The 272,934-nt window shown below is 49.8% G+C and overlaps 14 protein-coding genes, 1 long non-coding RNA gene, 2 other non-coding genes and 1 pseudogene across 51 annotated transcripts; 13 read left to right on the top strand and 5 right to left on the bottom strand.

Annotated features, from left to right (window-relative positions):
• Nucleotides 1-2,701: 2,701 nt before the first annotated feature.
• On the top strand, nucleotides 2,702-18,672 carry DVL3 (dishevelled segment polarity protein 3). Of its 2 annotated transcripts, XM_027957789.3 has the most exons (16): nucleotides 2,702-3,131; nucleotides 8,454-8,523; nucleotides 9,022-9,143; nucleotides 9,263-9,372; nucleotides 9,565-9,700; nucleotides 9,876-9,969; nucleotides 10,184-10,253; nucleotides 10,852-10,991; nucleotides 11,158-11,234; nucleotides 11,343-11,410; nucleotides 11,565-11,714; nucleotides 12,311-12,442; nucleotides 12,628-12,795; nucleotides 15,440-15,655; nucleotides 15,743-16,153; nucleotides 16,995-18,672. In XM_027957789.3, exons 1-16 carry the CDS (start codon nucleotides 2,971-2,973, stop codon nucleotides 17,024-17,026), a joined length of 2,157 nt encoding a protein of 718 aa, XP_027813590.1. In that variant the 5' UTR covers nucleotides 2,702-2,970; the 3' UTR covers nucleotides 17,027-18,672. The 2 variants fall into 2 exon arrangements, with proteins under 2 accessions (XP_027813590.1, XP_014948009.2); XM_015092523.4 differs by having other exon boundaries at nucleotides 15,743-18,672.
• A 1,682-nt stretch (nucleotides 18,673-20,354) lies between these two features.
• On the top strand, nucleotides 20,355-29,317 carry AP2M1 (adaptor related protein complex 2 subunit mu 1). Of its 5 annotated transcripts, none has more exons than XM_004003098.5 (11): nucleotides 20,355-20,424; nucleotides 22,410-22,526; nucleotides 24,331-24,596; nucleotides 25,314-25,396; nucleotides 26,007-26,142; nucleotides 26,233-26,374; nucleotides 26,882-27,001; nucleotides 27,106-27,241; nucleotides 27,345-27,442; nucleotides 27,954-28,065; nucleotides 28,708-29,317. In XM_004003098.5, the coding sequence occupies exons 2-11, from the start codon at nucleotides 22,453-22,455 to the stop codon at nucleotides 28,840-28,842; spliced, it is 1,302 nt and encodes a 433-aa protein (XP_004003147.2). In that variant the 5' UTR covers nucleotides 20,355-20,424; nucleotides 22,410-22,452; the 3' UTR covers nucleotides 28,843-29,317. The 5 variants fall into 5 exon arrangements, with proteins under 5 accessions (XP_004003147.2, XP_060275805.1, XP_060275804.1 ...); XM_060419822.1 differs by having other exon boundaries at nucleotides 20,355-20,450; XM_060419821.1 differs by having other exon boundaries at nucleotides 20,355-22,526.
• On the top strand, nucleotides 20,355-39,207 carry ABCF3 (ATP binding cassette subfamily F member 3). Its single transcript, XM_004003095.6, has 22 exons — nucleotides 20,355-20,424; nucleotides 22,410-31,411; nucleotides 31,646-31,793; nucleotides 31,934-32,013; nucleotides 32,500-32,546; nucleotides 32,713-32,810; nucleotides 32,909-33,031; nucleotides 33,208-33,474; nucleotides 33,769-33,849; nucleotides 33,938-33,997; nucleotides 34,095-34,151; nucleotides 34,264-34,286; nucleotides 34,396-34,451; nucleotides 34,565-34,765; nucleotides 34,865-34,941; nucleotides 36,994-37,038; nucleotides 37,120-37,252; nucleotides 37,670-37,758; nucleotides 37,860-37,951; nucleotides 38,127-38,259; nucleotides 38,395-38,482; nucleotides 38,572-39,207. The coding sequence occupies exons 2-22, from the start codon at nucleotides 31,240-31,242 to the stop codon at nucleotides 38,728-38,730; spliced, it is 2,229 nt and encodes a 742-aa protein (XP_004003144.3). The 5' UTR covers nucleotides 20,355-20,424; nucleotides 22,410-31,239; the 3' UTR covers nucleotides 38,731-39,207.
• Nucleotides 39,208-56,177: 16,970 nt separating this feature from the next.
• Nucleotides 56,178-68,883, top strand: VWA5B2 (von Willebrand factor A domain containing 5B2). Of its 3 annotated transcripts, none has more exons than XM_042233696.1 (21): nucleotides 56,178-56,308; nucleotides 56,874-56,979; nucleotides 57,208-57,352; nucleotides 57,439-57,609; nucleotides 59,542-59,773; nucleotides 59,942-60,099; nucleotides 60,629-60,760; nucleotides 60,991-61,115; nucleotides 61,501-61,656; nucleotides 62,298-62,408; nucleotides 62,723-62,931; nucleotides 63,020-63,131; nucleotides 63,586-63,771; nucleotides 64,671-64,842; nucleotides 64,927-65,240; nucleotides 65,730-65,925; nucleotides 66,028-66,384; nucleotides 67,324-67,461; nucleotides 67,557-67,640; nucleotides 67,736-67,956; nucleotides 68,043-68,883. In XM_042233696.1, exons 3-21 carry the CDS (start codon nucleotides 57,214-57,216, stop codon nucleotides 68,589-68,591), a joined length of 3,762 nt encoding a protein of 1,253 aa, XP_042089630.1. In that variant the 5' UTR covers nucleotides 56,178-56,308; nucleotides 56,874-56,979; nucleotides 57,208-57,213; the 3' UTR covers nucleotides 68,592-68,883. The 3 variants fall into 3 exon arrangements, with proteins under 3 accessions (XP_042089630.1, XP_042089632.1, XP_014948005.2); XM_042233698.1 differs by having other exon boundaries at nucleotides 56,178-56,790; XM_015092519.3 differs by having other exon boundaries at nucleotides 56,178-56,979; nucleotides 59,542-59,761.
• Nucleotides 68,877-74,380, bottom strand: ALG3 (ALG3 alpha-1,3- mannosyltransferase). 2 transcript variants are annotated; one of them, XM_060405009.1, is made up of 9 exons: nucleotides 74,163-74,380; nucleotides 72,156-72,255; nucleotides 71,915-72,062; nucleotides 71,645-71,805; nucleotides 71,042-71,162; nucleotides 70,288-70,493; nucleotides 70,070-70,146; nucleotides 69,342-69,484; nucleotides 68,877-69,198 (listed from the first exon to the last, which is right to left on the bottom strand). In XM_060405009.1, the coding sequence occupies exons 1-9, from the start codon at nucleotides 74,356-74,358 to the stop codon at nucleotides 68,896-68,898; spliced, it is 1,455 nt and encodes a 484-aa protein (XP_060260992.1). In that variant the 5' UTR covers nucleotides 74,359-74,380; the 3' UTR covers nucleotides 68,877-68,895. The 2 variants fall into 2 exon arrangements, with proteins under 2 accessions (XP_060260992.1, XP_060260994.1); XM_060405011.1 differs by having other exon boundaries at nucleotides 69,342-69,487; nucleotides 70,071-70,146.
• A 905-nt stretch (nucleotides 74,381-75,285) lies between these two features.
• Nucleotides 75,286-112,563, top strand: ECE2 (endothelin converting enzyme 2). 7 transcript variants are annotated; one of them, XM_004003092.4, is made up of 20 exons: nucleotides 75,286-75,512; nucleotides 80,012-80,295; nucleotides 93,153-93,239; nucleotides 93,594-93,729; nucleotides 93,936-94,151; nucleotides 94,602-94,726; nucleotides 94,842-94,988; nucleotides 95,138-95,203; nucleotides 99,069-99,257; nucleotides 99,951-100,093; nucleotides 100,378-100,492; nucleotides 101,795-101,905; nucleotides 102,813-102,911; nucleotides 103,014-103,091; nucleotides 103,626-103,729; nucleotides 103,909-104,019; nucleotides 104,145-104,212; nucleotides 104,420-104,610; nucleotides 104,704-104,799; nucleotides 105,482-106,464. In XM_004003092.4, the coding sequence occupies exons 1-20, from the start codon at nucleotides 75,317-75,319 to the stop codon at nucleotides 105,656-105,658; spliced, it is 2,739 nt and encodes a 912-aa protein (XP_004003141.1). In that variant the 5' UTR covers nucleotides 75,286-75,316; the 3' UTR covers nucleotides 105,659-106,464. The 7 variants fall into 7 exon arrangements, with proteins under 7 accessions (XP_004003141.1, XP_004003142.1, XP_060260971.1 ...); XM_042233711.2 differs by lacking the exons at nucleotides 75,286-75,512; nucleotides 80,012-80,295 and adding an exon at nucleotides 92,322-92,419; XM_060404995.1 differs by lacking the exons at nucleotides 75,286-75,512; nucleotides 80,012-80,295; nucleotides 105,482-106,464 and adding exons at nucleotides 92,729-92,892; nucleotides 110,805-112,563.
• On the bottom strand, nucleotides 81,877-84,045 carry CAMK2N2 (calcium/calmodulin dependent protein kinase II inhibitor 2). The gene is made up of 2 exons (XM_060405017.1): nucleotides 83,792-84,045; nucleotides 81,877-82,902 (listed from the first exon to the last, which is right to left on the bottom strand). Exons 1-2 carry the CDS (start codon nucleotides 83,958-83,960, stop codon nucleotides 82,832-82,834), a joined length of 240 nt encoding a protein of 79 aa, XP_060261000.1. The 5' UTR covers nucleotides 83,961-84,045; the 3' UTR covers nucleotides 81,877-82,831.
• A 259-nt stretch (nucleotides 112,564-112,822) lies between the features above and the next one.
• On the top strand, nucleotides 112,823-121,564 carry PSMD2 (proteasome 26S subunit ubiquitin receptor, non-ATPase 2). The gene is made up of 21 exons (XM_004003090.5): nucleotides 112,823-112,972; nucleotides 113,438-113,494; nucleotides 113,877-114,041; nucleotides 114,813-114,934; nucleotides 115,103-115,327; nucleotides 115,860-116,018; nucleotides 116,164-116,308; nucleotides 116,487-116,547; nucleotides 116,821-116,967; nucleotides 117,128-117,234; nucleotides 117,432-117,559; nucleotides 117,772-117,859; nucleotides 118,621-118,783; nucleotides 118,905-119,006; nucleotides 119,171-119,316; nucleotides 119,551-119,634; nucleotides 119,843-120,011; nucleotides 120,101-120,195; nucleotides 120,409-120,535; nucleotides 120,962-121,080; nucleotides 121,228-121,564. The coding sequence occupies exons 1-21, from the start codon at nucleotides 112,838-112,840 to the stop codon at nucleotides 121,408-121,410; spliced, it is 2,727 nt and encodes a 908-aa protein (XP_004003139.1). The 5' UTR covers nucleotides 112,823-112,837; the 3' UTR covers nucleotides 121,411-121,564.
• A 6,525-nt stretch (nucleotides 121,565-128,089) lies between these two features.
• EIF4G1 (eukaryotic translation initiation factor 4 gamma 1) lies at nucleotides 128,090-146,917 on the top strand. Of its 10 annotated transcripts, none has more exons than XM_012097959.4 (33): nucleotides 128,090-128,158; nucleotides 128,979-129,035; nucleotides 129,257-129,350; nucleotides 129,643-129,729; nucleotides 130,833-131,009; nucleotides 131,242-131,341; nucleotides 132,414-132,526; nucleotides 133,326-133,418; nucleotides 133,616-133,682; nucleotides 133,965-134,786; nucleotides 135,038-135,126; nucleotides 135,219-135,405; nucleotides 135,496-135,629; nucleotides 135,752-135,910; nucleotides 136,059-136,244; nucleotides 136,431-136,628; nucleotides 136,855-137,001; nucleotides 137,209-137,445; nucleotides 137,636-137,740; nucleotides 137,858-138,017; nucleotides 138,221-138,321; nucleotides 138,901-139,003; nucleotides 139,189-139,291; nucleotides 139,516-139,748; nucleotides 139,891-140,009; nucleotides 140,139-140,311; nucleotides 140,933-141,058; nucleotides 141,213-141,294; nucleotides 142,781-142,879; nucleotides 142,992-143,126; nucleotides 143,256-143,337; nucleotides 143,453-143,593; nucleotides 146,285-146,917. In XM_012097959.4, the coding sequence occupies exons 3-33, from the start codon at nucleotides 129,291-129,293 to the stop codon at nucleotides 146,467-146,469; spliced, it is 4,803 nt and encodes a 1,600-aa protein (XP_011953349.1). In that variant the 5' UTR covers nucleotides 128,090-128,158; nucleotides 128,979-129,035; nucleotides 129,257-129,290; the 3' UTR covers nucleotides 146,470-146,917. The 10 variants fall into 10 exon arrangements, with proteins under 10 accessions (XP_011953349.1, XP_011953342.1, XP_060260834.1 ...); XM_012097952.4 differs by having other exon boundaries at nucleotides 136,056-136,244; XM_060404851.1 differs by lacking the exon at nucleotides 129,643-129,729.
• LOC114111353 (small nucleolar RNA SNORD66) lies at nucleotides 138,066-138,141 on the top strand. The gene has a single exon (XR_003587423.1). It is a non-coding gene; the product is annotated as a small nucleolar RNA SNORD66 (small nucleolar RNA).
• Nucleotides 146,918-147,528: 611 nt separating the features above from the next.
• On the top strand, nucleotides 147,529-156,333 carry FAM131A (family with sequence similarity 131 member A). 3 transcript variants are annotated; one of them, XM_027957607.2, is made up of 6 exons: nucleotides 147,529-147,719; nucleotides 149,986-150,128; nucleotides 152,317-152,410; nucleotides 152,631-152,813; nucleotides 152,978-153,094; nucleotides 154,593-156,333. In XM_027957607.2, the coding sequence occupies exons 1-6, from the start codon at nucleotides 147,683-147,685 to the stop codon at nucleotides 155,066-155,068; spliced, it is 1,050 nt and encodes a 349-aa protein (XP_027813408.1). In that variant the 5' UTR covers nucleotides 147,529-147,682; the 3' UTR covers nucleotides 155,069-156,333. The 3 variants fall into 3 exon arrangements, with proteins under 3 accessions (XP_027813408.1, XP_042089605.1, XP_004003136.2); XM_004003087.4 differs by lacking the exon at nucleotides 147,529-147,719 and adding an exon at nucleotides 149,221-149,341; XM_042233671.1 differs by lacking the exon at nucleotides 149,986-150,128.
• On the bottom strand, nucleotides 156,245-172,246 carry CLCN2 (chloride voltage-gated channel 2). Of its 4 annotated transcripts, XM_027957574.3 has the most exons (24): nucleotides 170,296-172,246; nucleotides 167,895-168,051; nucleotides 167,614-167,745; nucleotides 167,143-167,271; nucleotides 166,918-167,051; nucleotides 166,733-166,810; nucleotides 166,564-166,642; nucleotides 166,340-166,465; nucleotides 166,153-166,237; nucleotides 165,963-166,064; nucleotides 165,077-165,161; nucleotides 164,781-164,936; nucleotides 164,327-164,396; nucleotides 163,981-164,091; nucleotides 163,532-163,745; nucleotides 163,087-163,220; nucleotides 162,672-162,844; nucleotides 162,428-162,542; nucleotides 162,180-162,253; nucleotides 161,891-161,950; nucleotides 161,707-161,745; nucleotides 161,430-161,534; nucleotides 156,978-157,064; nucleotides 156,245-156,842 (listed from the first exon to the last, which is right to left on the bottom strand). In XM_027957574.3, exons 1-24 carry the CDS (start codon nucleotides 170,371-170,373, stop codon nucleotides 156,648-156,650), a joined length of 2,718 nt encoding a protein of 905 aa, XP_027813375.1. In that variant the 5' UTR covers nucleotides 170,374-172,246; the 3' UTR covers nucleotides 156,245-156,647. The 4 variants fall into 4 exon arrangements, 3 of the variants coding, with proteins under 3 accessions (XP_027813375.1, XP_042089586.1, XP_060260866.1); XM_042233652.2 differs by lacking the exon at nucleotides 167,614-167,745; XR_006056473.2 differs by lacking the exons at nucleotides 156,245-156,842; nucleotides 156,978-157,064 and having other exon boundaries at nucleotides 161,461-161,534; nucleotides 162,180-162,296.
• A 68-nt stretch (nucleotides 172,247-172,314) lies between these two features.
• POLR2H (RNA polymerase II, I and III subunit H) lies at nucleotides 172,315-175,673 on the top strand. The gene is made up of 5 exons (XM_004003086.5): nucleotides 172,315-172,521; nucleotides 173,481-173,564; nucleotides 173,645-173,738; nucleotides 174,281-174,364; nucleotides 175,320-175,673. Exons 1-5 carry the CDS (start codon nucleotides 172,449-172,451, stop codon nucleotides 175,435-175,437), a joined length of 453 nt encoding a protein of 150 aa, XP_004003135.1. The 5' UTR covers nucleotides 172,315-172,448; the 3' UTR covers nucleotides 175,438-175,673.
• Nucleotides 175,674-179,157: 3,484 nt separating this feature from the next.
• Nucleotides 179,158-185,440, bottom strand: THPO (thrombopoietin). 4 transcript variants are annotated; one of them, XM_012097907.5, is made up of 6 exons: nucleotides 185,327-185,440; nucleotides 183,831-184,008; nucleotides 183,472-183,599; nucleotides 183,164-183,250; nucleotides 180,246-180,413; nucleotides 179,158-180,029 (listed from the first exon to the last, which is right to left on the bottom strand). In XM_012097907.5, the coding sequence occupies exons 2-6, from the start codon at nucleotides 183,841-183,843 to the stop codon at nucleotides 179,364-179,366; spliced, it is 1,062 nt and encodes a 353-aa protein (XP_011953297.1). In that variant the 5' UTR covers nucleotides 183,844-184,008; nucleotides 185,327-185,440; the 3' UTR covers nucleotides 179,158-179,363. The 4 variants fall into 4 exon arrangements, with proteins under 4 accessions (XP_011953297.1, XP_027813438.1, XP_011953305.1 ...); XM_027957637.3 differs by having other exon boundaries at nucleotides 179,158-180,017; XM_012097915.5 differs by having other exon boundaries at nucleotides 179,158-180,012.
• A 95-nt stretch (nucleotides 185,441-185,535) lies between these two features.
• On the top strand, nucleotides 185,536-187,193 carry LOC132658443 (uncharacterized). Its single transcript, XR_009598095.1, has 2 exons — nucleotides 185,536-185,744; nucleotides 186,371-187,193. It is a non-coding gene; the product is annotated as an uncharacterized LOC132658443 (long non-coding RNA).
• Nucleotides 187,194-187,582: 389 nt separating this feature from the next.
• Nucleotides 187,583-197,279, top strand: CHRD (chordin). 4 transcript variants are annotated; one of them, XR_006056450.2, is made up of 23 exons: nucleotides 187,583-187,739; nucleotides 187,948-188,051; nucleotides 188,539-188,668; nucleotides 188,792-188,920; nucleotides 189,013-189,112; nucleotides 189,235-189,322; nucleotides 189,680-189,821; nucleotides 189,938-190,078; nucleotides 190,161-190,243; nucleotides 190,320-190,467; nucleotides 190,625-190,731; nucleotides 190,869-190,988; nucleotides 191,640-191,796; nucleotides 192,130-192,350; nucleotides 192,773-192,886; nucleotides 193,201-193,473; nucleotides 193,549-193,642; nucleotides 193,764-193,820; nucleotides 194,093-194,196; nucleotides 195,540-195,642; nucleotides 196,059-196,213; nucleotides 196,356-196,480; nucleotides 196,808-197,279. XR_006056450.2 is itself a non-coding variant. In XM_027957563.3 (23 exons), exons 1-23 carry the CDS (start codon nucleotides 187,592-187,594, stop codon nucleotides 196,858-196,860), a joined length of 2,874 nt encoding a protein of 957 aa, XP_027813364.1. In that variant the 5' UTR covers nucleotides 187,583-187,591; the 3' UTR covers nucleotides 196,861-197,279. The 4 variants fall into 4 exon arrangements, 2 of the variants coding, with proteins under 2 accessions (XP_027813364.1, XP_027813361.1); XR_006056451.2 differs by having other exon boundaries at nucleotides 196,805-197,279; XM_027957563.3 differs by having other exon boundaries at nucleotides 196,378-196,480.
• Nucleotides 197,280-226,268: 28,989 nt separating this feature from the next.
• LOC114111293 (small nucleolar RNA SNORA31) lies at nucleotides 226,269-226,399 on the top strand. Its single transcript, XR_003587375.1, has one exon. It is a non-coding gene; the product is annotated as a small nucleolar RNA SNORA31 (small nucleolar RNA).
• Nucleotides 226,400-269,576: 43,177 nt separating this feature from the next.
• LOC114113847 (small ribosomal subunit protein eS10-like) lies at nucleotides 269,577-270,063 on the bottom strand (annotated as a pseudogene).
• Between the last annotated feature and the right edge of the window lie 2,871 nt (nucleotides 270,064-272,934).

The raw sequence follows: 272,934 nt of genomic DNA, 5'->3' as shown, positions 1-272,934 counted from the left end.
GTTGAACTAGATGGGAAGTGCTCACCCAATGCCTAGCACAGTGAATAGCACCAAGGCATATCACCAAGAAATTTGAGAACCCCCAGGGATAAAGAGTACTTCCTAAAGACTTGCAAAGAGAGTTAAAAACAAGTCCTGTACAAATGCTTAAGAAAAATTAAGAGATCAGACTGATCACTTAATAGCAACACTGGAAGCTAGAAGACAATGGAGTGACTCAGAATTCTGAAGGAAAATTGTTAAGACTTGCTCTCATCTTTTCAAGTTTCTCCCCAGTTAATCTTTTTTTCAAAACTTTTTATTGAAATATAGATGGTTTACAATGTGTTAATTTCAGGTGTACAGCAAAGTCATTCAGTTTTATACATATTAATATATATATACTTTTTCAGATTCTTTTCCATAATAGTTCACCCCAAATTTTTATTTCTCATGCTTTCAAGGGAAACTACCAAAGGATGTGTTTTATTACTATTGAGGAGCAAATTATTGAGGAAACTGGAATCCAATACAGAGGAGAGGTAAAGAGAATTCAGAGAATAATGCAAAGAAGTCCAAGGATGAGAGCTGTTCACAGACTGAGACAGCCAGCAGTGCAGACCAGAGCAATGGAATGGAAGGGTCCAGAAAAGAAAGCCAATGGGTTATCTAGTACATTTAACTGAGTTAGTAAAATATGAATTGAGAAGCTATTAGATTATGTGGAAAGACTTAATGATAAGTACACTATATAAAAAAGCAAACGCAAGAGCAAGGCAATGATTAATGCCAGAAAGAAAAGTTGGAAACATAGTCAAAATGTCAATACTAAGTACCAAAATCCTAAGAAGTTAGGTGAGGTAGAGAAAAGGTAAATTCATCAAAATTGGAAATCAATAAACAATGTCTAGAATGCATAAATCAGGGCTTCCCTGGTGGTCCAAGGGTTAAGAATCCACCTGCCAATGCAGGGGACATGGATTCAGTCTCGGGCCCAGGAAGATCCCATATGCCTTGGAGCAACTAAGCCCAAGCGTCACAACTACTGAGCCCATGCGCCTCAACTAGAGAAAGCCTGTGCACAGCCATGAAGACAGCACAGCCATAAATAAATAAAATTTTTGAAAGACTTACAGAATGTATAAATCAAGAAGTAATATGAGCTTAAAAAATGTACACGGGTCAGGGTGAGGAGGGAAATGAAACAGGACTGCTGTTAAAGATTTTCTTGATATTTGTCTATGCATGCATATTAGTTTGATAAAAATTTAAAGGGAAGGTGTGAAATGAAAATATATTCAGTGCATGAGCAGGGGCTAACAAGTAGGTTGAACAGATTTAAGTCAAAACTTTATAGACAGGATACAATGAAAAAAAGGCTGTAGAGGTAGGTAGAGGTTAGATTATGCAGAGCTTTGAATATCATGCTATGGATATTTGAAAGTACTGCAAAATGTGGAGAGGTTTCTAAGCTGAAGAGGTATCTGAAAGGTCCTTAATCTTGAAATGCTTATTTGGCAACAATATACAAAATGGAGTGGGAGGAGCCCACACTTGTTACTGTGGCCTAAAAGGACCTATGTGGTCTGGTCCTAGCCTACCTGACACTCATCTACCACCATCATTGTAGTCACAACGACCTTCTTTTTGTTCTTCAAAATTGGCAAGTTTATTCTTGCCTTAGCCCTTATACTTGTCTGTACCTCTGCCTAGAATGCTCTTCCTTCAAGACCAGACCATATAGATGCTTCCTCACTAGTTCTAGGTCTTCAGGCAAATGGAAGAGCCCTTCTCTGACTTCCCATATTACTCTTTCCCCTGTTACTATCACATCACTCTGTTTTACTCTTTTTCATAGCATTTGCCACTCTGAACTTATTTATTTACAAGCCTGTATGTTGCTACAGTCCATGGGGTTACAAAAAGTTAGACACCACTGAGCAACTGAACACTGTGCCTCCTTCCAAATGAGTGAAGAGCCTAAGAACAGCCTTATCGGCCTTGTTTTGCTCTTTCATGCAGTATGCCTTGCACATAGTAGGCACTCAGTATTTATTAAACAAGCTACCTAAAGCTTAGGCATGAGGAGATCTGTTAGAAACGATTATACTCAGCCCTGGCTTGAGACTTCATGTCCCAGTCAGGCAGACATCTTCATACTTAAGCTCATTCTGCATTCAGTCCATTGATTAAATCACTACTTCACACTTAGGTACTGAGGTTACAAGAAGGAATCAGAACTCGATCCTGTTCTGTCCTTAAGCAGTTGTCAGGTAGACTGAATGACAGCAGCTATGCTTCTCAGCAGACCCTAAAAGGCCAGGTCGATGAGGCTGTATCCTCCAGAGATACTTGGTCAGAACCCCTTCTCTGGGAAGCAAAGCAACCCCTACATTAATGCCTCCCCAGCTGCAGAGGAGCAGCCGATCCCCTTGGGTCCAGAGCCAGGGCCTTGAAAAGTCCGGGAACCCGGCCATCCTGGAGAGATCTATCCATCCAGCCCCTGGGGGCGTAGGCGACCACCGCCACGCTCCCCCCGGTCCTGGGACCAGAGCGCAGGAGCCGAGCACCGCCTGGTGGGTGGGCGGGGTGTCCGCGAGTCCGGCGGAGAGCCAGGCCATCTGCCGCGAGGCCAGAGCGGCTCGGCGGCGGCCGGGGGCGGGGCCGCGCCGGGGCGGGGCGCGCCGGGGTCGGGGGCGGGGAGTGGACCGGGCCGCGGCCCAGCGCCGGGAGGGCCGCGGCCACCGGAAGAGTCGCCGAAGTCGGCCGAGCCGGGAGAGTGGGGAGCGGAAGCGGCGGCCGCGACCGCGGCAGGCGGCGCTGGGACCCGGGAGCGGCTGGAGAACAAGGGAGCTGGCGCCGCGGCCGGCCGCGGAGCTGGGCTGAGCCGCTGGGCCGCGCCGAGCGCCGCTGCCGCCGCCGCCGCCCGAGAGGCCCGGCCCGGCCTCCCGAGCAGGCAGCGCGGGGGCCGCCGGGCCCGAGGCCGGAGCCATGGGCGAGACCAAGATCATCTACCACCTGGACGGGCAGGAGACGCCGTACCTGGTGAAGCTGCCCCTGCCCGCCGAGCGCGTCACCTTGGCCGACTTTAAGGGCGTTCTGCAACGACCCAGCTATAAGTTCTTCTTCAAGTCTATGGACGACGATTTCGGGTGAGGATGGCTCCGCCTCGCCTCCAGGGGACCCCGGCCACTCCGCTTCTAGGGGCCCACTCGACCAGTTCGGACGCCACCCCACCCCCACCCCCCACGCCTTGCAACGCTGGCTTCTAGCCCTACTCTGGATTCTAGGGGCCACGCGGCCATTCGGCCCCCGTTGGCTTTTTCAGAGGCTGGACTTTCAGCCCCTCTAGGGGCTCCCCTTTCCCCTCTTGTTTGGGACCCTGGCCCCCTGGTTTAAAGGGGACGTTCAACTCCCTAAGAGCAGTCAGTTCCAGCTCAGTCAAGCTCCCTCACCTCCTCAAAAACCAGCGGCCCACACAGACAGACACACCCCCAATTCCCATTCCAGAGTGCAGTCCCCAGCCCTCCTGCCAACTGAGCCACCTTTCTAGCAGAGACTCAGGGTGTTTGGCACTCGGCCTTCTCCTTCTCCATCTTTTCAGCTCCAGAACTCCGAGCCATATTTGGAATATGGAGCATCTAGGGGCTATGCTGTGGGACCTTGAATTGGCTGAGGGTTACTCAGGCTGTAAACTAAGGGCTGCAGCTCTGATGTTTACTTAGCTGTCTCCTCTGTCCCCTGTGGGCCGTTCGGGATGTTGTCAGGGAGCAGGGCGCCTCACCCCCGTGGAGGAGTCCCCGCTAGCCCAGGTGCAGATTCCCTCGCAGAACAGAGGCCTCTTTCCTCCAGATGGTGGCCAAGGAGGAGACCTTGGAAAAGGCCTCAGAGCCTGAATGAGAGGGCTAGGAAGGGTCTCTTGGTGTTCATCCTCCCCCCCTGGCAGAGTCTTCTTCCCCCAGCTGCTGGGCTTTGGACAGGCGGAGTTTGGAAGCAGTGACTTCCCCTTTAAGAGGGGATGGAATGTTGGAGAAGGAAGGTTCTGTAGCAGCTGGCCTGGGAGGGGGAGCCTGGCTGATCCCCTCATCCTCCCCTCCAACTCCCAGGGGACTGGGGAGGGGGAGGCCCTCACATTAGCCTGCCCCGCAGTAACTGGGCACTGGGCCTGAAGGCCTGCGGGGAAGGCCTTCCTGGGCCCTACAGGCCTAAAGGCTGCCTCTCCAGCCGTAGCCTGAGGCCTACAGTGCTCTTCAGAGCCGAGGCCCAGATCTGAGTAAGGGGAGACATTCTTCTCCCTGGTGTTCATCACTCTGGCTTCTCTCCAAGGCCCCTAGCCCTCCTGGCTCTGGGATGCTAGCACCTTCTCTGTCTTCTGCCTGGCATGTTTTCGTGTCACCTTTCCCCCTGGAACTCAGGGTTTGATGATCCCATGAGCTCATATGTGTGAAAGTGCTTTATAAGGTGGGAAGTACTATGCAGCTTCTAACTGTCCTTGATTGTTGCTGTTCCTGCCTTGGGGTGGAGTACTCCTGGTGTAGTAATGATTGCCTGGCTTCAGTCCAGAGACAGACACCCCCGATTGGAAGATGGTGAAGAAGGATCCATCTGCAAGGGGTGGGAGTGGTGGGGGGACTTGGGGAGATGCCTTGGTCTGGTAAGGGAAGAGTGGAGTTAGAAGAGACCAAGATACTGCCTTAGGGTATGGGATAGGGGAAAATCAGCTGGAGTCCAGTGGGGCCAGCCTGGGGCCAAGTGCCTTAAGGGACTAGGTTAGGCCTGTGTCTCTACCCTCTATTCATCCCAGAATCCACTAGGCCGAGCGCCCCCACCTCCTAAACCTAGACCTCTGTGGGCCACCTCCCACTGTCCTCAGGCTGCTGTCAAGCCAGGCCTAACTGAAGTCATAGAGGGCCCCCATTACAGCTACGCGCTGTTGACTTAATATCTTTGAGTCCACTGTCAGTCCACTCACTCTTAGTTTGACCCAATCAATAATATGGAACTACAGGTCTGATTTTCTATGTATATTTCTTTCTAAACTATGTTTAAAAATATTTAACTCTTGAGTTAAACATTCATTCAGATACTCCTGAAACCATCTTGCATTCATTAGTGGTACTTGAACTTGAACCATCTTTTGTAAAATATTAGAGTAGGCCATTTTAGCAGTGTTGAGAACAGTGGTAAAAATGAAGTAGAGGAGATTGATCTTGTTTATCCCCAGAAGGATTAATGATAAGGAGACCTGGTAGGGCTATCTTGTCACAGATAACTAATAGCTGATGAATGTATATATCTATATTTCATTTATTAAACTCTTTTTATGGTGCTTATAGTGTGCAGACACTGATCTAAATGACTTTCAAATCTTTACTCATTCAGATCCTCTTAACAGTCCTGTGGAACAGGTAGTAATATCTTCAGTTTATAGATGAGGAAACTAGAGCACAGAAAACTTCAGTAACTTCCTTATCCAAGGTCACACAGCTAGTAAGTGGCAGAGCTTATTAGGAACCTGGCTCCAAAGTCAAGGCATTAATCACACAACTGTAGGTATTATTATCACCATCACTTAACAAATACATCCTCTCTGAGGGAGATGCTGAGCCTTGGCAAGCTGCGGAGGTGACAGGGCTGCCCCCTATCCTAGCCGCATGGTAAGGGGTCAGGCAGGGCCCCGTGACCCCTGCTGACAGATGGGGAAGCGGGTCAGGGAAGGAAGGTCTGGTGTGCAAGGTCTGAGAACTCCCAACCCCCATCTGGTCTCCAGAAATATTTGTCAAGCTCAGGGTAGGCCCGGTCCTCTTAAATTATTTGAGATATGGAAATAAACATTAAACATTTTCAGCACTGAGGAGATGGTGGATGGGAGAACAAGCTACTAGAGGGGCCGTGAGCTGTGGGAGGAACAGCACGGGCCGCTAAGCGTGTTGCTCCCGGTGCCACATCCCACATTGGCCTGGCTCTGGGCCTTCTACCTGGGGTACTTCTCTTCCCTGATCTTCTCCAGGTCCAAATTCTTTCTTCTGGGTTGTACTTTTGAAAGTTATGGCACTTATTCCTGTTTATTCTTACACCTACCCTGGTCGTAGCCAGGAGCCTACACTCAGTAATACTCAGCAGATGTCTGTCCAGGAAATACATCTGCTGCCCTTACAGCTCCGATCGCTTCCATTGCAGCATACGCACATGAACTGTGTGCATTGGTCAGTTCCTCCAAGAACAGGGCAGGCTCCAGGTCTGATGCTTCTTGAGCACCATGCAGTGGCGAGCACAAAACTTAAAGCCCACTGGGCTCTCAGCAAAGGCTTTTTACTTGATTGAACAATGAGTGATAAGCAGATTTGTTTGGTCCCTGCCCTTAGAAACTTACATCTAGTTAGAAAGAGAGTATGGATCCTGCAAAAAATTGACAAAGTTAATAACTAGGTTTTAGTGTATGTCTGGCCTATGTCAGGCATTTACAAATCTCACTTACCAGGATGAGAAAAGGCTTGGAAAAGTTAAGAAAATTCTCTAAGAGAGGAGGGCTAATAAGTGGCAGAACTGGAATTTGAACCCAGATTTGTCTGATTCCACTTGGTATGTATGTGTTTGTGAGTGTATAAGTGCTGTGGAACCCTGAGCCATTCAGCTCCATGGTGAGAGGGGGAGGCCTGTCTGAAGTCCCTCAAGGCTGCTGAAGATCAGCTGATCATTGTGAGTCAGCAGAGCCTTGGTGACCTGTCGGTGACCCCCACAAAGAGAGGAAACATCTGTAGTGTGGAGCTGTGTGGTGGGGCCTCCAGTGGGAGGGGGTGGTGGGGACCCAACAGCAGTTTCCCACCACAGGGGTGCTGAGACCCTCTCCAGAGAAGGTCACAGTCCTTGCCCCATGGCCCACATACCTCCTTTCAATTTGAGCCCCAATTCCCATGGGGGCTACAAGCTTGGGGTCCCCTGCGATCAGACTGGCTAGTGGGTCTGAGCTGTCTGTGTCTCTGTTTTCTAGTCTGTTCTGTCTCCAGGCTTTCTGTGGTGCGCCTGCGCAGGATGATTTGAGCTGCTTTCTTGGGGTCGCTGTGGGGTTGAGGAGTCAGAGCTGAATGGGAGGGAGGAGGGTATGCTCAGCCTTTGAACTTGGCTGTGAGTCCAGGAATGTGAGCATCACTAGGAGCCAAGCACGTCCCTAGCTCTGGGCAGGAGCTGCTTTAAGAACACGGGAGGACTGGGCTTCCCAGCCTCCTTCCTGTCTTCCCTCTCTACTTGGAGATCCAGGCACATGTCCTCCTCTTGCCCTGGATCACAGCTTTCTAGTTCTGAGCTCCTGAGATGTCTGATGCAGTCTGGCAGGGGGTGGAGGGGAGGGGGGTGTCAAGCTTTTCTGTTCCCTTTCCTAGCCCCGAACTATAGTTATAATCTGACTTCTTGCCTCACTGATGCACCAGGCCAAACTGCACACCTGAGACTGTATGCTACCTGCCTCACCTATACCCCGCATCACTGTCTCCCACAACCCCACCCTCCACACAGACCCACATCACCTCCATCACTGTATGGGAAATAATGTGAAATACCCTGGGAAGAATATAGGCTTTGGAGTCAGATGAGCTTAGAGTGGAATTCCAGCCCTGACATCTAGCTCTGTAACCTTGAACAAGTTTCTGATTTTATTTCCTTATTAATAAAATCAAGATCATATTGTCTATACAGTGAGGCTGATGTGAAGATTATACATTCTAACTGTAGGGGGATAAGATGGTATAATAGGTAAGAATAAAGGCTTTGGAATCAGGCTGACCAGGATTCAAATTCTAGCTCTTCATTTATTAGTTGTGTGACTGTAGGTGGATTTCTAAACCTGCTGAGCCTTGGCTTCCCCATCTGTATCTATTTTACAGCTTTGCTGAGAATATTAAATGAAGAAATACTAGTAAACTGCTTAGCTCAGTGCTTGACTCATAGTACATGCTCAGTAAATGAAGGGAGTTGTTACCAGTGTCATAGTGGCAGTGGGGGATGTTTGGTAAATGCCTTCTCCCCTTCTCTTTTCTAATTTCCTTCAATTCCTCATCCACACCTCCCAGAAGAATGTCAGGATTCCCAGCTGAGAAGAGGACAGTGATAAGGGTGTGTTTTTTCCTAGTTTAGGTTCAGAGGGAAAGATAAAATCTAGCACAGGAGAGCCATGTTGGGGGATGAGTACCGCTCTTGAGATTCTAGGGGTGACTGCGCTCAATGGGGACAGTGATTTATCAGGTGTAATTTGCAGTCACTCGATGGCCAGGAGAATGCCCCAGGAAGGCAGCTGGCCCGGGCATGGCTGGTGTCCTGGTGGTGATAAAGATCTGTTCCTGGGTTACTGCCCCCGCTCCCATTTGAACAGGCTTATGCTGGTGGTTTGATTCCCAGTTCAGGGTAGAGGAGCCCCTGAGAGTTGGGGGTTGTATTTCCCACCCCGGAAAGCTCAGTCTGACGCCCTCCTTTCCCTGCAGAGTGGTGAAGGAGGAGATCTCGGACGACAATGCCAAGCTGCCCTGCTTCAATGGCCGGGTGGTGTCCTGGGTAAGGAGCTCGCCTCAACCCTCTCTCCACCTGCATTCCTGCAGTGAGCTGGATGGAGGAAAGGCATTGCTGAGACCGTGGTTTGATTCTTCAGTATCTGAATCTTCCTTGAGTTTTCTAACTGAACTCTCTCACTCCAGATCATGTTATAGCCTTGGTGAAAAGTGAGAGTGGTGGGAAGTGGGGAAAGGGACAGAAGTACACACTGGAGACAAAAAACGTCTCCTCTGTCCTTTGTGGCACTGGTCAGGTTTCCTTCTGTCACGTGCCGACCTCTACCTTGGACCTCTGACCCTTGTTCTCCGCTCCCATTCCATTTCCCCAGCCCATGCCTTTCAGCCTCCTCGTCGTCTCAGCTGACCTTGCACAGTCCCGTCTCTTCTCCCCCCATGGCCCCTGCTTCATTCTCCCCAAGTCTTCATGCCCTGCCAGAAGCCAGCTAGCCCCTTTTCCCTGGGGCCTCTGTGCCCCAGTACCCAAGCATCTTCTCCCCATCAGCTGGTGTCGGCTGAAGGCTCACACCCAGAACCAGCGCCCTTCTGTGCTGACAGCCCGGCAGAACTGCCACCGCCCATGGAGCGCACAGGAGGCATCGGCGACTCCCGGCCCCCATCCTTCCAGTGAGTGTGACCGGAGGGTGGGGAGAGCCCCTAGGGGGAGGGCTGCCTCAGCTCAGCTTGGCTGGGGGAGAGGGCCCCCAGCCTGCGCCCTCCCCCACCAAGTCCTCTCTTCCCTACAGCCCTCACGCTGGTGGGGGCAGCCAGGAGAACTTGGACAACGACACAGAGACAGACTCCTTGGTGTCTGCCCAGCGAGAGCGGCCACGCCGGAGGGATGGCCCAGAGCACAGTGCGTCCTCCCTGAACCCACACCTTCCCCACCCCCAGCATCTCTCCCTGCCCCTTCCACCCAGCTACCCAACTCTCTGCCTTCCTTCCTGAGCTCTGGATAGGCCTGGCCCCAGTACAGCCCCTGGCTCGTCCTTGCCTCCTTCTCTCCTTCATCAAGCACTGTGAGCCCAGCTGCCTCCGTCCCCTGCAGCAACCCGGCTGAATGGAACTGCCAAGGGGGAACGGCGACGAGAGCCAGGGGGTTATGACAGCTCCTCCACCCTGATGAGCAGCGAGTTGGAGACCACCAGCTTCTTTGATTCAGATGAGGATGATTCCACCAGCAGGTGGGGCTTTGGTTTCCTGGGTACTGTGGGACAGGTGACCCATAGGAGCCCTGACCCCTGAGGATGCTGGGCCTCTGGGCAGGATGTGGGCTTTGTGGTGGGGACCCGGGCCCTGCGATGCCTCTTTGGGATAGGGCTGGGCCAGCCTGGTGGGGAACGACTGTGGGCCCCACAGGTTCAGCAGCTCCACAGAGCAGAGCAGCGCCTCACGCCTGATGAGAAGACACAAGCGGCGGCGGCGGAAGCAGAAGGTTTCCCGGATTGAGCGGGTATGGGGCCAAGACGCTGGGGTGGGTGGAGCAGACGGAGCCCCCCTGCCCCCAGCAAGACGAGAGTTTGTCTTCCTTCGATCCCTCCCCTTGGGTCAGGGTATAGCATCCTAGAGGGGAGGTGGTGCTGAGGGCTAGCCTTGAGGAAGAGCTCGGTGGGAGCAGTGAGTTCCTGCCACCCCTGCCTGCTGCTCAGGGCCTCTGTCTATTCCAGTCTTCATCCTTCAGCAGCATCACGGACTCCACCATGTCACTCAACATCATCACCGTCACTCTCAACATGGGTGAGTCTCGTGAAATGACACTTTCCAGCGCCTGCTACGTGCCACACCGGGAGTGCAGAGAGATACACGATATGTTCCCTTCCCTCAAGGAGCTCTTTTTCATAAGCATAAACTGCTACATACACTGATCCATTCAGTATCTCATGATCAGAGCTATGACAGAGATAAGCACTATGGAAGCAGAGAATGGCACCCAGGATGGCTTCCTAAACTGATTCTGATGCTTCCCCACTTTCCGATTTCCATCCCTTACATTCTTGGTCTCTGATTTCTGCCCTAGGTGTTCTTCTTTAGGAGGTAGCAGGATGTAGTGAAAGAGCCCCAACTTTGGAATTTAAATCTGAGTTTGAACCCTAACTCTGCCACTTCATGGCTCAAATTCTCTGCACCTCATTTGTCTTCTCTGTAAAACAGGATTGAGTTCCTACCTCGTAGCCAACAAGGATTAAGTGAAAGTATGTTTGAGTATGCAGAATACAGTGCCTGATTCAAGTTCAATAAATGTTAGTTCTTGTCCCTTTCTACCCTTTTCTAATGAAGGGCTTAGAATCTGGGTAGGAACGTTGTTCCTGTCTCAAGTTCTTATTACTCCCTGTAGAAAAGTATAACTTCTTGGGCATCTCCATTGTGGGCCAAAGCAACGAGCGTGGTGATGGAGGCATCTACATTGGCTCCATCATGAAGGGTGGGGCCGTGGCTGCTGATGGACGCATTGAGCCAGGAGACATGCTGTTACAGGTACCATTGCCCACCCTGGGTGGTGGTATGGATGGAGACGGGGAAATGTCCACACCCTCTGTATCCTGCTTCTTGGTATGGGGAAGACCCCCTAGCCCACCAAACTTAGCTTCCCTACCATCTCCCCAACACAGCTGCGTATTCCACTCCTGGTCCTTTTTCCCAGGTAAACGAGATCAACTTTGAGAACATGAGTAACGATGACGCGGTCCGAGTACTTCGGGAAATTGTACACAAACCAGGGTATGGATGGCATTGGGAAGGAGAGGGCAGGTATTTCTGACTAACAGGGAAGGGGCTTGGTTTGGCCTCCACACATCCTGCCCTCACTAGGGACACCCTTGCTTTCAGGCCCATCACCTTGACTGTAGCCAAGTGCTGGGACCCAAGTCCACGTGGGTGCTTCACACTGCCCAGGAGTAAGTGGATGGGAGACTGGGCCCTAAAGCTGGTGCTTAGCATATGTGAGCCCAGTCTCTCCTTCCTTCTGTGTTACCCTGAACCTCACACCTACCCTACTGGGCCAGGCAGTGGGCAGGGCAGGTAGTCCCTGACTCCTCATCCTCCCCGCAGGTGAGCCCATCCGACCCATTGACCCCGCGGCCTGGGTCTCCCACACTGCAGCCATGACCGGCACCTTCCCTGCCTACGGCATGAGCCCCTCCCTGAGCACCATCACCTCCACCAGCTCCTCCATCACCAGCTCCATCCCTGACACAGAGCGTGAGTGTCCAACCCTGACCCCTGGGTCCAGCACATAGGACCAGCTGGAAGGGACTGCTGAAGGCCCACCTGGAGACTCTTGCTTGAGCATCCGAGGGAGCTGGAGAGGAGAGTCGGTCTGTTCCAGCCACCTCACTCTGCAGTTTCCCTCAGTGGACACTGACCCTCACCAAACCATTTGCTTCTGAACCTGTACTGAGCACCCAGTAAGCCTCAGTTTCCTCTTGTAAAATGGGACTGATGATATGCACTTTACCAGGCTTCTAGGGTTTAATGAGAGGATACAAGTAAAACATCAAGCACAGTGTGTGGCATAAAGTAAGCGCTCAGTAAATGACTGCCTTTCTATTATCACAGCATACATTGTACACTGGGCTAAGCACCTTCATTTATATTATTTAATTCTCTCTTCAAATATCCTTGTAAAATAGATATTAAAGTCCCTATTTTTACAGAAGGGGAAACTGAGTGTCCCAAATGTTGGTAATTTGCCTGACATTGGTCCATGTTATTAGGCAGTAGAGCTGGAATGCAAACTCCTGTGTACTTGACTCCATGGCCCCTTTCTGCCTCACCATTTTACCTCCCACCCCCAGGCCTAGACGACTTCCACCTGTCCATCCACAGTGACATGGCTGCCATAGTAAAAGCCATGGCCTCCCCTGAATCCGGGCTAGAGGTCCGTGACCGAATGTGGCTCAAGATTACCATCCCCAACGCTTTCATCGGTGAGAGGGCCCCATGGTGGGATGAAGGATGGGGTGGAAAGTGGTGGGGCAGGGCAGGCCAGGACCCAAGAACTCCCTTGGGCCACCCCTTGGAGTTGGAATCAGCACCAGCCTCATGGCTCCTGTGAGGTCAGAAGAGCCCAGGTCTGGTGGGCCTCCCAATCAAGTGGCAGCCTTGCCCTCAGGCTCGGATGTGGTGGACTGGCTGTACCACAACGTGGAAGGCTTCACTGACCGGCGAGAGGCCCGCAAGTATGCCAGCAACCTGCTGAAAGCCGGCTTCATCCGCCACACTGTCAACAAGATCACCTTCTCCGAGCAGTGTTACTACATCTTCGGCGACCTCTGTGGCAGTACGTGCCTCCCCAGCCTCCTTGCCCTGTCTCCTGGTTGAAAGTGGGAGTGGCCTGGGTGGATGTGGCAGCAGACTCTAGGGAACCCAGATTAGGGGGCAGTAGAGCTGGGGGAGCCTCAAGACCTGACAGTTCTGTGTGGTCGAGGCAGAGCCCACACCAGTTCTTAGGCAGAGCCCACACCAGTTCCTCTTCACTTCCCTGCCCAGCCCCCTTGGGGCTGGTGTTTTCTGAGTGCCTGCTCTGTGCCTGGCACCATGCTGGTTGTTTCTAAAGCATCATCTCACTCTCACTCAATCCTCACAACCTCCCTAAAGCCCTTGAGGAGATGATTCTGTTTTCATATGAGGAAACTGAGACTTATATAAGTTAAGTAGTCTACTCCAGGTTTCACAGCTGGAAGCAGAGAAGCGAGACCTTGAGTCTAGGTCTTTCTGGCTCCAGAGCCTTTGTTCTTCCCACCACATCAGGGCTGTCCTAGGTATACAGTGCTGCAGAAACATTGCCCCAACAAGGCCAGTCAGAGTTCCTAGCCTTGATTCCTGCTCACCCTCACAGCAGATTCCACTAAGACAGAAACGAGCTGGCCAGAGGCCTCAAGTCCCCAGCCTCCTCAGAAGCTATGCCTTCAGCTCCCCTGAAGCTATGCTTCACACTGAAGCTGGAAAATCTGTGACAGGGCCAGCCTGTAGAGGACTCTGCAAGCTGTATCAAGGGATCTGGACTTGATCGTGAGACAGTACAAAGCCAGTGAGGGTTCTTAAGCAGAAGTCTGCAGGGAAGCCCCATTCTCCAGAGCCAGTAGACAGCCCTTGGAGAAGGGAGTCCTCAAAACAGGACAGCAAGGCTCAGGACTGGGAGCTGAAGCCCAGCCTCAGAAGCCAGTTCTGCCTCTGCTTCAGCTTAGGTTCAAGGCACTAGAAAGGCTGTTCTTGTGGAGTACAAGTCCCTGCATGGAGGGGAGTGTCCCTGGGCCTCAGCAGCTCCAGCATGGCCCCATGGAGGAGGAGTAATAGATACATAAGGCTTTGGAATTAGACAGTTCTGAGTTCAGATTTTAGCTCCACCCTTACTATGTGAACATGAGTAAGTGACATACCCTCTCAGTGCCTCAATTTCTTGATCTGTAAAATGGAGTTAATAGTAAAACCTATCTTATAGGTTTGTTTTGAGAATGATATAAGCTTAATGTATATAATGCTTTTAGCACCATGTTTGGCCCACAGTAATTGCTCTAAAAGAAAAAGCTTACCCATTTATCATATATTTAATTGATTCTAAGAAGAACATTTTTTCACATTTCAATATCTGAAATTGGAGTGCATCTTATAATCAGTGACTCCTTAGACTCAATCAAATATAATTATTATTATCATTATTTAGGAGAAGGCAGCCCTGGCCCCAAACCTTCAGAGGCACATAAAGCTTCTCAGGATAGGTGTGGCTTTTGCTCAGAGATACTGTGAGATACTGTCCATCCCAAGGGCATTCTGGTCTTCTACCCATGGACCAAGTCACCAGAAGCCGAGCTCAGGGAGATGCTGGCAGAACAGGCCTTTCCCTTTGTACTGGCTGAGGTCTACTCAGCTGGGAATATTACAAGCTCAAAGGGAAGAGCTGGGGACTTGGGTAGCCCAGGAGCACACAGTCACTGCCCATGGGATGACAGCCTAGTGGCTGAAGTAGTCACCAAGTCAGCTGCCTGCTTCCTACCACCACCACCACTCATGCTAGCTTCTGGCCTTGACCATGGATGGTTTGGCTGGTAGACTTCATCGGCTGCCTTGGCTGCCTCAGCTCCCTCTCCTGACTCCTCCTCCCATATAAGTTTGGGTCAGCTCCCTTAAGGGCTGGGATCAAAGGGCTCAGCCTGGATCCAACAACTGGCCCCTAGGGCAACTGCAGCTCTCAGAGCTCTGGAACCTGGTACAGATGGGGTGTGATCTTAGTCCTAAGTGAGTGAGGAGGGCAAAATTTCACCTAAATTTCCCCAAACTACTCCTTTCTTCTTACTAATGCCCTCATCTGGAAAGGTAAAGTTAGCAACTCTGAGCTTCTACAGTTCGGGTTGACCTCTTCTGGCTGGTCATTTAACCTCTCTGGACTTCACTGTCCTCATCTGGAAAAAAAAAAATGTGACTAAACATACCTTCCTCATAGGGTTGTGATAACACTTGCATGAGATGAAGTGCTTCGTATTGTGCCTGATGAAGGGCAGGTGTGCAACACCTGGTGGCTATCTGGTATTTCAGCCTCCCATACTCCGCTCCCTACCGTTTACCCTCTAAGCGAACTGAGGAGAAAATTGCCAAATAAGAATTTTGCCCCTTCTTCCAGCCCACTGAGGAAGCAGGAGAAACTGGGCATCTGACCATCTGAAGTGGTGACTTGGGACCTTCCAAGGGACGGTTTTCTATGGGCCTGTCTCTGCAGGGTCTCCCTTCCTACCACCTCTGGAGGGTGGCAGAGGGGGTCTGAAGGAGTGAGCGATCTCTGGCCTATCTCTCTTCCCATTCTGGCAGCCACTGCTGTCGCTGTCTTCCCAAGCACATCCGCCTGACCTAGGCTGGGGATCTCTCTGCTGACTAAGGGTGCGAAGGCAGGGGACAGACCCGGCTCATGCGTCCTCGGCTTCCCTCCACAGACATGGCCAACCTCTCCCTCCATGATCACGACGGTTCCAGCGGCGCCTCCGACCAGGACACGTTGGCCCCTCTGCCGCACCCAGGGGCCGCCCCTTGGCCCATGGCTTTCCCTTACCAGTACCCACCGCCTCCACACCCCTACAATCCTCACCCAGGCTTCCCAGAGCTGGGGTACAGCTATGGTGGGGGCAGCGCCAGCAGTCAGCACAGTGAAGGTAATGAGGAGAGGGCCACGGGCGAGCCCCAGGCTTCCTCCACAAGCTCTGAGTGTCTCCCATCTCGTCCCTGCCTGTCCCCTGCAGGCAGCCGGAGCAGTGGCTCTAATCGTAGTGGCAGCGACCGGCGGAAGGAGAAGGACCCTAAGGCCGGGGACTCGAAGTCGGGCGGCAGTGGCAGCGAATCGGACCACACGACCCGCAGCAGCCTGCGGGGGCCGCGGGAGCGGGCGCCCAGCGAGCGCTCGGGTCCTGCCGCCAGCGAGCATAGCCACCGCAGCCACCACTCGCTGGCCAGCAGCCTGCGCAGCCATCACACGCACCCAAGCTACGGCCCCCCTGGGGTGCCCCCTCTCTACGGGCCCCCCATGTTGATGATGCCCCCACCGCCCGCGGCCATGGGGCCCCCGGGAGCCCCTCCGGGCCGCGACCTGGCCTCCGTGCCCCCCGAACTGACCGCCAGCAGACAGTCCTTCCGCATGGCCATGGGAAACCCCAGTGAGTTCTTTGTGGATGTGATGTGAGCAGGGCCCCTCCCCCACTACCATCCTACCCCGCCCCAGGCTGGCTGCGTTCCTCTCTCCGTCCGTCTTTTTTATTTTGTCTGGTACCTGAAAGGGAAATAAATGGAACTAAATCCAGGCGCGCTAACTGCTCGCTGGGTGCAGCGAGGGTGGGGTGCACCCACTGATCGGCAATGCAGCCCTTAACCTGCCACCGGCCCCAGCTTGTCCCTCTGCCCACTAACTGCTGTGCAGGACTTCCCAGGATCATTCATGTCCCTGGGACCCAAATGGCTAGTGCTGCTCCTTACCCTCCCCCAACCCCGTACACACATATTTCAAGAATTGACCCCAGAAGTGCCCTTGAAGACCTGCATACCCGTCATCCCTGCCTCCCCTCTCCCAGTTCCTTTTCTCCATTCATTTAGCGGCATCATCCCTCTATTAATCTTGCATGCATGATTCTTGACTTTTTCCCTTAATACTGACACCAAAAAAGACTTGCTTCATCTGCCCCTCCTCCTAACTGTCCCCACCTACTGCCTCAGCCCTGCACCCTAGAGCTGCAGTCCCCTCCAATAACCATGCATACTAACCCTGCCTGCACGCAACCTTAGCAGAAGCCCAGAGGGCCCCCTCAGTTGCTTGAGCTGCTAGCAGATCCCAGGGAACATCTCTGCTCTGCACCCAAACCTACACCCACCCCATGCCTGCCCCATGTGCTGACTCCTTCAGACCCCTAACCCTGCTAATCAGCAGGCTCATCTCACCTCTGGGCTGAAACATTTCTTTTCTTTTCTTTTTTCCTCTCCCAATTTTTCCTGGGCCTGGAGCAGCCAAGAATTTCGGGCTGTTTGACTTTCTGTGAGTCCCCAGCGAGAGGAGGCCCAGCCTCTGAGGAGACCAGGAACCTTGCTTCAGCAGCCCCTCAGGGCTTTCCAAGGATATTTAGCCCCCATACCCACACTTCAACAAACATGTCAAGTCACTAGACTTCTGAGAATCACCCCAGCCTCTCACCCACCTACGAGAGCCTCTGTTCCCCTTTCCCCAGAGAGTTCTCTGCTCTCTCATTCCCTCTCTCCCTTTTTCTCCCTCTCTGTCTGTCTGTCTGTCTGTCTCTCTTTCTTTCTCTCTCACACACACACACGTGCCTATGCAAGTTCACTTAAGCCTCAGGGCTGGTCCCTGACCAGAGGGCTGGACCCTCTCTCCCAGTCCTCTCCCAGGTTGTGGGGCTGGTCCCCTGACTTTTCTCTCTTCATAGCCCTCACACCTCCCACACATGTGCCCATCATCTTCCTATCTGAATAAAGCCCATAAGCTGGACTCAGCACAAGATACCCCAGGCAACTAACAGTGTTTTCACAGTCATCATGATAACTCAGAGCAAGGTTGGGCAGGAGGACTTCTGGGATTTCAGATAGAGTACCAGGTTTTGTGGGGTGATTTTTTTTCCTTAACCATATTCTCCCATTTAAACAAATCACAGCTTTCTCTATGAGCCTCTTCTATAAATTCTGGCTCACCTAGGCTTCCATATTTTTAGACCTGGGGTATCAAGAGTAAGATGAAGTCCTAAGCTCCCAAGTTTTGGTGTAAACCAGGGTAGGGGTATTTTGGCATTCATTCATTTAACACATATTCCTGGGATCGGGGGTGGGGGGGTGGTGCCTAAGGGCTGTGTTAGAAGTGTAACTCAGTCTTGTCTTCCTTCTGGGAGCTCTAGGTTTGCTCCCAGCCCAGATCATGGTTGCCTCTAGCCACTACTATGGGGCTGCCTCCTGTACTTCTCTTCCTCCTCTGGTTTCGCCATCTCTGACTCTCTTGAGGATTCTTCCACTATTGCTCATGCCTTAAGGGTCCCTGTATTCCATCATTGGTCCACTTCTCTTTCCTCTCTATTTACTTCCAAAATAGAATCATCCATCCTGATGTCAATTGCCATTGATATGCTGGTGATTCCCCAATATATATCTCCATCCCTAACTGCCCTTTATCTTTAGATCGGTATTTTTATCACCTGCTGGATATCTCCTTGGACATGTCCAGATAGGCTCAACTTTTTCCCTCCATACCGCCAAGTATGTTCCTCCTGAATTCCAATCCTGGTTACATTCATCACTCTTAATAGGCTCACCAGCTAGAAACATTTATGGGCTTAAATTCCTTCCCATATTTTACTAGTCAGTATATCATATCCATTCCACTCCAAGTTTTCTTGAATTTGGTCCTTCCTCTCCCCTCTGCCTCTACTCTAGTTCACAGGAGCTTGGGATTTGGAGTCAGGTTATTCTGGGTTTGAATCCCAACTCTACTACTTTTTGGTTGTGTGATAAGAGAGTTATTTAATCTCTCTGAGCCTCAGTTTTCTCATATGTAAAATGATAATAATACCTACCTCACAGGGTTGTTGTGAGGATTTAAATTAGATATTGTACGAAAAGTGCCTAGCACAGTGCCTGGCACACAGTAGAATAGGTGCTCAATAAATGGTAGCTATTATTATTACTACTACTACTATTATTATTATCATTATTATTTACTCTAAATTGGTAGGGGGGTACGGTAAATATTGAGACTTCCCTGGTGGTTCAGACAGTAAAGCATCTGCCTACAATGCAGGAGACCCAGGTTCAATCCCTGGGTTGGGAAGATCTCCTGGAGAAGGAAATGGCAACCCACTCCAGTATTCTTGCCTGGAAAATCCCATGGACGGAGGAGACTGTTAGGCTACAGTCTATGAGGTCGCAAAGAGTCAGACACGACTGAGTGACTTCACTTTCTTTCACTTTCTTTAGGGTAGGTGTTGAGGACAAAGCTCCTAGAAAGGTAGGAGTAAGCCTTGAGTGCTGGTTCAAGAATTAGACGAGCCTGTATTCAGTCGCTTCATGGCTTAAGACTGTGACCCTGATCTGTAGGAGGTCAGATTTTCATCCTGCCATATTCTGGTTTCTATCAGGAGAATTCTAGGAATAGTAGGATTTGCAACTAGGTTTGCCCTTTCTTGCCCTTGCTTCCTCTCATGATGGGCTCGGCCCTGCCTAGGGAAGGCAACATGGTATATCTCCCTACAGAAAGAGAAGAGCCAACAGATGTTCTTCAGGTCCTGCAAGAGCCAGGCAGACCTTTCATGTGCTAGGATTGGCTCTGTCTCCTCTTAGCTTGAATGTGAAGATCATTTATCAAAGAAGGGATTTCAAATCCCATGTCCAGTTAAACTCAACTTGCCAATGGTTTTCTAAGCCACATGTATGCCTGTCAGTAGAAGACACACAGGTCCTGACCTTGAGGACCTCACAGGCCCATAGGTATATAGTTGAGGTAGAACACAAACATATTTTGAAAAATTTTAGCTTTTCTTCTAAATATTTGATTCCTTACTCCCTGCCCCGTACCTTAAGTCTTGATTCCTGGGAAAAGGCTCATGTCTAGAACAAATATACGATGCAAAAAAGCTTGGGGAAATCAGAGGTCATGTTATAAAGCAGTTAACTCAGCACAAACACTTCTACTGCCAAGTCCTGTGCGTGTGTGTGTGTGTCTGTATAAAATGACAATCAGTCCTCGGACTCTGGAGACTGAAAGGCCTACAGCAATTCAAGGCTTAACAGATGGGCTTCAACAAATGGCAGTAATCCTCTGCTGCTGCTGCTGCTAAGTCGCTTCAGTCGTGTCCGACTCTATGCGACCCCATAGACTGGACTATGCAGCCCACCAGGCTCCGCGGTCCCTGAGATTCTCCAGGCAAGAACACTGGAGTGGGTTGCCATTTCCTTCTCCAATACATGAAAGTGAAGTCGCTCAGTCGTGTCCAACTCTTAGCGACCCCAGGCTGAGGCTCTCACAAACTCTGAAAGAGGAACAAGAAGGATTGCAGAAACTACAATTCCCAGAATGCTCAATGAGGAAAAGGAAGTGAGCATAGCAGCGTATTCTGGATTGTGTATTGCGGGTGGGGCCGAATAAAGCCCTCCTACTTCACCCTCAAGGCACGCCTAGCCCCTCCTTCGAGTCTCGAAGGCTGTCGGTAGTTGTAGTTCTACGAAATCTAGGGGCGCTTAAAATTGTAAGAGATAAGGCCGAGAGGCCTGTTGGGATTTGTAGTCTGCGCCGTCGGCGGGTGCGCACGCGCAGTTGAGGCCGGGGCGGGGCCGCAACACTGCAGTGAAAGCCGAGGCAGCGGGCAGGCGAGCAGGGGGCGGGCGGACATCTTGGGATCCGGAGAGTGGCCGGGCCGGCCGAGCAGAGGGCCGCGGACACCAGGTGAGCTCGGGATCTCGCCATACGGGGTGAGGGAGGACGCCTCCCTGGCTTCCTAGCTTTGCCGTTCACTGCACTGCGCTACGCGGAAAGCAGCCCACACCCGGGAGTGGCCTCAGCCTTCAGATCAGAAAGGGAGCTGACGGCGGGGCGGGGGCGCCCGGGGCGCGGTTGCAGGACGGGCGCGGAGCGATGCCCTCCACCTGACCCGCCCGGAGCTTCGCTTGAGAGGGAGACCCTCTTGGAATCCTTCCAGACAGGGACGCCGCGCGGCGGCCCCCTCCCTGAGATCGTGACAACCTCCTAGCCCTCGGCGCCTCCTCCTCCCGGGGCAAGGACAATTCCCCCATCCCCTAGGACAGTGACACCTCCTTGTGCCGCCTCCTTGGACTGTGACAAGGTCCCCACTCTGCGGCACCCTCTCCTTGCAGTTGAGTGACAGCCCCCGCACGCCGTGGAACCATCTTTACCCGTGATGTCCTCCCCGGGGCGAAAAGCCCACCACCCGCGCATGCTTGTACACCTGCATACCACAGCAAGCTACGTCTCCCCAGCTTTCCCTTATTCACCACTGTTAGTCTCACCCTGCCGTGTTTTCCTCTTCAAAACCTTGACCTTTGCCATACTGGAAACTCTTTTCTCCAGGTGCCCCCACCAGCTCTGTTGCTGCTGTGGGCTCACTTGAGTACACTGCCTGGCTGTTGCTGCCAGTCTATCCCTTAACTAAATATTCCTTTCCTGATCTGGGCACCATCTCTGCTTCTCTGATGCCCTGAGTTCCCTACCACCTGATCCCTGTGAACTTGCTTCTTTGCCCAGGGCCCTACCTCCATTTTGCGCTTTCTCTCCTGGTCTCTGGGACTGAGGAATGGGAAGTGTCCACCACTTTGAGAGAATTATTCTCTTATCCTGGGACACCTTTACTGCTATAATAATACACTTTATTTTCCAGTTTAGAAACTGAAAGTCTCCTAAACTGCCCCTCTTGTGAAATTAACACCAAGGCTAATCCAGGAAATATAGAACTAAACCCTTTTTCTCCTTGCAAACAATCTGAATTAGTTGGACCCAAATAATTTAGATAGTTCCGGGATTCTGCCCCTTGTTTTTAGGCATTCAGGTCAGAAATGAATTATGTTGCAGGTCTGGAATCAGAATTTCTACTGGACGGATCTCTTGATCTTATGAACCTGCTCTCCCCTTCCTCACAACACCCCTGTATTCTTATTTACTTGGGAGCTGAGGGGGAGCTTCTCTATTTCAAAGAGAGGTGGTCAGAAATAACTAATAAGCTGCTTGGGTCACTGAAGTGTAGTCTGTCAGGGCTGGGGCCTTTCTTCTCTGCTCTTGCTTGTTTATTTGACTGCCTGGGAGAGGTTGGAGCAGCACTCCTGGGTTGGTGTCAGGGCCTTAGGGCTCTCTTCTCTCCTCCCTAATCCCTGCACCCCCTTTCCTAGAATGTTTAGACTTTTGTGATGTTTAGACTTTTGTGAATTAGAGAGTCAAAGGTTCAGGCCATGCTGCCTTTTCTGAAGGGTAGTGGAGGCTGAGAGTAGCGCTCCTAAAGTTTTGCCTGGGGGCTCCAGGCCTGAACCAGCTGGAGTAATTCCTACCGCCATTCCTGCAGCCGCAGGCAGGCCTTTGCAGTGACTCACCAGCTAGAGCCTGATTGAGAGTCTGCACAGGAAGGGGCCTTGCTGAGCTCAGCGCTGTGAAAGGGGGAGGGGGCTACTCTGGGCTCAGTCCCAGGAAAGGGAGGGTCAGAACGGCCTTAGAATCCTGGGCCTAAGTCCCTCTCCTTTTCTCCCAGTATGGGATAAACAGGAACTGGGGCCTGGTGAAAGGGAGGGGCTTGGCTGAAAGGACTGTAGGGTCACTTGCTGGAGGGTTGAATCAGGAAAAAGGCCCAGCCAGTGACCTGGACAGCCCCTTAGGGGACAGGGCTCAGATTCTGCCGCCTTCCCTTACACTGCCCCCATCTATCCTAGGTCTCTTCTCAGAGCGATGGGCTGCGAAGACTGAGCTGCCGCCATGATTGGAGGCTTATTCATCTATAATCACAAGGGGGAGGTGCTCATCTCCCGGGTCTACCGAGATGACATCGGGTGAGTGCCCTGGCTGAGCCAGCTGTGCCCCCACTCCCATCCCTCCTCTCCAGCATGCAGGGCCAGGTCTCTTTCTCCCAGAGGCTTGATCTGGACTGTTCCCCACCCCTTGCTGCATCCTGGATGCTCAGCTATTACAGCCTGGTTCCCATTAGGTCTGGTGGTATTGGCCAAGCAGCCAGTTGCTGGCCACTCAGTGGGACCTGTGAAATGGCAGGACCCCCACAGTCCTAGGAACTCCTAGCCTTGCTGCTTCCTGTTCCCTGTAGTGACAGACCTAGTTGCTGGAGATGAGTGCTTTTGCTTGAAGGGTTGATCCCTCCTCTGAGAAGGGAGATCTGTCTCTAGCAGGTGGAATTAGTGGTCATGCTGGCAGTACTAATCTAAGTCTTGCTCTCAAAAGCCCTTCTTGTGGTGAGAGCCTTCACTGGATTCTTCAGGCTGCCGAATCCTCTCCCACTCCCTTTCTCAGGAGTCAGGCTGCTGACTCAGCTGTTTTCAGTTCCTCTTGGCCACTCCAGGAAGAGAGGTGGTGAGCAAGCCTGAGGCATTCTCTGGGTCACCCAGAGATGGGCAGGGAGGCTGTGCTGCTTTTCTGGTCTATCAGAGTAGACCAGGAACAGCTCCTTGTCTGTGTCCTCAGACCTCTACCAGGAGACACAGCCTCAGTTATTCTGCCCCACCCTGCATGCCACTGACCTTCCCTGACAGAGGGGACTTGTCCTAGCCTCAGGAGCTCTGATGAGATTAGGTTCGTCTGGTTCATGCTGCCCTGTTTTTCTTCCTGGAATTGCTTAGACTAGACAGTCAGAGATGGGCCTGCTACAATGGCTCCCAGCTTCATGGCGAATGGGGATAGCCTGGCCTTTGTGCCTGTTTGTTGGCTGGTGGTGGGGCATGAGCTAGAGACATGGCAACGCCTGGCATGCCTGTACCCATCCACACCCCTCCTCCGGCCCTGGAGGGCCTGGCTGAGCTGACCAGGGCACACACTGTCTTGCATGCCTTGCTGTGCTCTCCACCCCTTGCCTGTGGCCCATCTGCTTCCGCCGCATGGTGTGTGCTGCCCACCCCAGTGTGTTGTGTCTCTAACCCTCTCTCTCGTTACTGTCACTCTCCTCTTCCCGGTGGCGTCATTTCTCTCATCCCATCTCATTGGCTGCTGTAGCAATAGGTAAGCGGCCTGTCAAGCTGCTGCCCAGGCACAGGTGGGTGGGGGCCCCTGCCCCCCCATCACTGTTCTCTTCATTCTTTTTTTCATCCCTGAACTTGCCCTGGAATTAGATCCTGGACAAGCATGGGTGACCCAGCTCTGTGACCCCTTGGCTTTTCCGTCAGTATATTAGAGCCTTCTCTGAAGGCATGCTGGCTTTGCTACCTTCTGGAGGACTCAGCCATCCCTGCTGGTAGAAAGACTGGAGAAGAAGCAGGGTCTCTCTCTTTTCTGGGCCTGGAGCTTACTGAGAAGCTATAGAGGTGGCAGCAGGGAAACTGTAGCTAGGCATGGGAGTCAGGAACGTATTTCTCTAAGTCCGATAGACGTCACTTTATTATCTGCCCTACTGTCATTGCCACTTGACTTCCCTGTCTCTCGTGGCCAGATGTCAGCCTGGTTCTGGCCCTTCTCTCGGGCCCCTGCTGGGAGGAGTCTTAGAAAACTGGCCCGACAGTTAAGGCATTGGCTTTCGAGTATGTGTCAGGCTTCAGCAGAGAGGAGGGTGGCTATTTGTTAGCAGCTGTGGTTGATCCCCACGGAGTGAGGTGTGCCTGTACTGAGCAGCCTCTGTGTACTCTTTTCTCTCAGGAGGAATGCAGTGGACGCCTTTCGGGTCAATGTTATCCACGCCCGGCAGCAGGTGCGCAGCCCCGTCACTAACATCGCTCGCACCAGTTTCTTCCATGTTAAACGGTCCAACATCTGGCTGGCAGCTGTCACCAAGCAGAATGTCAATGCTGCCATGGTCTTCGAATTCCTCTATAAGATGTGTGACGTAATGGCTGCCTACTTTGGCAAGATCAGCGAAGAGAACATCAAGAACAATTTTGTGCTCATATATGAGCTGCTGGACGGTGAGGCTGGTGGGGCAGTGGGTCCCGGGTGGGAATAAGCCTGGTGGGGCCTGGCCTGGAGGTGGGAGTAGGTCTGAGGCTCGCTCCTGTGCTCTCTAAACTTTGTTTCCTGTATGGTCTTTTGAGCCAGGAGGAGGACAGTCCAAATCCAGACCTAAAGACTGATCTGAAGTGAATACAGAAATAGGCTAGCGAGTAGAGGTGGGGGAAGACCGACAGGTCTTTTGGTGGCTGGTCCTCCTGCTGTTCAGTTAAGCACATTGCATTCTCTTAACCTTGTGGTTTGGGCCTTACTACACTGACTGTCCTACCAGCTTTTCATATCAAGAGCTGCCTCAGAACCTGGATGAGGATGTGATATTATAGGTTCCTCTGGATGCAGTTACCTCTGTAGGGTATGATTTAAGTGAACTGAGTCCTTCCACCTTTCCACATCAACTCTCTGTATTTTAAGGGCTTAGGGCTTCTGGACTTCTTACCCACTGGCCATGTGACTCTTCTGATTTTTTTTCTATTTGAAAAAAATGTGATGTTTTAACTGTTTTCCTATAAAGCATAAATTCTAGAGTAAATGCTACAAAGCTAGAAAAATCTTGCTGTAGATGATGCTACAATGTCTTTTAGAGCTATGCTGGACAGATGTATCCAGGCCAGGAGGGATGGGAAGTAGGAGCCTTCAGCTTTTTCTAGGAGCTGATGAATCCCTTCCTTTTGCAGAAATCCTAGATTTTGGCTACCCACAGAACTCGGAGACAGGTGCATTGAAAACCTTCATCACCCAGCAGGGCATCAAGAGCCAGGTACTCAAACTGTCCAGGCTATAGACAGGGTGGAGCCCAGCTTCCCTTCATCCCAGCTGGCCCCCAAGCCTTTTCTGAGCTGACTCATGAGCCCATCCCTGATAGGAAGTGCTGGCCTGAGCCTTCTGCCATGACTGCAGGCCTGTTTTGCTCTGTGTGGCCTTCTCCCACCCCTGGAGCTTGCCAACTCAGCATCTCTGTTACTGGGAATACAGCTCAAGCAGTTTCCTTTTATGTTGCAGGGAGGGGGGTGTGGGCTGCTCTGGAGGCTTGATATTCCTCAGGAGGAGAGAGCCTGGGTCCCCTTCTGGGATCCAGGCTTCATAGCCTTCTCCTTCTTTTCTGCCTGCCTCTTCACATCTGCGCTCATCTGCTGCTTCCTGTGGGCACCGTGTTGGCTCTGTGTTCTCCAGCATCAGGTAAGCTGTTCCCTCAGCTTCCACCCTTGCAGCTTTGCTCAGTTTTCTCCAGGCCCTGCCCCATGGGGGAAGATGGGTCACATGGTGTGGACTAGAAGGGTGAGGGGGTAAGGGTGGAGTAGGGATGGAGATAAGAGAATTGAAGGGGACGAGGAGTGAGGCCTTGTTGTTTGTCTCTGCGCCCCACATAGACAAAAGAAGAGCAGTCTCAGATCACCAGCCAGGTGACCGGGCAGATTGGCTGGCGGCGGGAGGGCATCAAGTATCGCCGGAATGAGCTCTTCCTGGATGTGCTGGAGAGTGTGAACCTCCTCATGTCCCCGCAAGGTGAGGGCCCTCGCGTGATGAAGCTGGAGGGGAGCCAGGGCAGGATATTGGTCCTGACTCAGCTGCTTCTGGTTATCTGTCCATCACCAGGGCAGGTCCTGAGCGCCCATGTGTCAGGCCGGGTGGTGATGAAGAGCTATCTGAGTGGCATGCCTGAGTGCAAGTTTGGAATGAATGACAAGATCGTCATTGAGAAGCAAGGCAAAGGCACAGCTGATGAAACAAGCAAGAGGTGCCCAAAGCAGGGTAGCTGGTGGGAGAGGGTGGACCTTGGATGGCTGAGCAGAGCCTGGTGAATCACAGGTTCCTTCTAGATTGCATGTCTGCAGTAACGCAAACTCTCACTTCCCAAGGGTGTGCTTGGCTGGTTGCTCTTGGTATCTGTGTTGAAGAGATGAGGGGGTTGTCTTCACCCTACTCAGAGTAAGCCCGTTTCTTTTGGTCCCAAGGACCAAGATTATTCTGTACATACTGATGGCCTCTGCCCACTATGCTTGAAACTTTTGTGTTCCATACAGCAGAACTCTCAAAAGATAATGAGTTTGCAAAGCTTCCACTCATCCGTAACTCTAAGAAAGGGACCCCCAAAGTGAGAAAGCTGCATTCTGGCAGCTTTCCATAGATTACAGTGCAAGCCTTGTTCCAGGCTGTTGCAGCCTTTGTGGGTAGGTGGGTCTCCCAGCCCGACTCACTGCTGCCATCCTCGTGTACCAACAATACCTTCTATCCCTGCTTGCAGCGGGAAGCAATCAATTGCCATTGATGACTGCACCTTCCACCAGTGTGTGCGACTCAGCAAGTTTGATTCTGAACGCAGCATCAGCTTTATCCCACCAGATGGAGAATTTGAACTCATGAGGTGCCAATGGGGTGTGAGGAGCAGGGGTTACTATTGGCAGAGAGCAGGGAGAGGGGGGAGGACAGGCTCTGCTGTGCCAACCTAAAGCTGTCACACCCCTGAAGGTATCGCACCACCAAGGACATCATCCTTCCTTTTCGCGTGATCCCACTAGTTCGGGAAGTGGGACGCACCAAGCTGGAGGTCAAGGTGGTCATTAAGTCCAACTTCAAACCCTCACTACTGGCTCAGAAGATTGAGGTGAGGATAAGGGGTTTAGGGAGGAGGCAGCACTTGTCTCTAAGTATAAAGGCAGGTGATGTCAGGATTCAATAGAGCTCCCTGACACGTGTGTCACTTCTAGGTGCGGATCCCAACCCCACTGAACACTAGTGGGGTGCAGGTAATCTGCATGAAGGGGAAGGCCAAGTATAAGGCCAGTGAGAACGCCATCGTGTGGAAGTGAGTCTTTCCTTCGTGAGAGCACAACAGGGCTCAAGAAGCCTTCGTGCACCCTCTTGTTAAGTGTCACCTTTTGTGCGTGCACGTGTGTGTGTATTGGGGGAGTGGGGGTGACTGCTTCTCCTGGAGCCCCTGGTTGTGTCCTCATCCCTTGTACCTCTGTGCAGTTGTGCACATGCCTGCACTGAGGTACATGCATGCATGCTTTTATCACGATTCTTTAACGTTTCCCCATTTGCCCTTGTACCTCTGTGAAGTAGAGAGCAAGGGATAGCTTGGCCATGTGTCTAAGCAGAAACTGCATGCAGCCTGCAGTGCTAAAGGAATAACAGACCCAAGGTTTCATAGCAAGAGGTTATCAGAGTCCTCACCACCTTGCCTTGCCCTGGCACCTCCCCTGAGCTTCTGGGTTCTTTCCACCCCCCACAATCTCCTTAAAGGGGCAGTAACCCCCCTTGAAGTTTTCTTAGCTACCAGGGGCCCGTGCTGCCTGTTGACCCTGTGTTTCCAGGATCAAGCGCATGGCAGGCATGAAGGAATCGCAAATCAGCGCTGAGATTGAGCTGCTGCCCACCAACGACAAGAAGAAATGGGCTCGACCCCCCATTTCAATGAACTTTGAGGTACGGCAGAGAAGGGGCCTAGAGCAATGTGTGCTAGGAAAGACCTTAGAAATCCTTCCAGTCAACCTCTGCACCTACCACCTTGCTGATGATGAAACTGAGACCCCTGAGAGAAGTGATTTTAATTCACAGACCCATTTCTTCCCCTGCAGGCTTCCTCCTAGAAATTGATATTCACACTGACAAAAATCTTTGACTTCCTTTGGCTTGTCATAAAACAATTCTTAGGAAAAAACTGAGATTGCTTGCATGCTCAGTAAGACACAAGACAGGAAAATGGGCTGACTTTGCTTTATGCACATTAGACATGTAATTTTTTCCACCGTACTGTTTAAGTCCATAAAACTGAGCAGGATAAGTATATTTTAAGGTAAGTCTTTGGTTGCTGTCACCTGCTGATTAAAGGAACTGATTCAGGTCATTACAGGCAGGGCCTGACTTCAAACCCAAACCACAGATTGCTAGTTATTCTTTCTTCTTTAGTAACCTCTTAGGGGGCCCCTCACCATCCCAGCTTCCCAGAGCTTCTTTCAGGGTCCTAGTCATTCAAACCCTTCTAGTAGAGAGATGAGGTAGGGCAGGGCAAGGAGACTGGCTATGAAAGGAAGGCCACATCCCTAACTGGAGCTATCCCTTGCCCAGGTGCCATTCGCACCTTCTGGCCTCAAGGTGCGCTACTTGAAGGTGTTTGAACCGAAGCTGAACTACAGCGACCACGATGTCATCAAATGGGTGCGCTACATTGGCCGCAGCGGCATTTATGAGACCCGCTGCTAGCTGCCTGGTGGCCGCTAGCCCACCTCCCCACCCACCCTCTTCCACAGGTCTGGGTGCCCTCGGCCACTACACATCAGTGTCTCCTCCCTCCTGCTTTGCTGCCTGCCCTTTGCACTAGCCCCCGAGTCTAGGTCTGGACCAAGCACATTGCGAGTGGGACTGGTGGAGCAGTCCCTGGGCTCCCTGAACGGGGTGGTTTCAGAGGCTCCTACTCCACCATCCATCTGCCTGCCCTAGCCCACTGCCAGGCTCTTGAGTTCTGTGACCAAAGCCAAGTGGGCTCCTTCTCCTCCCCTCTCCTGTGGCCACATCTCTGGAGTGGGAGGGTTGGCTGCCCCTCACCTCGGAGCTCCCCCAAAGGCCAGTAACGGATCCCCAGCCCTCAATTCCTACTCTGCTTTGGGATAGTGTGAGCTTCATTTTGTACACGTGTGACTTCGTCCAGTTATAAACCTAATAAACTCTGTAGAATGGAGCTGCTGGCTAAGTGTTGAAGTGGGAGCTACAGGGGAGAGGGTTTGGTGGGACTGCCCCTCCCCTGTCTTAACTCAGCCTTAAGTGGAATTCTCTTTTGCCATAACTTAATTGTTATGTCCCTCGGGGCCAACCAAGCCCTTACCCTGACAGGTATTTCCCCCAGAATGCCCTGCTGATAGCCTCAAGGGCAAGCAGCCCACCTGGCCTCAGTTCCCTGATGGTAGAAATTCTTACCGAAAATCATCCTCAGTTTTAGGCAGGTATTTTTCTGATTAGCAGAGATTAAGCAGGGTGTACATTTGGTCTTCCCAGCCATCCTTAGAAACTGACTGAGCTCTTAATTTTATCCTCTTCTTAGTTATTCAGGCTTCCCAGACCTTGGTGGGTATGTTGTAAAAAAAAAATTTCACTCTTCCCGGGCCTCTTATGGGCTCCCCCCACCCCCTGTGGCTGAGTGGTAAAGAATTCGCCTGCAATGCAGGAGACCAGGCTTCGATCCTGTGTCAGTCAGATTCCCTGATGGAGGAAATGGCAATCCGCTCCAGTATTCTTGCTTGGAAAATCCGATGGACAGAGGAGCCTGGCAGGCTACAATCCATTGGGTCACTGAACAGGCAGGCAGGCCTCTTAGATAATTCCTCCCTCCATGCCTCCCCCTTGCCAAAGAATTGTGTGAACAGGAACCTGAGGGGAATGCTCCATATTCTGCTAATGTGTTGGAGCAAAGATCTGCCATCACCAGTTTTTCCTTGCTTAGTCTGCCTTTTTAAACCTAAGAAATCTATTGAGAAAATTTCAAGCAAGTAGAAAATATGTAATGAACTCCCATCATAGTGGTTCAACTTGTGGTCAGCTCTTTAATGTCACATCCAAACTGTTCATGCTTAATGCAAGTGTCCTACAAAAAAACTGTCACAACTTACATCTGGATCCAAACAAGGTCCGTTGATTGGTGGATGCTTGTAAAATCTTAAAAGCCACAGGTTCTCCCTCAGCTTTTGCAATGTTGTTGAAGAAACCAGATAGTTTTGTAGTTTCCCTGTGAGAATTCCACTTTCCCTGTGTTTCAAATAAAATGGAAATCTTTATTCCTCAATGACAAAACGATGAATGGGTGTGACTTTAACTGACAATTGTGGAGCCAGTTTGGAAGAATATTCACATTAAATGTGAAGCGGTAGCATTTTGAGGAAATGCCTAACTTTTACCCGAGGGAAACACTGAAAGGCAATAGCCTTTTACGGTCACTTACTGAGACTCAGGTTGCGGAGAAGTCTGCTTTGGGTGTAGGTTGGGAATACTAATGAAATTACACAGACCTTGTCGATCTGGTTTTCTTGCCCAGTGGCTGTCAGTGAGGAAGTGCCCGGGGGTGATGGAAGGCCCAAAGGGCGTTATTCGCGAAGGTCTGCTGAGCCGTCAAGTGTGAGAGGTCGCGGGCGGGCTGGCTACCTGATAAGACAAGCAGCCCGTAGGGCCTGAAAACCGAACAAAATCTGCGACTGCACAGAAAGGCACCAGGGGCTTATGAGAGCTCAGGCACCAGCGTGAGTCAGCAATGCTTTCAGCGGGCTCCAAAATGGACAAGCACGCAGCGGCTGACGCGCCTCTGGGGAGCATGTAGAATCTAGCAAGGCCAATGTGCTTTATCGACCGCCCTTCTCGGGAGGTTCCCTTCATGGCCTGATAAACCGCGAGCTTCCCTGCACCCCGCCCTCGCCCCCTGCAGGATCTCCACCTCCCAGAAGTCTGTGAGAATCGTACATGTGGCTAATTCTTTAGCGAAAAAGAGTCGCGCAAGCGCAGAAAGTGCGTCTCGGCGGAGACTCTGAGCGGCGCTTGCGTACGGTACCGCCAGCGCCGTTCGCCCCTCCCACGGGGTTCTGCGCACTCCGCGCCTTTCTTACGTCACCGTTTCGCATGCGCTTTGGAAGGAAGGGCGAGCTTTCGGGGACCGGTAGGGGGCGGGCCTTGACCGGGGTCTCACAGCGACTGCGCGGACGGGAGCCCGACTGGAACATGGCGACTTGCGCTGAAATCCTGCGGAGCGAGTTCCCCGAAATTGACGGACAGGTCTTCGACTACGTGACTGGTGAGCCGAACCGAATCAACGCTCTGGGGATGCCGAAGTGGAAGTCAGGGCGGGGGGAAGTACTAAGGCAGATCAGTGGCGGGGACCGCCGCTAGGCCTCTCCTCTGTGTGACCTCTTGTCCCGAGGACCAGTTGGGTCTGGAGCCCGGACTGGGGCCGCAATACGGGGACCAAAACTACTTGTATGTCCACCTTACCTGGTATCTTCCTCGTGTCTTGACACGCCCTCCCTAGGCGTCTTGCACAGCGGCAGTGCGGACTTCGAGTCTGTGGATGACCTGGTGGAAGCTGTGGGGGAACTGTTGCAGGAGGTGTCCGGGGACAGCAAGGATGACGCGGGCATCAGGGCCGTGTGCCAGCGCATGTACAACACTCTGCGCCTGTACGTGCCAGGGCAGGGGGATTCGTGGGGGAGACGGGAGAGCGGACGGTCAGGTGACAAGACGTGAGAGAAGAAGGTCTGATGGCCATAGAGCTTTTTCCTGCTCTTCTAACTCATTGCTTTCTATCCCTACCCTCAAGGGCGGAACCACAGACCCAGGGAAACAGCCAGGTGCTACTAGATGCCCCCATCCAGTTGTCAAAGATAACAGAGAACTACGGTGAGAGAGAGGGAAGATTGAACTAGCTGCCCTACGTCCTTCACCCCTTAGCCATCTGCCCTCTGGGGCTCAGGACTCTTGGTACCTCTTTTCCACAGGACAAGGTTGTAGGAGTTAGTTGATGTCTTTACTGAGGGCAAATGAGCCATTAACAAAGGGATTAAGATTGGGAAGGTCTCCAAGCTCTTGGGTGTGGTAGGACCCATGGGTCTTGGAGCAGGACAGATTTAGGTTCACTTCCCAATTTTGCAGCTTACTAACCTACTGCATGATCTTGTAAGAGTTGCTTAACTGCTCTTAGCCGCTGTATCCTTAATCTGTGAGTTGAGTTTTTGTTTTAAGTGTTGAGAGAATTGATATCTGTCTCCAGGATTTGTAAAGCTTTTCTTTAAACATATGGGTCTGTGTCTGATTCATGTTAGTCACTGAAAATGTTAGTTTCCGTTCCCTTAGGGAGAAGGTGACTGCTTTTCTTATCGCTTACAGACTGTGGCACCAAACTTCCAGGCCTGCTAAAGAGGGAACAGTCCTCGGTGAGGAGGGAGAGGAAGAAGAAAGGGAGGGGTCTGTGTCTATGGTGGGGGTGAGAGTTGACTGTTTCTAAGTATTGGAGTGTCTTCCTGGGGCATTTCTGATTGACTTTCCCTGAGTCCTTGAGCCCACCCCATAGGATGAAATGCATTATGTTTGGACCCTTAGACGGTGAATGCAAAGAAGCTAGAGAAAGCTGAGGCTCGATTGAAGGCAAAGCAGGAGAAGCGCTCAGAGAAGGACACACTCAAGACCAGCAACCCTCTGTGAGTTAGTGAAAAGGGCTGAGAAGAGAGCAGAGCAGTCCCTATTGAGATGGAAGGCTCCTTGGGAGTGCTAAAAGCCATCCATTTTTCCCTTTAAGAGTCTTGGAAGAGGCATCAGCCAGCCAGGCAGGCAGCCGAAAGGAAAGTCGGTTGGAATCATCTGGAAAGAACAAATCCTATGATGTGCGAATTGAGAACTTTGATGTGTCTTTTGGCGATAGGTGAGGGAGTGGTGGTGGGGGAGTGGGGCTGACGGGTTTTGTTTTGTTTTGTTTTTTACAGTTAAAGGAGAATTTGGAGCGGTCAAATGGGGTTAAAAGTAGTTAGGTTTCTTTTGTTAAACTTGCTGTGCAGCTATCTCTAAGCCCCGTTTGTCATCTTCCTGCTACCCGTGCAGGGTACTGCTGGCTGGAGCAGATGTGAACCTAGCATGGGGCCGCCGCTATGGCCTGGTGGGTCGGAATGGGCTGGGGAAGACGACGCTGCTGAAGATGCTGGCCACCAGGAGCCTGCGAGTTCCAGCCCACATTTCCCTACTGCATGTGGAGCAAGAGGTTGCTGGAGACGACACCCCTGCCCTGCAGAGTGTGCTGGAGAGTGACACGGTGCGAGAAGACCTGCTGCGTCGGGAGCGGGAGCTCAACGCCCAGATTGCTGCTGGCAGGTGAGGGCTCCCTGGGACAGACTGACCAGCAGCAGCCGTGCTTCGCAGAGTGCCTGCCATGCTGGCACAATCCGCCGTTCAAATACCCATCCTAGTAAGCAGCAGGGCTTAGAGTTTGGCTCAGTGGAGCTGTGCATTCCTTGTTCCTGGCATGGTGCCCATTGCCCTCACTGTGTTCTGTTCCTGTCCCAGCAACAGTGCAGCCAGTAGCCTGCTTTGGAACTGTCCTGAGGTGCAGGATAAAGTAGTAAACTTCTCCTGCTCAGCCTGATAGCTCTTCCCCCCCATTCCTAGGGCTGAGGGCTCACAAGCTGCACAGCTGGCAGAAATCTATGCCAAGTTGGAGGAGATCGAGGCTGACAAAGCACCTGCCAGGTATTTAAAATTCCTTTCCTTCCTTCACATTTTATCTTTCCTTTCTGTTACCTGTTCCAATCAGGTTCTTTCATTTATTCACTCCTAGAGCATCAGTTATTCTTGCTGGGCTTGGCTTTACCCCCAAAATGCAGCAGCAGCCCACCCGGTGAGTGGCCCCTACCATTCTTGGCTCTGAACACTGTTGGCCGTGCCTCTGCCTCTTCTCGTGAATACTCGCCCCTGATGCAGCTCTGTCTCTTTAGGGAGTTCTCAGGTGGCTGGAGGATGAGACTGGCCCTGGCCCGGGCTCTGTTTGCTAGGTGAGTCCCCTGGACCTGTATGTGGATACTGTGGAGGATGAGCTTGGCTCTTGGGAGGTGGCAACAAGTTGCTGACCTGAAACCTCAAACCATGCATTCTTCTTTTCCATAGGCCAGATCTGCTGCTGTTAGATGGTGAGTTTGAAATGCGGCACCCTGACTTTGGGTGCAGAAGGGTGGCGTTGTCCAAGTTTCCAGTTCTCCAGCCCTTCAATCCCAAACATGTCCTCTCCTGCTTTTTCAGAACCCACTAACATGCTGGATGTAAGGGCCATCCTATGGCTGGAGAATTATCTGCAGGTGAGTGCTTCCAGGTGTGGAGCAGGTCTGGGGAGCGTCTGCCTCCAAGGCCTCTGGGGTTTGGGAGCTGATTGCCCTCCCAAACCGGGCCTGCCATCCTGTGACCCCCTCAGACATGGCCCTCCACAATCCTGGTCGTCTCCCATGACCGCAACTTCCTGAATGCCATAGCCACAGACATCATCCACCTGCACAGCCAGCGGCTGGATGGTTACCGGGGAGACTTTGAGACCTTCATCAAGAGCAAGCAGGAGCGACTGCTCAATCAGCAGCGTGAATATGAGGCCCAGCAACAGTATCGCCAGCATATCCAGGTGGGAGAGCAGGCAGGACTGGGGACCCACCCCATCCCATGTGTACTAGAGTCGTAGGGGGTGAGGGAGCTGAACATGCCTGAACTTGTCCACCTGCAGGTTTTTATTGACCGTTTTCGCTACAATGCCAACAGAGCCTCGCAAGTGCAGAGCAAACTCAAGATGCTGGAGAAACTGTGAGTACAGTGTCCCTGACCGGGCCCTGACTCCTCTCGTTTTGTAGGGAATGCCTACAATTCTCATCTTACCCTCTCGTTTTAGATCTCTCCTTTCCTACAAATCAACTTTAACTTCGTTCCTGCAGAAAGGCCTGCAGGGAAGGCCTTCTATTCTATTCTATTACTACTCTTGGAGAGCTCATCTTGCCCCCAGACCTTGGCAACCATCAGTCTACTTTCAGTCTGTAGATATTTGGTAATTGTGGACATTTCATATAGACAGATTTGTCCCTGTGATCTTTTTTTTTATGTCTGGCTTCTTTCGCATAATGTCATGTTTTTGAAGTTCATCATGTAGCCTGGATTAGTACTTTACTCCTTTTCCTGGCCAGATAATATTTCATTGTACAGTTACTCCACATTTTGTTTAATGATTCATCAGGTGGTGGACATTTCGGATTGTTTCCTGTTTTGGGCTGTTAGGAATAATGATGCTGCTATGAACAAGTTTTTGTGTGGACATGTGTTTTCTATTCTCTTGGTTACATAGCTGGGAGTGGAATTGCTAGGTTATGTAATAATTCTATGTTTAAGATTTTGAGGGATTGCCAAACTGTTTTTAACAGCAGCTGCACCATTTTACATTCCTACCAGCAGTATATGAGGATTCCAATTTCTCTACCTCTTTGCCAACATTTATTATCTGTCTTTTGAAGTTTAGCCCTCCTAGTGGATGTGAAGTGATAGCTCTTTGAAATCGTCATTTGTATTTCCCTTGTTACTAATGATGTTGAGCTTTGGAGGCATTTTTTATTGAAGTACAGTTGATGTGCAATATTCTGTGTTTCAAGTGTACAACGTACTGATGCACAATTTTTAAGATCATGTTCCATTTATACTTATTATAAAATATTGACTATATTCTCTGTGTTGTTTAATAAATATACCGTTGTAGCTTATTTTATACCTAGGAGTTTGTATCTCTTAATCCTTTACCCTAGTCTTACCCCTCCCTCCCTCTCCTCCACCCACTGGTAACCACTGGTTTATTCTCTGTATCTGTGAATCTGTTCTTTTAGATTTTATTTTTTTAGATTCCACATATAAGCGATATCATACAGTATTTCTCTTTTTCTGACTGACTTCACTTAGCATAGTCTTCAAGTCCATTTATCTTGTTACAAATGGCAAAATTTCATTTTGTTTTTATGGCTGAGTTGTTGTTCAGTCACTAAGTTGTGTCCGACTCTTTGCAACCCCAGGGACTGCAGCACCCCAGGCTTCTCTGTCCTTCACTGTCTCCCAGAGTTTGCTCAAATTGATGTTTGTGAGTTGTTGATGCTATCTAACCATCCCATCCTCTACTGCCCCCTTCTCCTGTTGGCCTTCAGTCTTTCCCAGCATCAGAATCTTTTCCGCTGGATCAGCTTTTTGCATCAGGTGGCCGAAGTATTGGAGCTTCAGCCTCAGCATCAGTCCTTCCAGTGAATATTCAGGCTTGATTTCCCTTAGGATTGACTGGTTTGATCTCAAAAGACTCTCAAAAGTCTTCTCTAACACCACAGTTCAAAAGTATCAGTTCTTTGATGCTCAGCCTGTTTTATGATCCAACTCTCACATTCATACATGACTACTGGAAAAACCATAGCTTTGACTATACAGACCTTTGTCAACACATTGTATATGTGTGTGTATATGTATATCCATTCATCTGTGGATGGATGGACACTTAGGTTGTTTCTTTGTCTTGGCTATTGTAAATAATATAGCTGTAAACACAAGGATTCATGTATCTTTTCCAATCAGTATTTTTTTTTTTTCGGTTATATACCCAAAAGAGTATTGGAAGTTTAATCTTGAAGCAACATTTCTAGACATACAGGTGGTAGGGGAGCTTAAAATCGTAAGGCTTAGGATCTTGTGACATTGAAACATATAGTATATTAACTGGGAGAACAAAAAGCTACCCCCCAAAAAAACCTCTATTCTTTTCAGCATATGTATTACTTGTATGATAAGAACAAATCCATTTTTTAAAGAACAAATCTAGTCTGTCTCCTCTCTCCTCAGACCAGAGCTGAAACCTGTGGATAAGGAGCTGGAGGTAGTGATGAAGTGAGTGCTGGGTCATAGGGGCAGGTGGGGAAGCTCTTGTTTCTGGGGCTGCCCTCAGGCTCATCACCCCACCTCCTGCAGATTCCCCGATGGATTTGAGAAGTTCTCACCACCAATCCTGCAACTGGATGAGGTGGACTTCTACTACGACCCAAAGCACGTCATCTTCAGCCGTCTCTCTGTCTCTGCCGATCTTGAATCCCGCATCTGTGTGGTATGGCTGCCATCTCTGTTCTGTGAGCTGGGACTGAACTTTGTCTTATTGGTCTCAGCTCTGAGTGTCCTCCTAACTGTGGAACATAGAGGAGAGAGCATGGCTCAGGGTCAGACTTGGGATGCTAACTCTGCCATTTCTTAGCTTGGTTACTAAACAGACTCCTCATTCTTAAAAGAGAGATAACATCCAGCTTGCTCTGCTGTTGGGAGAATTAATTCCCTTGCACTTAGTGGGTACTTGGGTATTGGTCCCCTTCACGGCTTTAGTGTTTACTTCATTTTTCTCTACAGTTCTTTAAAAATATTTTTTTTTAGTTGTTGGAGTCACTGGGACTACCTGGGATCTATTCTCATCTCCTCTGCTTCTGTATCCCATTCAGGGATGCTCTTTATATACTCATGTGTCTTCTTACAGGTTGGGGAGAATGGGGCTGGGAAGTCTACCATGCTGAAGTTGCTTATGGGGGATCTGACACCTGTTCGGGGCATCAGACATGCTCACAGGTGGGGCCCACACCTCCGCTTTCCAACCCTCCTGTGCTGTAGCTACACTCCTTTATGGTCATTGCTTTCCATCCCCTCTCCACCTTTCCATCTGTCTGCAGGAATCTGAAGATTGGCTATTTCAGCCAGCACCACGTGGAGCAGCTGGACCTGAATGTCAGTGCTGTGGAACTGCTAGCACGCAAGTTCCCTGGTGCGTTAGGGATTTGAGCTGAGGAAAGAGTGCTGGGCCTGACACCTCCCCCTAGGCTTACCTTGGGTTGCTGAGTCTGGGTGTAAGAATGTGGGCAATGGGGGTGGGGCTGGGTGGATGGTGAGGGGAGGGAGTTGGGCCTGAAACCCACACGGTGGGGTGGGGCCTATTGCAGGACGACCTGAGGAGGAGTACCGTCACCAGCTGGGCCGGTATGGCATCTCTGGAGAACTGGCCGTGCGCCCTGTTGCCAGTTTGTCTGGGGGCCAGAAGAGCAGGGTGGCCTTTGCTCAGATGACCATGCCCTGGTGAGCCGGCTTGACTAGAGCTTTGCCCTCTACTTTCCCCTCTTGCCCAATGGAAAATGATTGTCTTGCCTTGGTATCAGAGCTCATTTTCCCCCAGCCCCCTAACTTCCCACCTTTCTGGGTTCTGCCTTCCAGTCCCAACTTCTACATTCTGGATGAACCCACAAACCACCTGGATATGGAGACCATTGAGGCTCTGGGCCGTGCTCTCAACAACTTCAGGGTGAGTGTACCTTCACGCTGCCCACTCCTGCCTGGGCCTCAGCATGCCTTTGGGCCCCTCTGAGAGTCCCACGGTCTCTTGTCTTGCAGGGTGGTGTGATTCTGGTGTCCCATGACGAGCGCTTCATCCGGTTGGTGTGCCGGGAGCTGTGGGTGTGCGAAGGAGGCGGCGTCACCCGGGTTGAGGGGGGATTTGATCAGTACCGAGCTCTTCTCCAGGAACAGTTCCGCCGTGAGGGCTTCCTCTAGGGCCATGAGGCTGAGGACTGTGCCCAGGACATGGACTGTCTTTCAGACCCCTGGGCCACCATGTAGGCAGCCATCTCCTGCCACGGACTTCTTGGGGACAGCCTTATTCATAAATCTCTCTTTTTGACTGGAGCATCCTCTGCACAACCCGGGAGCCCCACCTAAGGTTCTTTGAGGACGGGTCCTCCAAGGGGAAGGGAGTGGGGGGCTGCCCTCTAGGACTCTAGACCCCTCCCACTGCCCCAGCTGCGACTGGGCTCTGATGGCCGCTGTGTAAATTAAATATCCCTGCATCTCCCTTGCTCACTCTGCTGCTCCTGGTGTAGGGCTGCAGTGTTTGCCCATGGTTAAGGGGTGCAGTCTCTCTGATTTGGCATTTTCCTGTGACATTTGCGTCTGTCATGTGGAGGAGGCCGTGGAAGCATCAGTGTTGCCCCTGGGGGAAGATGTCATTAAAGCTGTTGGGGGTCGACCTTGCAGTGGACCAAGCTTATAATGAAGGGCAGTGTATTCCATCACTGCAGTGCTGTGCTCTCCAGCCAAGGCTTAGCTGAAGGGGTCTGGGTTCTGCTGTCTCAGCCCCACTGCTTGAATGAGTAAGCTGATTCTGCAACCTGGCCTCAGACATGGTTTGCCAACTGCTTTCTCCAGTGATCTCTGGCCTAGGCTCACTCTGCTTCTCTGAATTTGACCCTTTGGGGCCAAAGAGAAAAGTGAGAAACTGTCCCCATTTTGCTTGAGTGGTTTTTTGTTCCTTACTTTTTCTCTTAACCATGTAGGAGAGGCCTGGGAAGTAGGAAATTGAGAATGGGGTCTAAGGCAAAGAAAAAGAACATCTTGGTTTCAAATTAACCAGTGTTTAAATGGGGAGAGGGAGTTGCTTAACAGAGGTAGTATGATTTGTAAGTAGTATTTCCTGGATACTCAGCCACTGTATGTAATTGTCGTGCAGAAGACACTATAATTGCTTTCCTCTTAATGACTGGAGAAACCAGCATCAACAGAAGGAACTTGTCGGCTTTGTGGAGAATTGTCATCACAAAGTTCAACCAAGGAATCTTAACCCAGCCACTGTGGGTCTTGTGATACAGGTCGCTGGGGAGAATACACCTTTCTGGGGGTAAAGAAGAATAAAGCTGGAAGGCTCTGCACCAGTGGACTGCTGCGCAGCCAGCAGGGAGGGTCACTAAATCTTCCTGCTTCCTCAGCCCCTGTCTCAGGAGTCCTCAAGAGGTGGTGTTCTAGGCTTGTCTGTGACCACATGCATCCTCACAGTTCCAAGGACCACAGGCCCTATCACTCTCTTCCAACCTCAGACCTGCATGTGGGCCAGTTGGGGCCATCCGGGGTAGGGTCTGTGCCTCCCTATTCGTCAGCCCCTTCACCCCTCACCAGCTTGTCCGTGTCTGAGTTTTCCCAATTCTTGAGAGAAATGCCGCCGAAGCTTCAGTGGCAGAGTGCTTCTTTGGAGGTGGCTGTGTGTGTGGAGAGCAGTGGAATTGGATCTGTGATCAGATCCCAGCGCTATTACTGGTAATAGAAGGGCTCACCTATGTTAATTAGCTGGGTAGCCATGACAAGTCGACCTTTGTACACCTCGGGGTCTACATAAGCACTCAGAGTGATTCTTCTGTGTCCAGTCTATGGCTCGGAGGGCCATCATAAGAAAAAGCAGTTCATTTTTTCTGAGTGACTCTAGAGTAGACAGGTTTGGGTTCAAAGGAAGGAAAAACTTTAACAACTCAAACTGCCTTCTTACAGTTCCTGAACTCTGGAACTGTTCAGCCCCATGGCTATATAAAGAAGGACTCTTTCAAATAGGAGGCAGCATTAAATGGCCTCTAGGCTGGCTCCCAGTTTTATGATTCCATTAAATAAGAGCCTGTATGTGTGACAATACAGACCTACACTGCAGGCCTTCAGAAAATTAAGATGAGTGAATTGCAGCAGTTGAGAAGGACCCTACAATAAGTGTGTAAGGTGAATTTGCGGGGATTTGGGGGCATTTGGGAGATGGGTAGAAAATTCAGGTAGTGTCAGTCTGCTCTCCCAAGAAACAAAGAGCAGAGAGAAGGGAGGAATCTGACATAAGGAAGCTCCCCCTTCCACTCTAGAGAGCCTTTCCAACTTGTGCCCCTGGGAGGCTGGTTCTTCCACCAGAGCCTTAACAGTCAGGAGCTGGCCAGGTTGAAAGGCCTCTGCAGTCCTGGCCTCCCTGCTTCTGCTGGCCTCATCACACTCACCAGTGCCTCAGGCAGCCTTGCTGGTCCCCTGTAGGAGGGGGAATACAGAGGGATCATAGATCCTTCCAAACAAGTCTACACAGCAATTGAAGGTACCAGTCAGTTGTTTATTTCAACATTGGAATTGCTGTCAAGATTTGTGGGATGTAGACAACTTTAGGTACATTCTCACTGGTTTCCGGGCAAATGTAAGCCAAGAAGGGACCATTTACCCTCACTGGCCATTCTCCAGCCTAGTTTGTCATTTAGAACCTAACATCCTACTAAAAGGGCTTCCTTGGTAGCTCAGCTGGTAAAGAATCTGCCTGCAATGCAGGAGACCCTATTTCGATTCCTGGGCCAGAACAATCCCCTGGAGAAGGGATAGGCTACTCCAGTATTCTTGGGCTTCCTTGTTAGTTCAGATGGTAAAGAATTTGCAGTGCGGGAGACCTGGGTTCAATCCCTGGGTTGGGAAGATTCCCTGGAGGAGGGCATGGCAACCCACTCCAGTATTCTTGCTTGGAGAATCCCCATGGACAGAGGAGCCTGGCAGGCTACAGTCCATGGGGTCACAAAGTCTGACACAACTGAGCGGCTAAGCACAGCACAGCAGCAGCATCCTACTAAGAGCTACCTTCCAGGCCTGGGTCAGGCTCACCCTCAGATGGCAAACCAAACAACACCAACATCAGAGCACTATGGCTTGTCACCAGCCTGAGTGTGTAGACTGGATGTCAGAGTCTGGGAAATCCCACAGGTTAGCAGGGTGGGCCCAAAACCTGGCTGAACCTGAAATGATGGATTCCCCTCAACCCTGGCCCCCTCCAGGCAGGCTTCAGTGCACTTTATGTGTCCTTCACTTGTAAGCTCCTTGCCATTAGCCTTGCGGTTCCCACTTGCCTGGATATCTTTGAAGGCCAGACCCTGGCTTGCTCTTCTTTGCATCTTCTGCCCCTGTCACAGTTTGGGTTCCCTGGGAAGCAGCTTGAAGAGATTGGAATGTTTATTAGTGCAGCGCTCCAGACTGAGCAGAGGGAGAAGTTGAGCTACATGCAGGCCTAATGAAGGCCTCAGTCAACCCCACATTCTGGAGCTGGCAAGGTGTTCTGAGTTGAGGCAATGGGTCCAGCCTTATTCCACCAAACTGAACAGTCTGAGTGCTGGCTGCCACTGGAAGGAGCGATGAGGACATTGGAAGAGGACATTTCATCAGCTGAGGCAGTTACCTTTAAGAAGTGACAGCTGAGGACTCGCTGCCATCGGTGTTTAGCAGCCAGTGTGCCAAGTCTTTTATTCCTGAAAGCTCATCACAGCAACCACTCCCATGCCCAGCACGTAAAGAAGTGCTCAGTAAAAATGCTTGAGCGAACTTCCTCGGCAGTCCAGCAGTTAAGACTGCTTCTACTGCAGGGGGTGTGGGTTTGATCCCTTGTTGGGGAATGAAGACCCCACATACAAAAGCTTGAGAGGTGAATATTTGGGGGAAATTGAGAAAAAGTAGGGCATGACATTGGAGAAGGAGAGCTTCCAGCCCTAAAGCCACAGGGTCAGAGCAGCAGAGGTAGAGGTGTACAGGCAAGGGCTTGTGGGCTCTGCCAGAGTGAGGAAGGGCTCCTTTTTCTGGGCCAGAGCCTTGATATGGAAGCTTTGGGACATGATATTATGGAGGTGAATTTTTGTTTTCAAACGTCTCCTTCTTTAAAAAGAATTATTAAGAAAATGACAATTAATCGTTATTGAGCTCTTGTTATGTAACTGGCACTGTAGTTGCTTTTCCTACACTAAATCCTCAGAACCCCCTGCACTGGCGCAGTTGTTGTCCCTTTTTTTATAGATGAGGAAATGGAGTTGACATAGTGGGAGGATACAAGATCATCTGGCTCCAGAGCACAGCTCTGAGTGGCCACACTGCTCTACTGCTCAGCTCCTAGTGTGACATGCTGAATAGTGAGAATTAATTCTGTCACTTAAAACTCATCATTAATTGCATGGGATGGGAAGTGAGGGGTTTGAAGATGCTTCTTTCAGGAGAGCAAGCTGATGCATAAGGAATAGCTCGCACAATGGCTGACACAATCTAAGTGCTCCGTGATTCGTTCATTAAGTGATTCAAAACGTGTGGTATAGTGGAAAAGTCATGCCCTGGGATTAGCCCAGCTCTCCCACCGACTGCATGTGTGCTAAGTCACTTCAGTCATGTCCAACTCTGCAACCCTATGGGCTGTAGCCCGCCAAGTGCTTCAGTCCTTGGGATTCTCCAGGCAAGAATACTGGAGTGGGTTGCCATTTCCTCCTGCAAGGGATCTTCCTGAGCCAGGGATCAAACCTGCTGCTCTTGTATCTCCTGCACTGGCAGGTGGGTTCTTTACCACTTGCACTACCTGGGAAGTGATGCACCACTGACTGCGTCTTAGACAAATCAACATCTCCGGCGTAAATTATCCTTATCCATAAAATGGGCATAATGCAGTTTATCTTGCCTGTTTCATGGGTAGGAGAAAGGGTTAAATTAGATAAGTTCCTGTGTAAATGGAATAATTTTTTTTAATAAACTGTAAAATGTCATGCATCCAGAGGGTGTCATTTCATGGGAGGAGTGAGAAGACAGCAGCCTGGAGCCTCCTCTGGAAACAGGCAGACTCTCACGAGCACAGACAAGCACTCCAGGCCATCATCAAGATGATGGCCACAGGAGGGCCACTCCACAGTCCTCATCTGCTAAACCAAGAATCAGAAAGCCTGAATGCAGGAGCACAGTGTGAAACTCTGCCTGGAACCCACCGAGTTGCATGGGGAGAGGCAGAAACCATGCAATTTCAGCCCATACTAATAATATGTGTAAGGCATACCCTGTTGGTAATTCTAGGTTTCTCTTTTCTTTATGTTAAATAAGTGGGTGGTTTGGAAGTGACTTCTGCTGCACTTTATAAAGGGAGACCTTTGAAACCCTAAATTAAAATAAATAAATAAAATATTAAAATAAATGCTACAGCATTTTTAACACCAAGGAATGCTTTCACAAATGTTCTCTTTCAGTCTTGTCTTCTCAATAATCTTGTTATATGTGACTCTTGCTGAGTTACTCCCATTTTATAGAACAGAAGCTTGAAGCAGAGAGATATTACATGCTTAGGTTCAGATACCTCTGTGCTTGCAGAGATGGGGTGGTAACCGAGGTATCCAGGTCTTCAGCCTTCTCACATCTTTCGAATTGGCTGTTCTCAGCTTTGCTCTACAGCTATTCATACAGTGGGCGATGTCTTATCATGCATGCCAGTGAGTATGCCCAGGGTCATGTGCCCTCCTGTTCTTTTAGGAAAATATTTTGAACCCGAAATGAGGAGGACCAGCTGTGACCTTATTTTAATTTGCTTTAAAGTTGTAAATTAGGAAGCAAGCTCTGGAGTCAGAACTACATTCAAGTCTGGATCCTATTATCTAATAGCTCTGTGACCTTGTCAAATTAAGCTTCTCTGTGCCTCAGTTTCCTCATCTATCAAATGAGAATAATAGTTCTTACAGGACTTCCTGGTGGTCTGGTGGTTGAGAATCTGTCTGCCAATGCAGGGCACAAGGGTTTGGTCCCTGGTCTGGGAAGATCGCACATGTCATGGAGGAACTAAACCTGTGCGCCACAACTCCTGAGCCTGTGCTACGCTGAGCACACAGCCTGTGTGCTGTGGCTACAGAAGCCCCAGTGCCTAGAGCCTGCACCCTGCAACCAGGAAAGCCACCTCAGTGAGAAGCCCACACACCACAATAAAGAGCACTTGCCACAACCAGAGAGAGCCCGTGGGCAACGCCAAAGACCCAGCACAGCCAAAAATACTTGAAATTTTTAAAAATGGCCCTTACATTGTAGGGTTATGGTGACTATTAGATAATATAAGCAAAACTCTCATCTGTTGCAGGCAGATTATTTATTCCTTGAGCCAACAGGGAAGCCCTCCGTAATGGTTAGCCATTATGATGATTATTAGTTGTGACCTTCACCACTTTACTGAGTTTTAGTGAAATGTTGCTTACAGTGTCCTACAGCTAAAATCCACTGTTTGGTCATGGTGCTTCAGTCAAAAAGACAGGTACCCACGCCTCCTATTTTGTGTCCTTGAACCTAGAAGGACCTTTTCTTGGATTCTTCTTCCACTGAATAAATATTTTCTTTGGATTATTCTGCACACACTCACATGCCCCTCTCGTTCTGAATGTTCTGTATTCAGTTTGTTCCCTTACTCAATACTCCCCATCAGTGTAGGAGTCTAGGGTTGTTGTTTTTGGTTTTTTTTTGACTGATTGAGACCTTTGAGCATAGTCATCATTCTGAACCTCTCACCACCACCAAGGATTTCTCCCTCTTTCTTCTGCATGAACTCTATCGTGCGGTACACTCAACTTTGGAGTAGAGTTGTCTTTGTGTAAAACTAGTCAGAGTCAACAAACAATGGTTGAGATGTAGAAGCCATTCAAGAGTTGGCACATTGTGGTTTGCTGGTATATGTGTGTTTCAGGGTTGGGGGCACATTTAAGAACCATCAGGTTGATGAGTGTACATTTAGCCAAGGAAGAACGCAAGTGATTTGAAGAACACATTAAATATTCAAATCAAGAATGCCAGAACCCTGCAATGGACAGACCAAAAATTGCTCAGTGGGGCTCCCCAGACCTGCCTGAGAAGAAGCAGACTCTATCTTGTGGCTCATCCCTCTGGCAGGTCTTGTCCTTCACAGACATTGAATGTCTTAGTCTGTCAGAGCTTGACACCACAGGCCTCTGAGCTCCATTCACTAACTCCCCCACTCCATTCCAACTTTATCTGGTTTCTTTGGCTTGTGACTTAGTTTGCGTGACCCTTCTCACCCAGAGAGGATGTACTAACCAGAAAAAATGGATTTTCAGGGCCCCTGTTGACTGCGTTTCTACTGATAAGTTAATCAACTGACACCTGGTTCATACATCAGTCTCATCTAAAGTTTCAGTAGTGTGAGGCAGAAACTCTTGGCTTGATCCAACAATGATAATAGTTTATTGGGCACTATGTTCCAAGCTTTATTCTAATCACTTTACATGAATTATCTTGTTTTATCCTCACAACAAACTAATAAAGGCATGGATTATCTGCATTTTATAAGCGAGTAAATGGAAATCCAGAAATGCTTTAAAAAACAAAACTAAATTAAACTTGCCTAGGTCTACCCAGCTCCTGAGTCTCTGAGCTGGGGTTTGCCCCGAGGTCAGAATGGGCCCAATACTTCAGCTTGCTCACTCTAGCACAGCAAGACACCCGACCATGTTGGTGTTCAGGATCTGAGTGATAAGGAGCAGCTCTGTGCTATGATGACCTCAGCAGGTACTGAGGCCCTAGGGTAGCCGCACCTGCCAAACCCACCTGGAGCTTAACATTGCATTTGGAAAAAATTTTATTTGTGAAATGAAACTAGTTTGTTAAATAATTATTTTCCCTTTAAAATATAATCAAAGACCAGACTTCCCTGGTGGTCCAGCGGCTAGGACCCTTCACTCGCAATGCAAGGGGCCCAGGTTCAGTCCCTGGTCAGGGAGATAGATTCCACATGCTGCAACTAAGACACTGTTCAGCTAAATAAATATTTTTTAAAATTTAATCAAAGACATAATATGGTACTAATAACAGTTTCTGGTAAGCCTTTAGTAATCATACTTGCTGACCCAAGTTATTTAATTCCAGCCCCAAGAAAGAAACACTCTGTTTAATTTAGCTTGGACACCCTTCAGTGACAAATCAAGGTAGACAGTGCCAGGAAAATAAACAGAAATTAGAACAGTTCCTGATAAATGGAGAAGGAGCAACATAGTCTGTCTCAAAGGAACTTTCTTTTTTTACTTACTTTTTTTCTTTTTCTTCTTTCTGTATGAAAACCCTTTCCTCCTGAAATAATCTCTCATAATGTACTCTGCGTATAAGTTAAATAAGCAGGCTGACAATATACAGCCTTGAAGTACTCCTTTCCCAATTTGGAACCAGTCTGTTATTCCATGTCCAGTTCTGTTGCCTCTTGACCTGATACAGATTTCTCAGGAGGCAGGTCAGGTGGTCTGGTATTCCCATCTCTTAAAGCATTTTCCAGTTTATTGTGATCCGCACAGTCAAAGTGCTCCACACTTCGCTGTAGTCAATAAAGCAGAAGTAGATTTTTTCTGGAACTCTGTTGCTTTTTCGATGCTCTGACGGATGTTGGCAGTATGATCTCTGATTCCTCTGCCCTTTCCAAATCCAGCTTGAAGTTCATGTACTGTTGAAGCCTGACTTGGAGAATTTTGAGCATTACTTTGCTAGCGTGTGAGATGAGTACAATTGTGCGGTAGTTTGAACATTCTTTGGCATTGCATTTCTTTGGGATTGGAATGAAAATTGACCTTTTCCAGTCCTGTGGCCGCTGCTGAGTTTTCCAAATTTTCTGGCATATTGAGTGCAGCACTTTCACAGCATCATCTTTTAGGATTTGAAATAGCTCAATTGGAATTCCATCACCTCCACTAGTTTTGTTCATAGTGATGCTTCCTAAGGCCCACTTGACTTCACATTCCAGGATGTCTGGCTCTAGATAGGTGATCACACCATTGTGGTTATCTGGGTCATGAAGATCTTTTTTGTACAGTTCTTCTGTGTATTCTTGCCACCTCTTCTTAATAGCTAATGCTTCTGTTAGGTCCTAACGATTTCTGTCCTTTATTGTGCCCATCTTTAAGAGATCTGTTTCCCATTCTATTGTTTTCCTCTATTTCTTTGCATTGATCACTGAGGAAGGCTTTCTCATCTCTCCTTGCTATTCTTTAGAACTCTGCATTCAAATGGGTATATCTTTCCTTTTCTCCTTTGCCTTTAGCTTCTCTTCTTTTCTCAGCAATTTATAAGGCCTCCTCAAACAACCATTTTGCCTTTTTGCATTTCTTTTCCTTGGGGATGATCTTGATCGCTGCCTCCTGCACAATGTCACAAACCTCCGTCCATAGTTCTTCAGGCACTGTGGCAGCCCTTAACTCTCTCCTTAGTGTCTTTCACTAAACAGAAATCCTTAATTTTGTAACATTTTATTTTATAGTAATTTCAGACTTGGAGAAAAGTTGCAAAATGCAACAAAGAATTCTGCTCTTTCCTTCAGCTGGATTCCTAAATTATAACACTTTGCCACATTCTCTGTGTTGGGTGTATGTATGTATTTTTTCCTAAACTGTTTATGAGTAAGTTGTAGACATAATGTTCCTTTATTTCTAACTACCCAATATGTTGTTTTCTAAAAACAAGGACTTTACTTACATAACCACAGTATAATTATCAAAATTGGGAAATAAACTTTGATATAGTAATATTATCTAGAGATCAGATACTAATTTATCCAAATGTTACCATATATATCAACAATTTCCTTTATATAAAAAGGAAAAAAAATATGTTTGATTCAGGATCACACATTGCGTTCAGCTGACCTATCTCTTTAGCCTCCTTCAGTCTGAAGCAGTTCTGTAACCTTTCTATATCTTTCATGACCTTAACATTTTAGAAGAGTACAGAATATTCATTTTGAGAATGTCCCTTAGTTTGGGCTAGTCTGGTGTTTCCTTGTGATTAGATTCAGGCTGTGCATTTTTGGTAGGAATATCACAGAAGTGAGGCTGTACCTTCTCAGTACATCTTATCAGGAGGCATGTGATGTCAATTTGTCCCATTAACTGGTGATGTTAACTTTGATTACTTGGTTAAGGTGGTGTCTGCCAGGTTTCTGTGCTTTAAATTGCTATTTCCCCCTCTGTAATTAAAAAGTATCTTGTGGAGAAGAAATACTTAATTTTTGTATAATCAAAATCATCAATGTTTTGCAGCAGTGATTTGTTCTTTTGAAATGTTTTAGTCCTTCCCTACCACCCCTAGGTAACAGATTTTCTGCAACATTGTTTTTCTATTAATTGTATAGTTTTATTTTTCTTATTTATGTTGTGAATGGTCTAGAATTCACTATGTATGTATTGTATATGAACATGGTTTCACCTTCTCTATATAATGAACCAGTTTTTCCAACATTATCTACCAAAGAACCTATCCTTTCTTCAATGATGATGATGCCACATTTGTTGCATTTTAACTTAAGCAGCTTAACATGCACACATATTCTCATTTATGTCATGTCACACACATGGGTCAGGTTCTCTATGCTAACACTAGCATATTGGTTTGATTACTGCAGTCTTATAGTATGTCTTGGTATCTGGTAGGGTAAGCTAACCTCTCTCTTCTTTTTATATGTTGATTGCTAATTTTGAAACTTTTTTCTCTGTACATACATATATATATAGGAGTAAATTTGTCACACTTAAGAAAATTCTCACAGATTTTAATTGGGATTGCACTGAATGTATAGATTAACTGGAGAAAAATGAACATTGTTATACATTTCTGGTTATTTGGGTCACCTTCTGTGTCCTTTGAGCATTATAGTTTTCTTTATAGAAGTCTCATATGATCTTGTTAAATAAATTCCAGGATGCTTTATAATTGTTGTCATTGTGAAAGCATCTTTTTGATTGCATGTTCTACTTGGTTACAGGTGGTGTAGAGATAAGCTTTGATTTTTGAAGATTGATCGTATATCTAGCTACCTTACTGAATTCTCTCCCTAGCTGTAATGGTTAATTTTATGTATACATGTTTTACCAAATAAAATACGGTAAATTTTGTTGTATGTAAATTATACTTCAATTAACCTGACATAAAATATTAATTGGGACATTAATGGAGGCTAAAACTTGTAGGCAGATCTTGATGAAGATCAGGAGAGTTCCATAGAATCAAGCAATCACTACAAAAGTACTTATTTAATCAAAAAGAAAAAAAAAGAAAAATAGTAGCATTACAGTGAACAAATCTGCCAACATTATCTGTGATAATTCAGACAAAATCAGAAGGCAATCTGCTAGAGAATGCCCTCTTGTTGGAGAGGTCAGCCTTTTTGTTCTATTCAGGCCTTCAACTGATTGGGTCAGGCCCACCTACACTATGGGCTTCCCTGGTAGCTCAGCTGGAAGAGAATCTGCCTGCAATGCAGGAGACCCTGGTTCAATTCCTAGATCGGGAAGATCCCCTGGAGAAAGGATAGGCTACCCATTCCACTATTCTTGGGCTTCCCTGATGGCTCAGATGGTAGAGTCTGCCTGCAATGTGGGAGGCCTGGGTTCAATCCCTGGGTTGGAAAGATCCCCTGGAGAAGGGAATGACTACCCACCCCAGTACCCATTCCAGTATTCTGGCCTGGAGGATTCCATGGACAGAGGAACCTGGCAAGCTATAGTCCATGGGATCACAAAGAGTCAGACATGACTGAATGACTAACACACACTATTTACTTATAGTTCACTAACTAAATTTTTCTTCATTTTTTATTTTATGTTGGAGTATAGCTAATTAACAATGTTGTGGTTTCAGGTATAGAGCAAACTGATTCAGTTATATACATACATTTGTCTATTCCTTTTCAAATTCTTTCCCCATTTAGGTTGTTACATAATATTGAGCAGAGTTCCCTGTGATATACAATAGGTCCTCGTTGCTTATCCATTTTAAATATAGCAGTGGGTACATGTCCATTCCATACTCCCTAACTATCCCTTCCCTCGTGTAAGTTCATCACTAATTTAAATGTTAATCTCATCCAAACCCATTCTCCAAGTTGACGGACAGACTGCCAGCTAAACACAATGTGTGATCTGGATTCAATAGGAGAAGGGAATATTTTGAAGACCATTTTTACAACAATTAGTGAAATTAGAATATTAACTAGTTTAGACAATAGAACTGTTTTCAATGATAAATTTCCAGAATTTGACAACTATGCTATGTTTATGTAAGAGGGTTTCCTTGTTCTTAAGAAAGACATATTGAACTACTTAGGGTTAAGAAGCACAACGTGAAGAACCTATAGTTCAGAAAAATGCTAATCTTGAGATTTTTGTACACTTAAAAAAAATTATTTCCAAATCAGAAGTTAACAAATTAATGGTATGTCAATGTATGTTTGGTATCTTTCATAAGGAAAAGCATCTGCCACCGTCTTGTTTCCTGGTGTGGCTTCCACCTAACCATACAACAAGAAATATTTTTTGAGGGAATACTAATGAACTAAGCCAAGAGTCACACATGACTGAGCATGCACCACACAGGCAGGAAAAAACACTTTTTTTCTACACATAAGTCTCCTGGAACTCAGTATGAGTGTGTAGACGCTTCTGAGGTTTGAGAAAACACATCTACTGGCCCCAAACACAGGGAGGCAGCCCACAAGCATAAGATAACTAAGTTGAGCTTTGCAACAGTGACCTGGATGCAGAGCATTTTCTGAGATGCTTTCCCTTCAAATTTACCCTCTCCCCACCCCATACCACCACCCTCAATAAAGGTTGTTGGCACTTTTGGCCCTAAACTGGGCAGTGTTGTCTTGACTTGGGGTGGGGGGAGGGGCAAGTTCAGTTCTCCGTCCTGGGCCAGCTCAGAGGAAAAGCTAAAGCCTACAGGCTAGGTTGGTGGTGGCCAAGGTGAGCAGGTATTCTGGACAGGGACAGTCTGCTGGCAGCCAGCGGACTGCTTCACACAGAGATTAGAAGATAGGGTCAATTTCAGTAACAGAGTCAGTAAGTTTTCTCACGTTATCCCTCTAACTGAGTCAGCCAACATTTATTGGGCATCCACTGTATGCCAGGGCCCGTGGCGGAAAGAGTGAGTCACTCCCAGAGGCTCTCATTGGCTCAAGAGGTGAATGTGAGCCATAGGTTCAACCACTTGACCTGTCCCATTCCCTGCCTGGGTCCCGCTGGCTCCCACCTCTGCCCAGTGGCTGGGCACAAGGTCTCCTGTTCTCTACCTGTCCTTTTATTTCTTGAGGTCAGTCAAGACTGATGGGGATTTTCAAAAGGAAGTATATTAAGAGATTTAGGAAATGTAAGTGAATATTAACTAAACTTGCTGTGATAATTGTTTTGCAGTATATAAATATATCAAATCATTGTGCTGGAGGACTTCCCTGGCCTGGTGGCTCAGTGGTAAAGAATCTGACTGCCAATGCAGGAGACAATGGTCCAATCCCTGGTCGGGGAGAATCCCATATGCTGTGGAGTAACTAAGCCCCTGCACGATAACTGCTGAGGTCTGCGTGCCCTAGAGCCCCTGGTCCGCAACAAGAGAAGCCACTCCAACAAGAAGCCCATGTACTGTGACAAAGAGTAGCCCCCCCACTTGCCAAAACCAAAGGAAAGCCCCTGCAGCAATGAAGATGCAGCACAGCCAAAGATACATAAATATAAATTATACATAAATTATTACATAAATTATACATAAATTATACATAAAAATACATAAATTATTTTTAAAAAATCATTGTTGTGCACCTAAAACTAATTCATTGGTATATGTCACTATATCTCTATTTACTTACTTATTTTATTTGTGTGTGTGACTGTGCCGCGAGGCATGCAAGATCTTAGTTCCCTGACCAGGGATCAAACCCATGCCCCCTGCAGCGGAAGCGCAGAGTCTCAACCACTGGACCTCTAGAGAAATCCCTCAACTTTTAAAAAAATTCAGAATAAAAAGAGATTTAGGGAAAATCAAAGGGAAATAAACCACAAAATAAACATTAATAAATTTGTATTGTCTGTGGTAGCAACTGTATTGTCTATCACAGTAGTCTGTGGTCTGAGGGCAGCCCATCTGAGTTCAACATTCTGGCTCTACTGCTTTATTAGCTTATCATGAACAAGCTACTTGTCTGCATTTCATTTTCCTCACATGTAAGATAGTAATAGTACTTGTCTCGAGCTATTTTCGTCATTAAAGGAGGTGACTGATTCATGCATAGTGCAGTGCTCAGCCAGTAGTAAGTGCTTGACAAATATTAACCTAGAGAAAACAGCAACAGTGACAAAGCACTCCTACTTACCCTTTCCTTAGTTCTGACCTCGTTTTTTTGGTGAGCTGACCCCCTGCTTCCTCTTCACTGCATAACTCCCGCTTAGGATTCCACTTACATGGCTTCCCCATTCAACCATCGGGTTAGCTGCTGCTCCTAAAAGCTCCCAGCTAAAAGCGCTTATGATATCCCTGTAATGCAGCCCTCATCCTAGCCTATGGTAACTGTGTGTTTGCCTTCTTCACCAGAGTGTGAGCCTTCCAAGACAGAGGCTATGCCTTTGTAGCTCTCTCTCCCCCACGTCCCCTACACCTGGCACATGGCAGAGCACTCAGGCTCCAAGCCATTCCCTGCCTAGAATCTCCTCTACCTCCTGAAACCGGGTTCTGGGACCCTCTGGGTCTGCGCTCCCCCTTCTGGTCCTCAGCCACCTGCCAGGCTGCAGCCCTTCTATCAGCATGCCTCCCAGCTGGGCCTCAGAGCCCCTCCTCTCCAGGGCCTGGCTGCCTGCACCCTCACCCCATCCTGCAAGACACTGTACGCCTCTGGTTGGGCTGCAGACCCACTTCTCACTCCATTTGCCTCAGCTTAGGCAGCCTCCCCAGCAGGAGGATCCTAGGGCCAGCCCAGCTTCCCAGCAGAGTTTGGCTTCTTTGAGTGTTTTCTAGTCTCTGACAGAGATACCATCTTCCTTGGACACTGTTTTATAGTCAAGCTTTCCTCGGGAACCGAGGCAAGGACGTCTTTTTCTATTTTTGTGTGTTTGAGGACCCTTAATGACTGTTCTGGAAGAAACACAAGCTGGAATCAAGATTGCTGGGAGAAATATCAATAACCTCAGATATGCAGATGACACCACCCTTATGGCAGAAAGTGAAGAGGAACTAAAAAGCCTCTTGATGAAAGTGAAAGAGGAGAGTGAAAAAGTTGGCTTAAAGCTCAACATTCAGAAAACGAAGATCATGGCATCCGGTCCCATCACTTCATGGGAAATAGATGGGGAAACAGTGGAAAAAGTGTCAGACTTTCTTTCTCTGGGCTCCAAAATCACTGCAGATGGTGACTGCAGCCATGAAATTAAAAGACACTTACTCCTTGGAAGAAAAGTTATGACCAACCTAGACAGCATATTCAAAAGCAGAGACATTACTTTGCCAAGTAAGGTCCATCTAGTCAAGGCTACGGTTTTTCCAGTAGTCATGTATGGATGTGAGAGTTGGACTATGAAGAAGGCTAAGCACCGAAGAATTGATGCTTTTGAATTGTGGTGTTGGAGAAGACTCTTGAGAGTCCCTTGGACTGCAAGGAGATCCAACCAGTCCATTCTAAAGGAGATCAGCCCTGGGATTTCTTTTGGAAGGAATGATGCTAAAGCTGAAGCTCCAGTACTTTGGCCACCTGATGCGAAGAGTTGACTCATTGGAAAAGACTCTGATGCTGGGAGGGATTGGGGGCAGGAGGAGAAGGGGACGACAGAGGATGAGATGGCTGGATGGCATCACTGACTCAATGGCCATGAATCTGGGTGAACTCTGGGAGATGGTGATGGACAGGGAGGCCTGGCATGCTGTGATTCATGGGGTCGCAAAGAGTCGGACACGACTGAGTGACCAAACTGAACTGAACTGAATGACTGTTCCCTGCAGCTTTGTGTTTGTACATGTAGCTCTTGGCTTGTTCAGAAGGGGCAAAGCACAAAACACCCATGAGGAGGTGGTCACTTGCCTAGACTTCCATGGAGCCCTCAAGGTCAGGGCTGGCACTGCCTAGGGACCTGGAGTCCCTGGAGGGCCCGTCCACCCCACCCCCACCCCCACCATCTGCCATTTCTCCCCAAGCCTGGTAGAGGAACATTCAACTCTGAATGAGGCTGGAAGAGGGTTCAATAGAGAAGGGAGAAGAAAGGACATGCAGTCAGGGCTTAGACAGTGTGGAAGGAATAGGGCTGCAACTCTGCTGGAGCTCCCAGTGAACTAGATCATTGTGATGTTGGCTATGCCTCCTGTATCATCCTTGTGCATTTCTACTGATGAAGTTCCCTGGGAAAAGGCTAAGCTGTTTCCACTATGCTAAGTGGTTTGAGCCAGTGAAAGGCTTGAAGTGGGGGGTTCAGTGCTCAAGAAGGCAGAGGGTCCCCCCTGGGACCAGTGTGGAATAAGTGACTAGAATCAGGATAGAGTAAATAGAGAGGAGTGAGAGTGCCAAGCTTAACTTGAAAGCCCACTCCCCACTGACTGCCCCCCTCTCCCAGGTCTCCTCAAGCTCTCTTTGCAGAAGGTGAGTGTGGCCACTGCAAGAAAGTTTGCATGGGTGACACCAGACATGGTCACTTTCCCAGGGCTTTTGGGGGAAGATTTTATGGACCTTCCTAATCTTTTGCAGCATAACGCTGTCAGTCCAGCCGATAACAAAAGAACCTGATTACAGGCCGTGGGGATGTTTTCTCCTGCAGGTGCTGCAGTGATGTGGTTGGGGTGGAGGTCATTTCTATGATGGGGCAGTCTACAGCCACCAGAAGGCTCTGCAGGTTGAAAGGCCTCACTTCCAAGGTCGTGGGCAACTGAAGGTTCCTGGAAGTTATAGCCTGAGAGGGCAATCCGCCAACCCTCCTCATCCCCAGAAAAAAGTGGGGAGATGGCACTGCAGTGGTGGGAAGGTTGGCAACTGGAGGGGGAAGAATCGCTGCAGTGATGGGAATCCCTGCATGGAGTGGACTGAAGTGGTCACACTAGCTGAAGACACCTGCAGAATGGGGAAGGTTTCTGCAGTGATGAAGGAGCACTCTGCAAAGGAAAGGGTCGGGCTTTTGGGATCGGGGTCCTATGGTGATGCAGCCCTGGGGTTCGCTGCGGTGATTAGGGTCTCTGCAGTGATGAAAAGTTGAGCCATTGTGGGGGTGAGGGGTGAAGAGGGTAGAGGTGGGATAATCGGGGTAGCTGGAGTTGCTGCAGTGCTGGTTTGGGGGGCCTGCAGATTGAGCCCTTCTGCTGCACCTGCAGAACGCCTCATTTCCGGCAGGACGGAAAGGGCGGGGCCTCAAAGGCCCGGGTCTCGCACTGATGCTGGGCTGTGCGGCGGCCGGGATGCGGCTCCTGCACTGCGGTGCCGGGTCTGGCTGGAGCTGCAGGGGCTGGAGCGGCCGGGGCTGGCGCGGAGGCGGTACCGCTCCCGAAGGGGGCGGGGAGCAGCAGCCCCGCTGCAGCGGCGGGAGGGGCCGAGACCCGCTCGAGGGGCGGCCTTCCGAGCGGGGGCGGGACCGGCAACCTTAGGGCCGACGCCCCTGTGCGGACCCAGAGCGGTCGCAGCGGGAGTCAAGAGCCGGCGCCCCGCAGGTGTCCAGACTGAAGGCAGCCCGGGGCGCAGAGGCAGCACCACCCAGCCCAGTCCTGTCGTGCCGCCCAGAACTCCGCAGAGGACGCGACGGTGAGGCTGAGGCTGCCCGCGGGGAGGGGGATGATCCCTAGACCCAGCCTGCAGCATCCCCTGACAGTTCGGCTGTGGGGGCAGCGGCGACTGCAGCGTCCCCCCCTCAACCTCCATCCCAGATCAGTTCTACCAGGATGGGGAGAGGTGTCCTGGACAGATCCTACGGAATCCCCCGGCCACCTCTCCCGCTCTTGCCTTCGTAAGACCCCTTTCTTTCCCTTCCCACTTTGTTCTTCCCAACCGAACCCCCTCCACTCCGGCCTGCAGCCCGTCTCAGCGCCCCTCAGTTGAGGCGCCAGAGAAAGACTGCAGCCCTTTGGTTCCCCATCCCACTCTGCCCCTGCTAACCTTTGCTGGGCTAGGTGCACCCAGAAGGATGCTGGCCCTTTAAACCCTTGCTCCCCACCCAGAGCTTCCGTCTCTCCATCCGCGCCACTTCCAACAGCTGGCAGCCTCGGGGAGCCCCGGGGGGCCGGCAGGTACTGGGGTGGCGGTGAGGCCCGGGAGGGGGTAATGGAACAACTGTGACACCCCACTCCCTCCACCCGCGCCACCCCTCCAGGAGCCAGTGAAGGGACTGCTGGGCGCCCGGAGCTCCAGTTAAACATTAACCCTCCGCTCCCCGGTCCCCGTGCTGCCTGCAGCTGCGCTCCTCCCGGGCTTCCCAGGTAACCGGCGAGGATGCCCATCTCGCCACCGCCCCCCCCCCCCACCCCCGGTCTCCCTCCCTTCGCCACCTGTCCGCCAGGTCGATTCCCAGGGCTCAGCCTCGCGCCCCCAGCAGGTCCTTGTCCCCGTGCCGGAGTTAAAAATCTCCCCGCCGGTTTTCAGGAGGGTGGGGCCGGGCGCCCCGAACTCACCCTGCGCACCCCTCATAGAGCGCCCCCTCCCCCCAGGGCACCATGCCCGGCCTGTACTGCCCCTCCAGCTGGACGCCGCTGCCCCTCACGGACTCCTGGGTCCGGGCCTGCGCCAACGGACCCTGCCTCAGCCTGCGGGCCCGGCTCACCTACCACAACCCGCAGCCGCAGCCGGTGGAGGGTGAGGCCCGGGCCGGGGGCGTGGGGTGGTGGACAAGCGCCGGCCTGGCAAGGTCCAACATCGCCTGTGCCCTCATCCCGCCCCAGGCGTGTTCGTGTATCCGCTGGCGGAGGCTGAAGTGGTTTCAGGCTTCGAGGCGGAGGCCGCGGGACGGCGCGTCTCCTTCCAGCTGCAGAGTCGGCGCCGCTCGCAGGCCGCCTGCTGCAGCGCTCTAGGCCCCGCGCTGGGGGCCTCAACGCCCCGCCGCTGCGCGCAGGGTGAGTCCCGGGCGCTCCCCGCCCCATCTTCTGAAAGCGGAAGCACTGTGCATCCCACCCCTCTGCAAGCACCCGCTCTGCATCCCACCCCTCCCTGTCCCGTCCCCCCGCCCCGCTCCCCGTCAATGTTTTTTCATTCATTGATTCACCCTTTCATTTGACGTTAGAGGACTGGGCCCCTGACGCTGACCAGGTGCTGGTGGGATGTGAACCAGGCCTGATCCGAGGCTTGCAGCCAGGTGGACAGACAGAGCAAGCAGTCCACAAGGCTCTCCCCTCTGGAGCTTTCGCTCAGGGGCCTGGGACAGTGTTTTGGTCATCTCTGAGTCCCAGCATCTCTCAAAAAAAGTGACCCAAAGGGGCTCAGAGAGTGCTGGGTGAGGAGATAGAAGCCCTCCTCTCTGCTAGGATTCCTGGCTCACACTCCATTCTTTTATTTATTTGTGCGTTCACTTGATTCCTACACATGGGGTTTACTGTCTGGGTAAGAAGAGGGACAGAATGCAGTGGTGCTGAGAGCTGGCACAAGCCGAGCAGGTAGTTGGAGGATTAAGGGAGCTCTGGGCTGAGGCCTCGGGAATATTTCAGAGAAGGTGAAGCCAGCATTTGACTGAAAGGAAGGGTGGGATGTAGTAGGAAGGTTGAGAGGAGAGAAAAGGCACTCTACTCAGGGGCAACGGTGTAAGCAAAGGTTCAGAAGCAAGTTATACAGGGTAACGGTGATAAAATGCCTCATGTTTATAGTGATTCATGGTTTCAGTCACTGGTGTCACCTCCTTTGAATCCAGAGAGGTAGGTAATGCAAGTGTTGTTCTCCTTTCCCCTCTAACAGATGACGAGAGTAACAGCAACAGCCTTTTACATATTGGGTGCTTCCCAATTACTGTCTCATTCATTCCTCACCACAGTCATATAAGTATGACCCCCATTTTATAAATGAGGAAATCAAGGCTCCCCTAAACAAGAGAGTTACCAAACAAAAGACAGAATCAGAAGCCACAGAGCAGAGACTCAAAACCTGGCACTGTGTTCTCTTCACTGTATCAGGCTGTCCCAAGCCTCAGACGCTGCAGATAGAAGCCCCTTTCTTCCTTCTTACCTTCATTTCTTCCTTCCATTTTTTTCTCCCCTTCATTTATTCAGCAAGTGTTTTTCAGAAGAATGGGTAAATGATCATCCTGGGGAAATAAGGCTCAGGAGGGCTCTAAAGGTGGGCTGGGGCCCAGCCATGTAGGGTTTTGACTGCCACCTTAGACACCTGGCCATCTTCCCTTTAGCAGCAGTGGTGCTGCCCATGATATCACCAGTCCCCAAACAAACCCCTTGGTCTAAGTAAAATGGAATACTTGGTATGCAAATATCCTCCAGCCAGCTTCCAAATAGATTACTGTTCCTGAATTCCTCTTGGGCAGAAAATTCTAGAACTACAAAAAAAGAAAAAAGAGAAGAAAACTCTGGAGCCACAGCTAGTGGGCAGTGGGGAGTCCTCAACCCTCAACCATTCATGTGCAGGGTATTTGTGAGCAGGGAGGGTCCCAGGCAATGGGAGATGTCAATAAGCATTCTTTAGGGAAATGAGGCCTACGGGTTGAACAGGCTGGAGCAGGTAAAGAAAGAGAGGCAGAGGGTATGCGTCCCACCGGACCTTGGGGGTGGTGTGGACATCCCCCTTCTCCTCCTCAGCTCTCCATTAGCGATGATGTCACTTCTGCCTTTCCTGATGACAGCCAGATCCTTCTGCCATCAACTTGCCTCTCCTTCTACCACCATTCATCTCATGCCTCCATCTTACATCACCAATGCATTAGCCCAGCATCCTTCCAACCCCACAGAGTTCTCCTTGCCCAAGCTCCCTGACTGTGCCTGTTCCCACCCTGTATTCCCCCATCTCCTCTGCTTCCAGCCCCCTCTGATCCCTTTCCTCACTCATAGGTCATCTTGTCTTGGATCTGGCCCAGGCCCGGTCCACGCTGGTGCTGCCCACAGGCCTCATCGCCGCGGCCGGCACCATGACAGTGACCCTGCGGAGCAGCCGGGAGCTGCCCTCCAGGCCTGACGGGGTGCTGCACGTGGCTTTGCCCTCTGTGCTCACCCCTCTGGCCCCGCCAGGCCCACCGGGGCCCCCCAGGCCTCCGGGGCTCTGTGACGACAGGTTGGGCCTATGGTGATTCCCTTCGTCCCTCCCTCGGCTTCTCTGGGTCTAGTGCGGGTGAGGGGGCCTTGGCAGGGTGTCCCGGGGGATTGGCAGGGTGGGAAAGGGCTGGAGCCAGTCAGCCAGAGGGGCTAGGGACCCTGGTAGTGGCCGAGTGACCCTCCCCATGTTCCTTTCCAGCCCCACCAGCTGCTTTGGAGTGAGCAGCCCTCAGGGTGAAGGGCCAGCCTGGGAGGAGCCAGCTGCTCCTCGGGATGTGTTCCTGGGCCCGGCCCGTTGCCCTGCCCCATACACCTTCTCTTTTGAGATGCTGGTGACTGGGCCGTGCCTGCTGGCAGGTGGGTATCCCTCCCCGTGTAGCTGACTGGGAAACAACTCAAGGCTCAGGGATGGGAGGAGCAGAGTACAAAGAAGATGGGGACCTAAGACCTAGGAACCTCTAGTCTCCCAGTGGGATCATCCGCTGGCTACTTCCACACAACACTCACACCTGTAGGTTTAACGATGTCATTTCTTTACATTCCACTCCACTCACCAGTGAGAAGAGCAATGCTTACAATGAGACCAGTCCAAGTGATGAAGTTGAGTTTCCTTGTGCAAAAGGTGGAGGAGAATGTTAAATCAGCAGTTGGTTGATATAGAACTGTTTGACCAGCCAGGAACACACCTGGGATGTCCCCTCCCAGACCATGAAAGCAGGCAGACCCCCCCTTGTCTACCCTATAGATTGGACTCTGAGAGCTGAGCTGAATCAGTCATGATCCTGCCCCCTGCCCCCCATTATTGTCTGGGAAGGTGATATTAGTGCTCTTGGGACTGGCTTAGGATGGCGTGATCATCACCTCTTCTTGCCTCTAACTCCCTCAGGACTGGAGAGCCCCTCTCATGCTCTTCGGGCTGATGCCCCACCTCATGCCAGCTCTGCAGCCACCATCTGTGTCACACTGGCAGAGGGCCACCGCTGTGACCGGGCCTTGGAGATCCTGCTGCACCCCAGTGGTGAGAGACTGGGGCACATGGTGGGCTAGTGCTGCCTGTTTCAGCACCACCTGGGGAGCATTTTTCAATGATTTCTGGGCCCAGAGCCAAACAATTGAGTCATTGGTGAGGGTGGGCCTGGCAGTGTAGGGAGGCTGAGCCTGCAGAGTTCTCCCAGGTTGGTGGGGCTGAGTGCTTGGGGATCTGAAGACGGGAGCTTCCCTGACAGAGCTGTGTCCCCTCCTCCCCAGAGCCCCACCAGCCCCACCTGATGCTGGAGGCCGGCAGTCTGAGCTCAGCAGAGTACGAGGCCCGAGTGAGAGCCCGTCGGGATTTCCAGAGGCTGCTGCGAAGGGACAGTGATGGGGACCGGCAGGTATAATGGCCTAGGGTCCTGGCCTCACCTCTGGCTGCATTAATGCAGGAGGAACAGGGGAGCAGGCTTAGGTTGGGATGGGCAGGAGGCCTCTACTCTCAGTGGGAGCTCTCAGTAGCTGCTACCACTGAGACAGGCTGATGAGTTCTATCACAGCAGGCCCACGCAAGTCTCCCTGGAACGTGTCTCAGAGGATGGGGCATAGGACTGACACAGGCAGAGGACAGCCACCTGCCTCTGCCGTTGCCTTTATTCAGATGACACAAAAGGGTGCCCTGTCTGGGTGGATTTCATGGACAAAGGTTCCAGAGCTAAGTCCTGCTGCCAGCCCAGGTGGGAATTTCAGGAAGCCTGGCCCAGGATGACTCAGGGCTCCCGTGCTCAGGTGTGCTTCCTGCAGCGACGCTTCCACAAGGACATCCTGCTGAACCCTGTGCTGGTGCTGAGCTTCTGCCCGGACCTGAGTTCCAAGCCCGGACACCTGGGCACAGCTACACGGGAGCTCCTCTTCCTGCTGGATGGCAGTAGTGTGGCACACAAGGCCTGTGGGGCAGGGTGTGGGTGGGCTGGGGGTTGGGCGAGGCAGTGGGTCTAGGTGGGCTGGGGGCTGCCTCTCAAAGACACATACATACACACACACACACCTACCTCTCTCCTTCTCATACTCACATACATATGTTTCTCCCAGATTACAAGACCCACCTCTCATACATAAATTTACACTAAGTGAAAGTGAAAGTGAAGTCACTCAATCGTGTCCTACTCTTTGTGACCCCATGGACTGTAGCCTATCAGGTTGCTCCGTCCATGGGATTTTCCAGGCAAGAGTGCTAGAGTGGATTGCCATTTCCTTCTCCAGGGGATCTTCCAGACCCAGGAATTGAACCCAGGTCTCCCGCATTGCAGGCAGATGCTTTACCATCTGAGCCACCAGGGAATCCCAAATTTATACTAGGTCACACCTAATCCCAAACCCCAGGGTTCACATGCACCGCCACGGTCAAATGTCTCTCACAGGAACTCAGAGTCGTCCTTGCACGCTGGGGTCTCTCTCACAGTCACACACTTGTGACTGGGCCTTGATCTGGGCCTTGCCCAGATTCCCTCATCTGGCCCCTCATCCCTTGTTGATCTTGGTGCCAGTGGGGCCTGCCTCACCCTGCCTTCCCTGGCCCTCCACAGGATGCCATCATTTTGGCTGTGAAGTCACTCCCGCCCCAGACGCTCATCAATCTTGCCATGTTTGGCATCTCGGTGCAGCCCCTCTTCCCAGAGAGCCGGCCTTGCAGTGATGTGAGTGTGACTTAGGGATTTGGGGGTCAGTAGAGACATCTCAGGGGCTTCCCAGGTGGCACAGTGGTCAAGAATCCACTTGCAAATGAGGAGATGCAAGGGACACAAATTGGATCTCTGGGTTGAAGAGATCCCCTGGAGGAGGAAATGGCAACTCACTCTAATATTCTTGCCTGGGAAATCTCATGGACAGAGGAGCCTGGTGGTCTACAGTCCACAGGGTTCGCAAAGAGTCGGAAACACCTGAGTAACTGGGTGTGCACACACAGAGTCCTCCCAGCCCGGTGTGCCCAGCCCAAGCCTTCTTCCCCCAGGAAGCTGTGCAGCTGATCTGTGAGAGCGTTGAGACGCTACAGGCTGTGGACGGCACCCCAGATGTGTGGGCTGCTCTGGACTGGGCCCTGGGGCAGCCCCAGCAAAGGGCCCACCCTAGGCAGCTTTTCCTGCTCACCGCTGCCTCACCCGTGGCCGCTGTGACCCACCAGACCCTGGAGCTCATGAGGTGGCATAGAGGGGCAGCCAGGTAGGATGGAGTGGGCAGAGCCAGGCTCCTGAGATTGGGCCCCCAAAGAGGGCTGCTGAGGCCACAGCTGTTCCCCTTCTCTTGTCAGGTGCTTCTCCTTTGGCTTGGGGCGCGCCTGCCGCCAGCTGCTCCAGGGTCTGTCTGCTCTCAGCAGGGGCCAGGCCTACTTCCTGAGACCTGGGGAAAGGCTGCAGCCCATGGTGAGCTTGAGTTTGGGCCCTGCTCCCTTCTCCTCAGGGTCCTTCTCCCAAGTGGCACTGAGTCTGAAACAGATCCTGGTCAGGTTGTGAGGTCTCCGGGCACCCTGCTGTGGGGTGCTGCAGAAGGCCAAAGGTGCGGGGGACATGGCCTCTGACTACTCCCCAAACCTTGTCCTAAGTTGTGTCCTGGTACTGAGCCATGTCTTTGAAAAGTCTTGCCCCATCCACATGGCACAGGCCAGGAGGACAGTTCACACTAAGCTTTGAGGACTGAACACTCCGTCTCCTTGCTTGTTCCTACCCCTGTTCCTCCTCTTGACCCAGCCTGACCCTGCCCTGCTTGCCTCAGCAAGGTGCTGGGCAGATAGCGGCAGCAGAAGGGTGGCCTCCCCTCTCCACTGGCTGTGTGGCACCTTTTTCTCTCCCGCGGGCTCCCTCTGGTCATTCCTCACAGCTGGTGCAGGCCCTGAGGAAGGCACTGGAGCCCGCGCTGAGTGACATCTCTGTGGACTGGTTTGTTCCGGATGCAGTAGAGGCCCTGCTGACACCCCGGGAGATCCCCGCGCTCTATCCTGGGGACCAGCTTCTTGGTTACTGCTCACTCTTCAGGGTGGACGGCTTCCGGTCCCAACCCCCGGGGGTAGGCCTGGGTTGGGGGGTGGTGGGAGGTGGGCCTGGGATGGCTGAAGCCCCTGTGTCTCTTCAAAACCCATTTCCTAAAAAAAAAAAAAAAAAAACATTTCCTCTTCCCGGTGCTTCTCTCTGCCAAACTCATCTACTGCTACCCTCTAGACTTCCCCAGGGACCAAACTGGGTCCCTCAGGTGACTGCAGCCTGCCTCCCTCATAAGATCTCCCACTGAGCTGTCCTACAGAGTGATGCCTTTGGTCACCAAAGCACACAGAGAGCAGCACCAGCATTAGCTTTGATGTTTTTGTTGAAACCTGCTCATTGTTTCACACAGTACCCTACAAAAAGCAACATTTAGCTTATTTCCTGTAACACTTATTTCCAGGGCCACACAGGGCATCGTCTTGATGAAATCTCAGATCCCAGTTCTGCTGTGTACTGACCATCTGATTTGGGGCAAGTCAGTCAACCTCTCTGAGCCCCTTACACTGACTTTTTTCATAGGGGTGTTTTAATTAGAAATTCATGACTTGCACACTGTTGGTAGGATACTTGACACAGAGGTGGAGTTGGATACATGAGTTATTTTTGCTAGGAAAAGCTTTCTCTCTCTAGAAGAACCAAGCATGCTAGCTCCTTTTTGATTGGGAGAGCTGTAAAATGGACTGTTTGCCTTTTTCCCTGGCTGCCAGGAAGCTCAGGGCCAAACCTGAAGCCCAGTCATAGCAGCTCTAGTAACACTGTGGTCAGCATATATGTTTCCTCCTTTCTTAGTACTGGGTTTTCATTTCTGCTTTATAATCTTTATTGCCTCTTGCAGTGAGCCATCTTAAATCCTGTTTGGAAAAAGATAGGGTGTATAACTATAATCAGTTTTTTTTTTCCTCCTCAATGTCTATCCCTCTCCAGGGCCAAGAGCCTGGCTGGCAGAGCTTGGGCGGCTCAGTGTTCCCATCCCCAGAGGAAGCACCATCTGCCACCAGCCCTGGCACTGAGCCCACTGGCACCTCAGAGCCACTGGGAACAGGCACTGTGTCAGCAGAGCTGTCCAGCCCGTGGGCTGCTGGGGACTCAGAGCGGAGTGAGTGCCTCTGTGTGTGTGTGTGTTAGAGGGGAAGTGGGCAGTGGAGAGGCCAGGGCTGGGATCTGCTCTACTTCTCCATAGGTACTGATGCTCTGACAGACCCAGTCACGGACCCCGGACCTAATCCCTCTTCTGACACAGCCATATGGCACCGCATCTTCCAGTCCTCATACATCCGGGAGCAGTATGTGCTCACCCACTGCTCTGCCAGCCCAGAGCCAGGCCCAGGCTCCACAGGCAGCAGCGCATCCCCCGTCTCCCAGGGCCCGGGCTCCCCTGAGGGCAACACTCCCCTGGATCCCCCTTCTCAGCAGGGCTGCCGAAGCCTAGCCTGGGGAGAATCTGCCAGCTCCCGCTCCTGTCCCCTGCCTCCATCCCCACTGGCTCCAGTCAAGGTGAGAGTCCATCCCCATCCCACCATGTATCCAGCAAACGTTTATTGACCATTGGCTGTATGGCATAGATTGTGAAGTGGTTATTATTAAGTCTACTTGAAAAAACAGAGAGGTTATGATGATATATAATGGTGATACCATGCGACACATGTCGACAAGCACAGAAGCGTGACATTATGGGGGTTCAGAGTCAAGGTGACTAACCCTGTCTGAGGGAGTCGGGAAAGCAAGAGCCTCCTCTGAAGAATAAGAAGTCAATCAGGCAGAAAGGGGAAAGACCTGAGTAAAAACAGACAAGCCCATGAGTAAAATGGGCTTGTGAGATGACACGGGGAAGGGGGCCAGGGGCCAGGGGAGCCTGGCCTCACCCCTAAGGGTGGTGATCAGCCATCTAGGGTTTCAGACAAAAGGGCACGTGGCTAGTCGTGTATGTATGTCTGATCAGGCTAGGAGCTCTGTACTCTTTGACCAGTGGACTCCACTTCTCAGGTGCAGACTGGGGCTTTGAGTGCTGAGGTGCTGGGCCGTCGACGCAGAGTGGCTCTGGCTGGCCGAAGCCTCTCATCCCCTCAAGGCCGGGTGAACCCAGTCCCTGGACGCCCCCGGCACCCCTCTCTAGGTGTAGCACCCGATGGGCCAGGCCCTGAGCCAGGGCAGCAACTGGGACAGGGCCTGGATGACTCAGGTAAAGGTTATGGGGAAGCTGCGTTCTGTCACCCAGGAGGCTGTGGGGAGGTGGAGCCCAGGGCACCACGTGGCCCCTGCTCCTACCATTGTTTCTCCCCAGGAAATCTGCTCTCCCCAGCCCCCATGGACTGGGACATGTTGATGGAACCACCCTTCTTGTTCACCGCTGTTCCCCTCAATGGGGAGTTGGCTCCTTCAGCAGTAGCACAGCCTCCCCAGGCTCCACGCTGCCATGTGGTGATCCGGGCCTTGTGTGGGGAGCAGCCTGTGTGCTGGGAGGTGGGTGTTGGGTTGGAGACGCTGTGGGGGCCTCAGGATGATGGCTCACTGCCTCCGTCACCCCCCGAAAGAGATAATGCTTGGGACCAAGCACTCCATCGACTGACAGCAGCTTCTGTGGTTCGGGACAATGAGCAGCTGGCTCTTCGAAGAGGGGGTGAGACCAGGGCTGACTGGGGTGAGTTCTGGTGGGCGCAGTCAGGGCTCAAGGAAACCATACGGGGCAGAGACTGGCAGAGGCATAGGCCTGTGTGATCCCTCACTGTACCTCACCTTGCTCACAAATGATTTGAGGCAGCTCACCCACATTATCAAGAAAAAAAAGTTAAGCAGGGGGGAAGGGATAATAAAAGGGAACAGAAAATGAGGTTATATTAAAGATATACACTATGAGGTTATGTACCCTTGCAGGCAGGGGACCCGAAACTGGCCAAGTTTCCTAGCAGCCAACAGGGAATTTAATCTTGTAATGATTCACAGTGCCCATAATATAAAAACAAATCTCTCATTTAGGAAGATTATTAAAGTTAAAATGTCAGTTCTTCAGTTGCACTAGCCACGCTTCATATGCTTAGTGGAGACTCTAAAGAATAATACATACTGGATCCCGTGGCTACCACACTGGATCACACAGATGCAGGATATTTCCATCATTACAGAAAATTCTACAGGGCAGTGCTGAAATGAGTGGATGGAAAAGGCACCACTCAATGCTTCCTCCAGGTTGTCCAGAATGTTGCATTTGTGGGTAGCCAGGGAGCCTTGCTAATAACAAGGTGGTTGAGCATTTAGCCTAACCACTTCTTGTCAAAGTTGAGGAATCTGAGCTGGCCCCAAGAAGGAACTCCATTCTGTGCAAAAGTGGACAGAGGGCTGGGAATTCCCTGGCGGACCAGTGGTTAGGACTCCACGCTTTCACTGCCAGGGCAAGGTTTGATCTCTGGTTAGGGAACTAAGATTCCACAAGCCTCAAGGTGCTGGCAAAAAAAAAAAAAAAAGACAAAGGAAGAAACCATGGCATTATGGGAGCAGAGGTTTTTCTGTGAACCTCTTTGCAGAGAGTGGGTGGTGGGCATACACACCCTCCCAGCCCACATGCTGCTGCTTGGTTTTGTAGGTCATGCCCGGAGGTCCTGGCTCCGAGCCCTTCAGACAAGTAAGGTCAGCTCTGCCCCTTCTCGCTTCACCTGTCCTGTAGCTGTGGACGCTACCACCAGGGAGGTCCTACCCTCAGCCCTGCAGGTGCAGAGCTCAGGTAAGCAAGGTCTGTCCCAGGTGGCCTCCCAGGAGCCAGTTCTCACCTCACTGGCCACCCTCCCAAACTTCTCCCTATCTTCTGTGCCCATACAGAGCCAGCTGAACCTGCCCGTACCCCTCCTATCTCTCAAAGCCATGTAGATGCAGCTCCTTTCCCCACAGCTGTCCACTCTAAAGGTAACACTCACATTTGAGGAAATGGAGTAGGGAGCAGCAGGCTTAGGGACCACCACTGAATGGCTCGTCAGGACTGAAGGGAGACTCTCTGGCAGGTGGCTGGGACCCGGAACAAACTGGCAACTCCAGTTCTGCTTTGGGGGACCATGCAGCCCCCATAGGAGGGTCTTATCGCCCGCTTCCCCGGCCTCCCTCTCGGATCAGCCTGGGCCGTTGGAAGCCCAGGGGCCCAGACAGCCACAGACTCTGCAGCCCCAACACAGGCCAAGTCAATGACAGCAACAGTGAAGGCAGCGGCCATGACTACCTGCCCTTGGTGAGGACTCGGGAGGTGGAGGGTGGCGCTGCCAGGGCCAGGGCACCGCCTCAGCTCGCTTCTCCCCCCACCTCCTCTCTCCTCAGGTGCGCTTGCAGGAGGCGCCCGGCTCCTTCCGCCTGGACGCCCTGTTCTGCGCGGCGGTGCGCATCTCACAGGAGCGCCTGTGCCGCGCCTCGCCCTTTGCCGTGCACCGGGCCAGCCTCAGCCCCACCTTGGCCTCCTCTCCCTGGGCACTTCTAGCCCCCGGTGCTGGCCAGGGTGGCAGCGCCACAGCCGCTTGCAGCCCGTCCCCCAGCTCAGGTTCCGAGGGTCCGGGCCAGGTGGACAGTGGGCGGGGATCAGACACTGAGGCCTCAGAGGGGTCGGAAGGGCCTGGTGGCGCTGACCTGCGGGGCCGGACTTGGGCCACAGCTGTGGCGCTTGCGTGGCTGGAGCACCGCTGTGCGGGGGCCTTCGGTGAGTGGGAACTGGCAGCTGCGAAGGCTGACTGTTGGCTGCGGGCGCAGCACCTGCCCGACGGCCTGGACCTGGCCAACCTCAAGGCTGCAGCCCGTGGTCTCTTCCTGTTGCTGCGTCACTGGGACCAGAACCTGCAACTCCACCTGCTGTGCTACAGCCCCGCAAACATGTGAGGGTCACCCACTGCTCCAGCTGGCACCCCCTCCAACCAACTCAAAGTCACTGCCACCCAGAGCCGGCCTCTCGGTGCTGGGAAGGGGTGGGCTGGCAACAGCCTGTCCCCACTGCTTCTCATTCCCTCCACAGAATCCTCTGGCCCCCACAAAAAGTGCCTGCCTGTGCTCTCTCTTGCCCCTCCACCCACTGCCCCTGCCCCTTCCCCTCTGAGCTCTGTGCAGTTGCAGCAGGAGGGGAGAGAGCCACAGCCCCCAGATCCTATGCAATAAAGTGCCTCTTGGGACTGTCTTAATGAGTTCTTTATCTGCCACGTGCCTGTCTCTCACAGCTCGGTCCAGGCACCTCCACGGAGGCTGCGGAGGAGACTTGGTTTATTGGGAAGGGCAGAGTCCATCCCCATCCAGGGTCCCGAGAATGGACTGGAAGAGAACAGCTGGGTCTCAATGGGCTTTTTTGCTGTGCGGGATGGTCTTGGGGAAGGGCTGGGGGCCCAGCCAGAGCTGCAGCAGGATGACTGCATGGCATGCATGCAGGGTGGCAGAGCTGCAAGACGTGGATGGGTATGTGTTCCAGGAGAGCTCGATGAGCCCCAGCACCAGCAACCTAGAATGAAGAGAGAAGTTTTGGGTCTCATCCTGTCTCTAGGCCTGCAGCTCTTCAGCTCACCCACTGCCCCTCCACGGTCATGGCCTTGGGATGAGGAGCTTCCCACCCGTCCTCTCCCCCAGGGCTGTCCCAGCCAGTACCTGAGCAGGTGTGTGAGCCAGCGGGCAGGCGTGGCCCACAGGAGGTAGGGCAGTGTGTGGAAATACCAAACGTAGAACTGGTAGTGAAGGGAGCGGCTGAAGCAGATGCCAATGAAGTTGGAGGTGAAGAGGGTAGAAACAATCTGTAGGCGGTGGTCAAGGCCAAGGGCAGGAGCAGAGGGGTAGGGAGATTTCAAAGCAGGGAGGACCAAAGTTTGGGGGTGTCTAATAGCACCTGGCTCTGTAGTTCCTAGATACATACTTTCGGGCACATTTCTGAACCTCTTTGGACCTGTTCCTCAGTCTGTGTGGAGGCAATAAAATCTAGAGCTGTAAGGCCTAGGGAGCCATCACTCACTAGCTGTGTGACTTTGGCAAATTACTTAACCTTTTAAAGCCCTAATTTTGTCATCTGTAAAATGAGGATAAAACAGAGTTTCTTGTGAGCTTTAAACATATGTAAAGCTCTTAAGATAGCGCTAAGCAGAGGGTGCCCCCTCATAATGGTAACTCAGTGATATTTAGAATTAAGAATAAAACATGCTTAAATATGTAAAGTACTCAGCACAGGGTTTGGTACAGAGTAGGAGCTCTACAAATGGACCCTGTAGCTATTACTGGAGCCTCCTTTCCCTCTCCCAGATCAGCAGCTGTCCAGGGTTAGTTGAGCAGGACCGTATCTGCACCTGGAGAGGGCAAGACTTACCTTCCCATGACTTAAAGGATATGGTTGGGTGTGAGGGGCTGGGGTGGAACCTTCCTTTTGGAGGGATCCTTTAGCAGCGACAGGATACCTTCCCCTGTCCTGGGGAGGAACCATTGAAGACAACTTATCAGACTGCCATAGTGGGCCACACAGAGCTCAACATGTCCCAAGCAGCCCCTAAGGCCTAGGCCCTTCACTCCTTCCCCTACGTCTGCCCAAGGAACTGCCCCGCTTTCTCACCTGTGCCACCTGCAGAGCGCAAAGAGCAAGAGCATGGTGAGGTGGGCAGTCAACAGTGCCAGGTGGAAGGCACGATGCAAGAAGAGGGCCTCGGGGAGAAAGCGCCAGTTCACTGTCCAGCGGAAGAGAAACTGGCGGCCAAGGTCAAAGGAACGGGATAGGTAGCCGACGGGGTTCTTCAGCAGGAAGGGCAGCCCTAGCACCACCTGAGGATGAGTGTGACATCAGCACAGCTGCTCAGGCTCACACTCAGCCTCATGCTGATCACTGAAGGGAGGAGGGATAGGGTATAGATCCCAGAGATTCCCTAATTGCCACTAGGAATAGCAAGAAAGCCAGCCCACCCACCCAGACCAAAATCTTGGGCCAAAAAGGCCAAGGAAGGACGTAATAACAGTGCTTTATATTTAAATTCATCTAGTCATAAATGCGTTCTTGCCTGGAGAATCCCAGGGATGGGGAGCGTGGTGAGCTGCCATCTGTGGGGTCGCACAGAGTCGGATACGACTGAAGCGATTTAGCAGCAGCAGCAGCAGTCACAAATGTGCACAGCTAGAACGGTTCTCTGAGACCATCTAGTTCAACACCCTTGTTTTACAGCTAAAGAAACCAAAGTCTAGAGGTGGTGGCTGTCCAGATCAGAATCAACTCCAAAACTCTGTCCCCTGGCTTTGAGGATGTCTCAAAAACAAAAGGAGTCCAGACAGAGTGGCCGCCACTTCATCAGAAAGGGGACAGGGTAAGGAGGGAATACCTGAAGGACAGCACAGATGCCCAACTTGGGGAGGGCCCCACGGAGGCCAAATTTCTTGAGGAGAAGGAATAGTAATCCAGGGGCGAAGAGCAGCACATTCATCTTCACAGAGACTGCCAGGCTGGAGTGGATAGTGGGGAGGAAGAGTGAAGATCAGCTTCATCAGGGCCATGTACCCCCGACCATCACCACAGCAGCTCCCCATTCCCTGCCAGCAAGCTCCAGACAGAGGGTGAGCACTCACACTCAGAACCTCTGGAGAGGTTAAGGCAGCCTGGGAAGAGGCTGGGATAGGGAGCTGATACATTGTCTCTACACTCAGACTGAGCTACAAATAATATATTGAGTACTTAGAAAGTGCAACTGACCAACTCCAACCACAGAAGCAGCCTGGAGGAAACAGGATAGGAAGAGGGTGGTGTGTGTGCAGGCGCCTGGGGATGGAGACTTTCCACTCATCCTGGACTCGCAGGATGCGAGTGCAGCCCTTAACTGACCTGCACTGTCTGGCCACTCCCTTACTCCCTCTGCTGCAGAAAACTGGGGAGAAAATGATGGAAATACAGAAAATGAAAGAAGGGTCCACCAGGGAGGGGTGTTGACCTGAAACAGCAGCAGCCCCAGCTCCAATGCTGGGCGAGCAGGAGGTTGACACTGAGGAAGAGCAGCAGCATGGCCACTGGATCATTGAAGAGCCGCAGCACAAAGATGGAGTGGACACGATAAGAGGCACAGCACATGAAGAAAAAGACGAAGGGAGGTACCTGAGAGGTGGGCACAGTGGGGGACAAGGTCAGTTCACCAACCCTGAACCGTCCCCACTCCCCAGACCTCCCAGCTTGGGGGGCCCTGCTCCTGGTGGTGAGAACTCACCTTGCAGGTCTGGTGGTAAATCAAGAAGACAAGCAGCAAAGTGGCCAGGTAGAGCACAGCAAAGATGTGCTGGGCCATGCGGATGTCAGTGCCTCGGTCAGTGGCATAGTAAAGCCCCATAAAGATGTACACAAAGCCAGCTGGGTACCTGGAAGAGAAGGAACATGAGCCCAGGTCAAGCTATTCAGCCTGTCATCCAGCCAGCCCCTCCCATCCTCACTGAACCTCCGACCCCACTCACACGAGAGGTCCAGTGTCACCTTGCAGTTGAGTGTAGTCATAGGTGCCATTGATGACGCCCTCTACCTCAGCCATGTAGGCTTTCCAATCAATCTCTGTATCTGCAAAAGGACAGGATGACGTGATTACTTCACGGTCCAGAATTGCTCTGCCTCGCTCCATCAAAGCACAGAGTTTCAGCTCATTCTTGGGATTTCTATCATAATCCCATCTCTAACTGATCTATTCTCTGCACGAACCCAGGTATCTCAAAATCAAACATGTCTGTAATGGAACTCAGAACTTTCCACTCCAAATGTGGTCCCCTTCCTGGATTCCATGAATGGCACCATTAACCTCTCACTTGCCCAAGTCACAAACCTGGGAAACATCCTTGATACTTTTCTTTCATTTCCAACCCTCAGTCACCAAGTCCTGCCTATTCTTCATCCTAAATATCTGTCTCATCCTTCTCCGCTCAATTGGGTGTAACAATCTCTAGCCTCAATGGTGCAATAGCTCCCTAATTAGGCTCCCAGCTTCCACTTTCACTGCACTACATTTTATTGTCCACCCTGCAACCAGAGAGCTCATCCTATAATAGAAACATCACATTTCTCTGCTTAAAACCCTTCAGTGATTCCCCACTGCTCTTAGATAATAAAGACCAAGTTTTTTTTATTATTCCCATTTTTAGAAGAGAAAACTATGAATTAATGAGATTAAGTAACTAGCTCAAGATCAGTAAGCTAGGAAGGGAAGAGTTGGGATTGGCACACATGGAGCTCTAAATTCTTTTTATTTTTTTCTTGAGCTCTAAATTCTTAATCATCATACTATCTCCTTAACACAGCTTAGAGATACCTTCATGATGTGAAATCTCATCTCTTAATACTACCCTCACTTGATTTCTGTGTTCCAACTCTAATTATTTCATTTCTTCAAAGGAAGCAGACTTTCTCTTTTTCAATGGGAGCTCTTTGGAACAGGATTCTCTCCTAGAGTATAATCTGCCCCCCACCCCTTTCTCTCTTTCCTTGGGGAACTAGCTCTTATTGTTGGAAAAGGACTCTAGGAAGCCTTCTCTGACTCCTCAAGTCTGGCTGAAGTGCCCACCTTTGTCCATTATAGAACTTTGTCTAGTACCATTATGATGAATATAATGTAATGTAATTTTCTGTTAACTTATCTTTGTCCAGGTCCGCATACACAAGTAGGAAATCTGTCTATCTTTTTCACCACTATACCCTTGGCACCTAGTATGGTGTTAGCAATATAATAAGCACTTAGTAAATATGTAGTGAACTAACTGTCTTTAGCAAGTAAGCTTTAAATCCAGTGCTTTCTGCCTGGAGAGGAGTGACCAATAATGCCGAGCTGACTGTAACAAAATGCTATCACAGAGAAAATACTTCGAGACCTCAAAATTCAACAGATGAGGAGACTGAGACCCAGCAAGGGATATGACGTGTCCAAAGCCATAGAGACAAGCAGCAGCTGCTGCTGCTGCTGCTGCTGCTGCTGCTGCTGCTGCTGCTGCTGCTAAGTCGCTTCAGTCGTGTCCGACTCTGTGCGATCCCAGAGACGCCTCCTACCAGGCTCCCCCGTCCCTGGGATTCTCCAGGCAAGAACACTGGAGTGGGCTGCCATTTCCTTCTCCAATGCATGAAACTGAAAAGTTAAAGTGAAGTCGCTAGTCGTGTCCGACTCTTAGCGACCGCATGGACTGCAGCCTACCAGGCTCCTCCGTCCATGGGATTTTCCAGGCAAGAGTACTGGAGTGGGGTGTCATTGCCTTCTCCGCAGAAAAGCAGCAGCAGCCATTAATTTGGACCCAGGTTTTCTGGGGAAGATTAAGATCGAGTTTGGTTTTCTGTGGAGCAGACTTTGGATTTGGGTAAAAGATATTGGTCTGCAATTGATGGCTGAGTGGATCAGGGGTTTAAGTTTGAGTTCCGAATGTGGGTCCCAGTTTTTATTGGGGGTTCGGTCTCCCTTCCCCTCTTCCCCTCCCCCTCGGCGCACTCACATGCCACCCTGTGAATGACCCAGAAGGTGATGCCCACCTCCGCCAGGCAGAGGCAGGCGGCCAGCAGCAGCGTGTAGCGCGGTTCCAGCAGCAGTAGGCGCCGCTCTTGCCAGGCGCGCCGCAGCCACTGCCCGCACAGTCCAGCTGCCCGGGTTGCAGGACCCGCCCGGCCGCGTTTCCGCAGGCCTGCCGCCATCTTGCCGGTGCGCCGCTCTTGTGGGCCCGCTACCCCGGAAGCCCGACTCTTTGGTACCTAGGTTCCGCTCCCAGCGCCACGTGTCGCAACGGACTGAGCGCAGACAGGAGTTGTGTGAGTCCTTGTTTACGACTCGAAAATTTCCTGCTTTCACATCTGTCTTCCCTGATGGAGTGCACACTCCATACGAGCAGGAATAGTCTTACTCCTCAGTACGTACTTAGCCCTGGGCGCAAAGGCGCTAATGTGAATCGAACGTTTGCCCAGAAAAGTAACGTTTCTTTCTGCCCGCGTCTTGTCTCTTCCGCAACTCCCCTCCCCACCCCTGCCCAGCATAACACTTCGCCCGTGTTGATATCTGCGTTCATGCCCCTCTTCCTTGGAGAGCAAGACCCGTGGCCGCACTACTCCCGCCACCCCTCAGAGCCTTCCAGGTGCTCAAAACTGGGAAGAAATGAATCTCTTATTAACATTCAGGCTTCTTAATGGAGAGAGCTTGTCAAACTGAAAATGAGGTGGGTAGTGACGACCCCGTTGGAGAAGGAAATGGCGACCCACTCCAGTGTTCTTGCCTGGAGAATCCCAGGGACTGGGGAGCCTGGTGGGCTGCCGTCTGTGGGGTCGCACAAAGTCGGACACGACTGAAGCGACTTAGCAGCAGCAGCAGTGACGACCCAGAATGTGTGACACCATGGGTGTGGCTCTCAGAAGTTAGTGAGCAGTGCATCCAGAGAATTCAGCGTATGGATAATACGACTTTCCCACCCGGAAGATTCTTTCCGGAGCGCTTAGCAGAGGACGGAAGTTCCACGTGTTTATGTTGAGCAACTGCAGATGCCCGGCGGAGACACAAAGGCCACGCCTCCCATATGCCACCATTCTCATTGGCTACATTGGAGCACCACGCCCCGCCTAGAGGTGGGGGCCAGTTGCCCTCACTGCCCGGCAGCCGCAAGCAATGGCTTGTCTGGGGCCTTCCGCACCGGTGCCGGAGTTACCCGAGAAGAACTGCGGGTACCGCGAGGTCCAGTACTGGGACCACCGATACCAGGGCGCTGCCGACTCTGCCCCCTACGAGTGGTTCGGAGACTTCTCTTCCTTCCGTGACCTCCTAGAGCCGGAGTTGCGGCCATTGGACCGTATCCTCGTGCTAGGTGGGTAGTTCCGGGGCTGCCCAGTCCAGGTGGAGCTGGTTGGATTGGCCCCGCCCTCGCTCTGCCTGCCGCTCTCCGAGGACACTCCAGTCAGAAGTCAGGATCCAGTACCTTTAGAATCTCGGCAGTATTTCGCCGGGGCAAACAGGAGCGAAGAGATTCTTAGTCCCGGGACCTTCAGGGGAAAGACAGTCTCTCTGAGTCTGAAGGTGGTAGGTGATCCATGACCCCGTTACGAACTTTGGGGAGGCCGCCTCGAGCACTGGCGAGTTCAGAGGACCTAGTTCAAGTCCCAGCGCTAGTTGACTATGATTTAGGACAAATCATAAACTCTGAGCCCCGAATTCACTTTTAGGGACTGCGAATTCAAGTTGGATAAGGCACGTGCGTTCACCTTGAGCGGAATGCCTAGCGCTTTTCTGTTTGCGCCACTGGGTCATTGTCTCCTAGAGAGTTCTCTCTTGACTCTCCAAACTAACTGAAACTTGGTCCTCTGTCATCCCGCTCCGCCCCCCCTTCCTCCCCCGCGCCTAGTGCAGTGAGCATGAGGATAGCGCCCTCTGGCGGGAGAGTGCAATCAAGATTGGTGTGATTCCCCAGAAGGAACAAGTTGTGGGTAGGGCTTCCCTGGTGACTCAAACAGTAAAGAATCCGCCTGCAATGTGGGAGACTTGGGTTCGATCCCTGGGTTGGGTAGACCCCCTGGAGGAGGGCCTGGCAACCCGCCTCAGTATTCTTGACTGGAGAATCCCCATGGACAGGGGATCCTGGTGGCCTATAGTCCACGGGATCTCAAAGAGTCGGACACGACTGAGAACAGGATGGGTCTCTAAGAGATCCACCTAACCCCGTCCTTGGAATTCTCTTCCACTGCCCGCCTTGAGGGCTCCAGTGAAGTTTGATTAAGTAACGGATTTCCTCCCAAAATCTTGATATTTTTAAAAGCATGTGTATGATTAAGTGAAATATTTCACATATGTGAGACATTTATATGTAAATATATGTAAAGCATAAATAATAACTCGAGTGTGTGTATATACCCTACTCAGTTTGAGAAACCAAGCATTCTTCCAACCAGAAAGTGCTTAAGAACTTGGACCCTGGAGGCAGCCAATTATGTAGGGATCTTGGCACATGTAATCTTAGCTGTGGAATCATGGACAAAATCATAGAATCGTAGCTGTGAATCCTGGACAAAATACTTAAATTTATGTGCCTCCATTTTCTCAGCCTTTAAAAAATAGAGTACATACTTACAGCTTTTAAGATGATTGAGTGAGGATGAAAGATACCTAGAAAAATGCCCAACAAAATTAAAAGCCTTGTATATTCAACGTTTTCTGTGTGGGCCCCTAAAGCTCTTCCCGCCAGAGGTTTAAAACTCTCTTGAATTTTGTGGCTTTAAACCACTACATTTATTTATAGATTTAACATAGATCTATCTTTTTCAAGCTTTAGTGTAATAACTTGGAAAACTGGACCCACCTTGATTTTCTAATTCTAGGGATGGTCTAAGGCTGGTCCCAGGGATTTGTATTTTCAACAAGCCTGCAGGCTGATTCTGGTGATTGGCAGAGAAAAACTGCCTTAAATTCTGCCTGACTAGGAGGTATCCTTTTCTGGATAGAGGAGGGAAATGTCTAAAGATCAAAAAGAAAAACTTTCCAGACAGAATTCCCAAGATCTAAGAACAGGACCCACAGCTTGGGGAGTACCCTGTGTCACATTTCACCTAAAGAACACTGAACACCTGATGCTAGGGAATGTGGTGGGCCCTTTCTAATTTATTTAATCCTCATGACAACCCTTTGAAGTTAGTGAAAAATATTATGAGACCTATTCTAGCTTAGGGTTCAGTAACTTTTTCCTGAAAACTGCCAAATAGTAGATATGTTAGGCTTTCCGGGCTATACAGTTGCTGTCACAATTAGAAAATGGTGATGGCTGCTGATAGTATCTTCTCTATGGAGCTACTGGGAAAATAAACTGAGATAATCCTTATAAAAGTACTTAGCATGGGACCCAGTGTTCAAAAACTGTTAGCTATCATTATTATTATTGAAAACGGGAGTCAGAGAGGCACTTTCTCTGGGAATGCTCAGAGAAAGAGGACCTTGCCTAAAGACTTGTGTGTCTAGTCCCTATGGCTAGGTTCCTCATTGCAGATGAGTGTATGTGGCTGCCCAGTTTTGCTGTCATTATACTTCTCTGGTTCTCTCTTCTTGCTTGACTCCAAGTTCTGTAGAATCTTCTGATTATATTTTTGTCTTAAGTGTGTATTTCCTAGAGACACAAGGGACTGACCAGAGGATTGACTGTCCAGACCCCATTATGGCTATTTTTCCTGTTATAAATTAGTGAATACCTATTCTGGTTTATACTTCAGTCGCTTGGTGTTGGGGATAGCATTCACATAGCTCTGGGCTCCCATATGATGCATTCTTGGATGCTGGATCCAGAGCTCTGCTTCCCTAAGGCCCCACCTAGGGAAACAGTAGCTGTTCCAAGTCTCATCTTAGTTGTTAGTCCCAAGTCACTGCTTTGTGGGCGTAAAGTGGCCCTGTGGTCAAGTTTTATTTTCCCTGCATCTTTAATAAAGTTGTCTTAGAAGACGCCATTCCTGTACCAAAGGGGACAATGGGTCTGTCCACAGTTTGACAGAGCACTGCAGGCATATGAGGTCAGGTGCTGGGTGATGAAGGCATTGTGGGTCAGAGAACTTAGTGGGATTTCAGCCTGAACTGAGTTAGGGTCTCCTGCTCAGTCACCCTCACCTACTGTCCCAGAGCCTGTTGTGGTTCCAGTGTTGGGAGGCACACATTGGGTTTTCCCAGGCAACACAGTACTCTTCCTGAGTCCCAGAGTCTGAGTAACACAAGAAGGGCAGCTGAGGACCAGTCAGCAGTATTTGGCATCTGTCCAGGTGCCAAGCTCTGCCTGCTAGATTAGGGCTATCCCAGCAGCTTATTTTGTGATCCTCTTAGGGAGGCAAATGGGGATTAAAGGCAATCTAATCCCAAGATCTGGGGATCCCCATGTGAGGCCACCAAGAACTGTCATCCAGGCCTGTTCTCGGTGATTCGGACCACAAGAGGGCCTGGAAGAGGCCAACAGATCCTTGAGGAAGGTCACGCCCATTGGGCAGTAGGTCCACATCCACCCTGTAACCTCCACCCTCCCTCCTTCCCTTTGGGACTGGTTCCCAGAAACTTCCCACCAGAGTGTAATGATTCTTCAAGACTCTTGATTGGTTGTCAGTTCACCTGAACCTGTTAGCCCACCCACCTAAGGTGGGGACAGGGACTCTCCCATGTGCTCCTGCAGCCTGTCCCTATTGAAACACTCATCACATTATGAGGCAGTTGCCTGATTACACATCTGCTGCCCTCACCAGAGCATCGGCTCCTTGATGACAGGGGCTCTGTTCATCAAGAGAATGACAATATGTGGTGCTCAAGCGTACATGAAGGAATTATTGGGTTGGCCAAAAAGTTCGTTTGGGTTTTCCTATAAGATGTTATGGAAAAACCCAAACAAACTTTCTGGCCAATCTAATATAGGCAGTCATCTCCACTGTGTGTCCCCACTTAAGTTTCCCTTCTACTTGTTAATTCTGCCTTGGAAACCCAAGTAAGATTGAAAACCGGTAACATGAAGTCTTCCCACAGTTGATGTCATCAGAGGAGAGATTAGGAATTAGGATAATACTAGGATTATCCTATTAATAATACTACATGCCAGTATTATCCCCAGGGCTTCCCTGGTAGCTCAGTTGGTAAAGAATCCACCTGCAATGCAGGAGACCCTGGTTCAATTCCTGGGTCGGGAAGATCCGCTGGAGAAGGGATAGGCTACCCACTCCAGTATTCTTGGGCTTCCCTTGTGGCTTAGCTGGTAAAGAATCTACCTGCAATGCAGGAGACCTGGGTTTGATACCTGGGTTGGGAAGATCCCCTGGAGAAGGGAAAGGCTACCCACTCCAGTATTCTGGCCTGGAGAATTCCCCATATAGGCCATGGGGTCGCTAAGAGTCAGACACGACTGAGCAACTTTTATATTATATTGTCCCCATTCTGAGTCTGAGAAAACTGAAGTTGAGAGTTGAATGACTTACCAGGGATATATGACTAAGGATATCAGAACCCAAATCCTTGAACTTTTAAGTTCAGAGATCCTGGTCTTTGGGTGTTTTAGTTGTTAAATTTAGCGCATCACATCCTGTATGTAGGGTAGGTATTGTCTTCATTTTTCTGGCAAGGAAATCCAAGTTCCTAGTATGTAAACAACTTGCCTTAGTCCACACAGCCAGGAATGATAGAGCCAGGACAGGTGCCCAAATCTGTATGACTCCTGGGCTCATGCTCTTGTGCCATGCTGCTTCTCCCTCAGTACAGGAGGCTTTGGGCTTCAAGAAAACAGGCCAAGAGTGGATGGATAATTGCGGAGGTGAGAACCAAAGCTAACCTAGACCTTTTGTCATCCACCCCTTCTCACCCCAGGCTGTGGAAACAGTGCCCTGAGCTACGAGCTATTCCTTCGGGGCTTCCCTGATGTGACCAGTGTGGACTACTCATCAGTAGTGGTGGCTGCCATGAGGGCTCGGTATGCCCACGTGCCCACGCTGCGATGGGAGACCATGGACGTGCGGGCACTGGGCTTCCCTAGTGGCTCCTTTGACGTGGTGCTTGAAAAGGGCACACTGGATGCCCTGTTGACTGGTGAACAGGATCCCTGGACTGTGTCCTCTGAAGGTATCCACACTGTGGACCAGGTGCTAAATGAGGTGAGGGAGCAACAAGGGAAAGAGGGCTCTTCAAGAGCTGGGGAGGGTTTCCCTGGTAGTCCGGTGGTTAAGATTCCTCGCTTCCACTGAAGGGGGCACAGGTTTGATCCCTGGTTAGGGAGCTAAGACTCCACAGGCCACAAGGCCAAGAATAAATAAACAGTTTTTTTTTTTTTTTTTTTTTTTAAAGAGCTGGGGGATAAATAAATAAATAAATAAAGAGCTGGGGAATGAAGGCTTAAGGTTTTAGGAGACTTGAAGAACTTCGAAGCCAGGGGAGGCATGGTTTGGAGCAAGTAGTGGGTCACCTTCAGGACTCTGGTTACCTAAAGGAAGAGGATGTTAAGCTGGGTCAAGATTATAGGGGGCTGGAGTGGCCAGGCTCCCAGAGGTTAAAGACTGGATACTGAGTTGCCACAGAGATGAGGCTGTGGCCAGATCCCAGATAGGGAAGGTCAGCAGTTGAGAGGAAAGCAGTGCCCCCTGCATCTGACATCATTCCCATGCTCCTACGTATCTAAGATGTAGCCTGACCCCCATGGAACAGCCAGAGGCAGAGAGGGAGCCTCACCCTTTTGCCCTGGAAAGCCCTGAGCTACTGAATGCAGGGTAGAACCTGAGGTCCCACTGGGAGGGCATCTGGTGCAGTACTGACCTTTGAGAACCTGGAGGTGGGCTTCTCACCAGTGGCTTCTCTATCTGCCTTGCAGGTGAGCCGAGTGCTGGTCCCTACAGGCCGGTTCATCTCATTGACCTCTGCTGCCCCCCACTTTCGGACAAGACACTATGCTCAAGCTCATTATGGCTGGTCCTTGAGGCATGCAACCTATGGCAATGGTTTCCACTTTCATTTCTACCTCATGCAGAAGGGCAAAGAGCTCAGTGTGGCCCAGCTGGCCCTTGGGGCACAGATCCTGTCACCCCCTAGACCTCCCACCCCACCCTGCTTCCTCCAGGACTCAGATCATGAGGATTTCCTCAGTGCCATTCAGCTGTGAGGCCAGAAACATGGTCCTTCAGCCTCCCTTTCTGCTCCAGGCTCAAGTATTTGGTATTCCTGACTCAGGGCGGTCAAGTCCAAGGTGCTCACACCCCAGGGGCATCATGCCTAAGATAGAGCTGATGGAAGCAACCCCACATGAAAAAAATACAGGTTCAGACTTCTCTTGGATTCCCCAGTGGCCTCCCCCAACATATTGACTCACCAGTAATTCATCTCCAGCACAGCCCTTCTGCATGCCAGCCAGCCTTGGACACTTACATCCCAGGGGCCTGTTACTGACCCCCATCCAACGTAGATTAATTGACAGAAGGCTGCAGACTTTAAATCTAGATTGCTTCTGACCCCAGCTCCAGCTCCAACTCTGGTGACCTATCCTGCTTAGGTTGTATTATTTACCCAAGGAGACCACACTATTATGGTGTTTTCAGGCCAGACTGACATGCCTATGTTTACTTGGCAACCCTTCTCTGCCAGTAACATGCACCTGAGATTCCCAAATACCTTATCCCCTCCCTAAAAAGAACTGGAGCCATTTGGGGCTGACTTTTTAGCAAACCAAAGCAGCAGCTACACACACACACAGGGAGGTCTGTGTTTATTCACTCCTGGTACAGTGAGGATGGAGGAACATTTACAAAGGACACCCCCAGGGGTTGAGAACATCTCCAGGGCCACAGGTGTCATCCAAAGATGCAGTGCAGCCCCCGTTTGGAATCCCAGGGGCAGGACGCAAAGGTCCAAGGTAAAATCAGACCTGGGCCCTTGGAAGGTGATACCTTGAGGGGAGGAGGTCTGCCAGAAAGCCGCCTGGAATCAGGCATGGGCAGACTGGTCATGTGGTTGGTTACCATGTTGGGGGCTTGTCCCATCCCAGCCTCAACACCCATCCTTTCTGCCAGGCGCAGAAGAGCGTGGCCGAGACCATGGGGGGGCAGGGCATGAACCATGAGGGGGATTAGTAAACAAAGAGTCGGATATAAAAATACAAATGTGCTGAGGAAGTCCCTTAGAAAGAGGCTGAGGCTGGGGTCACGCCAGACAGGGGTAGGGGTGAGGAGCGGCTGGGCTCAGAGGGGTGGGAAGCTCATGCAAATACGCAGCCAAACATCCCTGGCTGCGCGCGAGGTCCGACACCGGCAGGCAGTCGATTTGCAGACTAGACCTGCCGGAGAGGGGCGGGGCAGGGGAGCCGTGCGGGAGGGGACGGGCCGGGGGTTGAGGGCCGCGGGTCTCTGTCCGTTCCGGTGTGCGGGGTGGGGCTGCGGCCCGAGGTTCTAAAGTGCAAGAGCGCGGCGGCGGGCTCCGGGCCGGTCCGCGCCGCCGCTACCGCCGCCGCCGTGGTGCTGAAGCGGACAGCTCCGGAGTGCCTGGCGGCGGCGGCGGCAGCGACTGCAACCCGAAGGCGGCGCGGCCCTGCAGTCCCCGCCCGCGGGCGCCTGGGCCGGGGCGGGGGGCGATGGCAGCCGCATCGCCGGCCCGCGCTCCTGGCCGCCGCGGGGCTGGGCCCGGAGCCCGCCGCCTGAGCCGGCGCGTTTACACTCCGGACGGCGGCTTCTCCCCCATCCCCTTCAGCACGTCGTCTATCCGGTCATCCTCGATCACCACTGCGCAGGGAGAAAGCGCGTCAGCCGCGCGGCCTCGGGGGGCAGCGGCGAGAATTGGGCCCCGCGTCCTCGCGCCCCACTCAGCTACTGCCCGTGGCCCAGAGACGCCCCTGAGACCCCCTGCTACAGTGCCCTGCCCATTTGCTCTTTGCTGCCGATTCAACCCAAGGCCGACCCCCAGCTCCCATAGACCCAATCCTCTCCTTGCGGAGGAACGCCCCTCTTCCTAAGACTCCAAGCCGTTCAACCTTCCAGTCCAAACCCTCCCGCCGCCTGAGCTCTCCTACTTCCAAGCTGATCGGAGAGCTTTTGCTCATGGGATCCCCCACTTCCACCCTCCCTTCAACAGAATCCCCTCCTCAACCCGAAATCTCCATCTATTCCAGCCCTCTCCCCAACCTAACCTTGTGGTTTCAACACCTCTTCCGATCCTGGTACCAACAGAGCCCCTTCCCCTTGCAAACAACCAGGACAACCGAACCCCCGCCCCCTGCCCACTCTCCAATCGGCATCCCTCCCCTCGCGAAGATTCTTCCGTAGCATACACCGACTCAGCGTTTGATCCTGTAGAAGCGGCCAGTCGCCCAATGTCCCCACTTCAGGCAGCCCCGAATGCCCTGGTCGGCCCCTCCCCCTCGCCCGTGTGCCAAGGCTCTACTTCCAGAGGTGGCGAGCATCGAATCCGGGGCACTGCGTTCCCAGGAGAGGGGAAGAGGGGGACACAACACTGCAGCAGGGACCACCCTCTACCCGCCCCCCACCCCCAAACCGCGGCTGGCTGCGCTGGTCTGCGGCAAGAGCTGAGGGCGCTTGGCGGGGAACTGCAGCCGGGGGGCGCCCGGGGGAGGATTTCTGGGTCAAGCGGCGACTTCGGGTCCCGGCCGTGTACCTCTCTTGGCTCGGCCGATCTGGCCCAGCTTGGGGGGTCGCTTGGCTTGGTTGCCCGCGAAGAAAGAGTTGGTGTCCTGCAGGCGACAGCTGAAGGAGAGGTCAGAGCCCTCGGGGTCGGCGCCGAAGCGGCCCATCTTGTCCTCGCTGTAGGGCAGGATCTCGGACATGGCGGGCGCGGGACTGCGGCGGGGCGCGGGCGGCGGGCTAGCTGCCGGACCGGCCCTAGCTCAGCAGGGGAGCCGGCGGAAGGATGAAGTCATGCAGCATCCGGGGCTGCGGAGCCAAGCGGGGCCTCCTCCCCCGCGCCTCCGCCTCCCCGGCCGCTGGGCAGGCGGCGGCGGCGGTGGCGGCGGCGGGGACCGGGCGGGGGCGGTGCGCGGGGGGCGGGGGCGGCGGTGAGAGCGGAATGACGATGAGCGCCCGACTGCCGCAGAGCGGGGCGGGCGGGGCGCGGGGGAGGAGGGGCGGACACCGGCCAGGGTTGGGAGGCAGGGAGGCGGGCCGCGGGTGGGGTGGGTGTGTATGTGTGTGCCGGGACCCGAGCGCCTCCGGCTTTCTGCGGAGATACGGGAGCGAAAGTGGGAGAGTCCTGCCATTGGCTGGAGTGGCGCCTGGGAGAACCGTACCCGGCCACAACGGGTGCAGGACCTGGCGGGGAGAGGCGGGACTGGGGGGAAGGCAGGAGCGACCCCGGCATGCCAGGGGCGGGAGGAGAGTAGAGGCACTGGGAATTGGGGAGCGGGTCGGGGCCGGAAGCAGGGCCAGCATTCGAAGCTGGGCGGACACCGGAAGCGTGGCGGGGGGAGAGTCGGATACGCGGGAAGGTGTGCGGGAACCCGCAGGACGCAGGAATAGCTCAGGCCAACGGGTGGTGTCCCCATCTTTGGCGCGCTCTCGTGTGGGATTGCTCTTCGGGTCTGAAACTGTCATCTAGAGTCTGTGTTTCTGTGACCGCCCTCTGTTTCTGTCTGTGCCTACTTATTTGTCAGTCTGTCTCGACGTCTCTGTGTCTCTGCCTCGGTGCCCCATTTCTTTTTGTGTCCTAGTCTCTGTCTACGTCTCTCTTTGTTTAAAATTTAAGCTATAATATTTTGAGAAGGACCTTTGCTTTACACAGCAGTAAAAAATTATGTATTGTACATTGCATGAGTATATGACCAACTCTTTGCGACACCAGTGACTACTGTAGCCCACCACGCTCCGTCCTTGTAATTTTTCAGGCAAGAATACTGGAGTGGGTTGCCGTTTCCTACTCCAGGTGTCTACGTCTATCCCTTAAGTGTCTCTGTTCTTCTATATCCATGCTTGGGTTCTTGTGTGCCCGGGTGGTACTTGGGGACCTCAGGAGCTGGGAGAACCGCAGGGCTCGGCGGGGGCTTTGAGCCCGAGTTTCGGCTCCAGCAACAGGGCTGGGGGTGCAGGTCTGCCTTGGTGAGCGCGTGTCGGCCCAGTTACCGAGACTCCTCCAAGGAGAGAGTCGAGATTAGTGCCGAAACTCGGGCTCAAAGCGCGCGCTGCGCGCTGCGGTTCTCCCCGCCCGCGAGGCCCGCGCTGCGCTAGCAGTGTAGGAAGAATGAATGACGGCGTCGCGGGGGGCGCGCTGGCTGCAGGTGACGCGGGGAAGCCCGGAGCGCCTGAGGACGCGACGCGCGCCGGTGAGTCCGGAGGTAGAAGGGGAGGGATAGAGGGTGTCTCCGCCCTGGTGCTGGGGATCACGTGACACTTCTCGCCGCACCGGAGACCACGCACCCTCTTCTCTCCTCCCTCCTCCTCTGGCTGTCAACGGCGGCGTCACCTGCTTGCTAGCGGGCTGGGGCTCTGGCGCAATCTCTGGCCTTGGGGGAGGGAGGTGTCGCACATTCGGTGATAGTGACGACAGCGCTGATAAGGATAATAATCATCCGAATAATAATCATTAAGTCCATACTCAAGGCGGAGGGTTCTCTACGGTTCCCAAAGCCCATTTCCTCCTTCCCTCTAAATCACATAGCTGGTGAGGAGCCTAGTGCTGGGTCTTCTTCCTTCAACAATTGTTAGTTCCAGGGACACAAAGGCGAATGCCATCATGGCTGCCCTAGGACAAGGCTCGGGAGTGCCAGAATTGCCTCTGTACAGCCTCACTCAAGACCAAAGACCTGAGTGAAATGAAAGTTGTTCAGTCGTGTCCTACTATTTTCGACCCCTATAGTCCATGGGATTCTCCAGACCAGAATACTGGAGTGGGTAGACTAGCTTCTCCAGGGATCTTCCCAACCTAGGGATTGAACCCAGGCCTCCCGCATTGCAGGCGGATTCTTTACCAGCTGCACCTCCAGGGAAGCCACCTGTACAGTCTCACTCAAGACCAAAGACCAAAGGCCCAGCCCTATCAAACCCTCCTCTGCTGTGTCCTGGTCTCTGGGATGAGGTCTGGAGCTGGAGGTGGAAGCCCTGCTGGGTGAGCAGAGTCTCCAGACCTGGAAGGACAGGAAAAGCTGGAGCTCAGGGTTACTAGGGGAGAGTCCAAAGAATTCCACCCCTGCTAGAGGTTGTTCAGCCCTGGGTTCCAATCCAAGCTCTACAACTTCCTGTGTGAGCAAATAGTTTTCTAATTGACCCCACAATTATTATTTTTTAATTAGTTCACTGGTACTGGTAACATTTTAGGGAGATATGGAAAATCACAGAAATCCTTCCAATCTTTTTCTCATGTATTTGCATAACATGCATACATACTTCTCTGAGCCTCCGTATTCTAGTGTGAAGCCTAGAGATGACAGAGCCTACACTAATAGTTTTGTAGAACTTGTCTTAAAGTGAAGTGACTTGTCTCAGGAGGTAATGCACTGACCCTACCAAAAGTGATCAAGGGCCCATCTGGGTTCTTTCCAAGAATAAGATGAGAGCACTGGGTGGGGAATTGAAACATTTCTGGTTTCTCCTCTCAGAATGAGAGAGAATGGAGGAATAGCAATTTAACTTGGAGTTTACTTGGTTAGTTCCTTCTTAAATAATCTTACTCCTATAAGACACATGCTGGATTGTGATTAAGGCAAAAGACATAAGTGTGAAATTGTAAAGATATAGTAATACATGATTCAGCTATGTTGTGAAAATTTGGAGCGAGTTCTTTATTTTTTTAAATAATTTTATTTATTTATGGCTGCACTGGATCTTCGCTGCTGTGCGTGGGCTTTCTCTAGTGGTTACTCTCTAATTCTGTTGCATTGACTTTTCATCGTGGTGGCTTCTCTTGTTGCCGAGCACTAACTCTAGGCAGAGGGGCTTCTTCAGTAGATGTGGCATTTCTCAGCATGTGGAATCTTCCCAGAGCAGGAATTGAGCCCGTGTCCCTTGCATTGGCAGGCGGATTTGTTAACTAATGGACCACTTGGGAAGTCCAGAGTAAGTTCTTTAAATTATGATCCTCTACTTAAATTCTGATGTTCTGCATCCCTGTCCATGAGATGAAGATTCATTTTCACAGGTAAAGTGAAGTAAAGTTTGTTTGGATTGTTGTGACATGCATTGAATTTCTTTTGAAAGCCCCTCAAAACCTACTAGTGGGATTGAATCCATATGTTCTCAGCAGAATAATATGCCTTTTGACAATTGAGTATTAATGACACTTTTATTCAAGCAGAAACCGTAGGCCTGTGTAGTGAGCTGGACAGGGTCTCCCCTAAAACTTATGTCTACCTGGAACCTCAGAATAGACCTTATTTGAAAATAGGGTCTTTGCAGATGTTAATTAGTTAAATTAAGCTAAGGTCATACTAGATTAGGGTGCACCCTTACTGGTGTCTTTATAAGAAGAGGACAAATGCACAAGACATATACACACTTGGGAAGGCCTTGGGAGGAAGCAGAGATAGGACCGGTGTGGCTGCAAGCCAGGGAACATAGCACTGCTAGGAGCCACAAGAAGATGGAAGAGGCGAGGAGGGATTCTTCCTTAGGGCTTACCGAGGGAGCATGGCCCTGCCTAGATTTTGGACTTCTCACCTCCGAAACTGTGAGAAAATAAGTTCCTGTTTTTCTTTTTAGTTTTTTCTTTGTTCTTTGTTTGTTTTCTGGCTGCACCCCAATGCATTAGTTCCCTGACCAGGGAGCAAACTCTCACCTCCTAAAGTGGAAGCACAGTGTCCTAACCATTGGACTGCCAGATAATTATAAGTTAAGTTTGTAAGTTACAAGTTTCTGTTTTAAGCCACCCAGTTTGTGGTACTTAGTTACAGCCGTCCTATGAAACAAATACAATGTTACAAGTATTTTGGGGTCATCCTTTTACATCTCTCATGATCATGTCTTGCCCTGTCCCTCAAAGAAAGCCTATACCATGAAGGTATTTCTGGGATTCTTCTTTTTAGCAGAGGCTGATAAATTACAAAAAAGAATGAAGCAGATCTTTGTGGATTGACATGGTAAGATCTCTAAGACCTGTCAAAATATCATCAAATAACAAGTGTAGAGTGTGATTTCACATGTGTGAAAAAGTATACACACATATGTATGCACAATTACACACACACACACACAGTGTATTTAGGTAAGTAAATACATAAGTAAAAGAAAGAAATACATACCAAACTGCTGCTGCTGCTACTGCTAAGTCACTTCAGTTGTGTCTGACTCTGTGCGACCCCATAGACAGCAGCCCACCAGACTCCCCCGTCCCTGGGACTCAAGAACATTGAGTGGGTTGCCATTTCCTTCTCCAGTGCATGAAAGTGAAGTCGCTCAGTCGTGTCCAACTCATAGCGACCCCATGGATTGCAGCCTACCAGGCTCCTCCATCCATGGGATTTTCCAGGCAACAGTACTGGAGTGGGGTGCCATTGCCTTCTCCACCAAAGTGCTAATAATGGTTATCTCTGAGAATGGTACAGGGATCCTGGCAGAACGAAGTTCATCTTTTATTCTGTATACTTCTGGAGTATAAATTACATTTGCAATAAAAGAGTTTTAGTGATTTTTAAAAAAACTTTTGAAACCAATGATATAGTCCATTTATCAAACATCACACTCTGATCTGAGACAAATCAGTTGACTTAAAAAGTGATTTGTAGTTAAGAGCATGGAGTTTAGATTCAAAGCAAGAATCTTCCTTCTCCTTGATGTGTGACTTTTTAGGTATGTTATTAAGTTTCTCCCATCTGGACAATGATATTGGTAGACTCTATCTTACTGAGTCATCATGAGGATTGAATAAGTTAGCATTCATAAAGTGCTTTGGTAGTGCTAGATAATAGAATTGTTAGCTCTTATGCAGGAAAGCATAAAGAAGTTAAAAGTAACCTCATCATTAGATACAGTGATTAACATTTTATTGCATGTCCTTTCAATCTTTTTTTTTAACCTATGCTTTTATACTTTTTTGCCTCACAAAAATGAGATTTTTGAATTATTTTTCTCTCCCACTTAACTATATGGAGACCATTTCCTGATAGTATTAACTCTTTTCCATCATTTGTAAATGATGGAATGTTTGGATGTGTGTATGGATATTTGAGTTATTTAACAAGACCTCTACCTTTGGGCATTGAATCCCCTCCCATTTTGTTATTATAGATGGTGCTGCGATGAACATATGGTATAGGAGAAAAATGGCCCAAATATTTTGTAGCTCTTCCAATCAAGAAGTAGACTCTTTTTCTCCATTCCTAAATCTGGGCTTGATCATTTGACTTGCTTTTCTCAGTAGGGACCTTAGCAAATTTGATGCCAGTAGAGGGTTGAAAAGTGTTTATGTACTGGGGCTTGCCGGTTTTTGGTTGCTAGGAATTCTGATACCACCATATGAAGAGGCCTGGGCTAGCCTCCTGGTGAAGGAGAGACCACACAGAGACTGGGCCCAGTCATCTCAGCTGAGGCCCAAACATGTAAATTATGTCATTCAGCTAGGCCATTCAGCTCCTGGTGAGCTGACCCAGACCTGAAGAACCACGCAATCAACCTGCTGAACCTGAAAAGTAAATGTTTGCTATTTTCATCCATTAAGTTTGGGCAGTCTGTTATTCATTCAAAGCTAACTGATACAAACATGCTGTAGATAATCATGCTGTAGATAACAGGCTTATTTCCTAGAACAATTTCCTAGAATTCAACTCTCTACGTAAAAAATTATGTACCCATAACTGTTGATACATATTGCCAAAAAGACTGTATCAGTTTATAAGCCACCAGCAATATATGAAGATGCTCACTTTCCCCATCTTTGTCAACATTGGATACTAATGTGTGTGTTATCTTCATGACTATACGGTTTTTATAGGTTAACACATAAAACATTTTCCATTCCCTTTCAATTCACAACCAATTTAGAGAAAAACTGACCTCATAAAATTAAACTTATAGGAAAATAAGAGCAGAAAATAGAAAAATAATAGAATGAGAGAATAAAACAGAGTCAAATATTATAAACACAGAGGAAGTAAAATAGAGTTATATAAAATAGAAGAATCTCCAAGCCATAAGGTACTTAACATGTAGTCAGGAATAGTTGTGAACCTGATAAACTATCTGGGTTATGAAAGGGGCATGGAAAGGAAATATCCATTTAGGCCAAACCTAGTGAAACTGGAAATACTGTATATAGAGGTACCAGCCTCTTTCTTATGTGGTTGCATTTAATTCTCACAGCAATACACTGAGTAGAAATGATCCCACCTTGATGAAGAAGAATGAAAGTTCAGAGCATTCAAATAAAGATTATATACCTAATAAAGAATGGAGCCCGGATTTGAATCCAGGTCTGTTTGGCTTGAAAACTATGTGCTTCCCCTTATTCTTCCAGAGAAGATGTAGCAGAATGTTGGGAGGAAGTGTGTACTCATTTTGATTCATATTGCCAAAGTGCTCTCCAAGAAAGGAGTCAGATTGCCTGGGTTTGAATTTGAATTCCAGCTCTACTACTCACTGGCTGTGTATCACAGCCTCTCTGTGCCTTGGTTTCCTCGCCTACAAAATGGCTTCATTGTGCCATGAAGATAAATGAGTGTGTTGATGTAAAAATACCTGGAACAGTGGCTGGCCATGGTACAGTGCTATATAAGCTTGCTACTTACAGCATGGTATTACAACAGCCATGGGGCTATTTCTATGAGTCTGTTGCTGGAAAGTCCTTATAAAGAAGTTTTCTTGTACTCACATGGCCATGTCATGGTGGGATTTTCCATATGACAGGACTGACCCTGTGGCCACGTTTCCCTCCATCCAGGCTTGGGGGAAGTGGGAAAGAGGTCAGCAATGTGATGCCACGTTGTCATCTCATTGAATATGAACTCCAGAGACGTGCCCCATGTGGACAGGAGAAGGTTGTGCTGCTGCAGACCACAGTGTGGCTGGGTGAGCAAGTTCCTTACTCAGGGAACCCCTGATTAACCTAGAACCCATGTTCCCATCTGGGAAGCAGAACAGGCTTCCTCCAGCCATACAATTCTCATTTCCACCTATAGGATTTTAATAATAACTACACCAACAATAACAGTAGCAGCAAGAGTACCCTTTATGTGCCAGAAATTGTCCTAAGAACTTTACAAGTATTGTTTCATTTAATTCTCACCACCATCCTTTGAAATGGATACTATTCTTATTTCCATTTTACCAGAGAGGAAATTGAGCCTGAATCCAGAATCCTTCATCCTAACTATGACACTGTACTGCCTCTTATTTGAGAACACGCAGTTTTGGGGTGAAAAATGCCAAAAGAAAGAAATCCAGCAGTTTCTCGGTCGTACATCATCTACCCTTTCTCAGCCACAAGAGCATTCCATATTGGAGATGCTCACAGCAAGATGTTTGAGAACTGAGGTTAGAGTCAAGAATCCAGGGTGTGGATTTGCTGCCATTCCAAGCCTTCTCAGGTCAAATTGAGAGAGGTGGGATGAGAATGAGGCACTTTAAAACAAAAAAAAAATTTTTTTTTAAACGACCAGATACTCTTCAGTGAAGCAGACTGCAAAACCACCAGGCCTGACTAAGGAATGACAATATGGAAGGCAGATGGCAGATGCATAGATGCCACACTATTGCCTTTCAGTTAAATATTGCTTGGTGTTTTTTTTTTTTTTCTTGTAAACCTCCCAAATAAAGTGGTTTGCTTTTCTCAAGTTAGAAGTGTTAACTCGTCTTTTCTTTAAATATCTGTGCATGGCTGTTTTTTTCCCTGCCGATTTGTCACCATCTGTAACCCTCCCTTTGTGAGATGATCTGATGACACAATTATCTTGGAGAGTAAAGTGCAGTCTTGAAGCAGCGTGTAAGGGTGGACTCAGAGTGTGCGCAGTGTCTGTATGCTGCCCAAGCACGTGTGTGTGTGTGTGTGTGTGTGTGTGTGTGTGTGTGTGTTGAATGTGTGTCCAGAACCTCAGGGCAGAACACATGTTGTCTCTGGGTGCCTGGTAAGTGTATACCTTTTGTGTGAATATGCAGTCTGTGCGTGGTGGTGTGTGTGTGTGTTTGTGGGCCGTGTGTTGGGCTGAGTGCCTGCCTGTGTACTTCGGGTCTATGTGCTCCCTGTATAAATATGGTGCTGACACCCTGAATGTGGGTCACCTCGGGCGTGCTGCTCTGTGTGTGCTGGCTGAAGAGGGGCAGTGCGGACAGCTGGGGGAAGACGTTCCCCTGAGAGCGTAATTTCTCAAAGGTGTTTGAAGGGAATGGGGAGGGCCTGCAATTTCGGGGATTGAGCAGGGTTTTCGGTCTGGGTCAAAGAAATGTAAATTAAGGGAGGCTTGTAAGAGGGTGTTGCTGGGATGGGGTGCTGACCACAAAGCGGGGAGGGAGACTCGGAGCTTCTGGAGGGCGGGTGACTCTGGCTGGGTGCAGCTCTGTGGCGCGGGCCGCGGGCACCGGGAGCCAGGACCGGGCGCCGGACGGATGGCGGGGCGCGGCCGGCGCGCTCCTCCCCTCCCCCACCCCTGCCCGGAGCGCCGCGCCGCGGGGGGAGGGGGGCGCCGGCAGGCGGGGGCGGTGGCGATGGCGGGCGGCGGCGGCGGGGCCCGGCCCGGGGCCGAGGCCACGGCCTGGGCGAGAGCCAGCCGCCGGGAGCCCTAAGGTGCCGCCGGCCCCGACTCCACCATGAGCGTCGCGCTGCAGGAGCTGGGCGGCGGCGGCAACGTGAGTGCGGGCCCCGGGCTCCGGGGGAGAAGACCAGGGTTGGGAGGAGCCGGGGGTGGGGGGGCCCGCGGCGGTGGGAAGCGGCTCCGGCTCGCGGACTAACTTGACGGGCAGGGGTCGGAGGGACCCAGGCTGGCTGGAGGGAAGGGGCCCCGCACTTGAAGCAGGAGGGGCCCGGCCGGGCGAGGGGCGCGGGGGCAGGGCCGTGGGCGCGCAGCCCTCTCTGCCTGACCTGGGTCGGCGCCCCGACTGTCTGGCAGATGGTGGAGTACAAACGCGCCACACTGCGGGATGAAGACGCTCCCGAGACCCCCGTAGAGGGCGGGGCCTCCCCGGACGCCGTGGAGGTGGGCAAGGGGGTCCTCCCTGTCTCACTAGGCCCCCCAGCCCTGGCACGACGCCAGGCACACCCAGGAGCTCTCTGGGTTGCCCTGGAGCGTCACCTGCCCCCACCTCAGCTCCATCTCTGGCCTCTGCGCTAGGACTATGGTGAGGCGACTCTAAGCCATGACGTTGCACAAAACAGGCTCAGGGCTCAACTCAGCCTGCCTCGTTGTTGCCCCTGTGCCCCAAGTTAACCCTGTTAGCAGTCTTTGCTCCATGGCTCTGGAAACTGCCTGGGCCTTCACCCTCCGGGAGGACTTCTGTGGTCCGGTCGCCCACCTGAAGCTTGCTACTCCAGGTCCTCCTCTGTTCCCCAGGCGGGATTCCGGAAGAGGACCAGTCGCCTCTTGCGGTTGCACACCCAGCTGGAGCTGGTCTTGGCTGGTGTCTCTCTACTGCTTGCTGCCCTGCTTCTGGGTTGCTTGGTGGCCCTGGGGGTTCAGTACCACAGAGGTAGGTACTACCACTCCTGTCACTAGCCCTCCTAGCTGTGGGGACTCTGGAGGCTGATGGGGGGAGACTTCTGCCAGCTGTCCTCTGGCCTCCCAACCTCCCTGTTGGAAGGGAGGGCCTCATGGCCCCTTGCAAAGCATTTGCCTCTCCCAGACTAACTATCCCCTACCCTCCCCACACCCCACCCCTCATGTCCCCTGCCACAGACCCATCCCGTAGCACTTGCCTCACAGAGGCCTGCATTCGAGTGGCTGGAAAAATCCTGGAGTCCCTGGACCGTGGAGTGAGCCCCTGTGAGGACTTCTACCAGTTCTCCTGCGGAGGCTGGATTCGGAGAAACCCTCTACCTGATGGGCGTTCTCGCTGGAACACCTTCAACAGTCTCTGGGACCAGAATCAAGCCATCCTGAAGCACCTGCTTGGTGAGTGGGCCTACCAGGGGAGCGTTGTATCAGGTATGTGCCTCATGCCAGCACAGGGCTCGGCACTTAGTAGGTACTCAATAAATGTCCAGGAGTGAATAAGGGGATGACTGCCAGCCCTCCTGGGATAGGGGATGCAGACACTGGGAGCTCCTGAATGGTGGAGATGGGTTGAGAGAGCAGATCTCTGAGGACAGTGAAGGAGCTCTCTGAGCACTGGAGCATCGCTGAGGGGTGGTAGACACCAGGGAATCTGTTGGGCTTCGAGATCTTTCAGAGTCTCCCTGGACAGGGGAGAGGAAGCTCTGCTCTGCTGTGGTTGGCAGTCTTCCCATGCCTACATTAGGAGCAGTGCCCCCTTGAGAAGGCAAGGAGAGGGATCAAGCAAGGGTCCGGACCCTTCTCAGCAGTTGGCATGGTTGCCATCTGAACCTGTGTTCTTTCTGACAGAAAACACCACCTTCAACTCCAGCAGTGAAGCTGAACGGAAGACGCAGCGCTTCTACCTCTCCTGCTTACAGGTGGAGCGCATCGAGGAGCTGGGTGCCCAGCCACTGCGAGACCTCATTGACAAGGTAGGCTCCTGGGGTCGGCTGTGGGTGGGGGAGCGAGACAGGCCTTGGGAGAGGATGTGGCCCCAGAGAGCTTCGGGGGCCTTGTGCCAGAGGTGCCACCATGGTCTCCACTCAGATTGGTGGCTGGAACGTTACGGGGCCCTGGGACCAGGACAACTTCATGGAGGTGTTGAAGGCAGTCGCAGGGACGTATAGGGCCACCCCCTTCTTTACTGTCTACGTCAGTGCCGACTCTAAGAGTTCCAACAGCAATATTATCCAGGTACTGGGCTGGGGAAGGGTAGGGAGGGAATTATGGACTATTTGCTGAGGCCACACTCCCTTCCCCTGTGACGGGCTGGCTGGGGTGGTCTTCCTGCACAAGAGTCCAGATTTCAGGGGGAGGGCTCACTGCTCATCTTGCTATTGCAGGTGGACCAGTCTGGGCTTTTTCTACCCTCTCGAGATTACTACCTAAACAGGACCGCCAATGAGAAAGTAAGGAGGATTCTCAGAATATCCACCCGACACCCCTATTGGGGTGTCATTCTCCTCTCCCTGCATTCTTCCCCTGCTCCTTTCTACCCTTTCCTTCCTCCTTTCTTCTTCTCTTCTTTCCTTCTTTCCTTCTCTTACTTTTCCAGGAAAACACTTATAGGCACCCATTGTGAGATGTACATTTCAAAGCCTCTGTCACAGGATGCTTTCAGTGCAGATGGGTTCATGGGCCTAGATAGCTGAGAGCAAGGCTCACAAGAGGGGCCTCTAGGGCTCAGGCGAGATACTACAGCTGGAGCAGTCTTCCTCAGGAGGTTGCATTTGAGCCAGGCCCTGCAGAATGTCTGGGGCTGGGTGAGGGCATGCTGAGTTTAAGCAAAAGTGTTGAAGAAGGAAAAGCTAAGGTGTGTTTGGACAACAGGAAGGGATCCAGTTTGGCAAAGTGTAGAGCTCAAAGCAGATGAGAGAGTGGAAAGGTGGGTAGGGACTAGTTATTGAGGGGACCTGTGGTGCTACACGATGGCACCCCACTCCAGTACTCTTGCCTGGAAAATCCCATGGACGGAGGAGCCTAGTAGGCTGCAGTCCATGGGGTTGCTAAGAATCAGACACGACTGAGCGACTTCACTTTGACTTTTCACTTTCATGCATTGGAGAAGGAATGGCAACCCACTGCAGTGTTCTTGCCTGGAGAATCCCAGGGATGGGGGAGCCTGGTGGGCTGCCGTCTATGGGGTCGCACAGAGTCGGACATGACTGAAGAGACTTAGCAGCAGCAGCAGTGCTACACTGAGTTTACTGTATAGCCCCCAGAGAGCCACTGCATGCTCTGGGGCAGACCAGGACTGCCCCAGTGAGCCCTGCTTTGGGAAGGCAGTTTGGCTGGGTGGGAAAAGTAGATGCAAGAGAGGGAGCCTGGAGATCAGTTACTCAAAAGTGTCTGCAGTACTCCAGGCTCTGAGTCTCTGGGGACCCAAATGGAGGAAGTGGCAGAGGGAAAATCAGAAAGGGGAGGATGCAAGAGACATGCGTGTGTGCTAAGTGGCTTCAGTCATGTCTGACTCTTTGTGACCCCATGGACTGTAGCCCACCAGGCTCCTCTGTTCATGGGATTCTCCAGGCAAGAATACTGGAGTGGGGTGCCATTTCCTTCTCCAGGGGATCTTCCCAACCAAGGGGTCGAACCCTTAGTCTTCTGCATTGGCAGGCAGGTTCTTTACCACTAGTGCCACCTGGGAAGCCCCACAAGAGACATAATTGAGTCCAAATCATGAATTGTTGATGCCTGGATGTTAGAAGAGAGGAGATGAAGGAGGAAGAGATAAAGATAGTTGAGGCTGTGTGCCAGAATGATGGTGGGATGGAGTGGTCCTTAGAGAATCTGGGGTATTTACAAGGACAACCAGTTTCAAGCACATTGTGGGTTGGGTGTTGCTATCACAGGAAAAGACAGACTTTGAAGTCAGACCTTGATTTTAATCCCAGCTTGGCAGCTTGGTGCAAGTTGATGAAGGCCTCTGAGGCTGTTTCTTCATGGCATCTACTTCATTGCATGCTTGGGGGCAGCAGGAGGATGCAGGTATATGATTCTGTATGTGGCAGATACTCGAAGTGGGAGCTGCCTGTTTCAGTGATGTGAGTGTGAGGGAGCTGGGCACCATCTCCCTGGAGAGGTCAGCAGGCAAGTATGAGGGTTGAGTGGGGTCCTGAAGAGAGTACAGGCCTGGAGGGACCCAAAGGCTTGAGGGGCCTCTCCTTAAAAGCCTCGACAAAGGCTTAGGAGAAGTGAGAGGGGGGCCAAGACTAGAGAGTAAAAAGAAGGAGATCCTTGTATTTCAAGAGGCAGAGGGAGGAAGAGAGATTTCTATGGAGCAAGGAAACCAGGAAGGGCTTTGTGCTTCTTCCATTCACCCCCAAACATTACCAAGTATCCCTCAGACAGACTGACCGCTAGCATGTGGAAGAGAAGGCAGGAAACAGGACTCACGCAGTTGTCCTATGAACAGTTGCTGTTAGAGGAGAAGTGTGGCAATCCAAGAGTCCTTTAACAGAGAGCCAGCCTGGTCCTAGGGTGAGGGTAGGCTGTGGAGAAGAGGGAGAGAGTCCTAGGCAAAGGAAACGGCTGATGCAAAAGCTCTGAGAGGGGACAGGGTATGTCTTGTTGCCATATTAGAGAGGGGAGTGGGAGGGGAGAGTGGTCCAAGTTCTGGACAGGTTGGTAGAGTCCTGTTATACGTAAACACTATGGGTCAAGTTTAGCATTGATCCCAAAAGAAATGGAAAGAGAATCTCAAAAGTGGGGAGTGGTGTGAACAGATTTGTGGTTTTCATGTCACCTGAGTCAGGAGAGGAAGGAATTTTGAGAATTCAGGAGAGAACCGCATGGTTGACTCAGCTTTTAGTGCGTTACTGGTTGTCTTGAGTAGGAAGTCTGTGCCTGCATCTTGGGGAAGCTGCAGCGCCAGAGGTTTCTTATCCTATCTGCAGAGTTCAGGAAAGTCTCAAAAGTAAGTCTTGGGACTTATCTGGTGACCCAGTGGTTAGGACTCCATGCTTCCAATGCCAGCGGCCCAGATAAGATCTTGAAAGCTGCATGGTGTAGCCAATAAATAAATAAAAGTAAGTCTTAAGCAGAAAGTAAGGAGGTAGGGAAAGAGGGGTGAGTTGGGGAGGGGTTGGCCAGATCACTGGTTGAACCAAACATCCCCCTTAGTAGCTGGGATGACTGGAATTGGTACTCAGACTTATGACATCAGCAGCAAGGAAGAAGGGAGGTGGGAAAAAGGAGATACTTCGAAGTGCAGAGAATGGAAGAAGAGATGGCCTTTGGCAGTTAAGGGAGCCCAGAGTGGGGCAAGAGTGAAAGTGGTCCCTGGGAGGTCCATAGGAAGTCAGTGCTGAGCAGGACTGAGGGTCTGTGCACAGGATTTCATCCATCAGTCAACAATATTTATTGGCCACCTACGATGTGCCAGATGCTGTGCTAGAGCCTGAGAACACAGTGGAGAGCAGAGCATACAGCCCCTGCTCCTATGCAGCTCAAGTGCCAGCAGGGGCTGAGGCGACATGAGTTTGTTCTGAGCCCAGGCAGTGCTGGGGCTGTGGCCCTGGAGTCATGGAGCCTGGGCCACATTTGGACTCTGCCATCTGCTTGTTTATGGTATGAGTCAAGAAGTCATGTTGTCTGTAAAACAGAACCTAGTACTCAGTTTATGGGGTTGCCTGGGCTCTGGTGGTGGAGGAGGCAGGAGATACATGTAGAGCCCTAGCAGAGAATTTGATACATGTACATACATGGAGTCACTACATAGTTTTTCTCTGTGTTTCCTTCCTCCTTGGAGGCCAGAGGGGAAGGCAGCAAGTCTGAAGCCTGGCAGGATGGGAGGTAGAAGGGAATGAAAGCCAAATGTAGACCAGTTCCTCCATGGGGTCCACCCAGCTGTTAAGTGAAAGCACGTGGTCACTGAGGGGCTGGGAAAAGCAGAAGGGCTTCAGGAAATGAGAAGGGCTGAGGGATATGGGAAGCAGGGCCACCCACTGCACAGAACCTATTCTGTGCTAGGCCCTTTTCCAGGCCTTTGGGATACAGTGGTAAATACGCCTCTGTAACCTGGAATGATGTGCTCCTGGAATTTACCTTTTCCTTGGGTAAACAGATGATGAGCAAGGGCACAAGTAAAAAAAGATCCTAGCAGATGATGATAAGCAGTATGGCCGAAATGATGAGGGTCATCTCAGAGAGCTTCTTTGAGGAAGGTCCACAGAAGAGATGGTGGGCAGGGGCAGCAGCTGGAACAGTCCTCTCAGCCTTGGGCAGGACTTGTTGCTGGGCTCTGAGGTTGATGATGACTCAGGGCCCTGACAGGTTCTTACTGCCTACCTGGACTACATGGAGGAGCTGGGGATGCTGCTGGGCGGACAGCCAACCTCCACGCGGGAGCAGATGCGGCAGGTGCTGGAGCTGGAGATACAACTGGCCAACATCACAGTGCCCCAGGACCAGCGGCGGGATGAGGAGAAGATCTACCACAAGATGAGCATTGCAGAGCTGCAGGTGGGGCAGGCAAGGAACTGACACCACTGGAAGGGGTCAGCCCCCAGCCCAGGCCACCCAGCTCCCCTTTGTGCTGTCTACAAGAGACAGACAGTCCTCTCCTTGTTTCCCTACTGTTTCTGAGCTGCTCGGTTTCACCATTGCTATCCTGGAAGGAAAAATAGTGTCCATTTTAGGGCACCCCCACTGGGCCATCCTTTGGCCCCTTTCATGTTGCCTGGGGCTGCATAGAGGGATTATGTTAAAAATCTGTGACAACTTGTACAAGATGCCCACAAAACAGTCAGAAGAGAAATGGAAGCATCTCCTGGAAGGCCATTACTGTGCCAGGTATCAACCTCTTAGTCTTTGAATTATGGAGAAGTTGGGTAAGGGGGGTTCTGGAGGAGAGGCCAGGTATGTAGGGACCCTGCGTAGCGTCTGGGGAGTTGATCCAACTGTTTGAAAAATATTTGAAAATCTGTAGCCCAACTAAATATCACAGATGGTTGTTTTCTGTATATAATAAGTGACTGGGTTCCCAGATTGAAGTACACTTAGGCCTAAAAATGGGTTTATTTCAGGAAGGGGCCACCAAGCCGCTAGTAGCTGTTGCTGTGGCGATGGAAAGGGCTCCCAGCTCCAGTGTACCAGTGGGGGAGGGGTCTGCTGAAAGCCAAGGGGACAGGGAGGCTTGAGACTTTTTGCTCACAGGCCCTGGCGCCCTCCATGGACTGGCTGGAGTTTCTGTCCTTCTTGCTGTCACCGCTGGAGCTGGGTGATTCCGAGCCTGTGGTGGTGTATGGGACGGATTATTTGCAGCAGGTGTCGGAACTCATCAACCGCACAGAGCCAAGGTTGGGGGGAGCCCACAGAGTCAGGGGTGCGGTTCAGGGCTCTGTGCAGGCTATTCTCCTAGGCTGGGGCTTCAGGGGGCCCACTGTGGTCTCTGTTCCCATACCTTGCTCCACCCCGACTTTTACAGGCAGGTGTGTGGTCCCAGGATCAGAGAGAGGGATTCTGGGAGAATGCCCATGAATGACTCTAAGGGATTCCTGTTATCTGCATGTTGGTAGAGCTGGTTTGGGGGGCCGGAAATGGTTCCTGCCTTTATCTTACGTTCTGGTCACTTGCATACCAGTGTCCTGAACAATTATCTGATCTGGAACCTGGTACAGAAGACAACTTCAAGCCTGGACCACCGCTTTGAGTCTGCACAAGAGAAGCTGCTGGAGACCCTCTATGGCACCAAGAAGGTGGGTTTTCTAACTCTGCTCCCACCTTCAAATCCAGTCAGGCTGATGCTTCACACCCCCTGTGTGTCAGACACCATTTAATTTACACGTGGAGCACATGGCTGAGAATCAAGCTAACTTAGGTTCCAGTCCAAACTCCTCCATTTTTTGGCCTATGGGACCTTGAGCATATCTCCACCACCATTTTGTCTCTTCATTTCTAAGTTGGAGAAACAGAAATTTCTTGTGGGGTTGTTATGAGGACTGAATTCACATAAGTGAAGTACTTACCAGTACACGGTGTGTACCGGTACACTCAACTTTGATAACGAGAGTGAAGAAGAAAATGAATAAGTGCCGTTCTCAGTTTCAAGAAGCCCTGTTAAGTGGGGGAAGGAGATATGTAAACAGACATTATATTCTGGGGTGCTCACGCTGAATGAAAGACCTTCTTTGTGATGTAGGACAGAGGTGGGGTAGCACATTTTACCTGCAGGGTGGAGTAATGGAAGGGAGAAGGGCATTCCAGGCTGAAGGAGTAGGATGTGCAGATCCCAGAGGCCAGGAGGAGTGTCGTGGTGTCGCCTGTGTTCTGGCATGACTTTGAGGAGTGGGCACCCGAGAGGCTGAGGGTGGTGAGGCTGGTCTGGAGTGATCCATAGAGGGACCTGAATGCTGTGCCTAGCTTCTTTCAGGGATGGAGAACCTGGGACAGTTTTAAGCAGGGGTGTAACTGGTTGGATTTATATATTAGGTCATCTTTCTGCAGCTAAATGGAAGATAGATGGTGGGGAGTGACAGGGGAGAGGGATGAGAATGGAGTTGGACTGTCTAGTTAGGAGGCCACTGAAATCTTCAGATAAGAGATGATAGTGTTATAGGGCAGGGGAGTGGCAAAGGGTGGATGGAGGAGATGATTAAGGAGCAGAGTTAGAATCTGGTGATAGGCTGAATGTGGAGATAGGGAGATGGAGGAAGCTGGTGACTCCCAGGTTTCTGGCATGTGAGACTGATTGGATGTAAGACTGAGATGTACAGCTAAGTAAGAAACGTCTGGGCCCCAGTGGGCCTCTGAGAAACTATGAGGAGGAGAGTGCTGAGAATAGAGTGGGCAGCGTGCATGTGCCTCCTGAGGTTTCCCTGCTGGGGTTGGCATGCTTTGCAGTATTGCTCTTCATTTTCCCTGGAGCCTGAGGGAGAGATGGCACCCCAAGCCCAGGGCTCTGATGTGCGGACCTAAGAGGGGCTGGCCCTAGAGACAGAGAAAGACCCTCAGACTGGAGGGCAGAGCCATCTCTAGGGACCTGCTTTTTCCCCTTCCAGTCCTGCACACCGAGGTGGCAGACCTGCATCTCCAACACCGATGACGCTCTTGGCTTTGCTCTGGGCTCCCTCTTTGTGAAGGCCACATTTGACCGGCGGAGCAAGGAAATTGTGAGTCTTCAAGGTCCTTCCAACACTATGCTTCATTTTAGTTAAAATTCACTGCCTCTATCTGTATGTACATCAAGAGAAAAAAGGCTTCCCAGGTGGCTCAGTGATAAAGAATCTAAAAAAAAAGAATCTACCTGCCAATACAGGAGATGCAGGTTTGATCCCTGGGTCAGAAAAATCCCCTGGAGAAGGAAGTAGCAATCCACTCCCATTATTCTTGCCTGAGAAATCCCATGGACAGAGGAGTCTGGCGGGTGTCCATGAGATCACAAAGGAAAAACAAATTGTGACTAGCATGGATTATACGGCAGCATTAAACTGATGATTGTTAAGTGAAAAAAAAGGTTATATATATATATATATATATATATTGCACAACGTAATTCTGTATTATATATGAATATCCCATCAGGGAAAGACATTAGAAATAGGTAATTAAAATGTTAGAAAGAGTTATCTCTGAGTGATAGGATTTTTTTTTTTTTTTCAGCACAGGAAGACCAGGGATCAAAACCATGCCCTCTGCATTGAGAGTGCAGAGTCTTAACCACTTAGGCTGCCAGGGAAGTCCCTGAGGGATAGGGTTTTTAAATGATCTATTTTCCTCGACTCCTCTCAGTTTTCCAGTTTTCTGCTATTAATGCCTGCCTTTCATAATCAGATAAAAATCAAAGCACTATATTAAATTATAATGTTAAGTCAGTTAACTTATCAGTGTTTTTGATTCATTAGGGAAAAAACCATGACAGTCCCAGTGCTTTCACAAATCATGTTTCTTTCTCATTCTCTCCGGAGGCTCAGCCTTATTTCAAGAGTTTGGAAGGACAGGGATGGGGCACCATGGTGGACAGGGACAAAGGATGCATTAATGTGTGTGGGAGGCCGATTTGTGCACCCTCCCTCCCAGGCAGAGGGGATGATCAGCGAGATCCGGACCGCCTTTGAGGAGGCTCTGGGACAGTTGGTTTGGATGGATGAGAAGACCCGCCAGGCAGCCAAGGAGAAAGTGAGCAGTGGCCAGGGTTGGGGCGCCATCTTGAGGTGAGGATGGAGAATACAGTTTCGGGGGGGGGCCTGGGGAGGGAAATCCTTAACCTGGTCTCTTCAGGCAGATGCCATCTATGATATGATTGGTTTCCCGGACTTCATCCTGGAGCCCAAAGAGCTGGATGATGTTTATGATGGGGTGAGTACCTGCCTATGAGTACTGAACCTTAGCTCAGTGGAGGTGGGGTGGGGCATAGGGCTCAAGCACTGCGAGGGCAAGAGGTGCTTGTTGGTTCCTTTCAGAGGCAAATGCTGGCTCTATGCCAGGCTGCAGGCTGGACAGCAGCAGAATGCAGTGTTTACAAGTAGAGTTTTGCAGTCAAACCTGTTTCTACCCAACTGTAACCTTGGACAAGTTATATAACCTCTCTGGGCCTCAGTTTCTTCATCTGTAAAAGGGAGTCCTGTTAGCACCTACCTGATAAGATTGTTGTGATAATCAAAGGAGACAGTATATAAAAAAGTAAAGTACCTGCAAAATAATATTGACAAGTTATTATTTGTTAGCTATTTTACACCCATTTTACAGCTGAAGAAACTGAGGCCCAGAGAGGTTATATAACTTGTCCAAGGTTCTGAGGCTTGGAAAGGTGCTAACTAGTAGCCAAACTGGGACTATTACCTTCTCTAATGTGTTCTCTTGCTTGTTTTCTACTTCTTACCATTCCCATAGTATGAAGTGTCTGAAGATTCCTTCTTCCAGAACATGTTGAATTTATACAACTTCTCTGCTAAGGTGATGGCTGACCAGCTCCGCAAGCCTCCTAGCCGAGACCAGTAAGAATGGGGGCTGCCGACACTTGGGACAGCAGGAGAGGTGGGGGAAGTTTTCAGAGCAGACAGAAGGGGATAGCAAGATGGATCCCAAATGAGGCACCAGGTTCTGCCTCAGGATGTAGGTCAGGCTGCTGGACATCAGGAGAGTCAGGCTCTGTCTCAGCTTCTCCCTCCCCCAGGTGGAGCATGACCCCGCAGACAGTGAACGCCTACTACCTTCCAACCAAGAATGAAATCGTCTTCCCTGCTGGCATCCTGCAGGCCCCCTTCTACGCTTGCAACCACCCCAAGTGTGTCTGAGGCAGGAGGGACTGGGTGCTGGGGCCTGGGCCTGCGGGTGAGCTGGGAGCAGGGCTGGAGGTGAGATCGAGGTGTCCCTCCACCACGCCCTCACTCAACATTCCTCACTTCCCAGGGCCCTGAACTTTGGTGGCATCGGCGTGGTGATGGGCCACGAGTTGACACATGCCTTTGATGACCAAGGTAGAGGTCCATGCAGTTGTGTCCTTCAGCCTAGAATTGCTCATGGCTCCTGTGAAACCTTGGGATGTTGGGAGCAGGCCCCATGGACCCTAGACGGGATGCGGGTGCGCAGAGGGAGGGGCCTGTGGATGAGAGGCGATGGGGGCGCTGGTGCCCCCAAGGGGTGAGCTCTGGCCTCAGCAGGATGTGAAGGCTCCTTCTCCCCAGGGCGGGAGTATGACAAGGAGGGGAACCTGCGGCCGTGGTGGCAGAATGAGTCGCTGGCAGCCTTTCGGAGCCACACGGCCTGCATGGAGGAGCAGTACAGCCAGTACCGGGTCAACGGGGAGAAGCTCAACGGGCGCCAGACGCTGGGGGAGAACATTGCCGACAATGGGGGGCTTAAGGCTGCCTACAACGTGAGTGGCCCTCTGCGGGCTAAGGCTCACCTGTTCTGGGGGCAGGGGCAGGGCAGGCCCCAGCACGCTTGCCACCTGTGTTCCCAACCCCAGGCTTACAAAGCATGGCTGAGAAAGCACGGGGAGGAGCAGCAGCTGCCAGCTGTGGGACTCACCAACCACCAGCTCTTCTTTGTGGGATTTGCCCAGGTACTGTCCTTCTGGAAGGGCAGGGGTCTGCCCTTCTCCCGCTACCTCCCAGGCATGTCATTAGAAGTCTGGGGCATGCAGGAAAAGGGACTGTGAAATGGGGCTGAAGTGGGAGTGTGGAAAGTGGTCTGGGAGGGCCTCACGGTCAGCCTCCTGTGGGGCCCACAAAAGCACATGAGGAGGCTGGAGAAGGGAGGTTTCAGGAGGCTTTTGCAGATCTCAAAGGGCAGGGGGTAGGGAGCAGGATTGATCTTCATGATGCCTCTGTGAGGTGGCTGTGGAGGAGGCAGCTCGGGGACAGACTGGCTCGTCCAGGGGTACCCAGGAAGACAGTAAGTGGCATACTCAGCAAGGTCTCCAGGTACTTTGCACTATGGCAGGCAGTCTCCGGGGCTGGACTTCTTCCCCTCAGACACGTCCATCCTGGGCAGCCCTGTGTCCAGGCAGCTTTGAAAGGCCTTCTTGGAATTTCAGAGGGCGGGCGCCTTCTCCTCCCTTGGTGCTGATAGCAAGGCCTTGGGGCTACGATGCTGGCTAAGCCCTCTTCTGCGTCCCGAGGCCTCCTGAGCTCAGGGGCTGGGGTGGTGGTGCCTTGTGTCCCTGGGATGGCTCTGCGGCAGCTGGGGCAGGGGCCTCGCCCACACTAGACACTCTGTGTCCTCGTGTCTGTCCTGGCCTGCAGGTGTGGTGCTCGGTCCGCACACCCGAGAGCTCTCACGAGGGGCTGGTGACCGACCCCCACAGCCCTGCCCGCTTCCGTGTGCTGGGCACTCTCTCCAACTCCCGCGACTTCCTGCGGCACTTCGGCTGCCCTGTCGGCTCCCCCATGAACTCAGGGCAGCTTTGTGAGGTGTGGTAGACCTGGGTCGGGGGAGAAATGGCCAGCTCGGGTGCCAGAGCCTGGGGTAGCTTGCCCAGCCAGGCTGTCTGCTCTCGGGTTGAGGGAAGGCACATGTCAGCTGGGCTGTGTCTTGTCCCTCCACACCATAGGTGTGACATGAGTCCTAGTCCCTCCTCAGCCACCACATCGTCCCTCTGCTTTGGAGGTGCCCCTGCCTCCAGCAGAGTCCCTACCATTCACTGTGATGTTCTGTGTCACCCTGCCTGGAGGAGGCCTGGGCAGGGCCACCAGCTCCCACAAGAAGGGGTCCACCTCTTTAGGCCCCCAGCTCAGTGGGTTTGGTGGCCACAGAGCCTGTTGTGCCTGCTGGCCACGCAGGGGTCAGCAGATGTGCCTCCCACACATCTCCCCAAGGCTCACTCACCGCTCCCTCGGGCACAGATGGAGCTCCTTTCAGCCCCGCCCCCAGGGGCGACCCTTATTCCATGTTCCTCGTGCTACTGCTCCTAATACTGCTGCCAGCCCTCTCTGACGGACCCCCTGTGCTCAGCTCTTAGTGGAAGTCCAACAGCCTTCACAAACCTTCCTGTTGCCTCCCAGGGTCCCTGGGCTCAGCGGGGATGCGTGTACATGTCAGGGATGCTAGGCCCTGCATCTTGGGGTTACAAGTGTTAGGGGGTGACTGATTCTCCCCGGACCAAGCAGGAAAGCAGATAGAGTAGGAGGAGTGAAGGATAGAGTCTATTTTTACAGGAAAGGGGGTGGGGAGGGAGTGGTCTTGGCCCTGGAGGACCCTGTGCCAATAAATAGACACACATCAGTCATTCTGTCTCTTCCTTCAGTCCTGTTTTCATTTACTCATTCCACCAGTATTTATTGACTACCTGCTGTATGCCAGGTACTCTTTAGGCACTCATTTATTCACTCACCAGACACAGGGGACTGAAAATTGAAACCCCAAAAAGACAAAAAGGTAGGATGAGGAATGGCACAAAGTTGAGCCTGGCAAGTGGAGCACGTTCTCTGCTCACTGGTGGGCATGTCCCACCCCTGGCTGGTCTATAGCTGGAAGGGTCTGCTGTGGCCCCCATGGACGCATGTAGCCGGGCCTGACACTGAGTCTGGGTAACAACTTGGCCAGGGTCGGCTTGGAAGATGGGTGGCCCTTACCCTGCCCTGGAAGGCAGCCCTAGCCAAGGTAGCACTTTACTCCCTGCAGCTTGGAGCACTAGCCTCTGCTTGTGATGAGAAGACATGTATTTCTCCATGTCCTCAAAGGCTTAGCGTTCCTGAGAGTCACTCATCCCACCTACACATACTCATCAAGCCCTACCAGGTGCCAGGCACAGAGCCCACAGGTTTGGTGGCCACAGAGCCTGCCACCCTCCAGAACAAGTGAGGGAAATGGAGCGTGCATGGAATACCTCTGTATTCCAGGCACTTCTGCTAGGAGACTCATTACTTTCTTCATTCATTCATTTATAAATTTATAGATTTATAAGTATTGGGTTAGCCAAAAAGTTTGTTTGGATTTTTTGTGACATCTTACAGAAAAACCCAAATGAACTTTTTGGTCAGCCCAATATATTGGTTACCAATAATGTGCCAGGCGCTGGTGATGCCAAGATGAAGATGATTCCTTCCCTCAGGTGACTCTTCTGTTGGCACTTTTACCTTCATGAACTCATCTGATCCTCACAGCAACATATGCTATACGTGCTCCAGTTTCCATTTTACAGATCTAGCCAAAATCACTTCACTGCAGTCAGAGACCTTGATTGAAATTGAAACTCTGACCGCTATATGAGCTTCAGCCTGTCCCCTAACCTCTAAGAGCCTGTTTCTTTATCTGTAAAATGAGAACCAGAGTAAAACAGTGGAAAGGGTCCAATCTCAATTCTCTTTATAATGTAGTGTCCCCTAAGGTTTAAGTATAGGTGGGTTTATTAAATTAGGTAGGGTAAGAGTGAAGCTTTGTTAATGATTGATGGGTTCCTGGTCACGTGTCCTGCATGCTGTATCGTGTCCCAACATCAGACTGTCCCCATAAAGAGCTGTCTCTATCAAGTGATTTGGATATGTGGCTGCCTGCCAAGGGAAGGAAATCGCTGGCTCCTTGGAGAAAGTGGGCTTGGGAACTCTTAATATCAAGGGAAAGCATGGCTTGAATCTCTGCTCTGAGAACACAACTCTAGGAGGGGCAGCAGAGTGTACTGGAAAGAGGAGAGCTGTCACATCTGGAAGCCTGGTTCTGGTTCCAGCTCTGCCACCTGCAACTGTGACGCCAGGCACGATTTATCCCCTCTTCAGATCTCAGTAACCTTGGCAGTCTGTAAAATAAGTGGGTTGGATGAGATGATCTCAGAGGCCTAGATCAGCTTTAATGTTTCAATAAGTGGCTTCATGGGCTTAGCAAGTTCTAGAACCCAAAGAAATATTAAGAACTGGCTTATGAAGTTTGGATGTTGCACAGAGAATGGGATTTATGATGTCAGTGTCATGATGGAGGAGAGAGGCTTGGTATCATAAAGCCTTGCCCTTCCCTTGACACTTAATTTCAAAAAAACCAGCTTGGAATACTGACCAGCTGGCCACTGTGGCATTAAAACTCCATATTTGCAAAAGGTCAACATGTCAAATAATGATAATAAGCAGAAGCCCTGATTTACCAAGTCTCTTTTTTGCTTAAGTCTGGACTAAACACTTTAAAAATATCACCTCATTAAATTCCCACAGCTTACAAGGAGGTTCTATCATTGTCTCTATCTTACAAGTAGAGAAACTAAAGAAAAAAATTATATAACTTCCAATGTCAGCTAAGACACACTGCATTAAAGTCAAATTTAGAATTCAGATGCTCTTAATCACCACAATTTAGTCCTCTTAAGTCATGACAGAGTTGAGACTCGAGCATATATATCTCTTTTGGGCAATTTCATCGTGCTTCCAAGTGAGGCTGTTAGCAGCAGGTACATTTCCATGGCACCCAGCTCACTCAGGCCAGGTACATATGACGACCAGGTAGCTACAGGAAACCTAAGCACATGTTGAAAATAAGTGAGGCAACACTGTTTGTTGAGCACTCTGCAGGTGCTTGGTTCCAGAGGCAAGGCAAGGTGAACATCAAGTGACAGATGTAACCTTCACCCTTAGCCTGCCAAGCTGACAAATGCCCATCTGTCATATGCTCTTATGTGTTAAAGCAGGAGGAATAAAGGACGGTGCTCTTCAGTGGGTACATGACAGCAGTTATTAGTTAAGGTGCTGGGCCATCATACCCTACACTGTCCCATGAATGTTGGACTAATTCCAATGCACAGTACAGACATGCCAAACAACATAATTTCATACCTGGAGGTACTCTGGAAATGTCACATTGGAAGAGAGTCGCCCATTAAATAAGCACAGTGTCAGTGGACCTATCCTGACTCACAAGTGCTGAGCTCTGGGCTCCAAAGAGACTCCTAGTGGGCCATTATCATATACAAAGATGACCTGAAGATGAATGCAAAGCCATTCAGTCATTCACTTCTCTAACAAATACTTGTCAAGGCCTACCACAAGCCAGGTATTAGACTGGGTGCCAGGTGTACAAAGATGAATAAGACACAGTTCCTGTTCTAAGAGCTCAGAGTGGAGTGAGGGAGAGGTAGGTACCAAGCAACATAGGAACACAGGGAAGAAATTGATAACCTGAAAGAACAGGAAAGGCTTCCTACACAGGTGATACCGAGCTGGAGTACAGAGGATGGGAAAACTTGCCAGCTAAAAACAGTAACAGTAATGAGCAGGGGACTTCACTGGTGGTTCAGTGGCTAAGAATCTTCATTCCAATGCAGGGGACACGGGTTCAACCTCTGGTCGGGAAATTAAGATCCCACACGCTGCACGGCAACTAAGCCTGCGTGCCACAACGAAGACCCAGTGCAGTTGAAAGTAAATAACTGAATAAATTTTTAAAATAAAAAATGGTGAAGGGTATTCCATACAGAAGGAACAGCAAAGTGAAAAGGCTGATCCAGCTCAAAGGGGCAGAGCATGTTCAGGAATAGTAAAATGTTTAGGCTGATCAAAAGGAGGTAGGGGAAAGGGGCATAATAAAGAGGTTGTAACAGAAGAAGGGAAGTTGTAACAGTCATTATGAAAAAGAGGGGATTGTAACAACTCCTGTCAGTCCTGGGAATTAATGGTAGGAAGGGCCACAATGCAATCTGACTTTGAAAAAAATCAGGCAAAGAAAGTAGCAGCCCAGTGGAAACAGTGCAATGGTTTGTCCTGTCTGGAGCATTTCTAGTGTTACAGAAATGATGCTTTGGGTTGAATGATTTTCAGAGCCTCCAGAAGAGGTAGAGTTCTACAGCTCAGGCCATAAGTTTGGGGGAAGCATGGCTGGTCAGTGGGTGCAATTTGAAGGAAGGTGGTGCGAAGGGAAAGGTGATGGGCCTTGACTGGAGAGCAATTTGGTCACAAGGCTGGGAGTCCGGCCAAATGGTAGGAAGGAGTGCTTCTGAGAGAGCAATTTGACTGAGATGAAGCTTGAGGCAGGTCATCAATGTATCATCAAGCCTTGAGAATAATTCTGGGATATTTGCGTTTGGCCAGAGAGGTTTGGGGCTTGAGTGCTTGGAGGTAGGGAGCAAGGGGCAGCCCTGCAAATCCGAGGAAGCTGGAAAATAATAACTGCTTTTTCTCCAGTTGTCCGGCAACTAGCCAGACACTTTATATACTCTTATTTTATTCTCATTAAAACTTACGAGGGAGATAATTACTCACATTTCATAGAAGAAGCCAAACAGAGAGGTTAGGAAGCTTGCCCAAATATCACAGCTGGTGAAGGGCAGAATTTGGTGTGTGTTCTTTTTTTTAAACTCACAATATACTTTATTCAATGACCTAAGTCATCAGCTTATTTCCATGTTAGTACATGTTTTTGTGAAAGGCTGTATGCTGTTCCATTATATAGATGCACCATAATTAATGCACTAGTTCCCTATTGTTTTCCATTTTTTGCTTCTGACTGGGTCTGTCTTTTTTTTTTTTAATTTTTTGTTTTATACTGGAATATAGCTGATCAACAATGTTGAGATAGTTTCAGGTGGATAGCAAAGGGCCTCAGCCATATATGGTTTTATTATTTTTAAAAAAATATTTACTTATTTTTTAGGCCATGCCACATGGCATGTCGGAGTCTACTTTCCCATCCAGGGATCAAACCCACACCCCCTGCATTTGAAGCATGGAGTCTTAACCACTGAACCACCAAAGAAGTCCAGAATTTGGTTTTAAATACCATGTCTATCCTCTCTAAAGCTTATGTTCTCCTACTCATCCTCAAATTTTAAATTTTGAAACATTTTAAACAGAAAAAACAGTTGAAATAAAGTACAACAAACATTCCTATACTCTTCATCTGGAGTCACCAGCTGTTAACAGCCGGTGCTTTATGCCACAACATCACCCCATCTCCTCTAAAGTAATGGTGGGGATATGATTGGTGTAAAAGACTAAATTTGAGATCTGACAGAAGAAGTCATGGAAATAGGAAAGATTTAGGAGAAATATCTCTATAGTGACTGAAGAAAGCATGACAAAACATGGACATCTTGAAGCCACAAAATAGAATAGCTGTGTGTGTGTGTGTATGTGTGTGTGTGTGTCCACATGTCTCAGTCGCTCAGTCGTGTCTGACTTTTTGCGGGCCCCGTAGATTGTAGCCTGTCAACTTCTCTGCCCATGGGATTTTCCAGGCAAGAATACTGGAGTAGGTTGATATTTCCTATTCCAGGAGATTTCCCCAAACCCAGGGGTGAAACCCATGTCTCTTGCATATCCTGTACTGGGAGTCAGATTCTTTACCACTATGCACCACCCAATTTCTGTCAGCACACTAGGGCTGGGGCAGTCACTGGTGATGGAAGTGGAAGGTCATCCCCAGAATTCAAACACTGAGTGGAAAAGAACAACAGCTTTTAAAGTGGGCATCAGACCTTTACGTCAACATCTATACAAATATTTAGCCAGCATTCATTCAATGCTAACTGTGCTGGTTTTTTTTTTTTTTTAAACAAACACTTTCTGCATTTTTTTAAATGACTCAGAATCCATAAAATAAGACTCCAGGCCAAATGGTGAGTGTTCCCACAAGATGAAGGGGAGCAGAATTACTTCTTTTCTCACCTTCCAGATACATACACGGAGGCCTAAGGGAAGAATTTTTGAGATTTGCCTGAAACACTCAAGAATTTGGGAGATTGAAAGAGCGAGTTTCATTCCTGATTCTATTACTTACTATGATTTTTCTCTGTAAAATGGGCACAATCCCACCAAACTCAAAAGGTTGTGATAACAATATATATCATTTAAAATAAGACCTGACATAAACTGCGTTGGTCACATCCCTCCTAAGTCATAACAGGGAGAGGAAGACCAAAAGACACATGGAGGACAAAGACCTTATCTTCTTCCGTTTTTTAGCTCCAGAACTTCGCCTTAGGGCGTAGGACTGGATGTATTTTTTCCTACTCCATCTGGCTCCGCAGGTGGATTTAAGATGGTATCCACATCCCCACGGTAATATCACAGCACTCTTCTTCAACGGGTGGTGATGGTGATGATTTAGTCGCTAAGTCGTGTCCGACTCTTGCGACCCCATGGGTAGCCCGCCAGCCTCCTCTGTCCATGGGATTTTCCAGACAGTAATACTGGAGTGAGTTGCCATTTCCTTCTTCAACAGGAGAGGAATGTTAGTAGGTGAATATGCCACGGGGCTAGACACATTATACAAACTTCACAAAGACTGCAATCAACAGTCCAGTACTTCAAGAATGTCGTCCATTTGTCCCACCACGCAGCTAACTGGGGTGTCACTGGGTACTACTCACACTACGGCCTCGGCTCACAGCCAGTTCAACTCCTACTGCACCGAGCGCCCCCGAATCCCAAACAGCGTTCGGGAAACTCCAGGTCTGAGCCGCTAGGGCGCCTATGGCGCGTGGGAAGCTGGGAATTGTAGTATTCTCGCGGCTCTGGAGAGCGAGGTCCGCGGACGGAGACTTCCAGGCTGCGAGGGTGGGTGGGTCGCCGCGGAGTTTCCGGTCGCAGGCGGGCTTTGTGGGAGGAGGTGCCGTGGACGACGCACGCAAGGACACCTGGGAAACGGGGGGGTGCGCGCGCAGCGGGCCCGCATTGGCGGTGGAGATGGAGGAGGGTGGCAGAGACAAGGCACCACTGCAGCCCCAGCAACCCCCAGCTACGTCTCCCGGCGGCGGGGACGAGAAGCCTAGCGGCAAGGAGCGGCGGGATGCCGGGGACAAGGACAAAGAGCAGGAGCTGGTGAGGCGCGGCCTCGGGAGCTGGCGGAGGAGGCGGCCGTGGGCTGAGTCACGGCGGCCGCGCAGGCCTCGGACTAGACTCCCAGCGGCCCCGCCGACCCCGGGAGAGGGCAGATAGGGCGACCCTCGGGGCTCCCGGCACCCCGCCTCTCTGCCCCCTCTCCCATTCTCCGTTCCGCGCTGTCACCTCCGCGGCCCCTGACAGTCCTCACCACCTTCCTCACCGCCTTCTCGTGAGGTGGGCTCGGGCTGGTAATTGTCACCCCCGTTTTTCAGAACGGCTTTCAAGCAGAGCCTGGCCCAGAAGCCAGGTTGCCTTCCCACCAGGTCTTCTCACTCCCACTCTCCTTGTCCACCTGGTCCCCCCTAAGGAGGCAGGCTCACTCTCCACCTGCCCCAGGGTGATTGGGAGGAGGATGTGTTTGAGATTGCTTCTCTTGATGGGCTTCTTCCTCCAACTCTCCAGTCTGAGGAGGACAAACAACTTCAGGATGAACTGGAGATGCTCGTGGAACGACTGGGGGTGAGTCACAGTGTTAACAAGAGCCGGTGCATATAGGAATCTTTCTCACTTGCCTTATTCCACTTTGGGCAGCAGCTCTTATATGAGGTATAGGGAAGGATGGAGTGTATTTTAGAGTCATGTTGCCATCATGTTGTGAGGGAGGGGAGTAAAAAGAGATGAAACATTTTTGTGGCTTCGTGTAATGGGAGAAACAGTTCTTGAACTCTTAACTGGGGACATTTGTTTTTGTGCCAGGCAGTGTGTGTGTGTGTGTGCAGGGAGCTGGACAATCCAGATGGATGAGGCACAGTTACTTTCCTAGGGGAGTTGTTAAACACCTCTGTATTATGACTTAAGAGATGAGATTTCTTTTATCTGAGCCTTGATATCCCCTGGTCAGGAGAAGGACACTTCCCTGTACCGACCAGCCCTGGAGGAACTGCGGAGGCAGATTCGTTCTTCTACAACTTCCATGACTTCAGTACCCAAACCTCTCAAATTTCTGCGTCCGCACTATGGCAAACTGAAGGAGATCTATGAGAACATGGCCCCTGGGGAGAATAAGGTAAAACTGTTCCAGAAGCTGGTGGAGGCCTAGTTTGGGAATTCCTCTTCATCTAGACCATGGGGCTTATCGTGAATCTCAGGAAGCCTAGTAGACCTGAGATCCTGAGCAAGTTCAACAGAACTCATCATAATCAAAACACTCAACGTAAGAGTGAGTTGATAGGAAGATTGTTTTCAGAAGGGATAATGTTTTTGTCATTTATGTTGGACCTTGGGATTTTATTATCATGATTTTTATCAATATACCTTTAACCTTAATTTTTTTCTATTCTTTACATCCCATGCACCTATTCCATGTGTTTTATCTCTAGAATATTATCCCCAACTCAGTAACTTCTCTGCCTGTTGGTACAACCCTAATCCAAGAAATGTTCAGTTTTCACCTGAACTACTGCAGCAGCCTCCCAACTGACTGACTCTCTTCCTTTTGTCTATGACCTCCTACAGTTTGTCTTTCATAGAGCAGCTATAGTGATCTTTAGAGTGTGAATCTTTTCTGCTTAAAACTTTTAAATAGTTTACTATTGCAGTTGGAATAAAATTTAGTCTCCATCTTTCTCTACTCTCCCCTGGCTAGCACCCTCCAATCATGTTGGTTCGAAAGGGAGATTGCAGCAGGCTTAGGTAATATAAAATGTTTTAAGTTTTTAACATGAGATTGGTGATATAATTAACATTTACTTTGGGGAATAGTGACAGTGATCTTGATTCCATAATGTAACGTTCCCCTTACCCTGAATTTGACTTCAAAGGACTGGTTTCTTTGTAGCGTTTTGCTGCTGACATCATCTCTGTTTTGGCCATGACCATGAGCGGGGAGCGTGAGTGCCTCAAATATCGTCTTGTGGGGTCCCAGGAGGAATTGGCATCATGGGGTCATGAATATGTCAGGTAAGACCATTTCTTCTTGGGAAGCTGAAGAGGTTCTGAGTTACAGTCCTGAGTTTTGTCGTAGAGTACCAGTGTATCGAGTTTTCCAGATAGTGAATTCTCTGATGACCCACAGGGAAGTGCTTCCCGTGAAAGTCTGTTACTCTAATGGTCTGGGCCTGTCCATAGGCATCTCGCAGGAGAAGTGGCTAAGGAGTGGCAGGAGCTGGATGATGCGGAGAAGACACAGCGGGAGCCACTGCTGACCCTGGTAAAGGAGATTGTCCCCTACAACATGGCCCACAATGCAGAGCATGAGGCCTGCGACTTGCTCATGGAAATTGAACAGGTGGATATGCTGGAGAAAGACATTGATGAGAATGCCTATGCAAAGGTCTGCCTCTATCTCACCAGGTAAGTGAGCCAGGTAGGGAAGGGTGGCAGGCCTACCCTCTCCAGTACTTCTTTGTCAATTGTGACTCCTTTATTTTCCAAGAGTGTCTGCTTCAAAGATACATTAAGCTGTAGTTAATTTGTTAACATCTGTGAACTTCTTGAAGACAGAGACATCATGTCTCCTTAGTAGTCCCAATAACTAGTGTAATATTTGGTGTATAGTAGGCATCCAGTACTTTGGCCACCTGATGTGAAGAGCTGACTCATTTGAAAAGACTCTGATGCTGGGAAAGATTGAAGGTGGGAGGAGAAGGGGACAACCAAGGATGAGATGGTTGGCTGGTATCACCACTCAGTGGGCACAAGTTTGAGTAAACTCTGGGAGTTGGTGATGGACAGGGAGGCTTGGCTTGCTGCAGTCCATAGGGTCTCAAAGAGTCAGACACGACTGAGTGACTTAACTGAACTGATAGTAGGCATCCAGTATCAGGTAAGTGAATTAAACAAGATAAATTAATATCTGATTCCTTTATTATTTTTACTTTGGTAGTTGTGTGAATTACGTGCCTGAACCTGAAAACTCTGCCCTACTGCGATGTGCCCTGGGTGTGTTCCGGAAGTTCAGTCGCTTCCCTGAAGCTCTGAGATTGGCACTGATGCTCAATGACATGGAGCTGGTAGAAGATATTTTCACCTCCTGCAAAGACGTGTATGTAAAGGAAAAAGTGGGTGAAGTGATAAGCTGATGGATGGGACATTTGCATGAGGTGCTGGGACATGTAGTTTCTGGTTAGGGCTTGAAAGGTTATTCTAGTGGATGGCGGCTGAGCAGATGTGGCGGCTGTCTCCCACAGGGTTGTACAGAAACAAATGGCATTCATGCTGGGCCGGCATGGGGTGTTTTTGGAGCTGAGCGAAGATGTGGAGGAGTATGAAGACCTGACAGAGATCATGTCCAATGTGCAGCTCAACAGCAACTTCTTGGCTTTAGCTCGAGAGGTGAGATTCTTTGTCCTTACCCATCAAGGTTTTTTGGTTTTGATTCTACCTGGCATTTTACCTCCCTGATGCTTCTGACTAGACTCTCCTTGGATAGAATTGCCATTCAGTGGGATAACAGAAGGGATGGCTAAGGGAGGACTAGGGGAGCAGTTGTGACCCTCTGACTTCTCTTCAGCTGGACATCATGGAGCCCAAGGTGCCTGATGACATCTATAAAACCCACCTAGAGAACAACAGTGAGTGGACATCTCCATGTGTGTGGGGATTGGAGGATTGTTAACTGTGTTTCTTCTTCTTTTTTTTTTTTTTAAACTGTGTTTCTTGTATTGAGTGTTGGCTTGGCCCAATATGCTTGTCCTATAGAGCTCAGAATTCCCACACGGTTCTCCCTACGTCACTGCTGGGGGCCACAGATGGAGGATTCTAAGGGGCCAGCTCAGGATCACCTGTCATGCTATGTTCCTTTCTTGTTCTACTCTAAACCTTCATTGTTTTCCCCTCCTTTGCAGGGTTTGGGGGCAGTGGCTCTCAGGTGGACTCTGCCCGTATGAATCTGGCCTCCTCTTTTGTGAATGGCTTTGTGAATGCAGCCTTTGGTCAAGACAAGCTGCTGACAGATGATGGCAACAAATGGCTTTATAAGAACAAGGACCATGGTATAATTCTGTTCCTATTCTGTGTAATTTTGTTCAGTCTTTTTGTCCTTGTAGGTGCATGTGTTGTTATAAGGGATTCCCAAGGCAGTTCTTTGGAGAGTTCTTTATAATGGTTTTCAAGGGTAGAGCCTGGAAGACTGACTGATTTTCCCTGGTATAGGAATGCTGAGTGCAGCTGCGTCCCTTGGCATGATTCTGCTGTGGGATGTGGATGGTGGCCTCACCCAGATTGACAAATACCTGTACTCTTCTGAGGACTATATCAAGGTTGGTCTAGGCACAACCCACTAATGCAGACATCCCCCTCCCATGTGCTAGGGCCCTCTTGGGGCCTCCTTTTCACTGGTAGGTCTGCCCGGTTTTTGACTCCAGTTGAGGCAGATGCTATAATGAGGCCCATGTGGCATCCTTTGTGGTGAGGAAGGTAGAGTAGCCCAGGTGAAGAATCTGTTTGCGTTTTGTAGTCAGGAGCCCTCCTGGCCTGTGGCATTGTGAACTCCGGTGTCCGGAATGAGTGTGACCCTGCCCTGGCACTGCTCTCAGACTATGTCCTCCACAACAGCAACACCATGAGACTTGGTTCCATCTTTGGGTAAGGCTTCTTGCTTCTCCTTTTGATAGTACTTAGCCTGTAAGCTCTGTGAAAACAGAATCGGGCCCTTCCACCGTTGTATAGCCAAAGACTACCACTGTGCCTGTTTGGCTCTTGGTGACTATTTGTTGAAATGACCAGTCCTGTTTTTGTTTCTTCCTTGTCTTATTCTCGGGTGTGTGTTGGGGACTGTCTCTTTTTGGCTTTTGCAGGCTTGGCTTGGCCTATGCTGGCTCCAATCGTGAAGATGTTCTCACCCTGCTGCTACCTGTGATGGGAGATTCCAAGTCCAGTATGGAGGTGAATAGTGGTGGTTGATCATTTAGGGGAGATAAGGTATTCTGAGTCCTTCCGGTCTCTCATAAATAGTGGGGAAAAGAGTGTGTGTGTTGTGGGGGAGGGGAGAGAGTGGGGATTTGTATCATTTCAGTGAAATTGCTTGGAATTGGGTTTGTAAGCCTCAGGGGACATTGAGGCTAAAGAGTTAATGTTTTAGTATTGAGTTCCAGCCCTTGGGATCCATGAGGAAGTATCAGACTAGAGTGGGGAGGAACTTTACCCAGCTTGGGGTGGGTATGCTGTTTTAGTCATTAGCCAACCTTAAATTTTCTTACTTGTGTAGAATCATTTTAGTGATGGATAAATAAAGTGTGATGACTAAAAGCATAGGTTTTAGTCAGATAGACCTCAGTTCAAATCCTGCCACCTTGGCTTACAAGTAGTGTGATCTTGGACTTGTGACTCAATCTCCTTAGGCATCCTTTTTCTTGTCAATATAAGGAATAACAGTAGAACCTGTTTCATGGGGTTTTTGTGAAGATTAAATGTTAATAGTATGCAAAGGAGTTGGCGTAGTGGCTGCTTGATGCTCTTGTCATTTTGGCCTGTCATCAGAAGGGGGTTGTTACCTAATGTGGTTTCAGTGGACTCTGAGTTGGCTATCTTGAATCAAGATAGGTGAACAACTATTTTAACAACTTACTTAATATTTGATAACTTAGTACTTAATGTTTGATAACTTGATATTTAGTAATGCTAAGTATTGATTTTCCCATTTCTAGGTGGCAGGTGTGACAGCTCTGGCCTGTGGAATGATAGCAGTGGGCTCCTGCAATGGCGATGTCACTTCCACCATCCTTCAGACCATCATGGAGAAGTCAGAGACTGAGCTCAAGGATACTTACGCCCGTTGGCTTCCTCTTGGACTGGGCCTCAACCATCTGGGTGAGAGAATGTCTCTTTGGGCAAAAGACTGGTATTAACTGGATACAACAGGGAGAGTTTATGAGTCAGGCTGTGCTGAAAGAGAGTACCTGTCCTCTGACCCCTTGAACCTCTCCTTTAGGGAAGGGAGAGGCTATCGAGGCCATCCTGGCTGCTCTGGAGGTTGTGTCTGAGCCATTCCGCAGTTTCGCCAACACACTTGTGGATGTGTGTGCCTATGCAGGTCTGTGTGTTTGTTCCTCCTCAGGGACGTGTCACTTCTTTCTTGGGCCTCCTTTCTTAGTCATCCTGAATCGCCTTAGATTCTTTAGCTTGTGTTCCTAGAGGAAGCTTTTCCTTGGTGCCTTCTCATCTCTTCCCTTTCTTTGCCTGACCACCCTGCCCCAGGCTCTGGGAATGTACTGAAGGTGCAGCAGCTACTCCACATTTGCAGTGAGCACTTTGACTCCAAGGAAAAAGAGGAAGACAAGGACAAGAAGGAAAAAAAGGACAAGGACAAGAAGGAAGCCCCTGCTGACATGGGAGCACATCAGGTTCTGTGGGCAGCTGAGCACACTCCAGGGAGGCTCTGGGAAAAGATAATATGGATTTGGGTTTGTTTTAGAGCCTCTCTGGGCATTGCTGAGTGTTGAAATAGCACGAGACAGGGTTCCTGCATGAGGGGTCAGGGTGTGCCCCATAGGACAGCTTTTTCTTAGATGGCTTGAGTCAGGGGTGAGTTTTCTGTTCCATGAGCTTACTGGGCTTTGCTGGCTCTTCTTTTGCAGGGAGTGGCTGTATTGGGGATCGCCCTTATTGCCATGGGGGAGGAGATTGGTGCAGAGATGGCACTACGAACCTTTGGCCACCTGGTGAGTATCACATGAAGATTGAAATGTATTGGTTTTGATGCCTAGAATTCCCCCAGGAGATTTCCCTGATGGGTTTTCTCAGTTGGGAAATGGTCTTTCTGCTGCACCCTTGCTACAAAAGTTAAGGCCCCATCTACCCATCTGTCTGTTCTTGTAACTGAGCTTGTTCTTTCTGCTTTCTGTGACACTCTTGTTATTTTATCACCAGCTGAGATATGGGGAGCCTACACTCCGAAGGGCTGTGCCTTTAGCACTGGCCTTGATCTCTGTTTCAAATCCACGACTCAACATCCTGGATACCCTAAGCAAATTCTCTCATGATGCTGACCCAGAAGTGTCCTATAACTCCATCTTTGCCATGGGCATGGTGGGCAGTGGTAAGTATTGGTCAGAAAGAAATCTTAGGCATCTTGGGGGAAGGGTTGAAGCCCTTTTTTCAAGCCTCTGTAACACTTAATATTTCCAGGTACCAATAATGCCCGTCTGGCTGCGATGCTTCGCCAGTTAGCCCAGTATCATGCCAAGGACCCCAATAACCTCTTCATGGTGCGCTTGGCGCAGGTAAAGAGTAGAACTGTTCTCCTTAGAGTGAGTGTGCCAGGGGAAGTGTCTGTGTGATGGAAGGGAGACATGACGCTGTGTGAAGGGAACCTTAAATTTGGCCTGGAAAGGAGGATGTGAATGCGTTGTGAGATTTGTGTGGCTGAGTTAGGTGATTTCTCCTTAGACGTGACTTCCCCACCCTCACTTCTCTCTGTATAATTTTTCCCCCAGGGCCTGACACATTTAGGGAAAGGCACACTCACCCTCTGCCCCTACCACAGTGACCGGCAGCTTATGAGTCAAGTGGCTGTGGCTGGGCTGCTCACTGTGCTTGTCTCTTTCCTGGATGTTCGCAACAGTGAGTTCCTGTTGGGAATCTTACCTGGTGGCACAGAGTGCCCTCTTTCCACCCCTAACCAGGGCCTCCTTGGTAATTTAGGAACAAGACCCGAGTTAACTGTGTACTCCTCTGGGTTTCTGAGGTTCTTTGGGCCTCATGAGACTCCCATCTCTCACATTTTTGATCTTAACCAAAGAGATTTCTTTTGAAGATGAACCGAGCCCATTTTCTGCCCTGAGGGAAAAAGTGATTATCGAGTCTGTGGGCTTTAGGCAGAGTCAGGTGGTGGCATCTCCAGTTTGTAGTAGGGTGTCTGTGGGGAGGGCTGTGAGTTCAGCTGTACAGCTGAGGGGTTAAAGAATCAGGGCTGGAGTGGGGTCCCAAGATTTAGGCCAGACCTGCTCTGATGCCTTTAACTGTATTTGTCCTATGTGCTTCCCTCAGTCATCCTAGGCAAGTCACACTATGTATTATATGGACTGGTGGCTGCCATGCAGCCCCGAATGCTGGTCACATTCGATGAGGAGCTGCGGCCACTGCCGGTGTCTGTCCGTGTGGGCCAGGTGAGGGGCTGAGCAGAGGGGAGGGCCCAGGCTGTACTCCAGAACTTGTAGAATGCATATATGCCATTTCTCTGAAACTGGGATGGGCACTGGGTTGCTGTTGCACTCCTATCAAGACTCTTTCATCTCAGTTTTCTCACCCTACAGGCAGTGGATGTGGTGGGCCAGGCCGGCAAGCCTAAGACCATCACAGGGTTCCAGACGCACACAACCCCAGTGTTGTTGGCTCACGGGGAGCGGGCAGAATTGGCCACTGAGGAGTTTCTTCCCGTCACCCCTATTCTAGAAGGTTTTGTTATCCTTCGAAAGAACCCCAACTATGACCTCTAAGTGGCCACCAGAGGCTCTGAGCTGCAGCTGATATGTCAGCAGGTCATGCTTCCTGCTGCCAGGGGTGGACACTGCTCCAGACCTTTAGGGGAATCCAGACCTTCTTTTGTTACTGAGTGAGATAACTTTGTTGAATAAAGACCTTTATCCCCGAGGTCCCTCTGTGTCTATTTTCTGGGATATTGTGGCTGGAGGCCACACTGGGGTGGAGAGTGGATGTGAGAGGGTATTGTTTGTAACAGCTCTGAGCCCTAGCAGGAAGGCTGCTGTGAATGGAAAAAGCCAAGCCCCTTTCCCTTCTCCCCTCTTTCCTAATCATCTTAAAAAGTGGTTAATCTTTAAGGGGCATGAACTTTGAAAAGCTTATAAACGTCATGATTCTCCTTTTAGGAGAGAGATGTATACAAATTTTTATGCAGACTCTTACAAATAACTTTGCAAGGGGCTTGTAGATCCCAAGCATCCCCCCTGTTCCCACCTGCCAATGCGCACCCACCTCAAGCCCATCATTCCCTGGCTTTGGACTAAGGATCTCTCTTCTTACGAGGCACCGAAGTTAGCCCCACTCTTCCTTACTTGACTTCTTGCTGAATGAAATGGACATCTTTACCTCCTATAACCATCTTGTCCTTTTGGGGAGGCTGCTAGTTGAGGGATTTGATCATGTTAACATTTACCTCTAGGCTGTTCTTACAAAAATGGTGCAAGAAAGCTTGACCCTGACCTTCCTCTTTAGTAGAGCAATGGGAAAGAAATGGCCTCCTTCCTGGAATATAATCACTCATGACCTGTAGTGCTCCTCCCTGGTGGGGCTGGTATGAGTATAGCTACAATGCTGGTAGGGGCCTGGACCCCTATGGATGCAGTGGAGGAGAACAGATGGCCCTGTCAGATAACTGCTAGCATTTATCCAACACTTGAACTGTGGTTTTACCCTCTGAATAGTAATTGGCACTTAATAGGTCATCAACAAATGGCCTAGTAAAACAACAACAAAAAGAGTACCTACTCTGTTTATATTTCTAGTGACAGCAGATCAATGATTATCTATAGATGGGAGTGGAGAGAAAGATGATTCTGAAGGAAGAAAACTTTTGAGAGGGATGGAATTGGTCAGTATCTTGATTGTAGTAGTGGTGGTGATCATATATCTGTCAAAATTAATCAAATTGTACTTATTTATTTTTTTGGCCACCCAGCTTGTGGGATCTTAGTTCCCTGACCAGGGATTGAACCCAGTCCCTCAGCAGTGACAGTGCAGAGTCCTAACCACTATACCACCAGGGAATTAATTCCTTGTATATTTTAAATATGTGCAGTTTGTAACATACTTAAAGTTTTCAAACATGAAAAAAAATTAGAAAGTGATTATGAAATGAAAACATGAAAGAATTCTCTTTCCAAGTTAGTGATTGTGCTTTAAGAAATTTTCATAATGGCTCTTAAGCTTTCACATTTAATGTCATTCAGCAAAAAATAAATGGAGACATTCTGCTTTAGACTTTCTAGTTTTGTGAGTATATAAATAGAGAAAAACAAATCTATCCTCACAAAGCTTACAAGAAGAAGAAAACAATTGTGTTATGTTGCGATCAACTCTATACTGGAGTCTGAGCAAATACTCTGGGATCACTGAAATAGGGCCTAAGTGCCTGAATAGGTGAGGGAAGAGTTTTCTTTTTTTGATGTGGACCATTTTTTAAGTTTTTCATTATTTTGCTAGGGGGCTGCTTTGTTATGTATGGGCTTTCTCTAATTGCAGAGAGTGGGGTTACTCTTCCTTGTGGTGCTTGGACTTCTCATTGCCGTGGCTTCTCTTGTTGCTTAGTGGGGCTCTGGAGTGTTTGGACTTCCATAGCTGTGGCTCTCAGGCTTTAGACCACAGGCTCAGTCGATGTGGTGCACATGCTTAGTTGCCCCGAGGCATGTGGAATCTTCCCAGACCAAGGATTGAACCTTGTATGGGCAGGCAGATTCTTAACCACTGGGACACCAGGAGAGTACTTTTAAGTCTTTACTGAGTTTGTTACAATATTGTTTCTGTTTTTGTGTTTTGTTTTTTTGGCCTCAAGGCATGTGGGATCTTAGTTCCCTGACCAGGGACTGAACCCCCTGCACCCTGCAATGGAAGGCAAAGCCTTAACTACTGGACTGCCAGGGAAGTCCCTAGGGGAGATTTTTGAGAAAACATTCTTGAAGAAAGATAAGTTTATCCAGAGGAAAAGAGGGCAGGATACAGCCAAAGGAGTAGCAAAAGCAAGAAGGCAGACAAGCTACTTGCTTTCAGAAACCATGAATAGTTTGATTTGGCTAAGTGTTACATAGAGTTAGGGGAAACTGCTAGGAGCTAGGGACACAGGCTTAGATCAGGTTTAGAAGAGCTTTGTTAAGAAATTGACAGTGTCTCTATGGGCACCAATGAAAGAATAGGAAAGGGACATTCTCAGCTAGCTATCTCGGTGAGAAAGCTCACCATGGAGGCCTGGAGACCAAGTAAGTGAAATGAACTGAATTAGGGCAGTAGAAATGGGGAGGGCAGAAGAATTTTTAAATACAAAATCAGCAGGACTGGATTCTAATTCAAACACCAATAGCACCTGATGTCTAATGAGATGTAACATGGACAGGAAGGAATGTAAGATGAAATCCAAATTTCCTGCCTGGGCACTAATCACTGAGAAAGAATACACGAGCAAGACACATTTAGGGGCAAAAGGCGGACACTATCCAAGTAGGGAGAAATGACACATTTCTATCTAGGCATGCATAATTTAAGATGCCTAGGGTGATTAGGCAGGCTACAGTCCATGGGGGTCTCAGAGAGTCAGACACAACTGACTAAGCACACAGCAGTGTTTTAGGTAGTACCTTATTCTGACGGGAGTTTAAGATTTAAAAGAAAAATCTTAAAAGTATTGAACTTGTTAAAATAATTGCTTCTGTTTTATGTTTAGGCTTTTTAAAAAAATTTTTACTGTGTTTTTGGATGTTTGTATAAAGAATATTGAGAAGGGATCTATCATTGTTGACTTTTTAAATACTCTTTAAATTAAATTTATTTTTAATTTAAGGATAATTGCTTTACAGCATTGTGTTGATTTCTACCAAAAATCATGTTTCGTTTTGTTGGCTGTGAGGTACGGGGGAATCTTAGCTCCCCAACCAGGAAAGAACCCACACCCCTTGCACGGGAAGGTGAAGTCTTAACCACGGGACCACCAGGGAAGTCCCCTGCCTGAAGTTTCAGAGTGATTTCTGAGCTAAGAAGGAATCGTCATGTAAGCAGTAATTGATTTTTATTTATTAGTTTTCGTAGAAAGAGAAATGAGAACAGAGAAGGGAGGCAGCCATATACCATAATGTACAGAACTCCAAGAATGTAACAGAGAACAGCTATATGTACATTTTCATTCTCCTTATGGTTCTTCCTGTGTGTCTATTTTTGCTCTTCTCTCTTTGGAGCTTAAGTTACTCTGATACAGTTCAGTTCAGTTCACTTAAGTTGCTCAGTAGTGTCCGATTCTTTGCGACACCATGAACTGCAGCACGCCAGGCCTCCCTGTCCATCACCAACTCCCGGAGTTCACTCAGACTCATGACCATCAAGTCGGTGATGCCATCCAGCCATCTCATCCTCTGTCATCCCGTTCTCCTCCTGCCCCCAATCCCTCCCAGCATCAGAGTCTTTTCCAATGAGTTAACTCTTCGCATCAGGTGGCCAAAGTACTGGAGTTTCAGCTTTAGCATCATTCCTTCCAAAGAAATGCCAGGGCTGACCTCCTTCAGAATGGACTGGTTAGATCTCCTTGCAGTCCAAGGGAGTCTCAAGAGTCTTTTTCAACACCACAGTTCAAAAGCGTCAATTCTTTGGTGCTCAGCTTTTTCACAGTCCAACTCTCACATCCATACATGACTACTGGAAAAACCATAGCCTTGACTAGATGGACCTTTGTTGGCAAAGTAATGTCTCTGCTTTTGAATATGCTATCTAGGTTGGTCATAACTTTCCTTCCAAGGAGTAAGCGTCTTTTAATTTCATGGCTGCAATCACCATCTGCAGTGATTTTGGTGCCCCAAAAAATAAAGTCTGACACTGTTTCCACTGCTTCCCCATCTATTTCCCACAAAGTGATGGGACCAGATGCCATGATCTTCATTCTCTGACTGTTGAGCTTTAAGCCAACTTTTTCACTCTCCTCTTTCACTTTCATCAAGAGGCTTTTTAGTTCCTCTTCACTTTCTGCCATAAGGGTGGTGTCATCTGCATATCTGAGGTGATTGATATTTCTCCCAGCAATCTTGATTCCAGCTTGTGCTTCTTCCAGCCCAGCGTTTCTCATGATGTACTCTGCATAGAAGTTAAATAAGCAGGGTGACAATATACAGCCTTGACGTACTCCTTTTCCTATTTGGAACCAGGCTGTTGTTCCATGTCCAGTTCTAACTGTTGCTTCCTGACCTGCATACAAGTTTCTCAAGAGGCAGGTCACATGGTCTGGTATTCCCATCTCTCTCAGAATTTTCCACAGTTTATTGTGATCCACACAGTCAAAGGCTTTGGCATAGTCAATAAAGTAGAAATAGATATTTTTCTGGAATTCTCTTGCTTTCTCAATGATCCAGCAGATGTTGGCAATTTGATCTCTGGTTCCTCTGCCTTTTCTAAAACCAGCTGGAACATCTGGAATTTCATGGTTCATGTATTGCTGAAGCCTGGCTTGGAGAATTTTGAGCATTACTTTACTAGCGTGTGAGATGAGTACAATTGTGCAGTAGTTTGAGCATTCTTTGGCATTGCCTTTCTTTGGGATTGGAATGAAAACTGACCTTTTCCAGTCTTGTGGCCATTGCTGAGTTTTCCAAATTTGCTGGCATATTGAGTGCAGCACTTTCACAGCATCATTCAGGATTTGAAATAGCTCAACTGGAATTCCATCACCTCCACTAGCTTTGTTTTTAGTGATGCTTTCTAAGGCCCACTTGACTTCACATTCCAGGATGTCTGGCTCTAGGTGAGTGATCACACCATTGTCATCTGGGTCATGAAGATCTTTTTTGTACAGTTCTTCTGTGTATTCTTGCCACCTCTTCTTAATATCTTCTGCTTCTGTTAGGTCCATACCATTTCTGTCCTTTATCGGGCCCATCTTTGCATGAAATGTTCTCTTGGTATCTCTAATTTTCTTGAAGAGATCTCTAGTCTTTTCCATTCTATTGTTTTCCTCAATGCAATTTCTTTGCATTGATCATTGAGGAAGGCTTTCTTATCTCTCCTTGCTATTCTTTGGAACTCTGCATTCAGATGCTTATATCCTTTCTTTTCTCTTTTGCTTTTCACTTCTCTTCTTTTCACAGCTATTTGTAAGGCCTCCTCAGACAGTCACTTTGCTTTTTTGCATTTATTTTCCAATGGGGATAATAATACAATGCATAGTAATACAATACATTTTGTAGGCTATTGTGAAGATTAACTGAAATCAGAAAGGTCATCATTGGTGCAACATGTTTTCTGAGATTATATGTGTTTGAATACAAAGAGTTGGGTGGGAAGGAGAGAGAGAAAATAGCTTTTGCTAGGTACCTAGGCACAGTTTTAAGCACTTTCACAAGAACTAACTTTTTTAAACCTCACAATCCAATAGCGGGAAAGCAGGGTGGGTAAAAGCTCAGAATTGAGGCAGACTGCATAGTTTCAAATACTCCCATTTTACAACAAGTATTAAGTAGGGAGGTAGTAGGTACATCGCTGGGAGAGTAAGCAGAGAAATTTGGATTAAAACCAGGCTGACTCTAAGCAGTTTTGTCTTTAGTATGTCCCTTCAGGCAGTTCAAAATTTTTTGGCTGCCAGGGAGAGGTCTTGGATTTACTTATCCCATCACTATTTGAACTTTCCATGACTGATTTTAGTCCCTCCCTGGGAGTGGCTGATCTTTGTAAAAGACAAATCTAACTCCCTACTTGCTGCTGCTGCTAAGTCGCTTCAGTGTCCGACTCTGTGCGACCCCATAGATGGCAGCCCACCAGGCTCCCCTGTCCCTGGGATTCTCCAGGCAAGAGTACTGGAGTGAGTTGCCATTTCCTTCTCCAATGCATGAAAGTGAAAAGTCAAAGTGAAGTCGCTCAGTCGTGTCTGACTCTTCGCGACCCCATGGACTGCAGCCAACCAGGCTCCTCCGTCCATGGGATTTTTCAGGCAAGAGTACTGAAGTGGGGTGCCATTGCCTTACTCCCTACTTAGAATATTTCAATTCTTTTAGCGTTATCACCCAGTTTAATAGTTCTATATCTAATTTACATTATTTTCAAAGGCTACCTAATTTGTCTTTTTTTCCGTTTTTGTCCATGGTTTACTTGGCGGGACCGAGTCTTTAATGTCAGTATTCTCAACCCTCAGCCAGCACTTCGCCTAGCACTCAGTATGCACTCAATAAATGCTTGCTCAAAGTATGAATGAACCAAAGAATCGCGGAACACAGACGCGGAGACGGGTCGGCCTGGGAGTTCCAAAGTTCGGGAGGGGACAAGAGGCGGGCAGTGGCTGTCACATGATAAGGCGGGGCAAATCCCATGTGCTCCGCGGCGCCGGGCGCTGCTCCGCCCTCTGCGCCGGTCACGTGGGGCTGCCGGCTGCGCCTGCGGAGAAGCGGTGGCCGCCGAGCGGGATCCGTGCGGGGAGCCGGAAATGGTTGTGGACTACGTCTGTGCGGCTGCGTGGGGCTCGGCCGCGCGGACTGAAGGAGACTGAAGGTAAAGCCGCCATGTCCGGGCCCGACCCGGCCCCCCCACCCCCTCCCCCCGCATCCGCCGCCATCCGGGCCGGGATCGGCTACCCTGCGCCGCCGCCCCAGCGCCCTGGCCCCGCGGCCCAAGCCCGGGCCCCGGCCCGCCAGGGCCCGATCCCCGGCCCACGTGTGCCCGGCCTGGCTCGGCCTGGCTGCTGGGTGGGGGTGGGGGAGCGCGGGGCCGGAATATGCGGTCCCCGCAGGCCGGGAGGGCGCCGGGTTTCCCGGCCGCTAAGTGCCACCTCGGCCCGACCCGAGGAGGCCTCGCGGGCGCAGGCACCGCGGCTCCCGGCCCGCCGCCCCCTCCCCCCTTTGCGGCCCGGCCGCCGGGAAGTGACACGTTGTTCTTTGGCACTGGCCGGCGCTGCGCAGGGAGGGCGCAGGGGAGGGAGGCGGCGGCGGCGGGCAGGGAGGAGCCCCCGGCCCCGCCCGCCCTCCGGGCCGACCCTCACTTGCTTCAGACCGGCTCTTCTTCGGCCGCCGCCCGCCTGGCCTTTTACGGCCCGACTGCCGCCTTTCCTGGCCTCCACTGCCGGGCGGCGGCAGGCCTCGCCTCTGGCCCCGCGTGGGTGCCTCCGCTGCTACCCACGGCAGGCGTGCCTCGTGTGCCCCTGGGCCAGGCCCCGAACCCGGTGTCCCCGGGTGGGGGGTGGGGACACCACGGCCGAAGCTGCTAGCTCCGTTTGTGATCCGGGAGCCTGGTGCCAGCGAGACCTGGAATTTCCGGTCTGGTTGGTCTTGGGCCCCGCGGAGCCAGGTTGATACCCCTCACCTCCCAACCCCAGGCCCTCGGATGCCCAGAACCTGTAGGCCGCACCGTGGATTTGTTCTTAACCGAGGGGGTGAGTGAAGGGCTGTTTCAGCAGATCGAGGGGTGGTTGGAGGTGGTGAGGGTTTGACGGAGTGTTGGTGGGGACATAAGCTGGGTCTTTAATGTTCCTTTACCCCCTTGGCGCCTCCCGGGCTCATTGTGGGACCCAGCCCTTGCTTCAACCCCTCCCCCACTCCATTTGCCTTAAGTTTGTGTCCCTTTCCTTTTCTGAGCCTCACTCTTTCCCAACAGGTGCTGGGGGGACCCTGATGTGGCACCAAATGAAATGAACAAAGCTCCACAGCCCACAGGCCCCCCACCTGCCCCATCCCCTGGACTCCCACAGGTAATTAGGGAGGAATTAACAGGGACTGGGGTGGGGGTTGGGGAGACCAGGCAGCCGGGTCAGGAACAGGTTCCAACCTCTGGATTTTCCCACCCCCTTCTGTGTCAGGGCAAAGTGCAGCTTCCTGCTGCCAAATTGAGACAGGGCCCCCAGGCTGTTCCCAGGGGCTGTCTTGGGGAGGGTATATGTGGACTGTTGAGGCTCTTGCCACGGATCTGCTCCCCTTCATCAGCTTGAGTTTCTGCACCACCTGGGTTTCCCCTCTTGCTGAAATCTGGTCTCCCCCCTTCAGCCAGCGTTTCCCCCGGGGCAGACAGCACCGGTGGTGTTCAGTACGCCTCAAGCGACACAAATGAACACGCCTTCTCAGCCCCGCCAGGTGAGGGGCTGTGGGGAGGGGAGTAGGGGGCCTGGGTGGGAGCCATGTAAAGCTTAGGCCAGTTTGGGCCTAGGATGGAAACTCTGGAGGCCCTGTACCTGCCCCAGTTTCCTGACAGTTGCTATGTGTTCTTTCATGCGGCTCTGCACTTTGCACTGTTGATTACTCACGGTGGCTGGCCCCTCGGAGAGTATGTTGTTGGTGGGGATGGCATTGCTAGGGGTTCTGGTGCCTTGAGAACTGGGGGCAGCGCTTTGGGCCCTGCTGCCAACTCCTGCTTTCCTATTTCCTCCTTTTACTAGGAGGTCGCCATTGCTCCGTTCCTCATCCCTTCTTTCTCTTTGGACTGTGGGAAGAGAAACATTCCAGCTGGTTCTTACCTTTCTCTATTCCTAAATTCTTCCTCACTAAATGGGAGCGGATTCTTGTCCTGCCTCCTCATTTTTTTCCCCCTCATCACCTTGGGGATAATTCTCTTCTTTCCTGTCCCCATGTGCTCTCAGGGAGGATTCAGGTCTCTGCAGGTAATACCCCTTTGCTAATCCTGGACTCTCTCCTGGTCTCACCCTTACCCTCCTCCCTAGTCAGGGGCTAGACGCAGGGACTGGGGTTCCTCAGGGTGGGGACTTGTTGGTTGTCCAGGTCCTCAGTCTGAGGCTGACCAGTGCATGTTAGGGGCTAAATCTTGCATAGTGCCTATCTGGGAACTGGGAAAGTTGCATGTTAGCGGTTAGCTCCTCAGGACGTTAGGATGGTGCAGTGCATGCTGGGGAGTATGCTGCTGAAAAAGGCTTTACTTAGGCATGATGCATCTGGGTGTTAGGAAGCCTCTGCTAAAGGATAGCGTGGAGGAGGTGACATGAGTATGCATGGCAGGGAGGGAGTAAATATACCGAGTGCAAAGTGTGTACCTGAGTTTGGAGGGCACACGTGAGTTCAAGAGGCCACTTAACCATCAGTTGGTCAAGTGAGTCTTGGCAGTGTTGGTCCCATGTTCCAAAGCCCCTGGTACTTCTCTCCAGACTAGAGACATAGTGGAATGGCCATTTTGCTGTCCACTTCCTCCCCTGCCCAGTGCCAACTGCCTTCCTCCCTCCTGACAGCACTTCTACCCTAGCCGGGCCCAGCCCCCGAGCAGTGCAGCCTCCCGAGTGCAGAGTGCAGCCCCTGCCCGCCCTGGCCCAGCTGCCCATGTCTACCCTGCTGGATCCCAAGTAATGATGATCCCTTCCCAGATCTCCTACCCAGCCTCCCAGGGGGCCTACTACATCCCTGGACAGGTGAGGCTGGAGGCTTGGGTACTGAAGCCACACAACCTTGTCCCCGCTCCCCCACCTCCCCCAACCCGGATCCTCCAGTCCCATCTCTCCTCTAGAGGTGGGACTTTCTTCTGGTCATTGCCCAGAGTTGGCTTGTCCTGTCTTGCCCTGCATTCTCTTTGTAGTCTGATGTGGTATTCATAGCTCCCTCAACTCCTTCTCTCCCCTCCTTATCCCCCATCCCCTCCATCAGGGCCGTTCCACATATGTTGTCCCGACACAGCAGTATCCTGTGCAGCCGGGAGCCCCAAGCTTCTACCCAGGTGCAAGCCCTACAGAGTTTGGGACCTACGGTAAGCGGGGTCTGAAGTCGGAGAGTGAGTCCCAGGGAGCATTTAAACTTGCCTAATTTCTAGGACCCTTCCCAGGCCTGTCTCTTGCTCTAAAAATGATAGCGGTAGTCAGGATTGGTGCTTAATATGTAACTGGTATTGGGGGGTGGTGGGGAGAGGATTTTACACTATTGTTGAGAGTTGTAGAATCCTCCCCACATCAAGGAATATAGTTCAGGTGCTAGTTTGAGGACCTGTCAGTAAATATTCCCTGACACTTGTTCCATGGTTGGGGGGAGCCCATGTAACATGGATTTGGGAGGTTTCTGTAGCTGTTTTTCATTTATATTCTAGGAAAGGATTAGTCTGTTCTTTATGGCAGTGGTTTCCAAAATTTTTTGACCATCAGGAAAAATTTTGAGTATGTACTTCTAATACGTGTATGTTTTTGTTTGTTATACGTATGCATAATTTAAACAAATAACAATGTTGCTTGTCAAAAACAAGTGGAGGTTATGGATGATATTAAAGAATGTATCCCATTTTGGAGACCATTGCTTTAAGGAATTTTCCTCATCCTGGGCCTGGTTCATAATGTTACTTTTTGTTTCCTTGCCCCTTAGCAGAGGGCTGGAGACTGGAATTGGACTCAGGTTGAATGGAACAGGGTTGGCAAATCTGTTTTTATCATTCCCAGCCAAAGACCTGATTCTGTTTCAGGTTAAGTAGTTGCTGCTCTCTAAGAGTATATGTGTGTGTTTGCTGGGGGTGGGATGCATCCATGTTACCTTACGGGGTAGAAGAGGAACAGACATAGTAGCTGGTGTGTGGTGGGGAAGGAGTGCCTGCCTACAAGGGGTGTGTGTGTCAGTGTTAGGAATTCTTGTAAACGCAGTTCAGACTGGTTCCCCAGCTTTGACAGACACCTAATTCCCTTGGGGAGGAGGAGGGTGGGGCAGGGTAAGGGGCCGGCTATGGGTGATGAGAGGTTCTCCGGGGGCTGGGAGGCATTTGTGCTCAAGCAGGCATTTGTATGTGGTTGGGCCCTGACCCTGCCACTATTCTTCCTTTCCTTGTCCCCCCCTCCCCCAAGCTGGCGCTTACTACCCAGCGCAGGGTGTGCAGCAGTTTCCCACTGGTGTGGCTCCCCCACCTGTTCTGATGAACCAGCCACCCCAGATTGCTCCCAAGAGGGAGCGGAAGACGGTGAGTAGCAGCAAGGGGTTGTAGGACAGCTGGGAAAGCAAGGATCAAGGTCAGGCACTTTGTGGGTCAGGGAGCAGGAAGTTGAGGGAGATCTTCACCTGAGAGTAGGCAGAGAATGGGGATGTGCGAAATGCTCAGGTTGTTCTTAAGGTACTACGATTTCAGTATGGAAGAAGCTCACTAGAAGATTGAAGTGTCTGGTAGGGAAATTCTTGAGAGACCTGGGTTCTCTGTCCATAATATCTAAGTTTGGTTTTGGGTTTCTGGTGGCTTGCCTTGAAAATGGTTTGTTTTCTGTGTCCCCACCCCCCAGTCCTGGAAGCTCTTGAGGCCTCCGCCCCTGCTCAGTCCTCAAGCCCTGGGCGTGGTGCCCAGAATAGGGTGCCAGGGCTGGGGAAGCCGCTGAGTCACCCTGGCTCCACCCACTGGATCTGGGCCCTGCCCCCAGAGATCAGGCAGACTAGCCACAAGTGAGCCGGATGGGTGCTAGATGGGGGTCCTGGGCCCCCAGGCATGCAGCCACTTCTTGGGGACTGGTGGGGCAGGGATAAGGGAGGGAGGGGCATTGTGATGTACGTGTCTGCTCTGTGAGGTCAAGAGTGTCTTAGGGGTGGGGGCCAGGGCAGAGACTACAAGAGCTGCCGGATGGGTTGACAGTAGAACTCACAGGGTTTCTGGCACCCACCCACCTGCTTCCCAGTAGGGGGTGGGGGGGTTGGCTTGGAGTCTCAGGAGCGGGGCAGGGTGGAGAGGTGGGCTGCTCCTGTTTCCCACTTATCCCGTAGCTTTTTTTCCCCAGATCCGAATTCGAGACCCAAACCAAGGAGGGAAGGATATCACGGAGGAGATCATGTCTGGGGCCCGCACTGCCTCCACACCCACCCCTCCCCAGGTACTGTCTGTCCTTTGAGTGATGCCCTGACTGGGATGGCTGTTCTTCCCTGGATTCCCAGGTCCCTTGATCTTTTTCTTCAAATAAGGGATTTATTTCCCTGCTTTCCTGGATTTCTAGGCAGCTAAAGTAGAAATGGCTGTAGCAGGGTTGTGGGACTCTTCAGGGCAAACTTGGTAACCCTTTGTGTTCTGCAGACGGGAGGTGGTCTGGAGCCTCAGGCTAATGGGGAGACACCCCAGGTTGCTGTCGTCGTCCGGCCAGGTAAGTAAGCAGGTGGGGCCTGGCTCTTATGGGGAAAAGGAGTGTTGAAAATGCCAAGGAAGTAGAGTGACTTGAACTGGGTGTCAGAGAAGAATGACTTAGGTCTCAAGTATAGTAGTATTTAAGGGCAGATTGGATTTTGAGTGGGAATGAAAAAGACCTAGGGGGAGAAGACTGGTATGTGTAGGAGGGGCTATTAGGTTGGGAATGCTTGGCTGGGAGGAGGAACAACAATCACAGGGAAGGGCTTGCCTCTGATTACCTGTTCTTCCTATGGTGCAGATGACCGGTCGCAGGGAGCAGTCAGTGGGGAGCGGCCAGGGCTGCCTGGCCCGGAGCACAGCCCTTCAGAATCCCAGCCTTCGTCACCTTCTCCGACCCCGTCACCACCCCCAGTCTTGGAACCGGGGTCTGAGCATAATCTCGCAGTCCTCTCTGTTCCTGGGGACACAATGACAACAGGGATGATACAGACCTCTGTAGAAGAATCAACCCCCACGCCCCCTGAAAGTGGGGAGCCATGTTGCCTCTCTCCAGAACCCACTCCCCTCGCTGAACCGATATTGGAAGTAGAAGTGACGCTGAGCAAACCAGTTCCAGAATCTGAGTTCTCTTCCAGTCCTCTCCAGGTTCCCAGCCCCCTGGCATCTCACAAGGTGGAAATTCTTCCTGAGCCTAATGGCACAGTGCCATCTGAGAATTTGGAACCAGAGGTGGAGTCAAGCCCAGAGCTTGCCCCTCTCCCTCCTCCAGCTCGTCCCTCCGAATCCCCCATGCCTATTGCTCCAACTGCCCAACCTGAGGAGCTACTCAACGGAGCCCCTTCACCACCACCTGTGGACTTAAGCCCAGTCAGTGAACCAGAGGAACAGGCCAAGGAGGCTACAGTGTCAGTGACTCCCCCGACTGTCCTTTCTGCTACCCCAGCTGTGCCTCCTCCAGTGGCTTCCCCTGCTCAGGAGGAGGACGTGGAAGAGGAGGAAGAAGAGGAAGAGGAAGGAGAAGCTGAGGGTGAGAAGGGAGGAGAGGAACCTCTCCCCCCTGAGAGCACCCCTGTCCCAGCCCAGCTATCCCAGAATTTGGAGGTGGCAGTAGCCACCCAAGGTAAGGTGCTACTAGATGGTGGAGGTAGGGCAGCCTGGGTGTGGTTTTTTCCTTTGTTGATGGGTGAGCTCTTGGGCCATTGTGTCTGGATCATAGAAGCCCTGCAATGGAACTCTCAAGGGCTAGATTGAGGAATTGGAAATCGAGAGAGGATGTGACAAAAAAAGGGAATATTGTACAGTGACTTCTTTTTATTTTTCCCAGAGGTTGGGATACTCCTTAAGTTATTCTCACTCCTCCCCCCCAAATAGTGGCAGTGTCTGTGCCAAAGAGGAGACGGAAAATTAAGGAGCTCAATAAGAAGGAGGCTGTAGGAGACCTTCTAGATGCCTTCAAGGAGGTAAGGGAGCAGAACGTGGAAGGAGCAGGGCAGAGTGTGGGTGTGGAACAGTGGAGACAGTACAACCAAAACGGAATGTGCAATGGTTCCAGGCGAACCCAGGGGCACCAGAGGTGGAAAACCAGCCTCCTGTAGGCAGCAATCCCAGCCCAGAGCCTGAGGGCAGCAGTGTGGCCCTGCGGTCTGAGGAAGGAGAGGAGACCTGGGAGTCAAAGGAGGACAAGATTCAAAATGCAGAGAACATCCAGCCGGGGGAACAGAAATATGAATATAAGTCAGGTATGTGGAAAGAAGGGGTGAGAGGGTTGAATATGCTTGTCAGGACCCAGGAGAGAGCAGTGTGATTACTTCATCCTGTCTTCCTTGTAGATCAGTGGAAGCCTCTAAACCTTGAGGAGAAAAAGCGTTATGACCGAGAGTTCCTGCTTGGCTTTCAGTTCATCTTTGCCAGTATGCAGAAGCCTGAGGGATTGCCCCACATCAGTGATGTGGTGTTGGATAAGGTTGGTAGGCCTGAGGGAGAGTTTATGCTGGTTGGCTGACTGAGGAGGAGCCAGAGGTCCTGAAAGAGTGGTCAGTAGCTAGCCCTGTCTTGTTTCTGATACCTTTTCTGTCTTTTTCACAGGCCAATAAAACACCATTGCGACCGCTGGACCCCTCTAGACTTCAGGGCATAAATTGTGGCCCAGACTTCACTCCATCCTTTGCCAACCTTGGCCGACCAGCCCTTAGCAACCGTGGGCCCCCGAGGGGTGGGCCAGGTGGGGAGCTGCCCCGAGGGCCGGTGAGTGGGACTGGCAAGGGACGCGCTGGGGGTGTTGGCCCCAGTAGCTCATTGAGGGGTGGGGAGAAGTCTGCCCTGGAGATGTAGGCGATGGTGGTCGTTGTGCTGACTGGTTCCCTGTCTTTTCTCCCCGCTCCTTGCTTAGCAGGCTGGCCTGGGACCCCGGCGATCTCAGCAGGGCCCCCGAAAGGAGCCACGCAAGATCATTGCCACAGTGTCAATGACCGAAGATATAAAGCTAAACAAAGCAGAAAAGGCCTGGAAACCCAGTAGCAAGCGGACAGCAGCTGATAAGGACCGAGGAGAAGAGGATGCTGATGGCAGCAAAACCCAGGTACCTGCAAGTTGTGCCTTGGTCTCCAGTTTTCTTCAAGGTCTACCCTCTGAGCCAGGATGACCTCTGCCTCTGGCCATTCTCATCACTAACACCTATCCGAGTCCCCATGGCCCTCCCCCACTCCCTGCAGCCCCTGAACACGTCACTGGATTCTATGTCTTCTCTGTTCCCTCTCTTCTCCAGGACCTGTTCCGCAGGGTGCGCTCCATCTTGAATAAGCTGACACCCCAGATGTTCCAGCAGCTGATGAAGCAAGTGACGCAGCTAGCCATTGATACCGAGGAACGTCTCAAAGGGGTCATTGACCTCATCTTCGAGAAGGCCATTTCAGAACCCAACTTCTCTGTGGCCTATGCCAACATGTGCCGCTGCCTCATGGCGGTTAGTTTCCACCATTCTCTAAGCTTTGTGGTCTAGTTCTTACTTCTCGTCCTAAGCCTCTGAGTCCAGCTTCTTGGTTCCCCTCCATCCTATGCTGGTGGTGGCAGCCGGAAGGAGGCAGAGCCGGGCCAGAGGTCTTCAGGGGTCACGTAGTTGAAGACTTTTGGAGGGTTTTCCTTGCCCTGCTCTCGACTGGTCTGAATGTGACGTTCTCTTTGACGTACAGCTGAAAGTGCCCACTACAGAAAAGCCAACAGTGACTGTGAACTTCCGAAAACTGTTGTTAAATCGATGTCAGAAGGAGTTTGAAAAAGACAAAGATGATGATGAGGTTTTTGAGAAGAAGCAAAAAGAGATGGATGAAGCTGCTACGGTGAGAGAAATTCCACTCCCAGTCCCGCTGCTTCACCCAGTTGCTCCTCAGCTGCAGAAGTGGGAGTGGGGATAGTGGTGTTTGGGGGGTTCTCTGCCTTAGAATGTGAGTGCTTGTTGCTAGGTTTAGGAATCCAAGTAGTAGAGGGAAGGTTTTAACTGAGTGGCTGGTGTCTTTTTGATGTGACTGCTATCCTATGACCAACAGGCAGAGGAACGGGGGCGCCTGAAAGAGGAGCTGGAAGAGGCTCGAGACATAGCCCGGCGGCGCTCGTTAGGCAATATCAAGTTTATCGGGGAGTTGTTCAAACTGAAGATGTTAACAGAGGCAATCATGCATGACTGTGTGGTTAAACTACTAAAGAACCATGATGAAGAGTCCCTTGAATGCCTTTGTCGTCTGCTCACCACCATTGGCAAAGACCTGGACTTTGAGAAGGCCAAGGTAGGGGTCCTGGGGTACGGGCGAGGCAGGCTGAAGCACGTGGGGTCTGCCGCACACTGACCAGAACCCTTCTCGGCTGTTGTGTCGGCATGGCACTGTGTGCCCCTGAGCTGCAGTGGTAGGGCTGAAAGCCTGAGGAGCGGCGGGGTCTGTAGCTGCAGGTGACCTTGATCCCTTTGCTTCTTGCTAGCCCCGGATGGATCAGTATTTCAACCAGATGGAAAAAATCATTAAGGAAAAGAAGACTTCATCCCGGATCCGCTTTATGCTGCAGGACGTGCTGGATCTGCGAAAGGTGTGTGTTCCCTCTTTTCCACCGTCAGTCTGCTGCCTCTGACCCCACAGCCCCCACTTCCTGACACTGGTCTGGTCTTCTCTGATGTAATTACCCTGTGACTGGCTTGTCCCACAGAGCAACTGGGTGCCACGCCGAGGGGACCAGGGTCCCAAGACAATTGACCAAATCCACAAGGAAGCTGAGATGGAGGAGCATCGGGAGCACATAAAAGTGCAGCAGCTAATGGCCAAGGGCAGCGACAAGCGTCGAGGTGGCCCTCCAGGCCCACCCATCAGTGAGTTTGAGGCTGGGACTGAGTGGGGACAGTGTGAGGGGTTATGCTTTCCACTGATGACTTCTTATTAGTGCCACGTGTCTGGGCCACTGAGACCCCGTGATGGAACTGAGGATCTGAGGAAGGGAGGCTGGTGGCAGCTCCCCGGAACAGAGTTGCTGGGACTTACTTATCATTCCAGTGTGCTTTCCTTGCTGTTCCAGGCCGTGGCCTTCCACTTGTGGATGATGGTGGCTGGAACACAGTACCCATTAGCAAGGGCAGCCGCCCTATTGACACTTCTCGACTCACCAAGATCACGAAGGTAGGGGTGTATATGTTGGAAGGGATGATGGTTAGTGATGGGAGAATAAAAGAGTGGTCAGACGGGCCTTAAGCATAGGCTTGGATCTTAGTCCCCTTGCTTCCTGAAGTTGGGAAGGTGACAACTTGAGTTTTCCCCCTTAGACCAATTAGTTAGATTACTGGGCAGGACTGCCATCTCTAGGGAGTGAGTTCACATTGGTCTGAACCAGTGATCAGCACCCTGACATGTATACCAAGTCCAACCATTCTGTACTTCTATATACCCACAAGCTACAAGTGAGAGTTTTCTACATTTTTTTAATGGTTGGAGGAAAAAAGTGATACTTTGTGACAATTATTTTTATAAAATGTAAATTTCAGTGTCTATAAGGTTCTGGCACAGAGCCACAGTCCTGCCTTGTGAGTGCTGTGTGTGACTGCCCCTGTGCTACAGTGGCAGAGTCAGCTAGTTGAAACTGTATGGTCTGAAAGCCTGAAATATTTACTGGTCTAGGGTGTTTGTGACTGTGTGGTAGGGGCTGGCTGGGGGCTTTGACTGGATCAGACCCATGACTCTCCACTCGCTTTCCTTCCTCAGCCTGGCTCCATTGATTCTAATAACCAGCTCTTTGCACCTGGAGGCCGATTGAGCTGGGGCAAGGGTAGCAGTGGAGGCTCAGGAGCCAAGCCCTCCGATGCAGGTATGGAGGCCACCGTCACTGTGGTTTTTCAGCTCTCTTGAGGGCAGAGCCTTGTCTGTATGGGAGGCTTTCACTGCATAGTGGTTGGATCATAGAGGTGGTGCGTACTCGGGACTGGGGACTGAACTACCTTAGTGCCAGAACTAGGACCAGGTGTCTTTAATCTGAGTTTTCTGCTTCCCCAGCATCAGAAGCTGCTCGTCCAGCTACTAGTACCTTGAATCGCTTCTCAGCCCTTCAGCAAGCAGTGCCAACAGAAAGCACAGATAGCAGACGAGTGGTGCAGAGGTGAGGTTTCCTTGGCGTCTCTGTTCATCACACTGAGAGTGCTCACTGGGTTTTGGCTGCTAACACAAGAGTTCTTAACACCTGTAATGCTCAGAGCTTCTGACTGAGTTGGGGTGTATTCCTGCTGCCAGGAAAAAGGCCAGACAGTTGCTCAGCGTGTTTGATAGTCAAAACTGGAGTGCACCTGGGCAGTACAGGTAAGAGACGATGTGCCTATTTTCTAGGAGTAGCTTGAGCCGGGAACGAGGTGAGAAAGCTGGGGACCGGGGAGACCGCCTAGAGCGGAGTGAACGGGGAGGTGACCGTGGTGACCGACTTGATCGCGCCCGGACACCCGCCACCAAGCGGAGCTTCAGCAAGGAAGTGGAGGAACGGAGTAGAGAGCGGCCCTCTCAGCCTGATGGACTGCGCAAGGCAGCTAGCCTCACGGAGGATCGGGACCGCGGGCGGGAAGCTGGTAAGGGGCCAGGGGAGGGGAAGAGAAGAGTGTGGGCTGGTTTGGGACCAACCAGTCCGCAGACCGTGTCTTTAGGGCTTCAGACCCTGTTTGCTAGGAAGACTGGAACTGATGAATCTGTGATATGTTTTTCTCTGCTCAGTGAAGCGAGAAGCTGCCCTCCCCCCGGTGAGTCCCCCGAAGGCTGCGCTCTCTGAAGAGGAGCTGGAGAAGAAGTCCAGGGCCATCATTGAGGAGTACCTCCATCTCAATGACATGAAGGTAAGCTGTGAGAGCGGTCTGAGTGAGGGATGACAGGGTGGATGGGAAGGGGCATGTGCTGACAGGCAGGGGTGGAGGGTCTGAGCCACACAGTGACTGGCCTCCCTTCTGTGCTCTGCGCCCCCACAGGAGGCAGTGCAGTGCGTGCAGGAGCTGGCCTCGCCCTCCCTGCTGTTTATCTTTGTACGGCATGGCATCGAGTCCACGCTGGAGCGCAGCGCCATCGCGCGGGAGCACATGGGCCGGCTGCTGCACCAGCTGCTCTGTGCCGGGCACCTCTCCACTGCTCAGTACTACCAAGGGTATGATTGGCCTCTGCAGGCCTCCCGTTCTTACCTTCTCATATCTTTCTTTCCTTCGTAGGACCTGTGAACCTTGAATAAGAGTGTAGGCTCCTCAGCCATTCTGGTCAACATAAGTTTTGGCGTGGTTGGGGGTGAGCTGTCTAAGGAGAAGAAGGTGGCCTTAGTGTGAGATAGGGCTTCCCTGAATCCACCTGCAATGCAGGAGACCCCAGTTCGATTCCTGGGTCAGGAAGATCTGTTGGAGAAAGGGATAGGCTACCCACTCCAGTATTCTTGGGTTTACCTTGTGGCTCAACTGGTAAAGAATCTCCTTGCAAAGCGGGAGACCTGGGTTCAGTCCCTGGGTTGGGAAAATCCCCTGGAGAAGGGAAAGGCTACTCACTCCAGGATTCTGGCCTGGAGAATTCCATGGACCGTATAGTCTGTGGGGTCACAAAGAGTCGAACACACCTGAGTGACTTTGACTTAGTGTGAGATAATTGCCCTGTGTTTAGGAAATGTTCCTGAGGAGGGTCTTGCAGTTGATGCCTTTAGTCATGCCTTTGTTGCCTCAAAAGGAGGGCAACAAAGGAGTGCAGGCTTGTCTTAGAAGGTCCTGACTTTGAATTCCCTATGCAGGCTATATGAAATTCTAGAGTTGGCTGAAGACATGGAAATTGACATCCCTCATGTGTGGCTCTACCTAGCAGAATTGATAACGCCCATTCTGCAGGAAGGTGGGGTGCCAATGGGGGAGCTGTTCAGGTAAGCCCCCTCTGGTGGAATTGAGGGGAGGTGAAAATAAGAAGGAGAGAGAAAGGAGGTGTGGTGGGTCAGAGCCCTGGATTTAGGAACTGATGGGCTAGTATGTTGAGAGTGTGTGGGAGGCTAATTTAACAACAGAATGTTTATCTTATAGGGAAATAACAAAACCTCTGAGACCCCTGGGCAAGGCTGCTTCCCTGTTGCTGGAGATCCTGGGGCTCCTGTGCAAAAGCATGGTGAGTGAGCCTTTCAGAGGTGGTTTGTTTAGGATGTCTCTTCCCACCATGTGGTTTGGGGTGCTGGTGGTGACCCTGAAGCCTCATGGTCCTTTGGCAGGATGGTGGTGCTGGGTTGGTACCTGGGAGGGAAAATGGTGAGGCTGGCACTCTTGCTCAGACCAGTTCCTATAGTAGGTTCTGGCCAAGGCTGGAGGAGAATGAGAATCTAAGGCCCTCTGGAGAAGGAAATGGCCATCCACTCCAGTATTCTTGCCTGGAAAATCCCATGGACGGAGGAGCCTGGCAGCTACAGTATGGGGTGGCAAAGAGTTGGACAGAACTGAGCAACTGAGCACAAGGTCCTAGGCCTTTGATTGATGAATTAATTCATTCAGCTAGCCTCTTTTAGAACATTGACCACATACTGGGCAAAGTACTGTGAAACTGCAAAGGGGTGTCTGTTTGATGATGTTCACGACAAAAACTGCATTATTAAAGTTAACTGACTAGCAAATACAAAGGTGAAATGACTGGAAGGGCAAGTTGACTGTGGTATTTAGTAGTGGTGAGATGTCAGGAAGTACAGTTTTAAGAGAGTTCAGCTCTGGAACACGGAGGAGTGTCTTTGAATCAGAGAGGACTTGTCCTTTCATATTCTTTTAAGTAAAAATGTATACCAGATAGTTTCTAAGAAGTATAGAGTAATAATTCAAAAGAAAAAACATATTGATCTAGTAGTATTTCATTGACTCCAAGGTGCCATGGATTTTGTGACATTTATGCACTGCTAAGAAAGAAAAAACTTAGTCTTATTTTAAAAATGTGGTATGTCAGCTGTGAGACAACTCGATTTTAATGGTGTTAAGATGGACATTTTTAAAGTCCATGAAGTACTTTTGTCAAGAGTGGATGACATCATCCTGATTATGTTGTTGTAAAACTGCGATGGCTTCAGAACCTGTTGCCCTTTAGAGAAAACGAACTCGAAACACGGCCGTTTTCTGATTTGCGTTGGGGTTACATCTGCTTCTAAATTTTTCTGGACTTGGGAGCTGAATACTTGTTAGAAGTTGTTCTCTCCCATAAGCATTTGTTACTTGGAATAATGAAAAACTAAACTGTTTTAGAAAGAGAAATGTAGATGAGTGTGGAAGGCTTGGATGAGGTGTTTTGATTTGGTCGTTTACCTTTTGTGGTCCAGTAATTCTCTTGAGAGTCCTGCGACCTAGCTGACATTTTCCGAGAGGCTATCAGGCCATCTTCTGAGTCTCATAGCGCTGTGGTAGGTAACTTCTCGTGACTGGATGGTTATTTGACTGATGTCTTTGGTCGGTACTAGACTGTGGCCATGGGCGCACTGTTCCCACGCAGTATCTTAACATCCTGAGCTGCTTGCGGGTGTCTGGTGAGATTACAGTATGCATTTGTTAGATGATATTTGTGAAGCTGTTAGATTCTTGGAGAGAACGAGAGCTGTCTACTGAGTTGGTCTAATGTTTTCCAGGGTCCTAAAAGGGTGGGGACGCTGTGGCGAGAGGCTGGACTCAGCTGGAAGGAATTTCTGCCTGAAGGCCAGGATGTCAGTGCCTTTGTCACTGCGCAGGTTTGTGACCGGACTTGGGTGGACTCTAGCACTTGGGGCCGGCCAGTCCTCTTCTCTTCTGTTACCTCGTGTGATGCATTTGCCTCCCAAACATGGGCCTTTCTGCTTGCAGAAGGTGGAGTATACCCTGGGAGAGGAGTCAGAAGCCCCAGGCCAGAGGTTGCTCTCCTTCGAGGAGCTGCGCAGGCAGCTGGAGAAGCTGCTGCAGGAGGGCAGCAGTAACCAGCGGGTGTTTGACTGGATAGAGGTATGTTTCTCCTTGAGACTGGTGTGGAGAGAGAGACAGAAGGTGGTGCTTGGTGGGGGCAACAAGAATGGAGCCTTCCAGGCATAATTTACAACTTTTGAGCCATTTGTTTCTCTTTCTCCTGCTCAGGCCAACCTGAACGAGCAGCAGGTGACATCCAACACATTAGTTCGAGCCCTCATGACAACTGTCTGCTATTCTGCAATTATCTGTAAGAGGAGCCAGGGAGTCGGTGGGGCAAGGGTGGGTGGTTTTGGTCTTTACCTCTAGTTCTGAACCAGGCTGAGGGTGCATTATTCTACTTACCCCTGTCTTTCTCCCTATAGTTGAGTCTTCTCTCCGAGTGGATGTTGCAGTGCTGAAAGCACGAGCGAAACTGCTACAGAAATACCTATGTGACGAACAGAAGGAGCTGCAGGCGCTCTATGCCCTCCAGGCCCTTGTAGTGACCTTAGACCAGCCCCCTAGTAAGAACCAGGCCACGGGGATGGTGAGGGTGGGTGGGCTGGAGGAACTACCAGACTGTAGGGGGCAATGGTGGAAAGGGTCTCAACTGAAGAAAAGTGAGTGGTCCCTGGAGAGCAAAATATTCTCATGGTTGAGTCCTTTTCTCTCCAACACTGTTTCCTTACTGACAAGTGGAAGGAGTTAGCCTTGGCCTTGAAGGTTAATTGACTGCCTATTTTGTGCTTCCCCAATGGCTCAGTAGGTAAAGAATTTGCCTAGCAGTGCAGGAGACATGGGTTCGATCCCTGGGTGGGGAAGATCCCCTGGAGGAGGAAATGGTAACCACTCCAATATTCTTGCTGGGATGATCCAACGGCCAGGAGAGTCTGGAGGACCACAGAGTGTGGTGTCACAAAGAGACACGACTGAGTGACTAAGGTTGTACTTCTGTCACACACTGTGTACCAGGGCATTGGAGTTGGGGTATTAGCAGTGATTAAGTCAAACATAGTTCCCACATGATCATGAAGTTGGGTAAGTGTTGGAAGATGGGTCCTGCAGGATACTCTGGGAGAATTTACCTAGTCAGAGGGAATGAGTGGGAATTGACCCATGGGGACTTAAATGACAAAGGGGAAAGGGGAGACTTATATGTATATGAACTGTATGTGTAAAGGGAGGCCTTGAGGTTGAAAACATGATACAAGGTAAAAAAGGAAGGCCAGTGTGGAAGAGCACAGCAGCCAGTTGTATGTGAGGCAAGTGCATTGGAGAGATGGATGTGGCCAGGTCATGTAGGGCTCTGTAAACCATGGGATGAGTTTGGGACTTTAGCCTAAGGACAGGAAAGTTGGCCTTTGTGGAATTTTAAGCAAGGATTTTAAAAATTCTTTTTTAGTGTATAGATCATCCTGGCCATTAGTGGGAAGAGTGATTTGGAGTGGGGTGAATGTGGCTAGATCGGCTGATCGGGGCATGTTGGTAGTGGCTCAGCCTCTCTGGTGGAAATGGGGATGGGAGAGGGGTGGGCAGATTTAAGACACACCAGCCTGGGGATAGGGTGGTAGATTGGAAGTCATATATGACTCCCAGGATGGTTTTAACAGGTGAGATGATAGTAGGGACCACTGGATCAAGTTGAGTTTGGTCATACTGAGTTTGTGGTCCTGGTGGGGATGATCAGAGATGTCAGTCAGGTAGGTAGTAGGTCAGGGTATCTGATTTGGAGAGGAAGAGGTCAGGGCTAGAGGCCCATTTCTTGAGGCACAGGGCATATTAGGAGAGGGAAATGGTCTATAATGCTAGATGCTGCTTGAACAGATCTGAAAATTAGGGCCTCTGGTATGTGAAAACATGGAGGCTACCCTGGCAGAAACAGTATTTGGTAAAGCAGGGGGCAGGATCTGGATTGGAAAGGACAGGGTAATACTCCCCTGAATCAGGAAGTAAACAGCAAGTGCAGACAGATTTTTTTAAAATACTTTTATTGTTTGATTTGGCTGAGCCAAGTCTTAGTTGTAGCTTGTGGGATCTAGTTCCCTGGCCAAGGATTGAACCCAGGCCGATTGCATTGGGAGCATGGCAGTCTTAGCCTTTGGACCACCAGGGACGTCCCTAGAAGAAATGTTTGAATTCAGCTAATCCCTTGTCAAAAGACAAATCTTTTGTTTGTCTGTGAAGAGATAGTAGGTGTTAAAAGGAGGCTTGTAGTGTTTAGGTGGGAGAAGCTTAGGCTTATAAATATGGGGCAGAGTGATAGATCCATTGATTGTGTAGTCACTGGGATACGTATGCATGGGGTTTGGAAAACAAGTTTGGGATAAGTGATCAGTTGCTGCCATTGCTGAGGGATAGAGGTTGGAGGCTGTCTCACCATAGCCTTGGTTGTGGCTTTGAGGGTGTGTGCCTGAGGAACATCCTGACTTGCAGTTTCTCTTAGATGGTCAGTCGGTGTTTCACGAGGCCTGGACTCTAGATTCTATGCTGTATTCAAAAGAAATGTAATCAACTTCTCAACCTCCTTTTGCTTTTAAGAATGTACTGTTTGGAAAGACTGGCAGTGCATGTGGGGAATGGAATAGATTATGTTCTGGGTTGTACAAGTGCTTTGGAAGGCTGACTGAAAGCTCAGGGCGAGGGAGAAGCAGAGCAGAGAGGGTGCTTGAATTGAGCCTAAAGGAATTCACTAGGAAGGTGATAAAAGGTGACAAGAGAAACAATGTTCCTGGCAAAGGATACATCACACGTCAGAGTGTCAAGGCCAGAGAGGGGGTGGATATATGTTCAGGAGATGTGTGGAAAGTAAGAGAAAATTAGGGTCAAGTTTGTCAGAATTTGTAAAATGGGGCCAGAGGTGGGGTTAGTGAATGTTCCAGGCTATACCCTTGACTTTTGTGAGAGATATGTCTCAGCCTTTTGTGATGCCTCAAATTCAGGAGTACCAATTCTGCAGGGAGAAGCTTGAAGCTGCTGAGGTGAGGCTGGGCAGGTTTGTACCTTTTGGCCAAGTGACTCAGTCTTGCGAACCAGTGTGTTAGATCATGAGATTAGCATGGTGTCAGAGACCTAGTCACTCTGGAATGGCCAGACACACAAATGTCAGCATGTCAGGGCCTTGTTTCAACAGTGGCGCTTAGGGGTGGGATTCCTGGATGGTGGGATGGGGTGCTTATGGACAGCATGCCTCTAACTGCTGTTCTACCTGCTTGCAGACCTGCTTGGGATGTTCTTTGACGCGCTGTATGACGAGGACGTGGTGAAGGAGGACGCCTTCTACAGCTGGGAGAGTAGCAAGGACCCTGCTGAGCAGCAGGGCAAGGGCGTGGCCCTAAAATCTGTCACGACTTTTTTCAAGTGGCTTCGTGAGGCGGAGGAGGAGGAGTCTGACCACAACTGAGGGTGGGTGGGGCCGGGGACTTGGAGCCCCATGGACACTCGGATGGCCAAGCCAGCCGCCTGGACTGCAAGGGGGGTGCGGCAGCAGCGGCGGCGGCGGCAGTGGGTGCCTGTAGTGCGATGTTGTCTGAGCTAATAAAGTGGCTGAAGAGGCAGGATGGCTTGGGGCTGCCTGGGGCCCCCCCTCCAGATGCTGCCAGGTGTCCCTTTCCTCCCCCCGGGGCACAGAGATATATTATATATAAAGTCTTGAAATTTGGTGTGTCTTGGGGGGGGCACCACCGCCTGCCCCTGGGGTCCTTTTTTTATTTTCTGAAAATCACTCTTGGGACTGCCGTCCTCGCTGCTGGGGGCATATGCCCCAGCCCCTGCACCACCCCTGCTGCCTGGGCAGGGGGAAGGGGGGGCACGGTGCCTGTAATTATTAAACATGAATTCAATTACGCTCACTGCCTCTCTGCTTTATGGCCTGCTCCCTCTGGAGGAGTCTGGATAGGTGGGCAGCCTCCTTTCCAGAGCTGGCACTGTAGCACACTTTTCCCTCTGACTGGGCACCCCTCTTTCCTCTTCCCCTGTCCAAGATCTGGAGGGTTAAGGGAGTCTGGCTTGGATGGTTGGCCCTCAAAAATGGACATGGTGGGGCTCCCTGTAGATTAGGAGGGGAGAAAGGGGGCATAGCTATGGGGTACTTAATAGGACACACTTGCTGGTCTTGATCTATGACAATGTGCTGTAAGACCTCTGTATGTGAAGACCCGGGTTTCAGGCTGTTTTGAAGTTAGCAGTTGCTGCGGCTTTGAGGTCTCATCTGTGACATGAGAGCCCAGGATACAAAGAATGTCTTCTGCCCCTATGCAGTATGAGTAGCAGCCCGGGCCCAATGAGTGAACGTGACCCGTCCCGCCAGTCCTCAGCCTCGGTGCCTTGGGTCTGGGAGCACAGGACGAATCTTTTCCGACTCGGCCCCAGGCCGCCTCTACGTGGCTGTGACGTCGGCTTCGCCCCGCCCGCCTTGGGTGGTGACGCGGTGGCCACGCCCCCGCGCTTACGTCACCAGCCCGGTTCCCTCTCCCGGGAGCGTTGGCGGACGCGCGGCTCCCACCCCCCTCCCTTCTCAACGGGCTCTCCCCTCCCCGGTGGCGGCCGCGGCCCGACCCTCTGCAGGGCGATGGCCCGGACCCCGAGCGCGGGCTAGCGTGGCTGGGTGCCCGGTCATGGGCTGTATCGGCTCCCGGAGCCCGGCGAGTCAGGGTAAGAGGCGGAGACCGGGCCCAGGTTGGGGAATCGGGCTGAGGCTACCCGGTGCGCGGGCCGCCGCGGGCGGGTGGGGACCTTGAGGAGGGGGCCGGTGTTGGGAGAGGGAGGAGCCTGCACTGGGGAGGCGGGCCCGGCAAGAGGAAGGAGCGGGCCGAGCCGGGAGGGGGGTTAACCGACTCAGGCTCGCTCCTAAGGCCTGCTACTGCCTCTGGGCTCTGCAGGGTGGACTCGTGGTCTTTCCCCTTGCATCCCCAGCGCTGAGGGTGGCAGGAGGCGCACAGCCTAGAGAAGGGCTGCTCAATCCTCTCCAGCCCGTGGCGACTGACCTTGCATGCCCACTCACAGTCACCTCCCCCTCTGCCTACACCTCCTCTCACTGTCCTGGGAGTGGCCCTATGTTGGGAACCTGTCTTCTAGCTGTGTCCCAGCCCCCTTCAGGAGGTAGCCTGCAGACGCTGGCCAAGCATCCTACCATGGAGTTTTTGACCAAACTTATTACCCCCTTCAGAGGCCGCAGGTTGATGAAGGGGACTGCAGCCCCATTTGGGGGCACCTGTGAGCACGTGATCACCTCTCATCTGTAAAAAACTGTTTTAGTCCCCTGACCCCACTCCCAACAAAAACAGAACTCACTCTGCCCTGTGGAGAGAAACAGGAGCCCAGAGGGGGGCTGCCGGGGCATCCTTTCCACAACTGCTGACCACTGCCTGGGCCTTGGTTCCTATAGGTCGTGGTGCACACTGGGGCCTGGCCTTAGTTTAGTGTCTGAGGTAGGCCAGCCTACTTTACTCCCGTGTCATGGATTTCCCCAGGCCTAAAGCCAGGCAGTAACTTGTGCCGTGTGTAGGGCTGGGTTTGAAATGAGTACTGGGCTTTTAGGGCAGGCGATCAGGCACAGAGGCCTTAGTGTGGGTGTTACTTGAGGTTCTTTGGGACTGAGACTCTAGCTGAGACATGTATTTGACTGGGGTTCCCATGAGGAATTCTAGGATTTGTAGTCTTAAATTAATCTCATGACTTTTGAAGCTGAGAAGCAGCAGGCTGCTCTGATCCCTCTGGCCCTGCTAAGGCTTGGCGTTCAGGTAGTCATTCCCTCCTGTAGTCAGGAGAGTTTGGCTGACCCCATGACTGGCCTAGAGAGCCCCGATTAGGTACCAGCTGGGGGCCAGGGCTGGCCTGTAACCTTGTGTCTTCCTTCCGGTTGGTAGCGTTTCTGGGGACCACCAGCTGGCTGAGGCTCAGGGACAGAGACGGCTGCTCCAGCTAAAGGTCAGTTGTGATGTACAATTGCCTGTTGGCACTGTCTAGGGGATGGGCCTCAGCTCCTGAGCTCCAGAGAGCTCAGCTGGGCCCAGGCACTCCCACCTCCTCAAAGCCATGAGGCAGAAGTGTTCTCCTTCTGTGACTAGGCACAGGTTCCAAGTGGGGAGGGGACTGGCTCAGCATCCGGAGCCAAAATAGGAATAGAACTGGGAGCTGAGCCTGGAGCGGTTCTGGGCTTTTGGTTCTCCGCATCAACACAGCCAGCATGCCTATGATTTCTGTGCTGGGCAAAATGTTTCTGTGGCAGCGTGAAGGGCCCGGAGGACGATGGACTTGTCAGACAAGTCGAAGAGGTGAGGCCAGGGACATAGATGTGATTTGGGAGGTGATGGGAAGCTGAGGAGTAGGATGCTCAGGCGGCAAGAGGAAAATTACTCTGGGTAGCTATTGGGAACCAGGCTGAGATAGGAACGGACAGGCTGGGGCCAGACAGGGCATCAGGAAAAAGCCTTAGGGGACTGGGACAAAAGTCAGAAGAAAATCAATCACAGGTTTGTCAGAAAAGAAGAGTAAAGAGTTGCGCATAAGCTGAGGCTGGCCAGAGGAAAGAACCATAGCAAGCTTGTAAAGGGTCCAAGTTGGTGGTGGGGAGAGGGGGTGATGTTGGTAGAAGAATGTGGTGTGTTTTCCAAGAGGAATGGGTAGGTTGAGAAACCTGAGAAGGTTTGGAATTTATCAAAGTTTAGGTTTCATACCTAGGGTTTTGATGGCAGAATATATCTTGAGGAAGATGGTGGGGAGTGTCTGCCACAAAATGGCCCCGGAGGCCTGAAGGTCAGGGCTGTGAGGATGGGGGCTTTCAGACTTGTGGAGAGCACCAGGTGGATTGCTTAGGTTCTAGGGACTGGGGGATGGGGTATGGAGGGCAACAGCGGATGAAAGTGAGGATCTTGGCAGAAGCAGGAGCCCAGCTGAAAGCCTTTCCCCCACCCCTCAGTGGCCTCGGACCCCGCGTGGGCTGTGGAGTGGATCGAACTTCCTCGAGGCCTCTCTCTGTCTTCCTTGGGATCTGCTCGGACTCTCCGAGGCTGGAGCCGGTCCTCCCGCCCTTCCTCAGTGGACAGCCAGGACTTGCCAGAGGTGCTGGGCCCCTGGTGTTGGTAGGGGGAAGGGGGGCCCCCTGCATCCACGCGAAGGGTATCTGTGTGCCCCACCCCCGCTTCGCCAGCCAGCCTTGCTTCTGGCTCCCTTTTCCTGCAAGCGGAGGCGCTATCCGGCCGCCGGGCCACAAGGCCGCCCCCGCGCGCCGGTCTGCTCTGCTCGGCGCTGTGCCAGAGGGCGGGCTTGCTTGCGCCTTGGGCCCTGACGTCAGCGCATCCCGGGCCGTATCCCGGGAGACCCTGTTGCATGGTGATGGGTTGCCAGGGAGACATACACCTTTTTCTCTGGGCCTGGGCTGCAGCTGCGCGAGCGCAGGCAAGGATGGCAATGGCTGGGGGGAGTGATGGGAGGGCGGGAGAACGAACCAGGGAACACCCACCAGGTGCTCCGCCCCCCAGGCTGGGCCTGAAGCTGCCGGCACCACCCTGGGGGCCCTGTCAGCCAGGTATTGAAGGGACGGGGTGGGCCTGAGGTCAAGGGGGCAGGTGGAGTCCCTCTTCTGAGGGGTGGGAACGTGTTGGAGGAGAGGTCAGCAGTGCCTGGGATGGGGCGTGTGCCTCTGACTTCATTCATTCATTGAGGGAGATGTTTCCCAGGGTTGCCAAGGAGCGCTGAGCTAGGTGTAGGGTGGAGGTAGGAACCCAGGTGAATCAGACTGAGGCTTTGCCACCCCAAAATCCCTCAGGAAAGATGCAAGGACATTGCTGAGCTGGGGGTGCAGGCATACAAGAGAAGACAGAGAAACTGGACTGAAAACATAATTCGAAGGTGGTGGCACTTGAGAATCAGGCCTTAAATGATAGGGATCATTTTGTCAGGCAAGGATGGCATTCTTAGCCCAGGGGAAAGCTGCTTTCCCTTGCCTGAAGGGAAGGCAGAAAGGTGGGCTTTCACTGGGCAGGAAATCACTGGTGGATTCCAAGCAGGCCTGGAAGCAGCCTAGGGCCTCACAGAATGGATTCCTTCAGTGCCTGACCATGCAGCTTCCACTTCATTGGGCATTGGAAGAACCCAGGAAAGATTTTAAATAGGGATATGTTGTGACCAGTTGCACTCCAGGAAAATTACTTTTTTATTTTTATACTTTGCCTAATTCATTCAGCCTATGTATTTTCAGAGCTGCTCTGTACCAGACCCTGTGTTAAACACAGGGTGGGTGCAGCAGTGACCAAGGGAGACCAGGTTCCTCGTAGAGCTGAAAACCAACAAGAAGTAAGGAAACACAGGAGACAGACCATAGGGACACACACAGGGTCTGTTGGTAGAGGATGGCAACTGGCTGTAGACTACAGAGGGAGCCTGGACTACTGCTAGGGTGGCCAGGAAGGCTCTCAGAGAGAGTGATATTTCAGCCAAGACCCTGAAGATGAGGAAGAACCAGTCATGGGAAGCAGGGTGGGGAACACTTACATACACAACATTCTGGGCGGAGAAATCAGTGTGGGATTGGAACTTTGGGGGCCACCACTTGCGCTAATCTGAGCAGGGGCCACTGAGGGCGTGCCCTTGAGAAAGGGCTGTGGCAGCAGGAGCGGAAAGGATGACAGTGTAGAAGGCAGTTTGGAGATGGAGTCGTTAGCTGTTAGTAACACATCTGGGTGAGCAGGCTTAGGGGAGAGCTGATGGTAATGCTGATGGTGACTTTGGAGCCAGGTGGAATGGGAGAATGGTGGGTTGGAGTGAAGTCAGGAAGTCTGGTAGCAGGGCCATATATGAGGAGAAGGTGTTGGGCTTGGTTTTGATCATACTGAGTTTGTGGCCCTTGTAGGCTCGAGAAATGGAGGATCTGAAGACTGAGATGGGCAAGGGGGAGAGGACCTGGAGAAGTCCCACTTGCCATGCATTTGGCCTCCCCTCTTTGCTATTCTCAAAGGCCCCACTCCATTTACTTGTCAACCAGCCTCCCTCCCTGCAAGCCAGGATGTGGTGGGTTAGCTGCAGTTCTACTCCCCTGGACCTGCTCACGTCTGTGTTGTTTCCTGGGTGGACACAGTTTGCGGATTCTGGCCTCTTACTTTCTGACATATCCCAGTGGCTACTGGGACATCAGAGATGCTCTGGCATCTCTTCCAAGCTCCCATATCTGCTTGATGCCTTGGGTGGAGTATGGGCCTGTGGGGGACACTGCTGTCAGAGGGGTACTCACCCTCTGATGCTGTCACCCAAGGTGAATGTTGGAGATACAATCGCAATGCTGCCCAAGTCCCGGAGAGCCCTAACTATCCAGGAGATTGCTGCGCTGGCCAGATCCTCGCTGCATGGTATGCACCCCCTTTGCCCTTTTGCACATGCCCTTGGGGACTGCGAGCTCTGGCTGGGCTCCCTCTTTCCTCTCTTTCTCAAATGAATCCCAGCTCCCTCCTCCTCCTCCCAGCCAAAGACACTTATGGACTCTTAACTACCATCACCCCTCCCCTCTCTTCCCAGATGCTCCCTAGTCTGTGTCCTTACCAGCCTTCCTCATTCTGCACCCTCTTCCAGGTATTTCCCAGGTGGTGAAGGACCACGTGACAAAGCCCACTGCCATGGCCCAGGGCCGAGTGGCTCACCTCATTGAGTGGAAGGGTTGGAGCAAGCCAAGTGACTCTCCTGCTGCCCTGGAATCAGCCTTTTCCTCCTATTCAGACCTCAGTGAGGGTGAACAGGAGGCTCGCTTTGCAGCAGGTGGGTACTGAAAGGGTTTATCGTAGGGATGCTCATTTTCATCTCCTTGGGCCTGATGTGGGGGTTGGAGTCTTTCTGTACTGCTGTGTCTTCCCTCTCCTGTGTCTAAGCTGAGCCCTCATCTTAGCTCACCTCTGCTAAACAAACTCTGTCCTTCCTGTCAGGAGTGGCTGAGCAATTCGCCATTGCAGAAGCCAAGCTCCGGGCATGGTCTTCGGTGGACGGTGAGGACTCCACTGATGAATCCTATGACGAAGACTTTGCTGGGGGAACTGACTCAGGTGAGGGAGATATCTCATGCTAGTGTTGCCAGCAGAGGTGGAACCTGCCTGACAGGCCTTGTGGTTCAGAGCTCAGCCTTTGTTTTGGAAAGGGAGACCCAAAATGTCCTCAGCCTGCAGAAGGGGAGAGGAGAAGGACAGACTGTCCAGACAGTCCTTGACATTCCAAGGGCAGGACAGCTGGCTACTGCTGGTGAGTGGGCAGTCAGCAGTTGGAAATGGGAGTGGTTCTTTTTCCATAGGTGCTGAGCCTTCTTTGCCTGTCTGTGCAGTTGGGCTTCACAATCCTTCAAGTGAAAGTCTCTCAGTTGTGTCCGACTCTTTGCGACCCCATGGACTATGCAGTCCATGGAATTCTCCAGGCCAGAATACTAGAATGGGTAGCCTTTCCCTTCTCCAGGGGATCTTCCCATTCCAGGGACTGAACCCAGGTCTCCCGCTTTGCAGGCAGATTCTTTACCGGCAGAGCCACCTTCAAACAAACAAACAGACAAAAAGCCCAGAGACCTCACCGATGCATTCTGTGCAGCTGATCTCTGAGGGTCTGCTGTGTCCTGCCTTGCCCTCTCAAGGCAGCCTTCTGGCTGGCTGTAGCAGCTCAGAGGAGCTGCAGTGCAGCAGCACAGCTCCCTGCAGGGCTGGGGCCCCAGGAAAACAGGAAGGCTTGCTGGGCCGGGACACCCCACAGGGCCTCTGGCTCCAGCTCCGGATCCTTGCCCTATCCCTCCAGCCGAGGCCTGCCTGTGGACCTTTCCCTGGGCCCGGGCTTGCGGAGGGGACCCTGCAGGGGCTGTGCAGCTGTGCAAAGGCCCTCCTTTCATCTTCCAGTCTCTAAACCACGTGGCTGACTTTCTCTGTAGCTTCTAGGCTCAAACCTCACAGGCCACCATCCCCCCACCTCTATGCCTTTGAAGATTGCCTCTACCCGGTGGCCCATCCCCTCCGGCTAATTAACAAGTTCTCCAGGGTGGGTAGTACGTTAGAGCAGATTGGGGATTGCTGCTGTGGTCTTAAGGGGACTGATTAGGATGCCTGAACCACAAGTGCTTTTGTTTGAGTTCCAGGCCTCTTTTGACCCTTGGTATAATGATAACGCCCAACATTTATCCAAGGCCACTACTAGCCCCTGTGGAATCTGTGGAAGTTAGAAACAGGGATGCGTTTTTCTGGTGGGGATAGCCTCATGCTAGGGCATGCTGCTTGGCAGGGACTGTGGGCTGAGTTCAGCCTTGGATAGGTGCCCCTTGTGCAGTGAGCCACCTGTGCCATGTACAGTATCCCTGTATTTATTGACTCTCACCAAGTTCTAGAGTCTGTTGTTCTCTCAAAAATCCCATGAAGTTATAACCTCCAGTTCACCGTTAAGGAAACTAAGGCACTGAGAGGTTAAGCAACTTGCTCCAAGTTACTCAGCTCCTGTGAGGCTGGGAGCCGGGAGGATGTGGCAGGCCAATTGAAATGGGGCTAGCAGGGCTGTCTTCTTTCTCTCCCCCTGCAGACCTGGCTGGGCAGCTGCCCCTGGGGCCCCACCTCCAGGACCTCTTCACTGGCCACAGATTCTCCCGGCCTGTGCGCCAGGGCTCCGTGGAACCTGAGAGCGACTGCTCGCAGACCGTGTCCCCAGAGACCCTGTGCTCTAGTCTGTGCAGCCTGGAGGACGGGTTGCTGGGCTCCCCAGCCCGCCTGGCTTCCCAGCTGCTGGGCGATGAGCTGCTCCTCGCCAAACTGCCCCCCAGCCGGGAAAGTGCCTTCCGCAGCCTGGGCCCACTGGAGGCCCAGGACTCCCTCTACAGCTCGCCCCTCACAGAGTCCTGCCTTTCTCCCGCTGAGGAGGAGCCAGCCCCCTGCAAGGACTGCCAGCCACTCTGCCTGCCACCAGTGAGCAGCTGGGAACGGCAGCGGCAAGCCTCTGATGTAGCTTCTTCTGGGGTGGTGTCCTTAGACGAGGATGAGGTGGAGCCGGAGGAACAGTGACCCAAATGATGCCGCGTGGTGGCATGTGTCCCCTGGCTGCTTCTGGGGACAGAGCCTCCGTGCCCCAGCGTGGGCGAGGCTTCCAGCAGAGCTCCAAAGCCTGGAGGGCTCCTGGGAGCACTCACTCCTCCATTGTGTGTTTGCATGAAAGTGTTCAGAGGAGGGAGGGGCCAGGCTGGGGGCGCATGTCCTGCCCCCACTCCTGGGGTTTGCCGGGGGATGCCCGGGGCCCCTGGGGCATGGCTACAGCTGTGGCAGACAATGATGTTCATGTTCTTAAATCAAAAACACCACGTACACATTTCCTCCTCGGGTGATGTGAACCCCTAAGGCGGTGGCTGTGACTGGACTGTAGAGCAGGAGGGAGCCCCACCTCTCCCACCCTCTACCCCTGCCTCTCCTCTGCTTCTCTTCTCACCTCCGAGTCCATGTGCAGTGCTTGACAGAACTGCCCTCGCCCGGGGGGGGCTGGCTCCAAGTCTCCTGGAGCCTCTGGATCGAGCTGTCCCCCCAAGGGCCCCTCGCCCAGCTGGGCTTGTGCTGTGCTTCACCTCTCCATCATCTCTAAATCTTCTTCTTCTTAAAGAGGGGTCTCAGTCTATTCTTTCAGTCGGATCTTCTCTGGGAGGCCATGGAATGACGAAAGCCTGTACCCTTGGCCCTCTTCCTGGCCCCTGTGATGGGGTCTAGGCCTTTCCCCAGCTACTTGAAGGACGTGTGGGCAGGGTCCTGGTGGCTCGGAGCCCAAAGGCTGCCCCATTCACTCAGGAGTTCTCTTTAGGGTGGAGTTGGAAGAAGGGATGGCCCTGATTGCCACGGAGCAGTGATCTGGATGTTCTTCCAGAGAGGGCCACAAGGGGGCCACATGAATGCCAGGCAGTTGTCGGAACTGTGCCAACAAAAGACAGTCATGAGGGAGCGTCTCTCCTTGGGGAGGAAAGAGGGTTGTGTCTTTCTTGGCTGAACAAAAGGGCAAAGCTACCTTCCTGGGGCCTGAGCCTCAGCTGGGGTCTGGATGAGCAAGCAGTGGCGGCCTCTGCAGACCCGGCATTCCACGGACAGCGAGCTCTGGAGTTTACAGCTCTGGGGGCTGCGGGTGGCTGCTCAATTTGGAGCTTTGTAGACTTTGGGAGGTGAGAGGGCCCAAGGTAAGAACAGAGCTGAAGGGCACAGGCATTCTATATATAAGTGGCTCATTAGGTGTTTATTTTGTTCTATTTAAGAATTTGTTTTATTAAATTAATATAAAAATCTTTGTAAATCTCTATATACATCTGGTCATTGGAGGTTCCAGTATAAACCCATCTTAGTTCTACCCCTTCCCTCTCAAAGAGGGAGCAGGGGTCAAGCGAACCCACCCCCTTCTGGCCAGGCCAGTGCTGACCTTCCTGCCCTGGGAACACTTGCTGCAGGTGGGCACCGGCTCAGATTTCAGGTAGGATGAGTTGGGAGAAGCTAGCACCCCAGGTCTGGAGGCGAGGCTGGAGCTTCTTTGTTCCCATGGTGGAGAGAACAGGAAAGCTGCAGGATCTGGGCCGACAGCCAAGCCCACTGCCATCCCAGGTCACACCTGAGGGGATCACTGGCACTTGTCATCGCTGTCAGAAGGGCTGCCCTCCCGGGGGAGGCCGTGGCGGGAGCGAGGCCCCCAGAGTGCATGCACCTCGGTGGTCTCGGTGTCACTGCTGCTGGTGGCACTGTCACGGAAGCTGGCGAGGGGCGGCCGGACTTTCACACCCTGTGCTGTGACAGAGCCCTCAATAGCCTTCCGGAGCTAGAAGGGGAAGAGGGTCAGACGTGTGGACTCGGGGCTCCCTGCTCAGATGCCTCCCCAGTGCTCCACCAGGTGGGCTAGAGAGAAGCCTCCGAGCCTTTGTGGGAGTGGCTCTGCTGGCCGCCATCAGCTCACCTCCTTCAGGGTGACAATTCCAATGAGTCTGCCAATACTGGTGACATACGCATGGTCTACTCCCAGCAGTGAGAAGATGGTATGAGTCTGCGGGGTAGGGAGAAAACACACTGGACTTGATACGTGAGGGGACAGCTGTACGGTACAGGCCAGAGGGACCCAGGACAAGGTGGCAGAGGGCAGTAGAAGGGGTGTCATGGATGGTGAGGGGAAGGGGACAGGACCACCAGAGGAAAAACAACAATAATGAGAACGTTTCTGTAACCAAGCCTCAGAAACTTGACAGTGGGAATGTTCCTGTTGCTTACGTTGATGGGGGAAGGGACAGGGGAAGGCTTCTTTATTCCATGTTAGAAAGGAGGACAGAGAACAACTGTTGAAATACGACAGCAGATGACTGGCCGGGCACTGGGCTAGGTTTTTCCTATATGGGCATTTAATTTCGGTAGTGCCTGAGAAGTAAGTATGGTATCCATTCTATAGGCAAGGAGCATGACGCTCAGAGCTGAAGTGACTTGCTCAAGGTCATCAGTAAGAAGTAGCCTTGCAGCCCCAGGCAACTTCTCGTCACACTATGCACAGCCCCTGTCATCCTATGCAGCTGTCCAGTTAGTCGTGGACCCAAGTTCCACACACACCCCACTCCCCCTAGGGGTACTGGCCCTGAATCCTCCACCTGTAACTCACCTCTGTGGCTGACGTGCTTCCCGTGGGCCCTTGGGGGGCCGGCCAGCTTTGATACCCCTCTAATTTTGGCCTGTAGCACTCTACATTTCTCATACACTTTGCCTTTTCTGCTAGCCCAGCTAGCATCCCGGCTCCTTCTGAGATGCAGTTTGTAGTCCAGGGGGACAACAGTCACACCCATCCTCCCCATGTTTTCCTTGCTTTGGGCCCTCCCCCCAGGCCTTCTAATGTAATCAACAAGGGTTCAGAAATTGTCAGGCAGTTCCCCTCATGCTCTAAGTGGATTTTCTCAGGCCAGATGTCTTGAAAAACACTCTACTGACTCAGCAGTTCCTGGAATTTTTGGCCTATCATTTACCGCACTGTTCTGAGTTTACTTGTAAGCCTTTGGGCTTAATATTTGAATCAAAATGGGCACTAATAACCCAGATTCTAGAGTACCAGTTACTCAGAACTCATTGTAATCATCTTAACAATTTTAAAATGTTTTATTATACAGTTGCTAAATTCTTTAGAAAAGGACTTCCAGGACTTTCCTAACTTTCTCTACCTGAGGCATGACAGTAATCATAAAGGGAGCTAGAAGTTCAGTTTTAGAATACGCGTTCCTGTGCTCCTTCCATGCCCTTGTCATAACTGTCCTGTGGTTAGTTAGCAAGTTCCTCCTCCTATCTAGCTTGAATCCTGTGTGCTACAAGTTATCTTTAATTTCATCATCTGCCTTTGGAGGGAAACATTGTTATAAGATTTCCTGTTTCAGTAATCCTTTAGTCTTGCCTTATGGTTTAATAATCCCTTTCATCTCCCAAGGATCCTATTAAATAGTTCCCCTTGATTTTCAGTTCTCCACAATTCTAATCTGACAGACAATATGCTTTTTAAATTTGCAAAACACTTGTCCCACTAAGCCTTACTGATTGACTTTCTGAACATCCTGGTGGTTCTCCCAAATTCCCTTAGCATCCTCACCAGGATAGGGCTGCCACATTGTAATGGGTTCTGCTTTCTGCTTCCTTTCCCCCCAAGTTGGCTCTGCCATCCTAAGAGCTTTCCCAAACTTGAGTTAGACCCCAGACTCCCCAGAAGGCTCAGAAGACCCTTCCCAAACCCGCCTCAGCCTGTCTTTCCAGCCTCAGATGCCATCAGGCATCCCAGCTTCAAGCCTCACACGATCACTCATCCTTTTCTGAGAACATCCGTTTCTGCCACACTCAACCCTTCCCTCATGACACCATCTTTTAAAGTCTCCTGTTGGTTGTTTCTCAGTGTAAGCAGCAGTAGTAATTCCGAAAGGATATTGAATACTTACTGTGTGCTGGGCACTGATATAAGTTATTAACTTTAATCCTCAGAAAACCCTATCATGTAGGTACAATGATCCCATTTTATAGATAAGGAAAGTGAAGCACAGAGAGGCTAAGAAATGTGACAGGGTTAAAAAGCTGGCTACCACATGGTAGGATTCAGGTTCAGCCCTCTGGCCTCCTGCTGGCACTCTAGCTCCTCCCCTCTACTCACTGGTGCTTTGCAGGTGGCCCTGAATGAACGCTGGTGTGAGATGTCCATTTGCACAAATTCCTAACTAGTCTCCCATGTATTCCTCTCCCTTCTGAATATTCTCTTCCTGCACTTCACTGGACTACTTACTGACTCAGGCCTACAAGGACAGCTTGAATTCTCATTTTTATGTTCTTATCCCTTTCAGTTCTTTGCACTTCTGTTGGTTGGTTCCTCAAAGGCTTCTTTTCTTCCTCTGATTTTTAAGTTTGTAACAAACATCTACTTGTCCTTTTCATTTTAATTTAATTAGACAACCAACAGGAGACTTTAAAAGATGGTGTCATGAGGGAAGGGTTGAGTGTGGCAGAAACGGATGTTCTCAGAAAAGGATGAGTGATCGTGTGAGGCTTGAAGCTGGGATGCCTGATGGCATCTGAGGCTGGAAAGACAGGCTGAGGCGGGTTTGGGAAGGGTCTTCTGAGCCATTCTGGGGAGTCTGGGGTCTAACTCAAGTTTGAGAAAGCTCTTAGGATGGCAGAGCTCACTAGGAGCTCACTAGGGAGCTCACTAGAAGGCCTGTACTTCTTAGGCTTAGGAACAGTGAATTGACAGGGAGAGTGACAGTGTGGCCTCCTGAAAGAATCCTGGAAGTAGGGCTGGGAAATCTGGCCTTGGGCCTGACTGCTTTACTGACTTGGGCAAGTGACTTCCTCACTGCCTCAGTTTCCTCATGTATAAATATAGTTAAATCCACAGGCTTTTGGATTCCAGGCCTAGTTCTGCTACTTACTAGGTGTGTGCTGCTGCTGCTGCTGCTAAGTCACATCAGTCATGTCCGACTCTGTGCAACCCCACAGACGGCAGCCCACCAGGCTCCTCTGTCCCTTGGATTCTCCAGGCAAGAATACTGGAGTGGCTTGCCATTTCCTTCTCTACTAGGTGTGTGACCTTGAACAAACCGCTTAACCTGTCTGAATTTCAATGTCCTCATAAAAACTAGAATATCACAATATCCATCTTACAGGTTGGTTGTGAAGATTAAAATTAAACATGAACTTAGCCCACTGCCTGGCACGTAGCTGGCACTAAAAAATGTCAGCATTTTCATTATCATCGTGCGATGTTTGAGGATTAAGTAAGATGTGGAAAAGCTTTAGAGGTCTTAGGAAGAAAGGCTTTAAATAAAAGCCAGATGTATTATTCACAGGCCTATCTTCTTTTTTTCTTGCAATTGCATGGCAATTTTGATCTGGGGTCTTTACCCAAAGGCTTATAAGTTCCTTTATTACCTTTTGCTTTTTTTTTGTTTTTGTCCCCTGTTCTTCCTGCCCTCCTTGTCTGGCTGGCTGGCTAGGCTGGCTTTTGGGCAAAGATGGTGTCTAAGCTAGCTGCCCAAGCTGCAGACATTGGGAATGTTCCTTCTCATCCCCCATGCCTCAGAGGCTTGCCCGTTAAATCTGTCGGCAATTTAGCTAAACTCTCCTGGTGTCTGCCTGAGCAGCCTGCTGGTGTACCTGTGCTCCCTGCCTTCCCTGAGAGGCTGGAAGATGCCCAGTGATGCTGGCCACTTCACCCTGGGGAGCCTGAGGCAGTCCTGCAAAGAGAACCCCTGCCCTCCATGAGCATCAGCCTCACCCGTCACCAACCTGTCTGCACTCTGGTTTTCTGCAGGCTGTTTTGCCCTTCTGCTTAGCTATCTTCCTGTGTCCCTGCCAGTTTTCCTTTGGCCTACATTAAGTCAGACTTTCTGGGGTCTGACATTCCAAGCCCCCTGCTAGGCACTTCTCATCTTTGTTTATCTCTTCTCTGCAGTGTCCCCAGTCCTACTTGGATGTTTGTTCACTTGTTTATTAGATTCTCTTCTCCTGCCTGTTTCTCACCCATTTTTTCCCTTTGTGAGTGTATCAGCCTCCTCAGGCGCTGGCAGCCTCCTGCCTCACTCTGACCCTACAGGGTCAGAGGCCTTCTGGCTTCCACTCAGCTCCAGCCCTGTCTTTGTTGCTGTTTTGGTGCAGAGTTCCCGCGAGCAAGGCTGAGCACAGAAAAAATGATGCCTGGCTCTACCGTAGACAGGAAGGGGCTAAGGGGCCCAGGCTCTTGGCCTCCCATCATTTGAAGCGATGTGTTTGAAAAACATGTCAGCACAGAGCCCACTCTCTGCTGTTTCTTTTTCCCCTCGCTGGCTTGAGTCCAAGCTTGTAGGAGGACTTAGATCCCCACCCTGTGCTCCCGAGGGCCCAGGTAGCCCTGGGCCTCTGGCCCTACCTTGTGCAAAGAGGTCCGCTCCACCAGCTGGAAGGGTGCAGGGTCAATTTTGCAGTCACTGAAATTGACAGGTTCATCTAGTTGCTGCTCTTCCCACTCCAGAATCTAAGGGGACAAGACTAGAAGGGTTAGGGAGGTGCCAACAGCTGCTCTCAGCTACCTGAAAGTCAGCCTGCCTCTTTTCCTACCCCACAGTCCCTCCCATGGGGACAGCAGCCAAGATGATGATTGAACACACCCAGGAAGAAACAGAGTCTAGAGTCCAGTCACACCTTACCTCCTCAGGGGTCATCTCGCCTTCCAGATCTGAGTCGCTCTAGGAGAGAGGAAAGAAGGTTGACAGCTTGGGGGCTGGGGGAAGGGAGTGTCTCTTCCCAGCACAGGAAAGCTTGCCCCACCTACAGCCTGGCCCTCCCTGTCTCCTGCTCCGGAGGAGCCACAGGAGGAAAGGGAGCACTTACCGCCAAGGAAATTCGGACCCGCTTCAGCTTGCGCTTGTCACATTTCCCCGACTTCTCCAACTTTGTTAGAGCCAAACCAGAAAGAAGAGGAGTTGATGTTATAGGGAGGAGGGAAGTGAGGGAAAGTGGTGGGGCTGGGAGGAAGGGCACACCGCAGGGACTGCTGACATCCAGGAGGACAGAGGGGCAGGGAGGATGGAGGCAGGCACTACAGGCTAACAGAGAGGTGGTCTCAGTGTCAGAGAGAGATGGAGAGAAAGTGCCAGACGGAGAGGCTCCAGCCACTCACCTCTGAGGCGGGCTCGGCGGGTGGACTGCCACAGAAGAGGCTTCTGAGGGCGATGCCAGCCTGCTCCACGTTCCCTGTGTTCCCAAACACAAGGCCCTGAGGGCAGTGCCACCTTTGCTGGAGAGGACCAGGAGAGGTGAGCAGGGCAGGGGACAGGCATCCTGCTGCTGTCCCTGGTGCATCTGGGCAGGGACCTTGTGGGTCTCCGGGCCGGTCTCTGGCTCCATCCTGCTAGCCGGTGGGCTCACCTGTAGGACTCTCCTTGACATTCACGGTGTTGCTGGGGCTCCTCTTGAGAGCGGGCTTCAGGGGCTTGTGAGTCTCACCCCGGGCTGCAGGGAAGCCCTGGTCCTCTGTGTTCACCTGCATAGGCAGGAAGGGGTTGGGGAGCCTGTGGTCCCTGACCACCTCTGTGTCGCCATCCTCTCATAAAGTCTACACGATGGCATTTACGAAGTCTGGGTGGCCCTGCCATGACACCTTTCCCCTCACCTGGAAGCGGACGGAGGTCTCAGGGCTGGGGGGACTCTCCTGATCGGAGGGTGAAGAGGTCTGGGCAGCTCGACGCTCTTGCATGTACCGCCGCCGGCGGGCTGGGCTCAGCTGTGCCCCCAGCAATGCCACCACTTGTGAGCGCTCGATGGACCCCAGGAGGATCATGGACTCTGGAGAGAACAGGTGGGAGGACTCAGGAGCCGGGGAGAGGCCCTCCTACCCACTGGCCTTCTGTTGTACCAAGTGGGGGGCCTTGGATACAGGCCACATACCCAAGGGAAATCCTGGCCAGGTTTGCTGGCTTACTGCCTTTGGAACCAAGGAGGCTGGTCCTGAGCTCCCGCCCCTCCCCCTTCCTGAGCAGCAACGCTGGGAGATGACCCTCATTCCTGGTCCCCCCCTCCTGGCTCACCAGGGGACTCTACTAGGGCCAGCATGCGGCCCTTTGTCCTGTGCAGTGCCAGCCGCAGGTCCCGGAAGGTGCAGCTGAGTGCCACGTGGGGAACGTCCCGCACCATGATGTCCTCCACTCGCACCCGGTACTGCCTGAGGGCCGAGAGAGGCACTCTCTTTGCGGTCAGTATAGGGAGGGCAGCCAGGAGTACTACCATCCCAGGGCTACAGGGAAGGCCCCAGAGCTTATGGGGACAAGGGTGAAGGACTCAGGAGCACCCTCTGCCCTCGTTTGATCAGGTGGGTCAGCAATAGTTGCCCATGGAGTGGACAAGGGTGGTTTTGGCCAGGAGACAGCAGGGCGGCTGGTCTCCCAGCCTCACTTGCTGGAGGTGTGTGTGACGGAGTGCTAGGATGCCTTCTGCCCCTCACCCGCACCGCCCTCGCCACCCAGCCCTCCGTACTGGTGGCGGCCCCAGCCCAGCTCAGGCAGGTAAGGCAGCTTCTTGATTCGGATGATGCTGTCATAGAGTGAGGGCTGTAGGCTCTGGGCAACGGCATTGGCCAGAATGACGGCGATCATAACAGGCAGGATGTGGGCGATCTGGCCTGTGAGCTCGAACACGATCACGGCCGTGGACACAGTGTGCGTCACTGCTCCTGCCAGCGCAGCCGCCCCTGGGGACAGCCACCTTCAGTCTCCTCAGGGTGCCCAGGCCCCAGATGACCCCCCCCCCACCCCCCACCCCTCAACTCTGGGTAGGACCCTCAGGGCTGCCCTGTGCAATCCTGGGGAATGGGCCTGTGCGTCTGAGGGAAGCCTGGTCTCTGCCAGCAGGGGGCGCCAGAGCCTCAGGTCCTATGGCCCAGCCATAGGGGTTTTCCAAGTGGGATAGACACCTGGAGTACTCACCCACCACTGCATAGCCTCCAGGAACAATCCTGTAAGTGCTGCTGTCTGTGTGAATGCCGTCAGGGAACCAAGCAGCCATGCTTTCGCCCACCAGACGCCCAAATGCTGCTCCTTCAGGGAGGGGGGTGGGAAGAGAAACAGGTAGTGGAGGGGGAGGGCAGGGACACTAGGAAGAGAGAGGGTCAGAGGGTGGGGGAAGGGGCCGGTGGGTCATTCAGTGCAGGGGACTACCCTGCGGGGGTGGGGGTTGGGGCTGGGGCTGGACCAAAACCCGCTCCCAGGCAGAGAGGGGACGGCCAAGGGGTGGCCAGAGGGTGCAGGCTGGAACAGGCAGCTGAGGACTCACCAATGACAAACACCGGCATGAAGGCCCCACAGGGCACTGGGATGGTGGTGGCCAGTGCAGACATCCAGAACTGCAGGCAGGAGGTTGTTCAAACAGGTAGAGGCACCACCTGGCCCCAGACAGACCCCAGCTCCACCCCAGAAGCCTACCTTGCTTATCAGTCAGACACAAATGTCCCAGTTATCTCAGAATCCCCCAGAGGTGAGGAAAAGGAGGACTTTGGAACCAGTTAGCTTGGGTTCAGCTCCTCACTTTGCTATCTAGCTGTGTGACTGGGCCAGTTACTTTTAACCTCTTTGTGCCTCGACTTCCCACCTCTAACACAAGGGTACTACTAGTACCTTTCTCATAGCATTGCTGTGAGGCTTAAAGGGGTTAATATATGGAAAGTGCTTAGAGCAGTGCCGCATACCTAGTAAGCCTGTGTTGGCTATACAAATGTAAGGAGCCCCACCTTCATGAGAATGAAGATGACCAGGGTGAGGAAGACGTTGGCCCGTGGTGGGTTCCAGGCCTGTGAGGTTCCAGGTGGCTCTAGTTCCTCCATCAGACCCTGGCGGACCCATGTCCGGTTGTCAAACAGGGTGACCAGTGTCTCTTTCTGTGAGAGCTGTAGGTGAATAGGGTGCCTCAGTCTGGGGGGACAGATAGGATGGAAATGGAAGGGGCCCATAGGCAAGCAAGGGCTATTGGCTTTCAAAGGGATACATCTCAAGAAAAGGTACATGTTCCTTTTTGGCCTGGGGTTACCTGTCCGGCCATGAACTGTCCAAAGCCAGGGGGGAAGGTCAGAGTAGAGATGAGTAGAGTCACCAGGGCCGGGAAAAGCAGGCGTCTAAGAAATGCAGGTTTCACAGCGTCAGATACCAACCTCAGGCTGGTGATAGGCTTGGGTGCCCTCACATACCTTATAGCTAAGGTCACAGCAGAGCCTTGGCTCTTAAATAAAAGCACACAGTTCTGAGAAAAGGTCTCCTTTGCCGCTCATGATACAATGGCCCTGAGGTGATGGCCATCCAGGCCATCTAATGTCTTTCTTTCGGCTCCTCACTCCCTAAGTAGGTAGCAGCAGAGGAGAATGCATCCCCCCAGGCCTCTGTGGGCACCTCTAAAGCTGTGACTCCGTGCCTTACCCTCAAGCTTCTGCCTCTGTCTCTTTGTGGTGACTTAAGAGTGAAGGTGTTGTTGGGGAAAGCTAGGGCTACTCATGAAGCTGACCGAAGGTGCCAAGGGAGCAGGTTGCCCTTTCCCTGAAGCATGTCAGTTCCAAGAGAAATCACGCCTCAAGCCTCCCAGCTCCCAGTCCTTGGGGTCTCAACTGCGAGAGCAGGAGGAAGAGCTAAGACTCAAGCATTCTTCAGGGGGCACTGCTATCTGGGCCAACTCAAGGGCTACAGGAAGCCTTAGTCTTTGATCCAAATGCCCTCTGCCACTGACTAAAAATTCAAAAGTGGCAATTTTCAGGTAATTTAAGTAAAAGTCAAAATGTTCAGTCTGGAAAGCACCATTGGACAGTTTCCTCCAGGGACTGCCCATTTTTGACTGGGCCACTATTTGTGTCTCACTTGTTACCACGCCTCCTCTCCCCATCGCCAAGGGAATGACCCTCATACAACCCAAGGAAGAATCAACTCACTTCTTCATGAGGAAACGGTTGATGGTCTTCTGCTTCCTCATCACCTGGACAATCTTCCGGTTCAGGTAGACAAAGAGTGCTCCCCCGAAGCCACTGGCGATACTGGAGAGGGAAGAAGCACCTTTGTAAAAGGAGGTCTTCATTCTTTCACCTCCTCCTCTCCCACACCTCAGCTCCCTCAGCTCCTCACCCAATAACAGCAAAGGCTGGCAGCTCCTGGAGGTCGAAGGGGAAGTCAAGCCGGAACCGGGTTTTGAACAGAGCCGTGATGGTCTCTGAAGGGAAGCAGAGCAGCAGAGGGAGGTGGGTGTAGCCTTGGAGGGCCCCACCTCATCTGAACCATTTCAGGGCTCAACTCCTGAACCATGTTGCCCCACCTTCATCTCGGTTCCAGACAGCCAAGACCCGGAAGATGAAGGCGCTGAAGGTGGCAGCAAAGAAGCCCCGCCAGTAGTTGCGCACCGCAAAGAAGGTGGAGGTGACCTCGATGCTGAACAGCACACCTGCGGGGGGTGGGGACAGGGAGAGGACCCTTGAGGCCTGGGCCTGGCCCATGGCCTCTGACTCAAGGGCCGGGCTGGGGCTGACCCTCTCTGCCTACCTCCAATGGGAGCCGCAAAGCAGCAGCCCACCCCCACGGCACAGGCGGCGGCCAGCATCTCTGTGTTCCGGGATTCATTCTGGCGAAGAGTAGTGGGAAGGGGAGTAGGCATTAGCGTGGGCTCAGCAGTCCACCCCACCCCTATACCTTCCCCCAGCGTCCCCCTTACCTCGTAGATGCCCCCAAACAGCGAGAGGAACTTGCTGAGAAGGGCGGCACACATGCTTGCGATATGCACAAAAGGGCCCTGGGAGGTAGAGGCAGGTGGTGAGTGGGGGCTGGGGCACACCTTGATGTTGGCCCGGCTTCGTCCTCCCCTGGGAGGGACTCCTTCATTCCCCAACCTGCACTGACCTCTTTGCCAAGGGGCATCCCACTGCCGAGGGCACAAGTCAGCCCGATGACCTTAGCTACGAAGGTCTTGAGGGTGAGGTATTCCTTCAGCACCACTCCTCGCAAGATGGTCTTCATCTCCGGGATGCCAGACCCTGGAGCAGGGGGTGAACAATCCTAGGAGAGTCACAGGATGTGCCTGTTTCAAGAGGCCCATCTCTGCCCTCTCCTTCTCTCCTATTGTACCAACAGCCTGAGGAGCCAGGATCTGTGTGAATCCAGCAGAGAAAGTGATGAGGACGACGGGGTAGGTGACCCAGGCCAGATACTGGAGTAACAGGTTAGTGTTCAAGCCCCGGGACATCCACTGCTGAGCTGTGGAGAGAGGACATATCATTGGCACTCCGGTGCATACACCCAGTCCCTGCCTGGCCACTAGACACAGTTGTGTGACCCGCTGTCCCAGGGAGTACTGCATAGAGCCAGGGGAACAAAGGGTAGGGAGGGGTTAGAAGGCATTCACTGAGACAAAGATCACTGTAGGTGATAGGGTCAGCTGGACAGGGCGGCAAGAAGTTGTGGCCTATGGGAGTGGCAGTGATTACGCCTGAAGACAGGGCGGTCAGGCAGGCCAGGGGAAGTGGTCAGTGGACAAGTGCGGCATGGAGGAAGCAGGCTTATTCTCTCCCGCCCTGCCCCACCAGCCCTTGTCCTCACCCTGCAGACAGGCAGCGATGGCGTAGTCCATGGCCCAGCTGACCAGGGCCATGAGGAGCCCCAGAAGGACTAGGAAGATCCAGTCTTCACCAACCCTGGACACTAGGAACTTATGGCAGTGTACGGTACAGACTGGGAGCAGGCGAGGGAGGAAAGGGACGCTGGCACCAAAGCATACCTACCCCTGTCCACCCCCGCCCCTCCCCTCCCGGGCAGCTCAAGTGGCCTCTGTCCCCCTCAGCACAGCTCAGCCAAGTTCCCTGCCCCAACCCAGGTCTCACTGCGGCATCGGGCGCAACGGCTCTGTCCATACTCCAGGAGCTCTGGGGGAGCCCGAGGGGAAGGTGGACCCCTCCAGGGTTCAGGCCCTCCCAGGCGGATCCGAGCAGCTTCCTCTTTGGCAAAGGCCCCAAGGTCCTGAGTATAACGCCCATACATCTGAGTAATAGAGGAGATGGGGGTTAGACAAGGGCAGAGTGGGGAGGCAGGGAGAGCTCCTGGGGCCTCAACTCCCCTTCTCCCAGCCCCCACATTATGTACCCCTTTTTAAACCCATTTTCCCACTTTGGCTTGGGTGGGAACAATGCACACTGCAGATTGTGGGGGCTGTTCTGGCTGGAGTGATGGGGACAGCCAAGGTACAAGCTGTGTCCCTCAGCTCTGGGGGTGGCAGAATAATCGTCCTCTTCTCACAAGCCTGGGGAGGCGGGGAGCAAAAGAGGAGGAGCGGGAGGGAAAGCCCCAGAGAAGGAAAAGATGGAAAAACCTAAAGCAGTGTGCAAGTGGGCGGAGGGAAGGTCAGAGAATAGGGGATGGTCAAGGGCACATGGGTAACAATAAGGGCCTCATGGAACTGGGGGCAGCTGAGCTGGGCCTAGGAACAGGCGGGGCCCCAATCCTTATCACGTTCCTGCTGGGCCTCTGGCCTGTGACCGACTCAGCTGCACCCCTCCCGCCCACCCTAATCCCCTTGTCCCCGTTCTCCACTCCCACCCCAGCCTGTCAGCCCAGCTGGGAGTGGAAAGTCTCTCTGGGTGGGTAGAGAGTACTTGGTGACCTCAGCCCCACTCTGGAGCTGCCCTGAGACCCGTGGTGGGTTAGGGGACAGCAGAAGCTGATGGCTTGGCTGTGATTGTGGATGCTGGGGTGATGGGATGGGAGAGTGGCCGAGCAGTGGCTAGACCTGCCAAGCTGGGCGTGTGTTTGGGGGGTGGGGAGGAGTAGATTCCGGCTGCCACCCGCAGAGCTTCTGGATACAAAGGGCTCCTGTTGGGGCTTGGGGGGGAGTGGAGGGAGGGAAAGATAGAGATACACAGAGAGAGAGAGAGAGAGTGATAGAGAGCAGGAAAGGGAGGAGAGGGAACCAGAGTGGAGAAAGGTCGGGGCGAGGGGCGGGGGGAGTCTGGGAAGGGGCACAGAAGAGAAAGGAGACTAGAGGGGAAGAAGGGAGGAGGAGAAGAGAGAGAGTAGCGTATAGGAGGCGACAGCATAGGAGGGGGAGGTGAGTGTGTGAGAAAGACAAAGGGATCGGAAGGACCAGGAGGAGAGGCTGGAGCAGGGAGTGCCCAGGAGAGAGCCTGACCCTGAGAACTCTGTTCCAGAGATGAGATAGAGACCAGGAGAAGGAGACGTGGCTGGTGCCCGGCTACCCTGACCAGTGCCCCATTCTTGGCCCATGCAGACTGGCAGACACGTCCCAGGCTGTGCAAAGGCTTACCCCTCTCCCCTTGCTCCACCCCCACCCTGCCACCTCTCCCTGTCATCCTGTTTCATCCAGTCACTTTTCTTATAACTGGGCACCTCCCTGCCTCAGACACAGCCCAGGCCCCCTCCTCCTGGAGAAGTACCTTCCCTGCCTCCTTCTGGGCAAATTCCAGCCCACACTGATAAAAACGAGCTACAGGGCCCACTCCCTTCCCTAGAGTTTGGGTCCCCCACCCCAGTGACACAAGTAGAGGCAAAAGGTTTCTCAAACACTGAAGTTACAGTGGCGGCTGTGAGTCAGCTCAGATCCCCAGGACCCCTGCTTCTAATGATGTTGAGGGCCGGCCCTGGGGTGGGTACGGGCTGGACATCCAGAGTCAGCCTGGACAAAGGTCCCAATTCTCACACCCATTCCTGCTTGACCCATCCTCCTGTAAAGCTCCTGTTCCCCAGGGTAGCAGGTAACCTTTTTTCCCCCAAAGAATCAACTGAAGGATTCCTACCCATGCTGGGTTGCCAGCCACTCCAGCAGTAAGGGCCAGGGCTGGGTTTGGGTCTGATCATCCTTCTAGCACGTGCCATGCACAAAGTAGAGACAGAAGGAATGTCTTTGGATGGTGGAGATACAGTGGAGAGAGAGAATGTCCAAGGATGTGGGTAGTGCTGGGAAGGGGTAGTGGGGTGCTGAGCCCTTGCCCCAGGTGGTGGTGGGGAGGAGCAAGGAAAACGTTGCTGGGGGTGAGTAGAGAGAAGGACAACTAGGACAAGCAGCTGAAGTCCTTGTCCTGTGCAGGCCCCCAGCCTCAGCTAGAGACCTGAGTGCAGCTTTCCACCTTTTAGCCCTTGAGGCTGTCAGTTTTCCCAGGTCAGAGGGCGGGACGGGGTTAGGTTAGGCCCCCCGGACCTCGTCGCTTCCACAGGTAACTGGGAGCAGGGGTCCGGGAGCACATTCCTCAGGGCTCTGCTGGCTTCACTTACCAGGGTCTGCTCGTACTGCAGCGCCCGCGGCTCCATCCCTTCCTCCGCCGCCGCCGCCCCCGCCGCCGCCGCCGCCATCTCCGCTCACAGCCCTCTGGCCTCCCGCCGCGGCTCAGGCTCTGGCCCGGCTCGATTCCCGGCCCGCGGAGCCCGCGCCCACAGCCGTCCCGTCCCCGCAGCCCGGGCGGCCGAGTGCAGAGTGCGGCGGGCCCCGGGCGGGCGCCGCTGGCAGAGCCTCCCGCTCGCGGCCCCTCCTAGGCGGGCGGGCCGAGGGCGGTGCCCTCCGCGCTGCTCCGCCCGCCGGCCCCTCCGAGGGAGCGGGTCCTGCCCGGCCGGGGTCCTCGTAGAGGCCGCCTCCCGGGCTCGGGAGAGGTGGCAGGGGGCGCGGGCAACGCGCGAGCCCGCGACCCCACTTGGTGGAGGCCGGTGGCTGAGAGGGGCGTCCCGGGCCAGGGCGGGGGCGGGTCCGCTGGCACGTGGAGGGGCCGGACCGCGGCTGCGGCTCTGCGCGCCGGGTCGGGAGGGGCTGGACAGGCCGGGGCTCGGTAGGGCCTGGGGCGGGGGCTGCCGAGCCGTCTAAATCAGATTCGGGCCCAATCCCTCAGCGGCGGTCCCCTCTCTTGCTTCACCGGAGGGGCCAACGGCTGACTGGCCAGGAAAGGTCCCTGTGCTCTGCTGGGGGGTGAAAAACAAAGCTAGGGGAGAACTCGGAGGGGGTCGCTAGGCCCAGAAACGGAGGTTGCTTGGAATTAGGACCCTCGGTCTCTCTCATCCCCTTCCTTTCTCCTTCCCTTCTTTGCGGGTCCCCCAGGAGCACCCCCAGGGAGGTGCACTTTGAGCCACCTGGCCTTCGGCTAGTGCGGGGGGTTGGGGTGGAGATGGGGAGGGAACGGGAATGGGTGAGGCCAGAGGGAAGGGAGGTCTAGGTGCCTGGGAGGCGGGCGTGGTGGGGACAGAGGTCGCTTCTCCCTGGCAGGGCCCAAAGAGAAACCGGAGTAGGTGCTGACGTCTAGCAGCCATGGGGGAACACGGCCTGCTGGGGCTTTGTGTTCTGTATGAGGGTCCGGAGGACAGAGCAGAGGGGGTGAGCACTAGTGTATGAGCAGCGTCAGGGAGAGTGTCAGGAGAGGCCAGTGCCCAGGAAACAGGCAGTGTGCAGGAGGAGGCAGCGCCGGGGTGAAGGGGCGCGCGGGAGGTCGCAGGGGGCTCCCGGGTAAGGGAGCAGTGCCCAGGAGGGGGCCGAAGTGAGAGCTGGCACCCTAGAGGAAGGGGCAATGTAAAGAAAGAGGTGGCATCTGTAGGATAGGGTAGTGCCAGGATGAAGAAGCCCGTAGGAGAGCTTGTCTAGAAGGAGAGGACCGTGGTAGCGGAAAGGGAAGAACAGAGCTTAAGGGGCAGGGCTCGAGGAGGGCAGTGGGTTTGGGGTTAATGCCCTGCTGAAGGGGTGGTGTGAGAGAAGAGAGCAGGAAAGGGGACGGTGCAGGCTTTCCTCTTCCCCATGGTGACATCATGGCAAATTCCCAAACTGGAGGGACCCGGCTCAGGTGACATCCAGCTGGGACGAGCCGGCCCGGGCCGGCCTGGGTGCCAGCAGGAAGGGCTGGGTTTTGCGCCCAGTCGGGCCAGCGCCCTGGGGGCGGGGTGCTGCTCCCCTCACTCTCTGTGCGGACTTGCCCTCGGCGGGCACGCAGACCGGCACAGTAAGGCTCGGGCCGGGCTTCTCTGGGCCAAGGATCAAGGTCCCTGGCTGGGGCAGGCCGCTTGAGCATTCCAGTCTTCCAGACCCGGCTTCTGAAGAGGGCGCAGTAGAGCCTCGGGAGAGAGCCGGACGCGACGCCACCTCTGTCGGAGGTGGGACCCATCGTGTCGCCGCCGGGGGCGGGGTTTTCTGGACCCGAAACCAGCCCTCAATTCTGAAACCTCTGGGAAACAATCGTTCGGGGCGGAAGTTAAGAAGCCCCGAGAGCTAGGCAGCGGAAGTGGCTGCGGTACAGTTCTTCTATGCGCATGCGTTATTGTATTCCTTTGCCGCTGCCGTTTCAGCGCTGCGTCGTCTTAGCGCGCCTCTTTTCCTCCACGCGAGGGGGTGCGCTACCCCTAGTCGTCGTGGTCAGCGCGCCCAGTCCCTCTGCTACTCTCGTGGCCCCCTCACCATGGCGGGCATCCTTTTTGAGGATATTTTTGATGTAAAAGACATTGACCCGGAAGGCAAAAAGTTTGACCGAGGTAAGCAAGGTTTGGAGGGGCGGTTTCGGGGGAAGGGGCTAATCTCCTCTGGTACCCGCCCCCAGGCTGCTTGTCCACCCACTTTCGCGTGGCCTTTCCCTACCGGTGGGTCCTGGTGTGGGGACCTCTCTCGAGAAATAATTTTATAGATAAGAAAACGGAGACTCCCGAGCTCTCCCTGGTTTCACACAAGCTGTGCTCGCTGCCTGGGTGGCCTTTTCTGCTGGTGCTGGTGGACTCCAGGCATCTTTTATAATCGCTCCCCGCTCTGGACCGGGCGCTGTACTTAACACTTCGCACGCGCTTTGTCTCACTTATTTTCTTCCAGGAGTAGGCGGTGTCTTACCCATTTTGCTCTGAGAGGCTAAGCAGCCCACCCAAGGTTGTACAGTGAATAATCCGACTTCACAACCCGTTCCTCAGAGTCTTTAGCTGTTTGTAAAATCTTCTCAGAGTTTAAGAGTAGACTGCTTGGTATACACCTCTTTATTCTGTCATTTATCAATAATTGTCCTGGGTGTCTCTTCCTTTGCCTGGACACTGATAAGTTCTTCGGGACAAACACCAGTTCTTACACATCTTGATAATCAATCCCCTTAGCACAGCACCTGACACAGGAAGAGGAAACCTTAGGATGAATGAATACCTTGCCCCAAATCAGGTTATTTCTTAATCACTTAGGTTGGCCTAGAACCTGGATATTATTTATTGCCAGAGGATCTTTGATTCTTTTCTGTGGATTCTGTCCACTGGCCACAGGTTGTCTCCCCTTTCCTTCCTGCATGTGTGATTCTGATTGAGCCTGTACTTCTGTGAGAGCAGATGAGAGGCCAGTGGATACAGACTGCATTAGACTGAGTATTCTGTTGCATCCAGGCCCCTGAAGTACCTGTCTGCCCTGCCCTGTAGGGTCTGCCCTGGGCCACAGGCAGTTAACTTCTGCCACTCTTCCCCTCCAGTGTCTCGGCTGCATTGTGAGAGTGAATCTTTCAAGATGGACCTCATCCTTGATGTAAACATTCAGATTTACCCGGTAGACTTGGGTAAGTATTGAACACAAACAGCAGGAGGCTTTATGCCATCTCAGCTGGTCTCCACCCTCTGCTACCGCTGTTGTTTTCAGGTGACAAGTTCCGGTTGGTCATAGCCAGTACCTTATATGAAGATGGTACTCTGGATGATGGTGAATACAACCCCACAGATGATAGGCCTTCCAGGTGAGGGGATGGAAAAGGGAGCACCTGAAATGTGCCTGAGGACTAAGTGGATAGGTGTATAGAAAAACCCTTACTTAATTCATGAAATAAATGATTATCAGCAGACTCTGTTAGCTTAAGAAAAGTGCAGCACTTAAGAATCCAGACATCCAGGTGTTTATCCAAAGCAGTGATTACAGTGTGAGTTGTCACTTTTTGATAGTGGAGGAAATGAGCACTGAATGACCTAGGCTCTGTGGGCCTTGTGTCTTGGGAGGGAGTTTGGTGTGATGGAAAGGCTTTGGACGCCCACTCAGTTCACATCTCAGCTCTACCACTTATTTGTTGGATAACCTTAACCTCCTTCAACCTTAGTTTTTTCTCATCAATAACATTGATGGTCATACCTAGCTCACAGGGTTGCTGTGAGGATTGAATGACATCACGTTTAGAAAGTGCCTGGTGTTATGATGCTGGCGTATAGTTACCAGTTACCATTTTTTTAAAGGGCCTCTTACTTTTGTTAACTGTATTTAAGAATAACTGCCCCTATTGTTCCACAGGGCTGACCAATTTGAGTATGTCATGTATGGGAAAGTGTACAGGATTGAGGGAGACGAAACTTCTACTGAAGCAGCAACACGCCTGTAAGTTCCTTGGTCTTGTGAGAGCCCTTTCCCTTCTCATTTTGTGAGAATTTGGGCTATGCTTTGAAAATCTGGACCATCCTCAGGCTCCCTGGATTTCTTTCTTCAAGCACCTCAGACCTAGCGGGACCCAGAAAGGAACTGTTTTGGGAACAGTTTCAGTCTGAAATGTAGGCTGGTCAGTTTGCCCTCTGTCAGGATCTTAAGGCCTGTGATCTAAATGAGAAACTGTTAATCTTGCTGAGTGAAATGCCAAGGAAAGTTACTTCTCCAAGAACTAAATGCAGCATAAGTGATTAAACTGCTAGGCTTTTTTGTTTGTGTGTGTGTGTGTGTTTTGCTACTCTGCAATCCAATCCCTAGTTCTTTGGTTTCTCTGCCCAACTATTTTTTCCTTTTCTTTAAAACCTTATTAAAACAATATGTGCCCTTTGCAAGAAATTTGAAAAGCAGAAAAGTAATATGAAGAAGGAAAAAAGTCACCTATAATTCTATAACCAGAGGGAATCTTCTACATAAACATTCTTGAATGTTCTAGGTTTTTTTTTTCCTATGTACTTTTTTCTTTGAGATCATGTTGTTTATTACAATGTTTTGTTCTGTTCCATTTGCTTAATGTTATGTAAAACATGTTTCCTCATGTCAATTTAAAGCTTTTCCTAAACATTTTTTTTAAATTCCTAAACATTTTTATAGCTGTGTAACATTCCAATAAATGGATGTATCTTAATTGATTTGACCATTTCCCTTAGTTTGGTCATGGAGTATTTTCCACCTTTCTGATATAAAAAACACTGCCTTGCACATATCTGTGCCGTCATCTTTGTCTGAAATTTGGTTCCTAATGACAGAACTCTAGAAGGGTGCCTTTTTTTCTTAGGCTGGCATGGAGAGTAGCTGAGTAGCAGTTTTTGCTCTGGCACTCAGACTCACGGGACTGGGTCTTCTGTTTCAGCTCTGCCTACGTGTCCTATGGGGGGCTGCTCATGAGGCTGCAGGGTGATGCCAACAACCTGCATGGATTTGAAGTGGACTCCAGAGTGTATCTGCTCATGAAGAAACTGGCCTTCTGAACCACCCAGGAAGCTAGCCTTGCTGCTTAGTCACTCAGGTCCTGGATGTTAGTTCAACCCGAATAGCAGTTGCTGTTGTTCACCTGTTCGAAAGGGGCTGACTCTCTGTCCACCCTGAGTGCATCTTTAGCAGGTCTGGACTCAGTGGGAAACTGACTTGCCGGTGAAAGACCCAGTGGGAGAGCTTAAGATGTTTTATGTACATGATTTTTTAAATTAAACTTTACTTTTTCAGACTCTTTTCCCTTCCTTTTTAAAAAAGGTTTTCCCATTTTCAAATCATTTTTTTCAACTTGCTTGTGGTACATTACGTTTCTGGCCCATAGCCAGATGATCACGTGTCAATACAGGATCTATCCCAACCTTTCAGTATCTGGGTTCAGGATTATCTCAGGCTCCTGGCTGACCATCCCCAACATTTCCCCTCCAAGGTGATTTTCTGTGTGGGAGAGAAAGTGTTGTGCTTTTGGCTCCTGAGGGCACCACCCATTTGGCACAGAATTTTGAATAGGCAAGGAGCCTTGCTTATGTTCTTCCAACACTTTCAGTCTCTCAGGAAGTCAGATCACGTTGACTTGAATGTGTTGCCTGCATAGCCTGGATGCATTCATCATTTTTATGGAAGCTTTGAGATGAGGCTTTTAGAGACAAACATGGGACACGACTCTGAAGATGAGAGCAAGAACGATCTGGTGGTTGTGGAAGCAAGTGGATGAGCTAGCTCTGCTCTACATTCTAGTGGTGACCTGGAGGGAGGGTAAGTGGCGGTGGTTTTCACCAGTGACACTGAACAGAGAGCTGCCACACAGACCAGTGAAATGGACAGGGCAGCAATACCAATTAGGTTGGCAGTTCAGTGCCAGTGCCCTGGACAATACACTAGCCTGACTGCAGTCACTAATTTAACAGTAGGGGGGAGAGCAAAGTTGAGGCAGTGGTGATGCTTGCAAGGACTCCAGCATCTGAGCTCGGTCTTCAGCCTGGCATTTGTGGTCTCAAAGTACATGGGACCCTGATTTCCCCTGGTAAGTTCAGGGTAACAATTCAGAAAGATTTTTTTGTGTGTGTTAAGCTGTTGTCTCTTGACTTCCCAGTTTTGCCATGGGAGCTGGTCGTCCTGCTGGGATGCCTGGGGTATTTCCTTCCCCATCATTTTCAGGTCTTTACTGGAGGTGTTAGGAATAGTATTTAGAGAAATGGGTTGAAAATGAATGGCCTCTGAACAGGGGTGAAGGATGGGTGGGGTGGTTGTGGAGAAAAGATGTTTTCTTTGCTTTACTGTGGGGTGGGGGAGAGTGAGGGGAGAGGGAAATAGGACATGAATTGAGCTGGGATGAATTTTTATGGAATCCTAGAACCTTTTCCATGCAGTCAAAAAAAATTTTTTTTTGTAGGGATTGGAGAAGGATGGATTTAGATAAGAAAGGGAACCTAATTACCAATAATGGTTTGTTGGGTAGCAGACTGTCCTAGCTGCCCTGGGGTGGCAGAAGAAAGAGAGCTGGCATACAGTTGAATAGAGATAAGAGTGTCCTCATTGTAACAATTTTTTGTCTTTTCTGTAAAGGGAGGAAGGGACAGAATCAGCCAGATAGAATGACGGGTTAGACGTTCAATAGAGGCAAGTTAGTTTACACTGGAGCAGCCCATGAGCTGTTTGCATTTGCCCCAGGGTAAGTCAGATGCCAGCCCTGGATGCCTGGAGCTTTCTGGCTATGTACTTCTTTGTAGCCTTGCCATCTTTGTCTCAGCTGACTGTGCTGAAAAGTTTTGTCTTCGGTCCCTTTTGCATCTCATGTACTGGGTGCTGGCTTTCATGTACCATGAAGTGTTTCATTTGATCATTAGATTTAGCCTCCGTTAATATTTCAGTAAATTAAAATTTCTGCTTACCATTCCCTTGACTCCACATTGGAATTTGTAGTGTGGATAAACGGATTCTCTTCTATGCAGAAATTGTCACCATCTGAGATTTGGACAGCACTTTTGAGCTTTGTGCGTTTGTTGATTTTTTTTTTCTCCATGGCAACTGTTCTGTTCAGGAAGTGGGGTGGGGGGAACACCTGGAGATGCCTAAATTGGTCGCCCCACCAAGAGCTTTGGTTTTCTACTCAGAACTCATTTAACTGTTGATGTGTACTCTCTAAGGACTTGGAAATTTCTTCCAATAAATAGAGACACTGATACATTGGACAGTGCACCACACTGGGGAGCATTTGGGCTCCAGACTAAGTCAGCGTAGGGTGTTTCTTTTCCTGTTCACAGGCTATGAAACCACTGGGAACTTGCTCCTCATCTGTAAAGCAGAGATGTTAATAATCTACCTTACAGGGATGTGTGAGTGTTAAAGGTAATGTGCATTAAGTTCCTGACATGAGGGCTCTCACTCTTGTTGTTTTGGAATGCCTTTAATGACCCTGGGGTTTTTGTGGTGTTTGGAACCCTAGGTTTCTGGCTCCTCTACCTAATGGTAGCTTTTGCTGTCTTTTGGGGAGTTTGAAGTGGGAGGGGAAAAGCTTCCAACAGCTTTCCTACAGGAGCCTCTGGAGGTAGTGTTGACCTTTGCAATGGAGTGTTCAGGGCAATATAAACCTCTTCTTCCTAAGTACCAAGGTGACATTTATTCAAAAAGCCCCATAAGCCTAGCTTGTTTTCTAGACATCCCCAGGCAGGGTTTATGGTGGTCACACAGGTTTGCATTTCAGATAGTAGATACTTCTGGGAATTGGGAAATGAGCCTTCAACTTGCACTTGACTTGTACTTGCCCCTCCTGCTGTGTGAGCCCTGGGAGACTGACTCAAGCCACTTCCTGCATTTCCCCCTGACCTCCACAGGAGGGAGGCAGGAACCCGCGCCTGGCGAAGCTTCCTGCTGAGCTGCTGAAGTGCTGGCTGTTTGCTCAGCTGTCACATCCAAGTCTCATCTTGTCTTGACTGACCCCATCTATACAGCCTTACCTGGGGTGTAAGGCTCTCCAGAGCTTCCTGTTAGCTTATCTCAGGGTGGGGGGTAGGAGGGAGGGATCTTTTGCCCATGAGAAGAACATCTTCCCTTCACTTTTCAGGTAGCTTTGAGTCCTGTCGTTTCTTCATTATTTAATCCCTCTCAGTTTTGTCTGTTATGGAGGAAATTTTCTGAGAGACCTCTCATTCATTTCTCCAGAGTAAGGGTCTCCTAAGAAAAGGGGATCAGAGCTCCATTAAAAATGATAGTAAAGAGAATAGAGAGACTAACCTTAGTTCTGAGCAGAAAACACAGGCTTTTTTCCCCTGAGATAAGTTCTACCTCTGTTCAGAAGCTAGGCCAGGTCAGGCCTTTGTAGAATTATCACATGAAAAATATATAGAAAATTAGTAAGTTGTAAATTTGTGCAGAAAATAGACCAGAGATAACTAACTGCTCTGGTGAATATTACTGATGGTTTAAAAAATAGCTTTTGAAGTTTTTTGGCATATAGTAAAAAATTATACTTTTTCTGTCCTGCATGTCCCCCTTCACCAGGACTTTGGGTGTCTGGTGAAAGCAGGAAATCTGATAAAGGCCTACCTCGTGGATATTGTGGATTCAGTTCTAGACCACTACAATAAAGTGAATATCACAGGAAGCAAATCACACAATTTGCTTTTGGTTTCCTAGTGCATATAAAAGTCATGTTTCCATGATACTGTGGTCTATTAAGTGTATAACAGCACCAAGTCTAAAAAAGTAATGCACATACCTTCATTAAAAAATACTTTATTGTTAAAAAATGCTAACCATCATCTGATAACACAGGGTTGCCACAAACCTTCAATCTGTAAAAAATACATTATCTACAAAGAGCAATAAAATGAGGTATGCCTGTATAGCTGCAGTTGTCTCCCAGGGCCTCTCCTACAAGTAAGGGGACTGTACGTGGAGGCTGACATTGGCAGTGCTGAGTACCTTACTCTTCCTGAGACAGATTCCGGAAGTGAGAGTGGGCTGCAACTAGAAGAGAACTGGAAGAGTTGGGTGTGATGGCTGAGGGGTCAGGAAGCAGGGGTTGGAGCTGGACCGTGGGGATGGGTGAGGTGGGCGAAGGAGAGAAGAGTGTGTATTGTCCAGGGGGAGGATGGGCTGGGGAAGGAGACTCTCCAGGCTGGAGGTAGGGTGGCAGGGAGCCCATGTCTGAAGTTCCCAGAGGAATATCCGGGGCTCCTAGGGCCCTGGGTGAGGGCCCAGGAAAGAGTCCATGAATTCCACTTAAGGGTCCTTGTGTTCCATTCAGGTGTCCAGGGATTTGGCCTAAGGACCTGGAGGTTTGGTTCAGCAGACCAGGAATCTTGGCTCTGAATCCTTGCAGCCTGTTCGGAAGTCCAAAGCCAGTAGTTCTGGCTGAGACACTGGAGTTGGTCTCCAACAATCCAGAAGTCCTGTTTGGGAGCTTGTTCAGTGTGAGCAATGGAGAGATGCTGCCTGGGACAGCTGTGGCGGGTGGGGCCCGCTTGGCACAGAGGCTGGGCCCCACTACAAGCAGCAGGAAGCGCACCTTTCCTCGGAGCAGCTGTTGGAAGTTCAGGAAGATGGCACTGGGATCCTTGTGAGCTGTGGTCCTGCCCTGTGGAGGAAGCTGAGGGCAGAGGATGGGCCTGAGGCCAGAGACCTGGGCCAGATATCATGCCTGCCTGTCTACGTGGGGAAGATAAGGTGCCAGAACCCAGGCTTTGAGACTGGGAGGATGCACTCCTTAGCAGGTCAGCTCTTCCACTTTCAGGATTTCCAGAATTTTCTAAGGGGACTGAGTCAGAAAAGAAATATTCTCTAACTCCCTTGACTGGGGACTTACCTGGGTTCCTAGGAGGCCCTGCAGGGCCCCAAGGAGGAGACGGACCTGCCCAGAAAGCTGCACCAGGAGGGATGAGAGGCAAGTGGGGCCCAGCTGTCCCCGCGCTGCCATCACTGCCTCCAGCAGAAGGGTCGTGGTTCCCAGAACGTCCTGTGCTTTGGTCTGCTCCTGGGAAAGAGATGGAAGAGAGAAGCGGACAGCTTCAAAGGGTATTTGAATGGCGGGTGGGGAGCCTGTAAGAGCAGCCAGCAGAATGATTCATAGGAGCTGAGAATTGGACAGGACCTAGGTCCCACCCAGCACAGGAATTCCTTCAGTCTCCCGACAATTGGTCATCAGCCTCTGCTTGAATAACTCCAGTGTCCGGTAACCCAGCTGGCTCTTAACACGTAATTTCAGTAAGAAAAGCTCTTTTTATTTTTATTTTTTTCCCGTTCTTACATTATTCTGTAATCTGCCCTATTATAGCTTTTACCTCTTGGTTCTAGTGCTGCAAATCCAGTCTTCCTTCTACAGAATGTTAGGATCATACGATTTTTAAAAGCTTAACATCCTTAGATACGAGACCATCGTAAAAATGATAAAGATGAAGGGAAGGGACTTACTGATAAATGGCAGACCAGAATCTACAAGGATCACTAGCAATTGCCCCTCCTCCCTGGCCTGGTCCCCAGAAGACCTGAGGGAAGCAAGGGAATTCTAGGTGTCTTGAGGGCAGAAGAGCTGACCTACTCAGCAGTACTCCCTTCTAGAAGGTTCTTCAGTCTCAGACTAAAGCAATCTGTGCTCTACCATGATGGCTACTCTTCTCCAATCCAATCACATGAGCTTTAGTATTTTTTTAAACCATTCCTCACATAACGTATTTTCTAACCTCTCACTGTTCAGGTTGCTTCGACATGCTAGTTTAATATGGGCCCCTGAGTAAATTAGCATGCATCTAAAAGAAGATAGCTAGTACTCAGTGCAGTAGTGTAAGTGTAGTCCACAGACACAGAGAACAAACCTATGGATACCAAGGGGGAAATGGGGGGTGGGGTGAGCTCAGAGATTGGGATTAACACATATACACTATTGATACCATGTATAAAATAGGTAACTAATGAGAACCTACTGTATAGCACAGGGAACTCTATTCAAAGATCTGTGGTGACCTAAAAGGGAAGAAGCCCAAAAAACGGGATATGCATATGTATAGCTGATTCACTTTGCTGTACAAAGGAAACTAACACGACATTGTAAAGCAACTATACTCCAATAAAAATTCTTTTAAACGTGCAGTCCACTCAGAATAGAGCTTTTTAGGAATGTTTCTACAAAGTGGATGTTAAACATCTAAAGCCACCTAGGATCTCTAGCTTTTTAAGTAGCTGCTGCTTCAGTAATATTACAATGCTAAGTCTGAGGCAATCCAACCCTCCCAGGTCTTTTTCATAGTAAGTTCTAGAGCTAAAAATTTATGTGAGGGAAGCAGGGGCACTGTGGCCTGAAAGTTGGAAGCAGATTTTATTCAGTTACTTCACACACATCCAGAGTTTTATATACATCTGTTATATACATCTTTGGTTTTGACCTAGCCTTTTAGCAATTTGAACCTTCATTCTGTCTTTTGTTATTTTAGCTGTGCCTCCCAGTTTTGTGTCATCAGAGGATGATAGATCCGTCTTGCTTCTTCACACCAACTTAAGGTTGAACAGATTAAGATGAATAAGTTCTGGGGGTCTAATATACAGTGATTACAGTTCATAATACTGAATTATGTGCACTTGAAATGTGCTGCTGCTGCTGCTAAGTCACTTAAGTCGTGTCCGACTCTGTGTGACCCCATAGATGGCAGCCCACCAGGCTCTTCTGTCCGTGGGATTCTCCAGACAAGAACACTGGAGTGGGTTGCCATTTCCTTCTTCAATGCATGCATGCATGCATGCTAAGTTGTTTCAGTCGTGTCTGACTCTGTGCGACCCTATGGACAGCAGCTCACCAGGCTCCTCTGTCCACGGGATTCTCTAGGCAAGAATACTGGAAGGGGTTGCCATTTCCTTCTCCATAAAATGTGCTAAGAGAGTAGATTTTAAATGTTCTCACCACAAAAAAGAAATATTAGGGCTCCCCCAGTCATCCAGTGGTTAAGAATCCACCTGCCAATGCAGGGGACATGGGTTCGATCCCTGGTCCAGGCAGATCCTACATGCTGTGGGGCAACAAAGCCCATGAGCCACGACTACTGAGCTCCTGCTCTGGAGCCCTCGAGCTGCAGCTACCTAGGCCTGCATGCCCTAGAGCCCATGCTCCACAACAAGAGAAGCCACCACAATGAGAAGTCTGTGTACTGCAACTAGAGAGCAGCTCCTGCTCTCTGTAACTAGAGAAAAGCCATGCAGCAAAGATGACGCAGTGCTGCCAAAAAAATAAATAAGAAATATTAATTACAAGATGTGATGCAGGTACTAGCTAATGTTAACCATTTCATGATATATGTATATTATATCAACACTTTGTATACTGCCTTAAACTTACACAATGTTATATGCCCATGATATCTCAATAAAGCTGAAAAAAGGGAAAAATCTGAATTTAAAGGTCAAGGAGGCTAATAGTATGCTACAAAATAAATCGACTACTGTTTCTTGCCTTAAAAAAAGAAAGGTTGAATGGAAATAGGTCAAAGGCATGGCCACAAGAGACCTCTATCCAGCTTTTCATGGTCAGCCTTGACTCTATTTAACATACTGGGCCACAAGCCATCATCTTGTCCAGAAGATACCCCCATAGTAGAATGTATATTGGGCTAGGGTGGCCAAGTTGAAGTGGAGCTCTTTTTAAAAGAGAGCTCAGAAAATTTGAAAAATCCATGGGAATCAGTAGGAAGCAGATGAAAACAGGATTAGGGAAACCAAGGGAAAGGATGGCTTTCTTACCGTCTGGGTTTTCCATTCTCCCAAGCTGAAGTCCACAGCAGGCAGAAGGACAGGTGTGGACAAAGGGTTAACGTCTGGACACTGGCTCTGTTGAAAGAGATTGGTGGGGTGGTGGAGAGGGCACGTTATGGTGGCCCAATTACCAGGATAGGCTTCCATGCGTAATACGATCAGGGGGTGGTGGTGGTGGTCTTACTAAGACAATATTGGAAGGATAGTGATTGGATTGGGGAGTGAGAGGGAGTGGTGGGAGTGAGGGTATATCTCCAGTTAAGTGGGCAGAAGGGAGAGTGCTTGGGGATTCTCACCAGTCTGCTGTGAAGGACATGGGAGTCACGAAGCAGTTTATTTAGGAGTCGGGGGTCACAGGCAGGAGGAGCCGGGCTGGACAGAGTTATTCTTGCAGTTAGGAGAAGGATGACCACGAGGAGCAATTCTTAGATGAGGAGAGGTGAAGTTGAAAGGGGTGGATAAGGAAGAGATCATTGTCGTTTGGCGGTCCAGAAATTCCTATTTAGGACCCAGACCTGAAATCCAGGGAATCTGCTGCTCAGAGGCCTTATTCTGAGGTCGCCTCCCCCACATCCCGCCACCACAGCACATTTCCTGTCTCTTTTCCCTCTACCAGGTTCTGATTTGGCCCTAGTTCTCCCAAGGGTTTTCTTACCAGTCAGCTCCATTCTGGCCAGGCTGTCTGCTTGGAGTGGCTCCCTGAATGGGGCCTCTCCCCTGAATCCGTCCTGGGGCCATGGAGGCGGCTTGGGCTCTTGCACTTCTGGGCAGAGTGGGGCGGGGCACAGGAGGGGCACAGGTGGGCCAAGGAGGAGGAGGATTTAGAACCTATCCTGCAAGTGACAAGAATGATGAACAATTAATGGAGTTTCAAGGGAAAGAAAGTCTGCCTGGCTAGGGGAATAGACCCGTTGGGAGGGTGTGAGATGCTGACCAGCCTAGAACTGCTAAAGCCCCAACTGCTCCAGTCATCCTGTGATTGTCCCAGACAGTGTCTCCTCTTCGTCAGAGTTCCTCAGTACCTCTGAGGTGGCGCCAGTGACCCAGGCCCCCGCCAAGAGCAGCAGGACAGAATATGTACACACACATCTAACTGCCTCAAAATCTGAGCAACCCTGCCTGTTTGGTTGGAGAAAACCTGGAATGGGTATAGAGAATGGACGCACTGGGGCTCAAGCCTGGAGAAAAGATTGGAAATGGCTATAGGGCCAGGGCCAGGACCCGGACTAGCAAACATGTACAATATGCTCAGGGGTAGCTTGGGGAGTGGGGTTGAGGAGAATTGGACCAAAATTAAACCAAACTACTAAAAGTCGGTGATTAAAAGATTGAGAAGATGATGTGGGAGAAATTAATCTCTCATTCTTTTTCTATCTACTCCAACACATAAAGCCTCTAGGGGTTTTTCTTTGGTTATTCAAGGAGAAGAGATGGGCTAACAGTTCTGGAACTTCCTTCCTGAAGCAAGTTGCCCAGGAATGAGCACCTGCTGGGTGAGCTGATGCCTGCCTTACAGAGCTTACCTCACCTTAGACACCCACCATATCGGTCTCATAGCCCTCACCTTCCTCCCTGCCCCCTCTGCAGACCCCTTCCGGTTCCTTTGCAGGACCCCCCACATGGCTTCCTTCTTCTTTCACAAGTTGTGCAAAGAGGCCTGCACCTGATTCAATATTGGGATTTCCTGTAGGTCTGTCAACATTCATGAGCCCTCCTCCCATTACCCTCTCCTTGTGCCCTGGCTTGCCTGGCCCAGCTCCCCCAGCCCCAGGATTCAGAACCTCTTAAGCTCATTAGGAATGACTGGGTATGAATGGGGGTTGAGGCTGTGTCCACCTCGCTGCCATGTTCCCTAAGTCCGAAAAGCACTTTCTTTCTTGTTTTCTCCCTGGGCTCATGTCCCCTTTCTTGAGGGCCAGCTAGGACTGTGCTGTATTCCACTAAGTCTGTTATCAGTCCCTCAGAACCCAGCACCCCACCCCCTACCCCTGCTCTGTCCTGCTCCTCCCATTCTGGGAAGGCCACACTCTTCTCGACAAAGGTCAGTGCCTGTAGGTTCCAGTTTGCCTACCCCTCCCCCAGCAGAGAGCCCAATTCCTCTTTCCTGTCCTTCCTACCCTCACTTAACGCCAAACCTGGCTTGCCACTCACCGGGTAGAGAAGGGCTCCAGGACTCAGGTCCAGAGCAGGCAGCACTCTGGGGAGCAGATAGGTAGGAAGACAGGTGGCTGTTGGGGCACTGCCTCTCTGGGGCACTGGGGTCACAAGGCTGCCCAGGCCAATTCTGCCCAATCAGAGAGCAGGGAGCCACTAGACATAAGCAATGGCCCCCGGAAGTGACGCTTTCTCCTCCCACCTGCGTAGGACTTGGAGCCCCTGCCTGGACCATGGTTCACTAACGGGAGCCCAGCTTTCCCACTCACGCATACCACACGGAGGATTTGAATAGGGGGATCTGTGTCTTCCTAGGAGCTGGGAAATCTGGGAGACGGCTGGGGGAGAAGACGGGAGGGAAACAGTTTTTTTCCTAGGAGGAATCTGGCAGGACATTTTCACCCCTCAGGAAGAGGTACAGAGGTCTGGTTTTAGACTGGTGGGTCTCTAGGTCTCTGGCTGTCCAAATTTCTTTCCCCTGGACAACACACCTGCTGCTAAAATCTGTTAAGGCTCTTGCTTTCCTGCTTTCGTCACCAATAACACCCTGGGGGTCATGTCTTGTTCCTCCTTCGCCAGTGGGAATGTGGGTACTGCCTATATTAGAGAAGACCCTGTCAGGGGTCAGCGTTTCCAGGAAGCAGTCTAGACAATTTGAGAGGACTTCAAGGTGAGGGGGTGCGTGTGCTGGATTAAGCCAGGTTCAGGTGCCCCTCTGTTGGGGCCCCATGGCTCTGATGGCTAAGCCCACTTATCTCTGTGCCAGGGCCCTCTTTGCCTGCCCTGTCTTTCTCTCTCTCCCATCTCCTACCACTCCACATGTGACAAGAGGAATAACCAGGCCCATGTGTCCCTGTCTTAGGAAAGACAGCTGCTGAACCTCCCCCGCAAATACCTCCTGCTGGCCCCCCTCTTCCACTGGCCTTGGCTCTAGTTCCTCTGCTTTCTCCTCAGCCCCACTCTCCCCACAGTCTGTCCTCAGGGGCCTCTGGGCCTGACCTTATTCCCACCTCCTCCCCCACCCCCCCACTTCATCCTCAGGCTCTCTCCTGCTCCTCCTCCCAAGGATGGGGCTCTCTGCTAAGGAGTATGGCCTAGATCCCGGAATTCTCCAGTTCAGCCAGACCAGATGCCTCCCAAGATTAAGAAGGAGGGTGCTGGGATGGTTGGGAGGATGGTGGGAATGTGGGGGTGGGAGGTGGCAGGGAGGCTGTCACGACCGGGAAAGTAAGACAAAAGAGGTTGTGGGTAGGGTGGAGAGGCAGAGGGTCCTGCAGGTGAAGGAAGAGGGTGGGGAAGTGTGTCAGGCTGGGGAGGAGGATGGTTGGATGGGCCTGAGCACAGGTAATAGTAGGGAGAGAAATGCTGTCAGCAGACAGAAAGGGGATACCGTCTGTTTCTGGCTAAGTTCCTATCCCAGGGACAGAGGAAAGAGGAGAGATCTCAGAGGGGATGTAGGGACACAGGCTGGGCAATGAGAGTGGTGTGGGGATTGAGTGGTGCTGTGGGCCCAGAGACAGGCGAAGATGAGTTGATGGGCCCGTCCTGCCCGTTGTCATCCTTAAAGACAATTCTTCATCCTTCCGGCAGGAACTCAGTCCTAGCGCAGTGGCCGGCCCAGGCCTCAGGCCGTCTCTGCCTCTCCGTGGCCTGGGGCTCCCGTCCCGGGCCGGACATGCACCTCCTGGTCCAGTTGCCCCGTGGACGCCGGCAGCGGGTGGGTGGTGGTGGGGGCTCCAGATCCGCCTCTCCTCCCCGCTTTGCGCCCCCTGGTCCCTCCCCTCCCCCTATCCCCTCCGCTCCCCCTTCCCCTACAGCCCCTCCCTCCTCCCCTGCCCGGTTCCAGCCCCTCCCTCCCCTCCCCCACTCGCGATCCGGGCCGCTGCTGCTGGGCCGGACCCCCCGGGCTCAGCCCGGCCCCTCGCCGAGCCGCCGCCGCCGCCCCGTTTGCTGAGGAGGAGGCCCCCGGCCGGGGCGCCGGGCGCGGGGCATAAAACGGGCCAGAGCCGGCGCCTGGGGCACTAGAGCCGCGTACGGCCCGGGTCAGCGCCCGCCCGCCCGCGCTCCTCCCGGCCGCTCCTCCCGCCCCGCCCGGCCCGGCGCCGACTCCGCGGCCGCCCGACGAGCCCCTCGCCGCACCGCTCGGGCCCTGGCCCCGGCCCCCTCCCGCCGCACCGCCCCCGGCCCGGCCCTCCTCGCGTCTCCCTCCTCCCTCTGTCGCTCCCTCCTCCCTCCCGCCTCCCCAGCTGTCCCGTTCGCGTCATGCCGAGCCTCCCGGCCCCGCCGGCCCCGCTGCTGCTCCTCGGGCTGCTGCTGCTCGGCTCCCGGCCGGCCCGCGGCGCCGGCCCCGAGCACCCCGCGCTGCCTATCCGGCCCGAGAAGGAGCCGCTGCCCGTTCGGGGAGCAGCAGGTAGGAGGGCGCCCCGGGGGAGGCGCGGGCGGGGAGTGCGGCTCGGGGCAAGTCTGCGCCCGCCCGGAGGGGGCGCAGGGCGCAGGTGGCTCGGCGCGGCGGGCGGCCCGGAGGGGTGCCCAGGGACCCGGGGCCCGGCCCGCAGCGCCCCGGGGCGGGCACACGGCAGGAGCGGGACAGCGGCCGCCAGCCAAGCCCGTCCCCGCAGGCTGCTCCTTCGGCGGGAAGGTCTATGCCTTGGACGAGACGTGGCACCCGGACCTGGGGGAGCCCTTCGGGGTGATGCGCTGCGTGCTGTGCGCCTGCGAGGCGGTGAGTGGACCCAATGGCTGTGGCCGGGGGCCCTGTGGGTCGGGGAGCGCTGAGGTCTTGGGACGTCGGATGGACCCGGAGCTGCTGAAGAGAAAGAAGCCAGTCTGCAGATATTTGGGATAATTTTTTTGGCGGAGGAGGCACGAGGAAGGATAGAGGAGAGGAAGCGCCCCCTTCAAGTCTCAGGTGTTGCCTATTATTGATCGTCCACTGTGTCAGGCTCTTAGCCAACTCCATTTCATCTCTCACTTAACTCCTAGTACAACCGCGTTAGACAGAGAGTATCATTGCTCCCGTTTTTCAGACGGGGACCGCGCAGCCCAGAGAGGTTAAGTAACTTGTCTAGAGTCACGCAGCTTGTAGGTAGCAAAGCACTCTTGACTCCGTGGGCCGACCTTGACCTTGTCCGATGCCTTCTCGGCTTGCCTTTGATTCTCAACAATTGATGTCTTGCCCTCACTCGGCTTTCCGTCTTCTCTGTGAGCAGCCTCAGTGGGGTCGCCGCGCAAGGGGCGCAGGCAGGGTCAGCTGCAAGAACATCAAGCCCGAGTGCCCAACCCTGGCGTGTGGGCAGCCGCGCCAGCTGCCTGGACACTGCTGCCAGACTTGCCCCCAGGGTAAGGCCGGCTCCGCGGAGAGGGGAGGGCGGCAGGGCCGAGATGCGTGGCTGGGCGGAATGGAACGGTCAACTGGCCCTCTCCTTGCCCACCCGAAACCCGTGTCCCCCACCCTCGGTGCAGAGCACAGCAGTTCGGAAAAGCAGCCGACGGGCCTGGCCTTCGAGTATCCACGCGACCCAGAGCACCGAAGCTACAGCGACCGTGGGGAGCCAGGAGCTGAGGATCGGGGGCGTGGAGACGGCCACACGGGTAGGCAGAGGCCGGGTAGGAACTGGGGTTGTGACAGGCGCCGGGCCGCAGCAGCGGGTGACGGAACTAGGGACATCTTCCTCCCCTCGCAGACTTCGTGGCGCTGCTGACAGGGCCAAGGTCGCAAGCGGTGGCGCGGGCTCGAGTGTCGCTGCAGCGCTCCAGTCTGCGGTTCTCCATCTCCTACCGGCGGTGAGAAAGAGGAAGGAGGGAGGAGGGGTCAGCCCGGGGCCAGGGAGGGAGAATTTGGAGAGGCTGCAGCAGCGCTTCTGGCCCAGGCTCAGAGCCGGTGCTCAAGGGATGCTCATTACCAGGCTGGACCGCCCTACCCGAATCCGCTTCTCTGACTCCACTGGCAGCATCCTGTTTGAACACCCTGCAGCGCCCACCCAAGATGGCCTGGTGAGATGATGCCATTTATGAGTGCTTATCCCATCTGGGCACTATGCTGAGAGCATGCTCTACATTGCCTCCTCGGGTCCTCACAACAGCCCAGTGGGAGAGAGGCACTGACATTATGATGCCCATTTTACAGATGAGGGAACTGAGGCTCAGTAGCAGAATGTGATTTGTTCAAGGTCATACAACTAGTTGGTGGAGGATCTGGGATTTGAACCCTGGCATCTGGTTCCAGGGCCCTTTCTTACACATCCTAGGAGAGCCTGGGGACAGCTTCCCGTATTCCTTTCTCACCAGACATGGGCCTCTCAGCAGGCATGTCCTGTATACTGAGAGGGCCTTCTTGTCTCTCTGCTCCAGGTCTGCGGGGTGTGGCGGGCAGTGCCTCGGTTGTCCCTGCGACTCCTTAGGGCAGAACAGCTGTATGTGGCACTTGTGACACCCACTCACCCTTCAGGGGAGGTCTGGGGACCTCTCATTCGGCACCGGGCCCTGGCTGCAGGTGAGGGGAGCCAATCTCTCCTGGACGTGAAGTTCAGAGTCTTCTTGGCCCCCCAGAAATGGAGTGGGCTGAGGGGGGCACTTTCTGATGGGCTCTCGTGGTCCTTTTTTCCCCAGAGACTTTCAGTGCCATCCTGACCCTGGAAGGGCCCCCACAGCCAGGCATAGGGGGCATCGCCCTACTCACTCTCAGTGACACAGAGGACTCCTTGCACTTTCTGCTGCTCTTCCGTGGGCTCCTGGAGTCCAGGAGTGGGGGTAAGCGGGATGGGGGCAGACACGTGAAGAGGGTAGGGAGAGCACCCATCTTTCAGAGGTTCCATGTGTGTGGCTATTGCAGGACCAGCCCAGGTTCCCCTGTGGCTCCGGATTCTACACCAGGGGAAGCTACTTCGAGAGCTCCAAGCCAATGCCTCAGCCCAGGTGAGTGAGGGTCTGGCTCTAACTGCCGCCTGCTCTAGCCTCTTGCTGTGCCCACCGCACCCTCCTCTGCCCCCAGGAACCGGGCTTTGCTGAAGTGCTGCCCAACCTGACAGCCCAGGAGATGGACTGGCTGGTGCTGGGGGAGCTGCAGATGGCCCTGGAGAGGGCAAGTGGGCCAGGGCTACGCATCAGTGGACACATTGCAGCCAGGCAGAGCTGCGATGGTGAGGCAGGGTGAAGCCGGGCACCCCGGGCACACACAGTGAGAGGCACAGCAAAGTGCCAGAGGAGGGGCCAGGGTGGGTACAGGAGGGATCCTGGGGGCTGGGGTGTGAATGGCCGTGGGGCAAGCCTGCGTCCACCTGTCCCTCCCCTTTGCAGTCCTGCAAAGTGTCCTTTGCGGGGCGGATGCCCTGATCCCAGTTCAGACGGGTGCAGCGGGCTCAGCCAGCCTTACACTGCTAGGAAACGGCTCCCTGATCTACCAAGTAAGAGTCAGGGGTGGGGCAGGGGCGGTGCAGGAGGTGAGAAGGCAGCAGGGCAGGGCGGGGCTTTAGACTACAAAGGTTCAGGGCCCAGCCCTTCTCTGCTACTCTCATTTGCCCTCCCCACTCCTGCCCTCCAGGTACAGGTGGTAGGTACAGGCAGTGAGGTGGTGGCCATGACGCTGGAGACCAAGCCTCAGCGGAGGAACCAGCACACTGTCCTCTGCCACATGGTTGGACTCCAGCTGGGAGGACACAGGGTGAGTGCTTCAGGAAGACCAGGGCCGCAGGGCCCAGGCAGCAGAGTTGACAGTGTTAGGGGGCCGTGGGAAGCCTGTTGGATGAACAGGGATGTTTGGCATTATTCACTCACTTGCAGTCTCTCTCACTGATGCATTGATTCACTGGACTCATTTTTTAGTGAGCCTTGGGCTAAGGACTGCAGTACAAAGAAAATCAGATGTGGCTCTTGTCTTCAGGAAGCTTGTATCCAGTGGAAGGAGTTACATAGGGAGGCCAGTGCAGCAGATCATATAATGTTAAACATAATAGCAATGACTGCCATTTATTATTGATCCTTTCTAGATGCCACAAACTGCACTGGTTGCCTTGCTTACATTATTTTTGGCCCTCACATTACTCATCTAACAGATGATGAAGAGAAGGATCAGAGAGCTTAAATAATTCCTCAAGATGGGTTGCATAGGTAGGAAGTAGCAGAGAAAGTTCTTGAACCTGGGCCTGCCGGTTCTTAGCCAGTGTTACTGGTGCATGGCAGTGTGTATGGGTTTAGTAGGGATGCACAGCAGCATGGAAAGGGTTCAGAATCTTGGGCTTGTGTGAAAGCTGAGGAGGGTTCATCCGGGGCCTGGCAGGCTGCAGTTTGGGCTCACTCTTCCCTGCCCTCTCAGGCCGTGGGTATCTGCCCTGGGCTGGGTGCCCGGGGGGCTCATATGCTGCTGCAGAATGAGCTGTTCCTGAACGTGGGCACCAAGGACTTCCCAGATGGAGAGCTGCGGGGCCACGTGGCCGCCCTGCCCTACAGTGGGCACAGCGCCCGCCATGACAGTGAGTGCTCCAGGGGTCTGCCCCCACCTTTGGTGTCCTCTAATTCAAGCATGTGAGGGATGGTGCGAGAGGGCCAGAGCCTGGCACTTCTTTCTCTGCACCTGAGCTCCAGTTGGCATCTGGAGAAGGTGAGGATGTTCAGGGTGGCCCTGCCGGGAGATGGTCCCTCTCACCACAATGCAGGCCTCTCCCTTGCTGCTTCCCCAGCCCTGGGCCTGTGGACAGTGCCTGCTAGTTTGTGGAGTCTGTGCCGAGGGAGATGGGAAATGCTAGGGTTAAGTCACTGCTCTCAGCCATCTTCTCATTAGTCATCTCTTCTCTGTCTGGATCCAGCACTGCCTGTGCCCCTGGCAGGAGCCCTGGTGTTGCCCCCGGTGCAGAGCCAGGCAGCAGGGCACGCCTGGCTCTCCCTGGACACCCACTGTCACCTGCACTATGAAGTGCTGCTGGCAGGGCTTGGTGGCTCAGAGCAGGGCACCATCACTGCCCACCTCCTCGGGCCTCCTGGAATGCCGGGGCCCCGGCGGCTGCTGAAGGGATTCTACGGCCCGGAGGTGAGGAGGTGTTGGTGCGAGGCAGTTTGGAAAATAGCTGCTTTTTAGCATGAAAGGCTCTGTGGGCCTGGGCAGGGGAAACAGAGAGCAGGCAAGCCTCAGGAGTCAGACAGACCTGGGTACGAATCTGGTTCAGCCTTTTAGTATCCTTTTATCCACCTGTGTCCTACTCTGCTGGGATCTCGTGGGTAGTTTGTAATGTCCTGGACCTCCAAGGGGTGGGTGGGATGGACCAAGCCCCCGACATGGGCTGGGTTGCTGTAGACCTGGGGCTTCTGAGCTCTGCACCATTGCTGATGGGCTTGCTTCTCTGGAGACCTTACTTAACTTCCCTGGGTCTCAGTTTCCTTACCTGAGAAACTGGGAATGGCAGGCTTAGTCCGAGAGTGCCTTGTTCTGTCCCCTCTTCTGTCTGCTGCCAGGCCCAGGGTGTCGTGAAGGACCTGGAGCCCGAGCTGCTGCGGCACCTGGCTCAGGGCTCTGCCTCCCTGCTGATCACCACCAAGGGGAGCCCCCAAGGGGAGCTGCGAGGGCAGGTAGGGAGGCAGTGCGGGCCTGTTGGGATGGGTCAGATTTGGGTGAGTACTGTGGTGCTCTTTGTTAGCCACTTGCCCTCTCCGAACCCTGGGGGCGGTAGAATTGCACACACTGCCTAGCTCGCTGAGAGGATGAAGCCAGACTAGGTACTTAATGAGGCAAGAAGCTGACCACCTGTCCTTGGTGGCTGGGATGAGTGCTGTGGCTAAGAGCATCCTTCTGGGGCAGAGTGGGTGCTCTGGGTGTCTTGGCTGCCACTGGTGGAGATGCAAGAGGGAGCCTGGGTGCTGCCTCAACCTGCCTCTCCTCTCAGGTGCACATTGCCAACCAATGTGAGGTGGGCGGCCTGCGGCTGGCGGCAGCAGGGGACAAAGAAGTGCAGGTGCCTGGGGCTCTGGAGGCGGTGGCGGCCATGGTGGCCCCACTGCCCGCTGTGCCGGGCCCAGACACCTCAGCGCCAGCCAGACCAGGTGGCCCCGGTCGGCTCCGAGACCCCAACACCTGCTTCTTCGAGGGGCAGCAGCGCCCCCACGGGGCTCGCTGGGCTCCTAACTATGACCCGCTCTGCTCACTCTGCACCTGCCAGGTAGGAGGCCCCGGAAGGGTGCACTGGGGCCTGGGTTCTGGAGCCCCGGAACCAACCCTCAATCTCTCCCTGCAGAGACGCACGGTGATTTGTGACCCTGTGGTGTGCCCGCCGCCCAGCTGTCCAAGCCCAGTGCAGGCGCCGGACCAGTGCTGCCCTGTGTGCCCGGGTGAGTGCCCTGCAGGAGTGGAGAGGTCATGGAGGGTCCACCATGGGGGGCAGTGAGGCCTCTGGGGAGGGAAGCAAGAAGGGGGCCAACCTCTGCCTTCATTATTTCTTTGGATCCACAGAGAAACAAGATGTCAAAGACCTCCCGGGGCTGCCAAGGAACAGGGACCCTGGCGAGGGTGAGCTGGAAGTGTGTGAATACAGGGGTGGGGAGTCAAGCGGAGCTGCTGGGTAGGATGGGGGGTAGTGGGAGGGGGAGTGTATTTACTGGGATGGAGGTGGTTGAGGGGCACAGGTCACAACTGACACCTGAGAGGCTTCATTAAAGGCCTTGGCCCACAAGTGGGCCCTGGGGCTAGACCACTGTGGAGTTGGCCTGAAGCTCCAGCCTGGGTTGTGGACCTAGGTAATGAACTCAGCACTAATGGCGCTGGGCACTGTCTCCCACCAGGCTGCTATTTTGATGGTGACCGGAGCTGGCGGGCAGCAGGCACCCGGTGGCACCCTGTCGTGCCCCCGTTTGGCTTAATTAAGTGTGCTGTCTGCACCTGCAAGGTATGGCAGCCCAGCTTTCTCTGATGCTGGAACCCCTAAGATCTTCAGAGTGGGAGAGGGGGCTTCTGGGAGAGGAAAGCCCAGTCTTGGTGGTCAAAATAATAGGAGAAGTCCTTTGCACAATCTTTTCAGAGGGTGGCCACACCATGGGACTTGGGCTTCCCTGGTGGCTCAGATGGTAAAGAATCTGCCTGCAATGCAGGAGATCTGAGTTGATCCCTGGGTCAGGGAGATCCCCTGGAGAAGGGAATGGTAGCCCACTCCAGTATTCTTTCCTGGAAAATCCCATGGACAGAGGATCCTGGCAGGCTACAGTCCATGGGGTCGCAAAGAGTTGGACACCACTGAGCAACTAAGCATAGACAGCACACACACCACATGACTTGCAGGACCCCAGACGGAACGTGGACCCATGGCAGGAAAGTGCTGAGTCCTAACCACCAGGCCACAGGGAACTCTCAGTCCCTGGGCTTTGAGAGTTGGCTTCCTGTAGGAAAAGGGCAAGGGCTGATTTGGGTGAATTCTGGCTCTCCCAGCTGACTAGCTCCATGTAACCCTGGGCACTTTCTGTATGTCCCTGAGTCTCACTTTGCTCGCCCAGAAGCAGAGATGGTTCCACCTACCTTGCAGGGCTACAGTGAAGATTTGAGTTCAGGTATATAAAGCCCCAGGCTTCCCAGATGGCACTAGGAGTAAAGAACCCGCCTGCCAGTGCAGGAGATACAAGAGATGCAGATTTGATCTCTGGGTGGGGAAGATCCCTTGGAGCAGGAAATGGCAACCTACTTCAGTATTCTTGCCTGGAAAATCCCATGGACAGAGGAACCTGGAGGGCTACAGTCCATAGGGTTCCAAAGAGTCAGACATGACTAAAGCGAATTGGCACGCATGTAAAACCGCAGTCCAAGCCCTCTGGGCTTCCCTGGTAGCTCAGCTGGTAAAGAATCTGCCTGCAGTGCAGGAGACGCTGGTTCGATTCCTGGGTTGGGAAGATACCCTGGAGAAGGGACAGGCTACGCATTCCAGTATTCCTGGGTCTCCCTTGTGGCTCAGCTCGTAAAGAATCCACCTACAATGAGGGAGACCTGGGTTCAATCCCTGGGTTGGGAAGATCCTCTGGAGAAGGGAAAGGCTACCCACTCCAGTATTCTGGTCAGGAGAATTTCATGGACTGTATAGTCCATGGGGTCACAAAGAGTTGGACACGACCGAACAACTTTCACTACAAGACCTCTGAGTGAAAAAGGTCACACGTCTGAGGTATACGAAAAGGAAAGGAGGAGGCAGAAGGCTTGCATGTTCTGCTTTTCTCCTGACACCCTTCACTCCATGGATCCCTGCAGGGGGGCACCGGGGAGGTGCACTGTGAGAAGGTGCAGTGTCCCCGGCTGGCCTGTGCCCAGCCCGTCCGTGCCAACCCCACTGACTGCTGCAAGCAGTGTCCAGGTAAGGGGGACAGGGGCCCCGGGGCCTCTAGGGGCAGATGAGGCTCTTCATGCCTTGTCCTGGGTGGGGCGGATGCGTGGCGAGGGGATGCCTTTTGAAGGTGGAGGAAAGGGATGTCTTAGCTAATTCAGCATTTACCCAGCACTGCTCTCTGCCTAGCCTGAAGTTAGGGATCTACATGCAGCAGAAGAATGTGCATGTGTTAGTGGGCTGTGATGGGATCCAGTTCCTGTCCTACCCACCCATCCATCCACCCACCCATGCACCCACCCCCCCACCCATCCACCCATCCATCCATACAAATTTATTACCTACTAAGTGCCAGAAACTGCTAGGTGACAAATATGGCCTGGATGGCCCTCACAGAGCTCACATCTACTGATCTATTTCTCCTTACCTCCTCTCCCTGCCAACAGTGGGGTCAGGGGCCCACCCCCAACTGGGGGACCCCATGCAGGCTGATGGGCCCCGAGGCTGCCGTTTTGCAGGGCAGTGGTTCCCAGAGAGCCAGAGCTGGCACCCTTCAGTGCCCCCCTTTGGGGAGATGAGCTGTATTACCTGCAGATGTGGGGTGAGTGGGGGCTTGTGTGAGGTAGGCGTTGGGGACCTGGCCTGGGGGAGCGGAACTTCCCAGGGAGGGTAGGCTCCTGGGGGGCGGGCTTCCCCTAGGAGGCTGAAGGTCACTGTGCCCCGGCACCTCTGGGGACCCTCAGGATCTGGTCTGTCCTGCACCAGGCAGGGGTGCCCCACTGTGAGCGGGATGACTGTTCACCGCCACTGTCCTGCGGCCCAGGGAAGGAGAGCCGCTGCTGCTCCCACTGCACGCCCCGGCGGCGGCGTAAGTGCGGGGTCCGGGAAGCCTGGGGAGGGGAGGGAGCACCGGCCATGTGCCAGGCGCAGTGCCCTCTGCTGCACAAGTGTGGTCCTGTCCCCTCCCACAGCAACCTTGTAGGCTTCGTCTCCATTGCCTTTTCTTCACCAAGGAATTTGCTGACCCTCAAAGGGATCAGGCAACTAGGCTAAAGTCACACAGCTGGTGTGTGCTGACTTGCTTCAAGAATTCTGACCTTTCTGAGATCAGAACAGGGAAGCTCCACTGTGTCCTCTGTGTCCCCCCACCCCCTTGTTCCTCTTCCAAACTTCACTCCCTCCTGTCTCCCAGCAGCCCCAGAGACCAGGACAGTCCCAGAGCTTGGGAAAGAAGATGAAGGCTCCTAGGGAGCAGCCAGAAGGCCGTATGACCAAGAGGATGGGGCCTGGGCCGAGGGAAGGAGGGGCACTGAGGACCTCGTATTCTCCTGCAGGAAACCCAGTGCCTTTGGCCCCTCTCTTCTGCCTCTTCCCCCTCCCCCACTACCTCTGGGAACCACAACTGCACACGGGGGAGGGGCAGCCAGGGCAGACCAAGGCCATGTCTGTTCCAACTCTGGCCTTGTCACCCTCCGGCCCCTGCCTTGGAAGCCCAACCCCTTTCCTTCTGTACATACTGTCACTGGCTTGTTGGGATTTTTAATTTATCCTCACTCAGCACCAAGGGTCCCCGCCCCCTCCACACTTCACTCCTGCTGCCCCTGAGCTGAGCAGAGTCATTATTGGAGATTTTTGTATTTATTAAAACTTTTTTTTCCAGTCTTTGAGCTAATGGTTGTTTCTTTGTGACCAGGGGCCTAAGTGGGCCCCAGTGGAGAAGGGTCTGAGGGGAGGTAGGGAGAGAGAGGGGCACTGGCTCCACGGGCTTCGCTCTACCTTTGGGGAGCAGGAAAAGACACAATAGCCGGTGTAGGATTAGATCCTGCAGAGGGGCCTAGGCTGTCTTTGAGATGGAATAGAGCTTCAAGAATCAGGCCACTGGGAGCGGTGTTTGGACACTAGTTTCCGCTGACCTGCCCAGGCCAGCATTTTTGCAAGTAGTGTAGTGTCTCAGCCCTGGAGGAGGACCTGGCAGCCCATTCCAGTATTTTGCCTGGAGCATCCCATGCACAGAGGAGTCTGGCAGCTACAGTTCCTGGGTTCACAAAGAGTCAGATACGACTGAAGCAACTTAGCATGCACGCACGCATAGTGTCTCAAAATAGGTGCTGGCAGGATTTACAGTTGTTACCCTGGGGTCAGTCAGGCCTTCTACTTTGCAGCAAGTTTGACTGAGCCTCTGAGCTTCTCCAGCAGAAAAAGACAGAAGGTAATACACAGGGACCCTAACCAGAGGAAAAACTGGGGTGGTTCTGATACACCTGGTTTTTGAAGAGAAAACTCTTTCACATACAATCCTCCTCTTTGAGAATCACCTTTCTGCGTTCTCTAGTGACTCCCCTGGGCTATCTTTTAGCAACAGATTTTGGATCTGTCAGAGGAAGGATAGCCACTCAGAGCCATCACTTGATGGCGCTGCTGCCAGCCAACAGTGCATTTTGGGCCAAGTCAATGTCTGTGGAAAATTCTGAAAGAGATGGGAATACCAGACCACCTGACCAGCCTCCTGAGAAATCTGTGTGCAGGTCAAGCAGCAACAGTTAGAACCGGACATGGAACAACAGACTGGTTCCAAATCAGAAAAGAAGTACGTCAAGGCTGTATATTGTCACCCTGCTTATTTAACTTCTACGCAGAGCACATCATGAGAAACACCGGGCTGGATGAAGCACAAGCTGGAATCAAGATTGCCGGGAGAAATATCAATATTCTCAGATATGCAGATGATACGACCCTTATGGCAGAAACCAAAGAACTAAAGAGCCTGTCGATGAAAGTGAGAGAGGACAGTGAACAAGTTGGCTTAAAACTCAACATTCAGAAAACTAAAATCATGGCATCTGATCCCATCACTTCATGGCAAATAGATGGGGAAACAGTGGAAACAGTAAGAGACTATCCTTTTGGGCTTCAAAATCACTGCAGATGGTGGCTGAAGCCATGAAATTAAAAGACACTTGCTCCTTGGAAGAAAATCTAGACAGTGTATTAAAAAGCAGAGACATTACTTTGCCAACAAAGGTCCATCTAGTCAAGGCTCTGGTTTTTCCAGTAGTCATGTATGGATGTGAGAGTTGGACTATAAAGAAAGCTGAGTGCCAAAGAATTGATGTTTTTGAACTGTGGTGTTGGAGAAGACTCTTGAGAGTCTCTTGGACAGCAAGGAGATCCAACCAGTCCATCCTAAAGGAAATTAGTCCTGAATATTCATTGGAAGGACTGATGCTGAAGCAGAAGCTCTAATACTTTGGCCACCTGATGTGAGATGTTTGACCCTGATGTTGGGAACGATTGAAGGGGGGAGGAGAAGGGGATGACAGAGGATGAGATGGCTGGATGGCATCACCGACTCAATGGACATGGGTTTGAGTAAACTCTGGGAGTTGGTGATGGACAGGGAGGCCTGACGTGCTGCAGTCCATAGGGTCACAAAGCGTTAGACACAACTGAGTGACTGAACTGAATGTCTGTGTAGGTATTTGAATAATGTATAACTACAGACTACAGAGGGTGCCTCCTCAGGACGGTGGAGAAGTGAGGGACGGAGAGGCAGCCTGGGAGTATGGAGTCTGGGTTCTACCACTCTAATGCATGTCAGCTGCTCAACATGTAGGATAGCCTGCATTCTAAACAAGAGTTGGTTGCTTTCAAAAAAGTTTCTGGATTATTTCATTGCATTTCACTCTTAGTCTTTTATGAAATAATGGGAACTGGAAAAACAAAGTGTGACACTTCTGACCCAACAAAGTGGCTTCATAAAGTGACACAATTGGGATAAGGAGAGAGTGTGCTGGAGTGGGCACATTTTAGCTCACCAGATTTTAGGAAGTCAAAGAGGATGAGCGAAGGGAAAAAAAAAAAAACACAGAGCACAGTCTGGAATACTGGAGATATATTGTTGTAGAGGACAAAAGGGGAAAAACTCATAGGGATCCTGAAGTGATCATGGTGCCCTGAGAATGGAGCTGCCCCATATTTGTTTGGCTTTGCTACATGATCTCAAGAACAAAGGGAGCTGCCAGAGTGATTTCTGCTCATCATCGTAAATCACTGTGAATGTGGTAATATACAAATGTATGAGAAAGAAAGAAAAATTCACCTGTTAGAAAGAATTCCAACCCCTAGATAACCGCTATTAAGAAATCATTGAGTATTTTTCTAGGTTTCTGTTTGCCTGGCCAGAGCCCCACTTGGGGTCCTGGCCCTGTAGTACCTTTGTTCCTACTTGTGGAGTGGCTGAAATGCTTTCCTTGACCCACTGAGGGTATTTGTATGATCAGCTCAGAGGCTGGAGCACATATAAATCTGCACAAATAAGCAAGGCAGGAGACTGCATTTCAGGGAAATCTGATCCTCTGCATTTAAAGTGACAGAGGAGGCAAAATCCCAGACATTTTGAAAAAATGGTGAAAAAATCCTCTCCAAGTCAGGGCACTTGGTGAGTTGACATTCAGTGATTTGATTTCCAGGGCATGACCGGAGCCCAGAGGTGGGGTTCCAGCTCCTCAGCTGATGGGTGTTGGGCAGGCCTTGAGCTGTCTCATCCTCTGGGGGCAGCAGACGGCTGCTGGGGCTGTCTCCAGTACCCCAGCTGCCCCTGGGAGGAGTCCCTCACCTCTCTTCTTGTCCACCTGCCTTGACTGGGCTGGATCCTGGGCTAAGATGCAGCCTTTTTGCGAGAGGCCAGGCCTTTTCCCTTTTCTTCTGGAGTCTCTCGTGCCTAGTTAAGCCCCCGATCCTACTGTGGGGACAGAGACTCCTTACTTTCCATTACCCTCCATTTATGCAGGGGGACAGGAGTGCAGGCAAATGGAGGTAGCAGGGGCCAGTGGGAGGAGAGTTGTGACAAGGATCCCACTGAGTTCTTCTCCACGCAGTGGGCAGTGAGGCTGCTGACTGGGTACTGGGGTGACAGCTCTGCCACGGAGCTGGTGGGCTTCATGGACCTGCCTGTTGTTGCTGGCACTCTTCCTCATGGCCGTGGTGCTTAACATGGAGTGCTGGGGTCCTGACCAGCCCCCACTCTGAAGGGAGATGAGGGAAGACAAGAGGAAAGCAGAGGCAAGCTTGTGTCTTCTTAAGGTGATTTTTGGGAGCATTGGTGTTTGTGTATTGCACACACACACACACACACACACACACTACTGAACTGTGGTCTGTGAGAGACTGGAGTATCCACACTGCATCTGTTATTTACACTCGTGTTTGTTACAATGTGAAGTTTTCCGTTTCCTTTATTTCTGTCTCATTCTCCCTTACAGGAATCTAAAAAACAAAGCCAATGAACTTGTTCTTTCTTTATTTTGTAATGACTTATTTATTTCATTTTAGTTTTGGCTGAGCGGGGTCTTTGTTGCTGCGATCGGGCTTTCTCTAGTCGCGAAGAGCCAGGGCTACTCTTCAGCTGTGGTTGCGGGCTTCTCACTGTGGTGGCCTCTCTTGTTGCGGAGCGCAGGCTGTAGACCAGTGAGCTTCAGTGGTTGCAGCACTCGAGCTCAGCAGGTGTTGGCTCATGGGCCCCAGAGCGTGCAGGCTTCAGTCGTTGAAGCTCATGGGCTTAGCTGCTCTGTGGCACGTAGAATCTTCCCAGACCAGGGAGCAAACCCGTGTCCCCTACATTGGCAGGCGGATTCTTATCCACTGCACCACTATACTAGGGAAGTCCTGAACTTGTTTTTTAAAACTCAAAGCTTCTGTAGTCCTTTCTGCCTTCTAAGTGAGTAGCATCGGAGTCGTATTCTTTATACTGGTTGGCAGGGAGAGTTGGGGTGGCAGATAAAAGCAGCAAGACAAGAGGCTACAGAGGAAGAAGGCCAGAGAAGCATTCCGTGGAGACACAGCAGAGGACCTTTTACTATATACTATTTATCTCACAAGTAATCAATTTTATCACGAGCAGTGAAAGTGAAAGTGTGAGTCATTCAGTTGTGTCCGACTCTTTGTGACCCCATGGACTGGAGCCCACCAGGCTCCTTGGTCCATGAAATTCTCCAGGCTAGAATCCTGGAATGGGTAGGCATTCCCTTCTCCAGAGGATCTTTCTAACCCAGGGATCGAACCCCAGTCTCCTGCATTGCAGGCAGATTTTTTACCTTCTGAGCCACCAGGGATAGCTATTAATTGCATGCAAAAGACACAAGATAATTCCTAGGGAATAGTTTCTTTCTTCCATCTCTATCTCCTTGGCCAACCAAGTCTCTCCAGAGACCCCCTATTACCTATTTCTCACATATAAGAAAATCTTTTAAGAACAGGATTGTCCAAGTTTAAGTCGTTTGCATGGCTATATAGATCAAACTTTTCAAACTTTGATCTGCATATATCTTATCTGGGAAGCTTGTTTAACTGCAGCCTCTGATTCAGAAGGTCTAGGGTCGGCCTGAGAGTTTGCATTGCTGACAGGCTCCTGGTGACATGATGTTGTGGGCCCAGAAACACAGGGTGAGTAGCAATCATTCCACATTTTCAGCTAATGTGCCATGCCACTCTAAGTTTATTCACTCAACTAATATTTACTGAGCATTTTTTTTCGGTGCCAGGCACTGTTCTTGGTTACAGGGGCTCAGCAGTGACTTAAACTGACTGAAAGTCCTGCCTGTGTAGAGTTTATAACCTAGTGGAGGAGGACAGACAATACACACAATGAGTATACAGTGTGCCAGAAAAAGATGGGGCTATGGAAAAAATAGAGCAGGAACAGGGAACTAGGGGTTCTCGGGAAGGAGGATCTGAGTGTAGTTTTAATGAGGACGCCCACAGAATGCTCTGGTGAGGAGACATTTGAATAGACTTGAAGGAGGGGTGGGAATGAACCATAGATAATGATTTTAAAAAATTGTGCATGGGCTTAAGTTCCGTATCAGGAGAGAAGGAAAGAGACTTGCCATAATCTGAGATACATGTGAAATCAATACATCAGTAGATAAGTAAACTCAAGAGAGCAGATTCTGAGAAAAAGAGCCCCTTGGTATATTAGGAAGAGAAGTGGATCTCCATAAGAACAGAGGATGAGGTCTTGATTGAATTGTATGAAATCTCCTCTTCTAACAGTTGAATTATATACTACATAAAGACAAAGGATGACTAGGGAAAGAGTTAAAGAAATATCTATTACCCCGTACAATTAGGCCATATGCCTTACTGTGTCAGTTTTGCCTGTAAGGTTTGCTTACAAGATACAACCCATCCAGGCATTTCTGAGTCTGGAAAATGAAGAAGGAAAGAAGTGCTACTCACAACCGGGAAGGAACCTTACGGCAAACTCTCTACCAAGGAAGAGGTTGCAGTTTAAGTACATACTTTGTGGTTGGAAACATTAGAGGCCAAAATGCCACATGAAACGAAGAAGTTTTCAGGTTGGCAGCCAAGGAAGGCTGTAGTTTGAAATCTCACTAAATGCCACCTAAAGAAGCACCATGCAAGAGAACTCTGAGGAAAGGAGTTAAAGAGAAAGAAAGGGAGCAGAGGGAAGATGGTGGGAGTAGTACCTGGTCGACTCATCCTGGAAGGGTGGGTTCCAGAGACTGGAGGACCAAAGATGCCTCATTCTTCCCAAGCAGCTGGAATCAGACCAGCTTCAGCTTGTCTTCCAGAGGAGTGGGAAGCCTGCCTTTTGGGGGGGTGGTTGGTGGGGAGGCCTGGCACCTCTCCTTCTGACCACCCCACTAGGTCCCAGGAGGTCTAAATCCCATTTACTTCCAGGGCTCACCCCCTCCCCCAAGACAAACATAACTGCACCTGCTGGCTGATGCCTGAAATTCCTTTAGCAGATGTTTTCCCTTCCACAACTGGAAGACGGGAGTTTTAAAATGCAAATGACTGGTTAAGATATTAGGTCACCTGCTAAAGCAGAACAACCAGTCAACAAGTAACCAGTAAATGGTTAGTGTCATATCCTGCTACTTTTTGACAAGGAAAAAGTTAGAAAAAAGGTAGCCTGAAAGGGAGGAGGTAAGGAAATAGGGATTTTTGCAGCCCAGCCTGCAGGCAGAGACGTTGACAAGGGCTGGGCTATTTACCTTCAATAGCTCCAGGGAGGAATAGTCGCTGTGTGGAGAGGAATTCTGTCCTGCACATCTGTGTGTTCTCGCAGCTTAGTGGGAACTTGGCCACTCAGACATATGATTCACATCAACTGTGTTTTTCATAAGTTTTAGGGTTTTCTTTCCTTTTTTTTTTTTAAGCAAGATTGATGTCATTATGAAGGAACTTTTTCTCATAGGTTCCAGCGGAGGTACCACTTAAAATGGCACCTGGGAAGACCTTCAGAAATAGCTTTTAATTTCTCCCTCCTCTCTTTCAGACAGGGAGGAATGAGAGGACTTCCTGACAGGAACAGAAAGAAGTAGGGTTTTATTTTTGTCTGATCATAGACGTAATGGTTCTTCAAGAGTGATTCTACATTCTTCAAAATGTAATGTTCTATTTTGGCAAACAGGACAGTATAAAATGTTAATTGCTTAATAAAATAAAAATGTCAACTCAGAAAAAATCCTCCTTTACCTTTGATTTTTTTCCCTCAATTTTTTTTCTGCACATGAATAGACCATGATTTCCTTGAACACTTCAGATGGTATTTCTAGTGAATGATCTTTTTTTTTTATTACAAAATAATATTTGCTTGAAGTAGAAAATTTGGTTAGAGAAAAAACCCAGGATAAATTCTTTGCAGAGAAACAAAAGTTTTTTGAAGTATTTGCTTCCTTCTGTGGGTTTTGTTGAGTTTACCCTGTGTTTACTGTATTATATCCCATTTTTCTTTACTTGGCCCCATTGTCACACATCTCCTGAGCTTTTGCCATGGATGGTCGCGAGCTTGAAGAGAGACAGTGCCTGTTTTTGCCATATCTGGGTACAGCCAGAGACTGGGGCCAAGGGACCAGATGAAAATCCCGGAGATTTTCATCTGAATGCTTTCTCCTTGGGGTAAAGTCGGTTCTCTGGTCTGGCTTTAGCTAGAAAACGGGCCGGGCAGGTACTTGGCGCCTCGGATGAGGAAGGAATGCATTTGGACGCCTACAGTGGAGCCCAGTCGGGGACAGCAGGAGCCGCGAGGGCGCTGGAAAGGGGAGTGAGAGGGAGGCAGGGATGCGCCACCGGCGGGCGGGGCGGGGCCGCTCCCCGGGGTCAGTCAAAGGCGGCTCCGAAGCTGGACTGAGTTCTCCCTGCATAACTGTGGTCACCTTAATAGTTTGCAACGTTTGTGTTCATTCTGGTTGCCAAGAAGACTCAGCTGAGCGGATTTGGGCTTAGTAGGTGACATTTTGTGAGGAAAAGAGAGGCAGTTGAGAGGGGGGGCTGGGGGTGCGGTAGGAGGGACCTGGGGAGCCGGAACAGCCTGCTTTGCTAGTAACCCTTCTGGTCGCTTGACCCCCATCACCAACTTGCTTTGGGAAACTTCACAGTATAGCTGCACTGAACTAACAGCAGCTTAGTGTCGTGGTGTGAAACCAAGGCCTGACGCTTTTTGATGTGACCCTGGGCAAGTCACTTGATATGTCTGAGCCTAAGTTTAGTGCAAAATGGTGAGATAGTGGTTAGCTGCATGATTGTTATAGGACTATAGAGAAGGTCTGTAAGGTGCTTGGCACAGAGCTGGCACTCAATGACTTCGCTGTAATTGGATCTGATGGGTGTGACAGTCATTAAGGGGGTGGAAAATGCTAGGCATGCCTATGAAAGGATGAGGTTATGTTCTGGTAGAGAAAACTGAACATTCTCATCTCCACTGTGTGACGGGATGAAAATGACGACTGTGGGCATGACCACAGCCCTTCCACTGTCAGAGTCCTTCACAGCCAACCTCATCCTCCCTTTTCTTTCCCAGCCCTGAGGAAGCATTCTTTCTTGGTGGGAGTGAGGCTAAGCCCATCTACCTAATCAAGTGGTAAGAGAGTTGGGGCAGGGGTAAAGGTGAGCGTGGAGGATTGTGCAGAAGTGTTATGTGGGGTGTGGCTCAGACAGTAAAGCGTCTGTCTACAATGCGGGAGACCCGGGTTCGATCCCTGGGGGGGGGAAGATCCACTGGAGAAGGAAATGGCAATCCACTCCAGTACTATTGTCTGGAAAATCCCATGGACAGAGGAGGCTGGTAGGCTACAGTCCATGGGGTTGCAAAGAGTCGGACAGGACTGAGCGACGTTCCTTCCTGTATGTGGGGTGAGAAGGAAGTGGGCACCAGAGTGAAGAGATCCTAACACGTTGCTGTGGGCTGTGTTTATGGGTTTCCTTTAATATTTTTCAAGATAGGAATAAAGATAGAATTCTTTTATTGTGGTAAAATATATATAACATGGACTTCCCAGGTGGCGCTAGTGGTAAAGAATCTACCTGCCAATGCAGGAGGTGCAGGATCATCCCTAGATTGGGAAGATTCCCTGGAGAAGGAAATGGCAACCCATTCCAGTATTCTTGCCTGGGAAATCCCAGAGAAGCCTGGCAGGCTACAGTCCATAGGGTCTCAAAGAGTTGGACGTGACTGAAGTGACTTAGCACGCATGCACAAATAACATAAGTTTTGCCATTTTAACCATTTTTAGGTGTACAATTCAAGGGCATTAAGGACATGCACAGCGCAACCATCATCACAGAACTTTTTCATGATCCCAAACAGAAACTCTGCACCCATTACACAAAAACTCCTGAACTCCACCCACCGCCCCCCACCCTCCGCCGCAACCCCTGGTAACCTTTATTTTGCTTTTTGTCTCTATGAATTTGTCTATTCTAGGTACATTATAGAAATGGAATCATATAGTATTTGCCCCCGTGTCAGTCTTATTTCACTTAGCATAATGTTTTCAAGGTTCATCCATGTAGCAGCATGAATCAGAATTTCATTCCTTTTTAAGGTTAATATTCCATTGTATGCATTGTTACAGTTGACATTTTGTTTATTCATTTACCTGATGATGGGTATTTGGGTTGTTTCTGCTTTTTGGCTATTGTGGATTGTGCTGCTATCAACATTGGTGTACAGGTATCTGGCTGAGTTCCTGCTTTCAATTCTTTGGGCATTTATCTAGAAATGGAATGGCCAGATTTGGTGGTTATATGATGATTCTAATGTTTAACTTTGGAATGCCACTTTAAATGCCTCTTTGTTCTCATTTTGTTTCTCAAATACTCTCTTTCTGTTATAGTCCCTCCCCTTCTCTATTTCATGACATTTTGTTGTTGTTGTTGGAGCAACTGGGTTTCTTGTCTTTAGAGAATGATTCACATTTTAGATTTATGTATTCTGTCCTTGCAGTGCTGTTATTTTGCTCCTCCATCCCTGTATTTCCTGTAAACTGAAAGTTAAATATAGAGTCTTGATTAGATTCTGGTTCATTTTCCACAGGAACATTTCATAGAGGTGCTTTATATTTCCCATTTGATCATATCAGGAGGCACAGATTCTATTTCTTCAATATAAATATACTCTGACAAACAGCACATCTTAAAGGATATATATGGAATCTAGAAAAATGGTACTGATGAACCAATTTGCAGGGCAGGAATACAGATGCAGACATGATTTTTGGCCATATGGGGGAAGGAGAGGGTGGGATGATTTGAGAGAGTAGCATTGAAACATATACTTTACCATAAGTGAAACAGAGATGATTGAGATGATTGTGTGCCATGTGCCAAGTCGCTTCAGTCAAGTCCAACTCTTTGTGACCCTATGTCTCCTCTGTCCATGGAATTCTCCAGGCAAGAATACTGGAGTGGGCTAGTGGTAGAGAACCTGCACTTCCAATGCAGGAGACCTGGGTTTGATCCCTGGGTTGGGAAGATCACCTGGAGGAGGAAATGGCAACCCACTCCAGTATCTTTGAATCTCATGTACAGAGGAGCCTGGTGGGTTACAGTCCACGGGGTTGCATAGAGTTGGACACCACTGGGCAACTGAGCACTCAGGTAGAACAGATAACTAGTGGGAAGTTCCACATAACATAGGGATCTCCCCCGGTCCTCTGTGACAACCTAGACGGGTGGGATGGAGCAGAGACCGGAGACAGGTGCAAGAGGGAGGGGACATGTGTATACTTATGACTGATTCATGTTGTATGGCAGAAACCAGCACAATATTTTAAAGCTTTATCCTCCAATTAAAAATAAATAAAAAATACTCTGAGAAGGAACCAGCCAGGCATCTGGTTTATTAGGACTAGACTTCTTAGAGCTACATGTCATAGGAAAGGAGTAGGGTTAGGACCTAACGGTCAGCAGCTGCAGCACTCCTTCATAGCATCCCTGGAATGTGTCCCCTCTCCCGCCCCTTTAACCTCAGATCTTTTCATTCTAGGAGGAGGTGATTTTGGGGTATTCAGGAGCTGCCTCCCAGGCATCTTGATCTCGCTACTGCCTCTGACCCTCACACGGTGGTGTTGAGTCTGGCCCACTTCCTCTTTCAGGGTGATTAGTTTTCTGGGTTTCAGGTGCCACTCGTGTTATGAGTCTCCTTTGGACCTTCTCACCGTCCACCCAATTGGTATTACCTCTGTCTGTACATGTGTGAACCTCAAATGTGATTAGAGTTCAAGTTATTTTCCATGGGTACAGAACACTACTTTAATGTCTCCAAATGTTTTGTGACAGCTTCAGTGGCATAAGGGTACCTGCAGGGTGGTGTCATTCAACTCCACAGGCCAAAATATGTGTGTGTGTCTAAGGTCAATAACAACAATCCCTGAGTGTCAAGATTCTTACTGAAAAACACTTTTTTTTTTTTTTTTTTTTACAATTTCTGCTACATCAGGTATTTAGTACTTATATAATAAAAGTAAAATTAATATAATGTGGGGAAAATTTTTTTAAAGCATATAAAAAAGCAAAACTAAAATAACCTGTCACCTCAATACCAAGGAATACCTACTATTAAAATTTTGGTACAACCACCGAGCCTTTTCCTGTGCTTATAGATACACATGATTGGGGTCGTCTTGCTTTTCTGGTCACGTGTAACAGAAATCATCCTCAGCAAGACTAACCAAAGAGGGAGAAATGTGTTTGGAGGTGCATGACCTTTAGAGGCTGGAGCTGGGCACTGCTCTCTGCTCTGAACAGCTCTGTGGTCAGTGGACTTCTGGATGGCCCACCATACTTGCTCTGGGCGCCTCCTCCCCCATCCCTCACCCCTGGTGCATGCAGGTATTCAGGGGAGAGCGTCCATCACCTTCGCTGGCTACCTCTTCCCTCAGGGCTGATGAGTAGTTCAGGATCAGTTAGTCTTCTGTGGGCAGAGCTGTGAACATGAGGGGAGGAATTCTTATTTCCCTGGCATTGAAAAAAAATTTTTTTTAATGAAGTATAGCTGATTTTTAATGTTGTGTTCATTTCTTTCCCAGCATTTCTAAAGTCGTCTATACCTAGGATGGGAAAGAAGTGGATCCGAGTTGAGTCAAGAAGTGCAGAGAAGGACAAGCTCTGTCGCATGGATGCAGCACTCTTGCATTTGGCAGCTGCTCATCAGAGCTGTCCCTCTTTGCTCAAGCTGCTTTGATCTGGGATTCTGTCACTCGTTTCTGAATGAGACTGACCAATATCTCTGATCGTGGCTCACCCGCTGCAGTTTGGACACTGGTCTTTGCTGCCTTTCCAAGTACAAAGTGGTCTGTACTGTTGGGGCTGGGGGTTTGGATTATAGATCCTCAGTCTCATCTGCGCTCAGAGATTCCCTGGCTGTGATTGAGCCCCACATCCCTGGAGAGGGAATTTGGCCAGAGAATGGAGTCACACAGGAGAACTGTGGCTGCCTGGGTCCCACCTCTGTGGGGGTGTGGGTAGGTAGGTCAGAGGAATTCCCATACAGAGAGAACCATTGTGAGCCAGGCAGGCACCCTGAGGCATTTCCTAGGGGCCAAAGTATGCTTGTGAGATGATGCATTCTTTTGTGGGCAGCAGTGGTACTGGCGCTACCGAGAACTTGGTTTCTATTGCTCTGCAAACGCAAGGATTGCCTTTTACTGTGGGCTCCTCCCATCTGTCTCCTTCTCTGAACCCTAGTGTTTCTTTCCTGGCTCCTCCTCCCCATCCTCTGCTCTAATTAATCAACGCCCTGCCCAGTGGAGACCTTGCCCTCCAGGTCACTGTCTGGTATGGAGACCTGACATGCATGAACTCCAGTGACACTGAGCTGGGAGTGATGGGAATGGTGTCTGAGTCCAGCAGAGGCCTGGCGACAGACACGCTCCCAGCTGGGGTGATGGAGAGGAGGTGGTATTTGAGCCTGGCTGCGGAGGATCCTTAAGACGCACATGATGCCCTAGGAGGGAAGACCCCAGGTCCTAGGGTGGGGGATTTCAGGTGAGAGTGTGGCTTCAGCGGAATGGGAGAAGGAATATGAGGTGTCGGGGGATGAGGTTGGACAGAGCCTGGAGAAGGTCCTGGATATCATACGTATCTGTACTGAACAGCCAAGGGCCCCCACAATTCAGGGTTGAGAGGATGGCTCGGAGGTAAACTGTGTCCCTGGGCCAGTATAGTCCTTAGATGTGGGCAAGCAAGACTCTGCCCCAGGCGGGGCTCAGAGGTCTCAGTGCTTTCGACTGCCTGCCTAGGAGTATTCGGAAAACCCACTTGGATGTCTGGGATGGGCTGGGCCGCATGCCCAGAACCTAAACTGGTCCTGTGAGGGTTATGGGCTCTAGAAGCCTGTTCCTCAAAATTTTCCAAGTCCCACTTGGATGACTGAGAGCCGGGCTACCCTCCCGGCAGAGCCCGTAGCCAGTCCCAGGACCCATGCAGGCCCTGGGCCCTGGCCCTCCCCTCCGCTGACTCTCCGCCCTGGGTATCGGGTGAACCAGATGCCCTGAGGAGTTCTGGAACTCCTACCAATGGTGTTGCCCTGGGGCTTGTGCTGGGACCCCACTTCCCGGAGGGCCGCCTGTGAGTGGATTGCTCCTGCTGGCCGGCGCTGTATGTTTGTGTGGGATCACATGAGTTTGAGTCACCCGGGACTCAGGACAAACTCAAGGCTCTGGGCTGCTGCCAGCCCTGGAGCCTGCCTGCGTGTGTCCACAGTGTGGCTCTGACCTGGTGGGGCTCTAACCACGGGCTGCCCTGGGGCCGCAGCGCCTGAGACGGGCAGGGGTGGCAGCAAGTATTCCCTGTGCCCCCTCCCCACCCTGATGGGGGCCTCTACACACCTGTGGGGCATTCTCTGCTTAGCCACAGGGACCTTTCCCCTGGGGGTCCACACTTGCCGTGAGGTGATGGGGGACATGAACGAGACTGTTCCTTTTGCTCTGGCCGTGGGCATCCTCACCTTTCCTTCCATGGAGTGTGGAAGGCAGGGCTGTGGCCAACAGGGAAAGAGGTCACATTCTAAAAATACCACGATTATGGCCTAAACCGTTCTAGAGGGGTCATGGTTGGAAGATGTGCTGTTCTATGTTAGCACTGTAAAGTCCCCAGTGGCAAATTTAACATAATAGAAAAATAAATAATTGCTTTCCTGCCTCCTCCCCAATACTTTGAGTAAGACTTGCATTTGTGATCATTATCAAGGAAGCACCCTACAAGCTTTGAGAGAGTCACCGGAAGCCAGCACGCAGGGCTGCGCTGCAGATGATGCAGTGATGGAGCTGACATTAAATACATGATATTAGAGAACCAGAGAGGCAGGGCAGTCTCTGTTGTTTCAGTATAAACAGGTTCTGAAGAGCCACAGCACCATGAGTAAACGGTACCCTTGCTACCCTTTCCTCCCTGTGAGATTTATGAAGTTAGCTAAGAATGACAACCTTGGCCATAAACGGTGTGAAGAGATGGTTCCTGTATATTAGAGTCTTCAGTGCTCTGACTGGACAATAAAGAAATACTGAAGTGTCTCTTCAATCCATCGGTGTGGCTCCTGCGGGCCCATGAATTTTGGCAGTACATTATCAAATCGAATGGTTGATGTTGATGGGCCTCCACCAAAAATATTTGCCCGAGGTCTGCATTCCTGAGGGGAGACCCTGCCGTGGGCAGCGCTTGAGAGATTTCAGGCCCCAACTCCTCACCCTTTTGGGCGGCACCATCCATCCTGGTCCTGAGGAAATGGTCACTCCCCTCCTCGGGACCAAGGCCTGCATCCTAGGCCTGAGAGCCTGCCTGGCCCTCTGCACTGGTGGACCCAGGAGACAAGAGATGTGCGCTGATGGCATAAGAGACCTGGAGCAGGGGAGGAAAAGGTGCCAGGCCAGGAGGAGGAAGTTCCTAACAGAAGGCACATGGGTCTGTCTCTTTGGGGACCAGGTGAACAGAAGCCAGGCCTCCTCTGAACGCCTCCCTCCCTCACCCTCCGTGGGGTCACCGGGTCCGGCCGGTTTGCTGCAAGCTGTGTGGCAGGATGGGCTGGACGGGGCGGGGCTGTTTCACAGCAGCTGTGGCTCTCAGGGTCTTTGGAGTTTTCTTCTTGGGCTGCGTGGACCCCTTCGGGTGGCTCTCCCAGTGCTGTGACTGGGGGTGAGAGCCCTGGCTGCTGGTTTTGGGGGAGCAGATAGATGAGGAGGCTGTGGATGGATTATGGCTCAGTATTCAGTGTGTAACCCTGCATTTGACCTTGTTCTCAGTGTGGGGCCCTGCCCTCACTCTGCTGGCACACCAGTCCAGGGACACTCAATTTTACCCTTTCAGATAAAAATGCCTCCGGTGTCTGTGGGAATAAGGGGAAGCAGGAGATGGGTGGGGCCGGAAGCGATCTTCAGTTCTCCTGTTCTTGACTCCACATCCATCGGCTTTCTTCCCCTCTCTCCACTGTCACAGGGGCCTGGTGCCCCCGATTTGTGAGCCATTGGGCAGCTCTGGGGTATAAAAAGGAGTTTTTCTTTACTGCCCCACAGCTCAGGCCTGAACTTGCTTGGTTCTGCTTCATTGGTTACCATTTGTCTAACTGCTTTCCAGCTTCCAAAATGTTGCTTTTGACATGTCTCCTGTTCTTTCTTTCCTTATGGGTTTTCATATCAAAAACATTAAAAAAAGAAAAATAATTTCAGAAAGCAGTGGAGATGAATGCATGGGCCCACTCCAATGCCATTAAGCTACCAGAGTGATTCTTCTAACATCTAAATGTGATGATATCTCCCTTCTGTTCAAAAGCACGTCCATGGCTCCTGATTGGCAGCAGGGTAAGAAATGGAAATTGAGTACATGGTGTTTTTAAGGCTCTGCCCCAAGTCAGGGTTTACTCCTTTCATGGACCAGACTGTACTTGATTCTATTAATTTTAATGAAACAGACATTTTAGGATATATAGAGAAAGGAAGAGTTAAAAGTTCACTTCTGGTTCTCTGTTCAATGCCAATGCTAAAACAGTACTTGGCAGTTACTTGCGTAACTTTTTCTTGGGGAAACTTTAATTGCTGAGTGGTACTGAGTCCTGAGCTGACTGGGCTTGGGGGTCAATGATGGTAGAGTGGTGTGTGTGTGTGTGTGTGTATGTGTGTGTGTTCACACCTGCAGCCTGCAGCTCTGAGTTGGTGTGGGGAATTTCCGGTTTATGTTGCCAGCAATGAGAAGGCAAACTCTTTTTTTTTTTGTATTCTTTCCAGGGCATAAATTGCAGCTGGTGATAAAATTTGTTCAATCCACCTCACTCTTAAATCACATCAGACCACACAAATGCTGAGCCTACCTTATCCTATTAGACCTACACCAAAGGGCCAGACTTTCCCCTAGATGTCTTGAGAGTTATAACTCCACAGGTGAGTTGGCAGGATCATCTAAAAGATGGCAGTCTCCCTTTGGAAGCTGTTGCTCAAAGACAGTATCAATTTATTTACCTATTACCTTATCAAAGAAGAATACCATCATAAATGTGGCTTCAACAGAGTATAGGACCCCACGGTGACTTTGCTAAACATCTCTTTAAAAAGGCAATAAAGACTCTCCTCCCTCTTCCTCAAAACAAGGCTGCATGATCAGGCCAACCAAGACGGCTGTTCTCGTGCTCTCTGTGTATCTCTGCTCTATCGGCGCCTGTTTCACCAACACCCTACTCACACCACAGAGCATCCTGCATACTTGCCCCTGCCCCAGTGAATAATCAAAACATCTCCACCAGCTTATCACAGGAGTGGTGAGAGGCGTGCCCTTCTGGTTTCCCTGGTAACTGATGGGTCAACCTGATGATCAGTTTCCCCATAACTGGTAACCTTTACCTGTCCTTGGAAGTGAAGCTACCATACCAAGCCTTCCATCAGCTGCACATGGCGGAGTGTCACTCCAGATCTTACTTTAAACAAGTAAGCTCCCCATCCACTAGACCACTGATGTTTCTGTCTCTGACTCCAGGCTCTTTCTTTGGTCTTGAAACTGGGCAAGCACAGAGCTCATAGGCCTGGCAGTGCAGCCCAACAAAGACACATTGATTTTCCTGTTCAACCACATAGAACTACCCATGCTTGCCAGGCAAGGGCCTACTTTCTTTTTCATTACTTAGTTATTATTTTTAAAAATTAGAGTATAATTTCCTTATGATATTGGTTTCTGCTGTACAACATTAATCAGCTATATGTATACATAAATCCCCTCCCTCTTGAGCCTCGCTCCATCCACCCCCATCCCTCACCTCTAGGTCATGACAGAGCACTGAGCTGAGTTCCCTGCGCTATGCAGTATCTTCCCCCCAGCTATTTCACACATGCTGGTGTATTTTTGTCAATCTTACTCTCGCAATTTGTCCTACGCTCTCCTTCCTCACTGTGTCTACAAGTCTGTCCTTTGCATCTCTATTCCTGCCCTGCAAATAGGTTACTTAATCAGGTTCTACTTTATTTTACATGAGGTTTTGTTCAGTCTTTTCTCCTCTGTCTGGAATACCTACTCTGATTTTTTTCTATTCCTGCTAGGTTGGCCTACTTGTTGCTTTCTAACACTCTTGTCATCTCACGTCAGAGCCTTGGCACTGGCTATTTATCTGCCTGGACTGTTCCTCCCCCATGTCTCCATGTGGCTTTCCCCTCATTTCATTGTCTCCACTAAAATCCTACCTCTTGGTCATCATTGTAACACCCTCCACGCAAAGACCACCAAGAACCCACCTGCAGTGGAGTCAGTTAGGTTTATTGCTCATTGCAGTAGAGGAGAACACACGCCATGGGGAGCTGCCAGCTCTCAGTACTGGGAGGGGGCGGGCATCAGAAAGGCCTTCCAGGGTTGTGGCTTGTTTCTATCTAGATCCATCTTGGTCACAGAGTGGCCTTGTCTGAAGTTGATGTTCTGTGGAATTGTTTATATTCTGTAGGAGAGTGCCAGAGTCCAGCTGTGAATGCTGGGCCAAGACCTGGATGGCGGCAATTGCTGTTCTCTTTAGCATCATGGAATCCCCAGCACACAGGAGATGATGGAGGAGAGGGTGGCAGACGGTGAAAAAAAACTTGTTGAACAAATGGATGAGGTTTGTCCTTGGCACATTCTTACTCCACATTCAAGGAACCTCTCTTCTGGAAAGTGTACCTGGTGGTCCTAGGCTGGCCCTGATCTGAGCCTCTCCTGTGCACTGCACCTCTCCTTATAGCAGTCATTTGAGTCTAGCCAGGAGGGTCTGCACTCAGGCTTCCCACCTTGCTGTGAACTCCTTGAGAGCAGGGGTTGACTTTCCCTTAGGACCTCAGTGCAAGCACAGGGCAGGTGCCTCATAAGTCACTGACTGTTTGACTGCACTTGAATTGAAGGATTGAGTTGCGCACTCTGGCAGTGTGTGTTCTGAGAGTATAGTCTGCAGGCCGCTGGATGGGAAATAGTTAAATAGGAGCCACTGGGGCACCAGCAGCTGGAGGGTGTGTTTGGGAATTTGTGATTCTCAAGAACAGCTTTAGACTGGAGGACTTTGGTCCTTCTGTGGGGCCTCTGCTGTAACTCCATCTGGGTTTGGTTCTTCCTCAAAAAAATCCTCCCATCTTGGCTACCCAAGACCCAGAAGAGGCTGACTGAAGGCTATAGGTCCCAGAAACAGGATAGGAAGGGGCTATAAGAGCCTGCTGCTGCTGCCAAGTCGTTTCAGTCGTGTCCAACTCTGTGCGATCCCATAGACGGCAGCCCACCAGGCTCCCCTGTCCCTGGGATTCTCCAGGCATGTCTAAAACAGGGATCATGTACACAGGAGATGGAGTTATCTGATTATCTGGTTCTATTCTCATTTGTTGTTGTTTTTGTTCAGTTTCTAAGTCATGTCTGCCTCTGAGACACCATGGACTACAGCACTCCAGGCTTTCCTGTCCTTCACTATCTCCTGGAGTTTGCTCAAACTCATGTCCATCGAGCCGGTGATAGTATCTATTTCATCCTCTGCTGCCCCTTTCTCCTTTTGCCTTCCATCTTTCCCAGCATCAGAGTCTTTTCTAAGGAGCTGGCTCCTCACATCAAGTGGCCAAAATATTGGAACTTCAGCTTCAGTATCAGTCCTTCCAATGAATATTCAGTGTTGATTTCCTTTAGGATTGACTGGTTTGATCTCCTTCAAGTTCAAGGGACTTTCAAAAGCTTTCTCCAGCACCACAGTTTGAAAGCATCAGTTCTTTGGCTTCAGCCTTCTTTTTGGTCCAGCTCTCACATCCATACTTTGACTATATGGGCCTTTGTCGGCAAACTGATGTCTCTGCTTTTTAGTACATTGCCTGGGTTTGTCATAGGTTTTCTTCCAAGGAGCAAGTGTCTTTTAATTTCATGGCTGCAATCACTGTCTGCAGTGATTTTGGTGCCCAAGAAAGGAAAACCTGTCATTGTTTCCACTTTTTCCCCATCTATTTGCCATGAAGTGATGGGACCAGACGCCATGATCTTCATTTTTTGAATGTTGAGTTTTCAGCTTTTTTCCACTCTCTTTTACCCTCATCAAGAGGCTTTTTAGTTTCTCTTCACTTTCTGTCTTTAGAGTGGTATCACCCGCATATCTGAGGTTGTTGATATTTCTCCGTCTTGATTCCAGCCTATAAGTCACCCAGCTTGGCATTTCACATGATGTACTCTGCATATAAGTTAAATAAGCAGGGTGACAATGCAGCCTTCTCGTACTCCTTTCCCAGTTTTGAATAAGGTGGGACTAGTGGTAAAGAATCTATTTTCATAGCAATTCACTAAAGTAAGAAAGTCTTACCATTATTTATAGATGAAGAAGCAGTGGCACAGAGGGTTAGTAACCTACCCAGCGACACACAGCTAGTGAGTGACAGGTGGGATTCAGACTCACGTCTGTCTAATCTCCAAACCCATGTTCTGGATGCCTGCATAGACTGTCTTCCCACAGTCCTTTGTGTGGTCTCAATGAAGGTGTGGGTCCTCTGGACATTTGAATTAAGGAACCCATTCAAATAGCTGTCTGGACCAAGAAGTCCCTAGAATCAAGGTTCTGATGCTCAGAAGTGCCAGGCAGGAAGTAGCTGCCTTCACAGAACTAGTACAGGTAAGGTGGACTAGGTCTGGCAAAGCAGAAGAGATAGCAGAGAGGACTCCACCCTGAGGCCTGGTGAGACCTCCAGGCTGCCTGGGCCATCCCCGCAGGCTCTAGGTCGGCCAGGACTGGATGTGCTTGAAAGCGAAAGTGTAAGTCGCTCAGCTGTGTCCGACTCTGCGACAAAACCTTAACTCTGGTGGGCATTTCCTTGTCTGTGGGTGCCGCAGCTTCCTCTTGTGGCCACTAGGGTCCCAGGGCCCCTCCCTGCTGTTATGCACAGGCCTTGTTCTATTCTGAGAGAGGATTGGGTGAAGAGGAACTAAAAAGCCTCTTGATGACAGTAAAAGAGGAGAGTGAGAAAGTCGGCTTAAAGCTCAACATTCAGAAAACGAAGATCATGGCATCTGGTCCCATCACTCCATGGGAAATAGATGGGAAACAGTGGAAACAGTGTCAGACTTTATTTTTGGGGGCTCCAAAATCACTGCAGATGGTGATTGCAGCCATGAAATTGAAAGACGCTTACTCCTTGGAAGAAAAGTTATGACCAACCTAGATAGCATATTGAAAAGCAGAGATATTACTTTGCCGACTAAGGTCCGTCTAGTCAAGGCTATGGTTTTTCCTATGGTCATGTATGGATGTGAGAGTTGGACTGTGAAGGAGGCTGAGCGCCGATGCTTTTGAACTGTGGTTTTGGAGAAGACTCTTGAGAGTCCCTTGGACTGCAAGGACATCCAACCATTCCATTCTGAAGGAGATCAGCCCTGGGATTTCTTTGGAAGGAATGATGCTAAAGCTGAAACTCCAGTACTTTGGCGAAGTACCTGATGCGAAGAGTTGACTCATTGGAAAAGACTCTGATGCTGGGAGGGATTGTGGGCAGGAGAGGAAGGGGATGACTGAGGATGAGATGGCTGGATGGCATCACGGACTCGATGGATGTGAATCTGAGTGAACTCCGGGAGTTGGTGATGGACAGGGAGGCCTGGCGTGCTGTGATTCATGGGGTTGCACAGAGTCGGACACAACTGAGCTACTGAACTGAACTGAACTGAAGGCCTTTTCTGCACCCTGTGGCCTCCCCTTTCAAAGAACAGCTCACAGTATTCCTAGCAAAACCCATGTATAAAATCCTGCTGAATTTTAAGAAAATGATCCCCTTTCACATTTAATAAAAGGAAATAAGGGTCTTCTCTATAGGTATGGCAACCACATGATTCTGTTCCCAACTTCTAGCTGAGATGGCATAGTGAGTTCATGCTGTGGCCTACGCCCTCTGTTCCAAATACAGAGAAATAATAAATAAAATAGAGAAAATGATAAACAAAAGGACATAGTTGGGCCCTAAACCAAGATAGATATCTTTGTGTACCAGAAATGTAATGTGATGAGTAGAGCTGAGGGCCTGGTGGCCTCGGGGTCTAAAAGCAGCAGTAGCTGCCAGAGGCTTAGCTCCTGGTTACAAGCTCTGTGTAGCACAGGGGACAACAGCCAGGCTCCTTGAAGCCAGGGGTGGGGTGAAGCTCCCTCTGCTTGTGAAAAGAGGCAAGGAAAAAAATAAAGCCAATTGTCCATGTACAGCCTGGGGCTTAAAATGTGGAAAGATGAAGACAGACTCTTGACTAGGAGCTGAGCCAAGCCACCCTCTGGCTACATGTCTGGGTCTGTGATATCCTCATACCACAGCAGAGTGGGAGCCCTAAAGTGCTATTCTAGAACCTGGTTTTCAACTGGGTCTGGAGGTCCAAGCTCAGGACAGAGACACAGTGAAAAATAGATATTAAAACAAAATTTAAAAAATTCCCCAACTCATTGAGATTCAAATCAAAATACAAGAAAAATACTTAAGGGTAAGAAAAACAGTCACAGAATCAATATTTGGAATTTGAATTTATTCCAGATTAATTTAATTTTGTGAAAATCTTGTAAAGAATTAAAAAGTAGTGTTTTGAATGCCTAAAGAGGCAAATTAAAGTTTAACATTAACAAGAAATGATTGGAGGCAGATAGAAATGAAATGAGAACAAGGAGATACAAACAGAATTAATTAGAGCTCTTGGAAACAAAAACTTTGATCATTAAAAAATGTAGCAGACAGAATAAATGTAGACTAGATACAAAGAGAGAATTAGTGAATTAGAAGACATAGGAATTAGAACTAATATAGTACATGGTGAGAAAGATTTAAAAATGTGAGAGCAGTTATGAGATATGACAGATAGATTGTATGAAGGACGATGTATGTCCAATAAGAGTTTTGAAAGAAAAAAGTGAATGGAGCCACAGTGAAGTAATAAATGAGGGAGTAGTAGCAGAGAATATTTGGGGAGAAATTGCAGACGATCAGATGCAAAGAGAAAAAGACCTTATAGTAGACCCAAAAAGAGAGTATTTACAAAGGAACTTCTGGCCTCAGCAAAAGCCAAGACGAGAGATGGTGGAGTAGAAGCTTCAAAGTCGAGCTGGACTTTTATACCAAGTTACTGCAAGGAGATCCAACCAGTCCATTCTGAAGGAGATTAAACCTGGGATTTCTTTGGAGGGAATGATGCTAAAGCGGAAACTCCAGTACTTTGGCTACCTCACGCAAAGAATTGACTCATTGGAAAAGACTTTGATGCTGGGAGGGATTGGGGGCAGGAGGAGAAGGGGACGACTGAGGATGAGATGGCTGGATGGCATCATGGACTCGATGGACGTGAATCTGAGTGAACTCCGGGAGTTGGTGATGGACAGGGAGGCCTGGCGTGCTGCGATTCATGGGGTCGCAAAGAGTTGGACATGACTGAGCGACTGAACTGAATTGAACTGAACTGAACTTGCAGTTAAAATGAAAAGAAAAAGAGGCATTTCCATATATACTCTCATTGAAAGAATTATCGAATGTACTTTGAGAAGAAAAGATGAACGCAGAAAGAAACGGAAGGGTACAAGGAACAATGTTAACCACAGAAAGTGATAAAAATATGTTGATAAATCTAAATGAGCATGACTATGAACATTTAGACTATGAACAAAATTTTAAAATTCTTATTTTTCTTAAAAGTACGCATATACGTATATTTTAGTCGCTTAGTTCTCAAAGGTTCTAAAGATGGTCCCCAATGATCCTTGCCTTTTAGTCATACCCTTGTGTTGTACCCCTACACTGAGTAGAGCTGACTTGCGCAACCGATAGGATGTTGCAGAAGGCAATGGTTTATGACATCTGAGGTTACATGATGAAAGACATTCCAGCTTCCACCGGGTTTCCTCTAGGCTTCCTTCTTCTGGGGGAAGGAGACTGCCATGTGGTGAAGACACTCAAGTGGATCCAAGGAAAGGTTTGTGTGGCAAGGAACTGAGGCTTTGTGCAAATGATCAGCACTGATTGCCAGGTATGCCAGTGGATCACTTTGGAAAGGGGACCTTCAGTCTTAATCAAGCTTTCGGATGATTATGGCCCTGGCTGGGCTCTTGACTACAATCTCATGAGAGATTCTCTCATCTCCACCTAGCTAAACTCCTGAATTTCTTACTCACGGATACAAAATGAAGTAACAAACATTTATTGTTATTTTAAATTGATTAGTTTGGGGTGATTTTTATACAATAGATGATTAATACAGGTGTACCTCTTTTTATTGTATTTTGCTTTATTGTTTTTCATGGATACGATGTTTTTTGTTATTGTTGTTTTTTACAAATCAAAGGCTTGTGGCAATCCTGCATTGAAAAGTCTATCAGTGCCATTTTCCCAGCAGCATTTGCTCATTTTGTATCTTTCTGTCACATATTGGTTATTTTAGCAATATTTTAAGCTTTTTTCATTATTAAGATATTTGCCATGGTGATCTGTGATCAGTGATCTTTGATGTTACTATTGCAAAAAATTACAACTCCTTGAAGTTTCAGATGATAATATTTTTTGTGATCAAGTATTTTAAATTATGGATACATTATTTTTTATATATAGTGCTATTGCATGCTTAATAGACTACAGTATAGTGTAAGCATAACTTTTATATGTACTAGGAAACCAGAAATTCATGTGACTTGCTTTATTGCAATATTTGTATTCCTGAGGTAGTCTGGAACCAAACCTGCACTATCTCCAAGGTACACCTATATAATTTAAATGAAAATTTGCAGCCCCTTGTTCCCTCTTACTCCATCCCAGTTCCCATCCACTAAAGGCAAACACTTTCAACTCCCTTTAGCTAGTATGTTCTTGTTATTTGCCTCCGTATTTTTACATGCCTTATTTTTCATTAAGTATTATATATTGATTTCCTGTTTTGGAAGATGATGCTATTTTTCTCCTTCCCAAATTCTCCAGCACTTCCCTTTCAAAGTAATTATATCATATTTTCTAATTATTCAATTAGTATTGCCACATCAGTACTATTCACAGCAAACTTTGAATTGTGAGATGACATTTCCTTTCTTCTATCACTTTCTGTTTTCTCTGGTGATAAAAATGGTCTATCTTTTTTTGTTTGATTAGATTTCCATTTCTAGGAGTGACTCATTCTCAATATGTCTGAATGTGTTAGGTAATCTATTAATTTCATATTTTTCTTGGGGACATCGCCTCCTAGAACCCTTAGTCCCCCTCTCTCTGAACAGGGTGGCTGCACCTAGGCCTGCTGTCCAGCTGTCTTCCTGGGACATTCCTTCTCTGTCAACCTGGGGATTCCCTTTGCCTATAGCCTGTGTCTTCTATCTTCCTCTTTCTTGATTTATTCCTTCATTTTGATGGAGTATATTCTCCTGCAGCTTCCTATGCAAGGGTGTGTAAGACCTAGGCTCAATTTTTTTTTAGCATTTTCACCCTTGAAAATGTATATTCTACCATCACATTTGAATGATAGTTAGGCTATACATGTAATTCTGAGTGAGAAATAATTTTCCCTCAGAATTTGAAGGCACTACTCTCTTGTATCTTAGCTTCCAGTGTTACTCTTCAGGAGTTCATTGATATTTTGATTCCAGATCCTATATAAGTGTTCTTTCTTCTCCTGGAAAAATCTTAGCCTCTTTTATTGTTATTGTTCTGATATTTAATGATTATATATTTTGGTGGGATCTTTTTAAAATTATTGTCCTGAGAATGTGGAGATTCTCTTACTCTAGGAAACTCATGTCCTTTATTAAAAGTCTTTCTTAAATTATTTTTTGATACTTTTCTCTCTCCGTTTTCTCTTTGTAGATTTTTAAATTATTTGAATGTTGGTCTTTCTGGGTTAATCACTTAAAGGTCTTATTTTTCTTGGCTATTTTTAATCTCTCTCATGTTCAGATTCCTTGGTTTTATTTCTAAACCTTATTCTAAAATTCCATTTCTCTACTCATATTTTTACTATTCACATATTTCTACTTGTCTCTCTGAAGATACTAATTACAGATTTTTAAACAATTTTTTTCCCTGTTCTCAAATTGTCTTTATTTCCTAAGAATTCTTTCTTATTTACTTGTTTATTTTTGCCTCTCCACACAAGAAATTCAGATGATTGTTTGTTGATATTTAAGATAAAATACAAAAAGCAGTCTGTCAGCTCTGTATGTATCAGTGGGGTTTGTCCAAGGTAGATTTCACTGTTGGACTGTCTAGCTGACCATTTTCTCATGGGTTCACAAAAGGATTTCTGAGACTTAGAATGAACGAAAGAATGTAAACACTTGGAACAGTTATGAAATACTAATTGCATATTAGATGAAAAAGGATGTCAGTCAACACCATGCAAATTGTATTCTCTGACCACAAAACATATAAATTGAAAATTAACAATAAAAATCACATTAAATCTTCCACATGTTTAGAACTGTAAGAAGTCACTCCTAAATAAAGAAGTTACAAAGATATCACAGTGGAAATTACCAACTATTTAGAATGGAATGATAACAAAAATACCATATATCACAACTTGTAGGATGAAGCCAAAACAAATCTCATTTTTCGGGCACTTATTACAAACAAGACAAGATTAAAATTAATTAAACAATCAATACAAAGAGCTAGAAAAAGCATAACAGAGCAAACCCAAGTAAAGTGTTGTTGTTACTGTTCACTTGCTAAGTTGTGTCTGGCTCTTTGTGATGCCATGGACTGCATTACGCCAGCCTTTCCTGTCCTTCACTATCTCCCAGAGTTTGCTCAAATTCATGTCCATTGTGTCAGTATGCTATCTAACCATCTCATCCTCCTCCACTCCCTTCTCCTTTCGCCTTCAATCTTTCCCAGCATCAGGGTCTTTTCCAATAAGTAAACTCTTTGCATCAGGTATCCAAAATTGTTGGAGCTTCAGTTTCAACATCAGTCCTTCCAATGAATATTCAGGGTTGATTTCCTTTAGGATTGACTGTTTTCATCTCCTTGCTGTCCAAGGGACTCCCAAAAGTCTTCTGTAGCACCATGGTTCAAAAGCATCAATTCTTTGACACTCAGCCTTCTTTATGATCCAATTCTCACATCTGTCCATGACTACTGGAAAAACCATAGCTTTGGCTATACAGACCTTTGATGGCAAAGTGAAAGTGAAAGTTACTCAGTCATGTCCAGCTGTTTGCAACCCCATGGACTATAGAGTCCATGGAATTCTCCAGGCTGGAATACTGGAATGGGTAGCCTTTCCCTTCTCCAGAGGATCCTCCCAACCCAGGGACTGATTGTGGGTGGATTCTTTACCAGCTGAGCCACAAGGGAAGCTGGCAAAATGAAGTCTCTGCTTTTTAATATACTGTCTAGGTTTGTCATAGCTTTTCTTCCAAGGAGCAAGTGTCTTTTAATTTCATGGCTGCACTCACCATTTGCAGTGATTTTGGAGTCCAAGAAAAGAAAATCTGTCACTGCTTCCACTTTTCCCCCTTCTGTTTGTCATGTAGTGATGGGACTGGATGTCATGATCTTAGTTTTTTGAATGTTGAATTTTAAGCCAGCTTTTTCATTCTCCTCTTTCACCTTCATTTAGATGTTATTTAGCTCCTCTTTGCTTTCAGCCATTAGGGTGGTATCATCTACATATCTGAGGTTGTTGATATTTCTCCCAACAGTCTTGACTACAGCTTGTGATTCATCCAACCTGGCATTTTGCATGATGTACTCTGCATATAAAGTAAGTAGGGGAGGAGATTAGTAAAAAATAGTGAGGTTAGCAAAGTAGGACACAAAGAAACAAAATAGAAAAGCAGTTTAGTGAAAAAAACACAATACACAAGCTTTTATTTTTTATTTATTTTAAAAATTATTTATTTATTTACAGTTGTGCTGATTCTTTGTTATTGTGCATGGGCTTTATCTAGTTGTGGCAAGCAGGGGCTATTCTCTGGTTGTGGTGTGCGGCCTTCTCATTGAGGTGGCGTGTTTTGTGGAACGCAGGCTCAAGGGTACTCAGACTTCATTAGCTGCAGCTCATGGCCTCCAGTAGTTGTGGCACACAGGCTTAGTTGCCTGAAGGCACATGGAATCCAGGTCAGGGTTTGAACCTGTGTCTCCTGCACTGGCAAGTGGATTCTTAACCACTGGACCACCAGGGAAGTCCACAACACACAAACTCTCAGCAAGATTCATTAAGAAAAAAAAAGTCATGAATAAGCAATATTAGAAACAAAAAATAGACATAACTAGAAATAAAGTAGAAATTTAAAACAATATAGTAAGAGAATGATAGAGCAATTTCTAGTCAGTGAAATTAAAAATGGAGAAAATAGATATTTTTCTAAAAATATGATATTCAGATGACCCAAGAATATATAGAAAATTTTGATTAGCCATTAATAATTGTACAATGAATCAAACCTCTCTCTTCAAAATACATGAGTTTTAGCAGGAAGGTTTTATTGAACCTTCAAAGAACTACTTCATAGACTTGAACCAGGTAAGTTAATTTTTGAGGCTGTGATACAAACCAAACAAGACTGGCTCAAGAAAAGAAAATTATAAACCAATCTCACTGGTAGCCATCCTCTAAGATGGCCCCTAGTGATCCACATCTCCTGATATTCACATCCTTATGTAGATCCCCACAGTGAACTGTGGCTTGTCTGTGTGTTCACTAGAGTGCTGCAGAAGTAACAGCATACGTCTGTGGAGGCTAATCCATAAAAGCCACTAGAGCTTCTCTGCCTTACCCTACGGACAGCTCGCTCTAGAGGAAGCCAGTTGCCATGTCATAAACACACTCAAGCATCCCTGCAGAGACAGCCATGTGATGAGGACCTGAGCCTTCTACCAATAGGGAGCACTAGTTTGCCAGTCATATGAGTGGGTCACCTTAGATGTGTTTCCTCCAGTCACAGTTAAGCTTTTGGATGGCTGTTCTATGAGACCCTAAGACAAAACCACCCAGCTACATTCCTCACATATTCCTGACCCACAGAAACTAAGACAGAACAGATGCTTATTGCTGTTTTTATTTACATGCTTATTTTTGGCTCTGCTGGGTCTTTGTTGCTATGTGGCTTTTCTCTAGTTAGTGGAGAGTGGGGGCTACTCTCTAGTTGTGGTACAAGGGCTTCTCACTGGGGAGGCTTCTCTTGTTGCACAGCACAAGCTCTAGGGTGCGGGCTTCAGTATGTGCAGCATGTGGGCTCAGTAGTTGCAGTTCCCGGGCTCTAGAGCACAGACTCAGTAGCTGTGGCACACAGACTTACCTGTTCCACGGCATGTGGAATCTTCCCGGATCAGGCATCCAATCTGTGTCTCTTGCGTTGGCAGGTGAATTCTTTACCACCGAGCCACGGGGAAGTCCTATTGTTTTAATCAATAAGTTTAGGACAATTGTTATTATTGCAGTAGAGGACTGATACACACAGTTGAGCTTCTAGATGCAAAAGTTATAAACAAAAACACTAACAAAATGAAATAAGTGGTGTATAATTAGAGTTTGCCCCAGAGTGCAAGAATGCTTAGCTTAGAAAAATTTATAAATATGATTCACCATATCAAAAGATCAAAGGAGAAAATGTATATTCATTTAACAGATTCAGAGAAAACGTTTGATGAAATTTTAAATTCATTCATGATAAACCTTACCAATTTGGGGTTAGAAGGAAACTTTTTGAACACGACGAAGATTACCCATCAATAATCCACAGCAAGCATACATAGCCCAATTTTAGCAGCATTTCTTTTAAACTTAGGAGTAAGACAAGGATGCCTGCTATCATGACTTATTTTTCCCCACTGGAAAACCTTGCCAATGCAAAAGCACGAGGGAAAATAAGGGGTTTGAGAACTGGAAAGGAAGAAATGCAGGTGTTCTTCTGGCAGATTTGCCTATATAGGTATTCAAAAGATTTTATACATAAAAGGCATCTATCTGACAAGCCTGGAACTCTTACTGTCTGCTAAGGTTTCCACTACAGATGCAAGAAAAACGTGTCCTTGTGTCTTCAGTCTGTCTGATTGTGGCAGCCCAGGTTGAATAGGGGAATACAGGGAAAAAATTTTGCAACTCCCAAATAACCTTGTGAACAGTGAAAGCCTGATTTATTAAAAAACAAACAAACCAATCAAAAACAAAAAAGAATCTACAGATAAACAATTAAAGTATTTAATTCAATTCAGCTATATTTCAGGACACAAGGTCAACACTGAAAAAATTACTAGTCTTTCTACTCATCAATCATGACCAGTTAGGAAATGTAATAGGAAAAATAAAGATCTCATTCATAATGGCAAGATAAAGTGTGGAGTGCCCAGTGATTAATCTAACAGAAGACAGGAAAAATTTTATGGAGAAGATGACAAAGCATTGTGGGAAGAATACAAAAAAAGATTTGAAAATGAATGAAGAGACATATGTTCATGGATCAGAAGACTCAATGTTCATGCCAATTTCTCCCAAATAATCTATAAATTTAATTAAACTTCAATGAAAATTCCAATGAAGTTTTTTTGATGGAGTTTGACAAAATGATTTAAAAACTCATAGAGAAGAGCAAGAGCTAGATAATTTTGGAAAAGAACACAAGGAGGTAGGATGGAAGGAAGACTTAACCTACAAGATAAGAAGGCTTAGTGGCGTTGTAAAGGAATAGTAATTAGAGAGTAGGGTAGTGATACAGAACAGAGAGCCCAGGAAGAGACCCACGCACATATGGAAAAGATACACAACAGCTGATATTTCAAATCAGTAAGGGAAACAAATTACTTTTAAAAATAAATGATGCTTAAAAAATTGGTTATCCACATGGAAGAATATCAAATTAGGCTGCTAGTTCCATACTCCAAAATAAAGAACTAAAAAGCTAATCTTTAAAGCTTTTAGAATAAATATAGAGAGAAGACTTTTGGGCAAGTAATGATTTCTTAAACAGAACACAAAAATAGATCATAAAAGGAATGAATGACATCTTACTTGTTTTAAATGAACAGCTTCTGTTCAAAAAAGACATCTTCAAGCAACTTGAAGATGAAACTCAGACTAGGGGAAGGTATTTGCTACTTAGAGAACTGACAAAAGATTAATATCTACAGTTTGTAAAAAAATTCTACAAGTGAAATAGGAAAGAGATAAATAATACGATAGAAAAATATGAAAGGGTGATTAAGAAAAAGAAATCTGAAAGAGCAACTACTTTAATAATCAAGGAAAAAAATTTAGACTGTATGAAGATACCATTTCATATCCATATTGGTGAAGTAATTAAAAAGGGCTACTACCAAGTATTTATAAGGATGCAGAGTAGATAAGCAGAAACTTTCATAGGCAGCTGGTGGGGAAATAAATTGGTACAATCACTGAAGAGCAACCTGGCAAGGTCTGCTAAACCTTAGATGTGCATGTCCTTCAACCCTGCAATTGACTTCTGGAGAAATCCTCACACGAGCAGTCGGAGATGGTACACGTCATCAGATTCCACTTGAAAGCCGTCCTGCTACCAGAAGATTAAACATGAGTAAAGTCCTGTGACATGCATAAAAAAAAGAGTCCAATATAACATTGCTTATAATAGGGAAAAACTGGAAATCATCTACATATCCACCAACAAGAGAATGAATAAATAAATAGAATACTACAAAGCAGTGAAAATGTGCATATATAAATATGGATAAATCTCAAAAGCATAATGAGAAATAAATCACTTTGTAAAATGATATGTAGAGTGTGATCCATTTGGAAGAAATTTGGAAACATGAATATTATATATAGTTACATATATATATGTATGTAGGATACAGTGTAAACACACCAGGGAAAGATAAATACCAGAATCCCCAGAGCAGGGTGTTGGATATTTAGATGTAAGGTAGTGAGCATCTTTGCTTGTTTGTTTGAAATGTTGTAGTCAAAATCATCATAACCCAGATCTACATAACTGTTAGTTCAGACAGGACTCCTGAGATCCCTGTGTGTCCATACGTCATGACACTGGAGTTGATGGTGGCCTCTCCCAGTAAGAACACAAGCTGGAATCAAGATTGCTGGGAGAAATATCAATCACCTCAGATATGCAGATGACAGCACCCTTATGGCAGAAAGTGAAGAGGAACTAAAAGCCTCTTGATGAAAGTGAAAGAGGAGAGTGAAAAAGTCAGCTTAAAGCTCAACAGTCAGAGAATGAAGATCATGGCATCTGGTCCCATCACTTCATGGGAAATAGATGGAGAAACAGTGGAAACAAACTTTATTTTTTGGAGCTCCAAAATCACTGCAGATGGTGATTGCAGCCATGAAATTAAAAGACGCTTACTCCTTGGAAGAAAAGTTATGACCAACCTAGATGGCATATTCAAAAGCAGAGACATTACTTTGCTGACTAAGGTCCATCTAGTCAAGGCTATGGTTTTTCCAGTAGTCATGTATGGATGTGAGACTTGGACTGTGAAGAAGGCTGAGCACCGAAGAATTGATGCTTTTGAACTGTGGTGTTGGAGAAGACTCTTGAGAGTCCCTTGGAATGCAAGGAGATCCAACCAGTCCATTCTGAAGGAGATCAACCCTGAGATTTCTTTGGAAGGAATGATGCTAAAGCTGAAACTCCAGTACTTTGGCCACCTGATGTGAAGAGTTGACTCATTGGAAAAGACTCTGATGCTGGGAGGGATTGGGGGCAGGAGGAGAAGGGGACGACAGGGGATGAGATGGCTGGATGGCATCACTGATTCGGTAGACATGAATCTGAGTGAACTCTGGGAGTTGGTGATGGACAGGGAGGTCTGGCGTGCTGTGATTCATGGGGTCGCAAAGAGTCAGACACGGCTGAGCAACTGAACTGAACTCTGAACTGAACTCTCCCAGTAAATCCTGAGCTCCCTCAGGGGCATGGTCTTTTTGCTTGCCACATTCCTAGAGTTTGGCAGAGTGTTCAACCCATCCTTGTTGGTTGACTGACTGACTGACTGACTGGCTGATTAAGTGGAAAAAGAGGGAAATGTGAAAGGAGCAAGATTAGGAGGAGGAAGGAGAGACTGAGACAGGCTTTCAGTGTCTGCCTCTGACAGGGACTGTGGAGGGATGTAGATAGGCTTGAGCAAAGCTAGAGAGATGAACTGTGCTGGCGGAGGTGTGATTAGAGGGAGAAGCCTAGGAGGTTCTCTGAGCCTCTCACTGGGTGATGGTAATGGTGGAGTTGCCACCTGACATTTTATCTCTTTAGGTGAGAGCCCTGGAGGGCATGTAGGTCGAAGAAGTTGATGAGTTTAATTTTTTTAATGTTTTATGTTCTTTTAGAAATTATTTATTTATTGTTTATTTATTTATCTATTTATTTTTGGCTGTGCTGAATCTTCGTTGCTGAGCGGGCTTTCTCTGATCGTGATGAGCAGGGGCTACTCCTGAGTTGTGGTGTGTGGGTTTCTCATTGCGGTGGTTTCTCTTGTTGTGGAGTTCAGGCTCAGGGGTGCAAAGGCTTCAGTCACCGTGGCGCCTGGGCTCTTGAGCACATGCCCAATAGTTGCGGCTCATGGGCTTAGTTGCTCCTTGCCATGTGGGATCTTCCCAGACCAGGGATTGAACCATGTCCCCTGCATTGGCAGGCGGATTCTTTACCATTGAGCCACTGAGTTTAATTTTAGACAGTGATGGGAGCCCTCCAGGTGTGAATATCCAGTGTGTACTAGGACATGTGGTCTAGAGCTCAGGGGAAATGCCAGAGCTAGGAGTGTAGACTTGGTTGTTTCAGGAGAAGGATATGAGTATTGAGTCTGTGATGAGCTTTCCCAGGGAGGCGGGTGGCTATACACAGGCCCTGGGGAATATCAGTGTTTAAGGGAGGAGGACAGAGAAAGAACCCAGGCAAGGAGGCCGAGTCCAGAGGAGGAGGCAAACAGAGGCAGCAAGATAAAGTTTCAGGAAAGAGTCCCTTTTGGTGAGATCGGATAAGGAAGAAAGGTCCAGAAAGATAAAAACTGAATAGTGTCCTTTGAGTTTGGCAGAGGAAGGCTATTTATGGTTTTCGCTGAAGGAGTCTCTTTGGAGAGGTGAGGAGGAAGAAGACTGTGTTGTGTCGTGGGCAATGGGGAGCTGCATGTGAGCACACGTGGAAGAGTGAGTCTCCAAACCTGCTTTTTTCAGATTCCTGGACTTGAAGGATAGACACAGATAGGCCAGTAACATTGCAGTGTGAATTTAGGGGGTGGGACATAGTTGACTCTGAAGAAAGTAAGGGAGGAAATTTGAAGACTGAGAGAGGCTTAAAATATGGGAGACAGGGAGAGATAACTAATGAGTCAAGGTTTTGGCAGAAATGGAGGAATGCAGTAATATTCACAATGCTAATCAGCACTAGTAACACTATTACTAGCACACACTAATAGAGCCCTTACTATGTACAAGTGCTCTTCTAAGTGCTTAACAACTATTTAACTCTTTTAATCCTTACAACAAACCTATGAGGTCAGTACCCGACCCCCTTTTACAGATGAGGTAAACTGAGGTACTGAGTCAAAACAGTGATCATCATTATCATTTCCTGGGCTCATACCTACTTATTTAATCTATTGGCTGCCCTGGGTCTTTGCTGCTGCATGGGCTTTTTCTCTAGTTGTGGACAGCGGGGGCTATTCTCTAGTTGTGTCGTGCGGGCTTCTCATCGTGGTGGCTTATTGTGGAGCACCAGCTCTAGGGCATGCGGGCTCAGTAGCTGTGGTACACAGGCTTAACTGCTCCTCAGCATGTGGGATCCTCCCAGACTAGGCATTAAATCTGAGTTCCCTGCATTGACAGATGAATTCTTAACCCCTGGACCACCAGTTCAGTTCAGTTCAGTTCAGTTGAGTCGCTCAGTCGTGTCCAGCTCTTTGCGACCCCATGAATTGCAGCATGCCAGGCCTCCCTGTCCATCACCAGTTCCCGGAGTTCACTCAAACTCATGTCCATCGAATCAGTGATGCCATCCAGCCATCTCATCCTCTGTCGTCCCCTTCTCCTCCTGCCCCCAATCCCTCCCAGCATCAGAGTTTTTTCCAATAAGTCAACTCTGCATGAGGTGGCCAAAGTACTGGAGTTTTAGCTTTAGCATCAGTCCTTCCAAAGAACACCCAGGACTGATCTCCTTTAGAATGGACTGGTTGGATCTCCTTGCAGTCCAAGGGACTCTTGAGAGCTCTTTTTATTTATCAGGAGTATGATTCTTGACAACACCTCTATAATGTGTTAATAGATCAGTTTTACATATTAGGCATAGTAAGACAGTCAGAGGTAGTCAGGACACAGAAAGAAAGTCTGCCTTGGTCTCTAGTTTTGGAGGGAAGGATGACTGTGGACACAGAGGTGGGTACAGAAATAAGGAAGGGGTGGAGAGAAGGCAACAGAACTTTGAGGTAGCTCAAGACAATGGCTTTGGCTTCTATGGCAAATAGAGAAGGAACATTTATTATGTAAAACACAGGTAACAATAAAAGAAAAGAAGAATAATTCTAAGCCTTTGCCATAATCACTTTTTACATCTTGTGTTTCCTTCCAGAGTTTTCTCTCAGCATACATGCTGCTGCTAAGTCACTTCAGTCGTGTCCAACTCTATGCGACCCCATAGACGGCAGCCCACCAGGCTCCCATGTCCCTGGGATTCTCCAGGCAAGAACACTGGAGTGGGTTGCTATTTCCTTCTCCAATGCATGAAAGTGAAAAGTGAAAGTGAAGTCGCTCAGTCATGTCCAACCCTTAGCGACCCCATGGACTGCAGCCTACCAGGCTCCTCTGTCCATGGGATTTTCCAGGTAAGAGTACTGGAGTGAAGTGCCGTTGCTTTCTCTGCTCAGCATACATATACAGGTATAAGTACATAACATGAGAAGTCAGTCCTTTGTTCTGACTGAAAGAATAAGAACAAACAAATCCAATAGAATCTACACCTTGCAATTTTGGAGCTACAAGCAGAACAGTTCTCGGTGTCAGAAGATAGCGCCCCCTTGTCCTGAGCGATCTCCCTACAGGTCTATAATTGTGCAAACCCTGCAAAGACCCTCTTCTGGCACACAGAGGTTTGAGGCGCTGTGACCTGGAGAAGCCAGACTGTCTTGCACAACATATTGAAAGATCACTTTTGTAGTGGGGCAGTGGAGTTGCCTCTCCAACAGACTGTTCTTGGAGAAGTGTTTCAGACCTACATATGAATTTAGCTCAATCCAACAAAGGTCCATCTAGTCAAGGCTATGGTTTTTCCAGTGGTCATGTGTGGATGTGAGAGTTGGACTGTGAAGAAAGCTGAGTGCTGAAGAATTGATGCTTTTGAACTGTGGTGTTGGAGAAGACTCTTGAGAGCCCCTTGGACTGCAAGGAGATCCAACCAGTCCATTCTAAAGGAGATCAGTCCTGGGTGTTCTTTGGAAGGAACGATGCTAAAGCTGAAACTCCAGTACTTTGGCCACCTCATGCGAAGAGTTGACTTATTGGAAAAGACTCTGATGCTGGGAGGGATTGGGGGCAGGAGGAGAAGGGGACAACAGAGGATGAGATGGCTGGATGGCATCACTGATTCGATGGACATGAGTTTGAGTGAACTCCGGGAACTGGTGATGGACAGGGAGGCCTGGTGTGTTGCAATTCATGGGGTTGCAAAGAGTTGGACACGACTGAGCGACTGAACTGAACTGATGAACCAATTACATATGAGAACAAAACAACATTTGTATGTGTGTTTGTGTTTTTTTGCAAGGGAAATTGTCCTAGATTAAATGTGGGGGTGTATGTGTAACACCCCTCATTGAGAAAGTGCCAAAAATACATTCTGGCCTCAGGGATGCAGCCCCCATCAGAAATTCGGGGTAGGATTGGGTGAAGCTTCCTGGAATCACTGAAGGGTTCCTTCAACAGATGGGTTCCCAGTGAGTGGCCCAGTTGTCTGGGAAAGTGACATGGTGGTATGACAGCTCCCTTGGTTTACAGAGGGTGTAGAAGACTGGCAAGCAGACACTTGAGAGGGGCTGTGGGAGAGACGCAGGAGGGTGGCTCTGGCCATAGGAAGTGGAAGGGACTGGACCCTGTACTGACCCCACGTCTTTGGCTGCAACCTAAGGGTAACTAAGGAATTTATTTGAAGAGGTGTTATCTCAGGACCCACAGTGATCAGTGGAACCAAGAACTCAGACAGCACCTTTTAGGCTTGTCCTCTAGGAAAATTTGTTCAAGCAACAGCACTGCTTTTATAAATACAGAATTCTGTTTCACATGAAGAAAGTGAAAGAAGTCACTCAGTCGTGTCTGGCTCTTTGCAACCTCATGGACTGTAGCCTGCTAGGCTCCTCTGTCCGTGGGATTTCTCAGGCAAGAATACTGGAGTGGGTTGCCCTTCCCTTCTCCAGGGGATCCTCCTGACCTAGGGATTGAACCCAGGTCTCCTGCATTGCAGGCAGATTCTTTCCACATAGTTTTTATTAAACAATATTATAAATATCTCTTCATATAATTAAGCATTCTGTGCTATGATGTTCAGTGGTCACTGCATTGTGAATAGAACATGGCTTATTTTTTTTTAATTAGAGGATAATTGCTTTATTGTGCTGGTTTCTGCCGTTCAGCAACTCGAATTAGTCATAACTGTGTGTATGTGCTCAGTCATTCAGTTGTGTCTGCAGCCCCATGGACTGTAGCCCGCCAGGTTCCTCTGTCCATGGAATTTTCCAGGCAAGACTACTAGAGTGGGTTGTCATTTCCTATTCCAGGGGATCTTCCTAATGCAGGGATTAAACTCAAGTCTCTTGAGTCTCCTGCATTGGCAGGCAGATTCTTTACCACTAGCGCCACCTGGGAAGCCCCCCAGTCATAATTATATATATATATTCTCCCTCCTGTACCTCCTTCCCGCCTCCCATCCCACCTGGAACATGGCTTAGTAACTACTGTGTTGGAACTGTCCACTGGACTGGACCTCATCAGCGATGAAACTAAGCCCCTCTTGCTGTCTGGCCAGTGTCATATGCTTGCCCTCCTCTAAGGACCAGGCAAGTCCGTTCCTCCCTCTCTCACCTCTCAGCACCTTTCTGCGGTAGCTGTGGATCACCTGCTGAAGTCCCAGCATGCCTTGTTCCCAAGCTCACGGAAGTCATGGAGAAAAGAAGGCCCAAATACATCGAGGAAATACTGAGGCAAGGACATGGCTGGGATCCCAGCACAGATTCCCCGTCCTCCTGCAGTTATAGTCTTGGCTGAGCTGAGCCCTTTCCTCACAGTGTTTGGATTGGATGTTGGACTAGGTGAGTCAGGCTTCTTGGCACCCTCCTCTGAGTTGAAAGTCACATTGAGAAGGGGTTGTTGGCAGATCAGTAGAATAATCGGTCCTTTGCACAACCCAAGTCCTCCCATCCCTCTCTCTGAAACTAGGTCCCACTGTGTCTTGTGAGGGTGTAGGCTGGACCGAGTCACAGGAGCTGACCTACATCAGCCCTTTAGTAGCCCAGAGCCTCTTGTGGTGACCTGGGTCCTGGGTCCCAAATGAAGGAGGCACTTCCCTCTGGGCCTTCATCTTCTTTCTGTGGCCAGTGAGCACACCCCTCCCAGGCAACCCTAGACAGACCTGGTTGGAATGCCAGCTCCACCACTGACTGGTTGGGTGACCTTGGCCTCACCTCTGTGCTGGGATCCCTGCCATGGCTTTGCCTCAGTGTTTCCTCAGTCCATTTGGGCCTCTTTCCTCCATGCTTCTGTGAGCTTGGGAACAAGTCCTCAGAGATGAGTTTTCCTCATCCTTAAAAATGAAAAAAATGTTATCTGTTCCTATGAATGTAAAAAGAGTCAATGCATATAAATGTAACAGGACCTCAAAACTAGATTTTCCACCAGGCATTAACATGTATTATAGATGTGAAAATCCAAAGTGCGATGCCAAGTCACCTTCTGGAGATTTTCTAAGGAAATGCCAACATCTGTTCCAAGACTTTTGAAACCCCTTGCCCCCTTTGAGACTGTGAAAAAGTAGAAATAGAGGAGGCAGAAGGATATTGTGAGGAGGATTTCTCTGAAGAAATCTGTGCTGTGAGTCCTGTCTTGGGGCTGGGGTGAGTGCCTGCTCCCTCACCTCAGGCCTAGTGAGGGTGAGTGTCTGGGGGTGGAGACGGCTACTCCAAGTGCTTAACATATGAACCCTGGATCTGGGACCTGGGGGCCTGGCCCTTACACACTTAGGGAGTCTGGAAGATAAGAGAAGGGCTCACTAGCTGCTCTTGTTGGGCGGCTGCCATCATCCTTGGGACAACCTCCTTCTCCCAGAGATTTTTTGGGATACCAGAAGCATGGGAGTTTCTGCTGGTCAGATGTGGACCTCACAGCAGAGAGCCTATGAGGGCTCCATGTCTTGGGTCCTGTGTAGAGGGACCCCTCTAGCCAAGGGTTGGTGCTGAGGAACCCCCAGATGACCAGCTGAAATGAGACTGGACTTGAGATACAACCACAGGTTAGGGAGAACTTGGGAAGAAAGGGCTGAGTGGGAGGGAAGTCTGTGGAGAGGGTATTGAAGCACTTCATGAGAAAGAGGCAGAATTCAACATCTGCCTGGCAAGGAAGCTTGAAGTCAACTGCCAGCTGTTGCTGCCCCTTCACCGCCTGCTCCCGTGGAGTAGCAGAGTTGTAGCCATGGCAACTGGCTGGGGAGACCCAGTGGAAAACCACAGCAGAAGCCAAGTTCTCTCCCCGGTCCCCACTGCGGGGTCCAGCTGGGCAGGCCAGGCCGGGGGAAGAGAGAGGATTTAAGGTAAAAAGAAGTCCTGAGTTTTGATGAAAGCCTGTATTTGCGTTCCAAGTACTGAATCCAGACTGTGTTTGCAACCCCAAGAGATTGCAGACCCTATTTAAAAAATGAGCAGAAAATATTGGGCCTGCTAAGGATGTCATCCAGGCCTGGAGGCTTTCCTCCTGGAATACTGTAGGTGCAGGGAAACAGCATACGGTTGCTTAGGGTTCTGAACAGAGCGTTTAGCAGCTGCAACACATACAGCAATCATTCTTTCTTCCCTACCCACCTGATCATCTCTGATATACAGTCTGCGCTTGCTCTCACACATGTTCCTCCAGCTCATATGTTATACTTGAAGCATGTTGTCTGTCTGAATGCCAAGGCCAAGGTTTATGGGCAACAGCCCTTTTTTTTTTCTGCCCCAGCTATCTTGAGCCTAATCTCCCTAGAAGACAGATGAGCTCTATGACAGTCACGATCTTCCTGCGGTGAGAGGGGATCATGCAGTGTGGTTCCCATTTCTCAGATGGAGGAAGCACTACCCAAATCAGGCAGGGAGATGGAGCCAGGCAGACTACCTCCTCCCCACCATTTAGTTGTCTTAAAGCCCCCGTCCGTGGTCCTAAGCTTCCTGCCCCACTGGCTGCTCCTCTGTTAAAAAAGTTAATAATAACGGGGCAAATCTCACAGAATTAAGACTATGAAATGAAATCATGTGTGAGGTTGAATTCTAGGAAACTACCAGTATGCAACGGTCTTTTCACTCTCAGAAACGGCAATTTAAGATGGTTCAGCCTAATGTATAAACAATGCTTTGTGAACTCTAAAATGTTAGTTATTGTGTTAAAAAACCAAAATAACAGTAACAACAAAATCCTTCCATCCATGCTCCCTAATGAGTCTCCAGAATTCTGTTCGCAGGAATGTCCCGAGGCACTGCAGATTTATGAAGTGGCTACACAGGACAGCCTGAGGCCAGAGAATGAGCAAGACCTCAGCTCTGTGCTTGTTTCTCCCAGGACCCAGACAGCTCCCCCTCTCTCTTCTGGTTCCTTTGCAAACACTTGCACAAGTAACAATTTTCTCCCACCACGAATGTCTGAAGTTTCACTACTTTGGGTCTGCTGCTGCTGCTAAGTCACTTCAGTCAGGTGCGACTCTGTGCGACCCCATAGACGGCAGCCTACCAGGCTCCCATGACCCTGGGATTCTCCAGGCAAGAACACTGAGGTGGGTTGCCATTTCCTTCTCCAATGCATGAAAGTGAAAAGTGAAAGTGAAGTCGCTCAGTCGTGTCCGACTCCTAGCAACCCCATGGACTGCAGCCCACCAGGCTCCTCCATCCATGGGATTTCCAGGCAAGAGTACTGGAGTGGGTGCCATTGCCTGCTCTGACTTTGGGTCTAAATGGGCATTTATCATATTCACTCTGCTTGACACTCAGTATCCTCTCAATTCTGAGGACTCAAATTTTTTAGGTTCAAGAAATACTCATTGAAGTAAGTCAGAGAGAGAAGGAAAAAGATCATATGACATCCCTTATGTACAAAATCTGAGAATAAATGATACAAATGAACTTATTTATGACATAGAAGCAGACTTACAGACTCAGAGAATTAACTTATGGTTGCCAGCAAGGAAGAATGGGGTAGAGACAGTTAGGGAATTTGGGATCAACATGTTCATGTATATTTAAAATCGGTAACCAACAAGGTCCTACTGTAGGTCCTTCCGTTTAATATTATGTGGCAGCCTGGATGCCAGGGGAGTTTGGGAGAGAATGGATACGTGTGTATGTATGGCTGAGCCCCTTTGCTGTCCACCTGAAACTATCATAACATTGTTAATCAGCTATACTCCAATATAAAATAAAACAGAAAAATAAAATAAAATACTGCCTTAAAAAAACCCTTTTAGTTTTGGGACTATAAAAAAAGAAACACTCCTTCTTTAAAAAGAGATATCCCCCATCAGAGGATAAATTTGACTATGTAAAAATTTAAAACATTTATATGAGAAAACACTATAAATACAACTGAAAAAAGGATTCAGAAGGTGGAGGGGCTGAGTGAAATGGGTGAAAGGGGTCAAAAGTATAAACTTCCAGTCATTAGATAAATAATTCCTGGGGATATAATGTATAACTGGTGACCATACTTAATAATACTGTGTTGTATATTTGAAAGTTGCTAAGATAGTAGATATCTTATGTCTATAAGTGGAATACCAGACCACCTAACCTGCCTCTTGAGAAATCTGTATGCAGGTCAGGAAGCAACAGTTAGAACTGGACATGGAACAACAGACTGGCTCCAAATAGAAAAAGGAGTACGTCAAGTCTGTATATTGTCACCCTGCTTATTTAACTTCTGTGCAGAGTACATCATGAGAAACACTGGACTGGAAGAAACACAAGCTGGAATCAAGATTGCCGGGAGAAATATCAATAACCTCAGATATGCAGATGACACCACCCTTATGGCAGAAAGTGAAGAGGAACTAAAAGGCCTCTTGATGAAAGTGAAAGAGGAGAGTGAAAAAGTTGGCTTAAAGCTCAACATTCAGAAAACGAAGATCATGGCATCTGGTCCCATCACTTCATAGGAAATAGATGGGGAAACAGTGGAAACAGTGTCAGACTTTATTTTTGGGGGCTCCAAAATCACTGCAGATGGTGACTGCAGCCATGAAATTAAAAGACACTTACTCCTTGGAAGAAGAGTTATGAACAACCTAGGTAGTATATTCAAAAGCAGAGACATTACTTTGCCGACTAAGGTCCATCTAGTCAAGGCTATGGTTTTTCCTGTGGTCATGTATGGATGTGAGAGTTGGACCGTGAAGAAGGCTGAGCACCGAAGAATTGATGCTTTTGAACTGTGGTGTTGGAGAAGACTCTTGAGAGTCCCTTGGAATGCAAGGAGATCCAACCAGTCCATTCTGAAGGAGATCAACCCTGGGTGTTCTTCGGAAGGAATGATGCTAAAGCTGAAACTCCAGTACTTTGGCCACCTGATGCGAAGAGTTGACTCATTGGAAAAGACTCTATGCTGGGAGGGATTGGGGGCAGGAGGGGAAGGGGATGACAGAGGATGAGATGGCTGGATGGCATCACAGACTCGATGGACGTGAGTCTGGGTGAACTCCGGAAGTTGGTGATGAACAGGGAGGCCTGGCGTGCTGCGATTCATGGGGTCACAAAGAGTCGGACACGACTGAGCGACTGAACTGAACTGAAGATAGTAGATCTTAAAAATACCCAACAAAAGAAAAATTATATAGTTAATGTGTGTGGATGAATATTAACTAGACTTTTTGTGGTGATCATTTTGCAATGTATTGAATCATTATGCTATACACCTGAAATGAATATAATGTTATATGTCAATTATATATCAATTTTAAAAACGACAAAGAGACAATTCACAGGAAAGGAATCTCAAATGGCCAGTAGACTATGAAAGGATGGTCGAACTGACTAGAAATGAAGGTCATACAAATAAAAATTATAATGAGGTATAATCTCTTATCCATAGTATGAAAATATTAAGTCTTGGTGAAGTTGAGGAAAAGGGACAGCCATATACTGCTTGTTGGAGTATAAATTGAAAAGCAGCTTTCCAGAATATAGTAAAATTGGAAATGTGGATATCCTATCACTTTGCAACTCTACTTTTAGATATATACTTGGAAAAGCTTCACCCAATTGCCTAAAGCACATATTTTTATATTGTTTCATTGTTCATGAAGGTAAAAAAATTTGAACTATTGCGTAAATCCATCTATAGATAAAGTGCTATATAAAAATGTGGTATAGTCAGTAATACTATGAGACATTCTATAGCAGTCCAGAGAAATTAACTGGTTTACTCGCCGTAAATGTGGAGAAAGCTAGAACTTACACTCTTACGCGAAAACCCCAAGTTATAACAACATATGTGCAGAATATTATTACTTAAGTAAACTTTAAAGCTACATGCAACGGCACTGTATTTGTTCAATTGTTCAATTGCTAAGTCGTGTTTGACTCTTTGTGACCCCATGGACTGTAGCCCGCCAGGCTCCTCTGTCCATGGCGTTTCCCAGGCAAGAATACTGGAATGGGTTGTCATTTTCTATTCCAGGGGATCTTCCTGAACCAGGGATGAACCCGCATCTCCTGCTTGTAGGCAGGTTCTTTACCGCTGAGCCACTGGGGAAGCCCATTTATTGTACAGTACACATGTGTATTATATAGCAAATGGGCTTCCTCTTATATATATATATGTGTGTGTATATATATATAAAATGGACTTGGAAAGATCCATAAATTCATTATAGTGGTATTGCCTCAGAAGAAACATCAGTTTTATCTGTATTTTTATTTCTCTAAAAATATTACTTGAAGCACATCCAGTAAAACATTGTAAATTATTAGTACTGATTAGGGGGAACACTGGAGAAGGAAATGGCAACCCACTCCAGTGTTCTTGCCTGGAGAATCCCAGGGACGGGGGAGCCTGGTGGGCTGCCGTCTATGGGGTCGCACAGGGTCGGACACGACTGAAGCGACTTAGCAGCAGCAGGGGGAACACATTACATTATTTTCTATTTTAATTTTTAGTTTTAACATTTCTTTAAAAATTCCTCTCTATTCTATTTTTATTTTTCTGGAACACCTGTTAGAAGGAGATTGGAACTTTAGACTCTATTTTCCACATCTCTTAAATTAATTCTTATTTTCCTCTTCTTGTGCTGCATTTCAGAAGAATCCCTCAGCTCAATTTTCCAGCTCAGTAATTCTTAAAAACTGTCATTACTTTGTTATCAGCTCATCAGCTTAATTTTTAAATTTCCTTTATGGTATTTTTTATTTTCAAGCGTTCTCATTGGTTCTTTTTGGCACAGCCTGCTTCTTATTTCTTGCATGCCAGACCCTCACTTACTGGTCTGAGCATTTGGATTATGTTTGGGTCTTGCTGAGAATAAACTTTGCTTCTGACCGCTCCTTTTTGTCGTCTGCTCCACTTTTTCATGATGTAGCCTTGCGCAAGCCTGTGGTGACTGTTGACTGTGCTCCTCACTGGGGCTGAGTGGTGCTCTCTAGTATCTGCTTCTGCTACTTGCTCAGGAAAACAGCGGGATGGGGGTGAGTGGGGAAGGAGAGGGCAGGCAGGTGGGAACAGGGGGCTGGCTGTGGCTGGTCCTGTGGCATGGATGCTCCAGTTTCTGGTGTGTACCGCACCCTGCCTTCTCTCTCTGACTCCAGCCCACAGCCACCGTGTTGCCGGGAGGGAGATGTCCTGGTCGCTTCTGACTGGCTGGTGTCTGAGTGAGTGTGGGCAGGGGTTGGTTTTTGGAGACCAAACACTGCTCCCCTTGGTGGTTCTCTGTTTGGGTTGCCTTGGTCCCCTCCAGCTCCCGAGCACTCCTTCCTCTGGGCCTGGTGCTGTCCCGTCCACATTTTGGATTGTGTTATTGTGTTTCTTCAACCCAGTACCCATCAGCATTTCACCAGCATTTCATCTTTAGAAGTTTTTTATGGTTTCTAATCCATCAAGGGACCCCTTCATAATTTTGAGTTGCAGATTTAAAAAAATATCTTTTTTTTTTTCATTTGTTAGTGATCTTTCTTATTTATAGGCTACCATCTGTGAATCTCAAGCTTGGAGAAAGAGCTTAGGGCTAGCCACGTAGATCTTGAAGCACAGAAGGGTAAAAGAAACTCAGAGAGAGCCTGTGCATGGAGAGAAGAAAAGCAAACCAAGGATGGAATTTAGGAAATTACTCGTGCTTAAGAGGTGAGGATAAAATGAGGAACCAGTGGGCAGGAGTGGTGGGAGAAGCAACGGGAGACTTGCGGGAAAGCGGGAGAGAGAGGAAGGGCGCACACAGAGACACTAGAAAAGGCCGCAAGGGCAGCACTGAGGTTGCTGGGAGCCCTTGGGAGTTGCCTCACCTGAGGGCTGGGTTCAAAGCCAAACAGTGAAGAGTTAAGGGCCGGGTGCTGAGGCAGGCAGTGTCCCGCTATGACCTCGGTGTAGAAGTGGAGGGGGCCTCGAAGGCAAAATGCCAGCCAGGATGGGGTTCTGGGAGACCCTGGCTAAATCCCCTCCATTTATTTGAGGCTTCCTGACACCCACATGTAAGGAATTTTTCCTTGGTATAGGAAGCAGATAGAATTAACAGCTTTGTTTATTGTTTCTGTTTATGATATATACAGCAAGAGGTATTTTAGAAACCCTTCTAATTCCCCGTTATAAATCCATCTTTGTTAAGAAGGCTTCTTAACTTTCTTTTCATGAATTCTTTTCCATTTTTCATTTCCATTTCATGACTTTTTTCATGTCATTGATGCAAGGCATATACCATTAGGTGTCATATTTTTTACATTGGGGAAAATAATAAAAGATGCAGTCACAGCTTCTGCCCTTGAAACAGCTCATGGCCATGCTCCTCAGAAAAGCCTCCTCTCTGTTTACTCTGACACCGGGAGAGCCACCCCGGCTCTCAGATCCATAACTGCCTAGACTGGCAAAGAATTTGGATCTTTGGCAAAGGGCCAAATCAGTGGGGTAAATATCTGCGAGTTGCTTGGCACCAGAGAGGAAATATGACGTAGGTTAATGCTGTGAATGGACTGTGATTAGTTGAGCCCTGACACTTTCATCGTGCGGTGGGAAAGACAGGGGCTGGGTCCAAGGAGAACCTCCTCATGTAGAGGCATTGGGCAGAAGGCAAAGCCACCTCCTTCTTTTGCACTCAGTGAAGCCATGGTGCATGGAGGGATGGCATCTAAAACAGAAACTTTTTAGCATCTGAGCAAGAGATGCTGACCATGAAAACATGAAAGTGAAAATATTCGTCGTTCAGTCCTGTCCGATTCTTTGTGACCCCATGGCTGTAGCCCGCCAGGCTCCTCTGTCCATGCAATTCTCCAGGCAAGAATGCTGGAGTGGGTAGCCATTTCCTTCTCCAGGGGATCTTCCAGACCCAGGCATTGAACCCAGGTTTCTGGCATCACAGGCAGATTCTTTACCATCTGAGCAACCATGGAGCATGGGTGATAAAAATGCATAGGTAGCTGATGACCCTGTGTGACCTTCCACACGCAGCGCTCGACTAGTGAGGGCAAATTTAAGAGAAAACAGTACTTAGAGTGCATGTCCAGTGGCTTCAGGAGACAGATGCATGGGACCGGAAGCTGACCTGGTTGCAAGCTGGTGCAACCCAGGCCACAGCTCAACCCTCTCCTCGATGAATATTCCACCCCTAATAAAAAAGACCCCCACCTATTTAAAGGGCTAAAAGTAAGTTAAAATGGGGAGCAAAGATCCCTGGGGTGTGCCCCTCATTCTCAAGGATGCCAGCACCCTTCTCTGAATGTGTCCTCTGCTTTTGCCTCAATAAACTGCTTCTTTGCAGCTCAGGAGTGAGCCGTCTAATAAAGGAGCTGCTGAAGGGGAGGTGGAGGGCCTACCCTCCTCTCTCCTCACAGCCACCGGCCTTTCTTAGTGGGTGTGCACAGCTCTCCTCTTCCTGCTGCTCTCTGGAGGCGGAGAAGTCCCAGCATTCTGGGCACAGCCAGTCTGCTCTCTCCGTGCCCATGACCACCTCCCTAAAACACTGCAGGATGCCATTTTTTTGGCCTCAGAATCTTTGGTGTTTCCCCCCAACCCTCTCTCCATGCTCTGACCCTTTTTTTCCACTCTCAATCACTCCACACTTTTCGGTGGAGCCTCTGAGAAGAGCTGGGCACTGTGTCGGGTGTTGACAAGTGTAAAAATGAGCTGATAGCTTGTGGCCTGGCAGTGGGGCGCTGGGGTCTCCTGGAGCACATGGTGCAGTAGTTCCAGCATCGAGGCTTGTTCCAGAGCCACACAGCACCTAAGGAGGGAGAGTGTACTGGATACAGATGATCCAAAAAGAATGTTTTCAGGGGAACCGGGGAGGGCATCCTGGACAGGGGGACGAGCACATGCGATGACCCAGAAAGACGTTGGTGGTGCGTTTGGTAAAGGCAGGTGGTTTTGTTGTCTAGACTCTGGAGAAGGAAGGGGTGACATGGAGGGAAAGGCGGCCTGTGAAGTGCTTTGTACCCGCGCTCGGTGGAGGGGCAGCGGGCAGGTGGAAGTTGTAGGGTGACCACCCCTACATTCCCTGGAGCTGGCTCTGGGACCTGCGTGGGGTGTATTCTGAAGGGAACACTGTGCTGGGGGCAGGAGGACCGTTCAGGAGACTTGGGCTGGCCAGACAGCTGGTGCTGAGGGAATAGGCTCTGTCAGCAGTGGGGGAGCTAGAGAGACGGTTCCCACTCTAGAAGGTGAAGGGTGGCGAGGGGCAAGGGTGTGGCTGGCATTTCTGTACAGAATTCCTGGTCAGGTGATGGGGGTTGGAAATGTGAGCTGGGGAGAGGCGTGGGGGAGGGCGCTGGAGTCTCACCCTCCATCCTACTCCCAGGGCCCCAGATCCCAGCAGCGTGCTGTCCAGCCCCACAGACGGGTCTTCTGTCTCTAACACACCTCGTCTGGTCAAGCCTTCGCTAATGGTGTTCTTTCTGCCTGATGCGCCCTCACTGCTCACCTGTCTTTACCCGGTAAATATTAATCATGGCTCATAATATAAACATAATTAGAATCACTTTTGAGCCCTCACCTTGAGTCCAGATAGGATGCTGACCTCTCTGTCTTTAACCTGTAAATACAACAAACCTACGAGACAGGCATCCTTACCGAAGTTGTAAGATGAAGAAATTGAAGCCAAGAAGTGGTTAGGTTGTTGATAATCACGGTAAGAGGCAGAGCCAAGACTGGATTTCACGCTCTTAAAAACTATGCTAGAGGGACTCCAAGGCCCAGCTTCTGTAACACCTTCCACATGGAACTAGCCTGTACCCAGCCTCTTCTCCACCAAGTGGGATTCCCCTCTTTGGGGCTCCCTGTTGCCTCTTTGGGACTCCCAAGCTCTGTGCTGATACTCTGGGCTCTGACCCTAGGCAACTGTGAAATTGGGGGATGCTAGGACCAATTCCTACCAGTCCCAGGAAACTGGGGCTCAGAAAGAGCAAGTAATTTTCATACTGACACGCAGTTAGAAAGTAGCAAGACTTTATAGGAGAATGAGCAAAGACTGCTCGAAGTACTGGACTGTAGTGAAATAGGCAGGACATGAGCACAGATCCCGAGAAGGTCCCAACACCTTTGATCAGCCACTTCTACCCATCACAGATAACCAACCCCTTCCCAGGGTTCAGTGGTCATGCTCAAAGATTTTTGAAGAGCATCATTGCTTATGAAACCTTCTAACGACCTGATTGGGTAGGGTGTAGGGGTGAGTGTGAAGGGTCATAGGTTCAGAATGATGTTCTCCTGAGAAAAGGACGCAAGAAGGAAAGAGCCCAAACCCAGAGGGATGTGGTCAGGGTGGAGACACTGCCGGAGAGGGAGGGAAACACAGCAGCTGATAACATCCACCTTTCTTCTTTAGAGGAGGGTCAGAATCTTTGGGGCTTGCTAAGACAATGGCATCTCTTTTGTAGGAGCTTTAAAGAGCAGCCTGGGCTGCCCAGCCTCTGGAGTGGAGGGCCTTGCAGCTCTGGTTCTGGGCACAGACTGTTGCTGCTTCTCTCTGGCTCCTGCCTGATCCCCCTGGGGGTTTTAGCCCCTCTCATGCCTCTACCTTTGACACAAATACTGCACCTCAGCTCCCTTTGAGTCTGACACAAGGTGGCCCATCTCTCTGAGACTTGACTCTGGGCATTTAGGACATATTACTTGGGTCCAACTCTCTCAGTAGTAACATGTTGACTGGAGAGTCCAGGGTCATCCAGACAGAGCGGCACCTGGATTTTTCTGAAGACCTTTTCCTGCAAAAGGGGAAATGGTAGCCTCTGGTACTTTCTCAAAAGCAGGATTCCCTAGTGTGAATACTATGTGGGTTGACAATTGACACAGAAGGAGAGAAATGTGACACAGAAGGATGATTCTGGGTGTGTGATTGTGGGAGATTTGTCTTGTTTCTACTTTTCCATATGCTCTAGATTTTCTAAAATGAACAAATATTACTTTTTTAAGGAAAAAAAATGATTAAAAAATGTTTATCTGAAAACTTGCAACCAATAGTAAGAATGTTGCTGCTGCTGCTGCTGCTAAGTTGCTTCAGTCATGTCCGACTCTGTGCGACCCCACAGACGGCAGCCCACCAGGCTCCTCTGTCCCTGGGATTCTCTAGGCAAGAACACTGGAGTGGGTTGCCATTTCCTTCTCCAATGTATGAAAATAAAAAGTGAAAGTGAAGCAGCTCAGTCGTGTCTGACTCTTCGCCACCCCATGGACTGCAGCCTTCCAGGCTCCTCCGTCCTTAGGATTTTCCAAGCAAGAGTACTGGAGTGGGGTGCCATTGCCTTCTCCAATAAGAATGTTAACATATATTTAAAAGATTGGAAGGAAAACACCCTCAAAATTCTCTTTGCTTCTTTCTGGGTAGAATGTCATCTGATTCTCTAAATATGAAGTTCATATTCACCCCCAGTCTCCCTGCTCTCCTTGCCCTGTTTATTCTTCATGCTATTTATTATGACCTGATGTATTTTATGCTTGTTGAATTGTCTCTTTTCTGCTTTCCTCACTAGCATGGAAACAACACAAGAGCAAGCACTCTATCAGTTCTGTTCGTCTCTGCTGCCCAAAGCAGACCTGAGCCCAGTTTGTTGACTGAATGAATGGTCAGCCTAGTGAGCAATTTTAATTTTCTTCTTCATACATTTCTGAGATTCCAGCTGTTTTCCAATGAACTTTTATTACTTTATGAGCAGAAAAAAATGAATCAATATTATTTTTTCCTCCATGGAAATAGCACAATGGAGTGACATCTCAATTATGATATCTGAGAGTAAGCTCCTTTTATAAGGAAGCTGGCATTCTTTTAAGTCTCAAAAATGCTTGAGAAATCTGCGGGTGTGAGTCATATGTCTGCCTGGCCGGACTCCTGCTGAGCTGGGTGAGAGCACAGATGTGTAGAGAAAGCTGCTCATTGTCGGCAGGGCCCCCAAAGGTACACAGGGCCAACTGTGAGAATTGGCTCTGCAGGAGGCTAGCTAGAAGCCTGTGCTCCGTGTATCTTTGCTCATCTGCTCACCCTTGGATCTTTGGTTAGAAGGTGTAGAGACATGTTTGCCAACAGGGCTCTTGAAATTTGATCTAGTCCACCTGAATTAGATCTCCAGAATTAGATGCCTGCTCTCTCCTCAGGGGGTCCCTGCTTCCCTGGGAAGATAAGCGAGGGCTGGTCTGGTTCCAGCTGTTGAAGCTTCTGGGGAGGAATGAGGCATCTTTTGTCCTCAGGCATCTGAGGCCTGTCCTCCAGGATGGGTCTGCCAGGCTCTTCCTGTTCCCTGTCCCTTCCCTTGCTGCCCTTCTTCCTCTAACTTAATTATTTGCCATGCAGTTCCCATAGCCTTTTTTCTATGCTCAGGGACACAGTTTCTTCTGTTTTTTTTTTTTGTTTGTTTGTTTGTTTGTTTTTGGCTGCACTGTGCTGATTGTGGGATCTTAGTTCCCCAACCAGGGATCGAACTTGGGCCCACAGCAGTGAAAGTGCTGAGTCCTAACCACTGGATAGCCAGGGAATTCTCAAGAACACGGCTCCTTTAGATGATGTCCAGTGATAACCTCAAACCACAGCTCAACTTGCCTGCCCTCTTGGAAAACCGCTCTATGCTCTTTGAAGATTTCCAGCCTCTGATGACAGCATTTCTGACCACACAATCCATCATGGAATAGCAGCATTCTCACTAGCGGGATTTCAATTTGCAATCCTTTCTGCAATCCTTTTTGCATGCCTTTCTATGATGGGCATGTTCTCCTTTCTCTCTGTCTCTCCAGACTTCCAAATGTTGTGATTATACAACCCATGCAAGGAGGTTCATTCCAGTAGAAGCAGTGGACTCCTAGTTGGGCTAAGGGATACCTATTTCTATAGAGCTTGCTTGAGCTGTATTTCATTTCATCTACATAGTGTGTCAGTTGACATCCTGGTTTATTTGCACCCCCTCTCCTCATTTTGAGAGAAGTCCCAGGCTTTGAAAATTCCTGTGGACTCTAGGGTGCTGACACTCTGAGGTTCCCTTTAGCTGTGAGTCCCTCCCTGCATCTTTGGTACCGCTGAGATCGTTTGCATCCCACCAACTCAGATATGTCCCTTGACTTTGTTTTCCCCTAGAATCAGTTACACAATACATTTATTTGATATATATTTATTTATTTGGCTGCACCAGGTCTTATTTGCAGCACGCAGGATCTTCAGTCTTTGCGGTGTGTGGATCTTTTAGTTACAGCCAGTGGGATCTAGTTCCTTGAGCAGGAATCAAATCCAGGTCCCTGCATTGGGAACGTGGAGTCTTAACCACTGGACCACCAGGGAAGTCCCCAAAACATTTATTTGAGAAGCTGACTTTATGGAAAAGGGTAGATTAAAAATATTTTTATTCATAATTCACCTCAAAAATTGCTGTACAATCACAACTTTGATCCCTCTTTGGCTAACATCTGTTGAAGAAGATAAATCTAGATTTTTAACAACTTCTGCCATTAATTCTGAAAAGGCTGGATTTTTTACATCACAGGACAAACGGTTTTAGCATTAGTTATTAGATATCCCTGCCCACCATCAGTTTTAAGAACTGCAAAATCTTGGTAACCTACATCTCCCTCTGTGTTCCCATCATCTTTCACATTTCTTTAGCTGCCTTACTGATGAAAAAGCCATCCAGCATAAACAACCATCATAAAAAAAACATCCCAGTAGCTGGAACTCCTCACAGATCCCTCCCCCCGCCCCAGGCTCAGCCTCCACTAAGTGCCTGGGTCCCCCTTCTCCTCTCCAGAATCTGCTGCCAGTTACGCCAGCCCTGCGCCCTTTCCCCTCAGAGCAGAAGGGAATAGAGTCACTTTTGTTTTTAAACAAGTTCTCCAGCCTCCTATAATTAACATAGAACACAAAAACAAAAAGAACAGAAGAATGAAGGCATCTGAAATCCTTACAATATACAAACGTGGAGGAGAGCCGCTATTACCATCTCGCTCTCTCACATTCAACTCTCCAGCCTCAGGCACAAATGCACACAGGATTTCCCACCCAAGAAACAACTTCATGCCTACTTCTTTCCACAGCTTTAAACGGATCTTCAATGGATTAATTATGACCTTGGATCACGACAAACTCTCATGTTGATCCATGATTAGTCTTTCCCTTTATTTACCTATTGATATACTCAGGAACCTGCTGCTAGTTTTAAGACCACCATATTTATTCTGTTGCCTCCTTTGTTCTCCACCCTTGAGAGGTTTATCTCCTTGAGTTTTGTGTTTTTTATTACCAGACATCAAAAAATAGCTGTATCCCAAATTTTGAGAAAAGTCAAGGAGAGACAATCTACTTTTTAAGAAGAACAGCAAGGGAGACTTTCCTATCAGATATCAGTGATGTAATGGGGCTGGGAAGACTGGGTTAGCCATGCAATTCACGTTCATCTCCTACCTTCCAATCCCTTACCCCTCCTGGATTCTAGAAGCAACTAGAGAAGAAGTCCTGGAGTCCCCACCGAGAGGCCTGGAAACCATATTCACACAGTAGGCTAGACAGAGAGGCTGATAGACTGACAGCATTAAAAAGACATCCTGGAAGCTGGCAGGTTTATTTGGGGACAAGCAACATGGCTTCTGAGATAGGAAGATAAACTGTGGATCCCAAGACCTTGCAGTGTCACTCACCCTTACACGGCTTTATAGGGACAAGGCAAAGCACAGCTGGGGACAGAAGGGCAGTCTTGATTAGATAACTTCATCCTGCAGCACGGCCTCTGCTCTGAACTGCTCAAGCTCCGCACTGTCCTCGCCTAGGGGGCACAGCTGGTACTCGGCACCTGGGGCCCTTTTCCAGGAGGAGCAGCAATGGTGCCAGAGGCCGCAGAGGCCATAGACAGTGGCCAGCACAACAACCCCCGAGCCCAGGAGCCAGCAGAAGAAGGTGGTGACAAAGGCGAGCTCCACAGGGCTGTCTGCCTGCCAGGGCTGTAAGGAGAGTGGGGCATGCAGCATCAAGGTCTCCACTAGCAGCCAGGAGCCAGACCCCAGCATTAGCCAGGCCCTGAGCACCCAGAATGGGGGCTGGTCAGGGGCCCAGACCTTGATGGTGAGCACCAGGGCCAGCAGGAAGGCAGGCAGCATCAGCATGGTGTGCAGTTGGAACTCCAGGGCATTCCTGTGCTGGATGAGGGCCACCATTTCCAGCACTGTCACAACAAGGGCCAAGGCTGTGGCCTCCCACTCCAGCTTCATGCTCTGCTGTGCCAGCCATGCCTGGCTCGTGAGATCCACCAGGGCACTGAGCTGGAAGAACGCAATGATGGTGGCATGCTGCCATGCATTGTGATGCTGGAAAGGCCTCCAATGGTCCTCCCAGTCTATTGGGAGAAAATGGTTGGTTCCAGGTGGGAAGAAGAACTCTCCCAAGATCAGTATCATGCTGGCTCCCATCTTCACCACTGCCTCTGCACGCACTCATTGCCGCACCTCTGGCCTTGCTTGTCCTTTGGGAGGAGTGGGAGGAAGAGGAGCTTCTGCCCCCGTGAGAGGGCCTGGGACACTATCACTGCACAGCAGAGCCCAGTGGAATAGATGAGCAGGGCCAGAGTCAGGTGACCCAAGAGAGTGCCCATGCCTCAGCCAGCAGGCTGCTGGAGGGCCAGGGCTTGCGAGTGACTCTCCCCACCTCTTAACTCTCAGAAGAGGCCCTGTGGCCCCACCTCTGTTGCCCACACAGGGGGAGGGCACAGGCCCCACGTGGGCCCAAGTCATGTTCAAGTAACTGAGTGCTGGCCGGGCTCCTCCCTGATGGCCAGGTTCCAGAACAGGGCGGTACCGTTACAACAGACAGGAATCTGCTCCCTTCCTCAGCCCAGAGCTTGCATCCCACTGTTAGAAGAAGGCATGTGAAGTACTTGGCACCGTGGCAGTACAATAGATGGCACTTATCATGTATTACTACGTCAACTGGGATGCCCTGGGTTTCACCAGCCAGTGAATACAGACCGAGGCTCACCACCATTGATGGCCAAGTTCCCCACCCTCACCTGAACCCCTATGTCCTGCCCTTTCCTAGGTCTTTCCATGGCTATAAGGGAGGGGCTGTGACTCAGGTTCTGGATGTTGCTTTCTGCTTCACCCCTGCACTGGTGCTGTTTCTGAGCCTTGAGGCTGCAGCTGCAGGCCCTGACTGGGCTGCCCTGACAAGACACAGTGGCGGTGATGGAGCCACTGACCCTCGGTTCCTCCTGCCCTGAGAGGCCAGGGCCACGTCTGCCTCTTGTCCTGGCCACCAGGTCTTGGCTCTGCCTTCTTCCTCCTTCTCTGAACAAACCCTTTACCCCTACTCTGCGCAGGGCCCTGCCTAGAGCAGGCATTGTCTTTGGATTCTTGACATGTAGCAAAGGATACATAGAAGAGTTTAAAATCTCACAATGGAGGTTTTAAATGGAGTGGAGAGGACAACACCAAGCCCAGTAGAGACAGGGGCAGATAGACTTCCACGTGGGGGAATCGGGGAAGAGGTGGCAGTTGAATCTGGTCTTGAAGGTTTAGGTATTGGAAGTGGAGGACCTTGTGGTAAGAGATCATAAGAGGAAACTCTAGACTCAAGGACTGAAGCAGGGGGATGGGGGTGAGGCAGAAGGGGAGAAGAGGCAGGTCTGGGTGGGAGTGGGGGGCTTAATTATTGGACTACCCATTTCCATGGGACCAAGAGCCCCAGAGCTTGGGGCTGAGAGACGACCTGGGCAGGGGCTGTATCAAGTGAGCTGTCCATGGGAAATGCCTGGTAGCCTCTTCTGGGATCTGTTCCTGGACTGTCTGCTGTTCATATGCCTCAGGTAGACAGGAGGATAAGCAATGTCCAGTGGTATGAGGAACATGGGGTGAGGAGAAGAGACCACGGGTCAAGGGGAAGAGAAGACTGGGGCAGAAGGAGAGAGTACATGGACTGGTCTCTTTTGGGAGTAGGTGAACAACCAACTGCAGAGTGCATCATGTGAAATGCTGGGCTGGAAGAAGCACAAGCTGGAATCCAGACTGCTGGGATAAATATCAATAACCTCAGATATGCAGATGACACTACCCTCAGGCAGAAAGCAAAGAGGAACTCAAGAGCCTCTTGAGGAAAGTGAAAGAGGTGAGTGAAAAAGCTGGCTTAAAACTCAACATTCAGAAAACTGAGATCATGGCATCCGTTCCCATCACTTCATGGGAAATAGATGGGGAAACAGTGGAAACAGTGAGAGACATTATTTTCTTGGGCTTCAAAATCACTGCAGATGGTGACTGCAGCCATGAAATTAAAAGATGCTTGCTCCTTGGAAGAAAAGTTATGGCCAATCTAGACGGTGTATTAAAAAGCAGAGACATACTTTGTCAACAAAGGTCCATCTAGTCAAGGCTCTGGTTTTTCCAGTAGTCACGTATGGATGTGAGAGTCGGACCATAAAGAAAGCTGAGCACGGAAGAATTACTGCTTTTGAACTGTGGTGTTGGAGAAGACTCTTGTGAGTCCCTTGGACTGCAAGGAGATCAAACCAGTTAATCCTAAAGGAAATTAGTCCTGAATATTAATTGGAAGGACTGATGCTGAAGCTGAAGCTCCAAAACTTTGGCCACCTGATGGGAATAACTGACCCACTGGAAAAGACTCTGATGCTGGGAAAGATTGAAGGCAAGAGGAGAAGGGGACGACAGAGGATGAGATGATTGGATGGCATCACTGACTCGATGGACATGAGTTTGAGCAAGCTCTGGGAGGTGGTGATGGACAGGGAAGTCTGGCTTGCTGCAGGGCATGGGGTCACGAAGAGTTGGACACAACTGAGTGACTGAACTGAATTCTGAACAACCAACTGGATGCCCAAGCCAGAAACCAGGCCATTGTCCTAGGCTCCTCCCTCCCTCCACCCCCACAACCAGTCCCTTACCACATCCAGCCTGTTCTTCCTCCAGCAGAGGCAGACTTTCCTTTTCCTCTGACCACCCCATCTCAGCTCTCTGCTGGCCCATGAAAGCATCCTCCTGACCCTCACTGGCCTGTCCACCTCCTGGTTTCTCTTTTCTATATAGCTGCTAGACAGGGCCTGCTAGTATTCATAGCTGATGGTGCCATTTCCCTAATGAACATTCTTCAAGTGCCTTGTGTTGGCTGCAGGCTGGAGTTACATGGCCGGGCAAACAAGATCCTGTGTGGTCTATCCCCTTCTGTCACTCATGCCTGTATCCCACCGCCTACCAACATTATGCTTCAGCTCTTCTGAGTTCTCTGTATTTTTCTAGAACATTCCCATGCTTTTCATTGCCTTGGTCTTTGACCAGTTGGTTCTCTCTGTCTGCAGAATCCCCTCCTGCTTTATCTTCTTGGTAATCTTCTACCCAACACCACTTGATTAACCAGGGAAGTGACTCTGTGTTTTGACTGTACTCTGCCCAGGCTCACACAAAACCAGTTCTCTGTGTGTCGTATCATCTCTGCTGCACTCTGAAGCTGCTGCTCTCAGATACCCCTTCCAGAAGGGACTTGCTGCCCAGCTGCCCAGCTGCCCAGCTTTGGTGAGCTGACAGCTTCAGTTATAGTCTCCTTCAGGGTCAACCTCAGTGTTCCTGCTGACAGCGCATCCTTTCAGGGTTACCTCCAGCCAGCTGCCCAATTAGGTGGTGTCATAAGAGCCCAGCCACTTCCCCCCAGCACCAGATCCTCTAGTGGGTGATGAGCAACGTGTGCAGGCAGAGACCCCAGCAGGCCTGCGTCATAGCTGGAGAATTCTCCCTGCTCACTCCAGCATCTGCCTTTTTCTTTTCACAAGTGCTACTCACCCGTGAAACTTTTAGACTCCTTATTGCATATTAGCATCTGTTTTTAGGAGTGGTTGGAGAAATTAGTCAGTAAAATGGAGTTTGAGAAATTATCACTCCATCACCAGGCTGGCAGAGAGGCCAACATCCCATGTGGTAGGTGGAGTATGGACAGCCCCCAGCACAGGTTGTTGGCCTCATCACTAAATATTTCATTGGTGGTGACTTGGGAGAATGTGTAGGTAGAGAATAACAAATTAGCCTGTGTGATGATTAGGCATTAAAAAGGTAGGCAGAGGCATTTGAAAGAAAAACATGTCTGTGTAATTGTACACATATGTGTGCACACACACATATGGATAAATGGGAGTGAATAGTCGGGTTAATAACCTACAGGCACATCATGAAAAGCTGAGGGCAATGAACAAGCAACTGAAAATAAGCGTGAGAGCCTAAGGGTTTCTGTGGCAATTTACAAAGAATTCTTCATCTTACACAGTTGATGAAGAAAAAAGAGCTGGAGATGAAAGTCAGGATTTAATAGAGTGGCTGAGTAACATAATATGGCTCCAAAGATGGCTGAATACTCATCCAAGGCAGATCTGTGGGACCCTGACACGAGGGATGGGGACTCTGGGTAGACACGCTGGAAAGTACCCAATCCCTGAATTTCTGCCTCCGAGTGATGTGGCAGGTAATGGGGCGGCGACTCTTGGGATCATGCCTTGTTTCCTTTGCTGCAAAGGAATTCCCGGTTAGAGGTCGCATGGTCTGTATTTACATATTTCCTGTATTCTCTGGCTATCCCGCATGGCTTGCAGGATTCGTTCCCTGACCAGGGATAGAACTGTGCCCCCTGCGGTGGAAGCACAGAGTCCTAACCACTGGACTTCCAGGGAAATCAGTATTTCACGTAGTCTTGATCCCCTGGCCATTGGGGCCTTGATGTTGGAGAGATTGTCCCCCGAGAGCTCGCTAATTCCTAGAGATAGCAAACAACTTCCCTGCAAGTGCACCTTTGATGTGAAAACCAGTCAGTCCAGAGGCCCCACATTCCCAACTCTCTCCTTTATCAAACTTTCACATACCCTGTTCTAAACCACGCTATGGCCAGGTACCAATTAACGAGCATCCACCTCTATACCCTAGAGCCCAAGGAGACCATTCAAACTATCCAACCCTGAACTTACTCAGAATATCTATCCTGCCTTGTCCATTCCTTCTCACAAGAACTCCCAAAAGGCTCAAGTCATGCTCCGCCCCTCTTCTGCCTCCTGACCAACACTGGTCCTTCTTGAAATCTGTGAGTATAAATTTCTTCCTTCATGACACTCATTTTCATATCTGCAGGTCTCACCATACTCAATTAAAACAAGTCCTTGGGGCTTCCCTGGTGGTCTAGTGGTTAAGAATCTGCCTGCCAATGCAAGGAACACAGGTTCGATCCCTGGGCCAGGAAGATTCCATGTGCCATCATGGAGCAACTAAACCTGTATGCCACAACTACCAAGCCCATCCGTGAGCCTAGAGCCTGTGCGCCACAGAAGCTCCCCACTTGCTGCAACTAGGGAAAGCCTGTGTGCAGCAACAAACACCCAGTGAGCCAAAAATAAATAACGTAATAAATTTAAAAAATCCTCAGTACAGTCTTAGAAAAGATATATGTTGTACAGGATTCCTCATCTGTGAATCAGGCATTCTATAACTACTAGTGCTATATTTCATGCTTTATGGGCACGAAAGGCAAACCTACAAACCTATGCGAGTTATCTATCTCTGTGAGTCAAACTGTTGACTTTGAGGATAGAAGGGACCTAGTGCAATCAACCTGCTACCGTGTGACTGGTTGGTCTCCTCAAGGAATGACACCACCCTGAGCATTGGTCTCTGTTGCTGGCAGATTGGACATTCAGAGGCTGCAGCAGCTAGACTGCCTTTGGTAAGAGTGAATACGTGCCGTTGGGGCCTTGAGTAGCCTCTTTCTCTGCCATCATTGTTTACTTGGCTCATGCGTCCATCATGATGACAGTGGGGTGGCCACTGATAAAGGCTGCCCGTGTCACTTTGTTTGCTTGGCACCTCTCCCATGGTGAATGCCTCCCTGGACCACCGCTGGTACCGAGTGCTGCAGGTTGGATTTTCCAGAACCAGTTGCGGAGAGAGTTAGGCATGCAGAGTTGGGGCAGAGATTTCACTGGAGGGCAACGAGTGTGAAAAAAAGGGGATGGCAGGACTGAGCAGGGGCAGCCATCAGATGGAAAGGCAAATATGATAAACTGCCACCCAGTGGGGCAGTTCCAGAGCAAAGACTGGTACAAAGCTAGGTCCTGTGCTGCCGTCTTGCTCAGCGATAGGCTGGGGCCCACCCCAATGAAATGAACAGCTGGAAGCAGTCAGCAGCCACACCCCTCGAGGCTGGTCAGCACATCTTTTTTTTTTTTTTTGCCCACGTCATTTGTTTGGCATGTGGGATCTTAGTTCCCAGACCAGGGATGGAACTCTCGCCCCCTGCAGTGGCAGCACAGTCTTAACCACTGGACCGTCAGGGGAGTCCCAGCATGTCTTTTCTTGAAGGAGGGTCTGGATGTGCGTCTTCTTTGTTTCCATGGGCTCAGACTCAAGAACCAGGCCTTGGGTCAGACCACAGGCATGAGACCACACCACCGAGACCATGCAGGTGGTAGCTGAGGGCAAGGATAATTTAGAATGAAGGGTAGAGAGGGAGGCGATGGGTCCCAGCTGTGGCCCCAAGACCAGACAGAGTGAATGGGGTCTCTATTTCATCCCCTTAACTTCCCTCTTGTAGGTTTTCGTGAAAGAAGACAGGCCCCCAGAGTCTGGCCCCTTGTGTGTGGAAAAGCGGGTCCATGCAGCACAAGGCACGCCCTGAACAAGACACAGAGCTGCACTCCCTGCTTCTCCTTTGAGAAACTTAGAGATCTGAGACGAGATGACAGCCTCGGCATCTGGGTCCACGATCAAGGTCAGTTTCCAGTTTTGAGCTGAGCCTGAACAGGAACCCCTGGACATCTTTGTTCCAGAGCTCCCGTGGGGCTGGCAGAAACTGACGTGTCTGTGTTGTGACACTGGTCCATCCCCAGTCCATTTGCCTCCCCTTTCTTTCCTGGCATTACTCACCAGCAGATTTTGTGCCTCTCCGCTCAGTCAGCCTCTGCTTCTCAGAGAACACCACTGGCACAATCTGTGTGGCATCCTCCGCTCTGCTCTTCGAGGGCACCTGTGATTGTGGTCTGACCTGCTGGCCAGCTGAGCGCCCGGCATGGCTGTCAGTAGTGTGCTTTGTGACTGTGCCAGGGGCACTGGGATTCTGCATGTGTTCTCAGAGAGTATGGCCTGGGTAAACCACTTGGGGTGCAAAGAGTTAAATAAGCAGCCCGAGGGTACCTTCGTGAGATTATGACCCTCAGGGACAGCATGAGGCTGGAAGAGGGTGGCCACCAGGTCCCTCAGTCCCTCTGCAGTGTGGACTCCATCTGGGCCCTATTTCCCTGACGGCCAGGCAAGAAAAGAGAGATTCTGGGTTAGGTGCCAAAGACTGGGACAGGAAGAGGCCAGGAGAGCTGCAGCGCCTTCCGGATAAGAGCTGCGATCCAGAGCGCAGCTGGTGCCACAGAGGGACTGAGTGCTGGAGGCAGAGGGATCCTCTGTGGTCTGGCTGATGAACTTTCTAAATAACTTTAACTGAGGTATAATTGACATGTAAAGTTATATTAGCTTCAGGTGCACAGCATAATGATTCAATTCTATACATATTGCAATACGATCACAAGGCCTTAATATTTGTCACCACACAGTTTTCTTGTGATGAGAACTCCGAAGATCTACTCTTAGCAACTTCCAAATATACAATGCAGTATTAATAACTAAAGTCACCATGCTGTACATTGCATTCCCGTGACTTATTTATTTTCTATCAGAGGCCTTTATGGTTACAGAGCACGACTCCCAAAAGGAGCAGAGAGATAGGAATCCAATTGCCTCCCTCAGCCTCTCCAGGCAAAGCACGATACACCATGAGAGGTACTGGGGTCTCTACCGATTACTTACACTCCAGTCACCCTATGTAGTTATTGTCATCATATGTTCTATTGGGGGGAATCATGTGAAACTGCCATTTCTATAGATCAAAAAATAGTGAAATACTGACAATTTTATTCGGTCTAATTTCATATAGAGAGTTGAATTGAAGTTGTGTGCTTAGTCGCTCAGTCGTGTTCGACTCTTCGAAATCCTTTGGACTATAGCTTGGCCAGGTTCCTCTGTCCATGGGATTTCCCAGGCAAGAATACTGAAGTGAGTTGTCATTTCCTCCTCCAGGGGATCTTCCTGACCCAGGGATTGAATCCACATCTTTTGCACTGGCAGGTGGATTTTCTACCATTGAGAAGAAGTTAGAGATGTACATATACTCATTCCCAGAGTAGATGTCTACTTATGGACCTTCCCATAACCACTGTTCCTGGAGCTCTTCCTACTGACCAGGCATCAGACAGAAGTATTTCTGTGCATTGAGTACTCACAGCAGCCCAAAGAGTATTATCCCAGGCTTCCAGATGAAGAAGGGGGGACGTGTGACTGCATCTGCCTGACTTACAAACCCATGTTCTTGACCCCTGCACAGACTGCCCTCCCAAAGTCCTCTGTGGCCTCCAGGGGCTGAAGTGGGGTTGGGGACTGCATATTTGAGTTAAAGAACTGTTCAGAGAGCTCTACAACAAGTGGCCACTATGTGACAGTCCGAGTCAGATATGTGTAGAGTTTGTATGCTTATTTAACTTCTATGCAGAGTACATCATGAGAAACACTGGGCTGGAAGAAACACAAGCTGGAATCAAGATTGCCGGGAGAAATATCAACAACCTCAGATATGCAGACGACACCACCCTTAAGGCAGAAAGTGAAGAGGAACTAAACAGCCTCTTGATGAAAGTGAAAGAGGAGAGTGAGAAAGTTGGCTTAAAGCTCAACATTCAGAAAACGAAGATCATGGCATCTGGTCATCCTCTCAGCCTCATCCATCACTTCATGGGAAATAGATGGGGAAACAGTGGAAACAGTGGCAGACTTTATTTTTTTGGGCTCCAAAATCACTGCAGATGGTGATTGCAGCCATGAAATTAAAAGACGCTTACTCCTTGGAAGGAAAGTTATGACCAACATAGATAGCATATTCAAAAGCAAGGACACTACTTTGCCAACAAAGATCCGTCTAGTCAAGGCTATGGTTTTTCCAGTACTCAGGTATGGATGTGAGAGTTGGACTATGAAGAAGGCTGAGTGCCAAAGAATTGATGCTTTTGAACTGTGGTGTTGGAGAAGACTCTTGAGAGTCCCTTGGACTGCAAGGAAATCCAACCAGTCCATTCTAAAGGAGATCAGCCCTGGGATTTCTTTGGAAGGACTGATGCTAAAGCTGAAACTCCAGTACTTTGGCCACCTCATGTGAAGAGTTGACTCATTGGAAAAGACTCTGAGGCTGGGAGGGGTTGGGGGCAGGAGGAGAAGGGGACGACAGAGGATGAGATGGCTGGATGGCATCACTGACTCAATGGACGTGAATCTGAGTGAGCTCCGGGAGTTGGTGATGGACAGGGAGGCCTGGCGTGCTGCGATTCATGGGGTCGCAAAGAGTCGGACACGACTGAGTGACTGAACTGAACTGAAAGCTTAAAAGGGATTCCCAGGTGGCGCTAGTGGTAAAGAACCCTGCTAATGCAGAAGTCATAAGAGATGCAGGTTTGATCCTTGGGTCAGGAAGTTCCCCTGGAGAAGGGAATGGCTGCCCACTCCAGTATTCTTGCCTGGAGAATTCCATGGACAGAGGAGACTGGTGGGCTACAGTTCATGGGATCGCAAAGAGTCAGACACGACTGAAGCGGCTTAGCATATAAAGCTAAAGAAGTTCGTGAAACCCTTCTTTTGGGAAAATAATACCCCCAAAAATCTTACTCTTGCAGATTTTGCATAAACGTGTCCATGTGAACATCTTGCTAAGGGCACTCCCTTGGCCTTACAAGGAACTTGTGCAAAGGAAGGGTGCTGTAGATAAGCTTCATTATCAAGGCCCCTGATAGCTCAGTTGGTAAAGAATCCGCCTGCAATGCGGGAGACTTGGGTTTGATCTCTGAGTTGGGAAGATCCCCTGGAGAAGGGAAAGGTTACCCACTTGTACTCTGGCCTGGAGAGTTCCATATATATATATAGTCCATGGGGTCACAAAGAGTCTGACATGACTGAGCGACTTTCACTTTCACTTCACTTCACTACATCAAGGCCCCAGAGGGGCTCCTTTGGAAGCTGCTTTCACAGAGCAGGCCTGGGCAGAGGTCTCTGGTACAGCCAAGGAAAGTCTGCTGCTGCTGCTAAGTTGCTTCTGTCGTGTCCAGCTCTGTGCGACCCCATAGATTGCAGCCCGCTAGGCTCCCCTGTCCCTGGGATTTTCCAGGCAAGAGTACTGGAGTGGGGTGCCATTGCCTTCTCCAAAGGAAAGTCTAGTACCCCTGTAAGTTCCATCTTGGACCCAGGTTGTATAAACCCAGACTCCAGGTGGCCTGTGCCTGTTCCGCAGGCCAGACTCTGGAAAGGGGGTCCAGTGTCTTCAGCGTGGGCGTGGGGTGGGGTGGAGTGTGTATGTGGAAAGCCTTACACTTTGCCTTTGGCATTTCCTCGGCCGAGAGCTCAGCAGCTCCCACTTGTGGCCACTAGGGGGAGATGCTCCTCTGGGAACTGTGTGAAGAGCCTCATCCTCTCTGTCTCCCTTCCCCGGGCACCTAGAGTCCCTGCGTCGCTCCCGCTGGCATCATCAGGCCCAGTTCTGCTGATGAGCCCTCGTCGGCATCCTGTGGCCTCCTGTTTCAAGGAACAACTCACACAGGGAAGACGTACAGCAGATGGAGGGAACTTGTGGATTCTCCCTGCAGGGTATGAAGAAGCAACCTTTTCTTTCCTCAGGAGACTCTGATCCTCTACAAAATTCCATAAGTGAAAACTTAGCTAAAAGTTTAAATCAGAAAAATAGAAAATTCAGTTCATGCTTGTTTTGTTGTTGTTCAGTCGCTGAGTCACATTCAACTCTTTGCAATCCACCCTGGACCGCTAAGGCTCCTCTGTCCTACACTATCTCCTAGAGATAGCTCAAACTCATGTCCATTGAGTCAATGACGCTATTTAACCATCTCATCCTCTGTCACCCCCTTCTCCTTTTGCCTTCAATCTTTCCCAGCATCAGGGTCTTGTCCAATGAGTTGTCTGTTCGCATCAGGTGGCCAAACTATTGGAGCTTCAGCTTCAGCATCAGTCCTTCCAATGAATATTCAGGGTTGATTTCCTTTAAGATTGACTGGTTTGATCTCCTTGAAGTCTTCTCCACCACCACAATTAGAAAGCATCGATTCTTCAGTACTCAGCTTTCTTTAAGATCCAACTCTCACATCCATACATAACTACTGGACAAGCCATAGCTTTGACTATACGGACCTTTGCTGGCAAAGTGACGTCTCTGCTATCTAATACACTGTCTAAGTTTGTCATAGCTTTTCTTCCAAGGGGCAAGCGTCTTTTAATTTCATGGCTGCAGTCACAGTCCAGAGTGATTTCAGAGCTCAAGAAAGTCTGTCACAGTGTCCAATTTTTCCCATTCAATTTGCAATGAAGTGATGGGACCAGATGCCATGATCTTAGTTTTTGCAGCTTTTTCACTCTCCTCTTTCACCTTCATCAAGATGTTTTTTAAGATGTTCATCAAGTTCCTCTTCATCTTCTGCCATTAGGGTGGTGTCATCTGCATATCTAAGGTTGTTGATATTTATCCCAGCAATCTTGATTCCAACTTGTGATTCATTCAACCCAACATTTCGCATGACATACTCTGCACAAAAGTTAAATAAGCAGGGTGACATTATACAGCCTTGACGTATTCCTTTCCCAATTTTGAACCAGTCCATTGTTCTATGTCCAGTTCTAACTATTTCTTCTTGACAAACATACAGGTTTCTTAGGAGACAGGTAAGATGGTCTGGTATTCCTATCTCTTTAAGAATATTCCACAGTCTGTTGGGATTCACACAGTCCAAGGTTTTTTTTAGCATACTCAATGAAGCAAAAGTAGATGTTTTCCTGAAATTCCCTTGTTTTCTCTATGATCCAATGAATGTTGGCAATTTGATCTGTGGTTCCTCTGCCTTTTCAAAACCCAGCTTGGACACTGGGGGTTCTCAGTTCACATACTGCTGAAGCCTAGCCTAATGTTTAACTCAAGTTTAAGAATAGTGTTGAAACTTCCCTGGAGTCCAGTGGTTAAGATTCTGAGCTTCCAAGGCAAAGGGCACAGGTTCTATCCCTGACCAGGGAACTAAAATCCCCCATGCAGTGTGGCATGGCCAACAATAAATAAATAAACAAAACAGCTAATTTCTTTAAAAAAAAAAAGGAATAGGGAGCATTAAACTATTGTGGGGTACACCTGGATTCTGTTCTGTCGTTTGAGGAGGAAGATTGCCAGGCTCCCAGGAGTGCCACATCCCTACAGAGTCTGTCTCCTCATGGCTGTGAGTTCCTGGAGCCTGTGACTGGTCTTGGTTCATCTGATAGCCCCTGACCCAGCACACTGGATCTCCATCAGCATTTCCAGGATGAACAAATGAGCAGAGAAAGAAGGAGACAGAAAAGGGGAGAGAAGGAAGTAATGAGAGGGATGGAGAGACAGAGACTGACTGACTATAACTTATTCAAAAGAATTTATGTAGTCTTTGCAAGACTTTAGACATGAAGAAGAGAGGGGGCTATAAAGGTGGATAAGTTGGTGTTCCTTGCACTGCAGTGATTCACTTTCTTGTGAAAAAGAAAGATATGCCATTAACAAAGGTGTTGGGGTCCCAGGTGGTGCTAGAGGCAAAGAACACACCTGCCAGTGCAGGAGACATAAGAGACTGTGGTTCGCATCCTGGTCGGGAAGATCCCCTGGAGGAGGGCACAGCAACCCACTCCAGCGTTCTTGCCTAGAGAATCCCATGGACAGAGGAGCCTGGCGGGCTACAGACCGTAGGTCTCAGAGTAGGACAGGACTGAAGCTATTTAGCGCATAGCACACCTGGGCCCTCTACAGGGCGGGTTCTCGGCACGAGGTGTGCTCCGTCCAGGGCTGTGAGCATCAGGCTATCTGGTCAAAATGTTCAGAAACTTACTCGACTCTTGGCTCTTCGCAGGTGACTTGTTAGTGTGTTTGTTTATATCTCTGGAATCTTTTAAGTCTCTGTATCCCGAGTATCTTGAACCTCCACAAAAATGATGTAAGTATGCCGTGTGTGTGTGTGTGTGTGTGCGTGTGTGTGTTAGTCGCTCAGTCATGTCCAGCTCTTTGGGACACCACAGACTGTAGCCCTCCAGGATCCTCTTTCCATGGAATTCTCCAGTCAAGAATACTGGAGTGGGTAGTCATTCCCTTCTCCAGAGGGTCTTCCTGACTCAGGGACTGAACCCTGGTCTCCACCAGGGAAGCCCAAGTATGCCTTGGTGGAGTTATTTCTCATTCGTTGTTCTGTGATCTTGGATGGAAGTCAAAAGTTTTTTAGCTCTAGGAAAATTTATTGTTTTCTATTTTGAAAATAGCCCCCCCCCATATGTTTCTATTTCCAGTTTCTAGGGCTATTTTTAGTCAGATGTTGCAATCCTGGGCTGATATCTATAGCTCTCTTCTTTTCTCTCACATTTCCTATTTTGTCATTTTTTAAAAATTTATTTTCTGACCCACTGGTCCTTCTACTGAAAATTTTTTCACTGATCAATTTTTAATTTCTAAGAGTGCTATCTTATTTACTGAATTTTCTATTTTTAGAGTATTCTGTTCTTTTTTATGGAGAAGGCAATCTTTTTTATGCTTGTAATAGCCTCTTGAGTTTCCCTGAAGATACTGTATGTATATTTTTAGGTTTTCTCTTGTTCCCCGAGTTAGCCTTATTTTCTCCAAGGTCATTTTTCCTGTTTTTTTTTTTTTTTAAATTTCAGCTTTTTATTTAAAAAATGTTCCAACTTACATAAAGTTGAAAGAATAGTACACTGAATACTCATATATCCTTTCCCTAATCATCAGTCATTAGTATTTTGCCACATTTACAAACTGTTTTGATTTTCTGAATCATTTGTAGACATCATCATTTTAGTCCTAAGTACTTCAGCATATATTTCTTCTAAGAATAAGGACATTTTCCTACATACCACAAGATCATTACTACACTCCAAACAAATATCACTAACTGAATAATATCTTCTGATATTCAGTTCATACTTAAATTTTACTTGGAATTCCCTGGTGGTTCACTGGTTAGGACTCCAAGATTTCACTGCACGGGGCCTGGGTTATATCCCTGTTTGGATCCTGCAAGCCTTGCTGTTCAGTTCAGTTGCTCAGTCATGTCCGACTCTTTGCGACTCCATGAATCACAGCATGCCAGGCCTCCCTGACCATCACCAACTTCCGGAGTTCACTCAAACTCACGTCCATTGAGTCAGTGATGCCATCCAACCATCTCATCCTCTGTCGTCCCCTTCTCCCCCTGTCCCAATCCTTCCCAGCATTAGGGTCTTTTCCAATGAGTCAACTCTTCGCATGAGGTGGCCAAAGTACTGGAGCTTCAGCTTCAACATCAGTCCTTCCAATGAACACCCAGGACTGATCTCCTTTAAGATGGACTGGTTGGATCTCCTTGCAGTCCAAGGGACTCTCAAGAGTCTTCTCCAACACCACAGTTCAAAAGCATCAGTTATTCGGTGCTCAGCTTTCTTCACAGTCCAACTCTCACATCCATACATGACCACAGGAAAATCCATAGCCTTGACTAGACGGACCTTTGTTGGCAAAGTAATGTCGCTGCTTTTCAATATGCTATCTAGGTTGGTCATAACTTTCCTTCCATGGAGTAAGTGTCTTTTAATTTCATGGCTGCAATCACCATCTGCATTTTGGAGCCCCCCCAAAATAAAGTCTGACACTGTTTCCACTGTTTACCCATCTATTTCCCATAAAATGATGAGAACAGATGCCATGATCTTAATTTTCTGAATGTTGAGCTTTAAGCCAATTTTTTCACTCTCCTCTTTCACTTTCATCAAGAGGCTTTTTAGTTTTTTAGGCTTTTAGGTCCAGTACTCTTGCCTGGAAAATCCCACGGACGGAGGAGCCTGGTAGGCTGCCGTCCATGGGATTGCTAAGAGTTGGATATGACTGAGTGACTTCACTTTCCCTTTTCACTTTCCTGCATTGGAGAAGGAAATGGCAACCCACTCCAGTGCTCTTGCCTGGAGAATCCCAGGGATGGGGGAGCCTGGTGGGCTGCTGTCTATGGGGTCGCACAGAGTCAGACACGACTGAAGCGACTTAGCAGCAGCAGCAGCAGGTTTAGCTTTTTAGGCTTTTTAATTTTCTTGCTGAGTGGCCAAAAAAAAAAAAAATTCTGCCATTTCTGCTCAAACTTATTTAATAGCATTTTTTTTTTCCTTCTGGATCCAGGGTTGGGTTAAGAGTCACATATTACAGTTAGTTATCATACTTCCTTATTCTCTTTTAACTTAGAATAGTTCTCCCTTACACATTTTTTGTGTAGTTTTTAGGGTACTGACTTTTTCAAGAGCTTGGACTAGCCATCTTGTGGATTATGTTAAATAGGTTAAACATTTCTGGCAAGTACGCTCACTAGGTAATTTTGCACACTTAAGATTGCATCTCGTTGTTTCTTTACGTGTACAGTCAGTTTACTCATCCTGGGCAGTAATAATATGCACACGACACTGTGTTCTTTTCAGGGCATCACATTTAAAGGCACACGTGCTCACTTGCCCATCGTGGGTGATACTGATTTGGATTACCCAGTCAAGGTGTTGTCTGCTTTATCAACTTGTTTTCCCTTGAAATTAATAAGGCATATTTGGGGAGAAATTTTAAGACCTTGTAAATATCCTGCTCCTTATCAGATTTCCCCCCATAGATTTTGTACCAGTTGTCCTGAGTCAGTTTTTCACTGTGATGAGTGCAAAGTGGTGAAAAGTGGTGATTTTCAAACTTAACCATTCCCTCCACTTTCATCAGCACTTCCTGGCTCTGTAAGATGTTCCAGGTTCATCTTGTGCTTTCCATGTCCTAGTCCTGGAACCAGCTATTTCTCCAAGGAGTTCTAGGCCCTTTTATTGGTTGTCTTTACTGCTGGAGGATATTTTCACTGAGTGAATTGTTGTTATAGGTTAGCAGTTTCTTCCCCTTCTGTATTTTAAAGATGTTGTTCCATTGTCTTCTGGTTTGCATTCTCTCTAAGTCAATGTTTCATCATTAAAAAAAAAACTTTTGTACATTCCATTTTTTATTTTTCTCTGCTTTTAAGATTTTTCTATTTAGCTTATTTTTTTAGCTTCTTTAGATTTGTAGGATGATATTTTCTCCTTAAATCTGAGATATTTGAAATGTTTCAGCCTTATTTTTTCAAATATATTTCTTCATGCTATAATATCTCACATCTCCTGAGACTTCAGTTACACCTGTTAGACTGCCTAATATTGTTCTATAGGTCACTAAGGTGCTGATCAATTTTTGCTTTCTTTCTCCCTGTGATTCACTTTGGTAAGTCTATTGCCTTGCCTTCAAGTTAACTGATTTTTTCCCCTGCAGCATCTAATCTGTTCTTTGACACATTTGGCAAATTTTTATTTCTGATACTGTTTTCTTCAATTCTAAAATTTCCATTTGATGCTTTTAAATAGTTTGCCTTTATCTACCGAATTTCTCCAATTGTTCACTCACTATGTTCAGTTTTCCCCTTTAAATCCTTGAACAATTTTATAATGGCTTTTCAAAAGTCTGTGTCAATTCCAACACCGCTTACCCTGTTTGAGTTCTTTTAAACTGTTTTTTCCCTTGATTTTTAATTGCATCTTACTACTACTTTACCTGTCTAATGATTTGACCATCAAGCTGTACATTGTACATGCTACGTGGTGGGAATCATGTGGCTTTCCTTTAAAGGTTGTTGAGGTTTGTTTTAGCAGGCAATTGATTTACTGGTGAATCAGTTTGGTTTTTTTCTTCAAGGCTTGTTTTAAGCTTCATTAGGACTGGTCTGGAGGAGTCCTTCCTTAGGGCTAGACTAACCCTACTCCTAAGGCGTGGCCTTTCTGAGGCCTTAACTGAATTGCATGTTGTTTAGCATTTCTGACTGGTTGGAACTGCTACATCTCCCAGTCCTGTGAGACCTCCGGAATGTCTGAGCAGCTCCCAACTTCTCAATAGCTGTTCTCTGCCAGGCTTTGCAGACTCTCATTTCCCTATGCTCAGCTGAGTACTCAGTCAAACCCTTGAGGGGACCCCTACACTGATTTCCAAAGCTCCTTCTCTTACAGCTCTCTCCTTTGCAGTACCTGGTCTCGCAGATTTCAGCTGTTTCAACAGCCCTAGACTCTAATTTCTGCCTCCTCAGCTCAATGACCCACTGTTCTTGCCTGGGCTCTGCCTCTCTGTCCTGTGGTCTAGAAACTGTCTCCAGGAAGAAAGCCAGGTAATTGCGGAGCTCACATGGGCTTTTCCTCTCTTAGGGATCACCGTTCTGTATCACTGGTTGTCCCAGTATCTAAAAAAGATTTCTTTATACTTTTTGTCTAGTTTTGTAATAACTTATGCCAGGAGGGCTAGTCCAGTGCCAGTTACCCTGTCATAGCCACAAATTTTTAATTTCTTCTTTTCACTCTGGTAAATTGGATGAACAAACCTGTTTTATATTCCCTTTTTTCTTCCTTTTTGGGTACTTGTGGATTAATAAAATATTTTCTATAATTTCCTTTTCTTTCTGTTAAATTGTCAGTTATGCATTCTTTCACTATTTTGGTTTTGTGATAGTGATTATCCAATAGGATGACAACTTGATTTTTCCTACTTTGTATTTGATTTGGAAAATTTATCAACAGATTTTTTTTTTTTTACTTCTATTATAGTTTTACCCTGATATGTCTCAGAGTTGACTATCCTGGTCAGTTTTCCTATGTACATACACAGACACATTTGACATGTAGATTTAGGTCATTTTTATTTCCAGAAAGTATTCTGGGATTATAACTTTTGGGTTAAACACATCATATTTATTTAATTTATAATCTACTTTGTATTGGTATAATTTATATAAAATAAAATTCACTTTCAAGTATATGGTTTCATGAGTTTTGACAAGTAATACACAGTTGTGTAATCATTACTGTAGTCATTACTGGACTACAGTTTTAAATATTATTTCCATTCCATTGTTTTGTTTTGCGTCTTCAGCAAATCCAGTTATGTGTATGTGTGTGTGCATGCTCGGTCGCTTCAATCATGTCCAACTCTTTGCAACCCTATGGACTGCAAGCCTCCTCTGTCCATGGGATTCTCCAGGCAAGGTTACTAGAGTGGGTTGCCATGCCTCCTCCAGGGGATCTTCCTGACCCAGTGATCAAATCTGAATCTGAGTCACCTGCGTCTTCTGCATTGCAGGTGGATTCTGTAATCACTGAGCCACTGGGGGAAGCCCAGATATATGTATATGCCTTTTTTGCCTGTTCTCTACAGTGATCACGTTTTCTCTGATCATTTTATCCCTTTATTCACTTTTTTTCTCTTGGCTATATCCCTTATTATATTTTCAGTTGAAGTTGCATCTATTCTCCTTTAGGCATCTTGTGATTTAATCTTTATTTCTATAATTTTTAAATTGAGAAACAATTAAAGATTTTATTGAGGTGTAATTGACTCATAACATTATATTAGCTTCAGATGTACAACATATTGAGTTAATGTCTATACATAACATTTTTTTTCCTTCTATCTCTTTTCTGAGTTTGATCAGCTCATTTCACATCTTGATTTTTGTCTATTTCCCATCCAGAAAATTTGAATTTTGGTGTTTTATATTTTCAAGTGCCTATTTGGTAATATTTAGTGTTGGATATTGAGTCACAATTCTCATCTGTTTGTGGTTTGGAGGTGAATAAAACCATCATCTGAAGATACTGTACTCTCACTTATTTCCTTCTCATTGTGGCTTAGTGTACCTGCTACCTGTGATTTGTTTATATAACAGTGTGTTGAATTTTCCTGGTCTGCTAATGCCAGGTGTTTGTTTTGGGAGAGAAGAAAAGGACTTGGTGATTTACTAAGATTCTTAGTTCTGGTACGCCCTCTTCTATAGATAAGTGGAGTGAGATTTCTTTAATAGTTTGTGCTGTTGTGAGGGAGAGGTTGGTGTGTCTTCTGATTCTGTGATTTTCTTTCGTTTCTGTAGGGCTCCTCCTGTCCACCATTTTCTTTCATTTCCTAGTCTCCAAGTAATGCCTCCCACTTTTAAGCTGGCTTCCTCTCCCCAGGAGGGGAGCCTTTCAGAGACTGTTACTTTTGGTCCTGAGCCTTTTTGAGTCTCTCCTAGAGTCCTCAGTAGCTAATGCCCTGGCCTGCTAGCTGACAGGCCTACTCTCAGTCTTTCTCTCTCCCTCCTCCCTCCTTTCTCTCTCTCTCTCCCACCGCTTCCTTTCTGCAGGTCTGCCTGGACGTTTCTTCAACACTAAAAAAAAAAACAAAAAAAACAAACAAAAAAAACACTAAATAATCTCTTCCAGCTTTACTGAGATGGCCTACCACATCCATGGCCAAACACATCTATTAATTGGAATTCGGTTGCTGACTCAGCCTGGCCACGGGGCTCCTGTAGGCACCAGAGGGCACAGCAGTTGGTCTGTAGGCATCTCTGTCAGCTTCCCCTCGTGTGAATCTTGCAGGTTTTCTCCCTCCAGACCTTTGGGCTACAGCCAGTCTCAGGACAGCTGCAGTGTGGGGTGGTAGGCATGTCTCAGGGGGCAGATGGAGGTAATCATAGGAATACTGGATGCCTTGCTGGTAAGGTATCAGTAGGCTTGTCTCCAGGCTAATTGTCCCTTTCTGTGGGCTGGTGATGTAAGACTGCAAGGTCTTCATCACGTGAAGACTAGGCACATTCTTTTCTGCCAGTTTGGGGTGTTTAGGCCTGTGGACATCCTACTTGGCACCACAAACCCCTCCCTAAAAAGGAGTTCATAGATGGCAAGCAGGTCTTTCTTGGGCATGAACATTGCAATGGCTCCTGCATTTGTGGCCGGAGCTGGAGAATCATTCTCAGCATTCTTCTGCTCAAGATGAGACCCTGTCTTTGCAAAGTGATGACTTTTATCCATGTTCTCCCACTGCTAGGATTCTCCCGACCCCATCCTTCTTCCCTTCAGTCTTCACCTGATTTTCTGCTCTGAAGTGAGCTCTGGAGCCAGCTTTGCTGATATCATATGTCTAGTTATCTTTTTACATGTAAATTAAAGTTTGTGTAATCTCTGCCTTGTAGTCACAATGTAGATACAGATTTTATGTGATTTGAATTGCTCTCCTTGTTAATTTGCATGGGTTTTAGTGGTTGTATGAAGAGATCTGGATGTAAGAATCTATCATTATCCCATGTGAACTCTGTAGAGTCATTTTTTAAATCCTGATTTTATTTATTTTGGAAGCATTCCTCAGTTTTCCAGTGATTCTCAATTAACTGCTCATATTTAAGAGCATGGCACAAAAAGGATATGAGAAGCCCTGAGTGGATGTTGAGATGGGGATGGGCTTTGCTTTGGGGTGATTGTGTGGGAGCCTGCTGTTATGCTGAGGATCTCTAATTCCATAAAGGGCAATTCTATTTTCTGGGCCACTCATTTCTCTAGGGAAGGAAATTCTATTCTCCTCACTGAAGGGTGGAAGTCTGTTTTGACCAGAGGGGAAGTGGGGGAAGGGCAGAATGGAGGGGTTGCTTAAATTCTACATAGACTTTTAATTAGCCACCGTGTTTTCAGCCCTACTTGCCCTCTGCTGTACTACTCTACTTGATTCCTTAGAGAACTGAACCTCTCTGACATTCTGTAGGGCGACACAGCTCTTTTCGGTATTTTTTCTCTGTGCCAATATTCAAATCTGCAGCTTCCTTTATTCTGGACTTTAGTTGTCACTCCTTCTTCTGCTTCCTGTCTTCCAGAATTTTGTCAAAATCTTTTATTGGCTGATGGACCTTCTTTCTCATTCTCTTGTAGCTGTAGGTTTGTCCATTAAAAAAAAAATCCTTCATTTTAATTTTAGAAAGGATGTGGGAGGGAATGGAAATAAACAGAGAGTTTAATCTGCTAATTTTAATTAGAAATCTCTTCTGTTAGAGTTTTAAATGTTTAAAAGAAAAGGAGCCTCCTTGGGAAAGGAAAGAAGATGGTTGGACTATGGGTATAAGAACCATCAGGAGGTAGATGTGATCCTGACCATTACTCCTGGCCCAGATGCAGCCTGATGTGGTTGGGTCTTAGGACTGAAGGAGCATCTGCCTGTGGTTCGAAGCAGGACTTCTGGGTGAGGCTGCAACCGAAGATCCTGCCTCTACCCCGGAGCTGAGTGTCACATCCTACATAACGTAATGTTGAAAGTGTAGTTATGTGCTCTATGAAACATCTTTCTCTGTCTTTACATGTTTGCGTGCCATGTGATACTGCACGTGGTGGTATCCATTCATTTGTTGATGGAGCCTCAGTTTGCTTCCATGTCTTGGCTACTATAAATAATGGTGCTGTGAACACTGGGGAGCATGTGTCTTTTCAGATTAGAGTTTTCACCTTTTCTGGATATATGGCCAGGAGTGGGGTTGCTGGATCATATGGTAGCTCTAGTTTTAGTTTTGGAAGGAAACTCCATACTGTTTTCCACAATGGCTTCCTCAATTTACATTCCCACCCACAGTGTAAGAGTGTTCCCTTTTCTTCACATATGTTTTCAGTTCAGTTCAGTTCAGTTCAGTCACTCAGTTGTGTCTGACTCTTTGCGACCCCATGAATTGTAGCACGCCAGGCCTCCCTGTCCATCACCAACTCCCGGAGTTCACTCAGACTCACATCCATCAAGTCAGTGATGCCATCCAGCCATCTCATCCTCTGTCGTCCCCTTTTCCTCCTGCCCCCAATCCCTCCCAGCATCAGTCTTTGACAATGAGTCAACTCTTTGTGTGAGGTGGCCAAAGTACTGGAGTTTCAGCTTTAGCATCAGTCCTTCCAAAGAAATGCCAGGGCTGATCTCCTTCAGAATGGACTGGTTGGATCTCCCTGCAGTCCAAGGGACTCTCCAAGAGTCTTCTCCAACACCACAGTTCAAAAGCATCAATTCTTAGGCGCTCAGCCTTCTTTACAGTCCAACTCTCACATCCATACATGACTACTGGAAAAACCATAGCCTTGACTAGATGGACAAAAAGCGTTTATTATTTATAGACTTTTTAATGATGGCCATTGTGACTGGTGTGAGGTATTGCCTCATTGTGGTTTTCATTTGCATTTCTCTAACAATTAGTGATGTTGCTACTGCTAAGTCACTTCAGTCATGTCCAACTCAGTGCGACCCCATAGACAGCAGCCCACCAGGCTCCCCTGTCCCTCGGATTCTCCAGGCAAGAACACTGGAGTGGGTTGCCATTTCCTTCTCCAATGCATGAAAGTGAAAAGTGAAAGTGAAGTCGCTCAGTCATGTCTGACTCTTCGCGACCCCATGGACTGTGGCCTACCAGGCTCCTCCACCCATGGGATTTTCCAGGCAAGTGTACTGGAGTGGGGTGCCATTGCCTTCTCCGATTAGTGATGTTGAGCATCACTAATTTCATGTGCCTGTTGGTCATCTGTTTGTCTTCTTTGGAGAGATGTCTATTTTGGTCTTCTGTCCATTTTTTGAGAGAGTTTTTAAAATATATATTAAGTTGTATGAGCTGTTTGTATGTTTTGAATGTTAACCCCTTGTCAGTTGCATCATTTGGAAATATTCTATTTCATTCTGTAGGCCTTTTTTTTCCATTTTGTTGATGGTTTCCTTCGCTGTGCAAAAGCTTTTAAGTTTGATAAGGTATCACTTGTTTATTTTTGCCTTTATTTCTTTTGCCTTGGGAA

Source organism: Ovis aries, chromosome 1 (genome assembly GCF_016772045.2).
Source record: "Ovis aries strain OAR_USU_Benz2616 breed Rambouillet chromosome 1, ARS-UI_Ramb_v3.0, whole genome shotgun sequence".
NCBI classification, from domain to species: domain Eukaryota; kingdom Metazoa; phylum Chordata; class Mammalia; order Artiodactyla; family Bovidae; genus Ovis; species Ovis aries.
Note: the sequence above shows the minus strand (reverse complement) of the source record. Positions and strands in the feature narration are given on the sequence as shown.

Bases quoted from the DNA above. Each gene is read 5' to 3' on its own strand.
- DVL3 (XM_027957789.3), top strand. From the start codon at position 2,971: ATGGGCGAGACCAAGATCATCTACCACCTGGACGGGCAGGAGACGCCG. The intron at 9,144-9,262 runs GTGAGTGTGACC...TCTTCCCTACAG, and splicing joins TCCCGGCCCCCATCCTTCCA to CCCTCACGCTGGTGGGGGCA. The intron at 12,796-15,439 runs GTACGTGCCTCC...TTCCCTCCACAG, and splicing joins CTTCGGCGACCTCTGTGGCA to ACATGGCCAACCTCTCCCTC.
- AP2M1 (XM_060419817.1), top strand. From the start codon at position 22,453: ATGATTGGAGGCTTATTCATCTATAATCACAAGGGGGAGGTGCTCATC. The intron at 26,375-26,881 runs GTGCCCAAAGCA...CCCTGCTTGCAG, and splicing joins GCTGATGAAACAAGCAAGAG to CGGGAAGCAATCAATTGCCA. The intron at 27,443-27,953 runs GTGAGTCTTTCC...CTGTGTTTCCAG, and splicing joins GAGAACGCCATCGTGTGGAA to GATCAAGCGCATGGCAGGCA.
- ABCF3 (XM_004003095.6), top strand. From the start codon at position 31,240: ATGCGCTTTGGAAGGAAGGGCGAGCTTTCGGGGACCGGTAGGGGGCGG. The intron at 33,998-34,094 runs GTGAGTGGCCCC...CTGTCTCTTTAG, and splicing joins ATGCAGCAGCAGCCCACCCG to GGAGTTCTCAGGTGGCTGGA. The intron at 34,152-34,263 runs GTGAGTCCCCTG...TCTTTTCCATAG, and splicing joins GCCCGGGCTCTGTTTGCTAG to GCCAGATCTGCTGCTGTTAG.
- VWA5B2 (XM_042233696.1), top strand. From the start codon at position 57,214: ATGCCCGGCCTGTACTGCCCCTCCAGCTGGACGCCGCTGCCCCTCACG. The intron at 65,241-65,729 runs GTGAGAGTCCAT...TCCACTTCTCAG, and splicing joins CCCCACTGGCTCCAGTCAAG to GTGCAGACTGGGGCTTTGAG. The intron at 66,385-67,323 runs GTGAGTTCTGGT...TTGGTTTTGTAG, and splicing joins TGAGACCAGGGCTGACTGGG to GTCATGCCCGGAGGTCCTGG.
- ALG3 (XM_060405009.1), bottom strand. From the start codon at position 74,358: ATGGCGGCAGGCCTGCGGAAACGCGGCCGGGCGGGTCCTGCAACCCGG. The intron at 72,063-72,155 runs GTGAGTGGGGTC...CTTCTCTTCCAG, and splicing joins GGTGACACTGGACCTCTCGT to GTACCCAGCTGGCTTTGTGT. The intron at 71,163-71,644 runs GTCAACACCCCT...TATCCACTCCAG, and splicing joins TGGGGCTGCTGCTGTTTCAG to CCTGGCAGTCTCTGTGAAGA.
- ECE2 (XM_004003092.4), top strand. From the start codon at position 75,317: ATGGCTTGTCTGGGGCCTTCCGCACCGGTGCCGGAGTTACCCGAGAAG. The intron at 75,513-80,011 runs GTGGGTAGTTCC...TTCTCACCCCAG, and splicing joins GGACCGTATCCTCGTGCTAG to GCTGTGGAAACAGTGCCCTG. The intron at 94,727-94,841 runs GTAGGCTCCTGG...GTCTCCACTCAG, and splicing joins TGCGAGACCTCATTGACAAG to ATTGGTGGCTGGAACGTTAC.
- CAMK2N2 (XM_060405017.1), bottom strand. From the start codon at position 83,960: ATGTCCGAGATCCTGCCCTACAGCGAGGACAAGATGGGCCGCTTCGGC. The intron at 82,903-83,791 runs GTACACGGCCGG...CTCCCTGCGCAG, and splicing joins GATCGGCCGAGCCAAGAGAG to TGGTGATCGAGGATGACCGG.
- PSMD2 (XM_004003090.5), top strand. From the start codon at position 112,838: ATGGAGGAGGGTGGCAGAGACAAGGCACCACTGCAGCCCCAGCAACCC. The intron at 117,560-117,771 runs GTAAGGCTTCTT...TGGCTTTTGCAG, and splicing joins AGACTTGGTTCCATCTTTGG to GCTTGGCTTGGCCTATGCTG. The intron at 119,635-119,842 runs GTGAGTATCACA...TTTTATCACCAG, and splicing joins TACGAACCTTTGGCCACCTG to CTGAGATATGGGGAGCCTAC.
- EIF4G1 (XM_012097952.4), top strand. From the start codon at position 129,291: ATGAACAAAGCTCCACAGCCCACAGGCCCCCCACCTGCCCCATCCCCT. The intron at 129,730-130,832 runs GTGAGGGGCTGT...CCCTCCTGACAG, and splicing joins CGCCTTCTCAGCCCCGCCAG to CACTTCTACCCTAGCCGGGC. The intron at 135,911-136,055 runs GTGAGTGGGACT...CTCCTTGCTTAG, and splicing joins GGGAGCTGCCCCGAGGGCCG to CAGGCTGGCCTGGGACCCCG.
- FAM131A (XM_004003087.4), top strand. From the start codon at position 149,254: ATGCCTATGATTTCTGTGCTGGGCAAAATGTTTCTGTGGCAGCGTGAA. The intron at 149,342-149,985 runs GTGAGGCCAGGG...CCCACCCCTCAG, and splicing joins TTGTCAGACAAGTCGAAGAG to TGGCCTCGGACCCCGCGTGG. The intron at 152,814-152,977 runs GTGGGTACTGAA...CCTTCCTGTCAG, and splicing joins GGAGGCTCGCTTTGCAGCAG to GAGTGGCTGAGCAATTCGCC.
- CLCN2 (XM_027957574.3), bottom strand. From the start codon at position 170,373: ATGGCGGCGGCGGCGGCGGGGGCGGCGGCGGCGGAGGAAGGGATGGAG. The intron at 166,466-166,563 runs GTAGGCAGAGAG...CACCCCCCGCAG, and splicing joins CTTTGCGGCTCCCATTGGAG to GTGTGCTGTTCAGCATCGAG. The intron at 161,535-161,706 runs GTAAGGTGTGAC...TTGTCCCCTTAG, and splicing joins GCGAGATGACCCCTGAGGAG to ATTCTGGAGTGGGAAGAGCA.
- POLR2H (XM_004003086.5), top strand. From the start codon at position 172,449: ATGGCGGGCATCCTTTTTGAGGATATTTTTGATGTAAAAGACATTGAC. The intron at 173,565-173,644 runs GTAAGTATTGAA...TGTTGTTTTCAG, and splicing joins GATTTACCCGGTAGACTTGG to GTGACAAGTTCCGGTTGGTC. The intron at 173,739-174,280 runs GTGAGGGGATGG...ATTGTTCCACAG, and splicing joins ACAGATGATAGGCCTTCCAG to GGCTGACCAATTTGAGTATG.
- THPO (XM_012097907.5), bottom strand. The intron at 180,414-183,163 runs GTAAGAAAGCCA...TCTCTTTCCCAG, and splicing joins GAGAATGGAAAACCCAGACG to GAGCAGACCAAAGCACAGGA. The intron at 180,030-180,245 runs GTAAGTCCCCAG...CTCTGCCCTCAG, and splicing joins AGGGCCTCCTAGGAACCCAG to CTTCCTCCACAGGGCAGGAC.
- CHRD (XM_027957560.3), top strand. From the start codon at position 187,592: ATGCCGAGCCTCCCGGCCCCGCCGGCCCCGCTGCTGCTCCTCGGGCTG. The intron at 189,323-189,679 runs GTGAGATGATGC...TCTCTGCTCCAG, and splicing joins CGCCCACCCAAGATGGCCTG to GTCTGCGGGGTGTGGCGGGC. The intron at 190,079-190,160 runs GTAAGCGGGATG...TGGCTATTGCAG, and splicing joins CCTGGAGTCCAGGAGTGGGG to GACCAGCCCAGGTTCCCCTG.